At 47.4% G+C, this 286,789-nt stretch overlaps 6 protein-coding genes and 9 non-coding genes across 32 annotated transcripts; 4 read left to right on the forward strand and 11 right to left on the reverse strand.

Moving 5' to 3' along the window:
* The first annotated feature begins 7,769 nt into the window (after positions 1-7,769).
* Positions 7,770-7,959, forward strand: LOC127035077 (U2 spliceosomal RNA). Its single transcript, XR_007769557.1, has one exon. It is a non-coding gene; the product is annotated as a U2 spliceosomal RNA (small nuclear RNA).
* A 15,657-nt stretch (positions 7,960-23,616) lies between these two features.
* Positions 23,617-23,806, forward strand: LOC127035088 (U2 spliceosomal RNA). Its single transcript, XR_007769565.1, has one exon. It is a non-coding gene; the product is annotated as a U2 spliceosomal RNA (small nuclear RNA).
* A 19,030-nt stretch (positions 23,807-42,836) lies between these two features.
* On the reverse strand, positions 42,837-111,941 carry PXN (paxillin). Of its 7 annotated transcripts, none has more exons than XM_050923588.1 (11): positions 111,861-111,941; positions 74,762-74,988; positions 74,116-74,231; positions 69,387-69,526; positions 68,993-69,194; positions 68,130-68,265; positions 51,308-51,478; positions 50,785-50,958; positions 50,163-50,244; positions 48,863-49,011; positions 42,837-46,589 (listed from the first exon to the last, which is right to left on the reverse strand). In XM_050923588.1, the coding sequence occupies exons 1-11, from the start codon at positions 111,871-111,873 to the stop codon at positions 46,323-46,325; spliced, it is 1,677 nt and encodes a 558-aa protein (XP_050779545.1). In that variant the 5' UTR covers positions 111,874-111,941; the 3' UTR covers positions 42,837-46,322. The 7 variants fall into 7 exon arrangements, with proteins under 7 accessions (XP_050779545.1, XP_050779544.1, XP_050779546.1 ...); XM_050923587.1 differs by having other exon boundaries at positions 74,116-74,258; XM_050923589.1 differs by lacking the exon at positions 111,861-111,941 and adding an exon at positions 108,178-108,253.
* Positions 111,942-121,862: 9,921 nt separating this feature from the next.
* Positions 121,863-122,003, reverse strand: LOC127035084 (U4 spliceosomal RNA). Its single transcript, XR_007769561.1, has one exon. It is a non-coding gene; the product is annotated as a U4 spliceosomal RNA (small nuclear RNA).
* A 2,313-nt stretch (positions 122,004-124,316) lies between these two features.
* On the reverse strand, positions 124,317-124,457 carry LOC127035081 (U4 spliceosomal RNA). The gene has a single exon (XR_007769558.1). It is a non-coding gene; the product is annotated as a U4 spliceosomal RNA (small nuclear RNA).
* A 2,141-nt stretch (positions 124,458-126,598) lies between these two features.
* Positions 126,599-126,739, reverse strand: LOC127035082 (U4 spliceosomal RNA). Its single transcript, XR_007769559.1, has one exon. It is a non-coding gene; the product is annotated as a U4 spliceosomal RNA (small nuclear RNA).
* Positions 126,740-131,250: 4,511 nt separating this feature from the next.
* LOC127035085 (U4 spliceosomal RNA) lies at positions 131,251-131,391 on the reverse strand. Its single transcript, XR_007769562.1, has one exon. It is a non-coding gene; the product is annotated as a U4 spliceosomal RNA (small nuclear RNA).
* A 2,918-nt stretch (positions 131,392-134,309) lies between these two features.
* LOC127035086 (U4 spliceosomal RNA) lies at positions 134,310-134,449 on the reverse strand. The gene has a single exon (XR_007769563.1). It is a non-coding gene; the product is annotated as a U4 spliceosomal RNA (small nuclear RNA).
* A 7,956-nt stretch (positions 134,450-142,405) lies between these two features.
* Positions 142,406-142,546, reverse strand: LOC127035083 (U4 spliceosomal RNA). Its single transcript, XR_007769560.1, has one exon. It is a non-coding gene; the product is annotated as a U4 spliceosomal RNA (small nuclear RNA).
* Positions 142,547-143,144: 598 nt separating this feature from the next.
* On the reverse strand, positions 143,145-143,284 carry LOC127035087 (U4 spliceosomal RNA). Its single transcript, XR_007769564.1, has one exon. It is a non-coding gene; the product is annotated as a U4 spliceosomal RNA (small nuclear RNA).
* A 4,584-nt stretch (positions 143,285-147,868) lies between these two features.
* SIRT4 (sirtuin 4) lies at positions 147,869-159,721 on the forward strand. Of its 3 annotated transcripts, none has more exons than XM_050923648.1 (5): positions 147,869-147,922; positions 152,262-152,767; positions 154,237-154,531; positions 158,354-158,551; positions 159,266-159,721. In XM_050923648.1, the coding sequence occupies exons 2-4, from the start codon at positions 152,262-152,264 to the stop codon at positions 158,504-158,506; spliced, it is 954 nt and encodes a 317-aa protein (XP_050779605.1). In that variant the 5' UTR covers positions 147,869-147,922; the 3' UTR covers positions 158,507-158,551; positions 159,266-159,721. The 3 variants fall into 3 exon arrangements, with proteins under 3 accessions (XP_050779605.1, XP_050779604.1, XP_050779607.1); XM_050923647.1 differs by having other exon boundaries at positions 147,887-147,922; positions 152,074-152,767; XM_050923650.1 differs by having other exon boundaries at positions 147,887-147,897.
* Positions 159,722-161,008: 1,287 nt separating this feature from the next.
* LOC127034619 (uncharacterized) lies at positions 161,009-188,423 on the reverse strand. The gene is made up of 7 exons (XM_050923659.1): positions 188,302-188,423; positions 187,066-187,298; positions 185,520-185,643; positions 167,156-167,322; positions 166,588-166,661; positions 166,112-166,213; positions 161,009-161,228 (listed from the first exon to the last, which is right to left on the reverse strand). Exons 2-7 carry the CDS (start codon positions 187,285-187,287, stop codon positions 161,060-161,062), a joined length of 858 nt encoding a protein of 285 aa, XP_050779616.1. The 5' UTR covers positions 187,288-187,298; positions 188,302-188,423; the 3' UTR covers positions 161,009-161,059.
* Positions 168,343-182,767, forward strand: LOC127034611 (hydroxysteroid 11-beta-dehydrogenase 1-like protein B). The gene is made up of 6 exons (XM_050923631.1): positions 168,343-171,083; positions 178,459-178,589; positions 179,021-179,132; positions 180,900-181,088; positions 182,042-182,185; positions 182,478-182,767. Exons 1-6 carry the CDS (start codon positions 170,756-170,758, stop codon positions 182,690-182,692), a joined length of 1,119 nt encoding a protein of 372 aa, XP_050779588.1. The 5' UTR covers positions 168,343-170,755; the 3' UTR covers positions 182,693-182,767.
* A 205-nt stretch (positions 188,424-188,628) lies between the features above and the next one.
* PLA2G1B (phospholipase A2 group IB) lies at positions 188,629-192,309 on the reverse strand. Its single transcript, XM_050923670.1, has 4 exons — positions 192,019-192,309; positions 191,451-191,610; positions 190,729-190,856; positions 188,629-188,794 (listed from the first exon to the last, which is right to left on the reverse strand). The coding sequence occupies exons 1-4, from the start codon at positions 192,092-192,094 to the stop codon at positions 188,676-188,678; spliced, it is 483 nt and encodes a 160-aa protein (XP_050779627.1). The 5' UTR covers positions 192,095-192,309; the 3' UTR covers positions 188,629-188,675.
* Positions 192,310-197,626: 5,317 nt separating this feature from the next.
* MSI1 (musashi RNA binding protein 1) lies at positions 197,627-239,434 on the reverse strand. Of its 10 annotated transcripts, none has more exons than XM_050923632.1 (15): positions 239,166-239,433; positions 237,709-237,749; positions 237,259-237,340; positions 237,057-237,141; positions 231,928-231,969; positions 229,883-229,975; positions 216,240-216,288; positions 212,799-212,881; positions 212,077-212,194; positions 207,082-207,162; positions 205,725-205,781; positions 202,480-202,548; positions 202,203-202,375; positions 201,124-201,189; positions 197,627-199,895 (listed from the first exon to the last, which is right to left on the reverse strand). In XM_050923632.1, exons 1-14 carry the CDS (start codon positions 239,255-239,257, stop codon positions 201,148-201,150), a joined length of 1,107 nt encoding a protein of 368 aa, XP_050779589.1. In that variant the 5' UTR covers positions 239,258-239,433; the 3' UTR covers positions 197,627-199,895; positions 201,124-201,147. The 10 variants fall into 10 exon arrangements, with proteins under 10 accessions (XP_050779589.1, XP_050779592.1, XP_050779598.1 ...); XM_050923635.1 differs by having other exon boundaries at positions 202,203-202,357; positions 239,166-239,431; XM_050923641.1 differs by lacking the exon at positions 239,166-239,433 and adding an exon at positions 238,726-238,949.
* Between the last annotated feature and the right edge of the window lie 47,355 nt (positions 239,435-286,789).

Here is a 286,789-nt window from a genome sequence, read left to right on the forward strand (position 1 = left end):
CAACCCTTAACGAGGGGTTGGGGCTAATCACGGAGAACAAGGCTTTAAAAAGCCCCCTCTTAAGCAACCCGAGGAGCTAGGAAACAGGAGAGTTTTGTGAGGGAGCTTTCCTGGTGAAGGAGGAGCGACTACATGACCCTTGAGGTGAGTTTGTTGCCTGCAGCAGAGGTACTGACTTTTGTTTTTGCAGGTGAGTGCATTTGAAGAGGGAGAGGATGTGTGTAGGTGGGTGGGTGGAGGGGGCACTTTGCCAGCTTTGCTGGGAGGTAATTGTCAGCATTTCTACTGCACACTTCTTTCATGTTCCAGTTACTGAATGTGTCTATCGTTATTTTTGCTGTTTTAAGAATTAAATTGTTTTGAATAAAATCATTGCAATTACTTAAAAGCTGGCTTCACTAGCATCTGTTTAAAGACATTATGTGTCACTGTAGCTTTCTGGATGAAACTGTCAGCAATTTTCTTTACATCTAGGGGGGGTTTTTTCACATCCCTGAGCGAGAAAGTTGCAGCGGTGTAAAGCGCCAGTGTGGCCAAGGCCTCTGTACTTTAGGTAAGCCTGGTTGTATGTTTGAGATAGTTTATGTGAGAGCAGAAAAGCTCACTGGGGCTACAGTAGAGCCCCGTGGGTCAGGGCCAGTTTAAGGCATAGGCAGAGTGCTGAGGAAAGGATAGAGGGTTTTGAGAGAAGCGAAGGAAGATCTATATCTATCTACCTCTCAAAATATTCTGAGAACTTGGTGAGCAAGTGACTTCAAACTATGTGCATATGATTTTATAGGCTATTAAAGCCTAGAATAGTTATTATATTTGCTTGAATACAGGCTAGCTTTTCTCACTCTCGCAATGCCTGTCAAACTATTACCATTCTCTCTCTTTCGCATATCTAGCTTATCACTGCGTGTGTCTGCGGTGTCTTCCTCGAGATTAATTAATTACTGGTCCTGGGTGAGACAGAACATAGAGAAGCGAACAGTAAGAGAGATGTCAGCTTTTCTTGCAGCATTTTCTCGGCAATGTACCCTAAGCATTCTGTGCATCAAAAGTGGCAGGCACCAGTCTCCTCCAGCAGAAGCCCCTATCCCCACTACCCTGCCGCAGGGCAGAAGCCCTGAGCTCCCCCCCGCAGTCTGGTAGGTGGAGAATGGGGGCAGCGGGGGGGAAATGGGGAGCTCCAGGAGCACTCTGGATAGCACTTGCACAATTTTCTTTTAACTGTTTTGCTGCAAGAGTTAACAGTGACGGAGTACGTCACAGGAAGTGGGTGGGTTTATGTAACTTAGAAGAATGCAACAGCAGCCAGGGAAAGCAGCGAGATGAACCCAAGTAACCAGACTGAAAGAATTCTCGGGTTTTTGGGTTTTGTTTTTTTTTTGAGCAGAATGGTGTGTTGAGTTCCTGCTTCGAATTATTACATAGGAGTAATTTAGGGGGAGTGATTGTCACTTAAGAGTTTCATAGTTGTCAAAGTCTCATTGACGGCCTTTGGTCCCTGTCCGGGAGCTCCTCGGGGTGATGTAGAAAACTGTGGCAGAGGTAGGGCTGCCTCGTTTTGCAGCAATCGCTATCGCTTCTCGGCCTTTTGGCTAAGATCAAGTGTATCTTGATTTAATCCTCTTTGCTACATTTATATACACTATGTTTACTACTTTTAACAAAGTATAATGGTGGTCAGGGATGTACCCTGTTGTGTGTAAAACACAGTGCAAAGTACCAGTTTCTTTCCCAGCACGCCGCACTGCCCAACACAAGACCCCGGGGGTTACTCTCCAGAAGCTTCTGAGTACCATCCCTCCGGTCCCACAAAAACGGCAGGTTGGTAAAGCCAGGGGACAGAATGAGACGAAGAAGGATATCCCCCGAGATGCTGCTACAGGTGGCTCCCGCACCACACGACCAGCCCGCCGAAACACTACAACAGAGAAGAGCTTGCGGAAGACCGCTCTGCAGTGCTCCAGCCGCCGGAGGAACCCCCAGCTGCTCCCTCGCAACCACTGAGAGTCTGCCCCACCGGGCTCCCGGCACCGGAGGAACCTCCCCCTGATGGCCAGCGGTTACAAGGAGCCACACGGGAGGAATCGCCTCCTGATCACCGGCAGCCGCAGAATGACTACCCTCCCACGGCCCTGCCGCCGGAGAAACCCACAACCGCCCAGCCGCTGTTGCAGCCTGAAACTTGTCCCTCCGCGTCCCGGCTGCCCGAAGGAGACCCCGCTGCCCAGCTGCTGCTCTCGGCGACGGCGTCCCAGCTACCCGAAAGAAGCCCCGCTGCCCAACGGCTGCTCTCCGCGACGGGTGAGTGTCCCACTGAGCCCCAACACCTGCCCCCGCGGGGGACCCCCGTGGCCCCGCTCCTACCTCCGGGGGATCCCTGTCCCGCGCCGCCGCCGCTTGCGCTCCCTGGAGAGCCCCGCCGCGTGCTCCGGTCGCTGCTGACCGAGCCGCCCGGGGATCCCTGCTCCACGCCCTGGCCGCCGCTGCAGCTTGTCTGGCCTGGGGAGCCCAGCCACGCGCTCGGGCCGGTGCGGTCTGAGCCGCCGGGTGATCCCTGCCCCGCGGCCCAGCTGTTCGCGTGGCCTGGGGGGACCCGCCACGTGCCCTGGCCCGTGCTGCCGGCGCAGCCGGGGGACCCCTGCCCTGCGCCCCGGCTGCCGCTGCCCGGGCTGCCCGACGAGCCCCGTGGCGTGCTCTGGCCGCCGGGGGATCTCTGCCCCCCGCCCTGGCCGCCGCTGCCCAGGGACTCCCACGGCGTGTCTCGACCGCCGCTGCCCGGGCCGCGGGGGGACGCCTGCTCCGGGTCTGGGCTGGCGCGTCTCGGGGGGGCTCCGGGGCGTGTCTCCGCCGCCGCTGTCCGGGCCGCCGAGGGACTCCTGTCCCGTGCCCGGGCTGCCGCTGCCGGAGCGGCCGGGGGAGCTCCTTAATGTATTGCAGGAGGAAAGCCCCGACACCTGCCTGCGGCCTCAGGCACTGGGAGACTGCCCTGCCACGTGCCGGCCATCGCTGAGGCAGAGGAACACCCCTACTGCACCCTGGCCACGGAGAGACTCCCCCACCACTCCCCAGAGGCTGAAGCTACCAAGAGTCAGCCCTACCAGACAGGAGCTGCCCCAGGCACCGAGCCCCCCTACACCTCAGCCACAGGGGGGCTCCCCCACCACCCACCAGCAACCACAGCTGATGAGAGACTGCTCCCCCAGGGACAAGCCGCTTCAGCTCCTGAGAGCCCTGCCCGCCAATCACCAGACGCTCCAGCTGCCAAGAGATGCCTCTCCTGTCCTCCTGCGGTCACCAGACACACCTTCTGCACTCCAGCTGATAGAAGATGGCTCTCCCGTCCTCCTGCGATCACCAGACACATCTCCTACACTCCAGCCGCCACGAGATGACTCTCCCATTCTCCTGCGAGCACCAGACACACCTCCTGCACTCCCACAGCTCCAGCCGCTACACGATGGCTCCCCCGCTCTTCCACAACCACCAGACACGCCCCCTGTACTCCAGCAGCCCCCGCCATCTAGGGGCAGCCCCCCTGACTACTCAGCCTCAGACACCGTCTATTTCAAGTACCCCCTTGCCGCGGATGCACTCATCTGCCCCATCTGCTGGCCACCCCGACGCTTCCCTCTCCTCGGAGGGCTCACCAGGCATCTGAGAAGGTGCCACAACAAGACCACCACCTTTAGCTGTGCCCTCTGCAGCCTCCCCTTCGAGTCCCAGAAGAGATGCAAGGCGCACCAGACCAGCTGCAAGAAAGTCCACACAACAGCAGCCCCAGCCCCGACCCCCCGCCATCCCGTGCCCCGGCCCGCTGCTCCTGTGCCACGAGGGAACAGTACAACCCCACCAGCTGCTGTCCAGAAACCTACTCCAGCCCCTGAGCTAGTGGACCAGGCCCCCACCGTCAGAACGACGCCTGTTACAGAAGGGGACGTCAGCCAAGCCCCTGCCAGCAAGGGTCCTGTCACATCCTCGCAGGTCACTCGAAAGCTTTCCAAACTGAGGCGTCTCAGTACTTCCTCGAGGCCCAACCAGCGCGACCCCACCTCAAGAAGGGTCAGTGCTCCACCACTCGTGGCAGCCCGAAAATCTGCCCCTGGAGACACCACCGCTGGCCCTCGGACCACCCCACGAACACCAGCCACAAGGGGAGCCGACGCAATTCCCCCACCCGCACTACAAGCCACACCCACTGGGGGAACAGGAACCACCCTCCAGACCGCTCCGCGCACTGTTACTGTCACAGGACCCACCACCACAACCAGATCGCACCACCAGTCCCCCATCATCGGACGGACCGACACGGCCCCAAAAGACGCCAGGCCGATCCCTGCCACCAGAAGGTCACGTGCTCCCACAGATACCCACCAGATGACAACTGCGCACGAAAGACCAGGCGCCACCTCCACACCTACCAAACCGAACCAAGTCCCACCAGCAACCAACAACGGTGCTAACCCACCGGTGACTCTGCCTCAGGAACCAACCGAAAGGCCCCCTGAGCTGCAAGTGAGGCAACCCGTCGATCACACAGCAAACCCACTGCCCACACCGGTCAAAGAACTCGAGCAACAGCGACCGAAAGATAGGCCAGCCACACCTTGGCAGGCTGCCTGGATCGAGGAGCTCCAAGCGGCAGCTTCCTTCAAGGACTTCGACTCGCTCCTTGACAGGCTCACCCACGAACTATCTGAAGAGGCTGCTTCAAAGACGGCAGCAAACCAAGCGACCACCCGGCCTGCCTTCAGACAGCCCGTCCTGAACCAGGCCACCACCTCCAGAGGAGCTAGAAGAAGGAACACCAACCGTCGTTACGACCCGGCAGCAGCCTCCAAGATCCAGAAGCTATACAGAATGAACCGCCTCAAGGCTGTAAGAGGTCCTCGATGGCCCCCCGTCTTACTGCATGATCCCGCCCGAGCACCTCTACAGCTACTTCCTTGGAATGTTTGGTGGCAAACCCAGAAACAACGCACAGCGCCCGGAGTGCCTCCGCCCCCTGCCCCACATCACCAATACAGGCAGCCTAGAGGCCGACTTCACGCCCAAAGAGGTGATGGCCAGGCTATCCAGAACAAAGAACACCGCGCCCGGAAAGGATGGCATCCCCTACAGCCTGCTCAGGAAGCGAGACCCTGGCTGCCTCGTGCTCACTGGCATCTTTAACCTGTGCCGGCACTTTGGCAGGTCTCCCACCTCCTGGAAGAAGGCTATGACTGTCCTGATTCACAAAAAGGGCGAACGAGACGACCCCAGCAACTGGAGACCCATCTCCCTCTGTTCCACGATGTACAAACTGTACGCCAGCTGCCTGGCAGCCAGGATCACGGAGTGGGCAACGGCCGGGGGAGCCATCAGCCCAGCCCAGAAGGGCTTCATGCCGTCGGAGGGGTGCTACGAGCACAACTTCCTGCTCCAGACCATTCTCCAGATGACCAAGAGGGCACGGAAGCAGTGCGCAATAGCGTGGCTCGACCTATCCAACGCCTTCGGGTCCATCCCCCACCACCACATCTTCAGCACGCTACGGGAGTTCGGGATGCCGGAGACCTTTCTACGCCTGATCCGGGAACTCTACGAGGACTGCAGCACCACCATCCGTTCGGTAGAAGGAGAAACCGCCGAGATCCCGATCCACAGCGGCGTGAAACAGGACTGCCCCCTCAGCCCGATCATCTTCAACCTGGCCATGGAGCCCCTCCTGCGGGCGATCTCAGACCGCGCTGACGGCTTCGACCTGCACGGCGAAAGGGTGAGCGTCTTGGCCTATGCGGATGACCTGGTCCTGATCGCGGACGACCCCGAGAGGCTCCAGAACATGCTCAATACTATCGGGAGAGCCGCTGACTGGACAGATCTCCACTTTAACGCCAAGAAGTGCGCATCCCTCCACGTCGACGGGAGCAAGAGAGACTCGGTGCAGACGACGGAGTTCCAGATCTAGGGCGAGTCCGTCGTTCCCCTGGCAGAAGGGCAGGCGTACCAACACCTCGGCACGCCGACTGGTGTCCGTGTCCGGCAGACCCCTGAGGACACCATCCGGGAGATCCTACAGGACGCTGCCAAGATCGACGCATCCCTGCTGGCACCGTGGCAGAAGATCAACGCCCTCAACACTTTCCTGATCCCCCGCATCGCCTTCGTCCTGAGAGGTTCCGCCGTGGCAAAGGTGCCCCTCAACCGGGCAGACAACACCATCCGGCAGCTGGTTAAGCAGTGGCTGTCCCTGCCCCAGAGAGCCAGCAATGAGCTCATATACATTGCCCACAGGCACGGTGGTGCCAACGTCCCCCGCATGGGTGACCTCTGCGACATTGCGGTTGTCACGCACGCCTTCCGCCTCCTGACGTGCCCGGACGCCACGGTAAAGAACGTCGCAGCGGCCGCCCTACGCACCGTCATCGAGAAGCGAATTGGCAGGTCTCCGTCCGGCCCGGATGTAGCCACTTTCCTGAGCGGCTCCCTGGATGGCGAATTTGCCCGGGATGGGGGCGACATCGCCTCGCTGTGGTCCCGCCCCCGAAACGCCACGCGCCAGCTGGGAAAACGACTGGGCTGCCGCTGGGTATGGAGCGAGGAACGGCAGGAGCTGGGAGTCCTGGTGCCGCGGATCGAGACGGAGGGCAACACCATCGTCAGCCCCGGAGCCAGGGGAGTGCTGGAGAAATCACTGAAGGCCGCTGTCCACGCGCTCTACGTAGACACCCTGAGGAAAAAACCCGACCAGGGCAAGGCCTTTGAGGTGACCAGCAAGTGGGACTCCAGCAATCACTTTCTCCCTGCGGGCAGCTTCACCCATTTCGCCGACTGGCGGTTCATACACCGCGCCCGCCTGAACTGTGTCCCACTCAGCGGAGCCGTCCACCACGGGAACCGAGACAAGCGCTGCAGGAAGTGCGGATACGCCCTGGAGACCTTGCCCCACGTCCTGTGCAGCTGCAAACCCCACGCCAGAGCCTGGCAGCTGCGCCACAACGCTGTCCAGGACCGGCTGGTGAAGGCCATTGCCCCACACCTGGGTGATATTGCAGTCAACCGCACAATCCCCGACACCGACAGCCTGCTGCGCCCGGACATAGTCGTCACGGACGAGGAACGGAAAAAGATCATCCTCGTCGACGTGACGATCCCGTTTGAGAACAGGACCCCGGCCCTCCGCGAAGCCCGAGCCCGCAAACTTGAAAAATATGCCCCCTTGGCTGACATCCTGCGGGCAAAGGGCTACGAGGTTTACACCGACACCCTGATCGTCGGGGCACTGGGTGCCTGGGATCCCTGCAATGAACGAGTACTTAGGGCCTGTGGGGTGGGCCGTCGCTATGCACGGCTCATGAGACGTTTGATGGTCTCGGACACTATCCGGTGGTCTAGGGACATTTACACAGAGCACATCACCGGCCACCGCCAATACCAAGAGTGATCCGGCGTGGCTGTGTGCACCCACGGGGGGGAGGAGGCCTATAAACCCCCCCTACTGAACCATATCCCCTAAGCCCTAAAGCCACTGAACTAGATTCCACCATGTGAGGGTCATCCTGTCCCCATTACCCAGCCCACTTACTTATACCCATGACTGCCTATAACCCACTGTATGAGCGATGTACCCTCACTGCTTCCCTACTGCTTCCTGATACCACCCACCATACACCCCGCATTGGGGGACCTTACAGACTGTATATGTTATGTGCTAACCAATTCCCAAATACCAGCATCCCCCTATACTCTGTATGTTGCCCCCAATGACCAACAACTGACGCTTTGAACTCTTTGTATCATCTTTATTTAAATATTCTCTAATAAACTTTTTAATCTGTTCTTATCAGTTTAATATCTGATACGTCCTCTATCTGAGGACTATATATTAAATGGATTTTTGGAACAGGGAGATGGAATAGGAGCTTGCTCCATCCACTCCACGCATCGACCTGGTATTGCAGTACCTCCAGGAACGGTGCACCTCCCCTCGGGGAGACTATTGTGGTGAAAAAAATAGATTGTTAAATTTGTTATGAAAAGCCTCATTCCCCCAGGCAGCAGTGGTGTGATGGTGTTGTGGCGCAGCTGCCAGGTTCTGCAGTGGGGTTTGCAGCTACACAGGACAGTAGCCACACTTCCTGCAGCGCTTGTGTGGGGTTTGCAGCTACACAGGACAGTAGCCACACTTCCTGCAGCGCTTGTCTCCGATTTCATGGCCGGGCATGGTGGATGAACTGCCAGTCGATGAAACGGGTGAAGCTGCCCCTGGCGAGGAAGTGGTTGCTGGCGTCCCGCTTGCTGATCAACTCTAAGGCTTTACCCTGGTCCAGTTTACGCTTCAGGGTTTCCACGTACAGCGAATGGATGGCAGCCTTCAGGGTCCTCTCCAGCAAGCCCCTGGCACTCAGGGGTGACGTCGAACCTGATCTGTGGCACCAGGACTCCCAGCCCTTGGTGCTCCGGTCCCCTCAGCCCCATCATCTTTAACCTCACCATGGAACCGTTGCTGCGAGCAATCTCCAACAGCACAGATGGTTTCAACCTTCACGGTGAGAGGGTGAGCGTCCTAGCTTACGCGGACGACCTGGTCCTGACTGCGGATGACTGTGGCATTTAATTTCAAAAGGGGGAACTACGCAAAAATGAGGAGGTTAGTTAAACAAAAAGTTAAAAGGTACAGTGACTAAAGCTGCATGGGTGCTTTTTAAAGACACCATAATAGAGGCCCAACTTCAATGTATACCCCAAATTAAAAAACACAGTAAAAGAACTAAAAAAGAGCCACCGTGGCTTAACCACCGTGTAAAAGAAGCAGTGAGAGATAAAGACTTCCTTTAAAAAGTGGAAGTCAAATCCTAGTGAGGCAAATAGAAAGGAGCGTAAACATTGCCAAATTAAGTGCAAGAGTTTAATAAGAAAAGCCAAAGAGGAGGATGAAGAACGGCTAGCCAAAAACTCCAAAAGGTGGTAATAAAATGTTTTTTTAAGTACATCAGAAGCAGGAAGCCTGCTAAACAACCAGTGGAGCCCCTTGATGATCGAGATACAAAAGGAGTGCTTAAAGACGATAAAGTCATTGCGGAGAAACTAAATGGATTCTTTGCTTCAGTGTTCACGGCTGAGGATGTTAGGGACATTCCCAAACCTGAGCCGGCTTTTGTAGGTGACAAATGTGAGGAACTGTCACAGATTGAAGAGTCTTAGAGGTAGTTTTGGAATTAATTGATAAACTCAACATAAACCAGTCACCGAGACCACATTTGAGATGAATGCCATCTGAAGTTGCGGAACTATTAACTAAGGATTGTAACCTGTCCTTTAAATCGGCTTCTGTACCCAAGGTCTGGAAGTTAGCTAATGTAACGCCAATATTTAAAAAGGGCTCTAGAGGCGATCCCAGCAATTACAGACCGGTAAGTGTAACGTCAGTACCGGAGAAATTAGTTGAAACAATAGTTAAGAATAAAATTGTCAGACAGACACGTAGAAAAAGAAACTGTTGAGCAATAGTCAACATGGTTTCTGTAAAGGGAAATCGTGTCTTACTAATCTATTAGAGTTCTTTGAAGGGGTCAACAAACATGTGGACAAGGGGGATCCAGTGGACGTAGTGTACATAGATTTCCAGAAAGCCTTTGACAAGGTCTCTCACCAAAGGCTCTTATGTAAATTAAGCTGTCATGGGATAAAAGGGAAGGTCCTTTCATGGATTGAGAAATGGTTAAAAGACAGGGAACAAAGGGTAGGAATTAGTGGTAAATTCTCAGAATGGAGAAGGGTAACTAGTGGTGTTCCCCAAGGGTCAGTCCTCGGACCAATCCTATTCAACTTATTCATAAATGATCTGGAGAAAGGGGTAAACAGTGAGGTGGCAGACGACGAAGTGGGTATTCGCCCACGAAAGCTCATGCTCCAAAAACATGTTAGGGCTTGTCTACATCAGAAAGTTGCAGCGCTGGTGAGGGAGTTACAGCACTGCAACTTAGGAGGTGTACACATCTGCAGGGCACCACCAGCGCTGCAACTCCCTGTTTGCAGCGCTGGCCGTACTCCCGTTTTGTCTCGGGTGTAGAGGATCCAGCGCTGGTAATCAAATATAGACACTTACCAGCGCTTTTCTTGACCTCCGTGGAATAAGCAGGTATCCCAGCATACCTGAGGAAGCCTCTGGTAATCAAGCTGGTCTCCTTCCCCGGTTTGCTCTCACGTTCCCCGAACCCCGAGCAAGCAGGTTTCCTTCCCTGAGGTTTGCTGGGTGGTTCCGGGAACGCGAGAGCAAACCGGGAAAGGAGACCAGCTTCGCCGCGGTTTGCTCTCGCGTTTCCCGGAACCACCCTGCAAACCGCAGGGAAGGAGACCTGCTTGTTCGGGGGTTTGGGGAACGCGAGAGCAAACCGGGAAAGGAGACCAGCTTCGCCGCGGTTTGCTCTCGCGTTCCCCGAACCTCCCTTGAAGCCGCCCAACAGCGCTGCAGTGTGGCCACATCTAACACCACTTGCAGCGCTGGTTGCTGTAAGTGTGGCCACTCTGCAGTGCTGGCCCTATACAGCTGTACTAATACAGCTGTAACAACCAGCGCTGCAAAATTTTAGATGTAGACATACCCCCAGTCTATAAGGTGCCCACAGGATTCTTTGCTGCTTTTACAGATCCAGACTAACACGGCTACCCCTCTGATACTTAAAATGATTAGGGGTTTGGAGAGGGTCCCATATGAGGAAAGATTAAAGAGGCTAGGACTCTTCAGCTTGGAAAAGAGGAGATTAAGGGGGGATATGATAGAGGTATATAAAATCATGAGTGATGCGGAGAAAGTAGATAAGTAAATAACTTTTTTCCTTATTCCCATAATACAAGAACTAGAGGTCACCAAATGAAATTAATAGGCAGCAGGTTTAAAACAAATAAAAGGAAGTAGTTCTTCACACAGCGCAGAGTCAACCTATAGAACTCCTTACCTGAGGAGGTTGCGAAGGCTAGCACTGTAACAGCGTTTAAAAGGGAACTGGATAAATTCATGGAGGTTAAGTCCATAAATGGCTATTAGCCAGGATGGGTAAGGAATGGTGTCCCTAGCCTCTGTTTGTCAGAGGATGGAGATGGATGGCAGGAGAGAGATCACTTGATCATTGCCTGTTAGGTTCACTCCCTCTGGGGCACCTGGCTTTAGCCACTGTCAGCATACAGGATACTGGGCTAGATGGACCTTTGGTCTGATCCGGTATGGGCGTTCTTATGACTCAGAGCCTCCAAGGTATGTTAGACGCCACCAGTCGAGCTGCCGACTGGATGCGAAGAAGTGCGCAACTCTCCATGTTGACTGCAGCAAAAGGAACTCCGTGCAGGCGACGGGGTTCCAGATCCAGGGTGAGCCCGCCATCCCCCTGGCATAGGGGCAGGCATACCAGATCTTGCAGGATTCTGCCAAGACTGACACCTCCCTGTTGGCACCATGGCAGAAGATAAACGCCCTGAACACCTTCCCAATCTCCCACATTTCGCTCCTCCTAAGGAGATCCGCCATGGCAAAGGTGCCCCTCAACAAGGCAGACAAGATCTGGCAGCTCGGGAAGAATTGGCTGTTCCTTCCCCAGAGAGCCAGCAATGAACTGGTCTACATCAGCCACAGGCACGGTGGGGCCAACATCCCCCCACCACATGGGTGACCTGTGCGACGTCAGAGTGATCACCCGCGCCTTCCGCCTGCTGACATGTCCCCACGCCATGCTAAGGAACATCGCGGCTAACGCCCTGCATGACATGACAGAGAAGTGGATCGGCAGAGCCCCCTCCAACTGAGACATCACCACCTTCCTGAGCGGCTCCCTAGATGGGAAATTCGGACGGGACAGGCGCAACATTGCTTCACTGTGGTCCCACACTCGCAATGCCACGTGTCGCCTGGGGAAGTGCATCAGCTGCCGCTGGGTGTGGTGCGAGGAGCGCCAGGAGCTGGGAGTCCTGGTAGCACAGATCAGGTCCGATGATACCACCGTCACCCCTGAGTGCCAGGGGCTTGCTGGAGAGGACCCTGAAGGCCACCATCCACTCGCTGTACGTGGAAACCCTGAAGCATAAACAGGACCAGGGTAAAGCCTTTGAGTTGACCAGATGTGATGAACCAGGAATGTTCTTAATGTTTGCTCTGAATACTGTGTTGGTGCCTCAGTGTCCCCTATCCAGTTCTTAAGTATCTAGGTGGTGGAATAAGGGTGTGTGTGTGAGATTGCTACAGAGCAAAGGGCCAGTGAACATAAATGCCTGGCACTCTGTCTCCTAGGAACTGATGGCCTGGGCCCCTCCTCTGCAAAGGTGCCAACTGATGGTGTTGGAGACAAAAAGAGGTCAGGTGACCTCCTGGCCTGGGAAAGGAGCTGAGCAGAGGAGGGGCTGGAGGGGGTTGTTAGTCTGGAGCTAGCTGGGGACAAGGAGTGAGGGCAGACATGGGGGTCTGGCTCACTGGGCCCCAGAATGGACCTGGTTCTCTGTACCTACAAGCTCTGTTTTAGACCGTGTTCCCGTCATCGAATAAACCTGTTTTACTGGCTGGCTGAGAGTGGCGTCTGACTGCAAAGTGGGGGTGCAGGACCCTGTGGCTTCCCTAGGACCCCCCTGGGGTGGACTCGCTGTGGGAAGCACAAGGAGGGGCAGAGGATGCTGAATGCTCCAAGGAGAGACCCAGGAGGTGAAGACGTGTGAGCTTTTTGCCCTGAAGACAGTCTGCTCCAAGGGAAAGGAGGCTCCCCAAAGTCCTGACTGGCTTTGTGGGGAGCAGTTCCAGAGCGTTGCCCGGGGACTCCGTGACACCAGTAAGTGGGATGCCAGCAACCACTTCCTCGCCAGGGGCAGCTTCACCCGTTTCACTGACTGGCGGTTCATCCACTGTGCCTGGCTCAACTGCATCCCGCTCAACAGAGCCGTCTGCCACGGAAACCGAGACAAGCGCTGCAGGAAGTGTGGCTACTCCAGTGAGACCCTGCCCCATGTCCTGTGCAGCTACAAACCCCACTCCAGAGCCTGGCAGCTGTGCCACAATGCCATCCAGAACCTCCCCGTGAATGCCATCGCACCATGCCTGGGGGAGATCAGAGTGAACGGTGCCATCCCCGGTACCTACAGCCAGCTACGACCTGACATTGTCATCACCGACGAGGCCCAGAAAAAGATCATCCTCGTCGACATCACGGTCTCCTTTTGAAAACAGGATCCTGGCCTTTCGCAGAGCCCGAGCTCGTAAGCTGGAAAAGTATGCCCCCCCCCAGCCAACATCCTGAGAGCGAAGGGCTATGTAGTGCAGATGGATGCCCTGATCGTCGGAGCCCTGGGCACCTGAGACCCCTGCAAGGAGCGTGTGCTGCAGACCCGTGGGATCGGTCGACGCTACACACAGCTCATGCAGTGCCTCCTGGTCTCAGATACCGTCTGATGGTCCAGGGACATCTACATTGATCACATCACCGGCCACCGACAGTACCAGGAGGCATGAGCCGGAGTGACATCGTTCTTCGACTTCGAGAAAGGGACCAAAAGCCTTTCTCCGTTGGATCATATGAACTGGAACCATAAACTCCCTGAATGCTAAATCTCACCAAATGAGGGTCAATCCATCCTCATCATCATATCCCCTCATTATACTCCACACCAGAACATAACCATTGTATGAACATCACACTCTCATATCTCAATGTCTGTACTTTCACCCAATCAGGGATACTGCAGATGATGTATTCCTTACGACACCCAATCTTAAACTGAACTTCGCACCCTCGATAATGTGAACGTAGATTAAATTATATTGTAAAAATAAGAATGGATTAAAGAATTGTATGTACCTTTAAGCAGAAATAAGAAATGTTGAAATACAGGTGCCAGGAAAAGAAACATTAGGCATAAACAAGGGTGCTAATGACGAAACATTAACAGAAGATCGGTAATAGTTAGTAAGGAAATAAGATATGCATGCCTAGCCCAGGTGTGATTGGTGTGTGAAGTCCTCCTGTATGGGTAACCAGATGTCTAAGTCGGGACAGTTCCCTAAACGAACGCTGGCTCATTGTATGTATTTTAGGATGGGTCCAGACTCCTGTAAAAAGGGTCTGGACTCCTGTAAATTTCTGGGAAAATGGTCTAGGCTAACTCAAGAGGATCCCAAAACTCAGTGGCCACTGTTAAAATCTTGGAACAAAGACCGAGTGGACGTCTTAAAGGACAAACTCGGCCAACCTAAAACTAAATTGGCTAAAGGAGAGGTTAATTGTTTCATGCAGTGGTGGGAAGAGGCAAATCGTAGGTGGACAAAATCAAAACTCGCCTCTCTCAAATACTCAAATAAGTTAAAAGCTTTATGAAAAGCCTCCTTTCCCACCACCAGACCGAGCGCTCCCCTTTACCCCGTTCTCCAAACCCCGGATTGATCCAACCCCCTTCATACTCCCATCTCATTGTAAAAAGGACAACAAGACCCTTGTTCTGTTCCCCTTTGTTGTCTGCCTCAGAAACTGATTCTTTAGTGTTCCACTATCAATTCAGCAACGGGGTGGGGGGGCTCCTCAAATAGCCCCCACCCTTCCTGGTCCCTTTCCTTGAACATTTCTTTCAAAATTGTGAAGTGACGACAATAATACTCATAAACGGTTCATTGGAAAAAAGCAGGATTGGGCCCAGAAAAGCAGGCAAGTAACAGATAAAGAAACTGAAACAGGTTGGAAGCCCTAAAGGCATAGTGTCAGGAGTAAGAAAAGCAGTAAGTGCAGGCATGAACCCCTGGAACAACACTTAAAATGGTGAAATCTGAGGTGATAAAGGTGTCATTTTGGGAGATAAACAAGTGATTTAAGGAAAAAGAGTGAAAAGTTAATTCTACAGAGGCTAGAGAGAATTAAGCAGTTAAACTTTGTGAAAATGTTAAAAAGGACCATGTTAAAGAGAGAGACTTCTTGGTTTCTTTGCAGCCATTCTGAAGGGAAAATGGGCCCTTTTCCAGAAGAATGCCTGTAAATAATCCAAATATATATACATACAGCTATGTACAAACAAAACAGTGTAAAGGAATGTTAAGGAAAAGAAAATGTGTATGTATCAATTTGTCTGTGAAAATATGTAAAGTTCTAAGACTCTAAACCAGCACGTCTGGTTTGTAAAAAACTCCTGTTTTCTAGGTGTGAGATAAATTGGTTTTGTTTTTGTTTTTAATGCCGCTAAAAATTCATTTGACTCTTTAATTCAAAGTTGCAAAACTGACAGACCCTTTTGCAAGACACAGGTAATTAGTGTTTGGCTTTGGGATTTAGCATTTAACCCTTAAGGGGTAACTTGATTCTTTACAAAATTTAAAATGTTTTTAAATAAAGGGTATGTCTACATCTACAATTTTGCAGCGCTGGTTGTTACAGCTGTATTAGTACAGCTGTATAGGGCCAGCGCTGCATAGTGGCCACACTTACAGCAACCAGCGCTGCAAGTGGTGTTAGATGTGGCCACACTGCAGCGCTGTTGGGCGGCTTCAGAGGGGGTTCGGGGAACGCGAGAGCAAACCGGGGAAGGAGACCTGCTTGATTACCAGAGAGGCTTCCTCAGGTATGCTGGGATACCTGCTTATTCCACGGAGGTCAAGAAAAGCGCTGGTAAGTGTCTACACTTGATTACCAGCGCTGGATCACCAGCGCTGGATCCTCTACACCCGAGACAAAACGGGAGTACGGCCAGCGCTGCAAACAGGGAGTTGCAGCGCTGGTGATGCCCTGCAGATGTGTACACCTCCTAAGTTGCAGCACTGTAACCCCCTCACCAGCGCTGCAACTTTGTGATGTAGACAAGCCCAAAGACCAAAGTCATGGCTGCAATAGGGCAGTCAAAATCAGAATAGGGAGAGATTCTGAAGTCTTTTTGTTTGGTTGGTTGGTTTGTTTTGTAACAATAGCAGATAAGAGCTGTAGTGAAAGAATAAGAAATTAACAGTGACCCTCTGAAGCAACAGCAGAGGTGAGGTGCACAAAACAAAAAGAAGCAATGTTAAAAACACTGAGCCTTAAAATGGCTGTGTGTATCAGACTGTCACTTTGATAAAGAGTACATGAAAACTCTGTAAGAACAAAACAAACAGTTACACCTTATGTAAAATTGATATGGCTAATGTTTACAAAAAAGTTGTAGTATAAAAGAAATGTACATTTTCCCTAGGACACGTGCAGTGTATATTGTAGAAAGGGGTAAAAGAAATGCAAATGAAACGTGCTACTGAATTAAAATCCTATCAGGGCTCCAAAAAAAGCTGCAATAGACTGTTTTCTTTTTCAGATCTTTGTGTGTTTTTTAAGCAGGAGTTGAAAGTGGAAAGAAATCAAAACTCTGGTGGAAGTTGATTGTGTCCCTTTTAAGACAGTCTCTGAGCTCTGCTGATGGCTTTGAATCCAAAAGCCAAGCCTGGGTTGATGCAAATTACCTAACTGATAAAGGAAGGTGAGAACTGCCAGCACAAAAGAAATTGCCTAAATAAAAGACATGGTATAACAAGATCTCTTTAAGAAATTTGATGCTAAATGTTATTGTTAATATTAAACACTGAAATAAATGTAATGTTAGTCAGTACCCCTGTAACAATGTATAGTGTGTATGATTTTTGGAAAAATCCTTGAAGGTAATATGTGGGTAATGATGCTTCTCAGCTCTTACCTGTGAATAAACTTAAAGCTTAACACAGCAGGAAAAACATTACAAACTTGGTCTGCTATATAAGAAAAAAAACTTGAAGTACACCACCTCATGAATTTAATAACTAAACAGTGGAATAATTTCCCCATAACCCTTAAAAAGTAGAACCCATTAAAACCTGGCCTGCCTATAGAACAAAAAACACAGGAAAATATGGGGGTAATTCCTCCATTTTGCCTGCAATCAGCAGGGTATTTGTAAAAGAAAGGAATCTTAAGTGATAATCAATGCCACCCTGAAAGGGGTGGAAAAATGTTATTTTTGTCTTTCAGAAAAAGCTAATACCAGCTGCAGAACAACTTATTACAAAAACAAATGAAAGTAAAAAAAAAACTAGGAATTTGGGGGAGATGGTTGGGAGATGTTCGGGAGATCTCCACGCCAGAATTTAACCTTGAGAGGGAAGTAAACAAAGTAAGAGGGGATACAGCCATGGACAGAAGAATTGGCATAAGGAGGAAGGGTAGTGTAGATAACAGACTAACAGGTGATGTTGGTGGTAGAATGTCCGTGCCTAAGAGGGTACAGAATGTGAGTGAAGCCAAACGGCAAAAATTAAGATGTCTGTACACTAATGCGAGGAGCCTAGGGAACAAAATGGAGGAACTAGAGCTACTGGTGCAGGAAGTGAAACCAGATATTATAGGGATAACAGAAACGTGGTGGAATAGTAGTCATGACTGGAGTACAGGTATTGAAGGCTATGTGCTGTTTAGGAAAGATAGAAATAAAGGCAAAGGTGGTGGAGTAGCATTGTACATCATTGAGGAGGTTAACTGTAAAGAAATAAGAAGTGATGGAATGGACAAGACAGAGTCTGTCTGGGCAAAAATCACACTGGGAAAGAAAGCTACTAGAGCCTCCCCTGAGATAGTGCTTGGGGTGTGCTACAGACCGCCAGGATCTGATTTGGATATGGATAGAGACCTCTAATGTTTTTAAGGAAGTAAACACTAATGGGAAATGTGTGATCATGGGAGACTTTAACTTCCCAGATATAGACTGGAGTACGAGTGCTAGCAAGAATAGTAGGGATCAGATTTTTCTGGATGTGATAGCTGATGGATTCCTTCACCAAGTAGTTGAAGAACCGACAAGAGGGGATGCCATTTTAGATTTGGTTTTGGTGAGCAGTGAGGACCTCATAGAAGAAATGGTTGTAGGGGACAATCTTGGTTCGAGTGATCATGAGCTAATTCAGTTCAAACTAGATGGAAGGAGAAACAAAAACAGATCTGGGACTAGGGTTTTTGATTTCAAAAGGGCTAACTTTAAAGAATTAAGGAAATTAGTTAGGGAAGTGGATTGGACTGAAGAACTTGTGGATCTAAATGCAGAAGAGGCCTGGAATTACTTTAAGTCGCAGCTGCAGAAACTATCGGAAGCCTGCATCCCAAGAAAGGGGAAAAAAGCCATAGGCAGGAGTTGTAGACCAAGCTGGATGAGCAAGCATCTCAGAGAGGTGATTAAGAAAAAGCAGAAAGCCTACAAGGAGTGGAAGAAGGGTGGGATTAGCAAGGAAAGCTATCTTAGTGAGGTCAGAACATGTAGGGATAAAGTGAGAAAGGCTAAAAGCCAGGTAGTTGAACCTTGCAAAGGGAATTAAAACCAATAGTAAAAGGTTCTATAGCCATATAAATAAGAAGAAAACAAAGAAAGAAGAAGTGGGACCGCTACACACTGAGGATGGAAAGGAGGTTAAAGATAACCTAGGCATGGCCTAATATCTAAATAAGTACTTTGCCTCAGTCTTTAATAAGGCTAATGGGGAGCTTAAGGGTAATGGAACGATGACAAACAGGAATGAGGATATGGAGGTGGATATTACCACATCTGAGGTAGAAGCCATACTTGAATAGATTAATGGGACAAAATCGGAGGGCCCGGACAATCTTCATCCGAGAACATTAAAGGAACTGGCGCACGAAATTGCAAGCCCGTTAGCGAGAATTTTTAATGAATCAGTAAACTCAGGGATTGTACCGTATGACTGGAGAATTGCTAATGTAGTTCCTATCTTTAAGAAAGGGAGAAAGAGTGATCCAAGTAATTATAGGCCTGTTAGTTTGACATCTGTAGTATGTAAGGTCTTGGAAAAAATTTTGAAGGAGAAAGTAGTTAAGGACATTGAGGTCAATGGTAATTGGGACAAAGTACAACATGGTTTTACTAAAGGTAGATCGTGCCAAACCAACCTGATCTCCTTCTTTGAGAAGGTGACAGACTATTTAGACAAAGGAAATGCGGTAGACCTAATTTACCTTGATTTCAGTAAGGCATTTGACATGGTTCCACATGGAATTATTAGTCAAATTGGAAAAGATGGGGATCAATATGAGAATTGAAAGGTGGATAAGGAACTGGTTAAAGGGGAGACTACAATGGGTCATACTGAAGGGTGAACTGTCAGGCTGGAAGGAGGTTACTAGTGGAGTTCCTCAAGGATCGGTTCTGGGACCAATCTTATTTAACCTTTCTATTACCGACTTTGGCACAAAAAGCGGGAATGTGCTAATAAAGTTCGCAGATGACACAAAGCTGGGGGGTATTGCTAACACGGAGAAGGACCGGGATATCATACAGGAAGATCTGGAAGACCTTGTAAACTGGAGTAATAGTAATAGGATGAAATTTAATAGTGAAAAGTGCAAGGTCATGCACTTAGGGATTAATCATAAGAACTTTAGATATAGATTGGGGATGCATCAGTTGGAAGCAACAGAGGAGGAGAAGGACCTTGGGGTATTGGTAGATCACAGGATGACTATGAGCCGCCAATGTGATATGGCCGTTAAAAAAGCTAATGTGGTTTTAGGATGCATTAAGCGAGGTATTTCAAGCAAAGATAAGGAGGTGTTAGTACCGTTATATAAGGCGCTGGTGAGACCCCACCTGGAATACTGTGTGCAGCTCTGGTCTCCCACGTTTAAGAAGGATGAATTCAAACTGGAACAGGTTCAGAGACGGGCTACTAGGATGATCCGAGGAATGGAAAACCTGTCATATGAAAGGAGACTCAAAGAGCTTGGCTTGTTTAGTCTAGCCAAAAGAAGGCTATGGGGGGATATGCTTGCTCTTTATAAATATATCAGAGGGATTAATATTAGGGAGGGAGAGGAATTATTTAAGCTTAGTATCAATGTAGACACAAGAGCGAATGGGTATAAACTGGACACTAGGAAGTTTAGACTTGAAATTAGACGAAGGTTTCTAACCATTAGAGGAGTGAAGTTCTGGAACAGCCTTCCAAGGGGAGTAGTGGGGGCAAAAGACGTATCTGGCTTTAAGATTAAGCTTGATAAGTTTATGGAAGGGATGGTATGATGGGAGAGCCTAACTTTGGCAATTGATCTCTGATTATCGCCAGATAAGTATGCCCAGTGGTTGGTGATGGGATGTTGGATGGGATGGGATCTGAGTTACTGCAGAGAATTATTTCCTGAGTGCTGGCTGGTGACTCTTGCCCACATGCTCAGGGTTTAGCTGATCGCCATATTTGGGGTTGGGAAGGAATTTTCCTCCAGGGCAGATTGGCAGAGGCCCTGGAGGTTTTTCGCCTTCCCCTGCAGCGTGGGGCATGGGTCACTTGCTGGTGGATTCTCTGCAGCTTGAGGTCTTCAGACCACAATTTGAAGACTTCAATAACTCAGGCATAGGTTAGGGGTTTGTTATAGAAGTGGATGGGTAGGGTTCTGTGGCCTGCTTTGTGCAGGGGGTCGGACTAGATGATCACATTGGTCCCTTCTGACCCTAGAATCTATGAATCTACTGCAATAGCTATGGAATGTACTGAAATGCAGATATTTAAAACATAAGCTGTTTTGGGTAATATCAGAAAATATTAAGGTTTTGATGCATCTGTTAAAGCAAAGGAAAAATCATTGATACTTATCAATATAAATAAATGCAGTATGTCTCCAGTACGGTGAGACAAAATTTGTTAAGTAAAGAAATTGTTGTTAAAATCGCACACCAACGGGCTCTGAAAGCAGAGATATGGAAGGTTAGCCCACTCCCCAGATTGCACCTGGGATCTTTCTGTCCTGGACCTCAAGCCAGTGGGCCGTGGAGAAAGGGAAACTACTGGACACCAGAGGTTGTACCAAGTGGACTCCTCAAAAGTGGGTATGCTTATCCATGCCTGTTGCTCCAAAGCAGTAAAGTAGTAAAGACATCTCACTAGAATCCTGGATGTAAAATAAAATTAATAATGAGACCAAAGTACTGTATAATGGGCTAAGTGTGTGTGTTAATTCTTGGAGAAAATTGTTTAAAAAGTGTTAATAACCCACCAAAAGACAAATGTAAATGTAATATAAGTACTGTGTTTACCAATAATCACATTTACTGTTTGCCACAACAACAACAAAAAGTCTCAGCTTACTGTAAGCACTGATTTAGCTAAATTCTCTATCAGTCTTGGCACTGAATGGCAAAAAGTTACCAATCATCTGTTAAAAGGTAAAAAGGTAACATAGTTCCTAGGGGAAAAAAAAAAAAAAAAAAAAACCAGTGTGGGAAACAGAACCATTCATATTATACACGCAAATGGGGACATGTTAAGAATTGCCACTGCAGAAAAACATAACAGCTTACCATTGGTATAACATATTTTCTGTATGGTCTCCCACAACTACTGGTATACTAATGTTACTACCCCTAATTGTTTTTGGTTTTAAATTGTATGTGTTTAATTGAAATGTTTAAAATGTGCTGGTGGATAAAACAAATGTGTGCAAAGCTAAAGCCACAGGCCCAAATCGCCTCCCAGTATTTTCTATTACGTGGACTAAATAAAAAGTGACACTGGCGATTAATAATCTTAGTGTCAAAAGGAGGATATGTAGGAGCAGGATTTTATAATGTCCATAAGAATTAAAGTATAATTTGATTTCAGCCTGCTAGCCACCCTTTTTAAATAGCAGAAAGGAATGACCCTCTGGGACTGTAGGATTCTGTTTTCCCATATGCATTACAAATTGGGCCCTCTCTAACTCTTTGTTTTAAGATTTAGGTAGTAAGAGACAGGATTCTCTATTGTGTCTGTTAAGTAAATCAGAGAAACATTGAAGGCCTGGGTCTCAATGTAAATTGTCTTGGTTATTAATTGTAAAACTTAGCAAGGTTTAATTTGCAATGCTTTTTTGCTCGATATAAAATACTACTGTTTGTATTCTCAATCTGTTTGTGTGAATGAGGAATGTATGCATCAGGAAAAGATAAGGTGTGAAGGCCATTGTTATAGCCAGAGTCAAGGAAGAAGTCGTAAAGAGACTTAAAGAACATCAAAGAATCATCAGGCACTGCTTACTACCCAGACGACTGTTAAACTGTCTGGCATCTCAGAGTGGATACATGTTTCGCAGTGTAAGAATCCACCACCCCAGCGAACCAATCACCACCTCAGAACCACGCAGGGTCAATTGTGACTCCAGAAGACGATGTAGAGGAACAGCCTGCAATACCTTACAATCTACGCTCTCATAAGGGTTGCCAGAAGCAGATGACAACCTAAAGCAAGGCCCAAGAAGAAGCAGTAGTGAGCCTAGCGCCTGCTGCCTGGTGGACATAAAACCGTGACTGCGGTTTCCTCAGTTGAGGTTGTCAGAGCCAGAAGGGCCCTGCCTCCAACAGGCGCCTCCGGTGGCGCCTGTTCCTTGGCTGCTGGTGTCCTAAGGTCTGGGGAGTCCACAATGACAATTCTGTTATCCAGCAGCAAGTGTGGATAGCTCAGACCCTTATTATTTCTAAATGCTGGGTCTGCAGCCACATCCTAGCCCACTCTCAAACTGGTGTTCCTGTCCTGGCTATCCCACTTAATTCCCCAGACCTCACTGGAGGACCGTGTCTGTTTAACACAATATGGAACAGTAATGACACCTGGGAAGAGGCTATTGGCAGTTCCTTTATCCCACTTGGGGGAGTAATACACCAGGCAAAAAGGCTCCTGAGGTTACAAGCAGTAGTTAAAATAATGGCAAATAAAACTGGAGAAATTTTAAGAGCCCTGGCCAAAGAAACAGGGGCGATCCGACAGGTGGCCCTCCAAAACCGTCAGGCATTGGACATAGTGCTGGCGGCCAAAGGAGGGACCTGTGCTCTCATTGGAAAACAATGTTGTGTGTTTATACCCGACAATACCAATGAGGTAGTAGATCGCTCTAGCCGCTTACAACAAATCTCATATCTTCCCCATGAAGAGCCGAGTTCTTTATGGAAGTGGCTAAGTAACCTGTTCAATTTCTCTGGCATAGGAAACTGGTTGTTTCAGGGAGCCCTGACGATCCTGTTTGGAATCCTAATAATTTTTGTATGTTTTCAGTTAGTCTCCTGTTGTATCCAGAATCGTGTAAGGCATGCCACCCAGGTGACTGCCCCAAAACAGAGTGCTAATATGATGATTTTGAATATTGCTGATAAACAAAGAGATAAAGAACATTTAATATGTGGAACCCAGTAAAATGTCGGTCATGGCGTGAGCTTGACCAAAAGGAAGGATTGTGAAAGTAGAATAAATTATATTGTAAAAATAAGAATGGATTAAAGAATTGTATGCACCTTTAAGCAGAAATAAGAAATGTTGAAATACAGGTGCCAGGAAAAGAAACATTAGGCATAAACAAGGGTGCTAATGGTGAAATATTAACAGAAGATCAGTAATAGTTAGTAAGGAAATAAGATATACATGCCTAGCTCAGGTAAACTTATCAGATTCTGATTCTTTTGTTATCTTGCTAAGTGCTCGCCCTTTTATCTGTATAAATGAGATCGTTTGTGTCTTACATGGTGCTCACATTATCTGGATGTTATTAGCAGAGCGCTGTGCTAATAAAACAGAGTGGTCTGACAAACTGTGAGTCCTGAGTCTAACTTCGACAATTATCTGTATGTTATTCCCTGATAACCAGAACCTTCTATGCTTAACTTAAAATGTTCACTTTTTTAAACATCTTAATAAAACTTTTTTAAATCTGTTCTTATCAGTTTTATATGCGATATGTCTTCCATCTGAGGACCATACATAAAATGGATTTTTGGAACAGGGAGATGGAATAGGATCTTGCTCCATCCACTCCACGCATCGACCTGATATTGCAGTACCTCCAGGAACGGTGCCCCTCCCCTCGGGGAGACTGTTGTGGTGAAAAAATAGAATCTGTTGAACGTTACACCAATAGTGACTTGGACTCTAAATATATTCTATGGGTGGCATACCCGAGATCACTTATTCACTGACGCTTTAAAAAGTCCCACACCCCAATCTGGGTCTAGGCCAGTTATGTACTCTATGTATCTTGTGAACTGTGTAACCGATACTTGTAATCTCTCGTAACTCAAACCTGATCCAGATGTATAGTACCTTCCTTCTTAACTTGTGTAAGCTTGATTCCAATGCCCCTCTGCCATGTATGTTGGCCAAACCGGACAGTCTCTACACAAAAGAAGAAAAGAACACAAATCAAATAAAGAACTGTAACATTCAAAAAACAGTAGCAGAGCACTTCAATCTTCCTAGACACTCAGACTTAAAAGTGGCCATTTTTCAACCAAAAAACCTTCAAAAACAGACCTCAACGAGAAACTGCAGAACTGGAATTAATTTGCAAACTTGACACCATCGCATTAGGCCTGAATAAAGACTGTAAATTCTAAATCATTACGCTTAACGTCTTGTTTTTAGGATGTGGCTTGGGATAGGCCACTTAATGAGGGTGGGTGCCTGCAGATTGAAGATTAAGCTCATTCACAAGAGCTCCGTGATGAGCATGCATTATCTAGTGTTTGTGACAGGCTTTACCACTGTGAAGCACTCCTCATTACTCTGCTATTAAACTCTGTTTCTGTGGGGACGATTTACCCCTGTCAGGCACTCAGAGAGTTGCTTCTCCCGCCCTTGCAGTTATTTATTTTGCCACCAAGTTTTGAAATCAGAACCAGCAGGTGGTGCCATAGCTCCACAGCCAACCCTAGAGAGAGGAAACTGAAGGCCTGCTCTGCAGACTGAGCAGAGCTGGCTGTTGGGACCCACATGATGTGCAGTTGATGGGCTCGTCTGACTGGCATCACAGCTATAAGCATAGGACCTATTCCAGCATAGCTCCCCCATGGAGACTCTATTCTAAATAAAAGCAACTTGGTTCCCCAAAGTTACTACTACGCTTTGATGAAAAGCGTCATCTTCCATCTCGGGTTTCCCATGTACCACCCATGGATGGCATCCTCCAGGGTCCTCTCCAGCATAGTTCTTGCTCCCGGAGCGATGATGGTGCACTCAGCGTTCTTGACCTGTGGCAACAGGCAGGGCTGGCTCCCCTAGGCAGCAAAACAAACACAAACAGAAAAACAAAGCTGATCGGCAGCAGCTGAATTGATTCGCCTCAGTCTTCGGTGGCAATTCAGCTGCGGGTCCTTCACTCCCTCTCCTCTTCGGTGGCAGCTCAAAGAGGAGGAGAGGGACTGAGGGACCCACCGCCGAACCCAGACGTGCCGCCCCTTTCTACTGGCCGCCTCTTACAGCCCTTAGCTGGTGCCTGGAGGCGGCCCTGGCAGCAGGACTCCCAGCTGCTGATGTTCCAGAGTCATTGAAGGATTCTGTCCCCCATCCCCCCCAACTCCCTCAGAGCTACACCAGAGGGAGATGATCCAGCAACTTACTGCATGGCTTGCCATGTTGTAGCAGTCTGCCACCTGCCCATAGGCCAGGTAATCAGACATAACTTCGATAATTTTTTTTCACATCTTAGCTCATGCAATAAACTGGATAGCCCACATCCTGTTTCTGGACTTCTGCCTGTGTTCTCTTTTGACTCCCGCAGCTCTTTCCTTTCTTGTTGTTTTGTTTTTATCAGGGGGGTTTTATTGCCTTAAGTTTAAAGAATGTTACTGAAATTTAGAGGGGGGAGTGGGAGGATAATCTCCCACAAAAAACTCTCCTGTTCCCTAGCTCCTCTGGTCGCTTAGGAGCCTTGTTCTCCCTTGAGGAGCCCCACCCCTTGGTTTGGGGTTGATAGGTGCTAAAGGGCTTGCCCAGCAAAGCCACCTTCAGAAGTGCTCCACTTTCCTAGCAGGCCTCTAGGCTCACCACAGGGTCCCTCAAAGGAGCAGACCACACTACATACTTCTCTCAAGCTGCAAGCACATAACAGACACAAGCTACAGCCGATAAGTGCTGACTCCCTGGGGCCAGTCCTAATCAACATATTCATAAGAGATCTGGAAAAAAGGGGTAAACAGTGAGGTGGCAAAATTTGCAGATGATAACTATCTTGAGCAGTTTTTTAAGTCCCAGGCAGACTGCAAAGAGCTGCAAGAGATCTCACAAAACTGGGTGACCTGGCAACAAAATGGCAGATGAAAGTCAATGTTAAATGCAAAGTAATGCACGTGGCAAAATATAATCCCCACGGTATACACACAAAATGAAGGTGCCTAAGTTAGCTGTTACCCATCAAGAAAGAGCTTGGAGTCATTTGCCGTACTCTGGAAGCACTATGTTTCCAGCATATTGCAAACGTATAAGAAGCCTTCTCACCATGCCTGTATCATCCTGAACTCATTCTTCAGCTGCAGAAGACTTCAATATTATCGCCTGTCATCAGTGGGACAGACGCAACTGAATAACGTAACAATACCAAGGGACCTAGGTGTAAAGAAGATTGCTGACAGTTTCATCCAGAAAGCTACAGTGACACATAATGTCTAAACTGGGATGCTAGTGAAGCCAGCTTTTAAAAAATTGCAATGATTTTATTCAAAACAATTAAATTCTTAAAACAGCAAAAATAACAACGATAGACACATTCAGTAACTAGAACATGAAAGAAGTGTGCAGTAGAAATGCTGACAATTACCTCCCCCAAAAACTGGCAGAGTGCCCCCTTCACTCCCCCTTCCCAAACATACACACACACACCTACCTCTTCAAAAGCACCCACCGGCAAAAACAAAAGTCAGCACCTCTGCTGCAGGCAACAAACTCACCTCAAGGGTCATGTAGTCGCTCCTCCTTCACCAGGAAAGCTCCCTCACAAAACTCTCCTGTTTGCTAGCTCCTCGGGTTGCTTAAGAGGGGGCTTTTTAAAGCCTTGTTCTCCGTGATTAGCCCCAACCCCTGGTTAAGGGTTGGCAGGTCCTAAAAGGCTTGGGGATGAAAGCCTCATCAACATGCTCAGCCTTGCATAGCAGACTCAGCACAGGGTCCCTCAAACAAACAGAGCTCACTATATACGTCAGTCAAGGAGTAAGCACACCACAAACACACACACACCACCCACGGGCTAAGTTTCCTGGAAGCTGCGGGGCCACGGAGCAGCCTATTTAGGGCCACACAGGCACTCAGGGAACCCAGGCCACAGCCTGGACCTGCGGGGGCCGGGCGCGTATCCTGCAGCCTCAGCCCCAAAGCTGCTGTGATGTGGACAGGCACCTCCCCCACACACACCCCCCAACCCAGGTACTGCTGCAGGGAGAGAGCTGGGGGAGTCCTTTCTCCCTACCGTAGCTCCAGAGCCCCCTCCTGCACCCCAAGTCCCTCATCCCCAGCCCCACCCCCGAGCCCCTCATCACCCCCCAACCATCTGCCTAAGCCCTGAGCCCCCTCTGCCACTCCAAACCCCGGCCTCAGCCCCACCACATGAATTCTTATGTGCAATGATATGAAGGTGATGTGTCACATGTCACCTTCATATCGGTGCATATAAAATTGATTCCACCCATGGGTGAGAAATTAGAGGGAACATTGCCCACGGGTCACATAGTTGCTCTTCCTTCACCTGGAGCACTCCCTCACAAAACTGAGGTTAGCAGTTCCTGTTCCCTAGCATCTTCTGTCCCTTAGGAGCCTGCTTTTTAAAGCCTTGTGCTCCCTAAGGAGCCCAAACCCTGCTAAAGGGCTTGGCCACCAAAGCCTCATTATAAAGCTCTCAACTTGCCTGGCAGGCCACTAGGCTCAGCACAAGTTCCTTCGAACGAACAGACCACACTGTATAATTCAGTCAAGCAGCAACCACACTACACCACACACAACAAACTCAGCCCAAGAGTCACAGAGTTGCTCCTTCACCTGGTTAACTGCCTCCTAAAACTCACATTAGCCACTCCTGTACCCTAGTTTCTCTCTGTCCCTTAGGACAGTGGTCTCCAAACTTTTTTGATTGCGCACCCCTATCAGTAAAAAAAAAATTTGAGCACGGCCCCCCTGCCGTGCCGCAAGGCCGGCTCTACCATTTGTCACCCCACCAGAGGGCCGCCCGGCGGAGGGAGGGGGGACGAGAAGGGGGACAATTTGCTCTAGGCCCCCATGAGAATATAGTCTTCTATAGTATTGCAACTTTTTTTTATGTCAGGGGACCCTGAAATTGCTTTGCCCCAGCCCCCCTGAATCCCCTGGGCAGCCCTGGAAGCAAAAACGGGGCGCTAGGACTCCTGCCCAAACTGCCCAAGACCACTGCCTTAGGAGAGGGCTTTTTAATGCCCCACCTCCTGGTTAGGGGTTGATGCGTGGTAAAGGGCTTGGGGATGAAAGCCTCTTTATGCAGCTCTTCACTTGCATAGCAGGCCCCATCCATGCCCTGACAAGGTGTGAACTGCCTCTCTGTTCTTGCAGAGTTTTTGCATGGGCTTGCTTTAAGCCATGAGGATACATTTTCAGCCTCATAACTATGTACACAAAATTATAACCTATAACATCACTATAACAACCATGCTCAGTGGATCATAAGCCTTCCGAAGACACCCAACATGACAAACTTTGCATTGGATACCACGCAATCTATATTATAAAGATGAACATGGTGTGTAGGGTGTTCCCCCAAGGTGCAGAGCATCACACCTCCCCTCTTAGTTTACTGCAAGAGAGTTAGTCACGGACTACCTCAAAGGCAGTTTGTTGTTATAGTTCTCTTGACATCCAGCCATTAAGGCCATGAGGCAGCGTGCCTCAGTTTCCCCATTCACACACAGCGAACCTGGGTTTTTTTTAATGGTTTCTCTGCTGTGATAAGGTTGAAACCTCTTTACAGGTATTAACTCAAAAGTAGCATTTTCATAAGGTTTAACATCTGTGTCAAAATTCTTATCCCAAATCTTATCATTCATACCAAAATTTATATCACAGATGAGTGTTTACAAATATCTTTACCACACCCTCTGTTCAGTTAGTGTAGTTTGAGGTTAGTTTGTTCATTACCCATGGTGTCCTTTGACTTTCTCCCATGTAATCAGTCACTGGCTCTTCTTTCCCTCCAGTGTTTCCCTTTGTGTGGGCCTTAATCTAATCATATTCTGGCATTTTGATAGGGTCTGTCAAGATAAGAGTCCAGGGGAATCCTGCACATTGGCTGGCCCTTTGGGGAGCCGTCTCCCAACCCCAGGACTGTACATATGTAGGAAATCCTGCTCCCCTTCTGGGGTTACCCTGTGTTTCCCCCTCACCGCAGTGAGTCCTTCCTTGCCCCCTACGGGGCTGTGATCTGTGCTCTCTGGGCTAGGTGTGTTTACCTTTTGATCAGCTGCACCTCTTCTCAGCAGCTTTCCCATAACTGCTCCCTGTCTCTCACCAGCCTGGGGAAAAACACACCCCTTCTCTGCCAGTTGGGTTATTTGGATTCTGGCAAACTCCCACCTGGCAATTTCCTGGTCTCAACTCCCCTGCTGTTACAGGCATTGGAGCTGCACCTTGATGTAAAGAGAGACAGTTACTTCCCAAAAAAATTATCAGAAATAGCATCCTGAAAAATTGGGACCTGGATTGGGGTACCCTTTGCCACCCCCTTCTCTGTCCCTGAGAAGTCAGCTGTGTGACTGCTCCCCTCCAGGAGGAGAGTTACACAGTTCCTTCTCAAAACCTGGGTCACAGACTGAGTGCCTGGGTGCACAGATGCTGACCCAGCCATCCTCCCGGTGTCCTGGGCATCCTGCCCCAAGTGACTAGTGAGGAGACATTCCTATACTCCCTCTATTTCTTCCCCAGTTTCCTCCTCTGGGCCCCTGCCTTCAGCTGCAGAACTCTGCCAGCTAACAACTGCAACAGTCTCCTTAATCACTGGACAGCACCTCTCCTGGCCCTGAGGGCATATTGCTTTCTGCTGGAAAGGAGCTAGTCTCAGCCCCACCCATACTTGGAAACGCCCAGCTTCCCTGTGCTATGGAGTCACAGGAATCCTCACCCACCTCAGTGGTTTCAGATTCCCTGCCCCTTCTCTGGGCTCTCCTCTGGGACACATTTATCTCTGTTCCCTAGAGTCAGGTTCCTCTCTGGTTCAGCTGCAATCTGGACAGTTCTCTCCCTGGCAGGCATTACATCCCCATCCCTTCCTGATGTGATATTGCCTCCAGCTGCAGCCTAGCAGTTGGTCTCAACCACCCTCCCACCCAGAAGCAAGTGGCTTCCCCCAGCTGTAGAAGAATTAAGGAGACTCTCCCCCATTCTCTCAGCAGTTCCTGAGACCTTCCCCTTCCCCTCAGGGGGTCCCAGCATCAAATTTCCTCCTGCTGCAGGCAAATGCTTTAACCTGAGCTAGACAGAAAAAATCATTACTCAGGAGCAGGTCAAATAGGAGGTGTTCCATTACCCCCCCCCCTCGCCAGTCAAAACACTTTCCAAACCTTCCCAAAGCACATGGATTTTAGCTAGTGGTATGAGGAATCTGCTTTTGCCCACCCCCACAACCTCTGCCATTTGGCCACATACTGGCCTTTGGGACCACACTCTGCTTAGCCAGAGAAATCTGGGCCCCTGTATCTCTCTGCCCCAGGTATTACCTACCATCAGTTTAGACAGCCTGAACATGCTCCATATCTGATTCTGCAGAGGCTACCTTCACAGAACCAATGTGATAGGTTTCAATTGCCTTGGGGGGTTCTGTGTTGAGGACAACAGAACTAACATGAGCTATTGTTTGCCTGCTTCCTCTTAGCACAGGGCATTTATTCCTCAGTGACCAGTGGAATTACAGTGATAGCACCTTCTGGGCTCTAGGGTCCCAGCCCCCTTCTCTCTTCCCAAGGACAAAATGGGATCCTCCCTTCCCACCAGTTTTAAACCACTCTTTCTGTGGCCTGCCCTCAATAGATGCCTGATTCTGTTTGAAGGCATCAGCTAAAAAACGTCATCTCCTCCAGACTTTACATCTTTGTCCCATAGACACTGCCTCACATGAGCCTTACTTAGGGTTATACTGCACCACAAACACACACTACAGACACACTCACCCCAGGGGTCATGTAGTTGCTCCTCCTTCACCTGGAGCACCTCCTTACTGAACTCAGGTTAGCTGCTCCTGTTCTCTAGCTCATCTGGTTGCTTAGGAGCAGGCTTTTTAAAGCTTTGTTCTCACTGAGGAGCCCCACCCCCTGGTTAGGGGTTGATAGGTGCTAAAAGGTTTGCCCATCAAAGCCTGGTTAAGAAGCTCTCAACTTTCCTAGCAGGTTCTAGGCTTAGCACAGAGTCCCTCAAAAGGAGCAGACAACACTGTATACTCCAGTCAAGCAGCAAGCACATAACAGACACAAGCTACAGCCCACAGGTGCTGACTCTGTGGAGGAGCTAGAGAACAGGAGTGGCTAATGTGAGTTTTGCAAGGGTGTCTCCAGATGGAGGAGCAGCAACTGGGGTCAGTTTGGTTTCTGTAGTGTGTGTTTGTGGTTTTCTTACTGCTTGACTGAAGTATAGAGTGTGGTCTGTGCTATGTCTAGGGGCCTGCTATGTATGGCTCAGAGCTTCTTAAGGAGGCTTTGATCCCCAGGTCCTTTAGCACTTAATCAGGGGGTGGGGGCTACTCAGGGAGAACCAGTATTTAAAACCCTGTTCGTAAGCCACCAAAGGAGCTAGGGAACAGGGGAATTTTGAGTGAGATGCGGGGGTGGGAGATAAACTTCATTAATGGTCTTTAAACTTAAGGCAATAACATTCCCCCCCCCCCAATAAAAACAAAACAACAAGAAAAGAAAGAGCTGCAGGAGTAGAAAGAGAATGCAGGCAGAAGTCCAGCAACAGAGTGGGGGCTATCCAGCTTACTGCACTGAATGCAGCATGTATGATTAGCTGGCCTATGGACAGGTGGCATGTGTGTGAATTCAGTGCAAGGAGCTCCTGGCTCTCAGAGACCATGTAAGGGCTTTGGAGACTAGAGTGGCTGAACTGCAGGAGCTGAGGGAGACAGAGAGGTACGTTGATGCAACTTTCTGGGGCACAGTTGAATGGTCCTACTCCCATTCTGACAGCCTATGAACTCTTGAGGAGTTATGAATAAGTTCTGAAGGCAAGGTCAGAATTTTACTAGTAGCAGCTAGCCAACAAAATGCTGCCTTAGGAAACTGATAGCAGACTCACTCATAGAAATACTAATTTTACAAGTGCAATTCTCTTTTTTGTTCTCAGCCCTGGCCTCCTGCCTGTCAATAATGAACAATTAGTGAAGGGCAGAAGTAGGGTAAGGTTATTTGTGTAGCCAGGTGTATATATTTGTCATATTTGAATGAAAATGTCTGTAGAGGAAATGTAACTCCCTCACAAAACTCACATTAGCAGCTCCTGTTCCCTATCATCCCCTGTCCCTTATGAGCCTGCTTTTTAAAGCCTTGTTCTCCCTGAGTAACCCCATGCCCTAGGGCTGGCTTTAGGCCTACTCCACCAATTCCCCTGAATTGGGCCCCGCACCCAGTGAGAATCCCTTCCCTGGCTAGAGGTGCCTTTTTAATTTTTACTCACCTGGCAGCGCTCTGGGTCTTTGGCAGCACTTTGACGGTGGGTACTTCGCAGGCTCCGGGTCTTCAGCCTGCTTTTTAAAGCCTTGTGCTCCCTGAGGAGCCCCAACCCTACTAAGAGTTGTTGAGTGCTAAAGGGCTTGGCCACCAAAGCCTCATTATAAAGCTCTCAACTTGCCTGGCAGGCCCCTAGGCTCAGCACAAGTCCCCTCGAACGAACAGACCACACTGTATAATTCAGTCAAGCAGCCACCACACTACACCACACACAACAAACTCACCCCAAGAGTCATGGAGTTGCTCCTTCTCCTGGTTAACTGCCTTGTAAAACTCATATTAGCCACTCCTGTTCCCTAGCTTCTCTCCTCCCTTAGGAGCAGGCTTTTTGAAGCCTTGTTCTCCCTGAGTAGCCCCAATCCCTGGTTAGGGGTTGATGGGTGGTAAAGGGCTTGGGGATGAAAGCCTCCTTAAGCAGCTCTCCACGTGCATAGCAGGCTGCTAGCCTCAGCACAAGGTCCCTCCAACAGACCACACTATATACATAAACCAAGTAGTAAGCACACCACAAACACACTACAGACAACAGGCTCACCCCAAAAGTCACCTAGTTGTTTCTCCTTCACCTGGAGAATTCCCTCATCAAACTCTCCTGTTCCCTAGCTCCTCTGGTCTCTTAGGAGTGGGCTTTTTAAAGCTTTGTTCTCCCTGAGGAGCCCCACCCCGTTAAAGGATTGATAGGTGCTAAAGAGCTTGGCCATCAATGCCTCCTTAACCAGCTCTCCACTTGAATACTGCTAGCCTCAGCATAAGGTCCCTAAGACAAACAGACCACACTATATACTTCACTCAAGCAGCAAGCACACCACAAACGCAAACACACACAGCAGACAAGCAGCTCACCCCAGGCTCTTCCTTCACATGGGGAACTCACTCGCAAAACTCACACTAGCCGCTCCTGCTCCCTAACTCCTCTGGTCACTTAGGAGCAGGCTTTTTAAAGCCTTGTTCTCCCTGCGTAGCCCCACCCTAGGGTTGCCAACTTTCTACCTGCATAAAACTGAACAGCTACGTCTGACCCAGTATGGCCAATCTGCTGGTCTTATGAAAAGTTATACTAGGAGTAGCTTGTGAAAAGTAAATGTAATGAGTGTAAATTATCCCCCAGTAATCAGGAATTTAGTCCCTGAATAAATACGGTCCATTGAAGAAGTAGACTCATAGACTTTAAGGTCAGAAGGGACCAATGTGATCATCTAGTCTGACCTCCTCCACAAAGCAGGCCACAGAACCCTACCCATCCACTTCTATAACAAACCCCTAACCTATGTCCGAGTTATTGAAGTCTTCAAATTGTGGTTTGAAGACCTCAAGCTGCAGAGAATCCACCAGCAAGTGACCCGTGCCCCACGCTGCAGGGGAAGGTGAAAAACTTCCAGGGCCTCTGCCAATCTGCCCTGGAGGAAAATTCCTTCCCGACCCCAAATACGGCGATCAGCTAAACCCTGAGCATGTGGGCAAGACTCACTAGCCAGCAGGAAAGAATTCTCTGCAGTAACTCAGATCCCATCCCATCCAACATCCCATCACTGCCCACATGGCATACTTATCTGCTGATAATCAAAGATCAATTGCCAAAATTAAGCTATCCCAGCATACCATCCCTTCCATAAACTTATCAAGCTTAGTCTTAAAGCCAGATATGTCTTTTGCCCCCACTACTCCCCTTGGAAGGCTGTTCCAGAACTTCACTCCTCTAATGGTTAGAAACCTTCGTCTAATTTCAAGTCTAAACTTCCTAGTGTCCAATTTATACCCATTTGTTCTTGTGTCTACATTGGTACTAAGCTTAAATAATTCGTACTAAGCTTAAATAATTCCTCTCCCTCCCTAATGTTAATCCTTCTGCTATATTTATAAAGAGCAAGCATATCCCCCCTCAGCCTTCTTTTGGTTAGGCTAAACAAGCCAAGCTCTTTGAGTCTCCTTTCATATGACAGGTTTTCCATTCCTCGGATCATCCTAGTAGCCCGTCTCTGAACCTGTTCCAGTTTGAATTCATCCTTCTTAAACATGGGAGACCAGAACTGCACACAGTATTCCAGATGAGGTCTCACCAGTGCCTTATATAACGGTACTAACACCTCCTTATCTTTGCTGGAAATACCTCGCCTGATGCATCCTAAAGCCGCATTAGCTTTTTTAATGGCCATATCACATTGGCGGCTCATAGTCATCCTGCGATCAACCAATACTCCAAGGTCCTTCTCCTCCTCTGTTGCTTCCAACTGATGCGTCCCCAATGTATATCTAAAATTCTTATGATTAATCCCTAAGTGCATGACCTTGCACTTTTCACTATTAAATTTCATCCTATTACTAGTACTCCAGTTTACAAGGTCATCCAGATCTTCCTGTATGTTGGGTACTTACCTGTCTTGGCTTCTCATTGAAACTGTAGCTCATTTCTCCTGCTATTGCCAATGTCTGGTGATATTTTCTAAATAAATGTCCCTTGACCACCTGATGAAATACCAGGAGAAATGAGCTACAGTGCCAATGAGACTGACATTCTTCCCTAGTGGATCGTATTTACTCACAGACAATTTACTTTAAATTCCCAGTTACTAAGGGACAAGGTACTTATTTTCTGCAAGTTGCCCCTAGTATAACTTCCTGTGAGCGATGTATCTGAATATTTGAATGCTGATATTTAAATTGTACTATTAAACGTATTAACCCCAATTTGGGATATTGGCATGATTTTTGAACTCTTGGCGAGTTTTGAGGTTGGTGAGACTGTAGGAACCATGACAACAGCTCTGTGATCCTTGAGGATCCTCTACTCAGTGAGTCTGTAAGGAACCAGATCCAGTCAAGGGGCCTAGCAATTTCCCTGGCACACAATACTCACTGTCTCATGCACACACACAGGGCCGTCCTTAGCCATAGGCAGAATAGGCAGCCGCCGAGGGCACCACTAGGTCTGGGGGCACCGCTCTGCCGGGAGCCTGGACAGAGGGGAAGCAGTGGAGCATGTAAGAGCAGGGCTGTTGGGTCCTAGAGAGACGAATGCAGCACAGTCTGAGGGAGGGAATTGGCTGCCGGGGTCTCTGGGAACCGGTAGGGAAAGGAACTTACCTGCGAGTGCGACTCCTTCCTCCGGCATGAGGTGAGACAGGCTCAGCGGCTCTGGCAGTATCCTTTGTTGTCTTCCATAACATCCGTTCTTCTCCTCCCTGCCCCACGGAGCACCCCACCTTTCTCCCTCCCCCCACGGAGCACCCCTCTCTCCCCCCTCCCCTCCCTGGCTGCCTACTGAGGAATGAAAGTGAAAGTAACTCACTTCCTTGGCAAGCAGCCAGGATTGGAATGGTCGCACAGGACTGGGCTGAGGATAGCCAGATAGCATGTGCAAAAAATCAGGACAGGGGGTTGGGGTAGGGTGAGCAGATGTCCCACTTTTATAGAGACATTCCCAATTTTGGGGTCTTTTTCTTATATAGGCTCCTGGTGCCTATATAAGACAAAGCCCCAAATATTGGGACTGGCCCTATAAAATCAGGATATCTGGATCTGGTCACCCTAGCTGGGGAGCGCATCTCTGCCCCAGGCGGAGCTGCACAGGGCAGGATGAGCTGCTGTGGCTCCATGGGTGCCCCGTCCCTGAGATCAGACGCCGTGCTAACTTCACCATGGTCCGTTGGGCTGGCGGTGGTGCCCATTGGCGTGTGATCGGACCTGAGGGTTTGCTGCTGCTGTTGCCACTCTGCACCCCAAGAGGTGGATTTTGGGGTCCTGCAGTTTTCCACCTATCCTCCTCTACTGCAGTTGTTGGACCAGCAGGCTGGGGGGTGAGCCAAGCATGAAAGCAGTGTTGTGTTGCCATTTAGATTGTCATTTAACAAATTTGTTTGCCAAAAATGCTTGCTAACAACCTGAATTCAATTTCAATTTTTTTTAAATCAATATCTTAGCCAAAAACAGAAAATTAAGTTGTTGACAATTATTTGTGACAAGTTTGGTATGGGGAAGGGAGTGGGCCAGTTTTCATCAGAGAAACAAAAAATGTTGACTGACTTTCCTATAGCCCTGTTACTGCTAAATAGAGCCCTCCAGTAACTCCTTACTAGTGTATAGAGCAGTAGTTCTCAAACTTTACCAGCCAGCTAACTCCTTTTACTAAATTGTGAAATGTTATGAACCCCCTCCGAAAAAGGAATATTTTCAGGGATTTAAGTTTAAATTTCCTCAGTGTGATGGATGCCCCAGTTGCCTGCCCCGCTCTTCCTGGGGCTCAGGCTGGGGTATGGGCTGCCGGCTCCCCTGCTGATGGGGGCAGGGCTCAGGCTGCTAGCCCCACTCTTCCTGTTACTCAGGCTGCCAGCCCCACACAGAGCACTGGGATTCAGGCTGCTGGCTCCCTTGCTGACCACCAGGACTTGGGCTGCCAGCCCCAACTGCCTGGCCCCTCTCTCCCTGGGGCTTGGGCTACCAGCCCCTCACGGAGCGCTGGGGTTTGGGCTGCCGGCTCCTGTGCTGATCACCAGAACTCAGGCTGCCAGCCCAAACTGCCCAGCCCTGCTCTCCCTGGGGCTCGGGTTGTCTACCCTGCAACCGGGTCCCACCTGCTGTCTCCAATGCCCGGGGTCCTCTGGCCGCCATTAGTGAAATTTTTCTGGTGAATCCCCTGTAACGTTCTACAAATCCCCAGGGGTTCACGAACCCCAGTTTGGGAACGACTGGTATAGAGCAGGGGTCAGCAACCTACGGCACACGTGCCAAAGGTGGCATGCCAGCTGATTTTTGATACTCTGGGGTTCTGGCTGCTGCCCCATTGCCAGCCGAAGTCCCAGTCGCCGGCCCCACTCAGCACCCGCTGCTGGCCTAGGGAGCCCCAAGGAACCCCAGGCTGGCAGCAGGCTAAGCAGGCTGGTGGCTGAGACCCCGGCTGAGCCACTCAACCCACTGTCAGCCTGGGGTTCCATTCACTCAGCTGGCAGCAGACTGAGCGGGACTAAATTCAACTAAATAGGAAAACAAGAGCAACTAATGACAAAGTGCAAGAACTTAGAGAGCCTCCTGAAGCACGGTGATAGTTTTGATTTAAATGGACTTGAACTGTACGAAGAATTGAGTACATTGTCATCAGTGTTGCCACATGCAAAATCGATGATGGACATTGTACAGTTTATTCATACCAGCAAACTTGTTTATATATATATATATTATATACTAATGTGTACATTGCCACTCGTATTCTACTGACAATTTCTGTAACCCTAGTATCAGGAGAACAGAGTTCCTCAAAACTAAAGCTCATTAAAAACTATCTCCGCTCTACAATGAGTCAGTAACGCTTGACTGGTCTTGCTATTCTTGCAATCAAACAAGACATCACTTTGTCTTTGTCATACAATGACATTATTACTGATTTTGCAGCCAAAAAAGCCAGAAAGATTGCTTTTAATTAAAAACAAATCCTTGTTTCAATACCTCTTCATATAAATTTCCAATAAAATGGTGACAAATTAAAAAAAATATATTATTTGCATCATTCTGTCAAATCAGAATTTTTTCTATAGTGCTACTTCTTTAGTGCTAGTTCATCAGCATTACAGTGTGCTTAATTAAGTTAAACTGGTTTAATAACATGCATGTGGCAAGTTTTCCAGTACCGTAAGCTTATGTTTGTGTTGCTCAGAGCAAGTCCGGCACAGGGGTACCAGTTTAATGATCCCGCCTAGGGCACCATAAATCCTAAGGATGGCCCTGCGCACACAGTTTATTTCCCCAGCCAATATCACAGATAACTAAGTTGGAATAAGACCTTGCCCCCTCACCCCCCCAATTCCACACTAACAGCACCAAATGGCACCGTTCTCTGCTGATGATACAAAACCATGTTCACTGCTCTTGTCACTGTGGCCTCAGTCTTTTAGCATGGGAGGGATTATGATGTCACAATCTGGCCTTATGACTCCACTTATAGCTCAAGGAGAAACCACAGCTCTGGAAGGGAACACTGCTTGTGTGGAGACAAACAGGTAATTTGTTACACAGGCAGGAAAGAAGCTGGTGAGAAATGAATGGGACATGGGTGAAAAGGTCCCTCCCAGTGGAAATTTGCCTTTCAAGTAGTTGGTGAAGGTTTTTTCCCTCTAGGAAAAACAATTTGCTGGTTCAGACTACTCCATCTAAGACCAGGGGCTAGTCTTCCAATAATAAGGCTTAGCACAACTATAAATGCTTTACATTTTCAAAGTGCCTTAGGCCCTAATTATCTCACACAACACGCCTGCAAGGTATTATCTCTGTTTTATTACTAGTTGTATATTGTGTCGGCATTGTATATAGTGTATTTTCTCTTTCTAAAGCGCTGGAGACCGATTCTGATTTCTGTGACTCCACTGACAACAATGGGGTTACACTAGTGTAAACCTAGTTAGTGTGAGAGCGGCATTGGAACCACAGCCCCTGCTCTCAGACGCTTTCGCTTTACAGTGGGAAACAAGAGGCACAGAGAGATAACTGACTTGTTTCAAGGCCAAACAGCTACTCAGTGGCAGAGCCTGGAATAGAACTAATTTATCCATGGGTCTTAGCTCCATGGTAGGCTGGTAATTTTAGTCATTTCTGAGTCACTGCAGTCCAGATTCCTACACTGAAACCCAATATCTAAAAAAAGTCAGAGCAATAGACTCCACCCAGAGCGGAGGAGGGCAGAGGAGCGGGGGAGGGCAGAGTTGATCCTGACTCAGCAATTCATTATAATTACTTCTATTAAAACCAGTGTCAGATGGATGCCGGTGCAACAGAGGAATAGCTGTTCTCCGTACGCATATTGGTTTGTTGCATTTTGGCTTGATTTGAAGTCAGCCTCATGAAGTGATTCAGCCAAGTAGGGAGCAGTTTGGGCAGGAGAGTAGAGGGGTTGGGGTGCTGTTTTCATTTAGAACATGGTTGGGGTCTAGTTATGCATCTGGAAATTCTGCTCAGCCACCCCAACACCTGAGCGCTGAGCTAAGAGTCCATGAGGTGACAGGAGGGCTTGTTTTGTGAGGAGCCTTTTTATTATGTTTAGAAGGGCTCATCTACACCAGAAAAACGACTCAGTTTAAAGGTGTGATTTTTAAACCTGTGCAAAAGTGGGAGTGGCTGTTGCCGTTCGGCCGATTAGGAGGAGGTTTAAGATAAGAACATCTTAGTTTGGTTTAAATCCCAGTAAGTCTCCACCCAGGGTGATTGTGGTTTAAAAAAAATAATTTCAAAGATAAAATTGGCGCAACTTTCTCATGTAGACAAGGACTAAAGCCCATTTCCGACCAAAGGGTTTCACTGTTTGAGACATGACACCACTGTAACAGCCCGTGCCCTGCAGAAGAGATCTTTTGCCCAAACAAACAGGGACAAGTTTCTAATCTTACCAAAAAAAGCAAGGGTCTTTCACAGCTGCACAGGGTATGTAGCATCTCCCTCCTTCCTGGCTCATGCTAAAGGCACAGAGTGAACTGTGTGGTTTTCCACTCATCGCCTCTGCAGTATTTGTCAAGCCTGAAGCTCAGTCCAATAGATCAGCCTGTCTGGGTTTAAAAATGCGTTTGGTACCATTTATAATAGGTTGGTTACAAAATTCTCATCTGTGGCAATAACTAGCCTCTGGTTCTTCCTGAAGCCTGTGCGGCATCTGGGCTCAATCCATGGATATCATGAGGCAATTAAGGCCCGCCCTAGAGGGCTGGTGCCTGCCAGGGACAGAGGCCTTGCATAGAGTTCTCTGAGGCCTGTGCCCACCTCCGAAGTTTTGTCAATGGGCCCTAGAGGGAGCCGTGAGCCTTCTCCGAAGCTGGAGTGTCAGCCAAACTCACTCGGGGAAGGCAAAAACAGGGTGGCTCTGGAAATGAAATACAAGGGTGGCTGCTTCCACAATCAGGTTTTATCTCCATGTAAGTACTATGCAGCCCGACGCAGGGGACTTAAGATTAAATTCTCACCAAGTCCAAGGTTATTTGGTTCTTGTAGATCCCCTAAGTGTTTCTGCAAAATATTCAGAGGTTGGGGCCTGTTCTTAATCCTCAGCTTCAAACTGATCTTGTACATGCTGCACCTGTGCGTGTGGTGTCTCTGCGTGCCTGGAGCCGGTTGTTACTGGGATTAGATGGGGTGGAGAGAACATTCGCCAGACTTCGCATTAGAAATCTCAGTCAAGGCAGCATTCAGTAGGGACATTATTTAGTGACCTCCATTTGTGTGTTTAGTGTGCAGTGTGTAGAGAAAGTCACAGCTCAGATTCCAGAAGAAACACCCCTGAACTTATCCTACAATACCTATTGTATTGGACATGCCCTGCCGCAGTTCAGATTCGTTATGTAAACTAGCTCAAGACAGATGGCCAGGTCCTGGCAAAGCATGCAGGTCGAATCACTCCCAGCCCCATTAGCTAGTAGCCCCAGCCTTCAGCACAAATAGCAGGAAACACAACTAGTAGCATCTCCTCTCTGGAAGACCCCACCTAACCTCAAAGGCCGATTGCTCCACGCCACTTACCCCACTCAGCCAGCAACAGAGTGGGAGGCACACAAGGTCTGGTTCTCTAGCTTGGGGAATTCTGTAAGTAGTCAATGACACCACCACCAGCACGGCAAGGCACTGCACAACTTGGTCCTTTGTGAATGGGAAGGGAGAATTATGCTGGAAACTGGGGCGCAGCAAGTTGAAAAAAGGAGAAAGCATGAGCGAAAACTACTTATTGTAATTAACCACTGAAAGTCTCTGCCATCTGCTGGTTGGCTTGGGGCCAGTGGAATGAGTTGGTAGGTCTGAATCGAGTTCCTAGTCCCCAGCTGTCAACATCCCAGGTCACCATATTCCAACTGGCACTATGAACTAGCCCAGCCTGAGCAGGGAGGCCAAGAACTGAGTGGAATGTGGAGACTGAACAATGCGAATTATTTCTGTCCAAAGAAGCTGATGCTGAGACTGTTAGCAAGAGGGAGTTTGCAACCCTTGCTATGAAATAACAGTCAAATCCCCTCTCCGTCCCTAAACCTCCCATTGCATTATTGGGAGCAAGGGGAAATGGCAGGTGCAAAAACAAGAACTGGGGGAGGTAACATTTTAGTTTTTCCCCAAAACTAGATTTTTTTTTAAAGGAACATATTCCATTGCCCAGAGCCAGGCAAACAGGAATGAGGTGGGTGATTTGTGGCCCTGTGTATGTGCTAAACCATCTCAGCTACATGTTTAACAAGAAAAAAAAACAAACAAAAACAGGTAAATATTTTGTGTTCATAAGAGCCCAGTTAATGGTGCTGGGAGAATCCTTAACTTCTTGTTAAGTTGTGAAGTAAAGTCCTAAGTTGGGGACCTTAACACTGCATTCCTGTCAACTTCTGGATTTCATACATACATGCGCACAGCACACAGACAGCATCAAGTTTAGGATTAGGCAGCTTGGGAGAATTTTAATTAGAAATTCCTGCTGTTGTACTGTAGCCTGCCAATCCAGACGCTGCTTGTATGCTCTGGTGCTGGATCTGGGGGATTTTAATAAATCAGTTTAGGTCTCAGATCTATAAAAGCCACTTAATTTTCTTCACATACCCTCTGCTCAGATATCTGAAATCAGACCAGTTCCTCCAAGTGCAAACTGGGAGTTAACTCGTCCCTGTGAAGGATACAGATTTTTTTTTGATTAACAGCAGCTTTCTAATGAGTCCAGGTTTACTGCATTATTGTGCACAGGACCAGGTTCATGCCCAAAGCCTTGTTGTCATTTGCTTCTTGGTGATCATTCCTTGTGAAGGTCAAAGTCCCAGAGCTAAGCCCTATTGTCATCTTCTTGTGCTACTGCCATTGGCCTGTGAGGTCTTTAGGACAGAGATGACATTTTCTGTTCAGGCATGTGGGTTTTTTTTTTAATTGTTATTACTACAAACAGCCTATACATCTGTGGTGTTATGTGGAATAATCAGTGATACGAGTACAAGTGCTTAGCACAGAGGTGCATCAGGAAGGTTACTATGCAGTCCAGGGGGTTTAAATGTAGGTTGTGATTTCCAAATGCTGTCACCATAAAGAGGTTGAGAAGGACCTGCGGGTAATTAGCACTCTTCATGACCCAGTGTCCAGGCAATTATTGCATGGCACTAGGGTGTGGCAACGCCAGCGTATTGTACTGAGGCAGGGGGCTGAGAAGAATGAAGCGAGTGGGTCAGGATTCACGTCTGCTTATTGCAGAAGTGACAGTTTCTGTTTTAGCACCTTCAGTTTTACATCTCTGCCTTGTCCAGGCGAAGGCAGAAATCGTACTAATAAACATCACCTTCCTCAGCTCTTGCCAGCGTGGCCTTCGGTTTCTCCATCGTGGAAGGCAAGAGGAGCTACAGATCATGGATGCTTTGAACCATTTCCACAAGACTAGAAATGACTGGAACCAAGTCAAGTGAAAATAATGGTAACATTTTATTAGCATAATCACAGGGATTTTAAATGGAAAAAGCAGAGTTAGACGTTTACAAGGGAAAACAAATGAAATAACTGTCGACCCAGAGGGGCGTGATTTGATTGAGACCCACCTGGTCTGATAGCTCTTTGATTGTACTGCCAGAGTTCATCAGATTAGGAGATCATTGTAAACAGAGCACTAAGGCCTTTAAAGACAACACTGTAGTAACCCCAACACAAAACCTTTCAAAAAAACAGTGGTGTATCTAGAGCTTAGCTTGCCTCTGAATGAGCAGCTGCCAGGCCTCTGCATGCACAGTCTTTTAGCTCCTCGGAGGTTGTGTACACACCCGCCTCCTGTGTCCAGTTTAAGCCTGAATAACCCATCTCAGCCTTCCAAAGACGCATTCTCGCCTAACCTCTCCCCAACCACTCCTTGGAACACGTCCCAGTACCTGCAACAGTGCAGTAGTACAACTTGCTGGTCTGCACTTTAGCACCATCAGTATCTGTGAAATCTGCTTGCTAATCACCCAGGGCAATCTTAACACATCCCTTTCCCCAGTTTGCTCTGTACAGCATTTCAAATGTTCAAGTCTAAACTGTACTTGAAATTAGGAAATTTAAAATGGGTATTTCTGACCCTCTACTGGCAGCAGCCATTTTGAGGGAAAGTAACATTTGGAGGCAGCAATGAGCAGAGGACCCATCCCCAAACCAGTTTAAATCCCAATTTATCAGGAAAGCTCTCAACATTTTGCTAAGGAAGTAATGGTCATGGAGACTCTTAAACCATTATTAAAAGGGGATGAAACGGTTTTGCTCTGACACTGGGATACTGTAACAAGATTTTCCCCTTCTACAGCACCTTCCCTCCAAGGGTCTCAAAGCCCCATCAGAAATATCTCTGAATTAAGCCTCAAGACCCCAGTGAGATAGGTTAAGTATTATCCCAATTTTACAGATAAGGAAACTGAGGCACAGAAGGTAATGGCAGAGCCACTCCAAGTCCTGTGCCCTGGACACAGGACAGTTCTTCCAAACAGCGGGGTCAGAACAAGTGTCAATTTAGCAGGAAGCTCAGAAATCCCAATTTTAAGTAAAACTAATTTCAACTCCAAAATGACAATTTAGACAGTTTCTTGCCTTGTGAACTTTCCAAAAGCTATGCTCAGCCCACCTAGAGTAGCTTTGTTTTACCACTTGTTCCACAAAACCCTGCTTTCACAACCACAGACTGAGGCTCATTTGTATGGGAAACCAGTGAAAAACAGTTCCACTTATTCAAGTGGGGTAGTGAGGCATCGAGCTAAGGTTATTTAAAATAGTAAGCTAGGATCCCTCAGTTAAAGTGAGGGTTTGTTTCTTACACAGTTAATCCCAGAACTCCCTATGCCTTTTCCATTTTGAACACTGTAACCACCCTAATGTGCCATGCCTTAATAACCAAAGATCTATAATATTCTAGAGTCATATTTTAAAACCCTCTTCTCACTAGACCACTTTGGCCATTAGTGTAGAACACTGTAGGGTTGTTTCTAACACACAATCCTTTCTCCTTCTACAGCACCCTCCTTCTGAAGATCTGAAAGTGCCTTTGACAAACATGAACTAAACCTCAAAATCCTATAAGGCAGGAATATTGCCCCATTTTGCAGATGGGTAAACTGAGGCACAGAGTGGCTAAGTGACTGGCCTAAGGTTACACAGCAAGTCTGTGGCAGAGTCAAGAACAGATTCCAGATCTCCTGACTCCCAGCTCTTTTCTTTAGCCTCAGGACCATCCTTACTACCTAAGGAGAGAACTCCCCTTCCCGAGTTAACCCTCTGCTCTCATTTCTGATGGCTGAAGAGGAATAAAACCATGAGGGTGGACTTTGAGTTCTCCATCTCAGCAGCATGTGGCACTGAATTAAGACTCACTATATTACCCTGGAAGTTGGGCTTTGGAGAAAGGCAGGTAAGTCAAATACAGCAGTTTACAGGTTACAAAATAAACTTTCCAGGTGATCTGTGAAAATTAAAAGAGCTATTCACAGCTCACCTGCTTGTGCTAGAAAAAAATACAAGTCACATTACCTTCCCCTGCAAAACCCAGAGCCCTCCCAACCCCCACTAAAAAGAAAATACTTCGTGTTAACAGTTTGTTAAACCCAAGCATTGAGGTTACAGGTGCAGTAACCAGCACAACTGGTACACTGCCTAGAACAGCACAGTTTGAGATACAAAAAGTAGCTTTCTTAAAATCACTTCAAAACCAAGAGGATTAAAAGTAAGTTAGTTATGAATTCAAACCTCAGTGTAGAAATCCACAGGTTTTATCAAAGCATACAGTATTCAGTTCGATAGCAAAACGCCAAGTGTCACATATACCAGACCTCAGGGACCTGTTAGACCAGTAAGTCAATATAAAAGGTTATTGCTCTAGAGATTCTCAGTAGAACATGTTTATCAAGAGCAAGGAACAGGACAGTATCAAAGAAGTGGGGACTGCTGGCCTGATTAGCAAAGAGGAAGATGAACAAGGAATACAAAGTCTATAGCTTTATTTTTTCCTTGCTTTAAAAAAAAAAAAAAAAACTAGAGAGGCTTTTCAGGCCTTTCCCTTAGTAAAATGCAGGCCAGACACACAGCATAAGCCACATTCGCTCAGACGGGAGGGCTAGGTCCTCAAATTTCTCTGCATTTTCTTTTAAAATTAACTGGTGCCAGTCTCCTCCTCTCTCCCAGGAGCAGCAGAATTAGGAACATTTGCCCTAACCACTCCTGGGGAGTTTGGGGGTGTCCAGCACAACATGGGACACTCCATTCAAGCAGGGAGGGGGTTTTCTTCTCCCCACCTCCTGCCCCAGTGTGTTGAGGAGGGGGAGAGAATCACCAACTAGAAAAAGAGAGTAGCCCCCTACTCCCCCTTTCTAAAAAATAAGTGGCATCAATTCCCTGCAGTGTTACTGAACTGGAAAGACTCCACTGCAGGGACTTTACAGCTTCTGGGGCTGCTGCTGTAATCTTAGTAAATCCTGTGTGCCCCAGGACTCGACCATGCACAGCCTGGGCAATGCAGAGGTAGCAGCGCTACTGCTTGGGTTACAAAGCACTTAAATGCCCCAGCGAGAGAGAAGTGTCACCAAAGCCAAGGATGTTTTGTTTGGAAGTGTCACATGTTGGCTCACAGAGGTGACTCAAGGCTGAACTCGACAGACTTTATCCAGCCCTCTCCTTGAGAAAGGCACCTCCTCGCTAGAGCCTCAGGCTCCTCTCGGCTGTCAACAATCATACAACACTTTAATGAGGGGGCTCAGCATCTCCCCACTGAAACACAGCACGGGCATTTCCAGTTTAATGGTCCATCTCATCTCTCTGGAGCAGCAATTAGTACCCTCCCCACACCCCCTCCCGCCCCGGCAAGGTTTCTAAATCACAGTAATGGTCAGAGAGATGGCTGCCTAGTGAGGTGGCAGAAAGATGCTCCGTTCCCAGCTAGGATGTGTCTAGCAGAAGAGTTTGAGGAAGCAGTTCTGACAGTAGGGCTTGTCATTCTGTTCCTTGAAGGTTCCTTTGTTGAGCTGCTTGAGGCAGAAGGCACAGACAAAGTGTTCTGGATGAAATTTCTTGGCCATGGCAGTGATGCAGCGTCCTGTGATGGGCTTCTGGCAGCCGGAACACAGCGAGCCGCGGCGTTCATGATAATGCACCTCACAGTAGGGCTGCCCATCATGCTCAAAGAAGCTGCCGTTGATGAACGGCGTGAAACATTCCTGCGGGAGGAGGAAGAAGCAAAAGGGAACTGATTGATATGGCAAGCTGGGGACACAGGCAACTCCACAATCCATGCCTTTGCCTGCCATGCACCTAGCTGCCTCCTGCAGGAAGTGGCCAGGGTGAATCATCTTCATCCAGCAGAAAGGGGCTGCAGAAGTACTGCTGCAAAGATGATCGGCTCCCAGCAGAGACAGGGTTACTGAGCATAAGCAGGGCAGATACAGCAGCTGGGAGGGAAAATAAAGCCCTCAACTATAGTTCATGTTCCTTTACTCCAGGCTGGCTTTATTAACACAAAATCTAAACCCCAAAGCAAAACTACTGACAACACTTGGTAAGCAACACCAGAACCTCTCCTGCTTCGAGTAAGCTGGGAGGGAAGGGAACACCTCCATCCACAGAGGTAGCTGCCACCACAGCAGCTTTTATAGCTAACCCATCCCAGCTCACCCAGGTGATAGGCAGGGAAGCCAGGCTTTCCTGGAATTCCTTATGCTCCAGGGAATCAGGAGCACCTTTTACCTTGTCACAGTGGTTTGGTTTTCATTTCTTTAGCTGTATCTGCCCTGCTTACGCTCGTCTCAGTGAAAAAGAAGATGACGGCAGTAGGTTTTTCTTAAATTACCCATTTAGAATGCCAGATATTATGTATATTCCCTGGGACAGCACCCTCCTTGATGCATCCCAAACTATACACATACAGGAGTCACTTCACCACTGAAACACAGTGGCAGGCAGAAGGTGACAGCCACTGGAGAAATGTGGAGAGGGGAGAAATTTTGGGCAAAGACCCTGGGGACAAGTCCATACCCTTACAAAAGTGATACTGGGTCTTTAATGTCTATAAAAAGAAGCTGTTAGAGACCGATTTTTTTAACAGGCACCCATCTCTCTATAATGGTTATCACTGTCAAAGCCCCGTGCAGGTATTAATGGCTGTACTGTCACTACAGTCGTGGGAAGTTAGGAGAAATTTCCCCCTCCCCCATTTTACAGATGGGGAAACTGAGGGATAGAGCCATTAAGGGACTTCCGCAGGGTCAACAGGTCAGCAGCAAAGTCGAGAACAGAAGCCAGATGTCCTGAGTCCTAGTTTTGTGCTTGAACGTCCAGACCATCCTTCCTCCCTAGGGACATGCACACGAATGCATGTGCATGCATGGTTGGACATGTACTTAGTCACAGGCAGATGCAAACAGAGCCCTGCATGCAGGCCTCCAGCAGGCTGCAGCAGTAAGTGCATATCCATGCATGTTCACACACAGTGAACGGCAAGGAACTTCGGCTGCTTGCTGCGTTCAAAGGCAGCAGGTACCTGGGAGCCTGATGCTGAGACTACGAAGCCGTCACCTCCATTTGAAAACAAACACTGGAAACTGGCCTTACTTTAACAACAGAAAGACAGAAGCTGCCCAAAAGCTGCTGGCCCCACTAACAGGCAGCAGCGGGAAGAATGCCGAGCAGCATCTCCTGAGCAGAAGAAAAGCCTGAACCCAGGTCCAGGCAAGGAGAGAGCTGGTCAGCTGCCCACAAGACTGCCAGAATTTCTATTCACAGGGCCCTTCTGAGTGATGGAGAGTTTCAGACGGACAGGTCAGCCAACTCCTCTTTCATGCTGGCTGCTCTGCAGCAGAGGAAAGCAGACTAGTGGTCTGAGCACAGGATCTGAAACAGGAACACACAGGTTCTGACCCTTATTTTGAACTCTGCCTTTCTGCTTCCGTCTCGGTAACACGTGGCTGATATTAATCTTTACGCTGCTCCTGGGAGATGGGTAAATATTTGCAAGGCTCTTTGAAGATGTGCTAAGTATTTATTCTGCAGCATTACAGTTCATTATGCAGCAGCATATTCAGTTTACAGCTATTTCATTAGTTTCCAAGTTGATCCAAACAGGTCAGTCTCATTAAGTTTACATTTCCAGAGTAAGCACACGAGGAAGCTCCTCAAATCAGTGTGCTGAGGCAGAGTGCTGAGAAAGCTTAGCTCACTGTTACTAAGAAACCACTGGAAAAATTCTGTGCTTATCAGTGAACTGCTGCAGAAACCCATAACTGTGGCTATGGGGGAGGGAATTAAGCCCCTAGAGAACTGAACGGAAACAGGCAGAGAAGCAAGAGGGTGCGTGGTCACTTGCACACTATGTATTTTGTGGGGCTGTCCAGTGCTGGAACAGACCCCCTGTTCTGATGGAGGTAACCAACAGACACCCACCTAGGGGAATTGGGAGAGGGGTCAGATGACAGTGGGACAGCACAGGCTCTCTTACCCGACAGACAAAGCACTCAGGGTGCCACAGGGTATTCAAGGCAGAGATGTAATTTTCCAGGATGGCCCGGGCGCAGCCCCCACACTTTGGAGCAAACATGTCGAAGTAATCCTTGCGGCAATAGGCTTTGCCATCCTTCTCATGAAACCCTGCCAAGGACACAAGGGAAAAACAGAGCCAGACAGCATCAGCGTGTGACCTTTATTCATGGGAACACCCAGCCAGACTCCATGGGGCCAACAGGGTGGCTGGGATCCCCAGTCACAGACCAGCGTTATCCCTTATTCTGCTATAGGAGGAGCACATGCTTCGCCTCCTGTAGTCTCCATATGGAAATAGCAATCACCGTTAGCTCCCCATCCACTAAGTAACACCACGGTCTCTCTCTACTCCCACACCCCCAGTTTTCTACATCACTTGCTCTATGACAGGGAACTACACTTCACGTCGTGCTCCCCCTTACCCCTGTCCGTGCCCCACTCCCCGGAGCTGCGGTCGGAAGCGGGGCTACGACTCTGGGGGGAGGGGTGGACAGGCTAAGGTGGGCGAGGATGGGGCTGGAACCCGGGCGGGGCTACGACTCTGGGGGGAGGGGTGGACAGGCTAATGTGGGAGAGGGTGGGGCTGGAACCCGGGCATGGCTGCAACTCCTGAGGGGAGGGGTGGACAGGCTAAGGTAGGCGAGGATGGGGCTGGAGCCCGGGCCAGGAGTGGAGTTGCAGCCAGGGCTGCAGTCGGGAGCGGGGCTGCGACTCTGAGGGGAGGCACAGACAGGCTAAGGTGGGCGAGGATGGGGCTGGAGCCCGGGCCAGGAGTGGAGTTGCAGCCAGGGCTGCAGTCGGGAGCGGGGCTGCGACTCTGAGGGGAGGCACAGACAGGCTAAGGTAGGCGAGGATGGGGCTAGAGCCCGGGGCAGGAGTGGAGTTGCAGCCGGGGCTGCAGTCGGGAGCGGGGCTGCGACTCTGAGGGGAGGCACAGACAGGCTAAGGTAGGCGAGGATGGGGCTGGAGCCCGGGCCAGGAGTGGAGTTGCAGCCGGGGCTGTGGTCGGGTTCAGAACCGCAGCCAGGCCAAGCGCCAGAGGACGGGGCCACAGCTGGAAGCAGAGTGGGGCTGAGGGGCGCTTCCTCTTCACCCCCTATGGGAGCTAGACTGGGCCCTGCTGCTCCCCCGAAACCTGCCCCACAGTTTGGGGACCACTGCTGTATGGAAAGGACCCATCACAGCCCCTTATGTTGCCTCCACCCCTACCCCTTACTTGCTTCACCAGAGTGGCTTCTCTCTGCACAAACCAATAGTACCTTCAGGTCCAAAGAAAGCACCACACTGCGCACAAAAGAAGTGTTCCGGGTGCCATGTCCTGTCCAGAGCTGTCACCACTTTCTGTTTGGGAGAAACCACAAATAGTGAGCGCTCAAACACCAGTGCTGAGTGCAGCAACAATCAGCTGTGCTTAAAGAGCTGAGCCAAGCCCCCTCCTTGGGGATTCAATCTCCCCCACTCCCCTTTACCGTAACAAGGTCAGACACACCACTCCTTTCCTCTAGACCCGGGGGAGAAGGGGACACAGTCCTGTGCAGTACTCTGAAACTCAGCAGGAATGCCTCCTACCATGGTATCCCATTGAGGAAAATCAGGAGATTCTTAAGGCAGTGAGTTCAGTAAAGTTGCAATGGAGCAAATTTAGTTCAGCAGAACCTGCCCTCTCATTGCAGGACCCTCCAGCAGATGGAGGGAGATACTTGCACTGGGTCCAATTATTTCCCCTACAGCACTAGGGTGAAGGAAGAATAGGGGTCCCAAAACTACAGAAGAGTCATCGGAGTAGATGGATGTGCGCTTTTCTGACAGTACAGCGCCAGACTCCCCCACGCACAGCCAAGAGAGAGACTCCTACTGACACGTGCGGGCTCAGGGACTCACATCGAGGATGGGCCCGTTGCAGTAGTAGCAGCGAGGAGAGAAGAGATTATGATAGTCCTTCTCACAGTAGGGCTGACCATCGCGTTCAAAAAAGTTGCGTGACCCGATTTCCTCCTGGCAGTGGGTGCAAACAAAGTGCTCTGGGTGCCAGGTTTTCCCCATGGCTGTGACGACCTGTAGGGAAGAAGGAGCAGTTATGGGGGACGACTCTACTTCTTTGCTGTGGCAACTCATGTGACAACACACCAGGTAGAGTTTGGCACTAACTACACGTTCTACTACTCAAGTGAGCCCTGGACTGGGGTAGCATGAAAACTGAATTACCTATCATCTCAGGAGAGGGCAGTCCCTCAAGGGCAGGGTAGAGGTCACTGGAGGAGCTTACAGCGTACCTGGCCAGTGGATAAATAGAGTACTTCAGTTTCTTCAGCATCGCCAGTCCCTTCAGCCTCATGACACAGCCCTCCCAGTTACTCCTTGCTGTAGCCCAAGGCTTAGCAACAAGATGGTGCCTCCGACTCACCTGTCCAGCAATTGGTTTCTTGCAGGCTCCACAAACACCTTTGGCAACGGTAGCTACTCCCAATTTATTAAGGTCAGACTGGAGGCTTCCCAACATACTGTCCAACTGGCTGCCAGGTTTTGGGAGTGCAGACGGAGGGGAGCTGCCCCCAGCTTTCCCCTGGGCCATGAACTGCAAAGAAAAAACCCAGTCAGTGTAAGGCAAGCACTGTACGGCTTCTCAGGGATTTCTGCAGTCTCTGAACATAAGAACGGCCATACTGGGTCAGACCAAAGGTCCATCGAACCCAGTATCCTGTCTTCTGAAGCACGTGGCATTGGCCACTGTCAGAGGGAATAGAACAGGTAGTCATCAAATGATCCAACCCTCTGCCCACAGCTCTTCAGCTGTTCTGCATATGGACAGACCAGGACTTGCTCTGGAGAGGCTAATGTGTCTGCAGAAGCCAGTGAGAACCAGGTGCAGAGATGCACCCTTGTTACAATGAGGCTGTGACAAAAGTGTGGCTTCCCCAGAGACCCCAGGAGCTAGATCATCAGAGTGTTGAGGGGTGGAGATTTGGCTCTCCTCACCCTCCCAATAAGGCAGAGATTACCAGAAAAAGTGCTGGGGGCCTGCTGGTAGAGCCTCTACGGAGATCTTCCCTTTATTTCACAGGTTCCTGGCCGGCTTACAAAGGCCGAGGCATGCTCTCTGAGTGGTTCCCAAACTGTCTCCTCTTCCCTGTCACAAACAGTTGTTGCTGTTTCTCCAGTCTCTTCTCTCCTTTCCTTCACAGTCTCCTTCTCACCCTCCCACACCTTGTCTCTTCTTTTCAGGGTATTTTCCCCCTTTCCCTTCTGCATCGTTTCTCTCTCTTTCTGTGCCCTCTTGGGTAGCTCTGACCCCACTCCCCAGCTTCACCAAAGGCTGCAATGGGAGCAGCCAGGGAAGGTGGGGAGCATTCAAGGAATCACCTGTTGCTTTACCTGGCAGCTCATTAGTAGTGTGTGCGTCTGCATGGGGAGGAGGTGGCAGGCCAGCAAACACTGCACGATACACATGCGAGATTTACAGGGGGAGTGTGGAGAAGGGATAAGAAAGGTCTTTGGAAGCCCACTTTGGGAATCACCTTAATAAATACATAACTTTGAAACCCGTTTTCCACTGGGAGGGGGGAACAGATGTATTTTCTTTAGTAACATAACCTCAAGAAGAAGTGGGGAGAAGAGAGAGGAAGTGTGCAGGACTTCGCTCTTTATGGTCTGTCTGGATACTCATCTCCATGTGATATGGGGCAAACTCAGAGTTCAGGTCCTGTTACATAAAGTGTAGGTTATTTTGCTTAACCCTGCAGTACAATGGCGGCTGTCAGGTTCAGAGAACTCCACTGAGCCATTTTCTGAAGGGGCCTTTTGGGTGGATTATGGACATTATGCTGCGTTTCTGTTAAAAGTGAAACTACACAGCCACAATACTAACAACATTTGTGAAAAAAGTGCAGGGTGGAAGGACTGAAACAACCAAGCATCCCAGCACTTGTACTGCTAGACTGCCATGGAGTGCCAAAGGGAACGGACACATGCTGAAGTGCCCTAGAGCCCTGGTTTTAATGTAGGGCCCCTTCTCCCGCACACACAGGGAGTGCCACCCACCATCCTGTGGCTACTGGCATTAGATATTGTCCATATACGCTAGTCAAGTACTAACACTGGTTTCCATCTGTTCTGCCAGAAGCTGCATACCACATGTGCACGTTACCCCATCATGCCTGACCAGCATCCAAAAGATCAGTAGCACTCTGTGTGACGTTGTGCAGTCTATACGGTTTTATAAAAATATGAAAAGTGAACATACTGTAACTGGAATATGCTTCATGCAAAAGGGCTCTTGTAAGGCATCATTACAAAGCTTATAATCTACTGAATGTGATCATCCTATTTGTATAGATGTCCTATTTGTATAGAGGTTCTGTCTGTTACTACTTGGAACCACTTAAATCCTACTTTCTGTATTTAATAAAATCACTTTTTACTTATTAATTAACACCTGGGGGAGCAAACAACTGTGCATATCTCTCTATCAGTGTTATAAAGGGCAAACAATCTATGAGTTTACCTGCATAAGCTTTATACAGAGTAAACAGATTTATTTGGGTTTAAACCCCATTGGGAGTTGGAGATCTGAGTGCTAAAGACAAGCACACTTCTGTGAGCTGTTTTCAGGTAAATCTGCAGCTTTGGGGCAAGTAATTCAGACCCTGGGTCTTTGTTGGGACAGACTGGAGTGTTTGGCTCAGCAAGACAGGGTGCTGGAATCCTAAGCTGGCAGGGAAAACAGGAGCAGAGGTAGTCTTGGCACATCAGGTGGCAGCTCACAGGGGGTTTCTGTGATCCAACCCGTCACGCTCTGCTCCTAATGGAACATAATACACCTCCTTCCTACTATCCCTCTGACCCCTCTCCTAAGACAGCTGGTTCTGGCAGTTCAGCACCATGAAGTGCACACTCAACATAAAGGTCTCTCTCTAGTCCATCGACCTTCAAAACTCTTATTCTACGCTGTGATGAACAAGGGCATTTTTGTAATATTTCCATGATTCTTATGTGTGCCTCAGTTTACCACCAGGTTTTGCACCGAGTGTAAAGGGAAGGGATGAGGTGTTGACTCAGCAGCCTTGCTGGAAACCAGAGTCAAAACCAACTGAATGAAGTCTACACATGTAAGTGGAGGATCAGAAGTGACAATGGACCCTCCAGTCCCTGGGACATTCACACCTAGCGACCAACAGCCAAGAGGAAGATTCCCCCCCCCATTTCTCTACAGGGAAGCAGAGCAAAGGCCCCGGGACCATTAGGCAAGCACTGTACAGTCCTCAGGGAATTTCTGCAGTCTCTGCTCCAGAGCTCTTCAGCTGTCCTGCATGCAGACGGAGAAAGGAAAGGTATCAGGTGGTATTTTATAAGCTGTGCTCAGAGAGATACGCAGAACACACACCCCACCTGAAACCAGACAACAGGACAAAGACAGAGCCAAAATGAATTCTACAGCAACTTGGCTGAGTAGAGCTCTGACGTTGGCCACACTGAACTGTGTCTTAATCTTTGCTTCTCTGTGATCACCCCTAAGGACTTTCAGATTCTGTACCCCCAGCTGACTGATACATTGGTTTGATGTCACTAATACTGGGAGCACTGCACTCTGAAGGAGTGAAGGACACCTCCCACTGGAGTCTGGCTCTGCCGGATTTGCTGCAGGGAGTCATGGAGGGAAACAGGGCTGCTGGCACCCAAAAGCCCAGTTTCAGAATATGTGGAGTCTTGCCCCTGTGGAACTGGGTGGGTCCTTGGGGCCTGGCACATTAAAGGGGTACCCCAAAAGGACTGGTTACAGGCTGGGGCACAGACCAGACCCTGTGGATCTGACACACAAGCATTTGTCACTTTTACCTACAGTGCAAATTCCCCAAGACAATGTTATGAAGAGGAAACATCTTGCTGGACACAGAGTGTAGGATTCTCCCTCTCTAAACTGCAGGGCAGTCAGGGGCCTGATCCTGAGAGGTGCAGAGTACAGTTAATTGGTGACGTTCAGCACCTCTAAAAATTAGACCAGTGAATCCAGACTGATCATAACTCAAGAGTATAGGCAATGGGAGTGGGTAGACCTAGCCCTTACACCCAGGCTTCTCTGGAGCTGATTTTTCTCTAGCTTCAGCACCATTCCTAGTCTGATCCCTGTAGCACTTCAGAGCCAACACAAAAAAGGTAACAATACAAATGTGTGGGTGCCCATATGATGCAACAGAGGGGCACAGGGAGCCACATGCTTCCTCATCCTGGCCAGGGGCCTGTGGCCATTGGACAGGGGGTGCAGAAACCAACTAGAAATAGACATATGAGAAGTGCAGTGTCACTTGCAGAGAGGATGGCAATGAATGGAATGCACAGTGACACTTCCCTCCCTGCCCCCGGGACCAGCCAGCCTCAGCTAACTTCAGTGCAGCCACGGACATCTCAGTGCGGAACAACGTGCGTGGACTTGACCTTTACTGGTGGTACTGCAAGGGATGCAGTTCCTTCTGGAAATATTACACACACACACACACACCCCAATGCCTGCACTTTGTAGAGAAACTCGCATGAGCACAGCCCCTTTAGGAACACTACCAATGCACACCACACTCGCGTGCTAGAAATGCTCATGCAAAGGCCTTTCAAATTCCTTCCCTAATTTAAAAGGTCTGCCACTGCTGTCAGGTTCAGCAATACCCCTGCAAACAGCAGACCATGCATAGAAAAACAACAATCCGGCATTCATAGCAACAGGGTCTCTAGGAACAGCTCAGAGGACTGTGCCAGAATCACATCCCTCTTGCCTTAACAGCACACCATGCTGAGAGGGGAAACAGAAAGGGTATCCTGCCTTCTCATGGGCGGGCGGTACGAGGGGTGGCCGAGCAGCAAGTGGATTGGTGCGTCGGACCAGCGGCGGAGTAGGGATCACCTGCAAAGTATGACAACAATTCATGATGCAGAGGAGTCTCCTTTGATTGACTGGTGCTTGTGGAGACTGAAGCTATACTGCACTGGCTTGTGTATGAGGGTCACTACCTACAATGAATGGAATCAGGCTTGTTCAGGTACACTTTTCTAGCAATATTCTTCCTGGGTTTAGAGAGCAGGACATACAGAGCAGCTATTTATTGCCTCTGCACTACTCTCCAAGCCCCACAGAATCCCAGCTGAGCAGTGTCCACATGGGTGGGGGTTCAGGGGCATGTGGAATCACTGTTCAGCCTCTTCTTCTGGTTCTCAGGCTTTTCCACATATTTCTCCCCTCCCCTCAGTGCCACACTGTGGAAGGGAATATTGGGCCCTAAACTAATGGACTTGATTCCTTCAGTTCAATGGCAAGAAACAAAGATCATGGTCCATTCCCAGTGCCACATATATGTGGCCAACAAATGGACATAGGATCTGGATCGTTCCATACATGTGCACCTCACACTGCTATAAAAGGGACAAATCGGATAGAAAAATCAGCCACTGGCAACACTAAACTCATCTTCTGTAGAGCAGCCCAGTACCAGCCTTTACCCAAACGTTCTACCTAGAGAGCCAACAGGCCAAGAAGTACTGGATTCAGACTTGTAATTGCTCTGTTAAATGAAGAGCACAAGGAAAAGCATGCCTGCATCGGTGGGAAGAATGGATCTTCATCAGTCTGACAGCCAACAGAAGATAGTGTCTTGGCAGGAGAAGACGCTACCATTGGCTTACTCAGCATGGCAGGAGGAATCTGGGCTTGGGGAGAATGGAGGAATCTATGTTCTTCAGAGGGAGGAGTGCCCACCACAGAGAGTTCCTGGTAGTCATCAGAAGAAGTCTCCCACTGGAACAGAGGCTGGGGAGGCAAGCTGAAGTAGCAGGAGACTGGACTAGGAGCAGTAGCAGAGGGTACATAGGAAGGTTGTGGTGGGTATGGAGGAGGAGGTGGAGGGAGTGGAGAGGGAACAGAGTGAGAAGAGGAAGCAGCTTTGGCAGGGAAAATCTTGGCAGCTTCTTTGGGACACTGGAGTTGGGGAGAAGCTGGCACAGAGACTGTTCTTCTCATGGGCAGGGGGGATTCTGGAGGAATTATAATCTAGAAAGAAAGGAGGGAGACAGGTGAACAAATCTGGAGACGAACCGAGAAGCACTTCCTGCAACAGAAGGACAGGCAGCATGAAACAGACGGTAACATGGCACTCACTACCTAGCAATTCTCTACTTTCCTTTCAAAATAGTCTTCCTTTCACGTCAGAACACAGGGTGCAAGCAGGCCAACCTCACTGCTGTAGCCAACCAGAAACAGAGGCCATGGTGCCATTTTCAATAGACCTTCTTTGAGGAAGTGCCAGAGTCTCAAGGAGAAGGCAGTTAGCAACACCCATCTGGCTATAAGCACTTCAGGGCAGGTTCCTTATGAAAGAAATACGGTCTGCTTATTGACTGACCTCCCCACTGTGGAATGAAAATAAACTCAATTCAATGCCTGACCTTAGATAGCATTAGACTTCCTATCAGATAACACTGCCTTCCCAAGAGATTGCTTACTCCAATTCCTGCAGAGCTGGGATTTGGATTTCCTAGCTGATCTGAAAAGGGAACACTGCTAGGGCAGAGGAGTCAGATTCCAACGCTATCCCAGGACTCTCAAGAGACCTGTCACTCCCACCTCCTACTCTATGTCTCCATTAGAGACCTTCTGAGCAGAGCGACACAGGGGAAAACCCTAGTACAGAGTTTACGCTCTACCTTCTGTACTTGCTGTCCACCATCCTGCTGCTTCCTTTGTGGCCTGGCGGTGACAATGACTCCCTCAGTCAGCCAGCCTTCCTGGCTTTTCCATTCCTCCTCTTCCAGTTTGCTGATTCCCAATCTGTCTTGCAGCTCTTCAATCAAGCGATCCTGGGACACAGTCTTATGAAATATGACTGGCCCTACTTTCCGCCTCGGTGAGCGCTCACGATACATTGGGTGCACGTTTAAGGTCTTTCTTGTCCTCTCAATTACAGATTTTATCTGAATGACAAGGTGACAGTTTCAGCATGAAGAGAGCAATGCAACAGCAAGCCCCAAGAGGCAGCAGCACAAAGCCAAACTATTAGTGACAACTGTGAGCATGAAGAGTGATGGTATTTACTGCACAATGCCAAAGTTCCTCTTGGCACAGCCCAGAGCAGTGACTCAGTGCAAGGAAAATCCCAGCCAGACCAGTCATAGCAGCCAAAAAGAACTCCGGCTACAAAATGAAGACAGATTATCCAGCACGAAGCCATGATTTGAGGTACAAGGTCACAGTTCAACAAGATCACCCCATTAGGTGTTATGGTTTCCCTCACACCACAGTGATCCATGTCAACTTCTTTTCATCTCTCCCCTATGCAGTTCTGGGGGAAATGCCCCAGCAGAGAGGATTCTGGGATGCACACAGCATTTCTAGTGCTGGAAGGCCCGTAGGAGCTCCAGTGTCAATACAGATCTAAGCCAGCAGGGAAGAGGAGTTGCTATGCCAAGTCTGGACAGTCATTAGCAAATCCCTCCATCGCTGTGGAACAGCACTTTGCTCTTCAGAGAGCTCTATAGATCATGTACTTGGCCCCATTCTAGCTACGAGACAGCCTGCAGATTATGGATGCTATTCATGTTCTATGCTGCACAAGCAGCCAATCACTGATCCACATGCAAAAGATACCACAAAGCTGCTGCTAGAGTGGAGGGTCTCAGACTTCTGCGCCATGCAGCTGTCATTACAGTGACTCCAAGTGCTCCAGAACAGCATGCTGTTAGTCTGGAGTAAGCTATCAGACTGCTCTGGAAGAGCCCTAATATGCACTCACACCATGCACAGGCAGCTAGCTAGAACCTGCCCACTCTTGCATTCACTCAATGCCTGCCTGGCCTGATGCAGAAATCCTCTCAATAGGTGGCTTGGAGACAGACAGCAGATCCAATTCATCCTTCCAAGCATTTTCAGCGGTTTCTGGAGTGACTGTTGAGCTCCTGACTTGCTCTCTTTCCCGGTCTTCTCCTGGTTTGCTTTTAGTAGGGCCACCTTTCCTAGGAGTTCTCTCTCTGCTCTGCCTCTTTTTAGCCATATCAGGAGAGTCATCTGTCCTGCTTTCATGCTCAATTTCAGCATCCTGCTTCTGTCTTTGTTCTGCTCCAAGACCCAACTGGCCTTTAGTATCTGGGAAGACATCCCACCGGTCCACAGCCACAATCTCAGGTTCACATGCTGACTGCAGGACATGGTCATTCTCAGAATATAGCTTTGGTATAAGCTCAGATAGCTCCAGAGCCCACAGCTGATCTAAAGCTGCTTCCATTTTTCCATCCTTCTGGGAAGGAAAGGCTGAATTATCCCTGAAAATGGCCTGCTGTGCCGATTCCTTGGGTGTCTGCCCCTTCACTTGGCTGGTTATGCTCGGGCTAGAAACGGGAACAGTTGTGAGCTTGGTCTCAGTTCTATGCTCTTTCTTTTCAGTGGCTTTTGCCTCATCAAGCCCCTGACTGTGGGCCTCTGCATTAGAAGGAACAGACAGAGATTCCGTCTTGGAGGATATCATGGACTGGGACATCTCTCTAGGAGGATCTGACTTTTTGCTCGGCCTGACTGAGCTCAGAGAAAGCACATGATCCCCAAAAGGAGCAGAAATAGCAAAGTCCTCTGGAAGTGACTGACCCGTCCGAGCCACAGAGGGGAGCTGTGGAGTAGTGGCAGAACGTCCTGGATTAGCTGCAACTGCAGTGCTGCTGCCTTCTTCTTCAATATGAAGGACTTCCAAGGCAGCAGGTGGCAGCAGGACTGGTAGGTCCCTGCTCTGGCCTGTCCCATAGGGTTTTGACTGGGGCAGCAGAACTGTACCGGGAGCAGAGTCAATTGAGTCTGGATTTGTTGGGCTGGAAAGCAGCTCCAGGGAGGCTTCAGAAATCAGTGACATAGTGGAAACAGCCTGCAAAAACAAGACCAAAAAAAGAGGAACAGAGAGGGGGGAAAGATAGAGACAGGTGAGGAAAGGAAAAGAACAAGGCACAACATGGCAGAACAATCACAGCCTGCACACCACGGTGCCCTCCTGACATAAAGCCATCAAGTCAGCCAGGATGGACAAGTGGCAAGTCAGAGTGTGGCACGTGAACACACAGTTGTGCTCCTTCTCACAGGAGGGTGCTGGGAACGAGGAAGGATCATGCAGCCATTGAGCACTTTTTCTTAGGCTCTTCGAAGCTGCAGTTAATTCTTTCTCCTGTAAATGGGGCTGGTGCATCTGCCCCAAAGGCCCAGCCCATTAAACCAAGACTGACAGTCACATTAGCAACTTTCTCTGAATCAGAGCACTTGCACTAATTTGCATATAAATTTCCATACTTTTTGAAGAAAACAATGAAGCATGTAAGCCCTAATATTTGCCTCCCTGAAACACTAGCCTCAGGCCACTCGCAGAAGAGGAGTACATAACTCAGGCTCTGGCCTGCTCAAATCACAAGGGTCTCCTCTGGGTCAAATACATGCTGAATCCGAGGGAAGCATTCTAGGACTTTATGGGCTGTCCTTCAGGAGCCCTGCATTAACCCTCTTCTTCCTCACCCATCCCACTTTTCTTGCCCCTTTTATATCTGAGTGAGAGAAGTACAAAGTTTGTTCCAAAACATGCTCTGCAGTGGTCAGTGGCAGGTACTCTGTTTTTAGTTCTCCACTGCTTATATTGTAAACCTGACAGATCAGGGCTCTGATCCTGTCCACTATGTCAGCTCCTACGTGACAAACAGGAATTATTTCCATTTCCTTAATGGAATAGAAATTAGCATGGCTTGTTTTGTGCACTCCCAAACCAGCCACTGTGGCCTACTAAGTCTGCCACTGCACCCAACGACTCTTGATTTTGGGTATTTATCCGTGTAAAAGGATCATTTTTTAGAATGAAGTTTATAGCCCATTTCCTTACAGAGTTAGCCTATAGCCACTTCATTTTTTTTTTTTGGAGGGGGGGAGGAATCACCGCTGAGATCACTTGGTCTGCCATTGATGATAAAAGGATTTCTCATTCTCTCTCTTACAGCTACATTTGGGCAGCCAGTGAGGCCTCTTACCACAAGAGGGACAGCTCAGTAGAGCACTTAGCATGGCAGTGGCAGCAAGGGACTGTGTTCTAATCCTGGCTCTGATACCAACTCATGCTGAGGTTTAGTTTCCCTTTTTTAATATTAGGGGTAATGGCTGGAATTTTCAAAGGTGCCAAAGGGAGTTGGGTGTTTAACCCCCATGGGAATTGTGTGTCTAACCCACATGGGCTCCTTTGAAAATCCCAGCCAACACAATTTACTTACCTCATTGGGTGTTGTCATGATTAAAGAGCAAGAATTCACTTGCATGCAGGCAAAACCCTTCAGCAGATGGAAGCCACATGCCCTTCCAGCTTAGGTGACTGGAGTGTCTATGCAATCACAGAACTTGTCTGGGATGTCAGACTGCCGAGCTAAGAAGGACTGAGATTGGTAAGCATCTGAATGGGAGACCTCTCTAGGAAAACCCAAAGGGCACCAGAAAGCGATGCTAGTGATTCATTACAGGGCACTCTTCCTTCTGAGCTATAGTTTGTAAGCAGAAAGACTCTGGCAGTAAAGGTGCTATATTGAAATGTATTAATTATTAGAAAACTCCCTGTGCGTTTACACTATTTGTTCTCCCTTACACACCAGCTGCCCTCTGAAGCATAGATGCCATGGTTAAAACGTTCCTGTTTTTACCTGAGTTTGGGACAAAGTTTTCAAGCTTTCTAAAATCCAATCATTTTCAAGGTAAGGCGGCTTATTTTGCTCTAATAATCATTTTTCCAACATGTTAAAAATATTAAAACAAAATGAATGCAGCAGTTAATGTATAAAAAGCTGCACCACAATGGGAGGCTGGTTAATGCAGACACCAAGTCACATAGTAAGGAGGAATCACATGTCACAGATATGCAAATGGTGCAAAACTGCATTCAGTAACCTCAGTGCCAGGTGACTGATAAGCAGAACACCACAATCAAATGGATTCTGTAAGTGAACAGAATGAGCAACTCATTAAGGTTAATGCATCAGCCTGCAGTGGCACCTTTTACTCTGTGGCTTGAGGAAAACTGAACTGAAAGCAAACAAAAAGCCCACACCACCCATCCACACGCTGTAATTTCTGTCTGGACTTTGTCCTCCTGGCTTTAATCAATCTTCTTAGCATGTTTGCCTTATTCCTCCTCTGCCTCTCTCGTACGTGCACAGGACTGCAGCTCAGAAGTAAGGACAGCAGGGCATCGACAACATTTGACATGCAAAGACCTGCTGCTCCCTGCCTCTATTCATGGTACCAGCAAAGTAAAATAGGCCAGAGACCTTGTCAATTCAACTGTGCAACTGAGCTAGCACATGGGAGCAGAATTGAGGGGTGAAAAACAAAAAGGAAGAGGGAAAGAGTGAAACAACTGGGAGGTGAGAGAAAAGGGAAAGTAACTGCTGGGAGCAGGTGGCGATGTCTACAGAGGAGATTGACAAGAAACAGACAAGTTGCCTGGAGAAGAGGTTTTGGAACAAATTGATAAATTAAACAATGAAGTCCCCAAGACCAGATACCATTCACCTGAAAGCTCTGAAGGAACTCAAATATGAAATGGCAGAACTATTAACTATGGTATATAACCTACTGCTTAAATCAGCCTCTGTACATGACTGGTGGATAGCTAACGTGACACCAATTAAAAAAAAAAAAAAAAAAAAAGACTCTGGGGTGATCCTGCCCATTAACTGACTCAGAAGCCTAACTTCAGTACCAGGCAAATTGGTTGAAACTACAGTAAAAAAAAAAACAGTATCATCATACACGTAAGATGAACACAGTATGATGGGGAAGAGTCAACACAGCTTTTGTAAAGGGAAATCATGCCTCACCAATCTATCAGAATTCTTTGAGGGGGTCAACAAACGTGGAAAAAGGTGATCGAGTAGATACAGTGCACTTGGATTTCCAGAAAGCCTTTGACAAGTTTCCTCACCAAATGCTCTTAAGTAGAATAAGGAGTCATAGGATAAGAGTGAAGGTCTTCTCATGGATCAGTCACAGATTAAAAGACAGGAAACAAAGGGTAGGAATAAATGGTCAGTTTTCACACTGGAGAGAGGTAAACAGCAGGGTCTCCCAAGGATCTGTACTGGGACCAGTGTTGTTCAACATATTCATAAATGGATATGGAAAAAGGGATAAACAGTGAGGTGGCAAAGTTTGCAGATGATATAAGAATTAAAGGTAGTTAAGTCCAAAGCAAACTACAAAGGGATTTCACAAAGCTGAATGACTGGGCAACATAATGGCAGATGAAATTCAGTGTCGATAAATGCAAAGTAAAGCAACATTGGAAAACATAATCTCAACTATACAGACAAAATGATGGGATATAAATTAGCTGTTACCATTCAAAAAAGAGATCCTGGAGTCATCATGGATAGTTCTCTGAAAACATCTGCTCAATATGCAGCAGAAGTCAAAAAAGGGGATAGATAATAAGACAGAAAATATCAAAGCCATGGTATGCCCACACCTTGAATACTGCATGCAGTTCTGGTCACCTCATCTCAAAAAAAGAGAGATTAGAATTGGAAAAAGTACAAAGAAGGGCAACAAAAATGACTAGGGGTATGGAACAGCTTCCATATGAGGAGAGATTAAAAAGACTGGGACTGGTCAGTTTGGAAAAGAAACAACTAACAGATGATACAGGTCTATAAAATCACGAATGGTGTGGAAAAAGCGAATAAGGCTGGGTTCTTCACCCTTTTACGTAACACACGAACCACATACCCCTTAATGCAATTAAGTCAGCAAGTTTAAAAGACATATAAGGAAGTACTTCTTCACACAACACACAGTCAACCTGTGGAACTTGTTGCCAGGGAATGTTGTGAAGGCCAAAAGCATAACTGGGTTCAAAACAGAATTAGATAACTTCATGGAGGACAGGTCCGTCAATGGCTATTAGCCAAAATGTTCAGGGACACAACCCCATGCTCTGGGTGTCTCTAAACTTCTGACTGCTAGGAGTTGGGACTGGATGACAGTGGATGGATCACTCAAATTGCCATGTTCACTCCCTCTGAAGCATTTGGCACCAGTCACTGTAGGAAGACAGGATATCGGACTAGACGAACCATTGGTCTAACCCAGTATGGCCATTCTCATAATGGAAGTAAAGAGAAATAGACATGGAGATGTTTATGCATTCTTGACACCACTAGAGTAGCTATAAGTTTCAGATACACAGTTAGGCACGTCAGCATCTCACAGAAATGTAACTGCATACAGTAACTCCTCACTTAACATCATCCTGGTTAACGTTGTTATGTTGCTGATGAATTAGAGAACATGCTCATTTAAAGTTGCGCAAAGCTCCCTTATAACATTAGTTTGGCAGCCGCCTGCTTTGTCCACTGCTTGCAGGAAGAGCAGCCCGTTGGAGCTAGTTGGTGGAAGCTTAGCACCAGGGTGGGCCCGCAGCCCCCTTAAGTTCCCTGTGTGGCAGCCACCCAGCAGGCTATCAATTGCTGGCAGTTCAGCTGTCCCTCCTCACCACTGCCGTGTGCTGCTCCTGCCTTCGAGCTGCTCCCTGGAGCCTCCTGCTTGCTGTACAGGGGGGTGGGAAAGGTAGGTGCTGATGTCAGGGTGTCCCCTTCCCCTGGCTCCTGTACCCCATCAGGAGTAGGGGGGGAGGAGAGGACAGGACCTAGGGAGATTGCTGGCAGCAGCTGCTGTCTCAACTTGCTGATCTACTTAAAAAGGTAGTATACTTAGAATGGGGTCGGCAAAAAAGGGCAATGTGCGTCCCTCTCTCACACACAAACTCACAGTGTGTGTGTCTGTCTCTCACACACATTTTCCCCACGACACGTCCTCCCCGCCAAGCACTTTGGAAAGTGGAGGGAGTGCTGTGCTCCAGTGGGATAGCGTGGGTCCATCATCACGTTCAGTTTCCGCAGGGGACGTTTGCAGCCACTGCCCTGCATCTATTGTGTCTCCTCCCTCCATTTGTGCTGCCTTGTAGAGCGTGAGGCTACATTATCAATGTGTTAACACTTGTTGGCTTAGCCAAGTGCTAGTTCATCATTTAGCAGCAAGGCATTCCCTAGGAAATATCCCATCCTCTGATTCCATCACCTCAACCAAGCTTCAGTCATCATTGCTGTGTACAGTATTAAATTGTTTGTTTAAAACTTACACTGTGTGTATGTGTGGAGAGAGAGTCAGTCAGTCTTGTCTGGCGAAAAAAATTCCCTGGAACTTAACCCCCACATTTACATTAATTCTTATGGGGAAATTGGATTTGCTTAACATCATTTTGCTTAAAGTAATATTTTTCGGGAACATAACTGCAACTTTAAGCAAGGAGTTACTGTATTTATGAAACCAAAATTATTTAAAAACAAAACAAAAATTGTCCCTAACCCTTGCTGTCGAGGGTAACTTCGGAAACCCAAATGCATGGTCCACATTTTCTGGTTTGCTCCCTGGGCTCAGCCACCTATACAGCTAGGAAACAAGCAAGGGGGACAAGAGTACTCTGAGATTCTAATGGGCCTGCCAAACCTACCCATCCTGCCAGGCAGCTTTTACTAGTGCTCTGAAATTTAGTCTCACAGCCTTTCCAATGACTGTAAGACAGTCAAGCCCCCAGGCTTACAGACTTCCGACCCCAAGTGCGTCTTCTGTAGAAGAGACACAAAAGGCTGGAAAGCTGAAGTCCTTAGGCTGCATGAGGATGTTTTTCAATCATCAAGAGTTCACTTGTGTATATCTGTGCTTAGTGCCAGCAGCCACAATGAGATTTTACTTGCTAAACGTTGACAATAATGTCATGAACATATGGGTGCTGAATATGTTATCCTGCAGCTTCTAAATCACCTGTCTCTGGCTTGAGTAATTTACTTGGGCTATCACAGAGGGAATTCTTTTCTACCTAACTGCACAGTTGAATAAAGTGCCAATTTTCAACATACAGAAGGTTAATAGTGCTCTGGACTAGAAATGTTATTGTTTAATATATTGATGTGAGAACAAAAGGTGAACAGCCAAGTGACAAAATCTGCAGGTGATGCAAGATTAAGTTAGTCAAAACTAGAAAAGACTGTGAGGAACTTCATAAGATCCTAACAAAACTAGGTGATTGGGCCACATGACAGCAGATTAAATTCATTGCAACAAATGCAAAATAATGTAAATTATTCCTTCCAAATTTAAAGTACTCACACCCATTTCTGGTTTCTAAATTACCTGTAAACACTTAAGAGAAACAGGCAGCTCAATGAAATCCTCTGTTCCATACACAGAATCATAGAATATCAGGGTTGGAGGGGACCTCAGGAGGTCATCTAGTCCAATCCCCTGCTCAAAGCAGGACCAATCCCCAGACAGATTTTTACCCCAGTTCCCTAAATGGCCCCCTCACATGGATTGAACTCACAACCCCGGGTTTAGCAGGCCAAGGGACAAACCATTGAGCTATCCCTCCCCCCCAATAACAGCAGTCAAAAAAGCAAATGATGTTAGGGTGCACAAGGAATGAAAATCTAATATTATATAAATCCATGGTACCCTCTTCCCCATTCTGGAATATTTTGTTGAGCTCTGGTTGCTCATCTAAAAAATAAATAAATACAGTGGGAACAGAGGCCATTCAGGTGACAAAAAATGGTGAGAGGCCAGGAGAAGCTTTCATATGAAGACAGATTGAAAAGATTGGGACTTTACTGGATTAGGGAAAAAAAGATTTAAGTGAGGCTATGGTAGAAATACACAAAATAACGAGTGTTATAAAGAGGGTAAGTCAGGCACTCCTACTTTACCCTCACTCATAATATAAGAGATTAAATTCAAATAAAATTCAAAATATTAAAAATCATAAAATGGAATCTTTTAGTCATCTTGCTAAGATTGTGGCATAAATGATATCATGTGACAATGAGTTCCACAGGTTAGCTATGCATTGTAAGAAAGAGTATTACACATCTGAAAGGACAAGACAATCCAATGTTTGTGTAAGCATGTGTGATATCTATATAAAAATCTTATGTAAGGGATACAAACCCTCCCACTCCAGGTAATAAGGTAACCACTAACTGAGGAAGAAACTTTCCTCATGGGCAGGTTATTCCTTTTTTTTTTCCTTCTTCCCCCAACCTTCCTCTGAACTAGCTGGTACTAGCCAGTAAAATAGCTGGATCACTGGTCTGATCCAGTATGAAAATTCAGATGTTCCAGATATGTTGATGCAGCACTTCCCATCCTCCTGCCCCAAAAGGCTTAGACATCAATCCCATTTTTACCTGAATGGTGGGAGGTTCTTTAGAACCCAACTCTGGAAATTTCTTGCCCTTTGAGATGAAATCTTTACTACCCAAATCATCTGCCTGGAAGTCTCAAAAATCATCTCCCATCTTCTTGATTGGGAAAAATCAAGGGCAACAAAGGAGATATCCTCCAGAACAGCAGAGGCTGGTCTTTGCCAGTAAATAGATGGGAGATGGTTTCCTCTTATTAAATTACAACCCACCAAAACAATGGACTCTGCACTTACAAGAACTCAGCTCCTATCTGTTGCCAACAAAACATTTCATTTCACTGTGAATCACACACTGTCACACTCCTCCCCATCACCCGCAAAAGATATCCCCACCCTACAAATTGGTGTTGCTGGGCAACATAGGTGCAGTTAGTCATTATTTCAATGAAGTGTTTTTCCTGAATCAGAACAAAAAAAATTGGCACTACATCAGCTGGGATTTCCCCTCAGGATGTTGACAGAGATAGGCATTGCCTTGATACAGTGTTTGGCATAGGGAGAAATACCCCTGAATGCTAGCTGAACACTTGGTACGACACACAGCAGCAGTTACATCAGAAAATCCTCCCTGCTTTTGAGAGATTTCTGGACATTATGAGATCTGCACTTGGCATCAGCATATTCTATCTATTGCTCAACACATCAGAAGATTAGCCTAGTCCTGTGAATGCTACACGAGGGCAAACCCTGCCAGATCTAAAGAGCAGTAAACTTAGTTTACAAGTCTCTGCATCATCCACACCAGATATAAGATTTGTCACACCAATCACACCTGCAGCAGCACTTTGACAGCACTAATACACCACCGAGAATTGACTGGTACAAGGAGTAAGGGCTGCAGTGGGTGATCTGAGGAGAGGAGGTGGTCAGTAGAAATGGATGACAGATAAGTGAGTGGAGAACACAAGATCAGAAGTTATTACGGTTGGGCACCTTGAAGTCCGAGAGAGATGCCATCAGCTCATCCAGTTCTCTTGTGGCTGAAGAAGCAGATATGCGAGTCTGCTGCTGGCTGGAGGTGACCCGCTGTGGGCTGCTCACCTCACCCTGGTTCACAGTGATGGCAGGGCTGATAAAAAAACAAAACAAAACCACACACATTACATGTTAATGTGGTGGTGGTGGTGAAAAATCCCAGGCTCACAGCCTCAGCTCTAGGGATTCTGTTTATTCCCAGGACAGGTACAGCAAGGAAAGCAGCATGGCCAGATTCCCCACACTTGGACCCCAAATACGCCTCAACATGCCTTCCAGGAGATCAGCTTCTGTGGCACTTCCAACCCTTTGCTCTCTCTATGAGACTGCCAAAGATGCCAATTAGTGCAGCTGTGGTAGTTGGTGATATGAGCAAGCATCCATTAGGAACTAAACTGAGACCCACCCAATTTATTTTGACAGATGGTGACAATTTTCAGTCAGCATGACTGAGTTCAAAACAGAATTAGGTAAGTTCATGGAGGATAGGTCCATCTGGAATTAAACATGTACCCCCAATGGTAAAATGACCCATTGTATACTTATTTGTTTTTCCAACATTAGCAGCTTCTGACTCAATGTCAGTTGCAGTAAATCTGAGCCCAAAAAAGAAGCAGACATGGCTACAATCTTCAACTTCCTCCTTGACCTTCCGCAGTTTGGAGAGAGCAAATCCCCTCATTACCAAGAAAACAGGAGGCCATCTGCCCAGCAGTACTGCACTCTCCTAGCTGCTGTCACTAAATGGTGTGAAGTCACTAACCCATCTCTGCCCCAATGCCCCCTGCACCTAAGGGAACAGTAGCTGGGTCAGTACTCACACTGGACTTGGCACAGAGCTCTCCAGTTCATCCAAAAGGCTCTCCACACTGGGACGCACATCCTCAATCCCACGTCCTCCATTCCGCTTTGGCTTCTCTTTTGTAGGGGGTGCTGCCTTCATCCCCAAAGAGCTACTGCTCTCTGGGACAACATAGTGAGGTCCAGTCCCACTGGGCAGGGAGGGGCTTCTGCTCGCTTCATCTGACAGGAAAAAAAACAGAGTCAATAGACCCTCGCTTACAGTGGAAAGAGGCAGATACAACATGGGGAGGGCAAAAAGGAGGATGAACTGGGCAGGGGAGAAGGACTTACAGGGAAATTTATACATGGAAGGAGGTGTGAGATCCAGGCATCAACATACTTAGCACTGACACATGGGTCACCACTTCCTACCTGTTGGGAAGCCACTAGGGGGACTGTGCTGAACAGCGTTCAGTTCTAGGAGTAGTCGGTCCAGTTCTGACAGGTTGCTGCCCAATGAAGAGCTCATCATGGTGGGAGATGGTTCTGCAGACTTCTGCTTGTTGGGAAAACTGGGTTGAGAGGGAAAAGAGGAGTGTAAAACTGGAGTCACCCCCCTTTTGGGTGAAAGATAAAGCATGGTGGGGTCTGGGGAAAGCTTTGTAACAACAGCCCCACTGGCACCTTGTCAAGAACCCAAGACATTTAAATGTACACACTAAAAATACAATAAATAAATGTACTCAGCATAGTATCAGCTGGTGCTCGTTGTTGGAGGACACTAGCACCAAAGCAGCTGATCAGCTGTGTCCTCACTCTGCAATAGCAGCCATGAACAAAGTCTCAGATTTCTATGGCTGCATGTAGCACAGGGTTAACAAGACTGCAGGTCAGGGATATGCAGAAGAGAAACAGAACCATTAGCTAGCATAGAAGAAAGTCATTTGTTTCCACTGACATCATAAAAGCAAGAAAGAAATTCCCTCCTAGAGGAAGAGGTGAAGCATGGCTGGTTTAGAGGAAGGGAAGGCAACTGAAGTACATACCCCACTCAGCTTTCTGCTATCTAGCCCAGGGGTGGGCAAGCTTTTTGGGCCAAGGGCCACATCTGGGTAGGGAAATTGTGTACAGGGCTGGGGCACAGGAAGGGGATCAGGGCATGGGTTTGGGGCAGAGGAAGGGTGTGGGGTGTATGAGGGGGCTCTGGGAAGGGGGCTGAGGTGCAGGAAGGGTGCAGGGTGTATGGGAGGTTCTGGAAAGGGGGTTGGGGTGCAGGAGGGGTGCAGAGTGAAGAGGGGGCTCAGGGCAGGGGTACAGGAAGGGTGCAGACTGCAGGAGGAGGCTCAAGGCAGGGGTTGGGGTGCACAAGGGTGCAGGGTGTATGAGGGCTCACGGCAGGGAGTTGGGGTGCAGGGTATATGGGGGCCCTGTGGGGCTGGATCCGGCACACAGGCTGTAGTTTGCCCACCCCCGCTCTAGCCTCCTTAACTACTAAGTGATAAAACAGCATACAGCAAGGTACATGGTAACAGAAACCCAACAAAAAGGCATAAGGTCTTTCTTTAAGCCCCAATAAACTGTGACACAGTCCTTTACCTTCTAGGGTGCTACTCCACACAAACAATTAAAAAATCATATCACCACATTAAATATGTACATTTAATGTTATTTTATTATATAACTGTGTGTGATGTTTGTTTTAGATACTACTTATCCCGTAGGGATATTCCCCACCCCTACTCCCCATTGTCATACCAATACTTAGCACTTGCAGTGCTTTGCGTCTTCAGAGTGCTGTAGACATTGATCTTTGCAACCACTCTGGGAGGGAAATAAGTTTACCACAGTTTATCAGATAGGAAAAACTGAGGCACAAAGAGAAGTGATTTCTTTAATGTCACAAAATAAGTTAGTTTCCAATCTGGATCAGAAATCAACACTTCCTGGCTGCCAGTCCTGTGACCAACAATCACACCCGCTATCTATCTCCCTGCCATATCAGAACATTATTGTTACAGGCTTTAGAACTCCACAAAGCCTACAATACAAATGACAACCCTGGAGTTGCATAATACGACCAGTGGCTACCCCCATCTTGAATCTGAAGGTGAAGTCCACTGATGTTGTAGCCTCGGTATGCAGTGTGTCATCTTGATCCACGCAGCCAGGCTGCACCTCTTGCTGGGACCCGCCAGCCATGCCCCAAGATTAACAAACAAGGGAAGCTGCGAACTGCTCCATTTTGTGTCATTTGCATGCAGTCCTCATGCCCCTGGCAACTGCCATTACTGCCTGAGTTGGGAAAGTCTGGACATCCATGTTTGGGTATGTCTACACTGCAATGCATACCAGGATTAGCAGAACTCGGGTTAACTGATCCTGGGTTTGTTAATCTAGGGCTTCAGCATCTACTCTTCAGCATTTGTAACCTCAGGTTAGGAATTGCTGAACCTTGGGTGCCAACCTGGGCCTCCACTGTCTACACTGCATTACACAGGCCTGAGTCCAGCCACCCATATCCCAGACTTCCTAGCACTCTCCCCAAATGTGGCCACTCTAGCCCTTTGTTCATGATGCAGTGTGGGAAAACTTGACTATCCACCAAAAAGATCAGCCATACGATTGTGGGATACTTTTGGCAGACCACCAGAGCACGAGTCCAGTGGGGCTGCATCAACACAGCAAACCAACAGGGTTTGAACCCTGTGTCCCAGCTTGACTCAGGTTCAGACCTTTCAGCCCTGTAGGGCCCTGGGACCTTGGGTTAGTGCAATCCGTGTGTAGACAAAAGGAGATTACAGCTGAGCCTGAGTCTGAACCCTGGGTTTATGTTGCTTACCCTTAGGATATGTTACACTGCAGTAAAACACCCGCGGCTGGCCCATGTCAGCAGACGTGGGCTCGCTCGGCTATAAAACTGCAGTGCAGAGGTTCAGGCTCAGGCTTAAGCCTGGGCTCTGGGGTCCTGGCCCAAGCATCTATGCTGCAATTTTATAGCCCAAGGCCCACAAACCCCAGTCAGCTGACAGGGGACAGCTGCAGGTGTTTTATTGCAGCCTAGATATACCTTTAACAGCTTTAACCAAAACCAGGACTGTCAGGCTGCTGTTGAACTAATTCAAGAACCAGCTTTCATTGTGATCAGCAGAAAGAACTGACGTGGTTAAAACTTGTCATGGATCAGGAAAAAGTTACAGCTGCAGCAACTTAAAAATACCAGACAACAGGTGGACTGTGCAGTTTGGGGAGGTTGCTGGAAGCAGCTCTCGGGATCCTAGAGCTGCAGGGGGAGTTATATTAACTTGAGAAAGGAAGTAACAGCAGCAGAAATTGGAACACAAAAAAAAAGCTGTCTCCCTGTTCTTGTTACCTTTCCACAGTCTCCTAATAGGAGAGTGGGGGCGGTATTTGTGGCCGTAAAGATGTATCTAAATAGTTCTGACCTCTCTGAGCACGGAGATTTATAGATTTGCCATGAGCAGTCAGATTGTTCCTTCATTCAAGGTCATTTTATAAGTCAAATCACTTCACATCCAGCCAGTTCACAAGTAATTGAATCATTTCTGTTGGTCATTCCCTGGACGCAGCTTCTGTCTCCCCTCTAAGAAACTGCATCTAGGATGTTCAACATGGGACTACAGGAGACTATCCTTTGCATTTTTATGGAGCTGTTCATCCATAGAGCTCAGAGCAGGCTCAGGTTTACCGTACAGTAACTCCTCACTTAACATTGTCCCGGTTAACGATGTTCATTGTTACGTTGCTGATCTATTAGGAAACAGGCTCCTTTAAAGTTGCACAATGCTCCCTTATAATGTTGTTTGGCAGCTGCCTGCTTTGTCCACCGCTTGCAGGATTCCCTGGAAGAGCAGCCCCTCCTCTTGGGGATTTGAACTGGAGGGGCTGGCATCTCCCCCCGCCCCATCAGCTCCCTTAACTTCCCTGTAAGGTATGAGACTCAGCAGCTGCCCAGCAGCAGTTCAGGTGCTCCCCCACTGCTCCTGACCTGCCCTCTGCCTTGGAGCTGCTCCCAGGAGCTCCCCGCTTGCTGGGGAGGGGGGGGAGAGGGGTGCTGATGTCAGGATGGCCCCCTGCTCCGTACCCCCTCTCCACAAAGTGGAGGAGGGGGACAGGGCTCAGGGACAGAAAGGAGGGAGCTTGCTGGAAGCCAATGTTTCCTGTCTGACCTACTTAAAAGGGGAGTGTACTTGAAGTGGGGCCAGTGTACTTAAAGGGGCAAGACATGTCTCTCTGACTAATGCATACCCCTCCAAGCACTTTGCAAAGTCAGCACCTGTGCAGCCGGGTACGTGCTGTCAGGAGGAGAGAGTGGTGCACTCTAGCTGGATAGTGTGGGTTCATCATCATGTTCAGTTTTTGCAGGGAAGTGTTTGCAGTCACTGTCCTGCATCTATTGTGTTTCCTCCCTCCTGCCTCAGTCCATTCTGCCTTGTAGAGTGTGAGGCTATATTAACAACAGCTTGTTAACCCTTGAGGGCTCAGCCGAGTTCTAGTTCATCATTTAGCAGCAAGGCATTCCCTGGGAAATATTCCACCCTCTTACTCTACCACCTAAACCAAGCTTCACAATCATTCATTGTTGTGTACAAATGTTAAACTGTTTAAAATTGTTTAAAGCTTATACTGTATACGTCTATAATGTCTTTTGTTCCCCCTCCCCCTCCTGCATTTACATTAATTCCTATGGGGAAATTAGATTCACTTAACATCGTTTCGCAGAAAGTCACATTTTTCAGGAACAGAACTACAACATTAAGTGAGGAGTTACTGTACAATTGGAGAAACAAACACAGCAAGGATAAGTCACTTATCCAAGATCAGATAGCAAGTCACGGGCAGAGTTTGAAACAAAAGCCATTTTTTCATGATTCTCTGGTGCCCTATTCACTGGATCATGTTGCTTCCTACCCTGCCTATGGAGTGATTAAACCAGCTTTCCCATCTCAAAGTCATTTCCACAAGGCTAAATTAACAATGACCTCCATGAAAAAGGAGTTCTCTGAACTCTAGAGAGCCCTGAGCAGTAAAACCGAAACAGGACAGGTGAGTCAGTATCTATCCCGCCTCCTATAACTGGAAGCGGAGTCACAGCGCTTACTGCCCACAATTCAGGCTTCTCATCTCCCTAGGGGCAGGATACCTGTAGACGTGCTCCTCTTCACTGGCACGTGAGGAAGAAGAGCAGACACTCTCTCGGGGAACAGAGGCACTGGAACTTTTGGCACTGGAGCTGTACACAGGAGACTGGGACTGAGGCTGAGGAAATGAGATTTGTATTGGAAACTGCAAACATTGAACAAATGCGTGAAATTAACAGGACAAAGCCTGACAACAAACAGCTACAGATCAGCCTCAACCCCTATTGCACAAGCTAGCTCAGCAACATGTCTCTTGCTCCCTCTAGCTCACCTTGAATTTTGCCACTGAGCTGGAAATCTCCCAGTCTCCTTTCCACAGGCTGCAAGGTGGGGTGATTAATACTAGTCTTTTGTACTGTGGTTTTCACTGGAACATTGATGACGGGTCTTCAACTGGTATTTTATCACTAAACCAGACAGAAGTGGGTGCCTAGACTCTCCCTTCCCCCAATCACTCCATCTTGTTGGGAAACTTCCCCCATTTCCTCACCACATACCAGCCTGCTGATTACCCAAACTCCTCCTTACTCTCCATAATCCCCTCTCTCCCTCTCTCCTCACCTCATCTCCTGCACCCTAGATACACTCCAGATCAGTTCAGAAGATATGCACAAACCCCTTCGCTTCCCCCAAGCATTGCATACTTACTTGCTGGTGGATGTATCGGGAGACACTGGGTTGCCACTGGTCTAAAGGGTCAATCACAGTCCCATTCAGAGCTTCGCTGGAAGGAGGGGGTGGCACAGGCGGGGGCACTGGGATCTCCTGGTATGTATGGTTTCCAGTTGGATAGGAATAGGGTGTTTCCTCCGACAAGAACACGGGCCGTTTGGAGATGTGAGAGGTGGTAGACTCCAGGTCCGCTAGCAAAGCATCTGCAGAGAAACAACACGAAAGGTCTTTTTGTCTTAAGCAGACCACCAGTTTATTCCTCTTCCCCTCATTCAGATGGTGTCACATTTACAGCCCCTCTGGATGATCTACTGCACATCCTTCAAAACTGTACTGGACAGGGAAAGTGGGTCAGTAAAACCTCTGCTATAAAAGGAAACTTCAAGAGGCACCAAAGTAGCCAGAAGAAATCCCAATCTGGGATTTTCTGCTAAACTGGGGAACAGCCCAGCAGCAAGGAGCATTTGGTCTCATTGTGCTTTGCAGTAGAAGAACTCGGACAAATCTACGTCAGATATTGACACAGATTAATTAAATGCCCTATATAATTCAAACATGGCTGTGAGTGCCACTTTCTCCAGGAAACGAGTTCCCTGGAAAGGATCTTCTCTGGAATCAAAGGAGCCTGAACTGGCACAAAAGAGACTTTTTCAATCAGTTTTCAAAAAGTTTCAATCAGTCTATCAGTGCAGCAAGCTACCATTTGCCTCCCAGAGGAACAAGATTCCTCCTCAGCACATAGCAAGCCACAAACGGTTAACTGGATGGTGCCTGCTAGGTAAATGCAATTTCATCGTCTGGAAACAGTTCTTAACTTGCTGGGTGAAGACTGTTTACAAATTTCTGAAGGGAAGAAAAAACCTCCATAAAGCTAGAAACATACACACTAGCATGTCAGGGAGAGGGAAACACATAACGAGCGGGTAAGATCCTCTCTGGAATCAGAATAGTCACTTCAACCTCTGAGCAAGAAAAGGGTCCCCACCATTTTGGCTTTCTTTCTGCAAGCTTTGCTCCGTGCCCGGTCCAAGCACAGCAAGGACCCTTTGCAGTGACTCACAGACAAATCCCAGCTTGCTGGGCCTGTGATCCCACCCCAAGACACCTCCTGCAATCCCCAATGGTGGAAACTCCAGTGAAGCATTGCAGGTCTGTACTGTACTTGTTTTCTAAAGAAAGCCTCACTGGCTGGGTGCCCAGCCTTCCAGAGGAGCAACAGACTCCAACACACACCTACTTAAGGCTAGTAGAGAAGAGAGGAGCTGGTCCACAAGGGACACAGGCATTCTCCATTACCAGAGCATCAAGATGTACCAGGCAGGACAGTTCAGACAGACAGAATGCTGCCAGTGTGCAGTAAAGTAGTGCAGTTTATGTAGGACTAGGAGATGAAGCTGCTTCTCCAGAAGCCCCTTTAACTGCTCTGGATCTCCATCCCCTTCACCACAACTGCAGACCAACAGTCTTCAAGGCATCTCTCAGCCATTTTCCTCTGTGTGCTACAGCTAGCTTCAGTTCCTTCAGAACTCAGAGGGAAAATCTCTCCCATTGCTAGGCTTCACAGACATCTGGGCTTTCCAAAGCATAGCACAGGTCCCAAGTCCCAGCTGGCAACATGCAGTCTCTGATGGCAGCCTACTGGCTGTCTCCTCAAAACCCCTTAGTGAGCTGAGCAGCTCATACAAGCCCAACACATTCAATAACCCAAACTGTATGCAAAGGTCAAATGGGGGACAGAAGTTGTCACACTACACAAAGAAGGAAGGAGAGGCTTTCCTATTCTCCCAAGGGCATCTTCCTCCATGGGCCAAGGTGTTACCATGGAGAAAGATCTCTTAAATCAGAGCCCATCCCTATGGCAGGGCAGAAGAGAGGGCCCCAGCAGAGGAGGAACGTTAAATTAATGCCATGACTTTAGTCTCACCAAAAAAAGATACTCCAAGTCATTTAAACCACAGTCGTCATCTTATGGTGGCCAAAATATCCCAGGAACAGATTCTCCAAGGGCTTTTCACAGCTGGGGAAAAGTCAGTCCAACCTTTTTTAAGCAACAGAACAGCGGGTGGATTCCAGAGCTATACAGACACATACCTCAGAGGAGCCGAGAAAGTACTGCCGCCGCTCTGACTGTGCAGGTCCAATGACTCTGTGGTTTTGTGTACAGTTTCCTGCACAATCTCTATCAGGGAAGGTGGGGTTCTTGCCTCCATGCACTTCTCCGGGCCAATGACTAAAGCAAATCAGACTCCACCAGGAAGCAAGAAAACCACACAAACTCAAGCCTTCAGAGTCTCCACACCCATAGCACATGAAAGCAGAGCCCTGTGCAAGGCATTCTGGACACACCTTCCTATCCCTCCCATTCACTGTTTTTCTCCCTCTAAGGGGCAGACACACGTAAATTTCAGCTCCTCACAAAAACCGCCTTCTCAGCTCACTTGCCCCTCAAAAGAGAGGCTGAGCAGAGGGTACTCCATTTCCTCTTGCTACACAGCACAAAACTAAGCAAAACTAGCTAGATGCACCTGCTTGGTCCCATGTGTCTGTGCATATGACAGGTTGGACAAGGAGGGAAAGGGAGAGAGTGGAGAGTAAGCGCAGGTGATGTAAAGAAGAAACACAACTTTCCCAGCTGCCCACTGACAAAAAGAGCCACAGTGCATTGAAAGGAAATATGGACACAACCACTCTACTCCCTGCTTGTGAACGGTTACGTGGCAGACAGTACAGTTTAATGATTAACTTCCCCCTACATCCTCCCCCTTCCTGACTTGAGCAAACACTACAGAGCTGAGGAACAGGAAGCTGAAGGAGGAGGGGAGAAAAAAAGGCTGGAAGGGGATCACTCACAGTTACTGGATGATCAGGGGGGCTGGTGACGAACTATGCTTCAGCTTTACAACTGCTTCCAGAGCAGTTCAGTTACATACACCAGGGCAAGATCCCCCAAGGCCTGTGCACACTGAGTGGAGAGAGGCAGAAAGGGAGATAAGATAGGGAGCAACCATCTGAAGAGCTGAGAAACTCATTTTGAGGTCAACATAATAAAGTTCAGTTCACTACACTAACCCTCAATCCCAAAAGGGACATTGGGGCCCAGGAGGTCAGAGCCTGCTGAATTGTACCAGTCTGTGATACTTTCACCATGTGGAAAGGTGCCCCCTAAGGATTAGTCCATCAAGGCCTTTATAGACTAGCCCAGTGGTTTTCAAACTGTGGCTCGTGACCCTGTACTGGGTTGCGGAATCTAAGGCACTGAGTTGTGGCGGCTCTAGTCAGCACTGCCAACCAGGCTGTTAAAAGTCCCGTTGGCAGTGCTGTCCAGCTAAGGCAGGCTAGTCCCTACTTGTTCAGACACCGGGCTGCGCCCCGGAAGTGGCCAGCAGCAGGTCAGGCTCCTAGGCAGGGGGGCCATGGGGCTCCACGCGCTGCCTCTGCCCCGAGCACCAGCTCCACACTCCCACTGCCAAAGACGGTGGCTGTGGGCGAGAGTTGTGCGCCTCCGCCTATGAGCTGGACCTGCTGCTGGCCGCTTCCAGGGTGCAGCACGGTCCGCAGTGCCAGGACAGGCAGGAACCCTGCCTTAGCATGGCCACTGACCAGGAGCCACCCAAGGTAAGCCCGCGCTCCAACACTATGCCCCAGTCCCCTACCCCAGCCCTGAGCACCCCCCCAAACCCAGAGCCCCCTCCTGCACCTCAAACCCCTCATCTCTGGCCCCACCCCAGAGCCTGCACCCCCATCCCAGAGCCCTGATTCCCTCCTGTACCCTAACACCATGCCCCATCCCATGGCCCCCTCCCACATATCGAACCCCTCATTCCCAATCCCACCCCACAGACCTCATCCCCACACCCTAAACCTCTGCTCCAGCCCTGAGCTCCTCCCACAACCCAAACCCCTCATCCCCAGCTCTGTTGGGTCACGGGCATCAACAATTTTCTTCAATGGGGTCACCAGAAAAAAAGTCTGAAACAACACGGGACTAGACCACAGTTCAGGCTGCTTCTGACATACATATATTACAGCCTTGATTGATTTCTTGGTTAAGGAAATGTTCCTTCTTGAATATTCCTCTCCTCCTCCCAGGCAGGCAGTGCTGTGTGAGATTGGACAAGCAAATAAAAAGGTTTCTCGTTTCCAACCAACATGACACATGTTCACTAAAAAATCTGAACTCACTGGGGACCAATAGTTTTTGTATTGCTGCTGGCCAACAGAGGGCACCGTGGTGGCTCTACACACAGCTCGACGGAAACTTTCAGAGCAATTCGCTAACTTGGCAGCAACCCATCACTCTGCCTGTTCAGCTCCAAAGAGCTGCCCTTATTTTAGATTTGCATATTGCATACCAACCTTCTGCCAGTCCCACTTACACTGCAATTCCCCAGCCCCCAGAACACACCACAGCATCTCTGGGACCACAACCCGACATCCCAGTAACAGCCACACATGCTGCAGTAACTACTGTTTTACTACAGTCTCCGATTGAAACTTTCTACCTGCTAGAGCTCCTCTTGTAGTCTGGAAACTTCCAAGGTCAAAGAGGTCAGAGGCCTCACTCCAGGGAATGGATTTAGTCCTGTTGTAGCAATGAGACAGGTACAGCACAATCTGACAATCGAACTTCAGGTCCACTGTTTTCCCAATGAGCAAACTTGCCAGGAATGAAGCAAAGGGACTGTATTTAATGTGTCTCAACCTGGACTCCCAAAGATTCACAGCACTCAGACCTGGGGGCATAGCAGTGGAAAATATTCCACTTATTGGTTACTAAATAAGGCCTAGTCTTCCCTTGGTGACATGGAAACTGCATAGAGGGCCACAGCTGCTGATCTCCAACACTGTGGCTCCCATTTTCCACTCTGTTACTGTCAGACCTTCTAGCATGAGCAGAATATTGCAGGATGGGGAGTTGGGAGAAGGGAAGTCTCTACTTACAGCAATATTACTCAGTGCCATTTCTACTCTCCGTTATCACTTCATTCCACTCACAGAGCTAGTAAAACGCTGAATCAGTAATGCAGAGATGAGACAGACACACAGCAGTCGCAATGCTTACATCACGAGTTTCCTTAGCAAGTAACACCTGACCTCTTTGCATGGCTGGTGATCCAAATTCACCGGATTGCTAGGCCAACAGTACAGGCTGCGGAAGCAGCTCATGAGACAAGGAGCAACAGGCTTTGCTATGGCAAGTCAGACTGTGGAGAGGAGAGTCCTCTCTTGGTAAGACCAACTATTACACTCTAAAGTGGAAACTGACTTCAGCTTGGGGTGTAGCTCAAACTGTCCTTCACAGACTGCGGACCCTGTGTTTACATTCAAGCGGGTATTCTAACCAGCTTTCCTGTGCGATGGGGATTCTTAAAAAACTGAGGCATATAATACCTGGTATTTCTAATGCACACAGTGGCATCTGAACACCAGGTCCTTAGCTTGCACCTCCCCCAGGAAGCTTTGACAATGAAACAATTATGAACTGTGATGTCCCTGCTATTCTGGTCTTTGAATCCCACAGCTCTGTCAATGCCATTTGATATGAACCAATGGCAATAAATACTGACTATGATGCCTCAAGGTAGTTCCCAGCAATTGCCAAGGTTCTGTCACTGATTTAGACAGTTTGGGACAGTGGTTCTCAAATGGTTGTGCATGCAGCCCCACTTGATAGTCTGCAGAATGAGATATGCAGCAGATCAAGCAGTGCAAGAAAGGGCGATTGGGGGTGGGAAAGGAGTTGGGTCCATTAGAGGATCCCTTTATGAGAAGGTCCACAAAATGAAAACTGGAAAACTTTAGGATAAATCTACTTTTACCAGCTCAAACAGCACTGAGAGAGTTAATCATCTCCATAAGCAAGGCTAAGCTGTACACTGTACATTCCTGCCCTATCTCTCCTGCACTAGACACCCATGCACAGCCCTATCAGATGGAGAATAGCACATACATTCCAAGGACTCTGCTGCAGTTTCCCTTGCCATTCATTCCCTTGCATGTCAGCACTTGCTGCTATCTGGAGAACGCCGTATCCTCAGGCAGAAGCACCTTTACAAGCAGCCACACAGGCAAATGCCAAAGCTTCCTAAATCCCGGGTTTGTCTGACAAAAGCAGTAAAGCCAGCCTGAGGATCACAACACAGCACCAGGAAGGAGCACAGGAACAGTTATCACAGAGCCCCCTTTTCACATGTACTGTACACGTCAGTCTCCTTTTCAATAAAACTAGCAGCTGCGCTTTGGCTCCTTCAGTAGACACTATTTAGCAAAGGCTTCCAAAAGAAGTGCAGATAACATTTTCACTGGCATTTTCTCTATGGCATCAAGGCTTTCTCTTTGTTTAGCCCCCTACTGAAAGCCTCCTATGCATCCTAGGAATGTCCCTTGATAGAGGAGAGAACATGAAGCAGGAGACAGCAGTGAAAGAGTTATGGTAAAGCCCACAGCACAGCGCACTGGCAAAGCTAGAGCAGGCATAACTGCTGGCCTCCTCTACACCCTGGCTGCCTATAACACAGGTTGCCCTCCACTACTCATGAGCAATCCATGAGATTTCCACAAACCAATACACTCTATTCCTCCTGCCAACCCATCCTCATGCCCCAGTGCAAGATATTTACACAAAGAATTACTGGAGAAGATGTTTGCAATCCAATTTTAATGATGTCATGTCTAGCTCTCAGCAAAAAGGTATTTGCTAGCTACATTACAGAGGCTTCTCTGACCACCAATTCATAAGGAGGGAGACTACACTCCAAGGAGATAGCCAGAGGAAAGCATGTACTCTCTCTTCTACCCATAGCAATCACTCCCTTGTTTCCAATAGCCTACTGCACTAACTGAAGTCTATGAGTTAGTGGTACAGATACTTTAATTATACCAAGGATGACAGTGTTGGTGCAGAGGGGAGAGGAATCCCTAGGATTTCCATAGGCAGCTCATCTTCCTTCACAACTGAGATGGGGTCATTATTAAGGTAAGTGGACAGAACACCAAAAAGGGGCTAGTTTGTGGCACATCTCTCTGCCCTACACCCAGCCTATTGGTCGGAAAAGAAAGGAAACATAGTGAATACAAGATACCCCAAACATGTCATAACTAGCAGCCTTTAATTTTCCACAGCTAAAGGCCACTTCTGTGAATTCTGACCTATCAGGCAAGAACGCTACTTCTTGCTTGGAACATCTGGACAGTGAGCAATAAGGATGGATCCAGGACTTTTCAACTAGCCACAGTGCACAGCTAATGATTCCAATGTTCAGCCACAGAGCCAGTCTCCTCCTAGCAGTGCCACAGGAGATTCTCATCACCTCTACTGCCACAGCTCCCTCATGTCCCAGAGGGAGCTGCGCAGCAGAGGTGATGAGAATCTCCTGTGGCACTGCCAGGAGGAGACCAGCTCTGTGGCTGAACATTGCAATCATTAGCTATGCAGTGGGCAGTACTCATGAAATATATTTGGTCATATGTGCTACATTTGGAACTGTCGGATCTGGACAGGGAACACCTCCAGGGGCCTGGTAATTGGGAGCACGGAGCAGTAACTGCTAAGTCAAGTTTAAACAAAAAGTATAAAACACTGTAGGAATGGTCACTCTATGCCAGGGTGGCCAAACTGTTGCTCACGAACCGTATTACAGCTCTTTTACAGTTAAAGTGCAGCTCGTGGTGCTCCCCATGCCTTCCTCCCATTCTCCACCTCCCAAGAGCGGAGTACGGGGGACAGCGCAGGACCTCTGCCTTGCAGTGGGGTGGTGGAACCAGGGCTTCTGCACAGCAGGGAGTCTTGGGGCTTCAGCTCCACAGGGTGCACCCACCAGGGCTCGGGGCTTCAGCAGAAGCAGGGCTGAAGCCCCAAGCCCCAGCAGGTGCCTCCCTGCACTCAAACTTCTGAAGATTGCCCTGGCTCAGAGGGTCTGTAAGTTTGGCCACCCCCACAGGGCCGGCTCCAGGCCCCAGGACGCCAAGCGCGTGCTTGGGGCGGCACGCCGTGGGGGGTGCTCTGCCGGTTGCCGGGAGGGCGGCAGACGGCTCCGGTGGACCTCCCGCAGGTGTCCCTGTGGAGGGTCCGCAGGTCCCGCGGCTCCGGTGGAGCATCCGCAGGCACGCCTGCGGGAGGTCCACTGGAGCGGCGGGACCGGCGAGCGGCAAAGCATCCCCCGCAGCGTGCCGCCGTGCTTACGGCAGTGAAATGGCTAGAGCCGGCCCTGCACCCCCACTCTCTGGAAACCAAATCCAACTTAGCTTTCAGCCCTCTAAGTGACACACCATCCTCCAGCCAGTTTACCTCTGTATCTGAAAGACATGGCCTGGATTCAGATCCTTACACTTTCACTATCCTCCTGTGAGAGACAGTCCTGCTAACTCTCCAAAACCTAGGACTTCAGGGTTGAAAGATACGCCTCTGGACAGACTTCCTCTCTAACAAAAGCCCAAGGGCCAAACTTTAAAACAGCAACCCTCCTTCCCCTCATTAGCTGCAAATGAATCTTGTCTCCCCCCAGCTCCACAAGTACATGACTTGCACTCTCATTTACAGGGAGACAGCTCAGGGCGGTAACACGATCCCCTGCAGGCCAGTTTTACATGGTGAGTAACTGCAGAGGAATGGGGAGCCTGGGTATATTTATCCCATTAAGCAGCCTTTCAGAAGAGCACTTGCAGCCCACTAAAGAGCTGATCCAACAAAGACGTGCTGGAGCCTTCCTCCCCAAAACGCCTGTAGGGGACAGACCTACACACGCCCTGGCAGAATCAGGCCCCAACAGAGAGGGAAGAGGTGGGGTAGGGGGTACTCCTGACCTGGAACATCAACAAGGGCAGTCCCTTCAGAAGTGTAAATTTAGCCTATATAGGGAAAAGAGAGAATGATCTGAAAGAGGAAAACAGGGGCAGGAAGGTGTGTAAGCCAGCTCCTGGTATAAGGAAGCCTAGGCACAATATTCTAATAAATGCATCTAATTACGAACTACAAAAGGGACTCTCTAAAAAAACAACTCAACCTAAGGACTACAACCAGAACTACAGCAAGGAAGCATAAACTAGATTATATTTATTTATGTGTATTACCATAGCGTCTAGGAGCCCTAGTCACATGCCAGCAGCCCTTTGTGCTAGGTGCTGTACAAAGACCAAAAAGATGGTCCCTGCCCTAAGGGGCTTACAATGCAAGTATAAGACAAGAGACATCAGACAGGCAGGGGAACACAGAAATAACTAAAAAGACAATATTGATCAGCATGCTAGCCAGTGGTCTCTAAACGCTAGCAGCCAATGGCTAGGAAGATTTTAAAGGCATGAAGACTAACCCCCTAAAATAGCCCACCAATTCATGTCTGGCAGAAAAGGTGTAAGAACAGTTTAGCTTACCTTCATTCTGGTAACATGTAAGTCATTCTGAAGAGGCCATTTAAAATTTGTTTCCATAATTGAATAATACTTTGAATTCCTTACATAAAAGGCACTTGAAATCCAAAGTACTTCCCAGACATTAATGAATTGAGTCTCACAACCCTCTTATGAGATAGGAAACGATCATTATACCCATTTTTCCAGATAGGGAAAAACTAAAGACACAGGATGTGTCTACATTGCAATTAGACACCTGCAGCTGGCGTATGCCAGCTGACTCAAGCTAAGGGGCTCGGGGGCTGTTTCATTGCAATGGAGCCCAAGCTCTGGAACCCTTCCACCTTGCAGGGTACTAGAGCCTGGGCTCCAGCCAAAGGCCAAATGTCTGCACCATAGTTAAACAGACCCTCAGCTCGAGCCTTGTCAGCCTGAGTCAGCTAGTATGGGCCAGCCATGGGATTTTAACTGCAGTGTAGACATACCCACAGAGAGAAGTGATTTGCCCAAGACCCAACAAATACTAGCAATGGTACAGACCAGATGCTGGTGTTTTTCCCTGCTCTGCCCAGACCTTGGGCAAGTCAGGTTGGCTTGACCTGCTCTAATTAGGGTTAGATGACATGGTAAAGCAACTGATTTGTAATAGTGCTCTAGTAAATGCTATTCTATTCAGGTTCTTATACTTTGCCCATCACAGGCATATCTGTGCATGCTCCAGAAACCGTGGCACAGACCCAGTTCTTTCTGTCTGCTTGCCTTACAATGACCTAGCCTCCCCTCTGATGGGAGATTAAGTGCACATTCACAGAGAAGTCCTTGGGATCCCTCTATCCTCTGGCATCACTGATGGCCTTTTGGATGAGAAAATGAGGTAATGTGTCTACAGCACTAACCTCTACAGCTGCAAGGGTGCTACAGCAAGGGTCAGAAATTTTCAGGAAACTGACAATGTACACAAGGCTTCAGACATCAATCACCATAGCAAAGCAACAGAGAGATCTGTGGGCAGCTACAGAGACAGACAGACACACACTAACTTTTTATCAATTGTTTTAACACGGTTCAGGCTAACTCAACAACATGGGTTGACCAGCCAGCATGAATGGAACCACATCAAGTCTAAACAGAGTTGTAAATACAATTACATTTACATCGCCTTAGGTTCTGGGTCTTCTGAGCCTCCAAGATACATCTATGCTATGTGAGGAAACTACTGCAGAGACAATCATTATATGGAAAGAAGGATACTCACCTTGTTCCTGGTCTTCTCTGTTCTATTCAGGTTCTTGTGCAGCCCTCATTACTTTAGTACCCAAACACCTTCCAGTCACGTATTAAGTGATGAGACTAACATTTGTCACATGTGGCTCTTTCTCCCTCCCTCTCCCCAGGAGGAAATGGTATTTTTTAAAAACTATTACAATGGATACTGTGCTATGTATTTGTATTAGTAGAGGCAAGGTTGAACAATTGTCCCTTGTATTTGGAATAAAAAGGGGTGAGGTTTGTGGGGGACCTGTTTATTGCTTCCATGGATTCAAACAACTGGGGCGGCAATTAGGGTTGCCGACTCTGTAATATTTAAAAACTGGACACTCCAGCAGGAGTGCCGGAGGCCCCTCACCTCACACCCCCTTGGAAGTAGAATATGAACAGTGCACAAGGATTGCACTAGCTTTTGACACAGACCTCTCCTTGCCTCAATTGTCTGAATAGAAGCCAACTGCACAAGCTGGGGAAACCCTCAAAAATCCCAACAGGTGAGCTCAGACCACACACAGGGAGTCTGGGTTTGCTGAGCTGATTTCTCTTAAGGGAAGGGTCAAGAGTACTGTTCATACAGCATACTGAGATATGAAGGACATTTCAAAAGTGTTCCTGTAACTGGCTCAAACCAACAAGCCCCATCACTTCCTTGCAAGTTTACACAAGTAATTTGCTGAAACCCATGCCCGCACAGCAGCTCAGCAATGGTGCATTTGGCAGTATTAACATGCTGAAGGTGCTCCAGGCTGTCAGCACCTCCAGGGGTCAAGCTTTTTGCTAGCAGCTTCCCACAGTGAGGAGCCTTCTAAGAGTATACATACACACAGACTCTATAGGAGATCAGTTGGCCTTACTGTGGCTGTGTTCCAGAAGTCCCTGTAAACCACAACCCCTTTCCTTGAGTCAGCTCCTCCATTCCCCCTCCTCCTGCCAATGAGGCAACAGACTAGGTATTTTTGGAAATGTTGATTCCATTCATATCAATACGTGGACAGGTAACTAAGCCCAATCTTAACCAGACCCACAAGGTATGATGGCATAGATTCACACAGACAGTGCACAGGCTGAGAGAAATTGCAACTGCTTCAAAGATCAGCTGGCAGTTTCCTGAAAGATCAGCTCAAATCCACAGTACTTAGCCCTTGGCTACACTGGCGCTTTACAGCACTGCAACTTTCTCGCTCAGGAGTGTGAAAAAAACACCCCCCTGAGCGCTGCAAGATACAGCGCTGTAAAGCGTCAGTGTAAACAGAGCCACAGCGCTGGGAGCACAGCTCCCAGCGCTGCAAGCTAAACCCCATCAGGATGTGGAGTACGTGCAGCACTGGGAGAGCTCTCTCCCAGCACTGGCGCTGCAACCACACTCGCACTTTGCTTTAAGTTTCAAGTGTAGGCATACCCTCAGTTAAAATCCAAAATCCAAACAGTACAAGGAAACCGCAAAAGAAAAAGATTTTCCTAGCACATCAACAATTTTCCACTTCATTCAAACTTCAGAAGCTAGACTGGACCTAAACTCAAACAAGCTGAGAGATGTCAGCAAAAGAGTGTGTTAAAGAATTAAAATCAGATTATGCATTTCCCTCTTGTATTCACTAAGATAGCCTGGGGCTCCCCTCCACCAAGTCTGCTCTTGGTCAGACCATGGAGGTATTTCACAGTGCTGTGTAAGCATCCTTCTATCAAACACACTAAACAGGACTAGTTGCCCTCCAGATTTCGGTAAACTCTTGAAAGTACAAAGCTGACACTTAGAAGTGGCTGGATAGTACTTGTAATTATAAATGCAAAGATAATGCTAATCAAATCTCTCGGGCGTTAGATGATTGCTTACAGGGGTCAGGAAGCAACACCCCCTAACCTCTGCTATATGCAGTGCTGCACAACTATCCAAGTGAATTATCTTGGGAGGAGGTGTCACTTTTTCTGAAGCATTAGGTGATGGCCACTGACAGAAACAGAATGTTAAACTTGGAGGAGCAACTGTCTGATCAGATAGCACAACTCGTTTGTTCTTATATGCTATTGGGTTGGAAGGCTGTGCTTGGATTAGAAGGCTACAAAACCAGATGCAGCCACTCCAATGTCTTATGACTTAACCTATCATCCAGGCTGCCCACTCCACCACACTGACTAGGATAATATACACCATGACGCTACCAAGTGGAACCCTGAGAGCAGTAATCCCCACTTTACTGGATGTGCATATCCTGATGAAAATCACTGGCCACTTTGCTCACTGTATTTTGTCCCTTTAAATCTCTATCAATTTCAGTTCGTTGCTGTGTAATTTATACTTTGCTTCCAGAATTGAGTATTTGAACTTAATTGGAACAGTGCAAGTTCTTCCTTGGGCTCAAGGATCATTTACTTCCCGTGCTAAATATGCTGCTACTAATTTATTTTTTTTAAAAAGAGGTAGGGTTTTGTTTTTTTAAAGTCTGTACTTCTGCTCTTTAGCCAACAGCAACTTTCCCCACTTAAGAAATAGAAAGACACCTTAGATTTGTTCCTCCTTGTTTTTAAGTTTAGTCCTCATCCTAGCAAACTCACCTCGGGTCAAAAAGGATCATCATATACTGGGTCCTGCGGCTTCTATGCGTTGCTCCTTTGTATTAAGTAATGACAACAAATACAATGTACTCTGTTTTACAGCAGCGACATGTGGCCATCTGGTGCCTGGTAATATGGGACCCTCAGTTGGGCAGAGTTTAGATGCCCCTGGGATAAAGGTTCACAGACATGAAACCCAGTTGTGTGAAGCTAGAATAGGGCGTGGTAGATGTATTCATTCTCCCCACTCACGTGGTACCTTTCCACCCAGACTCACTGCAGAGATCAAGGGCTACTGGACCTCTTGCCCACGTCCTGAATGAAAGGAAGCGACTGCCAAAGATGTGTAAACTGACGGAAACACCCTTATCTGCAGCTTCACAAACAACCTCTAAAACAGAGTTAGGAAAGAGTTCAGAAAGTCACAGCACATGAGCAAACCAGCAGCCAGAGTTGCTAGAACACAGCAGGGATTTAAATACCGTGTAAAAAGTTAACTGTTTAAACGGTTAACTGCTAAGCAGCTGGGCCCACTTCGCCCAGGCAGTGCTGCTCTGGCCATGTGCCGTGGCTGGGCCCGCTCCGGCCAGGTGGCGCTGCTCTGATCGGAGTGGAGCTGCTGGGCCGGCCCCCCTGCATGAGGCCGCTTGGACAAGCGGGCCCCCAGCACAGGGCACAGGGGTTAACAGTTAAGCCCGTTAACCAGTAACATTTCACATCCCTAGAACACAGCCAGTTTCGAGCAGGATGATGGAGAAGATCCCAGATGGGAGTAAATTGGCCTCTCTGCTAGGACTGCCAATTGCGGTTGTGCGGAATTTCAATCAGATGCAGGCTTTCTCCCAGAAAGTTTCTAGAACTGGGATCAACACCTTAATTCAGAAATCAAGATTTGTTCTACCCTGATAAAACACTGCCAGGAAAACCTTTATGAAACTCAAACAAGCAGCCGCTGACTTGGCCCCTCCATAAACAGCTTCCCAGGGCCAAGGTCACTGATCTAAACACTAGTTCCCTCATATTCCTACAGGAAGAGGGGCTCAGCCAAGCCAGTTATCTGAGGAACCAGACCCTTCCTGCTACATCAGCATGCAACTCCTCCATAAAAGACAGGTCAAACACACAGAATATATTGCTATCCCCAGACTCTCACTGTAATACCTTCGGAATCCTGTACAAAGGACATATCACCATTCAGGCGCAGCTTCTCACAGGGAGCAATGAGCACCAGTCCAGCATCACAGCCTCGAGGCGTAGGAGACTCCCAGAATTCCAAAGTGCCAGCTCTGGCAGCCAGAAATCCCCATTCCATGGCGCACAAGACCAGGACATATGCTGGAGCCTGTTCACAGCCACACAATAAGATTGCCTCAAAAGAAATGGGCAGTTCTAAGCTGTTTCCAAGAATCACAGAAGCACCTATTTACAGGATCATAAATATCACTGAAAGACCATTCCTGAGTGCAAGGATTGTAAGTGGAACTGAGGACACTTGATACAAGCTAAATACAAGGTGGAAAGGGTGTTAGTAGGAAAAGCACTGAAATAGGAAATTTAGCATGGCAAAAACAGGGCTGCAAGATACTTGAGATCTCAGCATGCACCCCCATTCCAAGCTGTTCTCTCCACTCCAAATACTGGCATCGGCCTGATCTAATTGGTATCTGCTCTCATAGCTGCTGCAAGAGAAAAGGGATCCCACTATCCTGGCTACTAAGATGGGGAGCCAAGCTCTTCCATCCCCTTACTCTCCTCTCCTAGCAGGCTTTATTGCCTGGACCTCTGTTCTTTAGTGTGGGCAATTCCCTCTCACAAGCCACGGAGCAGAGCACCAACCACAGTAGCACTAGCTATACATGTACCAGGTAGCTTGGAGAATGCTCTTGGGGCTGGTGTTCTACTCCTCACACTACTGAAGACCAGAGAGAAGTCGGAGGAGAGCTCCAACCTGCAAGATCCAGCTGTGGAGAAGCAGCACACAGCCACCGCTGGCAGCGGCGGCTCTATGTATTTTGCCGCCCAAGCATGGCAGTCAGTTGGCTTTCGGCAGCGCGCTTGCAGGAGGTCTGCTGGTAACATGGATTCGGCAGCATGCTTGCGGGAGGTCTGCCCATCCCGCGCCTTCGGCGTACCCGCCGCCGAATTGCTGCCAAAACCGTGGGACCAGCGGACCTCCTGCAGGCATGCCGCCGAAGGCAGCCTGACTGCCGCCCTCATGGCGACCGGCAGGCCGCCTCCCGTACGCGCTTGGTGTGCTGGTGCCTGGAGCCGCCACTGACCACTGGGCAGTGCGCCAATTGCCCACTCACCAGCACATCTTGCCGATGGGTAGTGGGCGAGAACATATTTTGAGCCCTGGGTGGACTTTATTTGGTTACAAAACCCAAGTAACAGCAATACTGACATAACAGTAGGAATATATTGCAGGAATCTATATCAGAACAATAATCTCTTAACAAACCTGCAACGTCGGCTGGCTCAATAGTGCCAGTGGATGATTTTCACTATCCCAATATTAACTAGTTAATGGCACATCTGGAACAGTTTGAAGAAGCAACTTCACGCCATATACAACTGCAAGTTAGAGCAGTTTGAGCACCTTCATGGAAGGAAGGGATGCTAGATCTGAATTCCCCCATGAAGGAAGTGCAGCACTACTGGGCAGCCATCATGGCACAGCGAGGTTAGACTTCACAGCAGAGGACAACTTCCTTAAGGGTAACAGTGATCAGCTTCAAGGGTCTGACCATCCCTTAGATCCCATTGATGCCACTGCAAACAAGGGTTGACTATCAATCTATGAATTGTAAGGTCTTCAGCGCTGGGACTGTCTTTTCATTCGTGTTTATATAGACTAGGACCCCACTGTGCTGGGCACTATGACTAGTGCTCCTAAGGGCTATAGTAATACAATCAAATAAGAATGGCTGAAAGCACATGCAAAGAAAGAGGCAAAAAACCTTACACCACACAGCCCCCCAAGTGAATTCTCTGTCTTCTTCAGAAATCTTTCAGAGAGAAGAATGCCTGCAGGACTTTGAGCAAAAAAGGGAAAAGGGAAAAGTCACAGGGCTATGCAGAGAAGCTACATGAGGTTCGGAGGGAAACAGACTGTTTTAAACAGTTCAATTACTGCCCAAACAGCATACAGATTTGAATATAAACTGCCAGGCAGGATGGCAGTTATAAATGTAAAGACACACACAACAATTATATGAAGGACAGAAATACGAAGATAAATCATAAATCCATTCAATATATTAGAAGCACAAATACTACCACGAAGACTGGGGAGCCCTCCAGGCCACCAAGGGGAGAGGGGCCAGCAACAGGATAAAGAAGCAGAAAAGAAATTAAATCCATATTAGTCTTTAGCACTGAAAACTATAGGAACATTCCAATTCTGAAGATTCTTTTAAAATAGGAAAACAGAATGCAGGCTTGATACATTTTAGTCTTTATGGAAGATGTTATGGAGCAACCTGAGAAACTCAAGTGCAGTAAATTACTGGCATGGGAAGGCATTCATCCCAGGCTCTAAAGTGAGTGAGTGTGAAGATACTGAGGACAGGAAAATATAACCTAAGAAACACAACTGCACCTGCAGATTAAAAAGCCAGTAGTGGTGGGGGCAAGGGAGGTCTGAGGAATCACAGATGGATGAACATCACTTTGAGAGGTGAGACGACTAGATCATGAGTAAAGAGAACCTAATAGGTCAAACCAACAAGCCTCACAGACCTGCTTGAGGGTTTTTTAAAAAAAAAAGTTGAAGGGATATTTGCACATAGAATTTGCTTACGCTATTTTTTTCTCTAATTCTAGCTACCAAATAAAGCACCTTCTAAATAGCCTTGCTGGAGTTTCTTTTAATTCTTTTAAAAAATATGTAAAGGTTTTTCTGCCTTCCCTGCTGATGTTTACAGACTGTTTCCAGCAAGAGAGTGTGAGATGACCTGAGAGCAAAACCAAATTGCACTTCTTGTCTCTTAAAGGAAGCTAACAATCATCAATATAACAGCAACACTGACTACAAGTTTAACCTACTTCTCAATGACATTTCTATTAGAACATAAGAGAGGCCCTACTGGGTCAGATCAAAGGTCCATCTAGCCCAGTATCCTGTCTTCTGACAGAGGCCAGTCCCAGATGCCCCCGAGGGAATGAACAGAACAGGTAATGATCAAGTGATCCATCCCGTCACTCATTCCCAGGTTCTGGCAAACAGTGGCTAGGGACACCATTTTTATGTTCCCTGGGAGGCACTGAGACCTCTTCCCCTTCCTGTTCCCTCTCTGTCTATGGCCAGGAGAGCTGGGCACCCTGTGTACCCCCACCCCTAAAGAGGGAGAAGAGGATTGGTCCTAGGAAAGCTGTTCTCTGGTGCCACCTAGGGCCATTAATTACATTGGACAGTCATAGGTCTGGACCTCCTTCCTGGGATGACCGTCCTCCTTTTCTCCCTCCTCTGTCATATTCCATCTCTCCTCCTTCACTGTCTCCTCTTGCCCCTCTGGCTTCTTCTCCCATGCAGAGTGCGTAGTGAGGGTCTGACAAAAGCTGCACCAATTGTCAGTGGGGCTTGGGCACTGGATTCACTGCCCAAACCACTGGCTGCATGTTGCACTCTAACCGTCCTGTCTGGACTCTGCTGGAACACTCTAGGTACCCAGTCCAGCAGGGTCCACAGGGCAGTGAGACTGCAACACGCAGCCTGTTGCTTGGGCGGTGAATCCAGCAGTGCCCCAACCCATTCAAAATCACCACGGCTTGCCTCCTAACAGACCCTCACTGCACAGTCTGTGCACGTGCCACAAGGGCAGTGGAAATGAACGCCCCCGCAGGTGCAACACTATTGGCTGTGTTCATCAGGCCCGAGTGATGGGGAATGGTACACGTATGTGTGCTTGCAAAATTAGATTTTAAGACAGAATTAGTAATTTTGTAATTACAGGTAAAACAGCAGGAGGATTACTGAAAATGAGGGAGAGTTATCATCTCTGCTATAGCAGGTAAAAATAGATTCAGACAAAAGTATATTTTTCAAAGTTGACAGTGCATCCTTAATAAAAACAGAATAGTGACCCAGTGGCCATAATTTACTTGGACTAGCAATGTTCTGACACAATCCCTCACAAAAGATTATGGAAAACAACAATGGGGACACAGGCAAAGTCATTGCATGGATTAAAAATTAGTTAAGCATTAAGGACCAATCTTAGTGATCAGCAGTTTCTCAGTATGACAACAGAGGGTGCCCCAAGGATTAATATAAGGAACAGCATATTATTTAATAATTTGGCACGAGAAGTGGGCAGTGAACTGGTGAAGCCTGTGCATGGCACTAAGGTTAGCCTATTCTGGAATCTTTTGTACCTTTTCCCAAGCAATGGTGTAACCACAGAGCTCAAGAGATTCACCAATGTGTCATGTAAACACAGAGGTCCAGAGAAAAGCAAGATAAACAGTTGGATATTTGGGCAGGAGATGCAGAAGATGAAAGTTACCAAAATCTAGAGTAGTTTACCCTGTAAAAGGAGAAGAGTTAGAAGGCACCTGACTGAAATTCTCTTACCTTTTCCCACAGCATGAGAAGAAAGGGGGCATCTGTTCTAAATGCACTGCCTTTTATACCACACGGGGTCATCAAGACAATTGCTGTGATCAAATAATTTTATGACCATGAACATATCTACATATGCAAGATACTACAATGAGAGGTGTAATCAGATCACAGACTTTAGGGTGCAACCTGATCATCTGCGAGCGTCGGGCAGGAGCATCCCCTACTGAGGATATCGTTGCACAAGTGGTCAGATACATGATGCCTTTCACCCCTCCCACCATTCGGTGAAGCATGTCGCATTGGCCAAAGACAGCACAGAGCACTTCATGAACAAAGTATCTGATGTGGCATGGCGCACAGCTAGGTGCCTAGCTAAATATATTGCCATGCTGAGCAAGCGTATTGAGAAAGGTCTGCTACACAGAGCCATGTTCCTGCTCATCACATTGGCTTCCATCTACAAGTGCAGAGCATGGCAAAAGGGAAATCTAGCAGTCTCACCCTGTTAAAAAAAACAAAAAACAAAAAAACCCCCCCAACAACTCTCAATCAATCTCTTAATTTTCAAATAAAGTTTATTGTTTGTTCATTTTGTTTTCCCTCTACAGTTTACCAAAGAATTAGATCAGGCTTCCTGCTCTTACCTTCATCCTCCTCTGTTGGAGTTTGTGACCCACTCCTAACTGGGGAATATCTCTTGCTTTTCACCCCACCCCGAAAGCTGCCACATCCACAGAATCACAACCTGTGGCCACAGTATAGTGGAGACCAGAAGATGAACCCCAAGAAGGAAATAGGTTCATAAAGGTAAGAGTAAAGAACACTGGAAAAAAAAACAACCTTCAAGTACCAGTCAAAACTGAGAGGTCTGTATTATTGAAACGGAAGCAGCCCAAGAAATACAGCCCCTCATGACTACACACACAGGATCCCTTTTTAAACCTCAAACCACGTCCAAAAGAAAAAAGGTTTTCATCCTAAAAGAAATTCAAGTCCTCAATTAGCTTCAGCCTTGGTTGTCCCCCTCAGCTCCCTGGACACAGGATGGCAATGATCCTAGATAATATGAAACAGAGTAATTTATATTAATGCACTGAAGTCAGGGAGCCCAGCCAGCAACAGTCAGTGCAGCACAAATCCAGACTGACTTCAGTGTCCCAGCTCATCGGACCCCCAATCTCCTGAGCTAGGACCTGGGGAAAAATCAGATCCACACCTTTACTATACCAGTACCTAAAAAGCCTCATCCTATAGGCTCACAAACACATTCACGTACCCACAACACCTTAGCATTCCATTACTGTCCAAGACTCCAAAATTAACTTGGTATAATGTCTGAATTCAAAATGCCTACAGGGAAATGCACAAAGATGCTAAGTCTTGGGTCAGTGGGCTTGGCAACTTTGAAGATAACCTCCTTCCCCACCAGCGAAGACTCCCCTGCTCTTCCATCTCTGACTGATGCAAGTTTCACTGCTCAGAGCAGCCGGAAACTAGACCGAATTCAACCTCTCAAAGCCAAAAAAAAAAAGCTCTTTCTGCCAAGAGAGCACTGAATATGCTGCATTCCATTTCATTAAAACAATTACTAAAGAGCTAGCCAAGAATTACATAAAGCTTCCTCTCTGCACCACCCCCAGACCCTTCCCTCCATCCCCCATACACAATCTTGCACACCATGCAGCCTCCCAGCTCCACACACAGCAAGTCCATTACACATCACACCATAGTGAGATCATGCCAGAGGAAGCAATGCAAAATACCTCAAGTGTCACTAGCTACTCCATCCCCCCCATTCCAAAACATACGCAAGATGAAAAGAGGCCAAACCTCCAGCACATCTGAAAGCCCCAGTGGCACATGCACCTAGTCTACATAGCCCTTTGCTTTTTGGCCAAGATAAAGCTTGGTGGCATTTACTTTACTAACTGATAGGCTCTCTATGGGGCAAGATTACAACATGCCCTTGCAAGACGATGAACTATGATCTACCCAGTCTTTCCTCTCTCTAACATCTATGATCCATGCCTCTAAACATGCTCAAAAAGCAGAGGATCCCGGAGGTGCCAGATGAAAGCAATCCTTTCCTGAAGCACAGTAGCAACATGCCAGAGTGGCTAGGCATAAAAGGCACTGCCCACGGGAACTGCCTGGAAGAGATAAACAGCAAACATCAGATTAAATTCCAACAAAATGGACTGAAAACTACAAGCCTGGGGCTATAGAATCTGTCGGATGATTCATTCCAAACTCTACAGCTCCCAGCTTGACTGACAAGTCAGAGCTCCTCATATTTCACAGCAGGAATAAAGGGTAGGCTTCTCCTGGGCCAAGCCTCTCATCCACCTGGAGCACTAAGTTGGCCACTGATATGAGATCGTGAAGTGAATGAAATGGCATTTCTCCCCATCCCCCAGGGCTCCAGCTCTCTGCAAGGATCCTATCTAACTGCTGGAGCTGCTCACAGCCAGTCAAAACAGCTCCAACCCTGTATCACACTGCAATCATACTTCGACAGCACAGGGAGAGCCTCACTGCATAAAACCACGGGGAGAGGGAGGAGGGAAATAAGGTTACCCAGCTCAGAACCACTATTTCCAAACAGGTTCACTGGCTAGTCTTGGGTGCAAGGGACAACTCGCAGTGACAAAACAAGGTCACCTGCCAGCAGAGAGGATTGGGGAGGAAAAAACATAACTTGCAATGAAAAGGGAGTGGAGAGAGAGAGAGAGAGAGAAGGTCACTAGATCCCACCCACCCTCCCACAGCAGCTTTGGGCCCCACAAACCACAGGACTGACCCCAACTTATGCTCACTTATTCTCAGGATCTTTTGCCTCTTTCTTCATTTAGTTTTTGGAATAATACTTCCCTACCCCACAGGAGGCTTTAACAACATGTATTAAGCTGGCCCAACTCAGTGTCACTAGTGGTAAAAGGAAATTACTTCCCAGAGAAAAGCCTTTAGCTTTATTTATAATAATGAAAGAAAGATGGATTCCTTAACCCACTGCAACTCATCTACAGTCCACCTACCATCAGCTCATCTATTCTTGACAGTGTGCTCATGAAAAGTACCATACCAACTTAGCCCATAGATGACCATAAATGCCCCATCAGAGCGAGGTCAAACCCTCTTCTCATCTTGCTCTCCAGAGATGGAAGAAAAGTGAGATAGTATCAGAGAGCTAGACAAGCAAAGGATTAAATCTGTCTACCAGCTCGACCCTGTGACACAACTATGGGGCTGGATTATTCCTGGAGCTCTCACACGCTTTGATTTATGAGTGAGCCACTTAAAGCCCTATCTTTCCATATGAAGCACCACTCTGTAAAGCCAGTTCCCTGGTGTGGCATTAACTGACTTGGACTTTCTTATTTCCAAATCAGTTGTTCAGACTGCTATGCAGTTCACCAGGACTATGGTCAGCGTAGTTCAAGAGATCAAGATGGACTCCAACACACCATCAGCTACACAAACTCACTAGATTGCCTAGCAATGCACTTTACACCCAGGATTCACATGACCTACAAGGATATGTAACATGAACTGTGGGAAAAGCAGTAGAGCAAATTGGTTTGAAGTCCCCAAACTACCTTAAAAATGTTTGAATAACAATCTACGCCCATTTTGAATGTGGGGAACGTCCAACACAGACAAGAAACTGCCATATGAGATGAGCAAAATAAACAGTCTCCTTATGACTCCTTGGAACCTTGCGATGATGGAGGGATGATAAACGGGAATGTGGATATGGAAGTGGATATTACTGCAACTGAGGTAGAGGCCGTACTTGAACAGCTCGATGGGTCGAAGTCGGAGGGCCCGGACAATCTCCACCCGAGGATATTAAAGGAACTGGCGCGTGAAATTGCGAGCCCGTTAGCGAGAATTTTTAAGCAATCGATAATCTCGGGTGTTGTGCCGTATGACTGGAGGATTGCTAATGTAGTTCCTATTTTTAAGAAAGGGAAAAAGAGTGATCCGGGTAATTATAGGCCTGTTAGCTTGACGTCTGTAGTATGTAAGGTCTTGGAAAAAATTTTAAGGGAGAAAGTAGTTAAGGACATAGAGGCCAATGGTAATTGGGACGAATTGCAACACGGATTTACTAAAGGTAGATCGTGCCAAACCAATCTGATCTCCTTCTTTGAGAAGGTGACGGATTACTTAGATAAAGGAAATGCGGTAGATATAATTTACCTAGATTTCAGTAAGGCGTTCGACACGGTTCCGCACGGGGAGCTGTTAGTTAAATTGGAAAAGCTGGGAGTGAATATGAAAGTTGTAAGGTGGATAAGGAACTGGTTAAAGGGGAGACTCCAGAGGGTCGTATTGAAAGGTGAACTGTCGGACTGGAAGGAGGTCACCAGTGGAGTCCCTCAAGGATCGGTTTTGGGACCGATCTTATTTAACCTTTTTATTACTGACCTTGGCACAAAGAGCGGGAATGTGCTAATAAAGTTCGCGGATGACACGAAGCTGGGGGGTATTGCTAACACGGAGAAGGACAGGGATACTATTCAAGAAGATCTGAACCACCTTGTAAACTGGAGTAATAGAAATAGGATGAAATACAATAGTGAAAAGTGCAAGGTCATGCATTTAGGAATTAATAATAAGAATTTTGGATATACGTTGGGGGCGCATCAGTTGGAAGCGACGGAGGAAGAGAAGGACCTTGGGGTACTGGTTGATAGCAGGATGACTATGAGTCGCCAATGTGATACGGCTGTTAAAAAAGCAAATGCGATTTTGGGATGCATCAGGCGGGGTATTTCCTGCAAGGATAAGGAGGTGTTAGTACCGTTGTATACGGCGTTGGTGAGACCCCATCTGGAATACTGTGTGCAGTTCTGGTGTCCCATGTTCAAGAAGGATGAATTCAAACTGGAACAGGTTCAGAGACGGGCTACGAGGATGATCCAAGGAATGGAAAAACTGCCTTATGAAAGGAGACTCAAAGAGCTTGGCTTGTTTAGCCTGGCCAAAAGAAGGCTGAGGGGGGATATGCTCGCCCTATATAAATATATCAAGGGGGTTAACGTTAGGGAGGGAGAGGAATTATTTAAGTTTAGTACTAATGTAGCCACGAGGACGAATGGGTATAAACTGGATATTAGGAAGTTTAGACTTGAAATTAGACGAAGGTTTCTGACCATTAGGGGAGTGAAGTTCTGGAATAGCCTTCCGAGGGAAGTAGTAGGGGCAAAAGACTTTCCTGGCTTTAAGACTAAGCTTGATAAGTATATGGAGGAGATGTTATGATAGGATCGTTAATTTGGGCAATTGATCTTGAATTACCACCAGACAGGTCTGCTCAATGGTCTGCGGGGTGATGTTGCATGCGATGGGTACTGAGTTGCTGCGGAGAACTCCTTCTTGGGTGCTGGCTGGTGACTCTTGCCCACATGCTCAGGGTTTAGCTGATCGCCATATTTGGGGTCGGGAAGGAATTTTCCTCCAGGACGGATTGGCAGGTGCCCTGGAGGTTTTTCGCCTTCCCCTGCAGCGTGGGGCACGGGTCGCTTGCTGGTGGTGTCTCTGCAGCTTGAGGTCTTCAAACCATTTTTGAGGATTTCAATAACTCGGTCCTGGGATAGGGGTTGTACAAAATTGGATGGGTGGGGTTCTGTGGCCTGCCTTGTGCAGGAGGTCAGACTAGATGATCAGATTGGTCCCTTCTGACCTATGAGTCTATGAGTCTATGTAGCTGGTCATGGGATCTTTTCAGTCTTTAAAGCTTGTCTTGCACAAACAACCAAGTCGAGGCAAGGAAGGGATACTTCCTGCACCAGACATGAATTACTCCTCATTTACAGAAGAGAAACTCCACCCAGAGAGAGAATGTAGCAGGTTCCTGATCAGAATGAACCTGGAACCTCTGGGGCTATTTTAGAGCCATCTACTGTGGCTGAAATATCAGAAATGTTTTTAGCCCCAAGTCACTGGCTCCAGTAACAATTCTGCTTTGGTATGTCTTGACCAGGAATATGACAGTGTTAGCAAGAGTGTTCTAAAACTCTAAAACACAGACAAGCTAGCGGATATTTGAACATGTGCTATACTAGTCAAGTTGAAGGTTGCCATTACTTAATGTGGTGACACCACCACACTTTATTTTTACAGCATCTTTAATGCAGAGCATATAAAATCATTCACGGACTCAGGACATGTCTACACTACCACTTATGTCATCAAAATTTATGTCGCCCCGGAGCAACGTAAGTGGTAGTGTTCACAGAGCTAAATCAGTGGAAAAGCTTCTCCTACCAACAGACCACCACTCGTTGAGGTGGTTTTATGATGTCGGCAGGAGAGCGCTCTCCCATTGGCACAAAGCAACTATACGAGCAATTTTACAGCGGCACAGCTGCATCGGTACAGCCATGCTGCTGTAAGCTCTGTAATGTAGACACAACCTCAGTCATATGCTAAACTAAAGAGGAAAATTAGAGAAAGAAACTTATGAGAGGAACTGGGAAGGGGAAAGCTCCAGAAGGATGGGACAGCAAAGCAGAAAACTTTGTGGCCTGTCATCGTAGAGGACACAGGGAAGAGAGCAAGGGTAGGTGAGTGAGGAGAGTACGTTAGAAGAAAGGTAGTGAGGGTAGAAGTACAAAGAAAAATATAAAAGCTGAGGGTGGGCTCAACATGGATTTGCTAGTAAAGGTGACAGAGGAGGCTGAGGGAGATAGACTGTATTTTGACATTTGCAGATGGAATGGGTTTTAGAAATGCAAAGTGTTTAGTAAACGTTAAGCAGACTTCACAGGTGCCCAGCAGGTAGGGAAGTGTAATCCCTATTCTACAGATGAGGCAAAACTTGCCCAAGGTCACATAGCAAGTTTATGGAAGAAGCAATAACAAAACCAAGGGTCTGCTGATTTCCTGTCCTGTGCTTTAACTACCAGGCCACACTTGCATCTGAAGAAGTGAGGTTTTTTACCCACAAAAGCTTATGCCGAAATACATCTGTCAGTCTTTAAGGTGCCACCGGACTCGTTGTTGTTGTTGTTGATACCGACTAACACAGCTCCCCCCGATACAAACTTAGCTATGACAGTCTGTACCCCAAAAATAGAAATGTTATTCAGGACAGGCTATGGTGAGCAGGGTGCAGATGACAGCCCTGTTCACACATTGACATTCCACTTCTGAAGAGCAGCAGTGCAGAAATGGATGATGCAAACTCTCTAGCATCAAAATGGAGCAAGCAAAAATAGACACAAAATCAACTCCAGAATACAAGGGAGGGTGTGTGGTCTAAGGCCTAGAACAGGGAACTGGGGACCTGATTCTCCTCTCATCCACGTTGTTTTTATGCCAGTGTAACTTCATTGACTTCAACTGAGTTATTCCTGGTATTCATCAGTATGAGCGCAGGGGTTCTCAAACTCCATTGCGCTGCAATCCTCCTCTGACAACAAAAATTACTACACAAGCCCAGGAGGGGGGGCCAAAGCCAAAACTCCACTGCTCTGGGCCACGGGGGGCGGGGTCAAAGCCAAAGCTCCCAGCCCCTGGGGGAGGGGCCTGTAACCTGAGCCCTGCCACCCAGGACTAAAGCCCTTGGGCTTTGGCTTCAGCCCCAGGAGGTGGGGCTCAGCCCCCAGCAAGTCTAAAGCCAGCCCTAGAGACCCCATTAAAATGGGATTGTGACCCACTTTGGGGTTCCGACCCACAGTTTCAAAATCACTGTATTAGCAAAAGGAGAAACAGGCGAGGGGAGTCAACTCATGTATTTTATTTCTTGTTCTGCCAGATTTGTCATCTGACCTTGGTCAAGTCAGCGACCATCCCTCTACCTCAGTTTCTCCATCTCTGCCTACATGAAGGCAATTTGCACAAGTATAAATCCTTAATGCACACACACGGCACAGCACCTGCATAAAGATAAGTAGCCAGATTAAGCTGCACCATTTGTAAGACCCATTTGTAATCAGGCAGTGCCTGCCCTATACCAAGGAAAAACTCTAGTGAAAAACTACACTGATGTAATTACACTAATGCAAATGTCCTTATATAAGGAATGGGGATAATACTGACCTATCTCAAAGGGAGTGTGAGGCTAATTGTATTATTCTTTGTGAAATGCCAAGATCCCCAGATAAAGTATTAAATTAGAGATCATATTCTCCAGCAATAAAGCAGTCTTTTTCCTATGAGTTGTACTTATTATAAATATAAAAGAGGGATGAGGAAGAGAGGGCCTGGAGAGGTGGAAAGTATTTCCCCAGCAAAACTGAAAAACAGGGACCAATGAGTAGGGAAGGAGAGAGAGACAGAGAGAGGGAGAGATAGAGCCAGTGGATAATAAGGTGTAAGAGAGGTTACCCATTAGTTTCTCTAACAGCTGGAGGAGACTGGGGCAGAGGATTCATTTCAGACAAGAGGGCAGCTGGACATTTGGCTATGTTGACCTCTCCCAGATGGAGACAAAGGGGCTAAAGACAGCACAGAGTCCAGACTTTCAATGGAAATATACCAGCAAGAAAATGAGCCCTTTTCTGCATTACACACTGCTCGAGGCAGAGGATTCCCCGTCTGAGTCCCCCAAGACAATAAAGCCTCTGTTTTACCAAGGTCAGTACAGCTAAGAAGCTGAAACAAGTCAGATTCCTACCTTGATGGATACTAAGCTATGTTGACACTAGAGACTTAACGGTACCAATACAGCAGCACCTCTCGTATAGCCGCTCTATGCTAACAGGAGAGACCTCTCCCATCTACATAATGAAACCACCCCCAATAAGAAGCAGTGGCTATGTCGGCGGGAAAAGCTCTCCCGTGACACAGTGCTGTGCACAGTACCACTTATGCCAGCGGAACGTACGTTGCTCAGGGGTGTGTTTTTTTCACACCCCTGAGCAACATAAGTTTTGCCAACTTAGGTGGTAGCATAGACTTGGCCTCAGTCCTGTTTTGAGTCTATTTGCCCAGCAGCAGGAAAGAGTCAGGGCTAGTCTACACAGGCAGGACTTTAAAGTCCCTTGTGTAGTTGTGGTACAGCGCAGCTCTCCCAGAGCTCTAAAGAAAACCACCCCCGCAAGGGGGGTAGCTCCCAGCACTGGAGTACCATCTATACTGGTGCTTTACAGCGCTGAAACTTCATTGCTCGGGGAGCGGGGGATGTTTTTTCACACCCCTGTGCGAGAAAGTTGCAGCACTGTAAATTGCCAGTGTAGACAAGCCCTCAGAAATCTGACCCAGCTGAGAGCCAAAAGGCTCAATTATTGCACCAATGTTTCCCACCAAGACCTTTTACTGGGTATAGACCATAATGAAGCAATTTCACACTAAACATTCAGTCAGAGCAACCCAGTACCAGGTCAGCTCTACAAACTGCAAGGCATCTAACCTGAGGGAAGTGAGTCAGACTCATCACCCACCAAGGGAGAGAAAGAGACAGCATGTCTCTGCAGAGCACAGCAATCTTCCCCATACCAGGGGAGACAACACACAGATGTAAACATGTGCATAAGACTAAATACTGCTTCCATGAAAATCAAAGGCAAAGCTCCCTCTAACTTCAATGGAGCAGGGATAAACCTTTAAAAAGAGGATGGGAGAGATGTGCTACCACAGAGAAAAAGTTTAAAATAAAAACTGTATCTCATGTAGCTGAATCTTTTAATCTAGCACTTTACCTTAACCATCAGACAAAATAAGTAACCTGCCACCACCAAGTGTCTAAAATCAAAACACATTTGAACAGTTAAAAAGTTCTAATGTTTATGCACAGCCAGAATATTGCCATTAATTCATTACTTATTAAACACCAAAAGCATAACCTATTTATGAAACCTCTTCTACCAGCTCTGGTGAACAAATCCCAATCATTTTTTAAATGAAGCCACAATTGTTTTAGCTGGATTTTGCAATCAAAATGAAGCAGCACAGTACCAGGAATTTTCACTTCAAAAGAGAAGATTCTAAAAGCAGAACCATTTTTGTGCAAGTTACCAAGACTGTGCTTTTTTAAAACTAAGCTGAGCGGAGGTTTTGCAGAAGTGTTTCCATGCTTCTGTCATTTCAAAGAAAACAGCTGATGAAGATTTAAATCACCACCTCAGCGCTTGAAACTCAAATATTGCAATTTTGTACTAGTCCATGAGGAAGACAGAGAAAGTGACTAAGGGCTCGCCTACACTTTCAATGCTGCAGCAGCACAGCTGCGTCACTGTAAGGTGGGCTTCTCCTGTCAGCTTGTGAGAGACAGTAGCTAGTTGACAGAAGAAGCCCTCCACCAACATAGCATTGTCTACACCAGGAGTTAGTGCCTTGCACAGTTACGTGGATTTTCCACACTCCTGAGCGATGTAGTTATATCAACATAGGCTTGGTCTATGCTAGCAACTTAAGAATTAACAGAGGTGAAATTGGACTTTATTGTCCAAACTGACTGAAATGCAAAATACACACCACAGTTAAAAGTCAATTAATTTAAAACAGTACCACACGTAAGAGAATTTGTTTAATAAAGCATGATTTTTAACTGAATAGCAAATTTAATACTTTTAAAGAGGTTAAAGACAATCACCACACAGATCACTTCCCTCAGGCCATAAGAAACAGAGGAAGCCACACAACAAGCTGCATCTGAAATCTACAAAACAAGAAGCAAATTTAAAGCTACTCTCCTTAGGTGGCAGGCCTAACATGGTATCCAAAATAAAACAAGAAGATAAGTCAGATTCCATTCTTCCCATCCCCTCATTGTGGGTCTGGTAGATCCCAATTAGCAGGCCGCAGGGATACCTGTTCGGACAGGGTAGGTGCTGTAGTACCATTGATGATTCAACATCCTAATTTGTCATCTAAAAGAGTCATAATCAAAACACATGCCTTTGGCAGTTATCATGCTGGGAATCCCAGACCATCCCTTCCTGTCTTACATCACACTGCATCTTTCTCTGGTATTCTACAGAGACATTTCCCTCTTTTTAAGAGAGTAATTTCTTTTTCCACACTGGTTTATGACATTTCAGAAAGAGAAACTCAGTCACTAACCTTCCTAATCAACTTCCAAGAACCCACCTATGATATGCACCAATCTCTTCAAAAGAGCAAGGGACACAGATCTAAATAGATCTCTCACCTGCGCAAACGCCCCTTTTGTCCCCATGTGCTGCTCTAGTGTGAAACAGTGCTCACACAAAGAATGCGTTGCACCACAGGCTGCTCATTGAGATGTACAAGTTTCATCTGTAGCATTTTTAAAGAGTTTCTGGCATGGCCTGTGTGTTGGAAGATAAATATCTCCAACACTGGAGAAAAAGCAACGGCAACATTTACTTACCTGCTCTAAACAAACCCCTAAAACAACAAAGATCCATTCACCCAGACCTTTCATGATATCCTCCTTTCCTGACCTCCACTTACAAGAAACATGAAAGTAAGATTCCTCTGGATCCTTCTCTTCAATGCATGAAAGCCTCTCCACACTATTTTTTTCAATAGGTTCAAAAGTTTCAGTAATATAGTCAAAGTCACCCATGATGTAACTTCACTTCTGTAGAGTTACACCAAGCATTAATTTGTCCCACACCATCCAACACACTATCCCTTCTCCTCTATATTCCCAAAGACTTAGGCCATGTCTACATCTAAAGTTTTGCAGCGCTGGTTGTTACAGCTGTATTAGTACAGCTGTATAGGGCCAGCGCTGCAGAGTGGCCACACTTACAGCAACCAGCGCTGCAAGTGGTGTTAGATGTGGCCACACTGCAGCGCTGTTGGGCGGCTTCAAGGGGGGTTCCGGGAACGCGAGAGCAAACCGGGAAAGGAGACCCGCTTCGCCGCGGTTTGCTCTCGCGTTCCCGGAGCCACCCAGCAAACCGCAGGGAAGGAGACCTGCTTGCTCGGGGCTCCGGGAACGAGAGAGCAAACCGGGAAAGGAGACCCGCTTCGCCGCGGTTTGCTCTCTCGTTCCCGGAGCCACCCAGCAAACCGCAGGGAAGGAGACCTGCTTGCTCGGGGCTCCGGGAACGAGAGAGCAAACCGGGAAAGGAGACCCGCTTCGCCGCGGTTTGCTCTCTCGTTCCCGGAGCCACCCAGCAAACCGCAGGGAAGGAGACCTGCTTGCTCGGGGCTCCGGGAACGAGAGAGCAAACCGGGAAAGGAGACCCGCTTCGCCGCGGTTTGCTCTCTCGTTCCCGGAGCCACCCAGCAAACCGCAGGGAAGGAGACCTGCGTGCTCGGGGCTCCGGGAACGAGAGAGCAAACCGGGAAAGGAGACCCGCTTCGCCGCGGTTTGCTCTCTCGTTCCCGGAGCCACCCAGCAAACCGCAGGGAAGGAGACCTGCTTGCTCGGGGCTCCGGGAACGAGAGAGCAAACCGGGAAAGGAGACTCGCTTCGCCGCGGTTTGCTCTCGCGTTCCCGGAGCCACCCAGCAAACCGCAGGGAAGGAGACCTGCTTGCTCGGGGCTCCGGGAACGAGAGAGCAAACCGGGAAAGGAGACCCGCTTCGCCGCGGTTTGCTCTCGCGTTCCCGGAGCCACCCAGCAAACCGCAGGGAAGGAGACCTGCTTGCTCTGGGCTCCGGGAACGAGAGAGCAAACCGGGAAAGGAGACCAGCTTGATTACCAGAGGCTTCCTCCTTCCACGGAGGTCAAGAAAAGCGCTGGTAAGTGTCTACATTGGATTACCAGCGCTGGATCACCAGCGCTGGATCCTCTACACCCGAGACAAAACGGGAGTACGGCCAGCGCTGCAAACAGGGAGTTGCAGCGCTGGTGGTGCCCTGCAGATGTGTACACCTTCAAAGTTGCAGCGCTGTAACTCCCTCACCAGCGCTGCAACTTTCTGATGTAGACAAGCCCTAACACAATTCTAAAGAGCAGGCAGCTTTCATGTTGACAATGATCTGCAACAGGAAAAGTAACTCGGCTTGTAGCAGGTTTGCTTCTTTATGGTGGATACTATAGATATGAAAAACTGTTAAGGAGGAGAGAGGATTCCGCTTTAGCTATTCAGACCTTGTCTATCCTGAAAGACTCTATAGACAAACGGAGAACTGTTACAAACATGACATGGCAGAAGATCAAAACTTGAGCTGCTGAAAGAGAAAAGGATTTTTAATTCACTTGTTTTTTTAAATGTGTTTTGTATCTGCTCATGCCAGCATATTTAACTCCTAACATCCAATGAACTCTTGAGAGGAAGGACATCTTAATTAAATTCAAATGCTTGCATCAATCAAATCAAAGTATGAAAAAATTCCCAATGTAGACCCAACACCTCCTGCAACACTAGAGAAGACTTGACTTGAAATTTCAGATATTTCTAACATAAAAAACAAAAGCAAAACAAAAAATAAGCTTTCAGGTCTTCTTTATACATTGTAATGCACCCCAAAAACAGCACAAACCCCATTTTTCAAAGTTCTGCAATTCACCTTTAATCTTCCCACTGTCTGAATATATTAGATGGAGAGAAAAAGCCATGATTGATGCAAGCAATATGCTATCTGGCCAGATGGCAGAGCACTTTGAATTTAAGGAATGTAACAGTTGAAGCTGGCACAGCTCAACTCCTATGGCTTTAGAAGCATGTGGGGAAGGCTTTAAGATGGTCTCACAAACATTATCTGTGTGTTCACCCATGAAGATGCTCTTCAGCAAGCCAATAAATCACCAGGGATACATTACTAGTAAGAACACACTGAAAACCTGGCACTAGAAGCCAAACGCCACTCAAACAAAACGACATCTCTGAAAGGTGCCTAAGCTGTGGGATATGAGGGGGAAAAAAAACAAAAAAACCTAAGACTGCCTCCTCCTACAAAACAACTATCAGTTTGTGCTATTGGAGGTTCTTCTCCAACATCTAACTAGACCAGGGGTCGGCAACCTTTCAGAAGTGGCGTGCCGAGTCTTCATTTATTCACTCTAATTTCATGTTTTGTGTGCCAGTAATACAGTTTAATGTTTTTAGAAGGTCTCTTTCTATAAGTCTATAATATATTACTAAACTATTGCTGTATGTAAGGTAAATAATGTTTTTAAAATGTTTAAGAAGCTTCATTTAAAATTAAGTTATAATGCAGAGCCCCCTGGACCGATGGCCAGAACCCGGGCAGTGTGAACGTCACTGAAAATCAGCTCGTGTGCCACCTTCAGCATGCATGCCATAGGTTGCCTACTCCTGAACTAGACTGTTGACCACTTCCATCTGGGAGGGGGCTTGCTCACTGCTGCTCCCCAGGAATGTTAGGATTGCAGCTTGCCTCCCAAAGACCAACTGGCCAACTGACTGTTTCTCAACATTATTATCCCAAGCCAGTTTAGACTGTCTTTTCTGAAGGTGTTACTGCCGGCTTGAAGCTAGCACTGTAATTCGAGCTTCTGAGTTCAGTAATAAAACTGTGATTTTCTTGGAGCAGATCTTAAGTGAATGTCTGGTTTCTATTAAAGGTATGATGGAAGTAATGGATTGCAGCCCTCCCTCAGTGTTTGATTTAATCAGTTTCATAAGCAGAACTTGGTCACCCTAACATCTCCCAGAACACTAGGGAATTTTGGAGGATCCATCTTCCTTCCCTGATAGGGGTGGGAGGTAAACAGAGATTCTATAGATCTTTCGCATGAAGCCAGTTGTTTGACACACTCCTCTGCTGAGGAGTTGTGGATGGCTCATAAGGTTGCTCTGCACCTGAGGAAGCAGCAGAGAAAGGACATGACACCGGAATGAATTCTGAACATGACTGTATCATGGTTGCAATGTGATTGCAAAGTCTGCCAGTCAGTTTCATCTCAAAGGTTCCTAGGAGATCACTTTACACATGCAAGCCAGGCCTAAAAACAGAAGCCAGACACTATGGCAATGGCAGGGGAGAGAATACTGCTGATGGAGAGAGTAGTAAAAGGTGCAATTCTCCTAGTCAAGATACAAATAGAGGAAAGGATGACTGGTTTAAAATGTGCACAAGGGAAAGGTGGGGAGGCTATGGCAGATCAATCGGAAACAAGGTGCACGATAATGGAAGACCAAGCAGGGTACAGGCCAGCGGTCAGGTAAAAGCTAAGAAAGAGTGGAGTGAGATACACACTGGGGGGAGAGGGGAGGTGGAGGCACAGGCAGGTTTACAAACCAATTTGGGGTGTAGGAAAGTGGGAGATGGGGGAGGCTGCAAGCTCAGGGAGGTGTGTTCGGGGGGAGGGGCTGAGGGGGATGCAGACAGAGGCCCATGAGGGGTTGCAGGTCTGGGGGCACAAGCTTAGAGATAAGCACGTGTAGAAGAAATGAAGGTGGTGCAGGCTGAGACATGTGGGAGAGGGGTGCAGGCTGAAGGGGGTCTTCGGGATGCAAAATCAAGGGCTGCATAGGAAGGCAGACTTGAAGGTGCATGAGGGATGCAGGGGGTATAGGCAGAGGTGGTGCAGGCTTGGGGCTGCGGGCTGAGGTATGGAGTGCGGGGGATGCAGGCTGAGGGGGGTACAAGCAGAAGCAGATGACAGGGTGGGGCGTGGGCTGAAGAGATTGGGGGGTGCAGCCTGGAAAGGAAAGAGTGTGGGCTGAGGGGGACGTGTGGATTGGGCTGTGAGGGATGCAAGCAGAGGTGGATGAGAGGTTAGGGGTGTTTTGTGAAGGGACTGGGGGTGCAGGCTGGAGAGGAAGGGGCTCAGGGGTATGTGGATGTGCAGTGGGGGTGCAATCTGAGGAAGAGGGGGTGGGGGTACAACCAGGGGGGTGCAGATTGGGGAGGGAGGGCTGACGGGGCTGTAGGGAGGGGCTTAACGGAATGCAGGCAGAGGCCTGTTAGGGGTGCAGGCTGGAGGGGGACAGGGTGAAGGAGTGTAGGCTGGGAGAGAAGGGCTGAGGAGGATGCAGACAGAGGCTGGAGGGAGGTGAGGGGTGCAGGTTGGAAGGGCTTGTGGGAGGGGCTGAGGGATACATGCTGGAAGGCGAGTGTGGGGATGCAGGTGGGGAGGAGGAGCTGAGGGGGATCAGGGAGAGGCCGGGCAGGGATGCAGGGGGGGTGCCGGCTGGGGGGAGGGGCTGAGGGGGTGCAAGGAGAGACCAGAGAGGGCTGCGGGCTGGGGACAGAGTGGGACATGGGGGTTCAAGCTGGGGGGATGCAGGGAGAGGCTGGGGAGGGGTGCAGGGGGGTGCAGGCAGGGGGAGGGGCTGAAAGGGTGCAGGGAAAGGCTGGGGAGGGGGTGCAGGGAGAAGCAAGGGAAGGGGTGCGGGCTGGGGGCAGAGCAGGGAGGGGGGTGCAGGCGGGGGGGCTGAGAGGGTGCAGGGAGAGGCCGGGAAAGGGGGGTGCAGGCTGGGGGCAGATGGGGATGTGGGGATTCAGGCTGGGGAGTGCAGGGAGAGGCTAGGGAGCAGGGTGCAGGTTGGAGGCGGAGGTGCAGATGGGGGAGTGAGGATGGAGGTGAAAGAGTACAGGAACAGGCCAGGGAGGGGGGAGCAGGCCGGATGGGGTGCGGGCTGGGGGCAGACGGGTGTGGGGGTGTGCAAACAGGAGGAGGGGCTGAGGGGGTGCAGGTAGAGGGGTGCATGGGGGGGCTGAAGGGGGGCAGGGAGAGGCCAGGAAGGGGGGTGCAGGCTGGGGGGTGGAGGACGTGGTGGTTCAGGCTGGGGAGTGCAGGGAGAGGCCAAGGGGTCAGGGCTGGGGGCGAAGGGGGGCAGGGAGAGCCCAGGGAAGGGGGTGCAGGCTGGAGACGGAGGAGGATGTGGGGGTTCAGGCTGGGCGGTGCAGGAAGAACCCAGGGGATGGGGATGCAGGCAGGGGGCAGCAGAGGACGTGGGGGCTCAGACTAAGGGGTGCAGAAGCCAAGGAAGGGGCTGCGGGCTGGGGGCAGAGGGGGGTGTAGGTGGGCGTCTAAGGGGGTTCAGGGAGAGCCCGGGGGGTGGGGGTGCAGGCTGGGGGCAGGGATGCGGGCAGAGGAGGATGTGGGGGTTCAGGCTTGGGGGTGTAGAGGCCGTGGAAGGGGGTGCAGGCTGGGGGAGGAGAACATGGGGGTTCATGCTGTGGGGGTGCAGGGAGAGCCCAGGGGGTGGGGTTGGGGGTGCAGGCTGGGGACAGAGGAGGATGTGGGTGCTCAGGCTAGGGGGTGCAGAGGCTGTGGAAGGGGGTGCAGGCTGGGGGAGGAGGACATGGGGGTTCATGCTGTGGGGGTGCAGGGAGAGCCCAGGGGGTGGGGTTGGGGGTGCAGGCTGGGGACAGAGGAGGATGTGGGTGCTCAGGCTAGGGGGTGCAGAGGCCAGGGAAGGGGGTGCAGGCTGAGGACAAAGGAGGATGTGGGGGTTCACGCTGGGAGGGTGCTGGGAGAGGCCGGGGGTTAAGGTAGGGGGTGTGGGCTGGGGATGCAGCGGGGGGCGGAGAAAGATGTGGGGGCTCAGGCTGAGGGATGCAGAGGCTGGGGAAGGGGGTGCGGGCTGGGGGCGGGGTGTGCAGGCGGGGGAAGGGGCTGAGGGGGTGCAGGCAGAGCCCAGGGGTGGGGGCTGGGGCAGAGGGGGTGCAGGCGGGGGGGCTGAGGGGTGCAGGGTGAGCCCGGGGTGGGGGCTGGGGCGGAGGAGGACTGGGGGCTCAGGGTGGGGGTGCAGGCGGGGGGCTGAGGGGTGCAGGGCGAGCCCGGGGGTGGGGTTGGGGGTGCAGGCTGAGGGGTGCAGTGCGAGCCCGGGGTGGGGGCTGTGGCGGAGGAGGACGTGGGGGCTCAGGGTGGGGGTGCAGAGGCCGGGGAAGGGGGTGCAGAGCGAGCCCGGGGGTGGGGTTGGGGGTGCAGGCTGGGGCAGAGGAGGACTGGGGGCTCAGGGTGGGGGTGCAGGCGGGGGGCTGAGGGGTGCAGGGCGAGCCCGGGGTGGGGGCTGGGGCGGAGGAGGACGTGGGGGCTCAGGGTGGGGGTGCAGGCGGGGGGCTGAGGGGTGCAGGGCGAGCCCGGGGTGGGGGCTGGGGCGGAGGAGGACTGGGGGCTCAGGGTGGGGGTGCAGAGGTCGGGGAAGGGGGTGCAGAGCGAGCCCGGGGGTGGGGTTGGGGGTGCAGGCTGAGGGGTGCAGGGCGAGCCCGGGGTGGGGGCTGGGGCGGAGGAGGACTGGGGGCTCAGGGTGGGGGTGCAGGCGGGGGGCTGAGGGGTGCAGGGCGAGCCCGGGGTGGGGGCTGGGGCGGAGGAGGACTGGGGGCTCAGGGTGGGGGTGCAGGCGGGGGGCTGAGGGGTGCAGAGTGAGCCCGGGGTGGGGGCTGGGGCGGAGGAGGACTGGGGGCTCAGGGTGGGGGTGCAGAGGCCGGGGAAGGAGGTGTGGGCAGAGGGGGGTGCAGGGCGAGCCCGGGGGGAGGGGCGCTTATCGCCCATAGTCGCTGCCCGGCGGCCGTGCCCGGGTCTCGCACTCACCCAGGTCGTCCATGGTCCGGCCGGGCCCGCAGCCGCCGCGCTCCGCTCGCAGCAACTTTTTCCGCCAGCCCCGCGGGCGCGCTCCCGCACCACCTCTACGGCGTGCGCGCTCCCCGAGCGGCCGCGCGCATGGCGCGCCGCTGTGGTTCCAGTGAGACGCTGCCACCGCGTGGTGGGTCTGAGAACTTCAGCTCCCGTCCTGAGCCAGTTCTAGGCGCCGAGCCCAGCCTGGCGTCGGGGGGCGGTGGGGGTAGGAGGCAGCATGACACGGGGGGCTGTGCCACAGGCTGGTACCACGGGGGGGCTGTGCCACAGGCTGGTGTCAGAGAGTCTGTGCCACAGACTGGTGCCACGGGGGGGCTGTACCACAGCATGGTGCCATGGGAGGCTCTACCACAGGCTGGTCTTAGGGAGGCTGTGCCACAGGCTGGTGCCACAGGGAGCCGTGCCACAGGCTGGTGTTAGGGAGGCTGTGCCACAGGATGGTGCCACAGGGGGCCGTGCCACAGGCTGGTGTTAGGGAGGCTGTGCCACAGGATGGTGCCACAGGGGGCCATGCCACAAGATGGTGTCAGGGAATCTGTGCCACAGGACAATCCCACGGGGGCTGTGCCACACACGGTCCCAAGGGAACTGTGCCAGAGGCTAGTGTTGGGGTAGGCAGTGCCACGGGACAGTCCCATGCGGGCTGCGCCACAGGATGCTGCATGATGCATGGTGACTGGATGCTTCATCACATGCCCGGGGCGTGATGCGGGGGTGCGGTGCTGCAGTGTGGAGCAAGGTGGACACGACTGTGGGGTGGTGCCAGGGGCATGCTGCGTCATGAGGTAGGTCCAAAGGTGCTGAACCCCAGGTGGACCCATGAATTATGCAATGCCCCTCTGTAGTGCTGGGCAGCACATGGCTTGTTAGAGGTACCTGACTACTGAGGCAGCTGAGACTGCACTAAGGCACTGCCACCTGGTGGTGGGCCTGGGAACTCCAGCTCCCAACCTGAAGGGATTATAAACAAAGTGGGTTATAGTCCACGAAAGCTTATGCCCAAATAAATTTGTGAGTCTCTAAGGTGCCACAAGGACTCCTCGTTGTTTTAATAATCTACATGTATGTCTAGCCTACCTAATGATGTACCATCCCCGTATGGTAGCCTATCTACCTTCTTCAGACACCCTAGCAGGAAGCTGTGTCAGTCTGGTTTCCCCAAATAGCTCCCCAACTACTACCCTCTTGAAAGAGGGAGGGAGTCCCTGATGATCCAGCTAGAAGCTCCTTTGTTCTTGTTAAAGCAGCAAAGAATCCTGTGGCACCTTATAGACTAACAGACGTTTTGGAGCATGAGCTTTCGTGGGTGAAATACCCACTTCTTCAGATGCATGTGGTGGAAATTTCCAGGGGCAGGTATATATATGCTAGCAAGCAAGCTAGAGATAACGAGGTCAGTTCAATCAGGGAGGATGAGGCCCTGTTCTAGCAGTTGAGGTGTGAAAACCAAGAGAGGAGAAACTGGTTCTGTAGTTGGCAAGCCATTCACAGTCTTTGTTCAATCCTGAGCTGATGGTGTCAAATTTGCAGATGAACTGAAGCTCAGCAGTTTCTCTTTGAAGTCTGGTCCTGAAGTTTTTTTGCTGCAGGATGGCCACCTTAAGGTCTGCAATAGTGTGGCCAGGGAGGTTGAAGTGCTCTCCTACAGGTTTTTGTATATTGCCATTCCTAATGTCTGATTTGTGTCCATTTATCCTTTTCCGTAGAGACTGTCCAGTTTGGCCGATGTACATAGCAGAGGGGCATTGCTGGCATATGATGGCGTATATTACATTGGTGGATGTGCAGGTGAATGAACCAGTGATGGTGTGGCTGATCTGGTTAGGTCCTGTGATGGTGTCGCTGGTGTAGACATGTGGGCAGAGTTGGCATCGAGGTTTGTTGCATGGACTGGTTCCTGAGCTAGAGTTATTATGGTGCGGTGTGCAGTTACTGGTGAGAATATGTTTCAGGTTGGCAGGTTGTCTGTGGGCAAGGACTGGCCTGCCACTCAAGGCCTGTGAAAGTGTGGGATCATTGTCCAGGATGGGTTGTAGATCCTTGATGATGCGTTGGAGGGGTTTGTTCTTGTTGATTACCAGGCCTGGGCCTTGCTTGTCCAAAACAGTTCAGTAGTCTCAGCTGGAGATAGAGTCAGATGCCTCAGAACCAGCGGCTCTGCCATTGTCCCATAAGGGCCGCCAAGTATTTACTGTGGGGTGGCTCACCCTCAGCCATTGTTTCTGGCCTGACTGCTTTTCCTTACAACCGCCTATTAAATTAAGCTAGTATAGCCATACAGTAAACGTCTGAACCAAATCAACCATACAGTGATCACAAATGACTACAAAGCAGTCCCACTTCTGTCACAGCTAGTATTTGTACCACTCTGTCCTCTTATCTTATTGTACTCCAGATGATAGGATGGTTAAAAACAGTCATTGGCTCTGGTGAGAGATTTCCTGAAAATTGGCAGTGTAGAAAAGGCCAAAGTGCTAGGGAACTCAGACAACACCACTTGTGCACCATTTTTCCTAAAAATTAAACCTAATGAGTCAGAGTATGTTTTTAAAGCCTCACTGCATGTCCTGTAGTGTAGCATGCACATGCGAGATTGCAGTTTGTTGTAAAGAAAACACAGAGACCTTGCGATCAACTACTAAAAATCCACTGTGCTTTATTTTTTCACTCTCCAAACACAGGCACACCCAGTTTCCTGGCTAACACAGTCCAATAGATATCATTATTTCCCCTACTAAGAAGTATTGTCATTAGGTCAAGGGACACTGCACTATCCTTTCCCTGTTCCTGGCCGAGACTTTAGAATAATCAGCAGCCTGCAGAAATTCATCCCAGGTTTATGCTGCATCCCATATATGCTGGGAAAGGACATAGGGAGCGTAGAGAGTGCTGCATGGCTATTGTGATGTCAATATGATTAATATATAAAACTTATACATGTGTGCTTTGCTATGAAGTCTCATGGGCATGAGTTAAGAAACTCCCAGCAACCTGTGACAAAACAGACATTTTAAACACCATGTGCATGTAGTCTGGCCATGTTGCTATTATCTCAAATCTGACTCCCTGTCTATTATCGTCTCTAGGTTGTTACTATTGGTGTATTGCAGTATTACATAGCGAGATGACTTGGGGATCTGTGGTTCTCAGGCATAGATACACACAACTGTGGATTGTTGCAGTTGGTAATTTGGAAGTCCTAAATTCACAGGAATCATGTCTTTCTCTCCCAGTTCTGCCACACAGGTTCCTTGGAATCTACATCTTGCTTCCCAGGAACGAGTGACAGGCATCTTTCTTGGTATATGCTCTGTTCTGTATTTTACTGTGAATAAAAAAATAAACTGCAGTGCATTTGTATTGATGCCTTGTCTGCATTTTTTAATTTCTAAAGTAATCCAGGGACATAGAGAAGTCAAGCGATTAGTGAAAAAAGCCATATATGGTAAAGGAAGCTGCATCTTTCCTGCCTCATCCACATTAAGGTAGGCTAGGCTGAACTAACCTGTTAAGTTCTTGGCTGAAAGCAATGAGCATTGATTCCATGTGCAAATTAATAGTACAACAATAATGACTGCTGTTGATAAAGGTTATACACCTCTACCCTGATATAATGCTGTCCTCGGGAGCCAAAAAATCTTACCACATTATAGGTGAAACTGCATTATATCAAATCTGCTTTGATCCACCAGAGCGTGCAGCCCCACCCCCTGGAGCACTGCTTTACAGCATTATATCCAAAGGTGTGTTATATTGGGTCATGTTATATTGGGGTAGAGGTGTATCACTAACCACCTCATGGAGAATTAGGCCATGTGTGCTGGAAAGACTACATCATGGATTTAGAGATTCAGATAGGTTATAGTCAAGAAGAAGGTGATACCAGGGACTAGCTTTAAAGGCCAATTCTGTGCTGATTTACATCCAGTGCCATCCTATTAAAATCTCAGTGTGCAAATTAGCACAACATTAAACCAACAGTCCAGGGCCTCATTGATTCTGAACAAGTATGTGTCAAGGCATGAAAGGCAAATGCAGAATTGGCCCAATCCTGGGTGTTACTGATTGCTTGCAACTCCCACTGAAATTAATCGGCCTCTGTCATAAACAGATAGCTAAGGGTTAATGTCTCTTTCACCTGAAGCACCTGACCAGAGGACCAATCAGGAAACCGGATTTTTTCAACTTTGGGTGGAGGGAATTTAGGGTCTGAATCTTTTGTCTGTCTGCCTGCTTTCTCTGAGCTTTGGAGAAGTACTTTCTACTTTCTAGTCTTCTGTTTCTAAGTGTAAGGACAAAGAGATCAGATAGTAAGTTCTATGGTTTTCTTTTCTTTGGTATTTGCATAAATATAAGTGCTGGAGTGCTTTGATTGGTATTCTTTTTGAATAAGGCTGTTTATTCAATATTCTTTTAAGCAATCGACCCTGTATTGTATCATCTTAATACAGAGAGCCCATTTGTATTTTTCTTTCTTTTTATATAAAGCTTTCTTTTAAGACCTGTTGGAGTTTTCTTTACTTCAGGAAAATTAAGTCTGTACTCACCAGGAAATTGGTGGAAGAAAGAAATCGGGGAGATCTGTGTGTTGGATTGCTAGCCTGATTTTGCATTCCCTCTGGGGGAATAGGAAAGTACTTTTTGTTTCCAGGATTGGGAACAGAGAGGAAGATTCACTCTGTTTGGATTCACAGAGCTTGTGTCTGTGTATCTCTCCAGGAGCACCTGGAGGGGGGAAGGAAAAAAGGATTATTTCCCTTTGTTGTAAGACTCAAGGGATTTGGGTCTTGGGGTCCCCAGGGAAGGTTTTTCAGAGGGACCAAAGTGCCCCAAAACACTCTAATTTTTTGGGTGGTGGCAGCAGGTACCAGGTCCAGGCTGGTGGCTAAGCTTGGAGGTTTTCATGCTAACCCCCATATTTTGGACGCTAAGGTCCAAATCTGGGACTAAGGTTATGACATGGTGTAGCAGCGGTGGGATATAGACAGAATCCAGAGGCCAGTAGAAATATTATATTTTTCTTTTCTCTGCTAAGGGCTTTTTAGCAGAGAGAAACAGTTGGTTTTAAAAGGGAACCAGAGAGAATTTTTTTTTTCTGCTCTCTCTGGCAGTTTGTGGCTTGCATGTTAAGCGAGAAGCCATTAAGAGACTGTTGAGGGTCTTTTGTCATGCAATAGCCCTCCCATTAGGAGGCAAGTACCAGCACTTATATGCATGCAAATAAAGTGGTTTTTCTGGTTTCCCTTCATTGAACATTAGCTAGAGAGAGAAAAGGAAAAAAGCACTGTTGCTAGGCAGACTCCAGGAGGCAACAGAGAACCTGCAGTTCAGAAAATAAACACCGGAAGGCACCCCAACACAAGAAAACAGGAACCATGACTTCTAAGGCAAAAATTGAGGCCGAAGAGCAATTCAGAGAAGCTGAACACAGGCGACAACTGGAAATAAAACAAAAAGAGATGGAGATGAAAGAAAAGGAAGAAAGCATCAAACTGGCAGCCTTCCAAAGAGAACAGGCAGCCCAAGAGGCAGCACACAAAAGAAAACTAGAAGAAGAAGAGGTGGCCTACCGAAGGAAACAAGCAGAAGAAGAGGCGGCCCACCGCCGAGACATGGAAAAACACCAAAAAGAAATGGAAAAACACCAAAAAGAAATGGAAAAACAACAAAAAGAGAATGAAGAGAAGGAAAAACAAAGAAAACATGAACTGGAGATGGCAAAAGCTGGGCTGCATGTGCCAGCCAACCCTAACAACCCGGCGCCAATTATTGCTCCACAGCACAGGAAATTTCCCACCTACAAGGCAGGTGATGACACCGAGGCCTTCTTGGAAAATTTTGAAAGAGCCTGTCTTGGGTACAGCATTCCCGAAGACCAGTACATGGTAGAATTGAGGTCACAGCTCAGTGGACCTTTAGCAGAGGTGGCAGCTGAAATGCCTAAGCTGCAAATGAATGACTATAAACTTTTTCAAACCAAGGCCAGATACCGAATGGGGATAACCCCAGATCATGCCCGTCGGCGCTTCAGAACCCAAAAGTGGAAACCCGAGGTGTCATTTCCCAAACACGCCTACTACATTGCAAAAAACTATGAGGCCAGGTGGGTCGAGGAACCATAAACCCCCTACAGGCCAAGGTGCAGGCTATCCAAAAGTGGCCTGTCCCACGGTCAAAGAAGCAGGTCCAATCCTTCTTAGGCTTGGCCGGATACTACAGGCGATTTGTACCACACTACAGCCAAATCGCTGCCCCATTGACCGACCTGACCAAAAAGACCCAGCCAAATGCCGTTAAGTGGACTGATGAGTGTCAAAAGGCCTTTACCCAGCTTAAGGCGATGCTCATGTCTGACCCTGTGCTCAGGGCCCCGGACTTTGACAAGCCATTCCTAGTAACCACAGATGCATCTGAGCGTGGTATAGGAGCGGTGCTCATGCAGAAAGCAACAGATCACAACTTCCATCCTGTCGTGTTTCTCAGTAAGAAACTGTCTGAGAGGGAAAGTCACTGGTCAGTCAGTGAAAAGGAATGCTATGCCATTGTGTACGCCCTGGAAAAGCTACGCCCATATGTTTGGGGACGGCGGTTCCAACTACAAACTGACCATGCTGCACTAAAGTGGCTTCATACTGCCAAGGGGAACAACAAGAAACTTCTTCGTTGGAGTTTAGCTCTCCAAGATTTTGATTTTGAAATTCAACACATCACAGGAGCTTCTAACAAAGTAGCTGATGCACTCTCCCGTGAGAGTTTCCCAGAATTCAGTAGTTAAAAAGTGTTCTTAAAATGTAGAAGTCTGTTAGTTATATACTTAGGAGTATATGTACGGGTGTATGTGTTGTATTAATCTGTTTATTTTCAAGTTCTAGAAGGAAATCGCCGCCAGTGAGCTTCCCCACTGTCTGCAATTTGGGGGGCGTGTCATAAACAGATAGCTAAGGGTTAATGTCTCTTTCACCTGAAGCACCTGACCAGAGGACCAATCAGGAAACCGGATTTTTTCAACTTTGGGTGGAGGGAATTTAGGGTCTGAATCTTTTGTCTGTCTGCCTGCTTTCTCTGAGCTTTGGAGAAGTACTTTCTACTTTCTAGTCTTCTGTTTCTAAGTGTAAGGACAAAGAGATCAGATAGTAAGTTCTATGGTTTTCTTTTCTTTGGTATTTGCATAAATATAAGTGCTGGAGTGCTTTGACTGGTATTCTTTTTGAATAAGGCTGTTTATTCAATATTCTTTTAAGCAATCGACCCTGTATTGTATCATCTTAATACAGAGAGCCCATTTGTATTTTTCTTTCTTTTTATATAAAGCTTTCTTTTAAGACCTGTTGGAGTTTTCTTTACTTCAGGAAAATTAAGTCTGTACTCACCAGGAAATTGGTGGAAGAAAGAAATCGGGGAGATCTGTGTGTTGGATTGCTAGCCTGATTTTGCATTCCCTCTGGGGGAATAGGAAAGTACTTTTTGTTTCCAGGATTGGGAACAGAGAGGAAGATTCACTCTGTTTGGATTCACAGAGCTTGTGTCTGTGTATCTCTCCAGGAGCACCTGGAGGGGGGAAGGAAAAAAGGATTATTTCCCTTTGTTGTAAGACTCAAGGGATTTGGGTCTTGGGGTCCCCAGGGAAGGTTTTTCAGAGGGACCAAAGTGCCCCAAAACACTCTAATTTTTTGGGTGTTGGCAGCAGGTACCAGGTCCAGGCTGGTGGCTAAGCTTGGAGGTTTTCATGCTAACCCCCATATTTTGGACGCTAAGGTCCAAATCTGGGACTAAGGTTATGACAGCCTCAATACCTCTCAGAATTGGGCCCTTAAGAAACAGACTTTGCTCTAGCTGCTGAATTGAACTCTCTGTGAAATGCCTGGTGAAGTAGAAATGGCAGGGCCATCACCACTGGTGATATGGTTTTCCAGTAAAACAGCTTTTAAATCAAAATTCTAAAGACTTGTCTTCATGGCAAGCTAGCTCAAGTTATAGATTCAAGTGGTCTCCTTAATTCAAGTCCCACTCATACACAAAACTGCCTCACTTGAGTGCTTTGGCGGTTTTAACCTGAGTTAACTGGAAGAGGCTAAAACATGAGTGAGCACAAGATATCAGCTATTAGCATGACCAGTCGGTAATGTAGGCCCACTCTAGCTTAATTTAGGTGCTATTAGTCCTCCAATGCCTTTTCACAATACCTCCTCAGATGAATATTCTTGCCAACTACTTCTTCTTTGGTTCAGGAACAGACATCAATTCCCACTTCATATGTGCTAGTTTGTCATTCAATCCCCACATTCGTGTGTGGTACCTAGTGCTAACAAATGCAGTTCTCCAGCTCTGGTAAAGAACTTCGTCTGACTGGAATGGCAAGCCAGAGAACACCTTCCCAGTGTGTTACTATCTGACTGGAGGCAGACATGAAGGTTTTTGAGTAGCAGCCGTGTTAGTCTGTATCCACAAATATAACAGGAGTACTTATGACACCTTAGAGACGAACACATTTATTTTATGTGTAAGCTTTCGTGGGCTACAGCCCACTTCATCGGACGCATAGAATGGAACATATAGTGAGGAGATATATGTACATACAGAGAACATGAGAAGGTGGGAGTAGCCCAACCAACTCTAAGAGGCTAATTAATTAAGATGAACTGTTGTCAGCAGGAGAAAAAAACTTTTGTAGTGTTAATCACTACAAAATAGAGACTGGGAATGGCTGAGCCATTACAAACATTGAATCTATTTCCCCCATGTTAAGTATCTTGTCAAACTGTCTTAAATGGGCTATCTTGATTATCACTACAAAAGTTTTTTTCTCCTGCTGACAACAGTTCATCTTAATTAACTAGCCTCTTAGAGTTGGTTGGGCAACTCCCACCTTTTCATGTTCTCTGTGTGTGTGTGTGTATATGTATATACACACACACTATATATACACACACACTCACTATATGTTCCATTCTATGCGTCCGATGAAGCTTACAGTCAAATAAATTTGTTAGTCTCTAAGGTGCCACAAATACTCCTGTTATTTATGAAGGTTTTTGTAGCTCAAGAGGAGTAAGTTGAGTTAACTATGCAGTGGAGCCATATCTTAAAGAAAATGACTGTATTGCTGGTGAAAGATACCAGATGGGCAACACTGGGACATAAAGTCATCAGTTTCTCCTTAGAGCAGGTACAGCACAGAGGCAGGATTCCTTTCCCCACCTTGGCCCTACTAACAGGGCAATTTATTAAGTGATCCATCCCCTGTCATTCAATCTCCCTATCTGGCAGTCAGAGGCTCCAGGTTCCCCCTTCTCTACTCAAACCACTTACACCATCCATCTGTTTCTCTCAAATGTGCTGGGTCCCTAGCCATGCAAATAGGGAATAAATTTGTTAATTGAGCTTTGAGATAGGGGAGCCAGATAGGCAATGAGTCAACAGTTCAAAAACTGCACTCAGTTTGCACAAAATGAAGGATTGGAGATGCCCTCTTCAATACAGGGATTCAACCCATGGCAACTAAGGCTGTGATGTGATGTAAGTACCTGATAATCTATCATGATGTGAAAGGTGTGAGATGGGCACTGTCTGCATAATAGCTATGCATTCAAAACAGTGTAGCAGCCGCAACACAGAATTTAGCCCATTAGGATGTTTCAACTAACCACTTACTCAGCAACTGCTTTTTCTAAGATAAAAGGATATGGTTTCTTCATGGTAAACATCTAAGACCACTTTTATAAGTGAGAGACATTTACTGATTAAATAAAACATTTCCTACGTTCTGCTTTTCAGCAGCACTTACTGGTAACAAGAAACAATTGAAGATAAAATAAAAAAACATCTAAAGCTTGTTGATTAAAACAATATATCACCTACTAACAGCTATATTCAAAACCTACATACGATTAAAAACCTACTATTCAAGCTACAGTAAACATCCTAAATTAAAGTCTGATTTTATAACAACAATATCAGTCTCACAGGAGACTGTCAAAAATTGCCAATAACAACTATATTTCAAGTTGTCATAGCAGGATATTGGGAAAAGTTTTCAACTAGCAATGATCACGCCTCGGATTAACCTCATTAGCTATGATACTGCCACTGCACAAAGATAAAGAAAATTCCCAATCTTACAAGCCACTAAAATCTGATCACTCCTTTCGGTTAAAGGGAGTTTTCACTAGCACTTAGAATGCCTTGAAAACCTTTCTCCATCAGGTCAATGTAAACTCATCTCTGTTATAATTAAGCAATAAGATATTTACACAGACTTTGACTTTCCCAAATTTTATTACCAATTTAAAGACAAGAAAAGATACTGAAGCATTCTGGGATATGTTATGCTAATTAGCTAATTGTATTGACCCTATAAAATGCCGAGGGAAAAAGCATAGACTACTGAATTAGAAAAAGACCACCAATGTAAATTATCAAATTTATGTTTTACTGGATCATTTAGTTTGATCTATCATACAACTTTCATTCTTTCATGGTAAAAATCTAGGATCACTTTTATAAGTGAGTAAATTCTAACTAATATCTCTAAATAATTACAATGCTTGATATCATATGGTGCAGTATAGGTATATTCAAAACAAGTTTTAGAAACTATTGAAATACCTCTGAACTCTCCAGAAGGGTCTTGTGTGTCACCTCCAATTCTTCATTCTCAATCCTCTGGTAAAAGAAATCCCAGCCTTTTCCCTGCTGGCTGTATTAGCCTCTGCCTGATTTTATTTCAAATATATCAGAGAGGTAGCTGTGTTAGTCTGTATCTACAAAAACAATGAGAAGTCTAGTGGCACCTTAAAGACTAACACATTTATTTGGGCATAAGCTTTCATAGGTAAAAAGCCCACTTCTTCAGTTGCATGGAGTGAAAATTACAGATACAGGCATAAATATATATTGGCACATTAGGAGAAGGGAGTTGCCTTACAAGTGGAGAGCCAATGTTGAAGGTCAATTTAGTCAGGATGGATGTAGTCCACTCCCAATAATTTATGAGGAGGTGTGAATACAAAGAGAGGGAAATCTGACATGTTTGTGGGTGAGGACAAGTCACAAAGCTGTCACCAGGTTTGCCGTGGCTACATCAGAGATAGTGTTTGTGACAACTTGTAGTCCATCCTCGTGTGGAATATTGGTGTAAAGAGTTCCTATATCCATGGTGACCACCAAGATGGTGTTTTCAGGAAGATCACCAATGCATTGTAGTTTCCTCAGGACGTCAGTGGTGTGTGTCTCGAAGATCACTAGGAGTACTGGTAGCGTAGGGTCTGAGAAGAGAGTCCAAATAGCCAGATAATCCTGCTGTATAAGTGCCAATGCCTGAGATGATGGGGTATCAAGGATTTCCAGGTTTATGGATCTTGGGTAGCACATAGAATACCCCTGCTCAGGGCTCTAAGTGTGTTTCTGTGTAGATTTGTTCCTGAGCTTTGTGACTTTGTCTTCACCCACAACCATTTCAGATTTGGGGACAACCTATACCTTCAAGTCAGTGGCAATGCTATGGGTACCCTCATGGTCCCACAGTATGCCAACATTTTTATGGCTGACTTAGGCCTGGTCTACACTGGGGGTGGGTGTCGATGTAAGATATGCAACTTCAGCTACGGGAATACCGTAGCTGAAGTCAAAGTATCTTATTCCGACTTACTTCCCGTCCTCACGGCGTGGGATCGACTTCTGTGGCTCCCCCGTCGACTCCACTACTGCCACTCGCTCCGGTGGAGTTCCGGAGTTGAAGGGGAGCACGTTCAGGGATCGATAAATCGATCACTACTGGCCAATACGGTGGGTAGTCTGGACGTACCCTTAGAACATTTCCTCAGCTCTCACCCCCTAGTGCCCCTCTAGGCTGGCTCACTACAAAAGCAATTTTAACTCTCTTGATATTGACACCTCATCAATTATTGGGAGTGGACTACATCCACTCTGACTAAATTGGCCTTCAACATATGTTAGTCTTTAAAGTGCCACTGGACTCCTTGTTATTTCATATATAATGTCTTTACTTTTACTTTATACCTTTTTGCTCTCTCACCTTTAATTTTCAGGCCACATTCTCCTTTCAATGGGGGAAAAACAAAATGAGATTTATTTAAAATTGTTGGAGTTGCTCTCAATTCATTAAAGCATTTCATTAACAGGAATAGACAGCACCAAAAAATAAAAGTAATAAAACATACACATTTTATCACTTAGAGATGCAACAAACTTCATGCACCTGGAAATTTACAATACTTCAAGAAAATTGTACAGAAACAGAAAACCATACAAAACCTGCTCAAACAAAATATTCAAAGTAGGAACAAGAAAGGCTTCATATTTAAATAACCAAGGAGTACACAAATAACTATGTGAAGTAAATACACAGACACAATAATTAACTTAAATCTATTATTAACCAATTACATTCAGTCTCCGTAGAGACTGTCAAAAATTGCCAATGCCGACTATATTTCAAGTCGTCATGGCGGGGTATTGGGAAAAGTTTTCAATTAGCAATAATCGCGCCTCGGATTAACCTCATTGGCTACGATACTGCCACTGCGCAAAGCTAACGCTAAGTCAGTCGGCGCCGCAGCCCCTCGAGGGGCCATACTCTACCGGGTTAGGGGGAAGGCTAGTATGCGGTGGCGGCAAGTCGGGTACGAGCCCCCCTGAGGAACACTCTCTCAGGCACCGAGCAGTGCCAGCTAAATGCAGCAGGGTTGAGGGGTTCAGCGCCTTCATGCCACTTAAAACGATCAGATCGCCGCAGAGACCTCTGGGAGTCTCTATGCAAAATAGACATTTACGTCACCAAGCTCGAGCCTGTCTGAGGCGCAGTCAACCGCTGTACTCTCGGTTCAGAGGAGGGCGAAGGCGGGAAACAAGTGAGGGAGGCACTGGGGAATGGGGCGGGGAAAATGGCGGCGGCCTGGAAATGGGAGCCGCCGCTTCCTGGCTTGTCAGCCTGCGGGACAGCGGAGCGGGGGAAGAGCGGCGCGCCTGTGCGAGCCCGAGGGAACAGCCTCACTTCCGTCCGACAGGGAGACAAGCCGCTGCGGAGCGTCCCCCGCATCCGTAACCCGGGCCGGGGGACGAGCCGCTGAGGAGCCCCCCCATCCGTAACCCGGGCCGGGGGACGAGCCGCTGAGGGCCCCCCCCATCCGTTACCCGGAGCGGGGGACGAGCCGCTGAGGGGCCCCCCCGATCCGTTACCCGGGGCGGGGGACGAGCCTCTGAGCCCCCCCCCATCCGTTACCCGGAGCGGGGGACGAGCCGCTGAGGGGCCCCCCCCATCCGTTACCCGGAGCGGGGGACGAGCCGCTGAGGGGCCCCCCCGATCCGTTACCCGGGGCGGGGGACGAGCCGCTGAGGAGCCCCCCCATCCGTTACCCGGCGCGGGGGACGAGCCGCTGAGGAGCCCCCCCATCCGTTACCCGGCAAGGGGGACGAGCCGCTGAGGGGCCCCCCCGATCCGTTACCCGGGGCGGGGGACGAGCCGCTGAGGGGCCCCCCCGATCCGTTACCCGGGGCGGGGGACGAGCCGCTGAGGGCCCCCCCCATCCGTTACCCGGCAAGGGGGACGAGCCGCTGAGGGCCCCCGCCATCTGTTACCCGGGGTGGGGGCAAACGGCTGAGGAGCCCCCCCATCCGTTACCCAGGGCGGGGGACGAGCCGCTGAGGGCCCCCGCCATCTGTTACCCGGGGCAGGGGACAAACGGCTGAGGGCCCCCCCATCCGTTACCCGGGGCTGGGGACGAGCCGCTGAGGGGCCCCCCCCGATCCGTTACCCGGGGCGGGGGACGAGCCGCTGAGCCCCCCCCCATCCGTTACCCGCGGCGGGGGACGAGCCGCTGAGGGGCCCCCCCGATCCGTTACCCGGAGCGGGGGACAAGCCGCTGAGGGGCCCCCCCGATCCGTTACCCGGGGCGGGGGACGAGCCGCTGAGGAGCCCCCCCATCCGTTACCCGGCGCGGGGGACGAGCCGCTGAGGGGCCCCCCCATCCGTTACCCGGCAAGGGGGACGAGCCGCTGAGGGCCCCCGCCATCTGTTACCCGGGGGGGGGGCAAACGGCTGAGGAGCCCCCCCCATCCGTTACCCGGGGGGGCAAACGGCTGAGGAGCCCCCCCATCCGTTACCCGGGGCGGGGGACGAGCCGCTGAGGGGTCCCCCCATCCGTTACCGGGGGGGGGGAGAGAAAACGGCTGAGGAGCCCCCCCCATCCGTTACCCGGGGCGGGGGACAAGCCGCTGAGGGCCCCCATCTCTTCCCCGGGGTCCCTCAACCCTTCTGCGCGGGAGCATCACAAGTTGTAGCTCTGCTCTATTGTATGAAACACTAATCCCCGCGGCGCCGTGGAAGACCCGAGTACTCAGAGTAATAGTCTCCGCTCACCCGGCCCGAAGACATTCGTACCTGGAGGTTACTGCCCCGGGGGTACTCATACCTTACAGGACTCGTATGAGGCAGCGATACCTGTGAAAGAAGCTAAAAACTGAATGATGAAGAAATGTTTGTTGGTTAAACAAAACATTCCCTTCATGCAATACAGATCACGATTTACCGTAAAGGAAACGGCAGAAGAACACTCAGCTAGTTAAAATAACATCCATCACCTGCTATTAACTACACTCAAAACCCAAATACACTTAAAAACCTAACGACAACGAGCACCCAAAAGTAAATTCTGATTTTGTAACAACAATGTCAGTCTCGCAAGAGACTGTCAAAAATTGCCAATGCCGACTATATTTCAAGTCGTCATGGCGGGGTATTGGGAAAAGTTTTCAACTAGCAATAATCACGCCTCGGATTAACCTCATTGGCTATGATACTGCCGCTGCGCAAAGCTACAGAAACTATGCCAATTTTACAAACCACTAAAATCTGATCACTCTTAAGGTTAAAGGGAGTTTTCACAAGCCCTCAATGTGCCCCGGAAACTTTTCTCCGGCAGGTTAATGTAAACCTACCTCTATTATAGTTAAGCAATAAGATATTACACAGACTTTGACTGTCACTAATTTTATTACCAAATTCAAGACAAGAAGAGATACTGAAGCATTCTGGGATATTTTATGCTAATTAGCTAATTGTATTGACCCTCTAAAATGCTGAGAGGAGGAAAAAAAGCTGAGACTATTAGGGAAAAAATGTAAATTATCAAATTATCATCATACTGGATTGTTCACACTTTCATTAGAAAGAGCACCAGAAAAGGAAAAACAAGCATTTCAGGAACATGGACTAAACCAGTGGTTTTACATTTTGTAGAAAATTGTTGATGCTCATGAGCCAAAGGAGCTGAGGATGAGGGGTTTGGGGTGTGGTACTGGCTCGGGTGAGGGCTGCAAGGTGGGACTGGGAATGAGGGATTCAGGGTGTGGGAGGGGCTCTGGTCTGGGACAGGGGGCTGGGATGCAGGAGGGGGTCAGGGCTCTTGCCTGGGGCACAGGCTTGGGGGCATGGCTGAAGATGAGGGATTTGGGGTTCAGGAAGGGGTTCTGGGTTTGGGGGGCTTAGGGCTGGGGCAGTGTGTTGGGGTGCAGGAGAGGATCAGAGCTTGTGTGTGAACCGTTTGGGCTGCAGAAAGGGGTTCTGGGTTGGAGTGGCTCAGGGCTGGGGCACGGGGTTGGGGCAGACTTACATCTGGCGGCTCCCAGTCAGCAGCACAGCAAGGGTATAGAGGCAGGTTTCCTGCCTGTCATGGCACCCAGAGCATGCTGTGCCCTGGAAGCAGCCAGCAGCAGGTCCGACTCATAGGCAGAGGTGCGCAAGTGGCACAGTGTGGCTCTCACCCACAAGCACCACCCCATCAGTTCCCAGCCAATGGGAGTGTAGCACCAGTAATTTGGGCAGGGGAAGTGCACGGAGCCCCGTGGCCCCCCTGCCTAGAAGCTGAACCCACTGCTGGCCACTTCTGGGGCACAGCACAGTGTTGAAACAGGTAGGCACTTGTGACTGGTTGGATCACAGAAAGCCCCTTGGGAACTGCCGCCTGATGTGCCAAGACTACTTCTGACCCTGCTTTCCTGCCCTGGCATCTTGGGACTTCAGTGCCCTGCCTGGTTTGAGACAGACCGGCTAGCCTGCTGCAAACCCAGACCCAGGTCTGAACCATGTCCCCCAACAGCTGTCGGCTTAATTGAAAGCAGCTTGAGAAGTGTTCCTGTCTTTAACACTCAGATGCCCAAATTCCAATGGGGTCCAAACACCAAATCAATTTTAGCCTGTATAAAGCTTATGCAGGGTGGACTCATTAATTGTTTGCCCTCTATAACACTTACTGGTGAGTTTTGACTGAAGTACTAGGTTAATCTGCTCAGGTTACAAAGGCTGGTGTATATCTACTTTCCATTGACAACGTGGAGAATCAATTAAACTTGCATTGCTCAAGAAAGGTCTTGAGCAGTGCAAGATGGTATATTCCTGAAATACAAAGCTGGGAGCCGGGGGTGATTAGTCTAGTTCCTTTCTCTGTATGATTCATGAGTGGCTTTGGGAGCATTCATGCAATCTAGATGGGTATGGGGATCCACATGCAGTCATACTCAGTGGTAAAGCACTGGGGGTGTGAGGGTGTTGCTGCTTGTCACCAATAAGGCATTGTGAAAGACAACCCATAGTTAAGGGGACACAATGGTCAGTCCCAGGTTGCACCTGACACACCTGGTCACTTCTGGCTATTCCCAGTGATTTCTACCACCGTCTACTTGCTTCCAGTTAAAGGGAGTAACTCATAAGAATGGAGATACTGGGTCACACAAATGGTCCTTCTAGCTTAGTATCCTGCCTTAAGACAGGCTGGTGCTAGATGCTTCAGAAGGAATGAACAGAACAGGGCAATTTACTGTGATCCATCCCATCCAGTCCCAGCTTCAGTCAAAGGTTTAATGACACCCACAGCATAGGGTGCATCCTTGACCATCTTGGCTAATAGCCATTGATGGACTTTTCCTCCAGGAAATTTACTAATTATTTTTGTAACTCAGTTATACTTTTGGTCTTCACAACTCAGGCAGCTGGGGCCTCTGCTTTAACCGTGTGGCTTGATTCACCTCCCATTCCTCTGTCTCCCTCTCACTGGAAAGAAGGGAATATTATATGGCTGCCCTTTCACCTTCAGGGGCCAGTTGTACTCTTTCAAGTGAGTGAGCACAGGACTCGCTTTAAGAATTCACAGTCTGCACTCCCCAGCTCTCGAGAAAAAGCCCCTCCAAACCACACAGAGCACCAGAAAAGGAAGGCAGCAGAGCTCCTCAGACTAAACCACTACAGATTTAAGACAAGGGCCAGCATTTATTCCTCCCCCAACAAACCAGAAACACTACAGAGAACCCCAGTGAGAAATTTAGAGAGCCAAGAGAAAATGAGACAAATCTAAGTAGAAACCTATACAAAAATCTTCACCTCATCAGTTTTTTTAATCAGGCAAGAAAACCAGCCTCCAGAGAGACTATCAAAGATTGTTAATGATGTTTGTATCTCAAGTTCAAGGTCATAGATTCTGAAGTAGGGATCCAGAGGGGAACACTGAGCACAGAACCCTTGACAGAGTCCACTGTTCCTCAAAGCTGTCTAGGGAGCCAGCAGATGCCACCCAGAGGAACTCTGCCTGGATGTGTGAAACAAGGGAGGAATGCAGCAAAGAATCCTGTGGCACCTTATAGACTAACAGACGTTTTGGAGCATGAGCTTTCGTGGGTGAATACCCACTTCGTCAGATGCATGTAGTGGAAATTTCCAGGGGCAGGTATATATATGCAAGCAAGCTAGAGATAATGAGGTTAGTTCCATCAGGGAGGATGAGGCCCTGTTCTAGCACTTGAGGTGTGAAAACCAAGGGAAGAGAAACTGGTTTTGTAGTTGACAAGCCATTCACAGTCTTTGTTTAATCCTGAGCTGATGGTGTCAAATTTGCAGATGAACTGAAGCTCAGCAGTTTCTCTTTGAAGTCTGGTCCTGAAGTTTTTTTGCTGCAGGATGGCCACCTTAAGGTCCGCTATAGTGTGGCCAGGGAGGTTGAAGTGTTCTCCTACAGGTTTTTGTATATTGCCATTCCTAATATCTGATTTGTGTCCATTTATCCTTTTCCGTAGAGAGGGAGGAATGGAAATAGGCCCCACAGTCACAGATCACCCCCTCATCCAGCATCGTCCTCCCTGTGTTGTAGATGGCCACTTTGGCCAGTGCTAGGAGGAGGTTGATGAGGTCTCGCGACTTCGTGGCAACATGGAAATGGTGTGCGAATATGAAAAGGTGTGCGGAAAAGTGCAGCCATAACCTCAACAGGAGGTTCCAGAGGTTCCAGATAGGCATGCACCAGCTTCTCCCTCATGCCACAAAAGGGACAGTGGTTGGGGATGGGGGTGAATCATGCTAGCTCCAGGCCTGTGCTCCCGGCTCCGTGAAGGAGCCATCAACTGATATCGCTGATGGAACGTGGGACCAGGGTGAAATAGAGGCTGGCACACTGAGGTTCCTCAGCCTCTATAGGTGGTAGAAACTCCCATCACTTGGTATCGGAGCAGGACACGAGGGTGAGGAAGTGAAACGTGGCGCACAAGCATGTAAAGTTCCCTTGGTGCAGTTTGGAAGCAAACTGCAGGGTGCGAAGCTAGTTTGGATTATGGAGGGGAGGGAACCAGGGAGGCTCCCGGGACAGGGGCTAGATGAAAAGATCCAGACAGCTTGGGGTCAGGGGTGGGCGGGGAGCACCTCTTGCAGGACCTGCTCAAGAAAAACCTGAGAGGTGGATGGTAAGGCTGCTCCCATCTCCTGGAGTATGTGCAGAGGGGTCTGAAGAGTGGAGAGCCCCATGCACTGATCGAGTGCTCGGGGACAATACTATGGAGTTGTAGCTCTGCTCCATTACTATGAAACACTAATCTCCATGGCAGAAGATCTGAGGACTCAGAGTAATAGCCTCCACTCTGCAGTGAGTATCTATTAATACTCAGGGTCACCCAGCCTGGAGACATTCATACCTAGAGTTCACTGCCCCTGCCACAATGCCCTATGGGTACTGCACTGGGAAGCTATACCATAACCCCACTCACTACAGGGCTCTTTATGAGAGGGGCAAAAAACTGAATGATCAAGAAAAATTTACTGATTAAATAAACAGAACATTCCCAACACGCAGTTATTCAGCAGTACTTACTAGTAACAGGCAATGATTTTCCCCAATAGAAAAAGTAGAAAAAAAATAAGAGAAAAAACACCTGTCAATTAAAACAACAAACAGTAGCATCAGCCATAGCTAGATCCACTCAAAACTCACATACACTTCAAACGCTATAAATATGCTTATCAATAACCAACACCCCCAATTAAAATCTGATTTTACAACAACCATATCAGTCTCACAGCAGACTGTCAAAAATTGCTAGTGTTAACTATATTTCAAATCAACACAGCAGGGTATTGGGAAAAGTTTTCAACTAGCAATAATCACACCTCAGATTAACTTCATTGGTTATGATACTGCCACTGCGCAAAGTTAAAGAAAACCTTCCAATTTTAGAAGCCACTAGAATCTGATCATTCTTTCAGATTAAAGGGAGTTTTCACTAGCCCTCAAAATGCCCTGAAAACTTTCCTCCATCAGGTCAATGTAAACCCACCTCTGTTATAATTAAGCAATAAGATATTTACACACATTTTGACTTTCCATAATTTTATTACCAATTTAAAGACAAGAAGAAATACTGAAACATTCTGGGGTATTTTATGCTAATCAGCTAATTGTATTGACCTATAAAATATGAAGGCAAGGAAAAAAGTTGAGACTATTGGAAAAAGACCCCAATGTAAATTATCGTATTAACATCATACTGGATCATTTACAATTTGACCTATTTAATACAACTTTCATTATTTCATTAGAAAGAGCACAGAAAAGGAAAACAAGCTCCTCAGGAACATAGACTAAACCACCATAGCTTTAAGATAAGACCAATGTTTATTCCTGCTCCAATATATCAGAAATACCCCCACAGAAACCCAGTAAGAAATTCAGAAATCCCAGAGGAAAGGAAAGAAAGAAAGAAAGAACCTAGACTCCCAGAAAACCTTCTTCACCTTATCTGTTTTTCACTCAGGCAAAAAGTCAGCTGCCACAGAGACTACCAAAAATTGCTAACAACAGCTATATTTCAAGCTATTAAGGCAGGGCTTTCGGAAAAGTTATGCCTCAGTTGAACCTCACAGACTATAACACTGTGTGACGTTCCCCCTGGTGTTGTCTGGACCAGTGATCTGCTAGGCCATGCTAATCCTTGACTCTGTGAGCCAACCTTACTTACCTTGCTCTGATGTTAGAACCTCCACTCCTGGGCTGTTCATGCACAGCCTCTGGCATGTAAGCTGCTCTCAGCTACTTGCAAGCAAATTACACTAGCCAATATCTCCCGTCCTAGAAACCACCCTAGGAACCTCCATCTTGCAGTGTCCAGTTATGCCCACTGGAAGCTGCAAACTTTTATAAGTTTGTCAATTTAACAAATAAATTGATATGTACCAAGCTAGTTCTCCCAAGCAGAGTCTCTGACTCGCTGCAAACCAAATGCACTTTTTCAGGTAGAATAAACAAATAGATTTACTAACTATAAAGGTAGATTTAAGTGATTATAAGTCAACGCATAACAAGTTCAGATTTGGTCAAATTAAATAAAAGCAAAATGCATTCTAAGATGATTTTAACACTTTCAGTGTCCTTACAAACTTAGATGCTTCTCACCACAGGCTGGCTCTTTAGCCAGGCTCTCCCCTTTGACCAGTGGTTCAGTCACTTGGTGACAGTGGTGTCTGTAGATGTAGGCAGGAGAAAAAGCATGGCAAAATGTCTCTCCCTTTTATTGTGTCCTTTCTTCCCTTCTGGCTTTGCCCCCCACCTTCAGAGTCAGGTGAGCATCACCTCATTGTGGTCCCAAACTGCCTAAAGGAAGGGGATGATTCCCGCAATGGCTTAACCAATTATTTTATTGCTGCCTAAACCAGTGTCCATTGTTCCTGTGAGTTTGGGCTGGGCTTGTCTCATCAATGCCCTGACGAGGTGTGAACCGCCTCTCTGTTCTTGGAGAGATTTTGCATGGGCTTGCTTTAAGCCATGAGGATACATTTTTAGCCTCATAACTATGTACATAAAACTATAACCTATACACTTACTATAACATTACTATAAGAATTACTATAACATCACTGTCACAACCATGCTTAGTGCATCATGAGCCTTCCAAAGACACCCAACATGACAAACTTGGCACTGGATACCATAAAATTATTTTATAAAGATGAACATGGGTGTGTAGGGTGTCTACCCCCACCCAGGGTACAGAGCATCACATACTGCCACTGTTTCTTCTCCCACACAGCACTTTTGCTCAACCCTGGTTTGACACTCAAAACCTCTGGGGGGAGCGCCCTGTAAACCCAATATTCATCTTTAATGTATAATTGTGGTATGTCATATAAAGCATGCCACATAAGGTATCATGGGAAAGGCTACAATCTGCTGAATGCCATTGTTGTATCTAAATATATATATCATTAGTACATATGAAGTTATGAGGTTGTATTGTATGGATATCACTAAAATATGTTGTGAATTGGGGAATCGTCCAGATATTAGATCCCCAGAGACCAGGACAAGGGAGATAACCAATGCCCGGGCAGGTGTTGAACAACCATTGTCTGGCAAGAGAGTTACAATGCAAGGATTCACTTGCACAAGGCCAGTCCTGGGGAATTGGTCAACCTTGCCTGGTGCCTCAGCAATCCCCACCAGACATACCTGGACTTGTGTTCTCCAAGCACATGGACTGAGGATATAAAATAGGGGAGAGAGGCCACATGGGTTGTCCTGTCTCTTCTCCCATCTACGCTAAAGGCAATGAGAACACCGGAGCTGAGGAGACTGGTCCCCAGGCTAACAGGAAGAGCCTGCATATGAAAGACTGTACCCAAACTGCAATATTCAGTGGGATGAGAAAAAACTGCTTAGTCCAGATATTGCCTAGTCTAATAAGGTTAAGAATTTAGACTGTGTGCTTATCTTCACTGCCCCTGCCACAAAGCACTGGGAAGCCATATCTTAAGTCCTCTCAGTACAGGGCTCTTTAGGAGCCTAGCATACCAGCAAAAAGGGGCAAAAGCTGAATTATCAAGAGATATTTACTGATTAAATAGAACATTCCCTACATGCAGTTATTCAACAGCACTCACTAGTTACAGACAATGATTTACTCCAATAGGAATGGTAGAAAAAAAATAAGAGAAGAAAGCCTGTCAGTTAAAACAATGAACAGTAGTATCATTAGCACCTAGATCCACTCAAAACTCATATACTTGAATAGTTCTGAATATGCTTATTAATAACAAACACCCCCAATTAAAATCTGATTTTACAACAACCATATCAGTCTCACAGGAGACTGTCAAAAATTGCTAATGTTAACTATATTTCAAATCAACACAGCAGGGTATTGGGAAAAGTTTTCAACTAGCATAATCATACCTCAGATTAACTTCATTGATTATGATACTACCACTGCGCAAAGTTAAAGAAAACCTTCCAATTTTACAAGCCACTAAAATCTGATCATTCTTTCAGATTAAAGGGAGTTTTCACTAGCCCTCAAAATGCCCTGAAAACTTTCCTCCATCAGGTCAATGTAAACCCACCTCTGTTATAATTAAGCAATAAGATATTTACACAGACTTTGACTTTCCCTAATGTTAGTACCAATTTAAAGACAAGAAGAGATACTGAAGCATTCTGGGATATTTTATGCTAATTAGCTAATTGTAATACCCCTATAAAATGCGAAGGAAAAAAGCTTAGACTACTGTATTAGAAAAAGACCCCAATGTCAATTATTAAATTAATGTAATTCTGTATCATTTACAGTTTGATCAATCTGATACAATTTTTCACTCTTTCATTTGAAAAGATTTTTCTCATTCAGGTTACAGCCAATTTGTTATTGGGAGAAATTTTAATTTAGACTCCAAGGAAGTCTGGGAGAATACCACTCTTAAATGAAAAATACTTTAAAGTTGCTTCATTAACTGCTTAAAACACACACGTATATCTTGGTTCAGATTCTCAACTGATTAACCAAAAAAAATAATTGCAAACTTTATGAGCAATAGCAAAACACCTAGCTCAACTGGAAGTGATAGTTTAGTACATTTTCCACATATTTATATTCTTGGTTACTCTTTCCACCTAGCAAACATCAATAACCAGCAAAGGTGCTGGAGCAATTTTTATAGTAGAGGTTCTGAAGGATACTGAACAAAACTGTATACCCTGTATATAATGGAAACCACCTCAAGCACTTCTATTTTCAGTACCTTTTACAACCAGGGTTAAATTCTCCCTGCCAGGAAAAATTAAAATAATGGGAAGCCATGGCCTCCCTTTTAAAACAAAAATACAAATGATTTCCACTCTCTCTCTCACAAAATATATCATTAACTCCCATCTCCTCCACTCTCACTTCTCAAACCAGGAAATTTAGGCCTGGTCTACACTAGTGGGGGCAGGGTGAGCTAAGTCAGTCTAAGGCTGTCTTCACTACCCGCCGTATCGGCGGGTAGCAATCCATTTCTCGGGGATTGATATATCGCGTCTCATCTAGACTCCGGAACTCCACCAACGCGAACGGTGGTAGCGGAGTCGACAGGGGGAGCTGCGGACGTCAATCCTGCGCCATGAGGACGGTAGGTAATTCGATCTAAGATACTTCGACTTCAGCTACGTTATTCATGTAGCTGAAGTTGCGTATCTTAGATAGATCCCCTCCCTTAGGCCACGTCCAGACTAGGAATTAAAATCGATTTAGATACGCAACTTCAGCTACGAGAATAACGTAGCTGAAGTCGAATTTCTAAAATCGAGGTACTCACCAGTCTGGACGGGGCGGCATCGATGTCCGCGGCTCTCCGCGTCGATTCCGGAACTCCGTTCGGATTGATGGAGTTCCGGAATCGATGTAAGCGCGCTCGGGGATCGATACACCGCGTCCAGACTAGACGCGATATATCGATCCCCGAGCAATCGATTTTAACCCGCCGATGCCGCGGGTTAGTCTGGACGAGGGCTTAGTGTAGACCAGCCCTCAGTTACGCAACTTCAGCTATGAAAATAGCATAGCTGAAGTCGACGAACTTAGAACTACTTATCGCAGTGTCTTCACTGCGGTAGGTCAACTGCTACTGCTTCCCCATCGACTCTGCCTACACTTCTCACTCCAGTGGAGTAGTGGAGTCCACAGGAGAGCACTAGGCGGTCAATTTACTGCATCTTCACTAGACAAGATAAATCAACCTCCCTCTGGATCGATCACTCCGGAGGTAAGTGTAGACATGCTCATCAAGTTAACTCACACTCCTGCCTTCATACAAATAGTAAGATGAGAACAAAGAAAATTGCGCTGAATATCTACTCATTCCAATCCCCCTCATCACAGCCTATTTACGGAAACCACCAATTAGAACAGGAGAAAAGCTTAGTTACTCAGACTAACACCTTCACATATTAATAAACATTCTAATGCAAATCTTCAGACACTTTCTTACAATTCCGTCTTCAGAGTCATGCACTTTAAAAGAAAATACATTGCTTCAGTTCTAAAACTACCACTAAACTGCACTCACTCTCTAAAAAAGACCTTCCAAAACTACTAGTACACACTATATTTCAAATTAATACAGGAAAGGTTTCCAAATAACAATCATCACACCTTCTCCTAACCTCTCAGTCTATAGCACCACTACACAAAAATAACCTTTTAAAATCTTTCAACTTTACCATGCTCAGAAAGTGCTAGAGTGAGTTTCTAACATAGCCAGAGTAGGAAGGAAAACCTTGCTTATATTCAGGAAGAATGATGTACTGAAACCTTTATAGAGACTTTTCAATTTTCTAAACTCTATTACCTTTATAACAAAAGATCCTGGGATCTCATGCTAATTGGCTCAAGAAACTGCACAAGGCCATAAGAAACGCTCTCTACATCTATTAGCAATAACCAATTGTATCCAACCTCTGTAAATGTGGGAACATTAAATCTGCTGCAATGCAGCTATTTGATCTTTCTCATACACTTTATTTTTTCATTGCTAATCTTCTACTGGGGAATAGCCCTATTTAGATGCAAACAATATGGTTTGTTATTGTACCAACTTCAACATTAAAAAGTTGTGGAAGCAGAAGAAAACAGTAATTGCTGGCTACACATTTGTTCACATTTGTTTCATATGCACGCACCATCTGCAACAAGTATATCACACAACACAGACATGTAACACAGTGAGTGAGTCCTCTAGGATCTGTGTAAAACTGCATGGGTAGGTAATTTCTATATTTCATGTTAAGAAGCTGTATTTTGATATTAATATTACTGTAATGAAAGCATCAATATTACTTATTACTGTTATGTAACATATAAATGGACTTTCATTTTTAAAGTTTAGTGACTACTGGGCCAAATTCTATTTTTGAGCCACCCCTTTCAAAAGATTAAATTTTAATAGAATTGGATTGATTAATTAATCTTGATAATGCTAATTGGAAACAATAAATAATTTTATTTATTATCTGAAACATTTATAACTCTTAATTTGGAAGTGATTTATAGGTAATTTCCCAGGCATTATACACAAATTTAATGCTCTGGATGAAAAATAGGGGATTGATAATAGGACCGTCTTTATTAAAGGTATTTAGGTGCCCAAAGATACATTTAGGGCTAGATCCACAAAGGGACTTAGGCTTCTGACTTCTACTTTAAGCACATAAGTAAAATATTTAGATCCTCTTACCCCATGCTCAGCTGCTGCCAAATCCTATAAGCATCTGAAGTATCAATGTGCCTCAGTTTCCATTGATAAACCACCCTAAATTATCTACTAACGTGTGTTCACAGAGCCACCTAAATCCAGACACCATAAGTAGCACCAAGCCTAAACCCTAAACCTAAAGGGGTGCATCCCTGACCATCTGAGCTAATAGCCATTGATGGACCTCTCCTCCAGGAATTTAGCTAATTATTTTTTGAACTCAGTTAATTTTTGGTCTTCACAACTACAGTTGCTAGGGCTTCTGGTTTAGCTGTGTGGCCTGATTCTCCTCCCATTCCTCTGTCTCGCTCGCCCAGAAAAGAAACATTTATGAAGGTGATGTTTAAAAAAAGAAAAAGTGAACAGTACGAAGTTTAAGCATAGAAGTTTCCAGTTATCAGGGAATAATGTACAGATTATCAAGGGGTGTGAAGTTTGGTTTCAGATAAAATGGCATAAGGAATACATAATCTGAAATATCCCCGATTGGGGGAAAAGGTTGACGGGTCAAAGTACAGACATTGAGATATGAGGGTATGTTGTTCATATGATGGCTATGTTCAGGTGTGGAGTATAATAAGTGGATACGATGATGAGGATGGATTGACCCTCATTTGGTGTGATTTAACATTCAGTGAGTTTATGGTTCCAGTTCATATGGTCCAACGAACAAAGTATCTTGGTACCTTTCTAGTAGTCGATGCACAATGCTGCTCTGGCTCACGACTCCTGGTTCTGTCGGTGGCCAGTGATGTGTTCAGTGTAGATGTCCCTGGACCATCGCATGGTGTCTGAGACCATGAGGCACCTCATGAGCTGTGTGTAGCATTGACCAATCCCGCAGGTCCACAGCACACACTTGTTGCAGGGGTTGATGTCAGGTTGCAGCTGGCTGTCAGTACTGGGAATGGTGCAGTTCATGGCGACCTCTCCCAGGCGTGGTGCGATGGCTTTCACCAGGCAGTTCTGGATGGTGTTGTGGTGCATCTGCTAGGCTCTGGAGTGGGGTTTGCAGCTGCACAGGATGTGGGGCAGGGTCTCGTTGGAGTAGCCGCACTTCCTGCAACGCTTGTCTCGGTTTTCGTGGCAGACGGCTCTGATAAGTGGGATGCAGTTGAGCTGGGCATGGTCAGCGAAACAGGTGAAGCTGCCCCTGGCGAGGAAGTGGTTGCTGATGCCCACTTGCTGGTCAACTCGAAGGCTTTACCCTGGTCTGGTTTACGCTTCAGGGTTTCCACGTACAGTAAGTGGATGGCAGTCTTCAGGTTCCTCTCCAGCATGGCCCTGGTGCTTGGGGTAATGATTGTGTTGTTGTGGGACCTGATCTCTGGCACCAGGACTCCCACCTCCTGGCACTCCTTGCACCACACCCAGCAGCAGCTGACGTGCTTCCCCAGGTGTTGCGTGGGGTTGCGAGTACGGGACCACAGTGAAGCAATGTCGCACGTGTCCCATCTGAATTCGCCATCCAGAGAGGCGCTCAGGAAGGTGGCAATGTCTTGACTGGAGGGTGCTCTGACGATCCGCTTCTTTATCACATCATGCAGGGTGTTCGCTGCGATGTTCCTTAACATGGCGTCAGGACATGTCAGCAGGCGGAAGGCGTAGGTGATCACCGCAACATCGCACAGGTCTCCCATGTGGAGGATGTTGGCACTGCCATGCCTGTGGCTGATGTAGACCAGCTCGTTGCTGGCTCTCTGGGGAAGGAACAGCCGATTCTTCACCAGCTGACGAATGATCTTGTCTGCCTTGTTGAGGGGCACCTTATATGGTGTCCTTTTACCTTCAGGGTCCAGTCATGCTTTTTGAAGCAAGTGAGCACAGAACTCACTTTAAGAATTCAGGGAGTCTGTGCTTCCCAGCTCTGGAGACCAAGCCTCCCCAAACCATCAGAAAAGGAAAATAGCAGAGCTCCTCAGGAACACAGATTAAACCACAACAGTTTTAAGACAAGATCAGTATTTATTCCTGCTCCAATATATCATAAATACACCATAGAAGCCTGGTGACAAATTCAGGAATCCCAGAGAAAAGAAAAGAAAACTAAGAAAGAACATAGCCTCCCAGAGAAATTTCCTCATCTTACCTGTTTTTCACTCAGGCAAAAAGTCAGCCTCCACAGAGACTGCCAAAAATAGCCAAGCTATCAAGGCGCGGTATTAGGAAAAGTTTTCAATTAGCAATAATCACACCTCAGTGAACTAACTGCCTGCCTAGCTCACTCTGGGTGAAGCCGCCAGCAGCTATTCCACCATGAACCTCTCTTGCTGCAGGACCTAATCCTGCTGAAAAAAAACACAAGTCTGCCTCATGTCAGCCTTTTCCCCCAATCTGGTCGCAGGGCATCATGGGCCTTATTATGCTAATTAGCCAATCACCCTTTTTGCAGCTCTATCCTCCTGTCCCCTTCCTTTCTCCCAAAAGTTCCGCACGTGTGGCAGCCTCTCCCAGGACTCAGGCATCTTCAAGAGGAGATCTTACCCATTTCTCCTCCCCTGCTCATATCATCAGCACCACAGCAACTGTCCTGTTCTCTTACAGGACCAATGCCAAGAAACATCCCATTAGATTCTTCCAGACAGCTCGGAGAAGACAAAGGTAGCCTAAAGCTCCTTGCGGCCTCAGTAAGGCCAATGACCACTTGTGGAGAGGCTGAGAAGATAGGCCATGGTACAAAGAGGGGAGCAGAACTTCCATGTACCTCAGGCCTCCAGGAGCAGCTTGCCTATCATGGGAGGAGGAGGAGGAAGAACCCCATGGCACTTTTGCTTAACCCTGGTTTGACATGCTACACCTCGGGGGAGCACCCTGTAAACCCCATATTCATCATTTATATATAATTGTGGTATTTCATATAAAGCATGGCATGTAAGGTATCGTGGGAAAGGCTATGATCTGCTGAAAGCCATTGTTCTATCTAAATATATATATGTAATTAGTGCAGTGGTTCTCAAACTGTGGGTTGGGATCCCAAAATAGGTCGCAAACCCATTTTAATGGGATCACCAAGGTTGGTGTTAAATATGCTGGGGCCAAAGCCAAAGCTCAAGCCTCACCACCTGGGGCCAAAGCCTAAGGGCTTCAGCCCTGGGTGGCAGGGCACAGGTTACAGGCCCCCAGTTGGGGCTGAAGCCTTTGGGCTTCAGCTTTGCTCCCCTGCCCAGGGTAGCAGGGCTCAGGCTTTGACTTTGGTTGGTCCCCTCTCCTGGGGTCGTGTAGTAATTTTTGATGTCAGAAGGGGGTTGCGGTGCAATGAAGGTTGAGAACCCCTGCATTAGTGCATATGAAGTTATGAGATTGTGTTGTATGGCTGTCACTAAAATATGTTGTGAGTTGGGGAATTGCCCAGATATTAGATCCCCAGAGACAAGGACAAGGGAGGTAACTAACGCCCAGGCAAGTGTTGACCAACCATCAACAGCAACATTTTCCAGCAAGGGAGCTACAATGCAAGGACTCACATGCACAAGGCCACCCCAGGAGAATTGCTCAACCTTGCTGGTGACTCAGCAAAGCCCACCAAACATGCCTGGACTTGTGTTCTCCAAGCACATGGACTGAGGATATAAAATAGAGGACAGAGGCCACTTGGTTTGTCCTGTCTCTTCTTCCACCTACACTGAAAGCAATGCGAACACTGAAGCTGAGGAGACTGGTCCCCAGGCTAACAGGGAGAGCCTGAATATAAAGGAGTGTATCCAACCTGCAATATCCAGTGGGATGAGAAAAACTGCTTAGTCTAGATATTGCCTAGTCTAATAAGGTTGAGAATTTAGACTGTGTGTTTATCTTTTATTTTCCTTTGGTAACTACTCTGATTTTTGCCTATCACTTATAATCACTTAACATCTATCTTTTGTAATCAATTAAAGTATTTTAATGTTTATCCTTACTGGTGAGTTTGACTAAAGTCCTAGGTAAATCTTCTCAGGTTACAAAGGCTGGTATATATCTACTTTCCATTGACAAAGTGGAGAAGCAATTAAACTTGCATTGCTCAAGAAAGGGTCTTGAGAAGTGTAGGATGGTATATTCCTGAGGTACAAGGCTGGGAGCTGGGGGGATTTGGATGGTGCCTTTCTCTGAGAATGCACAGGGGGGTCTGAAGGGTGAAGAGCTCCATGCACCAGCTGAGTGTTCGGGGACATTAATACATAGTTGTAGCTCTGCTCCATTGCTATGAAACACTAATCCCCATGGCAGAAGATCTGAGGACTCGGAGTAATATCCTCTACTCCACAGTGAGTATCTATTAATACTCAGGGTCACCCAGCCTGGAGACATTCATACCCAGAGTTCACTGCCCCTGCCACAACGCCCTGTGGGTACTGCACTGGGAAGCTATACCATAACCCCACTAATTACAGGGCTCCTTATGAGAGGGGCAAAAAACTGAATGATCAAGAAACATTTTCTGATTAAATAAACAGAACATTCCCTACACACAGTTATTCAGCAGTACTTGCTAGTAACAGGCAATGATTTCCCCCAATAGGAAGAGTTAAAAAAAAAAAAGAGATAAAACATCTATCAATTAAAACAATAAACAGTAGCATCAGCTACAGTTAGATCCACTCAAAACTCACATACACTTCAAAAGCTATGAAGATGTTCATCAATAATAAACACCCACAATTAAAATCTGATTTTAAAACAACCGTATCAGTCTCACAAGAGACTTTCAAAAATTGCTAGTGTTAACTATATTTCAAATCAACACAGCAGGGTATTGGGAAAAGTTTTCAACTAGCAATAATCACACCTCAGATTAACTTCATTGGTTATGATACTGCCACTGCGCAAAGCTAAAGAAAGTATCCCAATCTTTCATGCCACTAAAATCTGATCACTCTTCAGGTTAAAAGGAGTTTTCACTAGCCCTCAAAATGCCCTGAAAACTTTCCTCCATCAGGTCAGTGTAAACCCATCTCTGTTATAATTAAGCAATAAGATATTTACATAGACTTTGACTTTCCCTAATGTTAGTACCAATTTAAAGACAAGAAGAGATACTGAAGCATTCTGGGATATTTTATGCTAATTAACTAATTGTATTGACGCTGTATAATGCTGAGGAAAAAAGCTTAGATGTCTGTATTAGAAAAGGATCCTAATGTAGATTATCAAATTAACATCATATTGGATCATTTACAGTTTGATCTATCTCATACAACTTTCATTATAAAGAGCACCCAAAAAAGGAAAACAATTGCCTCAGGACCACAGAATAAACCACCACAGATCTAAGACAAGACCAATGTTTATTCCCACCCCAACAAACCAGAAACACCACAAAGAACCCCAGTAAGAAATGTAGAGAGCTCAGACAAAAGGAGATAAAACAAAGAAGGAACCTTCCCAAGAACCTTCATCCCATCTTTTTTTTCATTTAGGTAAGAAGTCAGCTTCTACAAAGGCTGCCAGAAATTACCCATTACAGCTGTAATTCAAGCTCTCAAGATGGGATATTGGGAAAAGTTTTCAAATAGCAATAACCATGCCTCAGCTGAACCTCAGAGGCCAGAAATGACCATTGCACAAAGCTGAAACTATAGACCATGTGACCCTTGCTCACTCGCTGGCTACCAGCTTTAGATCATGGGGTGAACCATTCGCTTAGCTCACACTGGATAGCGCAGCTATTCCCCTGGGAGCCTCTCTTGCTGCCGGAGCTAACCCTCTGAAAAAAAGACCACAAGGCTGCCCCATGTCAGTCTTTTTCCCCAGTCTGGTCACAGGACATCATGTGCCTGATTATACTAATTAGCCCGTCACCGTCTTGGCAACCCCAGCCTCCTGTCCCCTTCCTGTCTCCCAAAAAATCCACATGTGCAGCAGTCTCTCCCAGAGCTCAGGCATGTTCACAGGGAAACTCATCCATTTCTCCTCCACTGCCAATACCATCAGCATCACAGCAACTGTCCTGCTCTCTTACAGGACCAGCGCCAAGAAACACCCCTTTAGACTCTTCTAGACAGCTTGGAGGATGGGAACAGGGCCAGCGCTTCCATTTAGGCGACCTAGGCAATTGCCTAGGGCGCCAGGATTATTGGGGGGTGGCATTTTCCCAGGGGGGGTGGCAGGCGGCTCCGGTGGACCTGCCGCAGGCGTTCCTGCGGACGGTCCGCTGGTCCCGCGGCTCTGGTGGACCTCCCGCAGGCACGCCTGTGGCAGCTCCACTGGAGCCGCGGGACCAGCGGATCCTCCGCAGGAACGCCTGTGGCAGGTCCACTGGAGCTGCGGGAGCAGCGCGCGGGGCGGAGAAATGGCCGTGCGCCTAGGGCGCCAAAAACACTGGCGCCAGTCCTGGATGGGAAGGCAGCCCAAAGCTCCTTGCAGCCTCAGTAAGGCCGCTGAATACCTGGGGAGAGACTGAGAAGAAGGGCACAGCAAGCCAGGGGGGAACACAACTCTCATGCAACTGAGGCATCCAGGAACAGCTTCCCTAAGTGGGGACGAGGGGATGGAGAACCACATGGCACTTTTGCTCAGTCCTGGCCACTCCTGGCTAGGCCCAGTCACTGCTACTACCCATACTTGCTGTCAGATAAAGGGAATAGCTCATAAGAATGGTCCATCTTAACAGTGCTGGAACAATTTGTGTTGTGGGGATGCTGAAAGACATTGAACTAAACGGTAAACCCTGTATACGATGGAAACCACTTCAAACCATGGAGTGCAGCAGCACCCATAGTTCTAGCACCTATGATCCATCTAGCTCAGTATCCTGTCTTCCCGCGGATGCCAGTGCCAGACACTTCAGAGGGAATAACAGAAGAGGGCAATTTACTGAGTGATCCATCCCGTCGTCCTGTCCTAGTTTCTGGAAGTCAGAGGTTTAGGGACACCTGCAGCATGGGGTGGCTCCCTGACCATCTGGGCTAATAGCCATTAATGGACCTCTACTCTAGGAACTTAGCTGAACTCAGTTTTTGGCCTTCACAACTCAGGTAGCTGGGTGTGACAGGTTGTGTCACAGAGACCCCCTTGAGACTGCCATCTGATGTGCTGAGACTATCTTTGAGCCCATTTTCCCTGCCAGCTTAGGACTTCAGTACTCTGTCTTCTTGAGCCAGACATACTAGCCTGCTGCAAACATAGATCCAGGTCTGAACCACGTCCCCCAGAAGCTGCAGGCTTAACTGAAAACAGCTTAAGAAGTGCTCCTGTATCTAGCACCCATATACCCAGTTCCCAATGGGATCCAAACCCCAAATAAATCCATTTTACTTTGTATAAAGTTTATACAGGGTAAACTCATAAATTGTTTGCCCTCTTTAACACTGATAGAGAGATATGCACAGCTGTTTGCTCCCCCAGGTATTAATTATGTCTCTGGATTAATTAATAAGCAAAAAGTGATTTTATTAAATATTAAAAAGTAGGATTTAAGTGGTTCCAAGTAATAACAGACAGAACAAAGTAGATTACCAAGCAAAATAAAACAAAAACACACAAGTCTAAGCCTAATACAGTAAGAAACAGATTACAGATGAAACCTCACCCTCAGAGATGTTCCAATAAGCTTCTTTCACAGACTAGACTCCTTTTTAGTCTGGGCCCAATCTTTTCCCAATCCAGTCCTTGTTCCAGCTCAGGTGGTAGCTAAGGGATTTCTCATGACTGCAGCCCCCTTTGTTCTATTCCACTCCCTTATATATCTTTCGCATAAGGCGGGAATCCTTTGTACCTCTCTGGGTTCCTACCCCTCCTTCTAAATGGAAAAGCACCAGGTTAAAGATGGATTCCAGTGCAAGTGACATTATCACCGACTTTCCAGCACACAGGAGGACCTACGAGTAAACAGAGCCATTTACAACCAGTTGTCCTGATTAATGGGAGCTATCAAGATTCCAAGCCACCATTAATGGCCCACACTTTGCATAATTACAATAGGCCCTCAGAGATATATTTAATATTTCTAGTTTCAGAAACAAGAATTATACAAAAAGAACAGGAGTACTTTTGGCATCTTAGAGACTAGCAAATTTATTTGAGCATAAGCTTTCATGGGCTACAACCCACTTCATCAGATGCATAGAATGGAACATATAGTAAGAAGATATATATACACATACAGAGAAAAAGAAAACGTGGAAGTTGCCATACCAACTCTAAGAGGCTAATTAATTAAGATGAGCTATTATCAGCAGGAGAAAAAAAAACTTTTGTAGTGATAATCAAGATAGCCCATTTCCGACAGTTGACAAGAAGATGTGAGCAGGGCTGGTTCCAGCGTTTTTGCAGCCCCAAGTGGCAAAAAAAAAAAAATTAAATAAGCTGCAATTGGCGGCACTTTGGTAGCAGCTGTATCCCGCCGCCTCATTCTTCAGTGGCAATTCAGCAGCAGGTCCTTCCCGCCAAGAGGGACGGAAGGGCCCGCCGCCTAATTGCCGCCGAAGAGCCGGACGTGCCGCCCCTTTCCATTGGCTGCCCTAAGCACCTGCTTGCTGTGCTGATGCCTGGAGCCGGCCCTGGGTGTAAGGATACTTAACATGGAGAAATAGATTAAATTTGCATAATGACCCAGCCACTCTCAGTCTCTATTCAAGCCCAAGTTAATGGTATCCAGTTTGCAAATTAATTCCAGTTCAGTAGTTTCTTGTTGAAGTCTGTTTTTTAAGATTTTCTGTTGCAAAATTGGATGACCACACTCAGTAGATTATAAGCTTTGTAATGTATCAGAGGGGTAGCTGTGTTAGTCTGGATCTGTAAAAACAGCAGAGAGTCCTGTGGCACCTTATAGACTAACAGACGTATTGGAGCATGAGCTTTCGTGGGTGAATACCCACTTCGTCGGATGCATGCTTTCATCCACGAAAGCTCATGCTCCAATACGTCTGTTAGTCTATAAGGTGTCACGAGCTTTGTAATGATACCTGAAAAGAGACCTTTTGCATTAAGCATATTCCAATTACATTATATTCATGCTCATTAACATATTTTCATAAAATCATATAGAATATAACGTAACACTGGAGCCTCTGCTTTGGCCATGTTTGCTGATTCACCTCTCATTCCTCTGTCCCCTTCTTGCTGGAAAGAAGGGAATATTATAAAGCTGCCCTTACATCTCCAGGAGTCAGTCATGCTCTTTGAAAGGAGTGAGCACTGGATTCACTTTAGGAATTCATTAACTCTGCACTTCCCTCCTCTGGAGAATAAGCACTCCCAGAGCACACAAAGCATCAGATAAAGAAGGCAGCAGAGCTCCTCAGGAACACAGACTGAACCATCACAGCTTTGAGAGAAAGATCAAGGTTTATTCTAACCCCACTAAACCAAAAACATCACAGACAACCCCCGTGAGAAACACAGAAAGCCCAGAAAAAGGAGACACAACTAAAAAGGAACCTACCTAAGAATCTTCACCTTATCTATTTTTTCAGGCAGGCAAGAAATCAGCCTCCAAAGAAGCTGCTAAAAATACTAATAACAGCTGTATTTCAACCTCTCAGGACAAAATACCCTAAAAAGTTTTCAATCAGATAATCACATCTTATTTGAACCTTAGAAGCTAAGAGATAATGTTTGTGCTTCATAGCCCAAAAGACACAGACAAGGTTTTAATTTCAGACCCAAAAGATCAAATACACTTAAGCACAGCCTTCCAGAGACTAGCTCCACTTGATAGTAGCACTGAGGTTCCAAGAAGTGAGCCAGTGACCCTTGCTCACTTGCCAACCACCTGCTTTCAAACATGGGGTGAACCAGACTGGTTGCAGGGTATCATGGGCATCATTAGGCTAATTAGTCCATCAGCCAACTTGCGACACCAGCTTTCTGTCACCTTTCTGTCCCATGAAAGTTTCACACACGCTGCAGCTTTTCTCAAGCTATCTCTGCTGTCTATATTATAGGATGCCAAATTTATGAATTAAAATATAATGCCAGTATAGATCTGCTAAATTAAGTGTAATAAGCTAAGTACTGCTAGAATCTGTCTCTAGTACTCATGTGAATTTCTCCCCGTAGACTTTGAGAGAAAGGATTGTATGATTGGTTTCCCTGTTTTGAAATCTTGCTTTTTTTCCTTGCTCAGTTTTTCAACACGTGTGTTCTTTGAATTGTGGGATTTGTAGTTTTCCTTTTTAGGTTTTTTGTGAACTACATTTCCCAGAGTTCTCTGCTTCAGCAGCCTTTTTGTCGTCTCTGAAGGTCAGGCACTACAATAACGTGAGAGGTGAAATTGCAAATACTTATAGAATTTTTTGCTGGTTTAACAAGGGCTTTATTTTTTCTGTTTTATTTTTCTCGTTAATATGCATGTTTTATAGAAATGGAGGTATGGCTAAGCTGGGTGCTGTAGAGATCTTTGGAGTCAGGGATTATCTTTCCTGCTGTAATGCTGATCTGATCTGTCTCCGTAGTGGTTTATAGACGGTGTGTGAAATGTTAGTATTTTGTGCAACTGTAACAGGGGAAACGAAGAACTGTAGATATGGGACTTGGCAGGAGAGTAAGATGGAAAATGATTTTTAATTATTTTGTGGACTAGAAAGCATTGATGTTAAGAATCATATCTTAAAAGTAAAAAGCCCTGTTTTTCAAGTGTATTTATTTTCTTCATTAAATATTTCTTTCTTTACATTTAGCCTCCCCTCGCCCCCCAGTATTGCTTGTCACAAAATCTTTCTCTTTCATATTTCACCACATTTTTCCAATACTGTACATCCCTTCCCCTTGGTTTTTGCTACTTACTGTCATCTCCCACCTATACCACTGCAGACTCTCTACCTCTCATCTTGCTCCCTTCCAGTCTGACCAATATGCTGATGCATAAACAAGTGTCCGTTCCCATTGATCTCATCATGTCAGTCCCTTATTAAATATTGTGTCACTGGCTTCTCTTCAGCTCTATTGATTTTAGGCACCTAAAATCTTTGAGAATCTGGGCCTAAGTGACTTAGGTCTGGTCTTCACTACAGACCTATATCAGTATAACTACATTATTCGGGGTGTGAAAAATCCACTTATACCAACCTAACCCCTAGTGTAGCCAGTATTATGTTGGCAGGAGAGCATCTACCACTTCTCGGGAAGGTGGATTATCTATGCTGAAGAAAGCTTTCTCCCTTCAGCTTAGAGCATCATCATTAAAGCACTGCAGCTGTGCGGACGCAGTGTTTTAAGTGTAGACATGCCCTTAAACAGCTATGTCCATTTTCAAAAGTGGCTTCTCTAGTTAGGACCAGATTTTTAAAGGGACGTTTGTATTGCTCAGCTGAGCAGAGCAATGACTAACCCCCTAAGTGGCCCACTGTCTAGTGGAAGCTTCAGCCCTGAGTTAGGCAGCGCTATGCTGCCTACGCTCCCTAGACTAGAGCATGGAGATAGTTAAGCACCTGAGAAAGGGATTTTCAGACGCTGACCAGGAAGTAAAATTTTCAGAACTGAGCAGGAGCCACCTAAGCTACCAGGAGTAAAATGCCAGGAGGTGGGGCAGGCAGAGGAGAGGGGCTTAAGCATCTAACGGTCTGACTTGGGCTGGTCAGCTGATGGGCCAGAGAAAGGTGCCTCTGTCCACTTAGGATCCCCAGCCACGAACCTTCTCCTGGAGTTAGGCATCTAAACTAGGTCATCTGCTTAGGAAGCCTATGCCCTGGCAACTAACCCCCTGCTTTCCACCCCATTCATACTTCATCCCTCTATTACCTCGCCTCACCCTACATTTCCCTGGGTCTCTCGCTCTCTTTTGTGCAGGGCTGTACTGGCCACTCCTCCACCTATTGGTGGCCACCATCCGGCCCTCCTGCTGCAGGGTCTGACAGGACTCAGGCATGCTCAGAGCACACCTACAGGATCAGGCCCTGTTGGCAAGATAGACATTCCTCCAATTAATTTAAAAATCCTAGTTCTGGGGCAGAGCCTCTGGGGCTTCAGCTTGTGCTAAGGCTCAGAGCAGCTCTTTAGCTGCAAAATGGTAGCAGCCCTTAGGCACCTAGATGGGTTAGGTGGCACCTGGGCTGACTCTTTGAAAATGTCCTCTGAGGTATTCAGGCATCTAACTCTCTTTGAAATCCTTAAATACCTTTGGGACTCTGGGCCCATGTGCCTATCTGCTTGTTTAGCTGCCTAAACCCCTTTAAAAATGTCATTGGTAGGTCCCAGCTTTGTAAACACATTTAGGGGAGGGATTTACAAGTCAGACTGAGACCTGGTCTACGCTTAAAACTTACGCCGACCTAGCTGTGTTGTGAAAATTTTTGCACCCCGAGCACCATAGTTAGGTTCACCTAACACCCAGTGCGGACATGGCGAGGTAGACCAAGCTACTTCCTCTCAGAGAGATGGATTACCTACATCATCAGTAAAACCCCTTCCATCGATGTAAGTGTCTACGCTACATCATCACAGCAGCAGGGCCACAGCTGTGCCACAATAGTGGCTATAGCATAGCCATTAAGTGCCTAATTGCCAATTCAGGCACCTACATCCAATATTTAGGTGCCACTAGCACTCATAAAATCCCTGCTCAGCTGCTGCTTAAGCCTGTAGGTGCCTAATCTCTCTGGGTGCCTACGTTTGTGATGCACCTAAATTTTGGTGGCTGGGCCTGGGCTCAGCTGCCTCAGTCCTGACCCTGTCCAGCAGCTTAGCACCTAATTTATACCTAGGCCCCTTCAGGATTCACAAATTAGTTATTTCTTCACCTATATTGCTTGCGGGTCCAGTTGGGTAGATGTGAACAATGGGAGTTAGGCGCCCAAAACCTCTGAGGGTCTGGGCCTTAGGCCTTGCAATGCTGAGTGGGGCAAGGCCTAATACCTTGAAAAATCCAGCCCAAACTTTTCAGATGTGGGTGCCTAAAATTAGTACCTAAATCCATACTTAGGTACCTAAGAACGTGGTCAAATTTTCAGTGATGCTGGGCAGCTGCGGCATCCATTGCCTATAACTGGCACGCAGCACCTACCTTTGCAAATCAGGCTCTTCATTTTAGGATCCCATGCTGGCCTAAGCTGATATATTTGGTGTTTAGTATGAATTACAAATTCTCTCCCTGTTTTCTATCCTCTTGTCTCCAGAGAGTTCATCCTCTTCACTGTTTTATTTTGTTTTTTTAAATGCTCTTTGTACACAGGGAAATTACAAAGTGGACAAAAATCTCCTGAAAATAGGGTGGACAAATGTCTCTCCTTGTGTCATTCCTCCTCTACGCTTTTTGACTCTTTCCCAATCCTGTCGCCAAAGCAATCAATGCCTCTCCTGTCCCCAGATCAATTCTCCTTCCCCCAGCCAATTTACATTGCTAGCTCTCCAAAATCCATTCTTCCCTCCCTCAGTAATTTAATGCTATCCCCTACTGTTTGTGGGCCACTCTGCGGCCCCTTTGTCGCCCTCTATCGCCCAGCTGCTCCTCCTACACTGGGCCCCTCTGTTCTTGGTTCCCTCCAGACCCCTGTAAGGGAGCAGCAGCTCAGAGACACACTGAACCTCCCTGCTATTAGAGAAGCAGGAGAGAGAGGCCCCATTCCTGCCTCCCATCTTGCTCATACTGAGGGGGATGGTACCCAACATGGCAACTGGCTTGGTAGGCAGCTTAGGTTGCAAACTCACCCACCCATTCAAGGCCTGTTTTGCCCGGGCTCCGTAACAGCCAGAGGCTCCATACTCTCATGCCCAAAAGGGTGGGATGCTGAAGGAATCTCTACCAGTAGGGCCTCTATCGTGGAGAGCGGGGAGACAACAAGGCAAGTCATCTCTGCCTTTCCCTTATCAGAGGCCAGTGGTGAGGAGGGGCATCACCTGTGGGGAGGGAGTCTGAAGATTGGGGTTGCTGCTGTGGTGAGGGCTTTGCTCCATGTGATGCTGCTTCTGTGTGCACTGCTCCCCACCCAATTTGGAGAAAACTCTGCACTGAGACAGCAGAGCAAAGATCCCACCTCAGGAGAAAATGGGCTCCCAAACCAGGCAAGGCCAGTGGAGATGGGCTTGACATTCCTGGGTTTCTCTTACCCTATCTCTCCACTGCCAGTCTTGATGCCCATCACATGTGCCTGAAAGGAGCGCTGTCCAGCTGCAACCCAGTGTAAAGCCATGCGTTAGGTAGATTCTGACTTTCCCCTGCCGTGGTGTCCCTTTAAAAAAGTCATAAAATGTGAGGAACTGGCCCCATCTATTCCAAGTTTGTCCACTTGCAGGGGGAGAGCTGCCTGTCAACCCAGGACGAAGGGTGAGACCTGTGAGTAGGGAACAGGGCTGGGAGTCAGGAGTTCTGGTGTCTCCCAGCTCTATCACTGACTCAGTGCATGACCATGGGAAAGTTACTCCTCCTCTCTATGCCTCAGTTTCTCTAGCTGGAAAAGGAGGCTAATAATGCTTTCCTCCCAGGTGCTGTTTAATTAATTAACGTGTCCAAAGTGATTTGGGATTGTTGACTAGAAGGCAGAAGAGAAGGACAAAGTTTCATTATCAGCATCATGAATTCCTCACAGTAGCCAAAGAAAAAGTAACCTTGTACTTAAGGAAGAGTTCTGTGTTCTGAGGTTTAACTGTCATATATTCACCTTGGATCCTAGATGAGCATATACTGTGCTTTGAAGGTGCCGGAAGGTTGCAGAGCCCTCGGGCTCCACCATTACAGATCTCACTCTGTGGCCAAGGCCTCTCCAAACCTGGCTTTTGTGCCAGCCAGCCCTCCTCCAGATGCTGTGGAAGTGGAGGCACTGCAGCGCTTTGTTTCTCATTCCCAGAGGCTGTTGGTAATGACTGGCGCTGGAATTTCCACTGAATCAGGGATCCCAGACTACCGCTCAGAAGGGGTGGGGCTTTATGCCAGGACAGACAGGCGACCCATCCAGCATGCTGAGTTTGTTCGCAGTGCCAGTGCCCGCCAGAGGTACTGGGCAAGGAACTTTGTGGGCTGGCCCCAGTTCTCCTCTCACCAGCCTAACGCAGCGCACCTGGCCTTAAGAAACTGGGAGAAGCTAGGAAAGCTGCACTGGCTGGTGACCCAGAACGTGGATGCCCTGCATACCAAGGCCGGGAGTCAGCGGGTGATGGAATTGCATGGCTGCACACACAGGTACTCTACAGGTTTAGGGAAAAGATGGTTAATGCACAGGTACCATCTTATGGGTGGGAGGGTAGCTTACAAATGGGTGTGGTGTTGGGGGGTGCACAAGGAATTATGTAAAGATGTCATGTTACTATACAGGTGAGACTACATAAAAGGTACTGCTTGACTGCGGGGGAGGTGAGCACAGAGTTGCTGTGCTATGGTGGGAGGGTGGCTAATCCACAGATGCTGTTCAAGGGGCAGAACATCTTATGCCCAGATGCTCCCACATTTCACACACCTTTTGTGCATCACTGTTTGACTCATTTCCCCTTTAGTCTGTTACAATTAGGAGCTTCTCCTTTTTTGTCATATCTAGAGTCCTCTCAGTGAAGGTAAGAAGGGGAACAGGAACCATGAGTGTGCAGGGAAAGTTAAATGGGGCTGAAATCAGCGTGTTGTGCTGGAAGCACAGAAGGTGCACCTGTTTGAAGACAACAAGTGCAGCAAGGATAGTACATGCCACAGACATTGCATACTGTATGTACACAGCACCACTGCTGTGCAGCCACTTCCTGGGAGGGAGAGCAGCACTCTGCACCACAGAAATGGAGGGGGAATTTTAGCCAAGGCCATTTACCAGAAGATCCCAAGGTACTTTAATGTCTACACAGAGCAGATGGGACCACAAAGTTCAAAGGCCCTGTAGGAAAGATCTGCACACACAGTAAACAGCATGGCAGCTAGTTTATCTGCCTTGGAAAGATGCTGGGCTGAGTTGACACTGTTGGAAGTTGAACCTGTGGTGATATTTCAGAGCAATGCTAAAACCAGGAATCCCCCCGGCCCACTGGCGAGGATGGAGGTGGGAAGTAGGTAGAGGATTTCGGCCTTGCCTACACTGCCACTTTACAGCGCTGAAACTTTCTCAGTCAGGGGTGTGAAGAAACACCTCCTTCCCAAGAGATGCAAGTTTCAGTGCTGGTAGCTACTCCCCTCGGGGGGGTGCTCTTTTTAGAGCACTGGGAGAACTCTCTCCCAGCGCTGGTGCCACAAGTACACAGCTACGTTGCTAGTGAAGACATACCCTTAGATCTCTTCTTGAGTCGTTCTGACTTTCTAGAGCAGTGGTTTTCAACCTTTGTCATTTGTGGATCCTTAAACATTTTGAATGGAGGTGCAGACCCCTTTGGAAATCTTAGATATAGTCTGTGGACCCCCATGGGTTGAAAAGCACTGCTTTAGATCACATATTCTTTAGAACGCACCTGCTCCCACAGGGCAGTTTCCTTCAGGGTCATAGTTAAACACAGTTGTGAGGGCCATATTGGGCCTTCCAGACTTCACGCAGGAATGACTAGGTAACATTCTCAGGCCTGTATCATGCAGGAGGTCAGAAGATGATTAGATTAGATGGCCTTAAAATCTTTGGCTCAGTGAATCGCTGCAGCCCAGTGGAGATGGGGCTCTTTGAAAGACCATGAACTATGTTTCAGGGTTCTCTGTCTCGGCTGCGGAGAGCAAACTCCCCGCTCAGAGCTTCAGAAGCGTTTTGAAGTGCTGAATCCGACCTGGAGAGCTGAAGCACATGGCATAGCCCCTGATGGGGATGTCTTCCTCACGGAGGAGCAGGTGCATAACTTCCGCATCCCGGCTTGCAGCAGATGTGGTGGGATCCTGAAGCCAGATGTAACGTTCTTCGGGGACACAGTTAGCCGGGAGAAAGTGGACTTTGTGCACAAGCGCCTGGCTGAATCAGATTCCATGCTGGTGGCAGGATCCTCTTTGCAGGTAACTGCTCATCTCCCCTGTCTGTATTCTTATTTTTCAGGGCTACTGTCTCTGCAATTGTCCCTGGTCCCATAATCTGGGACCACCATCCCTTTTATCTCAATCCAGTCTCCAGAGTTTCCTAGTATTTTGTTCTACTCTCTTTATAATCTGGCTTCACAGCCATCCCTTGGGGTACCTATAATATGCTTTTCACTTCAGTGCCAGTCTGACTCAGCCATTTTCCTGATACTGCTCTGATGTGCCTCTGCTATCCCATCTATACTTTCTTAATCTCCATGGTTGCTCAGGTAGCCCTATTATCTGCCTGACTTTAGATACAGATTAGCCCTGCAAAGATCAAGGTCTCACCTTTTCTTGCCCAAACCTTTTGTCTTTAGCACCCTATTAAGCCCGATGTGAAATATCAGGAAGTTGTGGGACCCCTAAGTGCTGCAAAATCCCTCTTCACCCCCACTTCAGGTTTTCCTTTGAATTTTCTAACATATTCCTCTCACGCCCTAGCGTTATGGGAATGGCAACCTGAAATAACTTTGTCTCCAATGTGGGAAGGCTTATACATTACCCAGGCTGGAGACCTGCAGGAAGCAGACTGACATAGAGCGTTCTCTGCCTGGAGAGAGAGTTGCAAGTGAATTCCTCATTAGACTGCTGAAAAAAGTTGAAGCAGATGAGGCAGCAGAGAGCCTTCACCTGCTTTCTGGAACAGCCCTGCTGGGCAGCTCCCCTTCTTTGCTTTGCCATCTTTTTTTCTACCTGAGCTACTTCTTGCCTTTGCTGTTATTTATCCTGACTCTGAGTCCACCACTTAACCTGAGAAAGAGTCTGGGACAGAATCTGCGTGAAAGCTACTTTACAGAATGAAGCTGCACTGTAAAATGCTCACACACGTCTCAAGGGCTGCTGTGAGTGGGTAAGGCCAAGGCCAGGGCCGTCCTTAGGATTTATGGTGCCCTAGGCGGGATTATTAAACTGGTGCCCTTGTGCCTGTCTTGCTCTTAGCAACACAAACATAAGCTTATAGTATTGGAAAACTTGCCACATGCATGTTATTAAAACCAGTTTAACTTAATTAAGCACACTGTAATGCTGATGGACTAGCACTAAAGAGGTAGCACTATAGAAAAAATTCTGATTTGACAGAATGATGCAAATAATATAATTTTTTTAATTTGTCAACATTTTATTGGAAATTGATATGAAGAGGTATTGAAACAAGGATTTGTTTTTAATTAAAAGCAATCTTTCTGGCTTGTTTGGCTGCAAAATCAGTAATAATGTCATCATATGACAAAGACAAAGTGATGTCTTGTTTGATTGCAAGAATAGCAAGACCAGTCAAGTGTTCCTGACTCCTTGTAGAGTGGAGATAGTTTTTAATGAGCTTTAGTTTTGAGAAACTCCGTTCTCCTGATGCTGCTGTTACAGGAATTGTCAGTAGAATACGAGTGGCAATGTACACATTAGGATATATGTCAACAAGTTTGCTGGTATGAGTAAACTGTACAATGTCCATCATCGATTTTACATGTGGCACTATTGATGACAGCGTACTCAATTCTTCATACAGTTCAAGTCCATTTAAATCAAAATGATCGCCGTGCTTCAGGAGGCTCTCTAGGTCAGGGGTCCCCAACGTGGTGCCTGAGGGTGCCATGGCGCCCGCTGGGGCCTCTCACTGCACCCACGTACTGGCCGGCGGATGAGCATCCGCCGAAATGCCACCAATATTCGGCGGCATTTCGGCAGCAATGCCTCTGGATGACGCCGCTTGCTGCCAATGAGCAGCGTCATCCAGAGGCGTCGCCACTGAAATGCCACTGAATTTTGGTGGCATTTCGGCGGATGCTCGTCGACCCCCACGGTCCTTCATCTGGCGCCCGCCAGAAGAAAAAGGTTGGGGACCACTGCTCTAGGTTCTTGCACTTTGTCATTAGTTGCTCTTGTTTTCCTATTTCGTTGAATTTAGTCCTGCTCAGCCCACCTACCAACTGAGTGAATGGAACCCCAGGCCGACCGCGGGTTGAGTGGCTCAGCCAGGGTATCAGCCGCCGGCCTGCTCAGCCCGCTGCCAGCCTGGGGTTCCTTGGGGGTCCCCAGGACAGCAGTGGCTGCTGAGCGGGGCTGGTGGCCGGGACCCCAAGTGGCAATGGTGCAGCAGCTGGAACGCCAGAACAGTGGCAGGCTGAGCTTCTCATCCCACCGCTGCATGCCACCAAAAATCAGCTCGCGTGCCACCTTTGACACATGTGCCATAGGTTGCTGATCCCTGCTCTATACATTAGTACGGAGATGAGCATATTACAGTTGTTGGAGGGCTCTATTTAGCAGTAACAGGGCTGTAGGAAAGTCAGTCAACATTTTTTGTTTCTCTGATGAAAACTGGCCCACTCCCTTCCCCATACCAAACACAAATAAGTTGTCACACATAATTGTCAACAACTTAATTTTCTGTTTTTGGCTAAGATATTGATTTTTTTTTTTTTAAATATTGAAATTGAATTCAGGATTGTTAGCAAGCATTTTTGGTGAACAAATTTGTTAAATGACAATCTAAATGGCAACACAGTACTGCTTTCATGCTTGGCTCACCCCCCCAGCCTGCTGGTCCAACAGCTGCAGTAGAGGAGGAGATAGGTGGAAAACTGCAGGACCCCAAAATCCACCTCTTTGGGTGCAGAGTGGCAACAGCAGCAGCAAACCCTCAGGTCTGATCACATGCCAATGGGCACCACCGCCAGCCCAACAGACCATGGTGAAGTTAGCACAGAATCTGATCTCAGAGACGGGGCACCCATGAAGCCACAGCAGCTCATCCTGCCCTGTGCAGCTCCCCCCCGGATGAGATGGATCGCTGCCAGCCCGGGGGAGAGACGCGCTCCCTAGCTAGGGTGACCAGATCCAGATATCCTGATTTTATAGGGCCAGCCCTGATATTTGGGGCTTTGTCTCATATAGGTACCAATTACCCCCACCTAGGGTGACCAGACAGCAAGTGTGAAAAATCAGGATGGGGGTGGGGGGAATAGGAGTCTATATAGAAAAAAACTCAAAAATCGGGACTGTCCCTATAAAATCGGGACATCTGGTCACCCTACAGGTGAATTCCTTTCCCCACCCCTTCCCAGAGACCACAGCAGCCAATCCTTTCCCTCAGACTGTGCTGCATTCGGCTATCTCTAGGACCCAGCAGCCCTGGTCTTACATGCTCCACTGCTTCCCGTCTCTCCAGGCTCCCAGCAGAGCAGTGCCCCCAGACCAAGTGGTGCCCTAGGTGGCTGCCTATTCTGCCTATGGCTAAGGACAGCCCTGGCCAAGGCTGTTGAGTTCCAATCCTCACCTCTTCAGGATACTTGCGGCCTAACTGCTGCTTGAACCTGAAGTGAAGTCATAATCCTGTCCCTGCAAGCGATCAAGGTCTCACATTTATCCCCGGACTTCATCAGCAGGACCAAATGGGCAGAGGAGATAGGCCACGATGGTGGAAGTGTGTAAGCAAGGCCCTACGATAACTAGCTAAGGGTGGCAAGGAAAATCACAAACACCCATTGAAGGTGGAATATTTTCCACAGTATTGAAAATCTTTCCCCTGTTAGGAGTTAAGTAGCAGCTGCTCCCATCCTGTGCAGGTTTGAAGAAAGGATCTAGTGCTTGAATGAAGAGTAGTTTATGTAGCATTCTTCTGTGTAGACAGTATCTGCAAATACACCAGAGGGAACAATCATGTCCCACCATTGGGCAATGGCCTATGCGAACTGGTACTTTCTATAGCTCTTCCTCTGCCCAGGCTCCTCATCGCTTTGTTCCTTTGTATCTGTGCAGGTGTACTCTGGTTACAGGTTTGCACTTGCTGCCCATGAGAAGAAACTGCCAATTGTGATCATTAATATTGGACCCACAAGGTCAGATCACTTTGCATCCATGAAACTGAATTCCCGGTGTGGGGAGTTGCTGCCTTTGATTGTCCCACGGTGACTCAACTTCTAGTGTTAGTGAGCTAGGCACCTGCACCCACTCAAGGTAAGTATCCTGTTCGTGGTGAGTAAACTCCCCAGCCTTGCCTGTGACAAGCTGACGTGGGATTGTCAGTCACACCCACTGAGCAGCAGGAGGTCCTTATACACCCATCAAATGCTGAGCACTTCTGGCAGGATAGGGACTGAGATCAGCCGACCAAAAAGCCATCCCAGTAACAGGTGCCAACACTGGGTCATATAGTTTCAGCTCTGACTGATGCAGTCCTGATCGGGAAGGCTGACTGCCTACAAATTAATTAATTTAAATAAAGGTGCTGAGCACCCTTAATTCCCATTGACTTCTTTGGGTTTGAGAATGGCTCCAAGGATGCAAATCCTCCCAGAGAATGGGGTGAGAGAAATTTTCAGACTTGATTCTTGAGTTTTCTGGTTTCTTTGGGTTCCAATCAGATGGTTACTTTAACAAGGCAGTTAGCAGAAAGCCCCCAGGGAGTAGCTACAGGGTCACAAAGTGGCTGATCAGCACATTGTTGAAACTTGGTGTCAAGACATTAAAAAAAAATGTGACTCACCAAGGCTCATTGTGCATTGTGATTTTTAGTGCAAAGTTTACAGGATGTGGTAATACAAAAACTGCCTCGTAGGATTACACACAGCTAATCGGGCACTGATTTTTAAAGTATCAAGGTCCATCTGGGTCCTATGGTAATACTAATAATAATCAGCATAAAGCAATTTCTTTTCCTCATATTGTTAGGTGCTTATTGACCCATCACAATCTCTTAAGAGGGGCTATTTCAACTCAGGAGGCAAACAGAGGTGAGATCTAAAGGTGCATCTTTTGATGAGACCAGCAGAGAGCAGCAAACCATCATCCGTTCCAATCAGATCAGCTTCCTGCACTGAACCATGGTCTCCATTTACTTGGAAGCAGGAGGGGTGGGAAGCGTCTGGTATGAGATTCTCTCAGCCCTGCCTGTCCCTACAATCTACCGTGCCTCTGCTTTGCCTTCACTGCAAGGTGCTGGGACAGGGTGATCAGACTTTTGTATCTCCAAACCAAGACACTTTTCTTACAATTGGCACGAGGAGGGTTGGGGAAGGGGAGCTTGGAGGAGGGATTAGACAAATTGGAATGGGGGACAGGGAGAGCACAGAGTTGAAGAGGGTTTTAACAGCTGGGGGATCGAATGTCACAAACAGGTGAGAGGGGATGGCATAAGACAGGCCCCGTGAAGCCGGAACTCTGCTCTCCCAGAGCTGGGAGGAACCTGTACTAGAAAAAAGTTTTCGGCAGAAAAGTTGAACAAGGGCACTTGCTAAATGCAGCCGCTCTCCAGGGAGAGACTTCTTTGAGGGGTGGGTTATCAGCTGAACAAGTCCTCTTCTTCTAGCAGGGAGAAGACTGAACATTACTGGGGCAGAGGAAGGTACTGTACAATTTTGCAGTTACCCCTGGCTCCTATTTGAACCTTTTAAAAAAAAATTACTGGGATATTGCTGGAGTTTCACTGAATCAGTCTGACCAGAGCGCTTCTAACTAAACTATTACCTTCTCGGAAATGCACAGTTGGGAGTAGATTTTCAGTGTGTAATTAAATTAAAAAATTGCTTACAAGATTTATGTTGTTGCTTTGGAATTTTTTTCCCTCCTATGAATTGGTCAAGTTCATGCCTGGGTCAGATTCATTTTTCCAGTTCAGAAATTCAAGCTGAAATTATTAGCACTAGATGAAGCAAACGAGTAATATGACACCTGAACAAGAGACCACCCTGATTAGGGGACTGTCTGTCTAAACAGACCACCCGAAAATATCACCATCCCTCATTTTGCCCCACCACTAAGAGCAGATCCACATCTGTTAAGCTACCAATTTCTGTTGGTCCCTTAAGACGTATTCGCTGTATACAGATTGAGAGGCAGAAGTGTATGCTGGGCAAACATTGGGTCTTTGAGCTGACCTGCTCGCTATGAGTGTGTTTCAGTGTTGTGAGTCCTTAAAATTCCATTTAGGATGCAGATTAAAATGCTCTAGTGCCATCTTCAAGGGCAGTTTCCTACAGTAACCTTCCAAAGAGAATAATAATAAATGCACAGGGCCAGGACTGCTGTGGTCACTTGCTGAAAGGACACTGCCCCTTCAAGTAGCGAAGTGGGGAGGGCTGCTTATGTGACACAGAGCTTTTCTCTACTCATGCACTTGTTGAAATCCAGATCAGGACAGCCGAAACTAATAAGTTAGGGGATACCCTGCTACACATGCCATCTGAAGTGAGGTAGCTTAATGTCTCCCTGCCCACAGACCACCAGCTCTACCTAAAGGGGGACACCTTTGCAGTGAATCATAGGTCTGTTTGCTGATGCTCACAAGTATCATACCAGCTCTGGCCTATCAGAATTGCCCCACCTGCCAAAGCTTCCCAAGCAACCAATCAGCTATTCTCTTCAGACTATCATCATTGCTCCTACACAGCAGAGTTCTCACCCACAATCAAGGAGCTTGCATGGAACTTTTATTCATGTAGCAACTTTCCATACAGGAAGAGACAATTACGCCCCCTTTGGAGAGGAACTGGGGCCAGGTTTCTCATTATCCATGTCATCTTCTGAGCCACCTTGAAACCTGGAAAGCATGGGAGTGTCAAAAACAGAAGGTGTGGATTTCATGTCAGAAGGGCCTGCCTTTTGGGGAGAAGGGTTGGGACTGTTCCCAGGAGGCCTAGAACAAGAAAACATTTCCAGTGAGGATCGCCAGGGAGAAGTAATGTGATGGGTAGCTAACCTCTTTCACCTATCCCTATTTGTTCAGTACAAGCAGCTGAGCAACGGTGAAAGGAGTTCACAGCACCCTTCAGGCATTACCGATAAATTAGGCTAAGCCACATTCCTCTAATGCTTTACATGAGGTACATATAAATACCCAGGAACAGCATGGTATGGAATGAATTCCCAGTGGTCCAAACCTACTTGCATAGAGTATTATGGTATACAAATTGTGACGAACTGGGAAAGTTCTTAATGTTTTCTCTGAATACTGTGTTGGTGCCTCAGTGTCCCCATGGCAGTTCTTAAGTATCTGGCAGAGCAAAGGGCCAGTGCACCTAAATGCCTGACACTCTGTCTCCTAGCAACTGATGGCCTGGGCCCCTCCTCTGCAAAGGTGCCAGCTGAAGGTGTTGGAGACAAAGGGATCAGGTGACCTCCTGGCCCGGGAAAGGGGCTGAGGAGAGAGGAGTGGCTGGGAGGGGTTGTTAGTCTGGAGCTGGCTGGGGTCAAGGGTGGAGGGCAGACCTGGGGGTCTGGCTCACTGCCCCCCAGAATGGACCCAGCCGAGGGGTCCGGTTCGCAGTATCTACAAGCTCTGTTTTAGACCCTGTTCCTGTCATCGAATAAACCTCTGTTTTACTGGCTGGCTGAGAGTCACGTCTGACTGCAAAGTGGGGGTGCAGAACCCGGTGGCTTCCTCAGGACCCCGCTGGGGTGGACTCGCTGTGGGAAGCGCACGGAGGGGCAGAGGATGCTGAATGCTCCAAGGAGAGACCCAGGAGGTGAAGCTGTGTGAGCTTCTTGCCCTGAACAAGTCTGCTCCAAGGGAGAGGAGGATCCCCAAAGTCCTGACTGGCTTGGTGGGGAGCAGTTCCAGAGCATCGCCCGGTGACTCCGTGACAACTGGTGGCAGCGGTGGGACGTACTGCACCCCGTGAATGGCTCTGCTTGCAGTAAGTGACTGGGGAGCAGTAAAACAAAGGAGGGATAATGAGGACCAGGCGTGCTGAAGGCTCAGAGAGGGATGGTTTCAGGGGGCAGTTAACCTCTGGGAGTGTGTGACCAGCGAGAAGGACTGTTGGAGTAACAGGGTCCCCCTGAGGACTGCAGCCAGCAGTCTCAGGGGCGGAAGAGCTTACCGCTCGACCCTGGGAGAGAGAAGGATTTTTGCAGTAGCAGGGTTCCCCGGGGGATTGCAGGAGCAGTCCCAGGGGCGGAGGAGTCTGCAGCTCGACCCTGGCAAAGAGGTGGTGATCACAAGAAGGGCTGGCACACCAGGGGTTCTTCCTGGAAACCATGGGGGAGCCAAGAGCACACAGGCCTGTGAGTCCAGAGCCACTTGGGAACGGTGAAGTGATGGCCTATCACCATCTCCTTGAGAAGGACATTGTGATCCTATGCACAAAGAGAGGGTTACGCATGGGGAAATTCACCAAGGCACAGTTAATCGTGCAGTTGGAGGAGAAAGACCGCTCTGAGGAGCAGATTCCTGGCCCAGATGGGGCTACAAGAGGATCTGAGAGCAGCTGCAGCATCATCCAGGCATCCCCGGGAGTCTGGTCCCCAATCAGACGAGGGTCTTCACGATTGGGTTCCCCATCAGGAGATTGGAGACGGATGGGATGGGAGCAGAGCCCGAGAGAGCGAGAGGACCGTGAGAGAGAGCAAGAGCCCGAGGAAAAGCTGCAGGAGAAGCAGCAGCAGCGTGGACTGGTGATGGTGGATCAAAGAGACACAGGGGGCTGCCCAGGGGTTAGTGGGGAAACACGCCTGCGGGGGCGAGACCCTGGGACAGAGAGAACTGTGGTGGTGCAGCCCCAGATGCTGAGGGACTGTGGGACCTGGGTGAAGTTCCCTGGGGTGAAGCCCCTCGCCCTGCCTATGGCCCAGATCCCTGTACAGACCCAGAAGAGGTCGGGCTGGCTGGTCGTTGGGGTTCTCCAGGATATCGGCTGGGAGGCCCTGTTGGGGGGTGACTGTCTCCCCATGGGACAGGATCCAGGCCCCGCTCCTGTAACAGCCGAGGGTTTGAATTCAAATCCAGGGAACCAATTGGCTAGGATGGAAATGGTCAGTGAAAATGCAAATGACCTGGCTGGCAGGGGGGAGGGGCTGCTGGGCTCAGGATACCTGCCTACCTGTAACCAGCCCCCTGGGGCTGAGTGGGAGGGAGAGATGCTCCCTGCCCCCCTGCACACCGGAGAGGGGGCTCACGCTGGCTCTGATGCTGGGACCAAAGCAGAGAGCTCGCTGCCTGTCCCCACTGGGACAGCAAGGGCAGCACTGAGCACGGGGGGAGCTGAGACCCCAGCTGAGTGGGGGGACACCCAGGCAGGGCAGGTCAGCTGCCAAACAGGTTTGCCTGGTCCAGACGTGCTGCTGGGAAGTGATTACACAGCAGGAAGGGAGCTACCAGGGACAGGGCTCAGGGGGGCTGTGACCCCAGGCCCAGCCAGCGAGAGGGAGCAGGTCCCACTCCCTGCCCCAGCTGCTGAATCCCAGACCGAGCTGCAAAAGGATCCCTCCTTGGAGAAGCTGAGGGAACTTGCTGGCCACAGCGCTGCAAACCTCCGTGGGGAAGGCTGCAGGGACAGAGTCCTGCAGGAGAAGGGATTCCTGTACCGGGAATGGGCTCCCCAAGGGGAAGTAGAACTGGGGGGAATTGGGAGGCAGCTGGTGGTGCCCCAGGAATCCACAGGGTTCTTCCCGTTCGAGCTGCTGGATGGGAGGAGAGTGAGGGGACCCCTGAACCTGAAGAGGGAGGATTGGATGAAGAAGGGGGAAGACCCCCGGGGGGATCTCTTCGCTGAGGTGGGAGACAATCTCCCCATCAGGTGTTCCCCATTCAGAGTCACTGGGAAAGCAACCCAGAACCTGGAGAGAGAGGTCAGGGACATGCTGGCTTTAGATGGGATCCAGCCGTTTTACAGCCCATGGGCCTCACCCGTGGGGCTGATCCCCAAGGGAGACAGGATGATCTGGTTTTATGGGGGCTATCAGAAGCTTAAAACCATCACAGTGTCCAATGCCGACCCCATGCCTAGGCCTGGGGAGATTCTAGACAAGTAGAGGGCGATGGAGAACTTGGCCCTGGCAGACACTGATAACATGTGCATCTTTAGCCAGACCTGGGAGGAACAGGTGTCCCAGGTGAAGAGGGGGTTGGGCTGCCTCAAGGAGGTGGGACTGACCTTAAAAGCTGGAAAGTGTAAGGGGGGACGGCAGAGGTGTTGCGTCTGGGCCACAAAGTGGGAAGCGGCTGCCCAAGCCCAGAGCTGGCCAAGGCCAAGATGGGGGCTCTTAAGTGCTGGGAGAAGACCCCGTCCCAGTTTGGACCCCAGAGGTATTGGGGTAGCAAAAGGGTTCAAACCGCATAAACCTTCCCACATGCGGCCTGCAAGTGCCATCAAGCACACCCGACCTAAGGGAGGGCGTGAGACTGGACTGTCCTGGTGTAACTCACACCAAGGAATGGGAGAGATGCTGGGGCATCCATGGGAACCTTGGTGGGTTCGAACTTCCCCAGGTCACTGGCTGGAGTGACCTCGCTCAGTTCGGTCTCAAAGGGGGGAGAGATGTGACGAACTGGGAAAGTTCTTAATGTTTTCTCTGAATACTGTGTTGGTGCCTCAGTGTCCCCATGGCAGTTCTTAAGTATCTGGCAGAGCAAAGGGCCAGTGCACCTAAATGCCTGACACTCTGTCTCCTAGCAACTGATGGCCTGGGCCCCTCCTCTGCAAAGGTGCCAGCTGAAGGTGTTGGAGACAAAGGGATCAGGTGACCTCCTGGCCCGGGAAAGGGGCTGAGGAGAGAGGAGTGGCTGGGAGGGGTTGTTAGTCTGGAGCTGGCTGGGGTCAAGGGTGGAGGGCAGACCTGGGGGTCTGGCTCACTGCCCCCCAGAATGGACCCAGCCGAGGGGTCCGGTTCGCAGTATCTACAAGCTCTGTTTTAGACCCTGTTCCTGTCATCGAATAAACCTCTGTTTTACTGGCTGGCTGAGAGTCACGTCTGACTGCAAAGTGGGGGTGCAGAACCCGGTGGCTTCCTCAGGACCCCGCTGGGGTGGACTCGCTGTGGGAAGCGCACGGAGGGGCAGAGGATGCTGAATGCTCCAAGGAGAGACCCAGGAGGTGAAGCTGTGTGAGCTTCTTGCCCTGAACAAGTCTGCTCCAAGGGAGAGGAGGATCCCCAAAGTCCTGACTGGCTTGGTGGGGAGCAGTTCCAGAGCATCGCCCGGTGACTCCGTGACACAAATGCACTACAGCCTTTTCACTACCGCTACACTGCCTCTTCTCCCACTCCCAGTCAAGGATCTGATCATTGCAGAGTCAATCCTCTAAACTGCATTGCTTCATTTGTTAGCACTCTTATACAATGGACTTTAACCTTTTCTTTCCTATGGAGGTTTTTGACCAGCATAAGGCTGAGATGATGGGATTCCCTTTCTGCTGAAGCTGATCCAGCATTGCTGAAGTGGAAGCTTGACCATCATTGACTTCAGTGAGAACAGGATCAGAGCCCTTCATGTGTAATCAAATTCCCCTTTCCTTCCCCAAAAAGGAGATCCCACAAGGAGCCAAAAGGCCCCTCCCCAAGGGTCATATTCTAATCCCTTCTCATAGGAAGCAGCACCTTCTGCCATTTCTTTACTGGGACTGTTTGTACAGTACAGCTCTCCTCAGAAAAACCAAGATCAGAATCTGGCCCTGAGATAGCGGGGAACTATCATGCATCCGACAAAGTGGGTATTCACCCATGAAAGCTCATGCTCCAAAACGTCTGTTAGTCTATAAGGTGCCACAGGATTCTTTGCTGCAGGTAACTAATGAGACCTACCTTGAGAGACTGGTGTACCTCAGCTTATTGATGTGGTTACCAGCCTGGAGGGAGGCATGGAAGCCACCAGGGTTCAGCACTATAGGATGCAGATCAATCATGCTGTTGGAAGACAAGGCATTCAGGAAGAGAGCTAACACTCACCGCAGCCAAACTGTGCAACGCCCCGTTGTTCACCCTGGTTCTCTGAGGACAAGGGGAACCGGAAGGGGGAGATGTAGTAGTCCTATAGGAACAGACAAGAGGGAAGGCATCCCTGCGTCACACTGACCAGGCTGCAGGAGGAGCAGCATTACAGGGGCTGAAGGGCATCAAATGTGTGTTCAGCCCACAACTGAAAAGTGCCTGCTTCCCTCCAACTCCCTCTCACTTTCCCCCTCACTCCATCACTTATAAGGAAGTGGGGACGTGCTTCCTCTCCTCCTTGCTTTCTCACCCTCTCCTAGCCAATACTGACCCTCCCCAATGCCTCAAACCTCTTTTGGTTCATTGTCGACACCCCAGCCCAGTAGTGCTTCAGGTCAGTGTTTGAAGCTGTTGCTCTGTCCATCTATTGGAAATAAAAGTTCTCGTTAGACAACGGCACAAGCACTGTTTCTTCACAAGCAAGTTAGCTAACCCACCAATCAGTGCTCCTGCTGGGAAAGGCTAAAGCTGAGATGGAGCCTCCACACAATAAGCATGCCTACCCCACTCTCTACAGGGCCTCTGCTGAGGAGGCTAGACTTGGAGTAGCTGTGAGCTCCCGCACAGCCAGTGCTCTTGCCCCTTTCCTACAGAATCTCTGCTGGGAGAGCCTGGGGCTGGAGTAGCTACTGAGTCTTGTTCCTATTGGGAGAGTCTTGCTTCCTGCTCCTGTATGAATGCCAACAGTCAGCATTAACTCCACACTAGAGAGGCTTGCAGCCTGGGACAGGTGCCATGTGTACTGTACTACAGTGAGGGTAGCACAGAGACCCCAGGCAGCCTGGACAACTTGCACGGCTTAACAATATGTCAGGACTGGGGTCCCTAGGAATATTAGTGGAAGATCGAAGTACAAACCTGTTTGCTCATCAGTTCGGGAAAAGGTCCGAAGACCCTGGGCATGGTGAACTTGGGAGGAGCAGTGGAGCCAGAAGTCCTGGCCCAGGAGGGACAGAATCCACCCTCCAGAGCTTGCTTCTTCCCAGTCACTTGCCTTGGATGTCGCATTTTCACAGCCTTTGCAGCTATGAGAAAAGAAGACAAAAGCATACCCCCAAAGCACTTCAAACCAGCAACTGTAAGGCCTTCGGGTGTGTTTCACTGCCCAGAGAGGCAGGCAGGGTACAATGTAGTTCTTCAGTTCTTGTGATACCATCTATTTCAAAATCAGGGCCAGAGGGGAACTGGACAGCTCAGGGTTTGGTAATAGTCAATGGAGCCTAGATCAGGGTGTCCTAATGCAGCTCAGGTCAGTTGTGACAGAAAGCTCCCAACCCGTGGTGGCTGCTTGTGGCCTACAGGACATAAATATGGAGGGGCTCAGTTAAGTTCCTATTGGGTGAGTGTCCACATCAGCACAACTGGCCACCTGTTGGCCGTCTCAGCAGAGAGGTCATGGAGACTGAACTCTCCCACCCTGGGCAGTTGTCCTTCCAGGCTAGAGAGGAGAAATGCTGGGAGGACAGTGAATGTGTGGACAGAGGACTTTGCCCTCCAGACCTGTCAATCTAGCACCTTTCACCAGTAATAAATTCAGAGAGGACATTTTCCTTAAAGCACCTGATTGCTCCCTGCTTAAGACACTCTCCTTCTGAGAGAGAGCAAAATCCTGGTGTGCTGAACACATGCCTAGTGAATGCCCATAGTTAAAACAGATTCGATTTGTTGAGTTTCAGCCTAATGCAGTGACATTCCTCTTAGTCATTAAAATCCAGAAGGGACCCATTGATCTTGTTCATCCACCCATCCTGCCTGCAGCTCAGCTGTGGCTGGGTTCTTTTTCTTTGGCAAAAATCCCAAGCTCTGCACATGCGCGCGCACACACACACCCATTTTCTGTAACCTATGTATCTTGAATTTGTCTCAATACAGGAAATAATGACTGGTATAAAAAAGCATTTTTGTAGCAGTGTCAGTCCGAGGATATTAGAAGAAGAGATCTGTGTAAACTCAAAAGCATCTCCCTCTCACCAAGATAAGTTGATCCAATAAAATATATTACCTCACACAGCTTGTCTCTCCTGGGACCAACATGGCTACAACAACACATAAAAAAGTGAAACACAGCCACAATATATTAGTGCATCATTAGAGCTTAGTATAGTCTAGAGAGCATAATTTTCAAAAAGCTGGAGAAAAATGTACATATTTACTATTTGTGCACGTGATAGCTAGTAAGACTCACAGCTAGCGCTTGGCATGTGCAGATACCCAAAGTGCAAGTGAAACCTCAGTAACTACCTATGCATTTTTGCTAATAGCTTTGCAAATTAGACCCACTGCATTTTAAAATAATGTCACACCATCTGCAGAGGCCCCAGCGAGGGGAATAGTTATAAGGGCCAACAGCTGTCATGCTTCAAGGCATTACCTGAGCACCTGAATTCTCCTTGGCAACGATACAGTATCAGATGTTAAGTACATTATGGCCAATAGGGTTTTGCACCTCCTATGGTTAGCGACAGGATACCAGATTAGATGGGCTATTGGTCCATTCTTGCCTGCTGGCATTTATGTCCTACAAGCTTGAGCATCCCTCTGTAGTGGCAAGCACAGGGTGCTGTGTACAGGCTTCAGACTTGCTTCTCTGCATCTCTCTCAAGCATGGCAATCCAAACAACTCAGCCAGCTTTCCTTGCTCACACAACTGAACCATCTCCCTGCTGTGGGTGCTTGAGCCAGTTTAATCTCAGGATGGACTGGACCAGCATTTGCCATATTTCTTAATCTCTTCTTTACAGCAGACCCGCAACAGAAAGGCTGCAATTGCAGTCCAGGCAGTTCTGATGTGCCCATCATTTTAGCATCAAGGCTCTGTTATAACTAGCATTCAGTGAATTCTGTCTGACCTGGGAGCCAAACTCTCCAGCTTCCCTTTCTTATAGCCAGTGATCACTGCCAAGCAGGAGAGCATTACTGGACCTTTCTATTACTCCATTATGGTGGGGAACCAGTGAGAGAAAAATCCTGTGAAGTGCCATACATGAGGGAAGATTTAGACCCACTCTGGTCTCTGAGGGAGGCAATGGCTTTCCACTGACAATGTTCTCCATGTTCCTCTGGCTCAATGGATCTCTCTGCCATAAGGGTAAAAGCTTATCTGTGCAGGAGACAGAACTTTCTCAGGAGCTGGTCCAAGACTATGAAATTAACTCCCTCAGGAACTAAGATCCATAACAAGTCACACCACCTTGCACTCCAACTGCAAGGTGTATTTCTTTCACCTGCCTTCTCTAACAAATGTATAGCAACATGTATAGTTATTTAAAAAAAAAAACTGCTAAAGCAAGACACCAATGCATACATTTCTCCCTGTGGAGAGAGGATGAGAGACCAAACAACATATGGCAGACATTAATCATGTTGCTTAATGCACAATTGGAGGGCACTCAGATACTATGCTGATGAGCATGGTACAAGAACATATATAGTACTGTTTAGTGATGCTCCCTACCAGCTAGTCAGGATGGAGAAGCTGTCTCCAATGTTCTTTGGGTCTCACCCTAACCCACCATCCCTCAAAACGCTCATATTGACAAGGGACAGTAAGAGGACATTCAAATGGCTGCTAATGGTCTGCAGCAGCTTCCAGAGTCTGCTCTCCCACAACAAAGGTGAGTAACTTTCTCCCTAAACAGCAGCCAATTAACATCTTCCATGTAGTTCAAGCCAGAACAGTTGGATGCAGCTCAGAAGAGATGGCACCATATGCGGTGCACTGTGCAAAAGGGGATCTGGGTTAAACGATAAATCTCTGCCCTAGCACATACCTAGTCTAGTGCAAACTGATGGCAGGAGGGAGGTGATGCAATGCTCCAATGTGAGGCTGGTGAGAGAAATCAGACAGTGGCATAGGCTGAAATCAGACTGTGACCTTCACTGGTTTAGCACTTGGATGTGAAAGAGCCTGCTGGGTTTAATGATTCACTCCAGTATCTATCACAGAGCTGATACAATGGCTGCAATCAGGCTTCTCCTCTCACTCCTTGCTGGCCTATGTGCTTATTATTTCTACAGCCAGGAAACCCTATCTGCAGGTAAGCAAAGCAGGACGGGCTCCCAGGGAATTCACACCCCAGGCACAGAAGAGGGCTAGGGCTGACTCCCTGTTACAGATCAGATCCTTCACTGATTGCCAAAAAATGAGTTGAAATCAGGACGGAGGTTAGTCCCCTTTTGTGGCACTCTCACAGCTCAATGCAAAGGGAAACGATGACTCCCATTTGCTGACTACTGACAGCATCCAAAGCAATTGAAAAATCCTTTCTAAAACTAAGCTAGATCTATGACAATGATCTATTTAAGAGGCATATAAAAAGTTGGAGCTGAAAAACAAGAGGTGAACAAAGAGAAGGGCAAGTGTAAAAGGGGGTAATGAAGCAGGGTGCGTGTGGCTCAGTCTCCACTGTAAGGGGAACCACTCCAATGAGTTTAGCAAATGCAAAATGGTGACAGGAAATGAGCCCCAACGATGCCCTAAGAGAAGCCAGATACTTCACTACAGACGTGTTATCACAATGGAAGCCTTGTGGCTGCAGCAGAAGATTTCCTCCAGGTGGTGACAAAGGAGAAACGCTGGTTCTGAGTAGCAAGGAAAGACCAGGACTTGGGAGAAACTTGTTTCAGAGGCTGGGGAACCCAAATATCAGGAAAGGGAGAAAATACCTCTTTTTAAAAGGAGCCACTGAGAGAACCAACTTTCTGGTGCTTGCCATGAGCTCCCTCTGGGGACTGGGAACTATCACAGGAGCGATGTGTTTGGGGAACATGCTTTCTGTAATAGCAGGTAAGACCACGTTTGCAGAGAGATGCATTAGCCTGTGGAATAGCCTTCCAAGGGAAATAGTGTAAGTCCCATCGCTTGGGACATTTAAAGCGAGCCTGGACGTACCATATTCTGTAGTGGGAGGGAGAGGGATGGGGTGACCTAATAGGTCCTTTCCCTCCCTAACTTGTCCAATTACACATAAACCCCTATCACAAATGGTCTCTGCTCCAACAGGTCAGGCTGATCAAAGTTGTAACCACTCCCCAGTTGTATAATTTAGTGCTCAGCACTTTACAAATACTCTCAGTACTCCTGGAGTATCACTATCTCCATTTTGCAGATGAAGAGATAGACCCTCTTCGATGGTACATATTGTTGGGATTGAGAGAATCAGCGTAGGAGTCCTAGGGCTCCCCGATGCCCAGGATCTTAGGGAAGCAGTGGGGCTGTCATAAACAGATAGCTAAGGGTTAATGTCTCTTTCACCTGAAGCACCTGACCAGAGGACCAATCAGGAAACCGGATTTTTTCAACTTTGGGTGGAGGGATTTGAGTGTCTTTGTCTTTGTTTCTGGCTGCCTGCTTGCTCTGAGCTTTGGAGAAGTAGTTCTACTTTCTAGTCTTCTGTTTCTAAGTGTAAGGACAAAGAGATCAGATAGTAAGTTCTATGGTTTCTTTTCTTTGGTATTTGCATGAATATAAGTGCTGGAGTGCTTTGATTTGTATTCTTTTTGAATAAGGCTGTTTATTCAATATTCTTTTAAGAAATTGCCCTGTGTTGTATCATCTTAATACAGAGAGAATATTTGTACTTATTTTTCTTTCTTTTTATATAAAGCTTTCTTTTAAGACCTGTTGGAGTTTTTCTTTACTTCAGGGAAATTGAGTCTGTACTCACCAGGGAATTGGTGGGAGGAAGAAATCAAGGGGAGATTTGTGTGTTGGATCGCTAGCCTGATGTTGCATTCCCTCTGGGGGAATAGGAAAGTACTTTTTGTTTCCAGGATTGGGAACAGAGAGGGAGATTCACTCTGTTTGGATTCACAGAGCTGGTGTCGGTGTATCTCTCCAGGAGCACCTGGAGGGGGGAAGGGAAAAAGGATTATTTCCCTTTGTTGTGAGACTCAAGGGATTTGGGTCTTGGGGTCCCCAGGAAAGGTTTTTCAGGGGGACCAGAGTGCCCCAAAACACTCTAATTTTTTGGGTGGTGGCAGCAGGTACCAGGTCCAAGCTGGTAACTAAGCTTGGAGGTTTTCATGCTAACCCCCATATTTTGGACGCTAAGGTCCAAATCTGGGACTAAGGTTATTACATGAGTGGCAGCTGGTGGGAGATAGACAGAACCCAGAAGCCAGTAGAAATATTATATTTTTCTTTTCTCTGCTAAGGGCTTTTTAGCAGAGAGAAGCAGTTGGTTTTAAAAGGGAACCAGAGAGAATTTTTTTTTTCTGCTCTCTCTCGCAGTTTGTGGCTTGCATGTTAAGGGTCTTTTGTCATGCAATAGCACTCCCATTGAGAGTCGTACCAGCACTTATAGGCATGCAAATAAAGTGGTTTTTCTGGTTTCCCTTCATTGAACATTAGCTAGAAAGAGAAAAGGAAAATTAGCTAAAGGCACTGTTGCTAGGCAGACTTCAGGAGGCAACAGAGAACCTGCAGTTCAGAAGATAAACACCGGAGGGCACCCCAACACAAGAAAACAGGAACCATGACTTCTAAGGCAAAAATTGACGCCGAAGAACAAATCAAAGAAGCTGAACACAGGCGACAACTGGAAATAAAACAAAAAGAGATGGAGATGAAAGAAAGAGAAGAACAGATCAAAGAGGCAGCCTTCCAAAGAGAACAGGCAGCCCAAGAGGCAGCACACAAAAGAAAACTAGAAGAAGAAGAGGTGGCCCACCGCCGAGAAATGGAAAACCACCACCGAGAAATGGAAAAACAACAAAAAGAGAATGAAGAGAAGGAAAAACAGAGAAAACATGAACTGGAGTTGGCAAAAGCTGGGCTGCCTGTGCCAGCCAACCCTAACAACCCGGCGCCAAATATTGCTCCACAGCACAGGAAATTTCCCACCTACAAGGCAGGTGATGACACCGAGGCCTTCTTGGAAAATTTTGAAAGAGCCTGTCTTGGGTACAGCATTCCCGAAGACCAGTACATGGTAGAATTGAGGTCACAGCTCAGTGGACCTTTAGCAGAGGTGGCAGCTGAAATGCCTAAGCACCAAATGAATGACTATAAACTTTTTCTAACCAAGGCCAGATACAGGATGGGGATAACCCCAGATCATGCCCGTCGGCGCTTCAGAACCCAAAAGTGGAAACCAGAGGTGTCATTTCCCAAACACGCCTACTACATTGCAAAAAACTATGAGGCCTGGCTAACAGGAAACAACATTCAAACCTTGGAAGAACTGAACCTCCTCATACAAATGGAGCAGTTCTTGGATGGTGTTCCTGAAGACATCACACGGTACATACAAGATGGAAACCCCAAGAATATCGCTGAGGCGGGGGAGATTGGAGCCAAATGGATGGAACTGGCAGAAAGCAAGAAAGCTACTGTCAAGGGGAACGATTACCCCAGGGGGCACACAGACCATAAACCCTACAACCGAGGACAGCCAAAGACCCCACATACCACCCAAGTAAAGCCACAGATACCCTACCCTTCAACCTCACCAGTCTCCAGTAACTCACCTCGGCCCAGTGACCCATCAGATGGAAGATGCTTTAAGTGTAATGAACTGGGACATATCAAGGCCAAGTGTCCCAAGAACACCATGCGAGTGCAATTCATTACACCACCATCACACCAAAGATCCCCAGGCCCGGATGCCTCTCAAATACCCTTGGAGCGAAGGGAAAATTTGAGAGTGGGCGGAAAGAAGGTTACTGCATGGAGAGACACGGGGGCACAAGTGTCAGCTATCCACCAATCCTTCGTTGACCCCAAATTCATCAACCCAAAGGCCAAAGTGACAATTTACCCCTTCATGTCACAAGCTGTAGACTTGCCTACAGCTCAACTGCCTGTCCAGTACAAAGGCTGGTCAGGAATGTGGACTTTTGCAGTCTATGACAATTATCCTATCCCCATGCTACTGGGGGAAGACTTGGCCAACCAGGTGAGGCGGGCCAAGAGAGTGGGAATGGTTACACGTAGCCAAACCAGGCAAGCTTCCAGACCCATTCCTGTTCCTGAACCGTCCACAGAGGCCCCGTCTGTGTTACCAGAGACCCAGACAGAGGTAGTGGACCCGGATTCCATGCCTACCACTGAAACAGCCACAGCATCTCCAGTCCCAGGCCCGGAACTGGAACAGCAACCAGCACCAGCAAGTGCAACTACATCTTCAAACTCAACGCCAGAGGGCGCCAGCGAGCCAAAACTGGCAGAAACAACAGACAGCCATACCCAAAAGGCTCAGCCAGAGCCTGAAATACCCTCAGGTGCACCAGCGGAGAGCGGTTCACCAGCACTGGAAACAACCCCATCACCTACATCGCTTCCAGAGGGAACAAGCCCAAGTCCACAGTCTGAGGAAGAACTGGTGACCCCAGCCTCAAGGGAACAGTTCCAGACTGAGCAGGAAGCAGATGACAGCCTACAGAAAGCTTGGGCGGCGGCACGGAGCACCCCACCGCCTCTCAGCTCTTCTAATCGATCCCGGTTTGTTATAGACCAAGGACTTTTATACAAGGAAATTCTTTCTGGTGGACACCGGGAAGAATGGCAGCCGCAAAAACAGTTGGTGGTTCCAACTAAGTACCGGGAGAAGCTCTTAAGCTTAGCCCATGATCATCCCAGTGGCCATGCTGGGGTGAACCGAACCAAGGACCGGTTGGGGAAGTCCTTCCACTGGGAGGGGATGGGCAAGGACGTTGCCAAGTATGTCCGGTCTTGTGAGGTATGCCAAAGAGTGGGAAAGCCTCAAGACCAGGTCAAGGCCCCTCTCCAGCCACTCCCCATAATTGAGGTCCCATTTCAGCGAGTAGCTGTGGATATTCTGGGCCCTTTCCCAAAAAAGACGCCCAGAGGAAAGCAGTACGTAGTGACTTTAGTGGACTTTGCTACCCGATGGCCAGAAGCAGTCGCTCTAGGCAACACCAGGGCTAACACTGTGTGCCTGGCCCTAACAGACATCTTTGCCAGGGTAGGTTGGCCCTCTGACATCCTTACAGATTCAGGGTCTAATTTCCTGGCAGGGACCATGGAAAAACTGTGGGAAACTCATGGGGTGAATCACTTGGTTGCCACCCCGTACCACCATCAAACCAATGGCCTGGTGGAAAGGTTCAATGGAACTTTGGGGGCCATGATACGAAAATTCATCAACGAATTCTCCAATAATTGGGACCTAGTGTTGCAGCAGTTGCTGTTTGCCTACAGGGCTGTACCACATCCCAGTTTAGGGTTTTCACCATTTGAACTTGTGTATGGTCACGAGGTTAAGGGGCCATTACAGTTGGTGAAGCAGCAATGGGAGGGGTTTACGCCTTCTCCAGGAACTAACATTCTGGACTTTGTAAGCAACCTACAAAGCACCCTCCGACACTCTTTAGCCCTTGCTAAAGAGAACCTAAAGGATGCTCAAGAAGAGCAAAAGGCCTGGTATGACAGACATGCCAGAGATCGGTCCTTCAAGGTAGGAGACCAGGTTATGGTCCTGAAGGCGCAACAGGCCCATAAGATGGAAGCATCATGGGAAGGGCCATTCACGGTCCAAGAGCGCCTGGGAGCTGTAAACTACCTCATAGCATTTCCCAATTCCTCACTAAAGCCTAAAGTGTACCATGTTAATTCTCTCAAGCCTTTCTATTCCAGAGATTTACAGGTTTGTCAGTTTACAGTCCAGGGAGATGATGCTGAGTGGCCTGACGGTGTCTACTATGACGGGAAAAAAGACGGTGGCGTGGAAGAGGTGAACCTCTCAACCACCCTGGAACGTCTGCAGTGGCAACAAATCAAGGAGCTGTGCACTAGCTTCGCCCCATTGTTCTCAGCCACCCCAGGACGGACTGAACGGGCATACCACTCCATTGATACAGGTAATGCTCACCCAATCAGAACCCCACCCTACCGAGTGTCTCCTCATGCCCAAGCCGCTATAGAGCGGGAGATCCAGAACATGCTACAGATGGGTATAATCCGCTCATCAACCAGTGCATGGGCATCTCCAGTGGTTCTGGTACCCAAACCAGATGGGGAAATACGCTTTTGCGTGGACTACCGTAAGCTAAATGCGGTAACTCGTCCAAACAACTATCCAATGCCACGTACCGATGAGCTATTGGAAAAGTTGGAACGTGCCCAGTTCATCTCTACAATAGACTTAACCAAGGGGTACTGGCAAGTACCGCTAGATGAACCTGCCAAGGAGAGGTCAGCATTCGTCACCCATGCGGGGGTGTATGAATTCAATGTCCTTCCTTTCGGCCTTCGAAATGCACCCGCCACCTTCCAAAGGCTAGTAGATGGTCTACTAGCTGGACTGGGAGAATTTGCAGTTGCCTACCTCGATGATGTGGCCATTTTTTCAGACTCCTGGCCCAAACACCTACTACACCTGGAAAAGGTCTTTGAGCGCATCAGGCAGGCCGGACTAACTGTTAAGGCCAAAAAGTGTCAAATAGGCCAAAACAGAGTGACTTACCTGGGGCACCAGGTGGGTCGAGGAACCATAAACCCCCTACAGGCCAAGGTGGATGCTATCCAAAAGTGGCCTGTCCCACGGTCAAAGAAGCAGGTCCAATCCTTCTTAGGCTTGGCCGGATACTACAGGCAATTTGTACCACACTACAGCCAAATCGCTGCCCCATTGACCGACCTGACCAAAAAGACCCAGCCAAATGCCGTTAAGTGGACTGATGAGTGTCAAAAGGCCTTTACCCAACTTAAGGCAACGCTCATGTCTGACCCTGTGCTCAGGGCCCCGGACTTTGACAAGCCATTCCTAGTAACCACAGATGCATCTGAGCGTGGTATAGGAGCGGTGCTCATGCAGGAAGCAACAGATCACAACTTCCATCCTGTCGTGTTTCTCAGCAAGAAACTGTCTGAGAGGGAAAGTCACTGGTCAGTCAGTGAAAAGGAATGCTATGCCATTGTGTACGCCCTGGAAAAGCTACGCCCATATGTTTGGGGACGGCGGTTCCAACTACAAACTGACCATGCTGCACTAAAGTGGCTTCATACTGCCAAGGGGAACAACAAGAAACTTCTTCGTTGGAGTTTGGCTCTCCAAGATTTTGATTTTGAAATTCAACACATCACAGGAGCTTCTAACAAAGTAGCTGATGCACTCTCCCGTGAGAGTTTCCCAGAATTCAGTAGTTAAAAAGTGTTCTTAAAATGTAGAAGTCTGTTAGTTATATACTTAGGAGTATATGTAAAGGTGTATGTGTTGTATTAATCTGTTTATTTTCAAGTTCTAGAAGGAAATCGCCGCCAGTGAGCTTCCCCACTGTCTGCAATTTGGGGGGCGTGTCATAAACAGATAGCTAAGGGTTAATGTCTCTTTCACCTGAAGCACCTGACCAGAGGACCAATCAGGAAACCGGATTTTTTCAACTTTGGGTGGAGGGATTTGAGTGTCTTTGTCTTTGTTTCTGGCTGCCTGCTTGCTCTGAGCTTTGGAGAAGTAGTTCTACTTTCTAGTCTTCTGTTTCTAAGTGTAAGGACAAAGAGATCAGATAGTAAGTTCTATGGTTTCTTTTCTTTGGTATTTGCATGAATATAAGTGCTGGAGTGCTTTGATTTGTATTCTTTTTGAATAAGGCTGTTTATTCAATATTCTTTTAAGAAATTGCCCTGTGTTGTATCATCTTAATACAGAGAGAATATTTGTACTTATTTTTCTTTCTTTTTATATAAAGCTTTCTTTTAAGACCTGTTGGAGTTTTTCTTTACTTCAGGGAAATTGAGTCTGTACTCACCAGGGAATTGGTGGGAGGAAGAAATCAAGGGGAGATTTGTGTGTTGGATCGCTAGCCTGATGTTGCATTCCCTCTGGGGGAATAGGAAAGTACTTTTTGTTTCCAGGATTGGGAACAGAGAGGGAGATTCACTCTGTTTGGATTCACAGAGCTGGTGTCGGTGTATCTCTCCAGGAGCACCTGGAGGGGGGAAGGGAAAAAGGATTATTTCCCTTTGTTGTGAGACTCAAGGGATTTGGGTCTTGGGGTCCCCAGGAAAGGTTTTTCAGGGGGACCAGAGTGCCCCAAAACACTCTAATTTTTTGGGTGGTGGCAGCAGGTACCAGGTCCAAGCTGGTAACTAAGCTTGGAGGTTTTCATGCTAACCCCCATATTTTGGACGCTAAGGTCCAAATCTGGGACTAAGGTTATTACAGGGGCAAATTCCTGCTAACAGCCTTTTAAACCTCCAGAAATGGTGCAAGGGAAGCGTGTGCTGGTCACTGGTTCGAGCACTGGGATTGGGGAACAAATAGCCTATGAGTTTGCACGAATGGGAGCGCACCTGCTCCTCACTGCCAGGAGGGAGAAGCAGCTCAAGGAGGTAAGACCCCAAAAGAAGCAACCCAAGGAGGGTGGAGAAATGGAACATTTGGGCTTCCATTATACCCCCCTCTCCAATCCCACACAGCAGGGTGCAGGGATGGCCAAACACCAGGACACATTGGCCACTCACCCACATTACAACCCTCTTCTCTCAACAGAATTTGTGTTCACACCCGAGGCCAGGATGCAGCCTTGAGCGTGCTGCTGCAAATCATCACTTTGCTCCCCTGCCCAGTGTGATTCTTCAGCAGCATTCAGTCCGTTCTATTTCATGCTAGACCAAGTTCCTGCCCCATCCATTAACGTGGGGCGAACTGAAGCAGACGGCTGCATGCTCTACTCTGTGCTACGAAACAGCTGCAATGTGAAAGGCTGCACAGCCTGCTGCAGTGTCAAGTTCTTTACTGACAGCTGCTCTTTTGTTTTCAGGTGGCACAGAAGTGTCTGGAACTGGGAGCGAGTTCTGCCAGGCATGTGGTGTCCGACATGAACAACTTGACTTCAGCCCAGAATGTCATTGAAGAAGCCAGAAACAAACTGAGTAAAACTTGCATCTCTTCCCTCCTTTTCCTTGTCCTCCTGGGACAGGGAAGGACGCAGACCTCTCTTGGGTCATCTGCTCCAATCACCCATGCTGCCTTTCCCGGAAACAGGATGCTCCATTTTTCTGCTAATAGGAAAAAGCTTGACCATCCTAGGGATTGGCCCAGCCACACAGATTCCCAAACACTGATTCCCTGTAGGCTTAGTGGAGCTCTCTTTTTAATAACTAATTACTTCAACTGGCAGCAGAGATGCAGAGAATTCCAGATGGGGACTTCCCCACGCTCCAGCTGGGAAATCCCTGCACTAAACCTCAGTGGTAGCAGAGCAGCTTCACCGGGAAGTTGAACAGCCATTAATGTTATTCCATCACAGATGTCGGGGCCCTCCATGGAAAAGGGTGCTTGCTTTAATCAACAGCTGCTGCTTCATCCCAAGCTGCCTGTGCTCAGTGTCAGATGGATTAAACACCATCTCTCACAATAGAGCACTCGAGTGTGCACTGAGTAGCTGCAGGCAAGTCAGACATACAGCGGGTACTGGGTTGGATTTGTCAGGGAGGAGGGAAGGCTGCAGTGAAAGTGGGGTAGGTCTTCAGCAGTCTGCACAGAGGAGGGAAAAGCAGAATCTGACTGTATATGCCTGAGACGGCTCCACTGGCATATGAGCAGGATGGAGTTCTGAGTGGTTTCTCTGCTAGGGTCCTGACTCCAAAGTCATCAGCCATCAAGAGCATTAGCAGGAGAGTATATGGGAATAGTTGATCTGCATCCTGACTCTGGGGAAAGTGGGAATCAGCTTGGGACCAAGGCCAACAATATCAGAGTCCAGTTCTATTCCCTTTTAAATCTGTGGGAGTTTAAATACACCGCTACCCCGTTATAATGCGACTTGATATAACACGGGTTCGCATATAGCGTGGTAGCAGCGGGGCTCTGGCAGCGCTTTAAAGGGTCCAGGGATCAGGCTGCTGCAGGGAGCCTAGGGCCCGTTAAAACACTGCTGGAGCCCTGCTGCCACCACCCCGGGGCTCCAGCAGCGAGGCAGTGCTTTAAAGGGTCCGGGCTTCCTGCAGAGCCGGAGCCCCGGGCCCTTTAAGTCACCGCCAGAGTCCTGCCGCTGCTACCCCAAGGCTGTGGCAGCAGGATTCGCCGGTGATTTAAAGGGTCCAGGGCTGCTGCAGGGAGCCCTGGGACCTTTAAATCACCGCTGGATCCCTGCTGCCACTACCCCGGGGCTGTGGCAGCAGGGCTCCACTGGCGATTTAAAGGGCCTGGCACTCCCCGTGAAGGGAGCCCTGGGCTCTCTAAATCACCGCTGCAGTCCTGCCACCGCTACCCCTATATAATGGCGTTTCACTTAGAACTCAGTAGGGATTTTTGGCTCCCCACAACTGTTTTATGTCAGGGTAGCACTGTATTGACCTCAGTGGCTGTTATTCCAGTTTAGGGTGACCAGATATCCTGATTTTATAGGGACAGTCCCATTTTTCGGGTGTTTTTCTTATATAGGCGCCTATTACTCCCCACCCACTTTCCCGATTTTTCACACTTGCTGTCTGGTCACCCTAGTCCAGCTCCACCTAAGAAATATTTGTGATGAAATGTGAGTGCATCCCAGTGAAGATCCCCTGATTCTGGTAGGACTTTGATTCAGAACGGCTGCTATCTTGGAGCAGAGAGGGCAGATAGTGTACCGCATCCATCCTGATCCAAGAACACATGCACACACTTCATCTGAATCTGTGTTTCCCTTTCTCTTTCAGGGGGTCTCGACTACCTGGTTTTGAACCATGTTGGGGGGAGTGGCCGGTTTGGGCCATTCCAAGGAGACATGGCAGCAGTGACCAGCTCCATGACTGTCAACTTCTTGAGCTACGTCCAGCTGACAGTTTCTGCAATGACCATGCTGCAGGAGTCTCAGGGCAGCATCATTGTCATCTCATCCCTGAGTGGTAAGGAAGGCTGCTCCTTTCAGTTACCAGTGAACGCATCCAAGCTTCCCTACTCAGTCAAACCAATCTCACAGCTAACAATACTGGTGGAATCACTGTCTCATCTCGCCTCCTTCACAGGAAAAGCCATTAGTTACAACCACAGCCAGTCTCTTCTTGCCTGTTACAAAGGCTTTTAGTTCCAGAGAAGTTTCGTTCTCTCTTTGGTGGCAGAGAATGAGTAATTACAACTCTCCTCCGAATCTGTCTTTCAAAATGCTCTGTACAAACTGTTCACTGGGATCACTCACCCACCACTGAAATGCAGCTACCCTGGTGATTTAGTCTGAGTAGTAACTCAAAGCAGAGTAAAGAGGGCCACCTACGAAACCATCAACACTACAAGTGCCCCTAGAGGTAGCGGTGGCCGCAGGCACCAGCGCTCCAAGCGCGTCCCTCGCGCGGCAAGCTGCGGGGGGCACCCTGCCGGTCCCTGGGAGGGCAGCAGTCAGGCAGCCTTCAGCGGCTTGCCTGCAGGAGGTCCGCCGGTCCTGCGGATTTGGCAGCAATTCAGCAGCAGGTACGCCGAAGCTGCGGGACTGGGGACCTCCCGCAGACAAGCCGCCGAAGGCAGCCTGCCTGCCATGCTTGGGGTGGCAAAACAGCTAGAGCCGCCCCTGCCTAGAGGTCTCCTCCCAAGCACTGACATGCCCTGCCCCTGTTTAGCTTGTGAGATTTGATGGGATCCCAGCAAGAGCTGGTAAGGCTGCCCCATCTAATAGAAGACATGTCTGGTTACTGAGGTTGCCAGTTATGCAACAGAAAAATGATCTGAACAGTAATTTAGACTTGGATCTATGTGAGAGACTCCAGCTTGTCCTCTGATAGCTCCACATGCCTAAAACCATTTCCCTCAGCGAATCGTTTCCTTGAGGGAAGTTCTCAGCTATTCCTGTTGCTTTGATTCTCTTCAGGTCGGATAGGAGCCCCATTCACCCTCTCATACAGTGCAGCCAAGTTTGCTCTGGAAGGATTCTACAGCTCGTTACGCAGGGAGCTGCGGCTTCGGGAGATCAGTCTCTCAGTCACAGTTGCTGTGCTGGGATATATTGACACAGGTAAAACAAAAATGCTACTCTCTACTGAGCAGACCCAATCATTAGGCTGCAACACACAGTGCAGAAGGGGATAAATATCATCCAGATGTTGAGAGATAATCTCAGGGAAATAAGGGGAGGTCAGGAGATTTATTATATGATAATGATCTTTAGAACTATAGAAAAGGTTTGGGAGTTGGCTCCTGTAGTTCAGAGAGTTCATGCTCCCCAATGCACCCAGATACACTCTGTTTAATCTGGAAGAAGAGAGGGAAGGAGATACCCTGTGTGATAATTGTTCTCTTTATCCCAGACAATGCTTTGAAAATCATCGGTGATAAAATCACCATGCAGGCAAATCCCAAAGAGGAGTGTGCACGGGAAGTGGTGCGGGCTGGTGTGCTGCGACATCGAGAGGTCATATATCCTTACTGGAGCCTAAAGCCTCTGCTGCTGCTAAAGGAATGGATGCCAGGCCTGATGGAAAGAATGCTGGACAAATTCCTCATCCTGGAAAATATCCTCTGAGCCTCAGGGCAGTTCAGTTTCACATTGAAGCACAATAAAAGGAAAACCTTGCTCAAGCAGAGGGGGCAACTGAGATGCTGGACTCATGTTTGCGCTGGACATAATCTTTCCAAAGTGCACAGAGAGATGGGTTAAAAGATAGGAAACAAAGGGTAGGAATAAATGGTCAGTTTTCAGAATGGAGAGGATTCATAGACTCTAGCACAGGAAGGGACCTCGAGAGGTCATCGAGTCCAGTCCCCTGCCCTCATGGCAGGACCAAATACTGTCTAGACCATCCCTAATAGACATTTATCTAACCTACTCTTAAATATCTCCAGAGATGGAGATTCCACAACTTCCCTAGGCAATTTATTCCAGTGTTTAACCTCCCTGACAGTTAGGAACTTTTTCCTAATGTCCAACCTAAATCTCCCTTGCTGCAGTTTAAGCCCATTGCTTCTTGTTCTATCATTAGAGGCTAAGGTGAACAAGTTTTCTCCCTCCTCCTGATGACACCCTTTTAGATACCTGAAAACTGCTATCATGTCCCCCACAGGTCTGTACTGGGCCAGTCCTATTCAACATATTCATAAATGATCTGGAAAAAAGGGTAAACAGTGAGGCAGCAAAATTTGCAGATGACACAAAAGAACTCAAGATAGTTAAGTCCCAGGCAGACTGCGAAGAGCTACAAAAGGATCTCTCAAAACTGCGTGACTGAGCAATTAAATGCCAGATTAAATTCAATGTTGATAAATGCAAAGTAATGCACATGGGAAAACATAATCCCAACTATACATGTAAAATGATGAGGTCTAAATTAGCTGTTACCACTCAAGAAAGAGATCTTGGAGTCATTGTGGATAGTTCTTTGAAAACATCCACTCAACATGCAACGGCAGTGAAAAAAGTGAACTGGATGTTGGGAACCATTAAGAAAGGGATAGATAATGAGATAGAAAATATCATATTGCCTCTATATAAATCCATGGTACGCCCACATCTTGAATACTGTGTACAGATGTGGTTGCCCCATCTCACAAAAGATATATGGGAATTGGAAAAGGTTCAGAGAGGGCAACAAAAATGATTAGGGGTATGGGACAGCTGCTGTAAAAAGAGAGATTTATAAGACTTGGACTTTTCAGCATGAAAAAGAGACTACTAAGGGGGGATATGATAGAGGTCTATAAAATCATGACTGAGGTGGAGAAAGTAAATAAGGATGGGTTATTTACTCCTTCTCATAACACAAGAACTAGAGACCACCAAATGAAATTAAGAGGCAGCAAGTTTAAACCAAATAAAAGGAAGTATTTTTTCACATAATGCACAATCAACCTGTAAAATTCCTTGCCAGAGGATGTTGTGAAGGCCAAGACTATAACAGGGTTCAAAAAAGAACTAGATAAATTAATGGAGGATAGGTCCATCAATCGCTATTAAACAGGATGGGCAGAGATGGTGTCCCTAACCTCTGTTTGCCAGAAGCTGGGAATGGGTGACAGGAGATGGACCCCTTGATGATTACTTGTTCTTTCATTCCCTCTGATGCACCTGGCGTAAGCTACTGTCAGAAGACAAGATACTGGGCTAGACGGACCTTTGGTCTGACCCAGTATGGCCGTTTTTATGTTCTTATGTTGAGCTAAGATTTCCCCATGAGCCCCAAAATACACACCTCAGAGCTGGACAGAGCCATGAGACACAGCTCCATCCTTCAGTCATCTCTAGCATCTGGACACCTTAACATGTGTAGCTTACAGCCTCCTCTACTCGGACAACTTAACCACCAGCCTGGCATGAGGTGCATGTGCAGCTACCATAGACTACCTAATAATGCATGGAATTAGACCCCAGAGTGGGGATACAGAGAGGGCATTTTCCTGTCAAGGGCTGTCCTTTCCCGGCTCTTCTAAGTAGTTCAAAACTATGCAGTTGTATAGGCTTCTGGGCAGATCTCAGAGCTGCTGTCCACCAATTAGAGCATAACGATAAGGGACAGTCCCGTCTCTCTGTTTCAAACTGTGGTATGTCAGTACATACTAGGGAACTTTTAGTGTGCATCAGGAGGGTCTACACAGTTAAGTGTGCGGTATGCTGAAGTGCTGTAGGTTGATACACACACACCCCTCTCTATACCAGTTGCTAATATAACCAGGAAGCCGAGAAGGGAGAAGGATACATCAGAGCTATATCATAGACAGGGGTGAAAATGGCCATCAGAATTCAAACAGCTAATTAACAAACAATTACATTTAATATTTATATAACATCTTTCATCCCAGACATCCCAAAGTGGTTCACAAACTTTTATACATAAACCACCACTAAAACATAGCCATGTCAGGGATGGGAGAGCGGCAAATAGGCACACAACTGGTGCACAATGAAAGGGAAATTTTGGCCCAGGACAATGAGGCAAACTGGGGAGGCTGTGCTGTCCGGGCACTAGACTTGGAAACAGAAGACCTCGGTACAATTCACAGCCTTGCCCCCAACTCACTGTGTGACTGTCACAAAGTTACTTCATCTCCCTATGGCTAATTCTTCATAGGTAACAGAGATAATACTGCTTATCTCCCATTGTAAAGCATTCAGATCTATGGATAAAAATCACTAGAGAGATTCTAGCTAAAATAAACTGTTTCGGGGAGCTTAGCTATTTCAACCTTGTGCTTAGACTCCTGAGTTATCCCTTCCCAATAGGGAAAGGCACTGTTATAACATTGCTGCATTTTCTCTTCTGCATCACAAGCCACAGGATGGAAAGAGGGAAGCCTAGAAGGGAAACTTCCTAGAGTTGTGCCACAGGCCCAAAGGGAGACTGAAGCACAGGGATTACCCTGAGCATAGTTGTTCACTTTCTGCATGTCTCGTTTCAGCTGCACCACCTTCTCTTGCATCTCCGCAATCCCCACATAGTTACAGTAATTCATCTCTCCCTGAAGTGTCCAGAAAAACTTGGCCTAGAAAACAACATTGGGGGGGGGGGGAAGGGGAAAGGGAGGGTAAGGCACTGCTATTCACCTCTGCAGTGGATACTGCTATCTAATAGCCAAAGTGGACTGTTGGTTCACAAGACTACCTCACCATCTCTCCAGTATTCCACATAACAGCTGTTATGGCTTTGATGCTCTGTTTGTCCCTCCCACAGCTTCCATCCCTGCCCCAAGCACAGGAACAGAGTAACTGAAAACCAGGCTGTGTGTGCAGTGGGAGCGTTAGTGATTTGAAATCACAAAGATAGCTTTAAGCTACCTTTTTAACGCCCCCCCTCCTTCCGTTGGTTAGTAGGGTTGTGCATGCTCCCAGTGTAAACTGCAGCAGCCTCTGGGCTGCTGTAACATTCTGCTTCCCATAGCTCCTGTGAACCCTGTTAATCCGAGAACAGCTGTAGTGCTGTGCAATCTGGCCATCCCCTCAATGCACCCCTATGCTATGGACTAGGAGAAGGACTGGGGTAGAGCTTTTACACAGGTCAGGCAGCTCCCTGCACAAGGGGCAGTCTCAGAGGGACATTTACACTCACTTTAAGGCCCCTTTACACTGCCAGAGCAGTGACATACAGAATCGTCAGGTACCTTCAGCCTTCCATTAGATTAACGTGGGTTGGAATCAGGGGAAAGTTAATGGAACAGAGCAGATAGAGGGCTGGAGAGTGTATGTGAGTCAAGCTAAGGAGCCCTTACTACAGGGGAAAGGAGGAAGTACAATAGCTTCAGTATCACTTCCTCTGTCAATTCCAGCCTCTATTCCCTGCACACTCCCCCAGCAAACAAAAATAAAAAATTCCTAAAAAACAGAGTAATTTTTCCATGGGGTGACGGGAATTTGCTCCCATAATTTCCCACTAGTGGAAATCACATGACTGGATTCATATTGACCAGGTTGAACGTATATCATCACAACCTGTGATTTCAGTAACATTTAACTCCCCTTAACACTAGGACCGCTCTCCAAATAGCGATCTGAGAATCAGAGTCAACACACAGGCGGAGACTACAGTGGTGGTCTCAAGCTAGCACTTCTTTCCCCAGTGCCAGAAGAGATTGATCCAGGTCATGTGATGAGGCTACATCTAGGCTTTTCCATGCTGGAGGCAGGGGGGAACCCTGAGAGGGCTGCAGGTTTCAGGAAAGCTCATGTACAATTTGGAAAACAGACCTTTTCCTCTTCTTGTGGCACAGATACCAGCAGCCTGAGGAGAAACAGGGAAAGGAGTGGTGGTGCAAACCTACATGGTGATTTGTCTCATTACTAGAGTAGTCAGAGTTCCTGGCTCTGAGGGACACGCTCTCTCGCTGTTATTCCCGATAAAATCTCCCGGCAATAATCTCAGATATGTTGGGGGAAGGAGGAGCTGTTAGCCAGGAAGGCACTGCAGGTACCTTTAAGAATGAAGCTAGGCCAGCTGCCTCTTTCTCCATCTGCTTCCGCTTTCGCATGACCCTCTCACAGATCTCTGGGCTCCGCTCCATGCTTGTATACAGTTCTTGCAGGCACTGCTCAGTATAGGATAAAGACTGTACTTCAAAGTCCTCAGGGGAAATCAGCTTGCAGAATGACATACTGAGGGGGTACTCGTTGTCAAACTCATCCAAGGTCTCCATCCTATGCTTTTCTAGAGAAAAACAGGTAGTAAAGCTATCCTGACTGGGAAAGCAAGCCAGCAGAGTTACTTCCTACTGACAAGTAGAGGCCTCCCTCCTTTCCCATTCTGAGGCCCTGACACTGACACATAAGAGGGTAGATTGCTGCTGTATTGGAGCTAATAGCTACCCTAGTGCCAGCCTCTCCTGGCAAGAATCTGTGTAGGCAATAACTGAGTTGCTGAAACTGCTGAAAACTTTAGGATAGAACATCCTCTCACAGGAAAATAAGGTGATAAGTGATCCTCTTGGGCGTGGCTTCTCTTAGGCTCCTTCTCTGCACACAGAAGCATTTTCCCCAAGGGCAGTGCTAAGACCATGACCTGCATCCTGTTTGAGGAAGGTGACTTCCAGCTGTGCAGGGGAGCTGGCTCAATGCCACTGAGGAGTCAAATCCCCTCTCCCAAGAGAGAGGCGGCAGCTGAGCAGGTCCCCTCAGACTCCTGCCCAGAGGCTGACAACACTACCACAATCTTCACTTCCGTCCCCACCTCCCTGTGCAGCCAGTGCCCCCATGGGGCACGGGGGTGTCACAGAGTGACAGGCCATGCACAGCAGGACCATGACCCACAGGCACTGGTGGGGCTGGACTGGACCATGATGACCCCACTCACTCCCCTCATTCAATAACAGGTTAGGAGGGGCCATCCAGCAACTTGGAAAATACAGAGAGGAACAGCCCGGCCCCATTACACCTCAAGCAAAGACCTGAACCCCTCATTCTTCTTACAGCGGGGAAGGCAGAGCAGGTGAACCTGCCCACCCCTTATACCACTGAAGGCAAGAGGGACTAGATCAGTTCCTACAGCCCCAATCGCCCTATGGGCGTGCGGGGAGGGAGGAAGAGGAAATGCAGGTGGGCGTGGCTCAGTCTTCGATGGGATCAGTGGGCGGGGCTCCCTGTCCCCCGGACTGAGAGAAGGGTCTAGGTCTCCTATGGGGGAGGGAAAGTGGGCGTGGCTCCTTGTCCCCTACCCCGGGAGTGGGCGGGGCTCACGAACTCCCTGTCCCCTGTGTAGCGGCTGTTCCCGCAGGGTCGGTGGCTCCCGGAACACGTGTCCGTAGCGGCCCAATCGGGGAGGTCGGCGCGTGAGCCGCACGCGTGACAATGCGTTAGTGTGACGGTTAGGAGTGCAGGGTTACTACGTCACTCCAGGGAAGCTAGCGCGCGTCGCCCCGCCCTCTGCCCCGCAGCGGCCGGTAGGTGGAGCCAGCGGCCGGGTCCCCTGCCCTGAGGCGCGGAGCCCATCCCCCAGTCCAGCCTGGCGCGCGAAAGAAAAGGCGGGAGGCGCGCGGCGGGTGTCAGGCTTTATTGCGCAGCGTCGGGGCTGGGGCCGTGCCTCGGCCGGTCAGGCGCACAGGGCGGAGTCCAGGTTCTTGTTCTCCGGGTTGTAGGGCGCCCCCGCGAAGCAGATGGCCGCCTTGCGGTCGCACTCGCAGATGAACAGCTCGCACGGGTCGTTCTGGCCTGCGGGGGGAAGGGAGGCGACGTCAGCGAGGGTCCGGCCGCGGGCCTGGCCCGCCCTGGGGACCGCGCACGAGGCGGGCTCCTTCCCCGTGCAGCGAGCCCAGCGCGGTTCGCCCCGCTCAGGTCTTGGAGCCAGAGGGGGGCAGCAGGGCACGTCTGGCACCCCCGGGCTGTGGGGGCAGAGCCGATGTGGAGCGCTCCGGCAGGGCCCCAGGCGGCGGCGCCTCTCTCCAGCGCCTTGGGCCCGTTACCTTGGAGGGCGAGGACTGAGCTGCAGACTCTGCACCGCTCCAAAGCTCGGCTCTTGCCCGAGCAGGACCTGGGCCAGTAAAAACTGTTGCCTCAAACCCCCCCCCCCCCCCCCCCCGTGTTCACAGGCCTGGGACCACCACTGCAAAGTCCTTTATCACCTACAGGACACCAAACCCCGCCAAGCCAACCACCAGAATTGGAGCAACATAGTGCAGCCCTTGCAAGACTAAATTACCATGTGCCCCGGGCAGAGAACAGGAGGGACCTGCTGCACCAAGACCCTCGTAATGGCAGGGAAATGATTTAGTAGGATAGTCCTAACAAGTGCATGGCCCATGCTGCAGAGGAAGGTGAAAACTCAGAAGGACCCTGGTAACATGATAGCTTCTCCTAGTCCAAGCAATGGCAGCCCTTTAGGGGAGACAGAACTTCTGTTGTTTTGAATCCAATATTTTCTTTTTTTTTTGCCCACTGCTCTGGTCCTGACCCTTTGTGTGTCAATTGTGCCTATCCCCTTTTAGGTGTCACTAGCCTTTGAGGGAATCCCTGTGGCTGTCATGGAAACATTACATACTTTCAGTTTTCAAATGTTTGAACAATAACTGTTAAGAGAGGCAGTTTCAAACTACAGTGATGGGAAGCTTTAAATCTTCCTAGGTGGCAGGCAGGAGAATTTGCAGCCACGATGATTCTCTCTGCTGGCAAGTGAAGCTGATGAACTAAAATAGTTATATTCCTTCCCTTCACTCTCATACCTACTCCCTTTAATTTGAAACAGTGTCAAGGTTCTTTACAGAATACTTCAAACACACCACTACTGAAATGCAGCTGCCCCAGGGATAAAGAGCCACAGTCAAGTAGCCCTCAATAGTGGGAGGAGAGGAAACTATGGGCAAAATACTTGGGTAAACCCCCTCTCATAAGAATTGACATGAAACTTAATAGCTAGCAAGAAGAGATGGAAGCGCTGTGCACCAGACACTGTGTGGAACTTAGTTTAGCGGGACAAAAGGCTTTGTCCTTCTGTGTGTGTCCCAGATATGAACCTGTGATCCCAGGGAGTTAAGGCCTTTCAAACCAGAGCTATGGGCTATGCTGTGTAGAATGTGATTGTTATAGAGCAGGGGTGGCCAACCTGTGGCTCCAGAGCCACATGCAGCTCCTTGTATAGGCACCGATTCCGGGGCTGGAGCTACAGGCATCAACTTTCCAATGTGCTGGGAGGTGCTCACTGATCAACCCCTGGCTCTTCCACAGGCCTCACCCTCTCCCCTGAGCCTGCAATGTCTTTGCTCTTGCCCCTCAGAGCCTCCTGCATGCCAAGAAACAGCTGATCAGGAGGTGCAGGGAGGGAGGGGGAGGTGCTGATCAGCAGGGCAGCTGGTGGGCTGGAGGCATTGGGAGTGGAGTGGGGGAAGCTGATGGGGGACTGCTGATATATTACTATGGCTCTTTGGCAACTCTGGCTCCTTCTCAGGCTCAGGTTGGCCACCTCTGCTATAGAATCTCTAAGGGGAGGTATACCCACTCCTAACAAACACTGTCTCTGCTGAAGTAGGTGATGGTATAGAAGGGAGCCTGCTTTTAGGAAGCACCTTCCTGCTGAAGGAGATGCTGCTTAGATTAAACCCCGTAAAAAAGAAATCAGTGGCTGACGTGAAATAAGAAAGAGTTAGACATACTGCTACAGGTAACGGTGGTGCCTGAGCAGCTGTAGGTATACAGCTCTGTGTAAGGGTTGTCCAGAAGTCCTTTACATGCTGAAAGCTTCTGGGCCTCAGAATAGCAGTTATCATGCACCTGACAGCACCTGTGAAATAATGGGGAATACATTCAAAACCGTGTACTCAGGCTTGAGCTTAGTTGGCTTGTTTTAAATTATCTAACTAGGGTGGATTGTCTAGACAATGCTCTAAACAAAAGGGCACAATGATCAGACAGCAAATGTAGGGCATCTCTGAAGAGAAAGTAATCTGCTAGATAGAGGGCCAAATTCTCAGTCTTATTGTTGCACATGCACTTACATTAGTAGCATTGTAGTGGCATCACTTGGGTACAAAGCCGTATGATGTATGCTTAAATCAGATTACCCAATTGTTTCTCTCTTGGCTGCTACTTAGCACCACTACAAGAGTTGCTTCTACACATTCACTTCAGCTCTTCAATATAGCAACCACCAGCAGAAGAGTGGAACAAGAGGAGCTGCTTGGATGATGTGTACCCTCTGAGAATGTGCACAGTGAAATACAATACAACCCCATTTCTTAGCTCTGAATGTCATATTAGCCAGGAATGTTCTCCAAACACCTACAGACACAGGCACCTGGCAAGGGACAGTCAGCAAAATTGGCAGATACAGCTGCAAGGAGAGGGAAGGATTTTGAGAAGACAAAGTCTCACCAACCTGTCAAGGGTATCCACTGGTGTTCCACTGCCTCCGAGGCCACAGTAGCAGCCATAGTTATTGTAATCCAGTAATGGGTTGCTGCTTGGGATAGTGCATTTGATTATCGCACGGAACTGCAACAGAGCCCTGGAGGTGGCAGCGGCATTGGCCGCACCCACTGAGAAGAAACACAAACGCTCAGGTTGAGCTATACCTGACATTAGCAGACAATACATATTCATGTCCCAGATATGTCCAGTCTGGTTCCCTTGTAGCTGCAATCAAACTGATGTTAATCACAGATCCTAAAGACTGGGGTATGGGGGAGGGTGGGAAAATAGCTTTATTCTTTGAGTTTTTGAAGTTAAAGCAATAATGCTCCTGCCTATCAAAAATGGGGTGCTGCAGAGGCAGCTTCTGAAGGTGGATGATCTCATTGTCCAACTGTAACTTTCCATAGATTACCTGTGTCTGCTCCCATATTTGTGGCAAGATGAGTTCGTACCCACCAAGACCTCCAGTCTGTGATGCATGTGCAAGATAGACAGACTTAGGGTGTGAGAATGAGTAAATGAGGTAGTCATACCTGAAAACAGCAGAATGAGCAGAATGAATTTCATTCCTTCAGCAGGGTATGAAAAATGTGTCTTTGTGGTCTGCATCAGTCTCTTTATATTACAGCCTTACTTTGACAGGTGTGATAACAGGGCAGTGTTTACATTGTTGAATGCAGACTTCTGTCAGTGGATGTGGGATCACAGAGTATAGCAAGGTTGGCTGAAGGTCAGCAGTTACCTTTCCAGGAGCCAACAGGCCAGCTGCATACTTCAGGGTTTTTCTTTTATTTTAAAATTAAGATAATGTTTATGTAACAAGCTAAATTTAAAGTCCTGGAAATAAATTCTTTGCATCCATAAAACAGATACAGTATAACATGGGCAAGCTCCCCAACCACAAACCTCGAAGAACTATTTCCATGCCCAGTGGGGCCTCTCTGCTGAGAATAGCACTAATGGTGGCAGTTGTGCTAGTGACTCTTTTTACACAAATACCTATCCTCCAAGGAACTAGCCTGACATTTTCATAGCACCCTGTTTTATCCCCAGTCCAGAAGGTGCACCTGTGTTCTCCTGGCCTGGTCCAGATAATAGGGTGAAAGCAGTTCACTCCATTCTGAATGCTCCTCTGTCATGAGGTGGGTGGCCAGGTGGAGGCGCTGTGTGATGCTAAGGGATAAGCAGGTTGTTATTTTGAAAACATGAAGGAGGGAGAGGATGGAGATACTCAATGATCCAAAAATCAAAAAAGAGTCCTACAAAAAGTGGAAACTTGGTCAAATTACAAAGCATGAATATAAACAAATAACACAAGTATGTATGGACAAAATTAGATCAAACTGTCTAGAGACAAAAGGGTAACAAGAAAACATTCTACAAATACATTAGAAGTAAAAGGAAGACCAAGGACCGGGTAGGCCGTTACTCAAGGAGGTGGGGGGGGGGAATAACAACAGAAAATGTGGAAATGGCAGAGGTGCTTAATGACTTCTTTGTTTCGGTTTTCACCAAGAAGGTTGGTGGTGATTGGATGTCTAACATGGTGAATGCCAGTGAAAATGAGGTAAGATCAGAAGAGGCTAAAATAGGGAAAGAACAAGTTAAAAATTATTTGGACAAATTAGATGTCTTCAAGTCACCAGGGCCTAGAATACACCTAGAATGCATCCTAGAATACTCAAGGAGCTGACTGAGGAGATATCCGAGCCACTAGTGATTATTTTTTAAAAGTCATGGAAGATAGGAAGAGATTCCAGAAGACTGGAAAAGGGCAAATATAGTGCCAATCTATAAAAAGAAATAAGGACAACCCATGGAATTACAGACCAGTCAGCTTAACTTCTGTACCCGGAAAGATAATGAAGCAAATAATTAAGCAATCAGTAAACATCTAGATGATAAGGTGATAAGTAACAGCATGGATTTGTCAAAAACAAATTGTGTCAAACCAAACTGATAGCTTTATTTGACAGGGTAACAAGCCTTGTGGTTGCGGGGAAGAAATAGACATGGTATATCTTGACTTTAGTAAAGCTTTTGATACTTTCTTGCATGACTTCATAAAAACACTAAGGAAATGCAACCTATATGGAGCTACTATAAGGTGGGTGCAAAACTGGCTGGAAAATTGTTCCCAGAGAGTAGTTACCAGTGGATCACATTCATGCTGGAAGGGTATAATGAATGGGGTCCCGCAGGGATCACTTCTGGGTCTGGTTCTGTTCAATATCTTCATCGATGATTTAGATAATGGTATAAAGAGTACACTTATATAGTTTGTGGACGATACTAAGCTGGGAGGGGTTGCAAGTGCTTTGGAGGATAGAATTATAATTCAAAATGATCTGGACAAACTGGAGAAATGGTCTGAAGTAAAGAGGATGAAATTCAATAATGACAAATGCTAAGTACTCCACTTAGGAAGGAACAATCAGTTGCACACATACAAAATGGAAAATGACTGCCTAGGAAGGAGTACTGCAGAAATGGATCTGGGGCTCATAGTGGATCACAAGCTAAATATGAGTTAACAGTATAACGCTGTTGCAAAAAACTATCATTCTGGGGTGTATTAGCAGGAGTGTTGTAAGCAAGAAATGAGAAGTAATTCTTCTGCTCTACACTGTGCTGATTAGGCCTCAACTGGAGTATTGTGTCCAATTCTGGGCACCATATTTCAGGAAGGGTGTGGACAAATTGGGGAGTGCCCAGAGAAGAGCAACAAAAATGATTAAAGATCTAGAAAACATGACCTATGAGGGAAGATTGAAAAAATTGGTTTGTTTACTCTGGAAAAGAGAAGACAGAGGGGGACACTATAAACAGTTTTCAAGTATGTAAAAGGTTGTTACAAGAAGGAGGAAGAAAAATTGTTAACCTCTGAGGATAGGACAAGAAGCAATTAAATTAAATAGCAGCAAGGGAGGTTTAGGTTGGACATTAGGAAAAACTTCCTAATGGTCAAGGTGGTTAAGCACTGGAATAAATTGCCTAGGGAGGTTGTGGAGTCTCCATTATTGGAGATTTTTAAGAGCAGGTTAGACAAACACCTGTCAGAGATGGTCTTGATCACTGAATGTTTGGCAAGTGGTAGGAACCAGGGGAGCTGGAATGTCTCTCAGCTTCTTAGGGCGCAGAAGCAAGGAACGGCCATAACATGGAAAATATTAGTGGTAGGATGTAAACAAAGGAGAAGAGAAATGTAGAAAGGAATTGTCTGAAGAATTAACATCAGTTACTATGGCTGCAGTTCCAGATCAGAATTCAGAAAAGATCCAGCAGGGCTTTCACTGATATGCAAACTGAATGGGTGGCAACAGAAATTTGAGCTCATTCTTGTGCAGGGGTAGCTATTGACTGGACAAAATTGTGGCTACATTAGCATCTTGCCAAAAGAAATACATTAGCCACAATTAGTTTGTTTGAAATGGAAAAGATTGCAGCCAACCTAATTTTTAATGGCATGCTGTGCTCCCCAGGCTGCTAGGATCAGGATGGCACTTTGCATCTTGGGACCTGCCATCTCCACAGACAGCATTAAAACTAAAGATGCACGGGACAGTGTTGTAGAGATACCTGGCCTGTATTTGGCCAATGGAACCCACTTTGCAAACCCCTTTCCTGAGGGCATTGGAGAATTACCAGCACCTTAAAATTTCCCTTCTCCCATGCATCAAAACCATCCTGGAAACACAAGTATTTCACTCGAATAAACTGTGTATACCAGGAATGATGACCTAATGTCTCACATTAAGAGCAATCCTAGCACTACAGACTTACTAAGTGCACCTCTAATTAGCACTGCACCACCAGATCTTTCCCTAGTTATGATCCTGCTAACCCATGACTGCTTTGGGAACACCTGCATCCACTTCTCTTCAGTCAGATGTCATCAGATTGATGACAGAGTTGCTAATGGAAAGAACTGTTGAATTGATTCCAGGAATAAGCAAGTGGCATGGTACTCACACTCCTGGAAAGACAAACCATCTAACTTAGAGCCAAATTTATCTCTAATGTAACTCCAACTTCAGCAGAATTACTCCAGGGGTGAATTGGGCCCACTATTTTTAACTCATCCACCTGGTTATCTTTTAATCTGAGAGATACTGATTTTCCAGTGCTGGCTTCTGAATTGTGATGGGAGCACCCAGTCACGTCTCTCACGAAGTTTTGGCTTCTTTCAAGATCATAAATGATATTGAATAAAAGTGGGTTTAAAGACAAGCAGCTCCCCACTAGCCACCTCCCTACAAGTACAAGCACCCAGTACTTTGTTATCATTTTCCTTAATCTGTGGTCCTTCTGACACTTTTCAATATCTCAATTTTTCGGACAAGTTTCATTCACGTGCTTTGCTAATATCCAGATATTTCAGCAACTGTTTCTTTCAGCTCCTCATTTTGTGCTTTGTGTGACCAGGTCTCTCCAGAACTATTTTTATAAATAAAAACTTGCCAAATTTATTACTTATGGTTCCATTATCCTCTAGAGATGCAACTACACTTAGACTTTTAGCCAGTTCTCCCACTATATCTAGTACCTGTACCACCTCACCAAAACTAGCAGAAGAGACCACTTACATTCTTACCAACCTATCTGCTAAGCCTCCTCAGCATAGGTCTAATTAACATGTTGCCAAAACCACTGGGTGACCAGTCTACACTAGTGCTCCTACCATTTCAAACACTGGTGGAGCTGCACAAGGGCTAGAGAAAGGGTGGGAGAACCGCCGTAAATTCTCAGTTGTAGACTAGGCCTCTGCTCAGATTCTCACGATAATTGTATTAAGGGCTTGTAGCTAGTTTTACCGGTTGCAACTACCAGGATTACTTTTTTCCTCTTTTTGTGTGTCCCACATGCTGTTTGTTGTTTTTTAAACTCTTGGTTTCCTCCCCAGTTCTCTAAGACTCCCATCCTTGGTTCAGAAAGTTAATTAATTCCCTTTACACCGAGATACAGATTATTCAGAACATTTGCTTAAGTACGTGTTCATTTTCCAAGTAGTTCAAGATTCTCATGACTAAACTGTCCAAACCTCTTATTAAAGCCAGATTTAAAACAATTCAGTATCTCAGTTGCTTTGGAATCACCATTAATTTCACCTTTTCCCCATTGTCTTTTCCACTACTATTTTCACTTTTCATATACTTGTAATCCTTCTTGTTCTCCACTTCTCTACTCTTAACATATTCCTTTTATTGCCTGTAAACCTTCACTTTCTGGGGTTCCTTTCCTCTCCAGTTTTAGCGTGTGCGCTCCCAAAAGAACTTGATGGTTGTGTGTTGTGTATTTTTGTGTGCCCCATGTACATAAGGCACACATGTGGCAGGTACAATTAAAGTCTGAGCATTTGTGTCTAGTGATTTCCAGACAATCAATCCTAAAGTGTGGGAAAGCGAGTTAGTGAGGACCACCCAGACACCAAACAAGGAGAAACAGGATACATTTCATTCTGTCACTGAAGGATACTAGATGAAAGCTCTGGTCTTCATGGATCAGTCTATCCCAAAGCCTCCCACCTTGATAGCTGTGACAACACAGCAGAATTTCCATTATTAAATGCAGACTCCATCAGGACTCTTGGGGTTACTTTTGCCAGCAGATCTTTGAACAGTGTTTCATAAAACTATATTAGTTGCTGCTTATTATTTGCATTCTTCTCTCAGTAGCATTGTGACCTGTTGTGTATTAATTTGAGTGCTTTTTAGGAATCTCCAACTTTCTTGTACACTAACAGATTTTAATATTTCCTCCCAGTGCTCTTTATTCACTAGATTTCTTTATTCTGCACAATTTGCTTTCTTGCAGTCTTAACTCCCTTGTTCTGCTGTGTTCAGCAAATCCAAAGAATACTTCCAGGCTTTCTGATTTCCTGGTGTGTTACTCCTTTCCGGAATCCACAGACATCCATGCATGACCCCTCTGAGGTGGAGAAGAATTATCATCTCTGTTTTACGGATGAGAAACAGATGCTCAAAAGAGAGTTAAGGGATGTACCAGAGCTGGGAGCTGAATGCCAGGTCTGTGGCTCCCAGGCTTGTATGCTAACCACAGGGCAAGATTCCCAGCATCCCCAAACCTGGGTGAAGCTTTGCCCAATTCAGAGCCACTCATACACATACCACAATCGAGGAGGACCATTTTGAAATAATTTATTAGGAATTTAAAACTGAAATCTGGAAAAAGGGTTACAGGTGTGGAGAGAACAAACACTGGAGTGTAATAACTTACTGGCTTTCAAAACATAGCTTTATTTCTTTTTAAAAAATGCCCACCCTCAAACCGGAGCCCCAGCCTCTGGGCAGCAGCAGCACTGGCTGGAGAGCGAATCACAGCCCAGTGGCAATACAGTGGGGCTGTGAGGTGTGTGGAAGGGGGCACAGAAGCAGCTCAGCGCATGTACCAAGAGGGAAGAAAGCGCTGTCTGCAAACCCAAATTTGAAGTATACAGAATAAAAATAAACCCAATACAATGCAGCTCTTCTTTAATTAGGAAATATTAAAAAAACTCAGACATACAGACTCTTGTCTCAGTAACAAAAATTATTGCTTTGTGTTTTCAGTACTAACCCATTAAGTACCTCTGACTAAACAGAGCTCTCCAAATGTATTGCTTGGTCAGGCACGGCCCACACTGCTGGGTCTCAAAACTAGCCACAATGCAGCTAGGGAATCGGGAAGTGGAAGGGAAGAAGGGGTCCATTTGCGCACCGTGGCCCCCCTCCAATCCTTTCACTTACTGGGGCTCATTTTGGGAGAAGAGAGGGAATGATTTTTAAAACTTAAGATGAAGCTACATTATTTCCCTGGGAAAAGTGTTGGGCTGCATCTTAATAAAAGGCTTAATCACCCCCCTTAACAAGGTCTTTGGTTCACTTAAAACAAATCCAGACCCAATCCTGTCCCTTAAATTCCTGCTTGAGGCAACCCCACAGCAGAGGCCACTTGTTAACAAGGGCTCGGGCAGCCTCAGGAGAAGGGACCATATAATCAAATTACAGGACAAAGGACGAACTCCCCCAGATTTCAGGACACAGAGGAAAGCTAATGGGAAGCTGTGATTCTAGAATTCATATGATCCCTGAGAAGCCCTTTACTCACCCTTCCCCCATACAGTACCACCCCCAGTTCCCCCCCGTTAATGACTTCCCCCACCCAATGCCCTGCCCTTCAAAGAATGACCACCTCCACATCCCACCCCAGACGAGCCCTTCCCAGTACCCTGCCCCCTAGAAGATGATGCCCTTCCCCAGACTATCTTGACACAAGTGATACTGTTTGGAGAGTCAATACCTTTCAAAATAACGAAGACAAGCAGGGGCAGTAAAGCCCTTTGCCTAGCCAAACCAGATGCTGGCACTTAGGGAGCCCAGTGGTGGAGTCTGTACATCAAGCGACTGGAAGCAGCTTTAACCCGCTCAGCAAAATAGCCGATGGCCGGTAAGTTTCATTTCCCTCTCCCGCCCCTTCATCTCAGAGGTCTTAAAATCTTACAGTAAAAGGTATACAAAAAAGAAAGGAGTCCTGACAGGATTCTGCTGGAGAATATTGCTCACACTGAGGTGCCAGGTTCAGGAACCTGGAGCTGCTCCTTGAGTCAGGCTGCAGCCAGGTTCACCTCGCGATATTTACATATTATACACTAGGAAAAAGAAAACCCCACGTAAAACTAAACCTAGGAAAACAAAAATACTTTCAGCTGTAAGGATAGTGTTTTTACTTAGCAAAATATACATTTTGTTTTGTTCCGTAGCGATGTCCCACCTTTTCAGATCCTTGGAGCTTCACACATTTCAAAACCTCACATTTACAAAACAGAAACAATTAAAAACAGTTTCTTTAAAAAAAAATAGAAATGCGTCAGTTCTGCTCAGCGTTCTCTCTCTCTCTCTGCGTCTCTCTTCCCTTCAGAACTGCATTCACATCACATACTGTCCTTTAAAAATTTTGACAACAACAGAGTTGAAAAGATTCAAAACAATTTCAAAGCCAAATAAAAATACTCCTCATTAAAAACTACCTAACACGATCACAAAGCCAATTCATAAAATATGTCTACTAGCTCAGGAAAGAGCAAACAATGAAAAAGGAGGGTCCCCCCCCAATAAAGATAAAAAAAAAAAAATAAAAAATAAAACTACCAGCTAATAAAATAAATAAAGAAGAATCGGTGGGTTGGGGAAGGGAGAAGCGTAAACCATCGGTGGTTAGTAAGAAAGCGAGATGATCTCCTTGGGTTCAGTCCAGTGTGGTCTGTTCAATGGGAGAGATCAGGGCAGGTCAGCAGGAGCCTGGCAACCAGCCGGCAGTGTGCAGTTTTATTCAATAGAAAGGAAACCTTGGCTCATCCCCCAAGGCTCACCAGATCCTCCAGCCCGCTGTCCTTGGTTAGGTAACGGGGAATCTGCAGGAGACCAGCAGAGGTGGAGAGTATGGCGGGGTAGAGGAGACAGAAACAGAAAAAAAAACAAACTAACAACTTTTCATTTTTTTGTCATCTAACACAGCAACAGGGGGTGTCCAAGCTTCCCCTAATGCAGGATTGTGCTGGCACCTTGGCAGTGGCATGAAGATTGCACCTGACTGGCAAAGAAGTGGGGCAGAATGCAACTGCCCCTATCTTTAACATGAAGGCGTGGGTCAAAGGGACAAGCCCCAGCATGCAATGCGGCCTGACTTCTTGGATCAAGGAGTACTGAATGCTAAGATCTGCAGGCTCCCTGGCTCAAACTTCTGTATTAAAGACGAGGCTAGTTATATACTGCAAACTGAACTCAGCTGAAGAGAAGCAGCCCAGTCACTCCCTTTCCCTGGAAACATCTGCCCTACTCATTTCAGTCACATTTCTCTTTTTAAACTACCAAACTTCTGCCACTTTTGAGGTGTGCACTGAGACCCTCCAACAGCTCTCCCTCACTCCCTTCTAAGGGACACAGCTGGAACTGCATGTAGGATTTTCCCCTCTCCCATCTAGATGTGGAAGCCTCTTTTCTCTCCACAGATCATCTCCATGCTCTCAGCAGCAGTGAGATTTGCTGAGTTATCCGCATGCAGGGTAGTGTAAAGTAAAAGGGTTGGAGGGGCTTGTCTTTCAGAGTGCCAGTGCAAGAGCTCACATTGCCTTAGGATTTTGGCCAACTGTGCCTGTCTGTCTGTCTCCGTCAACTCCCCAATTTCTACCAGGTCTCCATTTCCCTCACTCCACACCCTTCCAACTGAGCACTCCCCCGTCTCCCTGCCACCACTGGGGCACAGCCACTTATTCTTCTGGCCTCAGAGACCTGGAGGAGCTTCCCTTTAGAGCCCAACATTGACACTAATTGGCCAAAGAGGTTACTCAAGCAAAACACCATTTCCTTTCCCTTCCTGCCCACACTCAATGGAATGCCTCTGCAGCACTTCAAGCATGGGGACCAGAGTCTGGGAGAAGGAATTAGAACCTGGGTCACTGGGTGGACAGGACAAAAATGCAGCCCCTCGCCTGGCCTCCTTCCTCTCACCTTCAGATGAAGCCCCTGAATGATGGCCCAACAACAGGAAACTCTCACTGTAACTTAATAATACAATCCCCTCCTGAGCTTAGCTTCACTCTTCTCACACCCTTCCCGCTCCCTCCTGTTCAAACGTCTTACCTCCTGCCTCCTTGGTTGCTAGCTTCAGTGGTACCCATTGGTAAAAGCCGTTGCAATCAAGGGACCCTACAGAGGAAGAATTCAAATCCCCTGATTAGACAAACCACAGGAAAGAGGTAGAGTCCATGAGTGTGATTTGTCCATCCGTCCCTCCCCTTTGTAGGAATTTACTGGGATGTCAATGTCCCTAAATGTACTATTTCTAAAGACAGCCCTACCCCCTTTAGAGATCTACTGGAATCATTTAGTCCCCCAATCCACTATGAGGAGGCCTCCCAGCACCCTGAGATTTACATGGAGTGATACAGTCCCACTCAGGAAACATGCCATCACTAGACCGTCTCTTCAGAGCCGCCTAATATCCCCCTGCAGAGTCCTATGGAATCCCCAGTCCTCTCCCAGCTGTAGCCCAACATTCCACAGGGAAACATGCAGCAAGCAGATATTTGCTCTGCACTCTCCCCATCCCTGTCCAGCCTTGTGTTATTCCTGGGGACCCCTGTGCGTTCCACCCTTGGAAGGGAGTTCTGTGTTTCATTTTGATGGTGAAGAATGGTTGTGGTCTTTCTTAACACTTACAGTGGTGAGTTCAGCTATGGCCCAGCTGCTGGGAAAGCGGTTTCCATTGCTCATGAGTCTCACCCTTGAGGTGCCAGTTCCATCGACCCAGAGGAACGTAGCTGTCATGGCAGGCTATGATCAGAGTGAGGTAATAGGCCCTTGAATAGCTTGGGCCAGTCCCATGGAGGGCTTTGAAGAGTAGGACCAAGCCCTAGCACTTGACCTAGTATTTGATGGGGAATCAGTGTAGAGAGCAGAGCTCTGGGGTGATATGCACTCAGCAGCCTGCTCTGTAAGCTAAGTAGGCTGCTGAATTAGGAACCAATTGGGGCCTTAAGCGGAGTGTTTTTATGCCTAGGAACTGTATATTGCAGTAACCAAGCCTTGAGGTTGCCTGCAGCTGTCATCATTTGGGTATTCATAGTTGTAGAAATCACCCTCCCAAAAGGCTTAATGATTTATACATACCCCACCTCCTCCTACCTCCCAACCTCAACAGCTGAGTGTGAAACACTTACCCCAAGGCTGTGACCAAAGCCAGTACTTGGAGCTGGACTCGCAGCACTGATGTAACTGCTGACCCCTGAATCCTGATTGGCTGCTCCGTAAAGCTCTGCCATTGGCCCAGGACTGGTAGTGCCCAGAAACCCACCAGTGCGGCTCGGAGTAGAACCTAAGGGAGAAAGCAAAACTACAAGGTGAAGATCCCAAAATGCAACCCCGTCCCACCCCCCTCCCATAGCCCAGTGCAAACCTCAGCCAGGTTGCTTCAGAGGGTAGGAAAGTGGCAGTTACCTGTCCCTCGCACTACAGCTGCTGCCGCCGCTGCTGCCGCCATCGGTCCATATGCAGTAAGGGGAATTGCTGAAAGAGAAGGAACAGGCATCTCATAGTGGCACCAGAGGAAGCTCCTGAGCAGGCATCTTCACTTCCCTCTAGAAACAGCTGCCAAAAAAGTGCATTAGCTTGGCACGTAACCTACTACACTCAGGATGGATAAGCAGGAGGAACACACAGCCCTACATTTACAGGATAGTTTTCATTTAGAAAAGCCCTCAAGCAACTGAGCTGACCAATTCTAGACATAGGGAACTCTCTGTTTAGGACTGAAACACAGCGACATCTGGGTGACACTGTTCAACCACAGTACCACATGCCATCTTAGGGCAGGAAGTGACTGAGAATCCCATAGCCAGGTGAACTGGCATGGGGAATTTAGGATGGCTATTGGCATTTGGCTCCAACCCTAAAGGCTAGCACCCCAACTCTGGGGATTTTTGGTGGGCACAGAGGGTGGTCAGTAGCTTGGTTTGACGTCTCATCCAGAAGACAGCTTCAATGCTGATCATCCTCTAGCCATACTGGGGCACAGCACTGTACTCTAGCATCTTTCAACAGCAATGGTTCAATACTCTCACAACCTCCTCCACCCCAGCTCTCCCACTGCTGCAGACACGCAATCCTCCCTACTTTTCCAGCTCTCCTGCCAACTGCAACCCCCCAGCTGTCCATGCTAGCAGAGTGTGGAGCGTGCACCTGGGGGTGCAGAAGCCAGAAGAGGCACAATTAACATTGGAAGCTTTAACTTATATGTAGCAAATGTCATCCATATTTCTACTGCCATGGGTACCCAGCCCTGAGGCCACAAGGCACCTACCCACTACTGTTCTCATTGCCCCTAACATGCCTGGGTTAGCATTTCATGCTCAACTGCAAAATCCACTGTGATTCTGTTTACAGCAATGTAAAAAGAGGTCAGAACAAATCGATTGAGTTAAAGGGCTGAAATCCAGACTAGCTCAGGAGGGAATGTTTCATTGCAGGCTTTATCTGATTTCAGGCGTACATCACATTGGGGGCTTATATCTGGGTTAGTGGCTTATCATACGTCTACAGCAAACGTAAGCACAGAGCTGCAATATTTTTCTCCCAAAGATGCTGTTGTGGTGAATAAAGGGGCAGTTTTGCTGAGAAAGAATCCAATTTCCTCTGTAGAAAAAATATTTTTGCCTCGCAGTTTATCTAGTTAGAAACCAGACTTCTGCCTTGCCTAGGAAGCTCCCCTCTCATTAGCTGCTTCACACAGGAGCAGCATCTGATACTCTCAGAGTACCATCCTTCTTGTTTCAATGCTACTCAATACACTCCCTGCTGATGGTTGACATTTATAGAGCCACGTTCAGCCAGAAGATTCTTGAAGCACTTCACAACCTACTGGCCTGGTCCTGCAGGGTGCTGAATGCCCTGTTCCCACAGATGTCTCAGCAGGAGCTGCGGGAGCACAAACGTCCTAGGAGCAAGCCCAAGGTGTGCACATGAATCAGCACCCACCACTGACAAGCTGCCTGGTGACTGTTTAACAGCCCCCAGCAGAGAAGTGAGGAATGCCACCATCTCCAGCTGAAATTCTGGGGGGGATCTAGGGACAGAGGTTGTAATTACCCAACATGGCATGTAGCCAGGACACCAACATTAATAGTTCACTGCTGGCAAAAGTACCAGTGTCTCTCTAATGAGCTCCAATGAGCGGGACTTTTGTTTTATGCTCCTCCAGCAGCGAGGTGCCTCTTCGCACGCTGCAGGGGCACTAGTCCCATGTGGACTTAGAGGGAAGAGGACCTTTTACTGAGTTATCAACGCTACTCTTGCAACACCATTTTTTTCTATTCTAATGCAGACCCAGTCCAACCCTGCTCCGTTTGAGAACTGACAGAATCACAGCCACAGGTGGAATTTCAGAGGCTTATTCAGCTACACCTCTACTCCGATATAACGCGACCCGATATAACACAAATTTGGATATAACGTGGTAAAGTAGCACTCCAGGGAAGGGTGGGGGGGAGGACAGGGCTGTGCGCTCTGGCAGATCAAAGCAAGTTCGATATAATGCAGTTTCACCTCTAATGCGGTAAGATTTTTTGGCTCCCGAGGACAGCATTATATCGAGGTAGAGGTGTATATATGTGGCTCCAGGGGATGGCTTTATTAACTTAACACACCCCACTTCCCTTTGAGTAACTTGTTTTACCAACCTCAGCGTTCTTCGACGTGCACACTCTACGAGGATCAGCACTATTCTGCGCCATTGAAAAATCTCCTTCCAAGCCTCCCCAAACCCCCTGCAGCTAGCAAAGCTTCCAAATAATAAGCTCCCTGCAGAAATCTGCATCCTCACTACAGACAAATCCAGTCCTTGAAGAAACAGATGATGTCAAGGAAGTGTCAAAGTGAAAGGATGTTACGGAAGATGGGACGGTGGATAGGGAAGAGGAGGCCAGCCCACTGCTAGATACAGCTGCTTTTCTAGGACAAATACCAGGCATGCTACAGAGCTTGGGAAAACGTGACCATGGAAGGAAGATCCTATGGGAAGAGCAGCACCAAGAATACATGCTGCACAAACTCAGAGGCCTGAGGAGCTGAGGGAAGCAGCAGGTATTTGGGGAAATAATCAGACTCCTGACTAGTCCTTGCAAAACTTCATCATCCCCCCTTCTATTACACCAGGCTCAACCACCACTACTGATGAGTACAGCTGGGAGGTCCATCACACTCAACGTTCCTCTACCATTCCCTGCCTAGAGAGCCTGGGGCTTAGGTAGCGCTAAGCTCCCCCAGGTCCAGTGCCCTGCACTACACCAGCTCAGGCTGGCACTACAGTAGTGGATTTCTTAGAATGCACATTGCTAGCAACAAGTTTCCATCAATGATTTAGAGGCTAACCCCTGGATAAGGAGCGAAAACAGGGCAGGGAACAGCAGCATTCAGAAGCTAGAGAATTTGGGGATTCAAGCCCACTTGCTCTTATCATGTATGATCTGCATCTCTCACCTCCTCCAATGTGATATGCATGGTTCTGTTCCCCTCTCCACCCCTCACCCCCAGCCCCTGTTCTTGATGGAGCTAGTGCAGATGGAAGAGGAAATGAGGAACGTTTCCAGTCTCACTGCGCCAAGCTATGGGGCAGCGACATCACTGGAATAACCCAAAGCCCCTTCTCCCCTTCCAGCTTGTGAGTTTTAGGAAATCATGGGACTGACCTGTGAGCTCGGGGAGGACGGGGGCACTCGGGAGAGGGGTCCGCTCTACACGGAATTCTAAAAACGAAATGTAAGACAACTTAGGAACTTGTAAAACACCCCCGAGGGGATCTGGCAGAGAGAAAGCAGCATTGGGCCTTTCTGGCTAGAACACTGCAGCACCAGGCCTTCGACTCTTTGTTTTAAATGAATTTCAAGTTGGATTGACAGCACTGGAGACCAAAAGCCTCCGCTTACCTCCAGAACAGGCATAGCACAGGCAAGGGCAGTGGAAGCGTGCCTTACACTGCCCCGCCCAGACCACGTGCCTCAACTCTGCCCTGGAGGGACCATCTCTCGGGTTGAAAGGGAAATTGAGTGCCTTTGGCCCAGCCAATCCTTGGCCTCGCAGCTAGGACTGACAACAAATGCCAGTTGAGCTGGAGGTGGCTTTGTGACATGAACACCTGGTTCGGTAGGACTGAGACCCAGCACTGGATTCACACAGACTACCAGACAGCTACTTTCAGTTGCTGCCAACGTAGGCTGGGTTCTGACTAGCAGCTTAGAGGTGAAAGCTGCCAGAGCTCATTGCCAGTCGCCTAGTGTCAGGCCTTTCTACACAATCCATTGGGGGGGGGGGCAGAGGAGGGCAGGGACACTCAGAGTTGCCACTTGTCCTGAGAACAGCAGGGCAGTCTTTTATAGGATGGCCTTGCAGCCCGCTCTTTGCTTGTGCAGGAAGGGGAGGGGGAGGAGGCCAGCAGAAAGCTCAGAGCAGCTGCAGGGCATTCATCAGGGACCAGTCAGTGATGGTCACATATGGGCTTCAAAACGAGGAATGGGGCAGGTTGGGGAACGTACAAATATGCAGCGTTATGAAGAGGGGTTTACTGGGCCTTTAAGAGATCCAGGATACAACTTACTGCATCTCAGACTCTCACATTTAGGAAGCCTAGGAAACTTCAGGCCCATTTAAAGCTAGCAGGCTTCAAGTCCTGCACTTGGTTTTCAGAAAGGTGGCGACTCTGGCGGACAGACAGACACACACAGAGGCAGCAAAACAGGCAGAGATGCAAGGGCCATGCTGTGTAATAGCAGTCCCCACGGAGGGACCTAGCAGAGAGGGGGGTGCATGAACCTAGGACTTTTCCTGTCACTGGAGTGAGAGGATAGCAACAGCAGACGCGCACATGGCTACAGCCGCCTACCTAACTAGCCAGTAGGCTGTTCCCACCTATTCCAGGCCTCTGTCCCCTCCCACCTTCACAGATTTAAAGAAAGTCCAAATTAGGGCACGGGTAAAACAGGCAGAGTTGGGTCACATGCCACGGGCTTCCCTTAGTGTGAGGACAAATGGGCAGGAAGAGGCACTTACCAGGAAACTGGTAAGTGTAGCCAGGCGCAAGGCCCGTGTAACTCCGACTGGCATAAGTGGCAGCTTGGAAACCTGGATAACCTGCCAGCAGAAAAGAGGGGATTGTTACACGAACGCACACGATGCCACTTTCCAGTTCCAGCTCTGCCTGCCTCCCCATAGCCTGAACACACACTGCGAAAGGACCAAGTAACATAGCAGTTACCACACACAGTGCGCACCATGCAGGAATCTGGGGAAGGATTTTAATACATTGCCCCTTCGTAGTTCCAGACATTGTTACCCTGCAAAGACATGTAAGAAAGCTGTCAGAAAGCTCAAGGTTTTCTGAAAGGGGGCTCTGAGAGACAGTGGAGCATATGGATGATGAGTGATTTAGTGCCAGTCAATCATCTACTTTAGTAATAGGGCTGCTGGCTAACACTCTGAAGTAGTTACAGAAAGAACAGGTGGCTGAAAACATGCAGGCAGATAGCCTGTTCCTGGCACAGATCATGAGGACAAGTCTTCCCATTTCCTGAGACGCTGTCACAGCTAATCACCTACTTTAAACAGTCCCATGAGAAAGCTAGCAGCTGACTAAGAGCTGAATGTTTGATTTGAGATCTCCCATGACAAGCATACATGGATTTCCCACTGACTCATTTGAGTCTACTGGTTTAAAATACAATTCTACTCAAAAAACCCAAAAACTAAAATCTGAAGTGGCTCTGTGGGGTTCCAGATCTATTTTATCTCAGCGGCTCTAGTGAGAATGTGCCGAGTGCAAATGCAAAGAAGAGGTGTTTTTCCTCTGCCTGCCAGCCCAAGCTGGGATCCAAGTGCCAGGTTGAACGTTCCTCCTCCAGCACTACCCCCTGGGGCCCTGACCCAAAGGACACGTGTGTTTGTTCACCTTAACCACACCTATAATACAGGTTGGATGGGCTCAGGGTGCTGGTGACAATTAAGCAAGAAAGAACCAAGTTTGACTCACAGACCCTAAAAGGAGCTAATTGGGCTGGAAGTCAGCGGTGTGGGGGGAACCCCACACCTTTTCCTTTGTAACCTGAACACAGAAAAGAGGTCCCCACAATGCCACACAGACACTTCCTTGTCAGAGTGGCCGGTTTGATTTGTGACCCAGAATGCGTTCCCTAAAGGAGGGAAGTCAGTGGTATAAAGGCTCCACTGAATTCTCAAGGACATTTTTATCGCCCTTGAAAACAATTATCAGAGGGGTAGCCATGTTAGTCTGGATCTGTAAAAGCAGCAAAGAATCCTGTGGCACCTTATAGACTAACAGACGTTTTGGAGCATGAGCTTTCGTGGGTGAATACCCACTTTGTCGGATTTTCGTCGAAATTTCCAGGGGCAGGTATATATATGCAAGCAAGAAGCAAGCTAGAGATAACGAGGTTAGTTCAGTCAGGGAGGATGAGGCCCTGTTCTAGCAGTTGAGGTGTGAAAACCAAGGGAAGAGAAACTGGTTTTGTAGCTAGCAAGCCATTCACAGACTTTGTTTAATCCTGAGCTGATAGTGTCAAATTTGCAGATGAACTGAAGCTCAGCAGTTTCTCTTTGAAGTCTGGTCCTGAAGTTTTTTTGCTGCAGGATGGCCACCTTAAGATCTGCTATTGTGTGGCCAGGAAGGTTGAAGTGTTCTCCTACAGGTTTTTGTATATTGCCATTCCTAATATCTGATTTGTGTCCATTTATCCTTTTCCATAGAGACTGTCCAGTTTGGCCGATGTACATAGCAGCAAACAGGAAAACATCAAAAAAAGAGCTCTCCAGCCTGGAGACTCTCATTAATAACCAAACTTCCATACAAACGGACTTCACTAAAATAAGACAGGAGATCTACATTACTCTCTTCACCTCTCTACAATGGAAAAAGGAGTGTAAGCTGTCTAAACTCCGACCTGCACATGGGGCCACAACCGTGGTACCCCTAACCCACCCAGCAATATTGTCAATCTATCCAACCACAAACTCAGCCCAGAAGAAAAGTCTGTCCTATCTCGAGGACTCTCTTTCTGCCCTGCCACCCCCACCAACATGATACAGTTCTGCAGCGATCTGGAAGCTTACTTTTGCTGTCTCCGACTCAAAGAATACTTTCAGGACAACAGTGAACAGTGCACTGATACACAGTTACCCTCCCACCAACAACACAGGAAGAAGAACTCCACATGGACTTCTCCTGAGGGTCAAAATGACAGTCTGGACCTATACATTGAATGCTTCCGCTGACGTGCACAGACAGAAATTGTGGAAAAACAACATCGCTTGCCTCATAACCTAAGTCGTGCAGAACGCAATGCCATCCACAGCCTCAGAAACCACCCTGACATTATAATCAAAGAGGCTGATAAAGGAGGTGCTGTTGTCATCATGAACAGGTCTGACTACCGAAAGGAGGCCGCCAGACAACTCTCCAATACCAAATTCTACAGGCTACTTCCCTCAGATCCACTAAGGAATACACTAAGAAACTGCACCATCTACCTCAGGACACTCCCTACACTAACACTGGAACAAATCAATGTACCTTTAGAGCCCCGACCAGGGTTATTCTATCTACTGCCCAAGATCCACAAACCCAGAAATCCTGGACGCCCCATCATCTCGGGCATTGGCACTCTCACTGAAGGACTGTCTGGATATGTAGACTCTCTACTCAGACCCTATGCCACCAGCACTCCCAGCTATCTCCGAGACACCACTGATTTCCTGAGGAAACTACAATGCAGTGGTGACCTTCCAGAAAACACCATCCTAGCCACCATGGATGTAGAGGCTCTCTACACAAACATCCCACACACAGATGGAATACACGTTGTCAGGAACAGTATCCCTGATGATGCCACAGCACAACTGGCTGCTGAGCTCTGTGCCTTTATCCTCACACACAACTATTTCAAATTTGATGACAATATATATATGCAGGTCAGTGGCATCGCTATGGGCACCCGCACGGCCCCACAATATGCCAATATTTTTATGGCCGACCTGGAACAACGCTTCCTCAGCTCCCATCCACTCATGCCTCTTCTCTACCTATGCTACATTGATGACATCATCATCATCTGGACCCATGGGAAGGAGACTGGAAAAATTCCACCATGATTTCAACAGCTTCCACCCCACCATCAACCTCAGCCTGGACCAATCTACACGGGAGGTCCACTTCCTAGACACCACAGTGCAAATAAGTGATGGTCACATTAACACCACCCTATACCGAATACCTACCGACCGCTATGCCTACCTTCATGCCTCCAGCTTCCATACCGGACACACCACACGATCCATTATCTACAGCCATGCACTGAGGTACAACCACATCTGCTCTAACCCCTCAGACAGAGACCAACACCTACAAAATCTCCACCAAGCATTCTCAAAACTACAATACCCGCACGAGGAAATAAGGAAACAGATCAACAGAGCCAGACGTGTACCCAGAAGCCTCCTACTGCAAGACAAACCCAAGAAAGAAACCAACAGGACTCCACTGGCCATCACATACAGTCCCCAGCTAAAACCCCTCCAACGCATCATCAGGGATCTACAACCCATCCTGGACAATGATCCCACACTTTCACAGGCCCTGGATGGCAGGCCAGTCCTTGCCCACAGACAACCTGCCAACCTGAAGCATATTCTCAACAGTAACTGCACACCGCACCATAGTAACTCTAGCTCAGGAACCAAACCATGCAACAAATCTCAATGCCAACTCTGCCCACATATCTACACCAGCGACACCATTACAGGACCTAACCAGATCAGCCACACCATCACCGGTTCATTCACCTGCACGTCCACCAATGTAATATACACCATCATATGCCAGCAATGCCCCTCTGCTATGTACATCGGCCAAACTGGACAGTCTCTATGGAAAAGGATAAATGGACACAAATCAGATATTAGGAATGGCAATATACAAAAACCTGTAGGAGAACACTTCAACCTTCCTGGCCACACAATAGCAGATCTTAAGGTGGCCATCCTGCAGCAAAAAATTTCAGGACCAGACTTCAAAGAGAAACTGCTGAGCGTCAGTTCATCTGCAAATTTGACACCATCAGCTCAGGATTAAACAAAGACTGTGAATGGCTTGCCAGCTACAAAACCAGTTTCTCCTCCCTTGGTTTTCACACCTCAACTGCTAGAACAGGGCCTCATCCTCCCTGACTGAACTAACCTCGTTATCTCTAGCTTGCTTCTTGCTTGCATATATATACTTGCCCCTGGAAATTTCCACTACATGCATCCGACGACGTGGGTATTCGCCCACGAAAGCTCATGCTCCAAAACGTCTGTTAGTCTATAAGGTGCCACAGGATTCTTTGCTGCTTGAAAACAATGAGACTGTTTATTAGGATGATACAGAGAGAACACGCTCTGCTTGTGTATTTGAAGTGATTACACTCTCCCCTTCGCCCAGCTGAAGAAGGGTGACTAATAGTATTTGAGGCTGTTGAAGCAAACATGAATTGTACAGTCTAGCCCAGGACAGCAGTAAAATACGTGGACGTGGAAAACTCTGCTTTTGGCCCAATTGTGTTACCAGGGCATATACAGCCTTTTATTTGTGTCGAGTCACAGTGTATATTCTGTTCTATAGGTATTATATTGGACAGGAATTCCAATTATGTGTTAAAATTTCTCCCAACCCAACTGCATTCCTGTTCTTTTTGTGACTCCACCTCTACAACCGTGCATACACACTATATCTACAGTTCTTCCACGCTGCCACCAGAGGGCAATTTGTGATCATAAATTGATCCCAGCCCTCCTCCTAGCTTCAGCGTTGCTTTTCAAAATGGGGTCTGATGTCATAGATCCAATCTCTTCTTGAACAGCCTGAGTCACCTCCCCCACTGTATTATCCCTGGAAACGTAGTCCCAGAATAAAGCCTTCTGCCCCCTGAGCAGAGTCGCGTACTGCTGCTGCCAAGTATGACATGGGGGCTAGAAAGAAGGGTTTTTTGCAGCGCTTACCCAGCATGCCAATCCCAAGCATGAAGGCATCCATCCCATAAGGCATCACTCGGGACCGCCCTCTCGCAGAGCCAGTGGGGGACATCACTTCCTTTGGCTGCGCTTTTTTACATTCCACCTGCCACAAGGAAAAAAAAAATGTCGGACCTTGGCCTTGACTTGCACAGCACGTTTGCTTGGAGCACATACAGTACCGCAGGCCACAGGCCAGGACGGCTGCCTTAGTGCACTGGAACCACTGCGCTTGCTGTCCCATGCACCACTCCCCAAGCCTGCCTCCCATCCTGCAACCACTAACACGGCCTGCAGCCTCCCCCGCCCTGTTACTCTGCTAGAGAAGCACCATTGTTGAGTAGTTAAAACAGGTGACTAAAAGTTCTATGCGTGGTTCTGTCCTTGACTTTCTCTGTGACTTTCGGCAAGACAACCTTGGAGCCTCAGTGTCCTCATTTGTTAAACAAGGATACCTGCCTCACAGGGGTGGGGAGAAGTTTAGTTAACACTTGTACAGCACTCAGGGGTCAGTTACAATTCCCAATTATGGTTAGACTGCATTGTCTTTAGGGCTCCAAATACCAGCAGTGGCTCCCCTCCTTGTTGAGTTCCTCCTCCCTAGATCTGGGGCAGTGATTTCAGGGGTCCCATCTGCTTCCAACCTGCAGTCCCAGAGCCCCAGTGCTATACCCCATCCCTCCACAGCCAGCTTTGTCCTTCACACTTACCATTTTGTTATTGATCTCATGGAAGTGGATCTCACACACCTTCTCCACAATATCTTCACTCTCAAATGTGACGAATCCAAACCCTGAAGAAAGGGCAACACTTCCTGGTCAGGGCACAACTTTGTGATCAGTACCTGCCACCTGCCTGTCCACATGCCCAAGAGAGAAGGCAACCCAGAGGTTCGTGGGGTGGACCAGTTGGGTCATGGCAATACTTCCACTCCCCTCTGGTCTCCAGTAAGTCCTGCATGCATGCAACATTCATATGAGGAGCAGGGAAATCACTGTCCTCTCCCAGATTTCCCTCTCTTCTCCCAGCTCCATTTCTGCACCTCCCACCTTCACTAAAGCCCATGGCACTTGTTGCTGATGGATTTATTCTATTAAACTTTGCCATTTTTCCAAGACAAACTAGATGGCTTAATGACAGATAACACAATAGAGAGTTCCAATCCAGCAGAGGTCCATATAAACAAAATTGTGGCCTACCAATGCCTGTTCACAATGTGAAATGAGTTTGGTGGGTTCCAGTCCAGTCCCCCACATCACAAACATCACCATCCCAAATAGTGAAATTTAGCATATTTTAAAGCCCTGCCTGTACATTAATTGGTCCTTACAGCCCTGTGACAGGCAAATATCAGAATCACTATTTCTGGAGCAAAACCAAGGCATGGAAAGGTTAAGTGATTTGCTCACGTTCACACTGTCCATCGGTATCTGAGGCGGGAATAGAATTTGGGAGTTCTTGCCTCCCAGCCCTATGCTCAGAGCACATCTCTAACCGACCCCTTTGCTGCCAGTCTTGGCAAAGGACTGACTGGGCTCTGGAGTCCAAACTTCCTTATTGCAGCCAGGGGTGGCCCTTTTAGGGAAGAGCAGAGGCATGGCAGCGAGGGACTTTGAGTGAGCTTGCATTGCAGCTGTAGCTAAATGGAGCTTTCAGCATCCAGGGCTGCTAACTGAGTCAACTTCACCAGTGCTAAAAAAATCACTTAAACACACACTTTTCTATTTTTCAGTATTTTCCAAGATGGACTGGACTCTTTCTATGAGCTTCTCCTTTCTCTCCAGGTAGGAATTTATATTGCCCCAATCATGGTCTGGTATCTGGGTGCCTTGGAAACTCAAGAGAAAGTACCCTACACTGTAGCCATGAAGTTGCCAACACCAGACCAGATGATTGGTCCATCTAGTCTAATATCCTGTCTCAGGCAGGGACCAATACCTGATGGCTCAGAGGAAGGCAGTCCTCCCTACCCCCTTCTGTAATACTCTACATAAGAATGGCCATACTAAGTCAGACCAGTGGTCCATCAAGCCCAGTATGCTGTCTTCCAACAATGGCCAGTGGCAGGTGCTTCATAGGGAATGAACAGCACAGGGTAATTATCGAGTGATCTGTCCCCCGTCATTTAAATCCCAGCTTTTGGCAGTTGGAGGTTTAGGGACATGCAGAACATGGGGTTGCGTCCCTGACCACATTGGCTAATAGTCATTGATGGACCTATTCTTTATGAACATATCTAATTCTTTTTTGAATCCTGTTATATTTTTGGCTTTCACAACTTACCCGGGTAATGAGTTCCACAGGTTGACTATGCATATTGCGAATTATTTCCTTAAGTTTATTTTAAACCTGCTGCCTATTAATTTCAGTGGGTGACCCCTGCTTCTTGCATTATGTGAAGAGTTAAATAACACTTCCTTTTTCACTTTCTCCAAACCATTCATGATTTTATAGACCTCTATCATATCCCCCCTTAGTCATCTCTTCTGTAGGCTGAATAGCCCCCGCCTTTTTAATCTCTCCTAGTCTGTTTTTGTTGCCCTTCATTGTATCTTTTCCAATTCTAATACATCTTTTTAAGATGGAGCATGCAGGACTCAAGGTGTGAGCATACCATGGATTTATATAGTGGCATTACGATTTTTTTTCGTCTTATTATTTATCCCTTTCCTAATAGTTCCTAACATTTGGTTTGCTTTTTTGACTGCCGCTGCACACGGAGATGTTTTGAGATAACTAACCACAATGACTCCAAGATCTCTTTCTTGAGAGATAACAGCTAATTTAGACCCCATCATTTTGTATGTACAGTTGGGATTATGCTTTCCAATGTGCATTACTTTGCATTTGTTGACACTGAATTTCATCTGCCATTTTGTTACCCAGTCACCTAGTTTTGTGAGAACCATTTATAACTCTTTGCAGTCAGTTTTCGAGGTCTCTACATTGAGTAATTCTGTATCGTTCGCAAACTTTGGCACTTCACTTTTTACCTCTTTTCTAGATCATTTATGAGTATGTTGAACAGCATTGGTCCTAGTACAGATCCTTGGGAGACCCTGCTATTTACCCCTCTCCATTGTGAAAACTGACCATCTATAACTACCCTTTGTTTCCTATCTTTAATCAGTTACTGGTCCATGCGAGGACCCTCCCTCTTTTCTCATGACTGCTTATTTTGCTCTAGCCAATTCCCGTAGAGGGCAGAAGTGCAGGATCTGATGATTTATTATGAGCTAGCCATTTTTTTCCCCCGTCAGTGTGGGGCTAGAGTGGTACATCTATAAAATCAGGCAACCAGAATCACCTAAACGGTAAGAAAATGGGATGCACTGAGGGGCACCCTAGACAGCAAGCGTGAATACTTAAGTATGGCTCGGAGAGAGAGCCAAAAGCAGAAAGTGCTTCCTGTGTGAGTCTGAGGCAGATAAACAAACACACTGTGTAAGTGCTTAGTGACGTACGTGAACATGGCAGTGGCCCAGCAAAGGGCTGTCACCATCAAAGTGTAGTTGTGTCCTCAGGATGGTGCACACCATTGTGGTGTCCTCCTAAGAGTGGTAGCCAGTTAGAGGGCACATGTACAAGAGAATCAGGCACCTCCAAAACTAAGGCTCAAACTCAGTGGTCTCCTGTCTGATCCGAAGAGCCTGAATACCAAAGCCAGGCTCCCACTCTGCAACCAGATTCCACAAATGGGATTTGACGAAAAGGTGACTTGGGAGCCTTGGGCTGAGGAAGGGGTCAGAGGCAGGCACTCTTCTGGGTCTTGCGTCAGCTTCTCCAGGGTTTGGATTACGCAGGACAAGGTAAGACACACACAGACGACTGGAGCCACGTAGGTAGTGGGGAGGGGAGGAGGCTGCCTCCTCTCACATGTCAGCCACTAGGCAAGTTTACAGCACAGGAAACAGGCTGGACAAAAGCTCTCTGTGATGCAAAGGACTCTGCTAAAGGATGCGGATGCTAAGGGATGGGTGATGGGAGGTGAGATAAAGAGCAGCTGTGACCTGCATGCCCTGCTGCTGGCCACGGGACACTAGCTTCCCCTCCACCCCCATCACCACAAACACACACGCTGCTCCTGTCATTACGCGATCCCCTGCCAGCTCCCCACCCACCCACACTCGCTGCCAGGGTGCTGCCCTCACCTCGGTGTCGGTTGGTTGTCTTGTCAAACATCAGCATAGCATCATCCACCTGCAAGGGGCACAAAGGAGGAAAGGGCTCAGATCAGGTTATTACTAAGAAAGAGCTCTCTCCCACTCTCCCTCCTTCCGGCTGGCTCCATGCCAGAGAGAAACGAGACACCCATCTGCCCCCAAAGCGGAACATCACACACACACACACCCCAACCATTCACTTACCCTTGGGAGGCCCCCCAAGTGCCAGGGCCCTGACCCAACAATGAGACAGGATTTCCCCCCACATTAAAGCGTCCCCGCTGTACTGAGGGCAGGGACTCCCAGCCTGAACCAATGGGCCCATCTCCATCCAACTTTTAGGGTGCTGGAACAGGTTCCCACCTAGCCATCTCCTGGGACAGGCAGGCACTTTCCTTCCCACTGAGCCAGGAAGCAGCCCTGGACAATTTGTCTGCAGCTTCGGGGGGGTGGGAGGGGGGCGGGTGGGAGAGACTGACTGACTGACTCAGGGTATGGCTACACTTGAAATTTCAAAGCTAGTGTGGTTGGAGCGCTAGCGCTGGGAGAGAGCTCTCCCAGCACTGCACGTAAACCACATCCCTTACGGGTGTAGCTTGCAGCGCTGGGAGCTGCGCTCCCAGCGCTGCGGCACTGATTACACTGAGGTCTTACAGCGCTGTATCTTGCAGCGCTCAGGGGGGTGAGAGCGAAAGTTGCAGCGCTGTAAAGTGCCAGTGTAGCCAAAGCCTCAGTGTCCATGTGCACAAACCAAAGCCTGAGAAGGGAGAAGGAACAAGAGCCTCACAGAGACAGAAAATGGAGGCCTCAGACACAACAGAGACTCTGCTTGGGGACTTTGGGAAGCCACCTCCACCCCAGAGGAGCTTTCCTCTAAGTGAGATTTCCCACTGCTGGAGGGTGTAATTAGAGCAAATTTACTGCAAGGACTGAGCTAGTGCTGCCTACTGAATGGGGGAAGTGGAGGCAGACACCAGCCATCCCCCTCCCCCACCCTGGGGCCACTCTCCCTCTCCAGCCCCTGCCCCCACCAGTGCCTGGTGCAACTTTCTTTCCCGTGCCTGTGCTCTGCTGGGTATTTCCTTGTAGAAAAGCAAATCTGTGCTGCTACAAGTCAGGCCAAGCAGAGTTAAAAACGCACTCCAATCCCCTCTGCGTAAACCACCATGTAAACCTGTCCCACTGACCCGTGCTCCTCACTAACACCACTGCCTTAATCTGATCATGAAACTGGATGTGCAAGTGCTCAAGGGAGGGGCAACGGTATCTATCCAGCAGCTAGCCAGGGCCTTCCTCTGCCTCAATTAACAACAGCCAGGAGGGACCAAAGTAGCCGATATTGCTTGGGAGCAGCTATTTTTCCCTCCCTCACTTACAATTCCCTTTCTTCCTCCTTCCCAGCCTCGGTCAGCGAAGGAAGCTGAGATACTGCCTCCCCAGAAAGACCCTGCAGTCCATGGCCCGAAGCATAAGGGGCTGAGTCCATCTCTACCAACCAGCACTGTCAGATAGCCAAGCCCCAGGCTTCATTCAAAAGACAGCTTGCAGCTGGAATGAGATGGGGAGGGGGCTTACCAACATCCCCCCGCCCCCGACGAGAGGGCTCCATCAGCCTCAGCTGCCAGTGAGATAAAGGGGCACCTTTCTCCCATAGGTGAGAATGGAAAGAAGCCATTACTAAATACCCTCCACAATGTCACATGGAAAAGGGTCATATGGTCACTTGGGTCCCCCCCAAGAACAGGGGTCACCACCCACATCTGCCAGCTCCAAAGAGCACAGTGACATTCAGAGGACTCAGCTACCATCCCACACCTCACTGCAGCCAGGGAAGTGGGATTTGAACTTTCCCAGCTAGGCCCAAGATCCATCAGATCAGTGGTGTCAAGACCTGAGAAACTCACTAGTGATCCAAGTTGAGCAGAAAGGGTCCGAACAGTTTATATGGAAGATATGACAACCAACACTTTGTCTGACACTCCATGCTACTGGCTTCTCTCCGCTGAGGCAGGTGGGAGGGGGAGTTGCCTAATGGGTGGAAATATGCTGCAGCTGCTCGCTTTCACTCTCATCAGCCATACCCACTGTTTACAATGGTCTTTGTTACCTGCAGAGCTTGGAAAGGGAGGGAGCTTTCACGACTGGTGGATCCCATGGGTTAATTAAGGTTATGCGGGCCTGAATGGGATGGAGCACAATACCATGGCCCTCTCGGCAACACCCTAAAATCAGCAGCTGCCTCCTTGCAGTGCATGAACCCCAATCACAGTAGCTACCATCCCGAACTAAGCCTCACGTCCTGACGGAGCTAGCAGTAGTCCCCTAAAAATCAGCCAATCCTCTCTGAAATCTCGTCCTTCAAAGTCAGATTGCCCACTCTGTACTCTAAACAAGCCCCCACACAGCCTATTTACATTTACAGTCTGAAAACAACTGGCCGCTACATGAACGCTACAGCAGTGCCACAAAACTCAGCCAACTCCTGCACCCTCTCAATATCTTGAGCCTCCCATCCAGGAGCTCTAGGATCAAACAAAATCCTGTAAGGGCCAGGATCATTTTATACACCAGCATAAATACACTTTTAGAGTATCAACAGAAGCATTCACAGATAAATAACGGTTCAAAACACAGCAAAATGGATTCCTCAGACTTTCACCTCTAGAGACCCTGAGTCACATCTTTCCAACGTAACAGGCTAAATAAGTTTGATGGGCTCAGACTAGTTTGGAAATTGACCCGCAGTTCAGCACAACTGGTGAATTTCTTTTAGGAGAGGCCCAAATTAGAACATCAGTGGGTTAGAATTAAGGAGCATCAGCAGCCTGAGGGGCTCAGGACTGGCTCAGCCAGCATTACAAATCATCAGGATTGAGGTGCACTGTCAGAACAGCATGAGTGGCCCAGGCCTGTCCCAGCATGGGGTGGCCACTTGCAATTCCCCATCCCATCAGTCAAACTCCCTTGTAATCGCCCTGCTGTGTCACACAACTGTACCATGAGGAGCTCTCAGGCTAGCACTGCCATGGTAACTCCCAGGACACTTCAATAAGCTGTGCTGGCCCTGGGCTGGCTCTGGTGTCCTGGGGACAACGAACACTAAAACACTCCAAAACCCACACAACAAAACGAAAGTGGAGCTCATTCCAGGATACCCTTCACTCCAGCAGCTCAGAGCAGGGAGGGACTTTGCATCTCAAACACCACCCTGACAGGGTTTCTCAAACTACACAACACAGGACTCAAACAGCACCACCCTGTGGAGAGCATGGTGGATTATGGAAGATAAGCAAGAACAAAGAAACTTCCAGCTGAAGAGCAGAAAGAGCAAGAATTCAACCACAGAGCAAAAAACTAAGCAATCCAGACAATATGGCAGAAGTGCAGGGAAACCTGGGAAGTGCCTAACTGTGTGCTCAGCTGCCACCGACTGCTGTCAGTATGGAAGGCCAGGGGGATCAGACAGGAGGCTCACCCTCTGCCAGGGAGATGCACCTAGGAATGCCAAGCATGGGTGCTTTACAGACATGAACCAATAAATCCCACAGCTTCCCTGTGAGGGGGGGTGTGTGTCATGATTATTTGTCCCATTTCACAGATGGTGAAACCGAGGCATAGAGCAGCAAAGTGGCTTGTCCAAGATCAGTGTCAGGAATGGAAGCCAGGGGATGCTGAGCTTGCAGCTCCTGGAAAGCAGAAGGCCAGGCTCCCCTTCAGCCCTCAGCACATTCCCAGTGACACAGGCCATTCGGAGCACCGCACCGGGTGCACATTCAACTCACCAACTGCTAACGTGTGTCCTTAATAGGCTTCGGTGTCCATGGAAACCCAGGGCCCGGGAGGCGGGATTAGTGGGGCCGGCTGGCCCCAGCAGCCAAGTTCATGTGGCCAAGCGCTAAGTGTGAGTGGCAGTCCTTGGCGGGCGGCTATTGTTGTGGCTGGCTGTTGGGTGCCTCTCTGGGCAGAGCCCCCGCTGGGATCCTTGCCACTCCCCAGCCCATTCTCCTGAGCCTTTCTTCTCCGGGCCACGCTAGCTTTGCCAACGCCGAGTTAGGCCTGAACAAAAGAGGCTGCTGGGGACAGCTTCTCTTGGGGCCTGATTACCATGGTAACCCTGGCCCCTCCAATCCCAGCTGCTGGATCAGATTAGTGCGAGCTCTAATGCTCTTCTGCAAAGCGCTCAGCACAGACACAAAGACACCCTGCTGCGGCCAGTCTCACCAGGGGCCGGCCTCACAGGCCTGTGTGAGAGAGGGCAGCCTGCACCCCCCGCCCCAAATACACACAAAACAGCCTTTCAATGCCACCTCACTCCCCTTGTGCGCACAGCGCTGGAGCAATGCTACAACTCATACCACAGCATACCCAGTACAGCAGCTCAGATCTATGCCCATACCCCACACCCGGCCTCCGAACATCCTCCCTCTGTCCCCAGATTCCACCCACCCATATTCCAACATAAGCTTGCCCAAAGAGGGAAGGAGCAATGAGCCACCCCACATTCTTCTCAAAGGGGAGGGATCCACAAATCTCCCCCCATCTCATAAAACTAAGTGGAGGAGGAAGAAAGGGAGCACCCAACCTCCCTCCCTCCAAGGGGGTCATCTAGAGGACACAGCCACCCCCTGATTTCTTCCAATTTCACAGACACAGTGTTGGGCTGAACAGGAGCAGAGTTACCCCAGATTTCCCTCACTCATGCACACAACCAGCAAAACTAAAACTAACAAGCATAGCCCAAAGAGGGCTTTGCTGCCTTACTCTCTGTAAAACAAAATCCTGTTGACATTCAACCACACACCCAACAAAAGGGCATTGCAGTGCACACGAGGTTGAGAACGTATTCTGCTCACACACACCCTTCACAAAAACTACCCATTACAAAAATACTATAGTTAAGAAATTTCAAGTCTGGCAGCAAATTCTCAGTTAAGGCTCCCAGACCAACTTGAATCCTGTCCCTACCCCCACTCCATACCCAGGCCAGAGACCACACCCCCACCATGCCATTGCCACATCAACTCTGCCTGCCCTCTTGTGCATATGCATTAGGATAAGTTATTTCATTCTGTAATCCTGCCCAGGGACCACATGGCTGGGTAGGGAGATTCTGGCCCATCTCAGAAGGGGGCCTCAACTCCCTGTTGAGGAGATGTAAGAAAGGGTTGGAGAGGGGGGTGTTTCAGTGTATGCATGGGGGAGTAGAAAGGATCTCCACTCTGCATCCTGAGGATAGGTAGTTATGCGGAGAAAGGTCTGGGGACAGGCTGGTGCTGGGGGATGGCACCGAATACGCTGGCCACAAAGAAAAGGACAGAGTTAAAAGTGGTTTGCAATGAGTGTGTGGGGATTATTTGGTCTGCACACTGAGAGGTGTAAAGGCAGAGAAACATTTTGAGCTTGTACTGAGAAAAGGAAGGGTTGCCCAGTGGGAACAGGACTGCAGGGTGTGATCTTCAGCCCACGTGGGGAAGGTGGGCAGAGATACTGGGAAAGGATTAAAATTAACTTTAGAATTGTCTGATTTTTTAAAATAGCATTTACAGTTCCAACAATACAGTTGCAATGGGGTGTGGACATTCCATACAACTGTAACTGGGCATTAACAAAAGTTTTGCTGGGTGAATGGTCTTGTTTCTCCCTCTTAAATAAATATTTGTTTTAATTGTTGAAACACAGCAGATGAGTGTTTAGCTTAGTGGTCAAGGCTGTAGTGATCCAACACCTGACATTAGAAGCTCAAGGCTTAAGTTTCTTCTATAGCTATTAGATAATGTCTTTCTCCTTGTTCAACCACTAGGCTCAGCCGTGATCGGGGAAGGAAAAGGTTAAAATATCAACTCTGAATGTACTGCCTCCACAGAGCTTGGCCACAGGACTCACATGGCAATGGGACTATTTGGTAGTTAGGGGGCGTACGCATGTCCCCCAAGTCCCATATTTTATAGACAGAGGGTATAATGGTCCCCTCTCATTAGCAGCCCCCCAGCTCCTTCAGAAACCTTCTCTGGAGTTGGGCACCAAATCCATGGGGAGGAGGGAGGAATAATGTGGCTCTGTGGAGGAAATACATTGAGGGACAGAGTCTCCCTTAGGCATACGCAGCTGCATAGGGCAGCCAAAATCTGGGGCACCACCGAGACCACAGGTGTGACTTCTCATCTTGCTGGCGGGTGCTTGACTTCCACTTCAGGTCCTGCCCCAACTCCAACCCTTCTCCCAAGCCCCCACTCCTACTCCACCTCCGCCCCATCTCTTCCCCATCTCCTCCCCCTTCCTCCTGGAGCTTGAACGCCACAAATCAGCTGTTTGCAGCGCTCTGGGAGCGCTGGGAGGGACGGGGAGGAGTTGGTAAGCATGAGGCCACTGGTGCACAGGAGAAGGGGGGCAGAGGGGAGGAGCTCTGCACCCAATAAGTTTTCCAGCCCCTGAGTCCATGCCTATGACCAGGACAGCAGGTAAGAGCAGGTCAGCTCCCATACATCCAGCACGTGCTGCAGTCTCCTTACTAGGCAGGGGCCATATTCACAGCCAAATGCGCCAGCATAGGGGCACCAGTTGCGCCGGCATAGGGGCACCTGTTTAATAATCTTAAGGATGGCCCTGTTCAGAGAAAGTGTTAACTGGTGGTAAGGAGCCCTCTCTCCTAGTCCTTCATGGCATTGCTACTGCTGAGCCCTACTTTAGGGAGCTTTGCTAGCAGTGTCCTCCCTGAGGAAATGGGCTAAGGAGCTCTGGTAGCTGATCAGGAATTGAAGCTCTTCCCTCCCAGAGCAGCCCTACAGATTTCACAGACAGGCACATGGCATTGAAGCTGCCCTCCCCCAGGTGAGTAAGCCCTGAGATGTTTAGGCAGAAGGATGTTAACCAGTTCACCAGACTGAACGTACAGTATTATCCATGCAGATAGCCTTTCAGCAGATATGCCTTAGCCTCCAGGTTTTTCCTGAAAAGGCCACCAACAGTTTAACCTTTTCAATGGCCTAGTCCCATCAGCTAACAGCTCACTAATACAGTCATGGGGCTTTAGGGAGGGATGGGCAGAGACTGATTCAGATGAAAATCCAGTCAAGTTTTGGAGTGAGCATCTGCAGGTGTACAGCTTGGTGAAAGTTACAAATATTCAAAAAGGAACTTTGAAGGCAGAAGTGGAGGCTTCCCCATGGCTGCAAAGAATGAGACCTTCAGAAAGAGACTGAACCAGGGCTTTGGAGTGGAGCATGGAGCTGGAGTGCGGCGTAGCTCTGGAGCAGTGGAGCTGCAGGTTTTTGCCTGTAGCTGGAGCGGAGCCAGACAGCTCCAAAGCCCTGGATGGAACAGGATGTAGTAAATCATGATGAACTGGAAACTAACAGCCATGCTACCAGGTGAAATGATATGAGGTCCTGGTGTACTAACCAAACTACTGGGACAACACAGCTTGATTTAGGGGAGGAGTAAATGGTTACTTGATCCATGCACAGGGACAGAAACTCCAAGAAGTAGATGTGCTGAGCCCATGCCAGTGCTTAGAAGACCACACTGGCTCTGTCCTGCTGAAACTTTCTCACTGCTCTGGGGATGACAGTAAAGTGACGACAGGAGCCCCTTTCCCCCAGTGTAAATGAAATGGGCCTGATAGACATGCCTGTGCCTGCTTGCTCTTGAGCAGCTCCTTGGACACCTGGCAAATATCAGATGAACCACCAGTATGAGTGGTCATTCAGACTCTTGATCTGCGCTTCTCTGACTCAGGTCATTGGCTGCAGCATCTTTAGCTCCGTGCCTGCCAGATGCACAGTAAAGGGAATCCCTTTGTTCCAGATGTAGAATTGCCACAAGACAAGTTGCCTGCTGACACAATGGAGGTGATCAAATTCCCCCCATCTGTTCGGGATGTAAATTGCAACCATGTTGTGAATAAAAATTTGCATCAGTTGCCCTTTGATCTGTGGAAGAAAGGATTTGAAAGCAAGTTTGTCAAGCCTCTGCTGTAGCAAGTTTACATAGAGCTTTGATCCCTGAAGTGGACTGTGGACAATTAAAGATCCTAATTGTGCTCTCCCAACCATGAGCAGGGGAGAAGAACATTATTTTTAAGACATTCGCCAGCAGCGTCCACAAAAGTTTTTGATTAGGGGAGTGGGGAAACACTCATTTCCCAGCTGTGAAATACTAGTCTGTACATGATTCAACTACCCTTGCAAGGGTCACATCCCTGGCCTTCTAATGGATGTGCGTGTAACACAAAGGTGCAGGCGGCTATCTGGCCCAACACCTAACGACAAAATCTCACAGGGCCTTCTAGCCTGGACCTGGCTAGGTTCACTGCCTGGATAAGATCTCAAAACCTGGCCTGTGACAGGCAACTTAGAACCTTTGTAGAATTTAACGTGGCCACTATGAAGGTGAGAACCCAGGCTGGACAAAAGGTAGATTTTTCCTTGTTTACCCTCAGACTGGGAGACATATAGAGGGAGTACAGGATATGGGTCACCTCACTGAAAGACTGAGCTCTCATAAGCAAGTCATCTAGCTATGGATACCCCTGCAGGCCCAGACAACATAGACAAGTCACAACCACCTCCATGGATCTGGTGAACACTCTGAGGGCTGTAACCAGCCTGAAGGGTCGAGTACCTTGTACTGATTGGTAATTGTCTACCACAAAACTCTGAGGTACTTCCTGTGCTTTTTCCTTTTCAAAATGTGAACGTAATCATCGTGAAGGTCAAGGGCCTCAAACCAGCCTGGAGGGTTAGGAGTCAGGATTAATCTCTCCAGGGAAAACCTTGCAGAACTGGATTTTCCTTATGTAATTGCTCAGTTGTTCCAATTTCTAGAATTGGGTGCAGACCACCATTCCTTCTTGAGACAACGAAACAACACTTCTACGATTCTAGTTTAACTGGGCCAAGAGCTCTTCACGAAGTTCCTCATGAGAAGGCTCCCTGAAAAGAGAAGGGGGCTTGAGCTCTCTCATTGTCATGAATGGGAAGAAGTACCCCCATGCAGTGAGCTCTAGGACCCAGCAGTCCAAAGAAATTACTCAGATGCCTTTAAAAATAAAAAAGGGAGTTGTTCCCAAGGGGTGAGGTAAAAGAGGAAGAAGTTGAGGATCTGGGTCCTCCAAAATTGCTTTGAGGTCCTCTGGGGCATACTCTCACTTGCTGAACTAGATGCAGCACCAGCTCTGGTTGAGGTGGAAGGTATTTTCCTCCTCTGATGGTTTCTTTTTTTAAATTTCACTTTAAAAAAAGACTGTCTAGTCCTATTGCTGGTACCCTGATTCCAGGAAGGACTGTTGAAATTGTCCCTTGTGAAATCTAAACTATTTCCTGCAAATAAAAGCTGACTCAAGTCCAGACACCTCTCCATGGATTTCACGACCTTAATCCTTTCCAGAACCTCTGTTCCAGAGGGGAAAAGGTTGGTTTCTTTAAAAGGCAGGTCCATGACCTTGGCTTGGTGGAGATGAGAGTTTTGGAGCCAAGAGTGTTTCTTAAGGGACTCAAGTATGTTCAAAGTCCTAGTATAGTGCAGTCTGAGACATCAATGGAAGCTTTGGGAGTAGGCTTAGACACCTGGCCTTCCTCAAACAATTCCACACATCCTTGTATCTTCTCCTCATAAAGGGAGCTGGTCAGTGTTTTTCATTCACAGCATTTTAAAAATAAAAACAAAAATGGCCTTTCTTTGAAAGGAAAAGCTTTTTTATATTGATTTTTTTAATTTTCCAGTTTTTTGTAAACAAACAAATGAACAACAAACATTTGAAGTTTTGGCAGGTTGTTTTTACCCTCTCCCTCCATTTCCCCCCTTAATTATTGAGCAGTGGCTAGTATTTTCCCTACATGCACTTCTTTTGCCAAAGGTCAGAGAAGTTTAAAAAAAAAAAATCATTCATATACTTGTTCTCAGGGGCAACCCATTTTTTTTTCAAAGATTTGAAATTAAAAAAAAAAAATTGTGATCAAAATGGAAAGTGGTTCCATTTCAAACCCAGCAACACAAATTTCAAATTTGCTCATTAAATTGTTTTTTATTTTTCTGCTCATGAACGTGCTGAGCTCAAGATCCTGCCTTTGATTAGGCAGAAAACTTATGTCTGGCAATAGCTACCTTGGCAGCCTTGACAGCTGGAGAGTTCATACATTTTAACACCAGGGAAACCACTGTGATAATCTAGCCTGACTTCCTGCATAACACAGGCCACGGGATTTCACCTAGTAATTCCTGCATCATGCCCACGCCTTCTGGCTGAGTTAGAGCATATCTTTTAGACAGACACCCAATCTTGATTTGAAGATTTAAAGTGATGGAGAATCTTCCACATTCCTAGGCTTGTTGTGTCAGGCTTGCCTAGCAGTTAACCTTCCACCTTAACACATTCAGTTGTTTGAGCCCCTTGTCCCCAGAAATAGATGACAACTTCCCAGCTTTAAATATTTCACTTGCAGCTGAGAGCACAATTGAGCTTGGGGTAGGATTCTGGAAGAACAATCCAAATCTTTCCCTGGAAACTGGCAGAAAGATCTAAGAGTCTGACAAATCAAGGCGCAAAGGCCAAATGCTGCCTGCCAAATCCTGGGAGGCTCTGGTGTCACACAGAGGAGGGGACATAGTAGTCACGGCAGTCTCATCAGGGCACCTTAGAAGATAGTCCTCACCAGTTCCTGCCTCTCAGAGTACCAGTCTCCTGTGGATCAGTGGTGCTACTGGATGTGGGGTCAGACAGAGGTCAGGCAGTCCCGAAGGAGACTGCCTTCTTTGGAGGAGACTTCCTGGCAGAGGAGATAGAGGTTTCCTCAATTCCTTACACTAAAGATATCACAGATGCAGGAGGACCACAGGGCCAGACACAACAAGGGGTAGAGTACCTCTAAGGAAGAGATAGATCCTGGGTAACTCTTTAACGAGGCTCTCCTAGATGACAAGGTTCCAAAGATGCTGTTGTATTAAAATAAGGCTCCTCCATGAGGAAGAACCATAGCTGACTGGTACGGAACACTCTTTTCATAGACCTGGATATCATACCATCCTGAACTCAGATCTCATGGGAGCTGAGAGCCCCCAAGACCGAAGGGTGGCACAGGCTTGCCTCAGAATCACAACACCAAAGAGTCATCCATACATGGCCAAAGGAAGACCATTTTGGAGAGAGCCTCTCCGGAAATGATCCCACTGGGAGAAGAAGCTGGGGCTTGGCATGGAGAATGGGGACAACCTTCGCACCAGAGCTCTGAGGGTGTGCATTTCTGTTGGAGTGGCTAGGTGAATCAGAAGGATGCTCTGAAGCAGAGGATCAATCCAATCGACCCAGATCTAAGAGGCCCTTCCTTGTGGGAAACTCCTGTGATCCGAGCAGGCCAATTACATCAGAGTTAACCTAGCTCTAACTGCAGGATGCTTTCTGGAGCACTCCTCCTTTTTGCCATGAGGGTTACTGAACTGCATGAAGCTCTCTTTCCAGCCCTGTCCAAGGAACCTGGAGCCTTAGCTCAGGGAACCAATCTGAGCAGTTCCTTGTGGGGCATCTTTTAATTGTGGACATTCCCTTTTTGCATGCGTGTTCCCTCTCTTGGCTTCCACTCTAAGGGAGGTTTCAAAGGCACATTACACAGCCCTAGACACTCCTCCACAGAAGGTCTCCTAGAATACTGCGCTTCCAAAGCTTATGGCAGCAAGAAATTCTGCTGTTTTCTTTTTGGGCCCTTTTAGAATCACAGCATTTTCCCCAGGCACAAAAGGCACTTTTCCTGCTTTTATGGAGTAGGAAACATAGGACAAGAGGAGCATTATTTAAAGCCAGTCTTTTTGGTAGCGTTCTCTCTCTTGGGCAAACCCTGACAAAACAGTCAAGACATTAGAAAGGAGAAGTATGCATTCCTAAAATTAATTATAAAAGTACATTAAAGCTATGCACAAATGCTGTGTGTCTTACATGACTGAAGGGAGAGGTTGGTTCTGTGACACTGTTTGGAACGCAGAGGGACAGTTACCAGATGCAGGGTATTTGTGCTCTATGGAACTTAAGGCTAAGAGAGGAGTGTGCCCCTGACTTTCAACTACTGATCAGAACGGTTCTGTGACCATCGAGCAGACTCATGACTCCTGCAATGGTGCTCTGGAGACATCAACTCAGAACAGGACATATGGTTACAGCACATTTACTTTCTGTGTTAGAATACAGAAAAAAATGTAAAGAAGTGATTAACGTGGATACTGATTCCCAGAGCACTGAACACTTGCCCTTTCTCCCAAGACTGACTGGAAGCATTAAGCTGCTGCAAGTGACTGTGATGTATATTTTGTTCATCCTAGGATGCACGTATCATTCATTCTACAAGACAAAGCAAAGGTACTGGACAGCACCACTCCAAGTAGGAAAATCTAACTTTATAGGTGATAAAGAATTCCTGAAAGCTACACTGATATGACACAGCCGATTGGTGATGATACTCTCTTCCAACTCATTTTCTTCTCTCCAAACGTTAAGGCATTCACACACCATAAAACCATCTTATGCCCTCCTCTGGGCTGCTGCTGGCGCCCTCTTTCAGAAGAGACACAGATACTAAAGTCTCATCTGTCATGGTCATTCAACATTTCATGGCATTTTCTGCCAAAGTTAGGGTGCTAATCCCTGTGTCCTGGCAAGATTCCAACGTAGATAATTACATTCTGCCTCCCTACAATCCCCAAGTAGTAGTTCTAACTGACTATGGTATCCTTCACTTCCTGTCCTAAACAACTGTGCAACGGTTCTGTGCACTGATAATTAAACAGTTACTGTGCTCCACCCTAGAAGCAGTAGAGCAAAACAATCCCTATCTGTAATAACTTGCATTATTTCTTAAGTGCATCAAGTGCTTTAAGGACCCTTCAGGGTGACAGTAGTAACATTATACAGCACCTATTACACCACAAAATGCTCACTCTTCCCAGTGCATAACAGGCTAAGACGGAAGATCTTTATCACTTCAAATTCTACCCCACTTGTTTTCCAGCATGTGACAGGCACGTGTGCTCACTGAGGACTGACTGAATTGGAGTTAGAGGAGCCCATCTGGTTTTGAATGATCAGCTGACATAAAACAGCTACAGTAAAATGCAGAATCACTTGGAGCTTTGGGCAGCTTGCTTGACAGATTTTCTTCCAGCTTCCTAAAACTGTCACTTCTGGCCCAAGACTCAGCAAGCAAAGTTTCAGCCCAAAGGATTTTGTTTTAAAAGAAAGTTACAAAGGGGTCAACCATAAGGCTGAGAATCAGAAATGGCCAAAGCTACACAGTTTGGTTCTGGATCAGATGATCTTAGTTCAGATCTAGGGTTCAAACGGAAGCCAGCTTTCAAACACCTTAACTATGAGTCTATGGGACTCCAAAGCCTCAGAGGCATCTCTGGAGAGATTCAGGGGAGGGGGCAGAGCACACAGCCTCCCCTCTCTCAGGTTCCATCTACTCCATGAGCAAGCAAGGGGCTTCTGTTCAAAATCATTACAGGGCAGGCATACCTGGTCACAACCCTCTGCATGAAAATTCCAGCCACCCAAACCTTTTGCTAACCTGTGGTTTACCTGATCACCAGGAAGCACCCCTTCCTGCCCAGCAGAGAAACAACCCTGATCCAACTTCACCCATCAGACTTACCTTCCCAAACTGCTCAAAATACTGTTTCACATCCTCCACGGTAGTGTTCACAGAGAGACCCCCCACAAATATCTTCTTCGTCCGCGTTACCATCTGGGAAAGGGGAGGACAGGGATTCATGGGAGAAACAGAGTTAGCAGAGAACAAGATCTGTCTCCAAAACCTTCTCTTTTGTAAGCTGAAGAACATGCTGTGCACTGTATTCCACTGGAAGATTGCCGCAGCAATGGAGCAGAGTCCCCTAACGAAACACTGTATCTAACGAAGGACATTTCAGGCCCCAGAAATTTCACACTGTGAAACTCCATCACTCAAGTGCAATCTCAGACCTGCCCAAACATGCACCATATTGCTGTAGGGAGACCAGATGTCCTGATTTTATAGGGACAGTCCCGATTTTGGGGTCTTTTTCTTACATAAGCGCCTATAACTCCCCATCCCCGTCCTGATTTTTCATATTTGCTGTCTGGTCACCATACATTGCTGTCTCCTACCCCTTCCCTCCCTAACAAGCTCACCAACTGCCCGTGAGACTTGCCAGGGCACTGCCACTCATCTCTCATCTACCCCCTGGGGACGGGTACAGCATGTTAAATTCTTTCCCCACTAATCGTTCAGTCATTCACTTTCACAAACCTCCTTGCAGACACACAGAGTGCTGCCATCTCCTTCCCCACCCTCCAGTCGCTCACACAGGGCACTGCTCTCACCCTGCCAGTCCCCAGCTCACCCTCCCTCCCTGCAGTGAAATGGGAAAGCAGAGCATGGCTGTGATACGAGGTGGAGATCTCCATGGCCCACAGGTCTGCAAATTGTGCAGTGTCCAGTCCTACAGGGAACAAGCACCGCTCCGCTCCCATTCCCAAGCCATCAGGTTTAAGGAGCCAGAGGAAACTCCTCATTAAGCCTTCTTGTGCATCTGGGAGGAGGCAAAGGAAGAAACCCTGCCCTTTCTCTCCCCCCTGCCACAGGAGACTGAGGAAGAATAATCGAGGGGGGCAATGGCTGCTAGGATGAGGCACACTGGTGTCCTTTGAACTGACACTCCAGCTGCATCCTCCCCTCAGCCTCTTGGCCACACCCCTGCTCTAGCAGGAACACATGGTCCTAATAAGCCCAAGGAGCACAGGGCTAATCCGCTGCAATTCCATGGTTTGGAGAGCAGCCTGTTCTAACACTAAAGCACCTTCTGTCACCAAACTGCTTAATGGAATTAACCCAATTCCTACCATGTGCTTCCTGGCTTGTTACTCAGGATACCTGCTCACTAACTGTTCTCAGCTCCTGATTTCCTGTGCTCCCCACATCAGTCTCTTCTTTCACTCTGCAATTCTCTCCTCTCTTCCTCAGCAGCCCTTTCTCCCACTGCAGTACTTGGGGTGAGACTGTAGGCTCTCGTCCCCCAGCCCAGTTGAGACCCCCAAATCTGTATTGCACTTTGAAGGCAAGTTGCCAATTTGCTCTTCATTCTTCAGTTAAAAGTTTCCCATTGAGCATCTGATAGAACCCCCACAGCTGCTTGCTTCCACCAAGTGCCCACCTTCCTGGTGCATGTCAAGCCCAATGTCCTTCTCTGGCCTTACAATGCTGGCGTGCACCTTGCCATTCCACAAAATGAAGTTCTTTCTCCCACACCTCTGCCCAGGTCATCCTACAGATTCCGGATACAGGCTACCAAAGAGCAGGTAGTGTTATGTTCTTGAGCGGAGTTCTGCATTTCATCAACTCCACTCACTAAGCATTATCTAACCACAGTGGAGTGGAGATTGGGCTGTTCCATACCCACACAGGCAATCACAAGAGCATCATAAAGCTCCACAGTGAGCTAGATCAGGCACAATGGAATGCAAGTCTAGAGGTGGAGCACCAAAGATCATCATTAAAGTAGGAACTAAGCCTGAGTATCAATTATCAGAGCCTTAAGGACCAGTGCTGGCAGGTGCACCAAGATGCCCTTCCAGCATCCTCTGGACAAAAGCACAAAGAGGATTTAAGTTCATCGAGTTGCACCTTTTCAATTTGTAAAAGCTGCACATGCTACCTACCTTGGGCTGTGCTCGGCGGGGGAATGCTACTTTTGGGTCGATCTGAAAGAGACATGGGAGAGAGAGAGCAGGTGAACACACTTTAATTGCCTACATTTCCTTTTTTAATGTAAGCTCTCCACAAACTTTGCCCAACTGACAGCTTGTCAGATCCAAGAAAGACACCTAATGAGCATAAAGTAGACTGCAGACAACTTTATCTTCTAACAGAACAGTGATCCCTGGAGACTACAGTTCCCAGCATGCAATGTTCCCTCTGAATGTGAGCAGCAGCAGTTCAACGCAAGATGGAACACGACAGGCTGGGATCAGCAGCCTCTGTTAGCCAGTCCTCTGCATTCACATTCTACCTTGACCACCCTGCACCAGCAATGTCACATTAAAGTGCTCTATATTCCCCCCTTCACTCTGGCTAAGTGTACAGAGCTCACCTGGTTAATAGTGGAGCAGGAAATGGTCAGCACATAAAAAGCTAAGAACTTCATCCCCAAAAGGATGGATTCACATGAGAAGGGAAGATGTGAATTAAATAGAAGAGTCTCAAGGACAGAAAGTTGCAATACGGACTGATATAGACTCCTGTCATCAAATCACACAGTATACTACTGCCCCGTCTGCACGATTTATGCTTTACAATAAAAACAATCCGTTACAATCATCCTACTGTGCTAGATGTACCTATCTGTTTGGTTTATTAATAAACCTGCTGTCCACTGAAGCGCCTGTATCTGGGACCAATCCAGGAGGTGCACATTCTGCTGAGGTCAGCAATAGATGAACACACGGCTGCACTATTAACACCACCACAACTTAAACTAGGAAAATACTAATGCACTGAAAACCAAAACACACACACACCAACTCTTGTGATGTCACCTTTATATCAGAAATAATCCAAATCTACAAATCAGCTTAGAGAGCCCTGTGCTAAAGGAGAGTCTGTTCAACCCACAGTGGGAAAGGCTGTAGCTGGGAGAGGAGCTGAGAAGTTTGTCCCATTAGCCCAGCAGTTCAAACAGCCCACAAGGAAACTGCGTCTCTCCAGCACCTCTCACTGCTATTGTTCTACTTTCCAGCCTGGCTTTTCTCCCTTCGTTCATCCTTTCATTTGTTATACAGAACCCAAAGCTCAGTACCTCTTCAGATCACTTCCCTCTGCCTTCCCACCTCCATCCTGATTCATAACCTAGAACATAAATAAACTCAGCGTGTAAGTAAACAGAGGCAAAAGTGAAGAACATAAACACACCTCCCCTTATGACCGCCAAACACAGAGAGCAACATACCCTCTTGGTGCCTCATAGGGACATCTGAGCACCTTTCCCTTCTCCTCCCCCTTCCTCCCACTCCAGTCCTCTGGCTTCCTGGCTAGTGCAGAAATCCACAGTGAATTCTGAGGACAGAGGACGGCAGGAGACCAAGAGGCTGATGGCAGATAATAAGCAAAAACAATAATCTACTGTCTTTTAGTTCTCAGCCAGTGTCATTCAGCTCCTGCTTTCATACACAGCAAAGTTAAGCCCAGGCCTCATTTTTTCATTACCCTGAGCGTGATAAACTGGGTAGAGATAACATATCCACCTGGCTAGAGGGGGTAGGCAGTAATTTCACAAATTCTTCTGCACAACTAGCTATTGTTGCTGGTAAACTGAGGCCTGACCAACCAACTGCAGATGTGTAATGGAAGGTGCACAAAGGAGAGAATGTTCAATACAAGACTCAAGGTGCTAAAAGAGGGTTATTCCTCAAGTGCAGGAATTTTCATAATTAAAGGAGAAGTGGTGGTAATCTCTTCCTGTATCCCTGGTATTAAAGCCAATAATCTGGTAGAGTTTTACTTCAGTGTCAGTTATGGATGTGATAAAGATTTGTACATAAGGAATTCAAAGTTACTCAGATAATGTCCTAAAAAATTTAACCAGTATCAGATACTGGTTAGGGGTCTTATTTAAGTACTTGTCATTTCATTTCAATTTACTAACCTTTAGGGACAAATTGTTCCCATGGTTATATCCACGGAATCCCACTGATCTCACAAGTGTAAACGAGGGCACAACTGGGCCCTTCATTACCACTTTTCAGGCCACATAACACTGTTTAATTCCCATGTAAGCTCATATTACTACATTTAACTTGCTGACATCATTATCCATGTTATCTATATCCATTATCTGGGATCTGAAGTGATTCAAAAAAGCACTATTGTCATATCTCTAGTGCCAGCTTTGTTACATTTGTTAATAGTGAATCTGAAACTGCCTACAGCACCCCTCTTACACACACAAATAAAAACAGCAAAAGCAAGAAAACCTCAAACACATCACTATTTCTAGGGCACATAAAGAAACTGAAGGCAGCAGCCAGCTGCAGCTTCACGCAAATCTTTTACCTTGAGACGGCAAAGTCAACTCTCATATCAAGCATTTCCATAAATAACCCCTGTAGGCTGCTAGCTAGCTTACAAACAAAGAGAAGTCTGAAAGGCACAAGGTTTCCTCCAGAGAATTAGGCCAACATTAATTACAATAGGAAGAATCAGAAAACAATGAAGCAACAAGTTGGGCAGACGTTATCTACCAAGTGCTGTTTACCAGGAGACACCAAGCACAGAGAATGGGGTGTAGTTTCACGACACTGGGCCTTTTCCCACAAAGTTTTATAAAAGCCTAAATTAGAACTCAGATGAGTTGGTGACATTTAGTCCATGACTAACAGCAGAAACTTTTGACTAAAGAGGGGTTAAAAACAAAAAAAACCCATACATCTAAGGCTCCACCCAGGGCTACAAAATCAGCATGTTTTAGGGGAATTGAGAGACACTGAACTGCACATATAGATCAGGCTTAGATCCTAATCCAGCAATTACCAGGCAACATACCCCAAAACATTTGGCTCAGATTTAAACTTTAAAAATAATAATAATAATAATAATAATAATTAAAAAAAAATCAAAGTTCCTGACAAAGAAAAGACTCTAGAGAAACTGCCACCATTCTTCTTGCCTGCTCAATATACAATCAGCAAGCTAGATGCATCAGAGTATTTCAATGGCTGGCCAGCCCCACATGTTCTTTACACAAGTCCCTTCTCTTCTCCTCCAGCATGCTTACCCATTCCCCATCCCCTCCCCTCCCTGGGCCCAGCCAGAGGATTGCAGAATTGCTTTAAGACCAGAAGCAGCATTGGTTTAGACAGGTAAGAATGGAGACCATAGACTGCATTTCACTTCTGTCCCAGAAATACTCTAGGGACTGCTGCTACCATCAACATCCATACTCACCTTTTCAAGAGTGAGGTAGGCCAGTTCCACAGATTCACCATCAGACCCCATGTTTACACGGACTATAAAATAAAACAAGCCTGCTCCCACCCCAAAACATTTCATCATAATCCTCCCCCCGAAGCAAAACTAACTTTGCACCACTCTCAAGAGAGGACGAGGTTTTTAAGACTCCTGGCAATCTGCATGCTGCAAAGGCGGCTGGAATAGGTTTAACCAGGAACTCCCATGGGGAGGAAGGTCCTGTATACATCAAAGGGAACGATCCATGCAGTTAAACAGGAACAGACATAAATCTCACCGCAGCTCATGCTGTAAGCCTCAAGAAAGGGGTCTCTCTCTCCTGCTCTCTCTATTCAACTCAGATAAAGAATTTGATGCTGAACTGCCTTACTAGACTTCAAGTTACACATGTGGACTTTTCATTAGTTCATGGCTGGAACTGGAACTTTTTTTCCCTCCATGTGCCCCCATCACTTGTATCCCCACCCATGGGGCAGTATTAAGAAAGAAGAATTTGACAGCACAAAGTCACTAAAACTACTCAGACCAAAGATCTCCAACACCCACTCCCCAAACACAGATCCTACATCTCTCTCTGATGCCAAGGGTTTGCAATGCAGGAACTGACAGTCTATGCTAAGAGACCCAATGACTCTACAAAAAACTATCTACAAGTTCACAAAGTGGCTAAAACAGCCTGTAATTGCAAGAACTGATGCACCACCCTGGGGGATGGAGGCACCAGTGATATCTCAAAAAGCAGAAGATGACCCACAAAGGCACCTTCTGAGTACACTAGGAAACAATAAACTTCAGGAATTAGTGGTAATTGCAAATTCATATCCTGGGGAAGCCATAAGAGAGCATGAGGCAACAACTCATCAACACACAGAGATATGGGTCTATAACAGGGGTTCTCAAACTGGGAGTCATGACACCTCAGGGAGTTGCAAGGTTATCACATGGTGGGTTGCAAGCTGTCAGCCTTCACCCCAAAACCCTGCTTCACCTCCAGCATTTATAACAGTATTAAATATAAAAATAAAAAGCATTTTTTACTTATAAAGGGAGGCGCACTCAGAGGCTTGCTATGTGAAAGGGGTCACCAATACAAAAGTTTGAGAACCACCGCTCCACAGCATCACCAGAGACAACAGGCCTAACTGTTTGTAAGCAGGGCTTTGGAGCGGTGCTCCGGCTCCACTCCAGCTCCAAGCAAAAACCTGTAGCTCCATTGCTCTGGAGCTGCTCTGCGCTCCAGCTCCAGGCTCCGCTCCAAAGCCCTGTTTGTAAGGATCAACTGCCCATCACGGAGGGGTTACACCTATGGCAAAATAGGTGACTGGTGCACGCAAGAGACAAGAAAAGCCTACCAAAGGCTGTGGGATGCTGTATTTCCATAAGGGACTAAGAGAGGGCACCATATGAGAGTGTGAGACTCTGTATGTCCTCTCCACTTAGGGGGCAGTTGCCCCCATAGACAGTTAGTTTCACATGGATACACTTTTTCTTGCGCAGTCCTGAATGTATTCAGTCTTTCCAACTCATGAAGTGCCACAATCAGTTTCTCAAAAGGGATCTTGCAATCAGTAGGCAGAATGGAAAATCATAACCTGGGATTCATGATCAATATTCCAACATTCACAAACCAACCCATACCTGGTCATCCATAGCTCAGAAGAGCCGCCAGTTAACAAACCATCACCAGGATGCAGAAGGGTGGGATAATTATCAGTAATCAATAGTTTACACCCCTCATTGGGAATCAACCACCACAATCAATCAGTGCTCTCTGCTGAGGCTCAGCTGACAAATGAACCCCCTTAGATGGGAGAACAAACCTCACCGTCTTGGAGTCCAGTTCATGTCTGGATTGGGCCAGAACCTTGTCCACACCGGCCTGGTCCATGAATGTGACAAACCCGAACCCCCTGAACCCCGAATCCCAGGCGGGAGATGGGGGGGAAGAAGGAAAAAAGAGAAAGTTGGTTAAAGTCAGGACCAGTTCTGGCGAGGGGCAAAGGAGGAACAGGGGCCGGTCTTCTCACCTGGATCTCTTTGTCAGCGGGTCCCGCATCACTAGACACTCCTTCACCTCCCCGAACTGGCTGAAGTATTCCCGCAAGCCCTCTGCAACCAGAACACAAGGCCATGGGCCCCTGCCCAGCGCCGGCCCCCCGGGCTCCCTCCTCACCGCGCAGCCCGGCCCACGGAGAAAGCGCCCCAGGCCCGGAGCCGACCCCTGGTGGCGAACCGCGACGCGCCCACACACACACACGAGTTCGGGGGCGGCCGCGGCTATCCGCCCCCCTCCCAGGGAAGAGGCATCGAGGGAGCCCTACAGAGCGCCCCCCCCCCTCGGAATAACAGCCCAGGGCCGGGCCGAGCAGAGCCCCGAGCCCGCTCCCCCGGGGACTTGGGAAAGTTTGAGTGGCAGGTGCCCGGTCCGGAGTTCGACCGGGGCCCGCGGGGAACTGCCCCTGCCCGGCGGGCCTCACCTTGCGTGGTTTGCCAGCTCAGTCCCCCGATGAACATTTTGCTGCGGGAGACACAAAAAAGAGCCGTGAATGGAGCGGGGCGGACCGGGGGCAGCCGGGGCTCCGGGCCGGGCTAGCAGGCGACGGGAGGGGAGCAGTGCGGGGCCAGCAGGCGGGGCGGGCTGCCCGGCTCCAGCGGGGGACCGGACCCGGCGCGCCGCAGATGCGGGACGAGCTGCCCAGGCTCGGGAGCGGGCACGGGGGGGATCCTGCTTGGCCCCCGGGGGGGCGGTGCGGGCGGCCCGGTCCCGGGGTCAGCGCGTGGCCTTATGACCGGCCCGGGGCAGAGGGGCTCGGGTCCGGACTCCGGCGGCGGCCGGGTGAGCTCGCAGGGATCGGCCATGTTGGCAGCGGCCGCCGCCACCGCCAAGCCTGCCCGGGCCACGAGCTGGTGGGGAGCGGGGAGCCGGCTGCAGCCAGGAGCGGTGGGAGAGGCGCGCTGCCGGCCCCGGCTCCCGCCCCCCGCCGCGCTGCGCCAGGCGGAGCGGTACCAGGGATCGTGCGGGGAGTCCGGGCAGGCGAGGCCGGGCTGGCTGGCTTCTGTCTCCATTCGGACCTCTTCTCCCTGCGAGGCGCAGAGCCGCACTCCCGGGGCAGATGAGCGCTGGAAAAGGGGCCGGACGGACAGGCCATGCTGCCCCCTCCCCCGACCCCTCTCAGCCAGGCGGGGAGGAGGGCCCGGCGGGGACAACCTGCCCGGCTCCTCCCACCCCCGGCGGGCGGGCAGCCGGCGTGCACATAAAACCCGGCCGGCTGCTGCTTGCCTGGCCGCTTGCACCGGGGGGACGGCAGCGAGCGGGGCGCGCCGAGAGCCGCGTCCAGGCCGGGCAAGTACAGCGGAGTGGACCCGTCTGCGGCTGGTACAGCCCGGGAGAGGAGCAGGGACGGGACCCCGCGTGCGCTCCCTACCTGGCCCCCTTCTGCAGCCCGGGGGGAGGGAGCGAGCCAGGCTGTAGCCGGCGCACGGAGGATTCTCACCTGGCTCGCCATGGCGCGGCTGCTGGGGCTCAGGCAGCGTGGTGCGTGCAGCTAGAAACAAAGGGGGCCTGGAGCTGGCCCTGGGGAAGCGTCTGCTGAATGGCTTCTAGCTTTGGCGAGCTACCGTGCGGGTCTCCGCTGCTCTGGGGGACCCGGCAGCGTGTCCGAGAGCGGAGCTGTTTCTGCCAAGAAAGCCGCGTAACAAGAGCCGAAGTGCTGCCTGCAGTTGGGGCTGTTCAAACGTGGGGGCTTAAAACGGGGCTGGAGCGGCCTAACTTTAGGCACTCACGTTTGAAAACATGGCACCGAGCGGCACAAAAGGAAACCGGGCTGTGAAAGCCCCCGAGAGGCTGCAGCGGGAGCCTGGCAGGCTTAGATCCGTGTGTGGGTTTAGCTTTGTTACTCAGCCTACAACTTGGCTTTGTGCTTCTTTCACTTACCCTGAACGGAGGCCAAATGTCCCAGTGAGCCTGAGTGTGGCAGGAATGTGAACCATACTCCTCTCCAGGGCTGCCTTGCACACCTGGGACATCACCTCCAGGCTGATCCACCGGGGCACACAGGAGAAGCTTGGCCTGAGAGGGTTAAATCAAACTGACGACAATAAGAGGTGTCCCAGACTTGCAGAAGAACCCTCTGTAAGCTCAGAAGCTGGTGTCTTGCCCACAGAAGGTGATCCAATAAAAGATATTCCCTCATCTACCTTGTCTTTTTAATATCATGGGGCCAACACTGCATACAGTAAGACATGACACAAACAAAGCCTGAAGCCGGACCTGCATGTTGTGGCATGTACCTTATTTAAACAAGACTGCTGACCCCCCCTTGCACATATCCCTTCCTTGCTGCTGATGCTTCTGTGGTACTCTTAGGCCATGTCTACATCTAAAGTTTTGCAGCGCTGGTTGTTACAGCTGTATTAGTACAGCTGTATAGGGCCAGCGCTGCAGAGTGGCCACACTTACAGCAACCAGCGCTGCAAGTGGTGTTAGATGTGGCCACACTGCAGCGCTGTTGGGCGGCTTCAAGGGGGGTTCCGGGAACGCGAGAGCAAACCGGGAAAGGAGACCCGCTTCGCCGCGGTTTGCTCTCGCGTTCCCGGAGCCACCCAGCAAACCGCAGGGAAGGAGACCTGCTTGCTCTGGGCTCCGGGAACGAGAGAGCAAACCGGGAAAGGAGACCCGCTTGATTACCAGAGGCTTCCTCCTTCCACGGAGGTCAAGAAAAGCGCTGGTAAGTGTCTACATTGGATTACCAGCGCTGGATCACCAGCGCTGGATCCTCTACACCCGAGACAAAACGGGAGTACGGCCAGCGCTGCAAACAGGGAGTTGCAGCGCTGGTGGTGCCCTGCAGATGTGTACACCTTCAAAGTTGCAGCGCTGTAACTCCCTCACCAGCGCTGCAACTTTCTGATGTAGACAAGCCCTTATATAGCCACAGTATTGCACAAGTGTTCACTACGCCAGGAGTTTTCAATGTTTTTCTTTCTGAGCCCTCCCCTCACCCCATGCAATTAAAAACTCCATGGCCCACCTCTGCCACAACTGTTTTCCCTGCATATAAAAGCCAGGGCAAGTATTAAGGGGGAGCAAGCAGGGTAATTGTCCAGGGCCCTACACTGGGGGGTGGGGGGGGCTGCAAAGCTAATTTGTTTAGGCTTTGGCTTCAGCCTCAGGTGTGGAGGCTCAGGGGCCTGGGCTTCAGCACCATGTGCTTGGGGATCGACTTTCTAATCTGGGCCCCAGCAACTGTAATACTGGCCCGGCTTGGTGGACACTCTGAAACCTCATGGGTTCCTGGTTGAGAACCTCTGCACTAAATGATACATTTACTCCTCACAATCCATGGGAAGCATTATCCCCATTTTACAGATAAGAGAATGAGGCACAGATGTGAAGTGACTTTATCAAAGCCACATGGGCAGTCTCCGGCAGAGCTGGAGCATGAACGGAAGAAGTCCTCACAGAGGCCTTTGCACAGTCCCTTGACCACAGCATCGCCTTAGTACGATTGATTAGAGATCTATCCCCCTTTCAATCACCAGCATGGAGACAGACTAGTGTAACTTTTCCCCCCTCAACAATTTTTTTTCTATCTAGATTCAGGTACTTGTGCCCATCACTGTAGTACTTGTCTCCTGGTACTTTAATCAACTGTTATCACTAACCAAACAGACTGTGAGTGAGCACCTCTCTTTAAAATAGAGACAGCACCTTTACCAGCTCCTGTCGTTGCCAAGGGACTGTGATTACAGCAGAATAATATTTTTACTGAGGTACTGTGGGCCAGGATTACAACAGCAGGGGTACGTATTACAGTGGATCATCAGCTCAACTTCCATTGATGGCAGCGAGCATTATATAAAAACTGAGGGTAGAATACAACCATATTTTCCTTTTGCAGCTGCCTTTCTCAGAGGCACTGGAGCTTGGCCCAAACCACAGTGCAATTTTACATTGGCATGGATTAATTAACTGATCAGACCATAGGCCACCAGCCTGACACTTATGCCATGTTCCAGATCTTCCTCACTACCAAACTAGTCTGTCCTGCATGTGTCCATGTACAGATACTTTGGGAAGCCAAGTGAGTGCACCCTCTAGTTCAACCCCAAACCATCCCAATTGGGAGGGAGGAAGAAGAGATAGCTCAGTGGTTTGCACACTGGCTAGCTAAACTCAGGGTTGTGCTGGGGCAAAAATCTGGGAATTTGGGCTTGCTTTGAGCAGGAGGTTGGACTAAATACTGCCTGAGGTCCCTTCCAACCCTGATATTCTATATGCAGGTTAAACATTTATTATACTCATTCCTCTCTCCAATTTATCCAGCATGGGATCCAGCATCTTCTGATTCCCCATCATGTCATGCTGCCTGGTTAGGAATGGTAAGATAGATATCAAGAAACTCCCATTCATTCTTGACCTTTTATAAGTTTTATTTCCCAGGCTCCCATTCCCTGCAGTAATCTTAATACTGTACCTCAGCTCCAACCAGAATAGCCAAGCTTTTTTTTTTTTTTTCACACTGTAAGATTACTGGGGCAGGTGCTATTTCTTACCTCATGTTTGTACAGCACCTTGCACAATATGGCTCAGATCCTGAGTGGGGCCTGTGGGTACAACCACAATACAAATACAACAGTGTAACTGCTAATAGTGCTGCTAGGCCTGGTACAGATTGCTGCAGAGTGACCAGGCCTATCAGTGCCCATCCTCTCAAATCTGGTGACACATGCTAAACATTTGCAGAATTGGGGCAAAAATGTCAGCAGAAGTTGTCAGCAGTTTCTTTGGCTACACATTGGCCCTTATAATTATGTACAGTAATGTTAAAAAGCAAAAGACTTTGTAACCATTGCTTGGGAAATCAGTTACATAGTATGAGCTCGAGCTGCTAAGTATCCTAAACTCCCATGGGTGTCAATGGGAGATGAGCTGCTTCTATACAATAACACAATGATTCCATACTGTGTTCCACACACACCAATAGCAAAATCTACTGGTTTGAAATCAATGTATATCTGCAGTTTACCATTCTTTCCATCCATTATAATCTTTTTATTTAAGAGATGGCTAGATAAAGGATGCCCCACTGGAAGACCCAGAGAGGAGGATTAAATATTACATTGTGTTATTGTGGTATTACTCATGTTTTACTCCGTTTTTCCCCATCAAAATAATGTTGGAGAAGGGAAAGAGGGCATTTGATTAATGCGGGTTAATGTCTGTGGGACTCAGAGAAGAAGTGAGTGTTTAGGAGAACATAATGGGTTTGACCAATGGTCCATCCAGCCCAGTATCCTGTCTTCTGACAGTGGCCGACACCAGGTGCTTCAGTGGAAATGACCAGAACAGGCAATCATCAAGTGATCCATTCCCTTTGATCCACTCCCAACTTCTGGCAAGGGCTAGGGACACCCAGAGTATGGGGGTTGCATTCCTACCCATCTTGGCTCATAGCCATTTATGGATCTTTCCCTTTCGGGGGTGGGGGGGTGAGATCACTCAGAGGTTTGCACATTAGTCTGCTAAACCCAGGGTTGTGAGTTCAGTCCTTGAGGGGGCCATTTAGGGGATCTGGGGCAAAATCAGTACTTGGTCCTGCTAGTGAAGGCAAGGGGCTGGACTCAATGATCCTTCAAGGTCCCTTCCAGTTTCATGAGATAGAGGAAATAATACATGGAGATATACCTATGAACTCAGAGGCAGATAGATATTCATATTATTCACAAAGGGCAGCAGGACCCAAAAATTGAAGGATGAGGGAGGAATAGAGTAGCAGAGACTTTTTTTCCTCCTCCATCATTGCAGGAGGCAGAGAGAGACAGCATTTTGGAGATCCATCTCTTCACAGGAAGTGGGAGACTTAAGCAGAGGGATAAAGGGAAGAGCCTTGCTTTAAATTTAATTTGGCCAGTTAATAAAAAAGCTTGAATGAGAATCCTAATAATGTCTGTAATATTTGTTTTAAGATAGTGAACATGTAAACCTGGAAAATATTAACTGCGGCTTTTTAGCCAGCCTGGAGGCAATGCCAGTCTGCTGACAGTGGCTTCCAGTTATGCTCACGCTTGCTTTGGAAATGATGCTTGCTCTCCGGAGAGAATGATGGTAAACACTCCCTGCTGGCCAGTATATGAGGCATACTGGTGTCTGGCTCAAAGGAAACTGCCTGGTCATTCTCCTACATGGTGGAAACTGACTTGAGGCAAGTGGTTTAGGTATGTAAAGGCAAGATTAATTAACTAGAATGAAGGGCTGAAAAGGAGCCCTAGGCTCTCAAACACTACAGTTATGTGGGCCATACAAGCACCTAGATAAATAGAATTTGGACCTGGTTCATGTTTGGGCATCAGTAAGTCAAACAGAACAGCTGAAAAAGCTTAAAACTTTACTCTGTTGCAACACAACCCATTAAATAGGGTTAGATTATTATAAAATAGGTTGTATGCTGCAGAGCATTTGAGGAAAGAGGAAGAAAATGCACAAAAGGAATAGGGATTTGGATGGAAGACTGAAAGAATGGGAGAGGAGAAATGCAATGATGAATAAGAAAGAATGGAACAAAGAAGGGATATAAAAGCTTAAAGGGGCCATGACAAGTATGTAAAGTGCAGATGAAAGAATCATGGCAAAAGGAAAAGGGGTACAAAGGGGGAGAATACACCAAGTGATGCAAGAAAACAAGTGAACAAGACTGGGGCCCTGACACCACAAGGAAACCAAGGTCTGATGTGGGAAGGAAAGCAAGAGCTTTATGATTTGGGTACCAAAAAGGGGAGTTTGTACTGAGCAGGGTAGTAAAGAGTAGTGAGTTCAAGGTAAGAGAACAAAGAGGAAGGGAATTTTGAAGGAGATAAAGGAAGTTTTGTGTAAGGGGAGTGCAGTGCGCCAGCTGCTGTCCTGGAGGTGAAATGGAAGATGGACAGAGAATAGTTCAGAAAAACCTTTCCATCATTCACCCAACTCACAGACTCATGTAATTATTATCTGGCACCCAGCCTATACGACAAAAAACTATTCAAGTGTAGCTCAGACTGATACATTATGTAAATGGAGGAAACAGTAAATATAAAGCCTAGGCCAGTGGTCCCCAACCTTTTCGTCTGGCAGGTGTCAGACGAAGGACCGTGGCGGCGGTTGAGCATCCGCCGAAACGCAGCCAAATTTCAGTGGCATTTCAGCGGATGCTTGACCACTGGTCAGGACGCGGGCACATTTACCTCTGGCCTAGGCTAACTGATTTGTTTCACAACCCTGAGTATTTACAGGTCTGAGGACTGGTCAGTTGCTACCAAGTTGTTATTGTGCTTTAACATCTGCCATAGACCCATGCTGGCTTTGTTCTTCTTTCTTTTCCAAAATGCAGTGTGCACAGGATTCTCTTTTTCATAGATAAGGATAGAGGTACTTACCTTCGAGCTGAGAACATTTTTCTGCACTGACACCATATTCTCCACTTTCCCTTACACCAGATTTTTAGTAAAACAAGATAAACACTAAAATGTTTACAATAAGAGCAAATGAAAACAATTAAAATAAGTCTTTGCTCCTCCTCTCAAAAAGCGACCTGAACTCATCCTCACTGTCTGTGCTCTATCTCCTCTAAATGCCATTGGCACAGACCTTTATCATAGTTGATGGTTCTTGTACTACCTTTATTCCTAGCTTGCTATCCCCGGTAACTCTCACCCAGTCCCTCAGCCCAGCACCCAGTATAGGGGGGAATATCTTCCAGTCCTTCTCCCCGTCATCAGACTGCTCAGTGCCCTTGGGTAGGAGACTGCTTTCTAGCTGGTGCAGGGGGGATGAAATCAGACTTATTTTTCCCCATTACAGGCCTCCCCTCTTCTACTCTGAAGCCTGATTAGCTGAATTTGGCAGTCAGTGAAAGGTTGTCGCCAACAAGCAGACCTCAATTCCAGGATCAGCTTCAGAGTTCTAAAAAGTGACAATTGGAATACTACTTGTTACATCAGAGACTGACAGTTTCATTGCCCAATCCCTGTGCTGGAGACTCTCTCTCAGCCTCTGCCACCTTCAGCTCATGCTACTTTGTAGCGATTCTGCAATAGCCTGAGGGGCTTTTTAAAGCTGATGCCACCCTATCTCCCTACTGTTGCCTGCATCCAGCCAGGCATTACAGAATAGATAGTACGGATGCCACAATGGGGGGAGGGAACCTCATTTTCATGTTCCTTGCGGATGACCCTGCCATCACCACTCAAAGCAGTTGCACAGCTCATATTTTCACTCTGCACTGTTTTCTGTAGCTACGGGCCTACACCTTTTTAGGAGCACAAGTATGAGTAAGTATTTGGAGTAAGAATCTGAGTGAGACAGAAGGGAATTTGGGAGGAGCAGAGGAGTCAAAGTGAGGGCTTGGTTGGGGAGAAAGGGGAGTTTGGGGTGTGTAACAGAGATGGGAAGGCTAGAGAGAAGGACGGAAAGAAAAGGGGAAGAGAAACGCATCAGGGCAGGGAATAATGAGAGTCTGGAGTTTGGGTCTGAGATGCAAGAATCTATAGAACTGGAGATAGGAGTAGAGAAGGGGCATGTGGGAAAGGGTAAAAAGAGAAGGTATGTGGTGAGGTGGGGAAACAGAGAGATTTGGAGACAGAAGGGGGATTCGTAATGTGCAATCAGACAGGAAGTTGGTTGCACTTGGGACATGGCTCTTATTCCTAATTAGTAGACTATACAATATGGGCTTAATTCTCTATTGCTGTGCGCCTTGTGCCATCACATTAGAATGGCAGCATTTTACACTCTCTTTGCACTGACGTACGTGTCTATACCAAGTGAAGGGCAGTGGAGAACTGGGCCCAAAGAGCATAACTCTCCTGTTCTTTGGATAGTCTCTGCATAGTGCTCAGCAGAAGCAGACACTCACAGGAACTGGGTCCCATTATGGTGCTTGGGAATAGCATGAATGTATCCCTCGCAGAGCAGTTCAGAGGGATCAGATTTATATGAGCTGTTCCCTACCCTCTCCCCAGCAGCACCGAGTGATCATGCACAGGGACACAAAAAACAAGAACAGTCATAATCCACTGTATAAATCCATGGTAGACCCACACCTTGAATACTGCATGCAGTTCTGGTCACCCCATCTCAAAAACGATATATTAGAATTGAAAAGGTGCAGAGAAGGGCAATGAAAATGATTAGGGATATAGAACAGCTTCCATAGGAAGAGAAATTAAAAAGACTGGAACTGTTCTGCTTAGAAAAGGGATGATTAAGGGGGGATAAAACAGAGGCCTATAAAACCATGAATTGTATGGAGAAAGGGAATAGGGAAGTCTTATTTACCGCTTCACATAACACATTAACTAGGGGTCACCCAATGAAATTAATAGGCATCAGGTTTAAAACAAACATAAGTACTTCTTCAAACAATGCATAGTCAACCTGTGGAACTCATTGCCGTCGGATGCTGTCATGGCCAAAAGTACAATTAGAGAAGTTCGTGGAGGATAGATCTCTCAATGGCTGTTAGCTAAGATGGTCAGGGATGCAACCCCATGCTACAGGTGTCCCTAAATCTCCGACTGCCAAAAAGCTGGGACTGGACAACAGGGAATGGATTACTCAATAATTGCCCTGTTCTGTTCATTCCCTCTGAAACATCTGGCACCAAGCACTGTTGGAAGACAGGATTCTAGCTTAGATGGACCATTGGTCTAATCCAGCATGTCCATTCTTATGTTCTTACTTGCAGGACTAGAGTACATCTGGCGCAGTGCTCAAGCATACTCTGAGTGAACAGAAGTTGTTTTTCTGTCCCTCTCAAAAGCATTCACTCTTGCTTATGATATAGTCAATGCCCCACCTGTGTTATAACACAATCTATGATTTAACCCTTCCATTCACTTTCTAATCATCAATAAATGGATGTTTGCTCCACAAATCCCACCCCTAGCCATCTTTATAGCGTTCCCATGTTGATGATGGTGTTAAAGCAACCCAGGCCACAATGAGATTTTAAGTAATAAGATTTTGGAAAGTCAGTTGGCCATTTGAAGAAGGAGTGAATAGAAAAAGAGCATCTTCTTGTACGCTGAAACTCCTGTAACAGGGCAGGTTAAAACCAAATCCAGTGCCCAGGACATAAATACATCTCACAAATCTTCTTAAGCAGCTCAGACTGTCCTGGTTCCTCAGGGCTTTGCCAAGGTATTTTCTTTGTATCTGTTACATGATTTATATCAAGTATCGTATCCTAATCAAGACAGACACCAGTGTCTTCCCAGGCAAAACCCCATCTTCAGATTGTAAGAACAGCTTTGCAGGCTGTGCAATCACTCACTGTCTTCCCTTTGTAGGGGGAAGGGAAAAAGAAGTTCCATGAGAATATTCAGAGTGCAAAGATCCAGGTGATTTTGGGGTTCAAATGGCATTGATTTAGGTTTCTGTAGCTGCAGTCTGAAAGTTCTGAAGATAGACATATAGAACCCATTCTGTATTCTCCACTCTGCCTGGGAGCAACAGTATAATTTTCCTCCCGCCCATGTCAGCCACACCACTTATTGTAATTCTTTTGTCAGAAGTTGAAGAGTATTTTCTTAATCATTTTATCAAGCAAGTGACAGTGACGAAGTTCATCTAATGGACATTGTACTGAAAAAAGAACTGCCATCCTTCTCCAGCTGTGCAACTGGAGCAGGTGTCTATTACCAGGAATATCATCTCTTAAAGAAGGACCTTTTCCAGGGATCCAGCACACTATACACATCACTCACTCATACTTTTTGTGGATCCTCATGCTTTCAGGCTAGGGAATGTGAAATAGGCAGGTTGTTGCTGTCCCTTTAAATGTTTCACACAGTTTAGGACAACCTTAGAATATAAGAATAGCCATACTGGAGTCAGACTGATGGTTCATCTAGCCCAGTATTCTGTCTTCTGACAGTGGCCATTGCCAGATGCTTCAGACCGAATGAACAGAACAGGGATTCATCCCTTGTCATCCATCCCAGCTTCTGGCAATCAGAGGCTAAGGACACCCGGAGCATGGATTTGCACCCTTGACCATTTTGGCTGATAGCCACTGATGTACCTATCCTCCATGAACTGATTTAATTCTTTTCTGAACCCCGTTATAGTTTTGGCCTTCACAATATCCTCTGGCAATGAATTACACAGGTTGACTGTGATTTTGTGAAGAAGTACTTCCTTCTGTTTATTGTAAACCAGCTGCCTATTAATTTCATTTGGTGACCCCTAGTTCTTGTGTTATGAGGAGTAAATAACACTTCCTTATTTACTTTCTCCACACCAGTCATGATTTTATAGACCTCTATCATATCCCCCATTAGTCATCTCTTTTCCAAGCTGAAAAATCCCAGTCTTTTGAATCTCTCCTCATATGGGAGCTGTTCCATACCCTTCATTATTTTTGTTGCCCTTTTCTGAACTTTTTTCAATTCTAATATATCCTTTTTGAGATGAGGTGACCAGAACTCATTCAGTATTCAAGCTGTGGGCATACTATGAATTTATATAGTGGCATTGTGATGTTTTCTGTTTTATTATCTATCCTTTTCCTAATAGGAAAATCTTGATTTAAAAAATAATAATATTTTGAGTTTGGAACTAACATGGTATCAATAAATCATCTTGGACCCTGAGCCATGTTGGCTCATCTGTGACCCAAGGCCAAACGATCTGAACTCTCATTGAAGAAGAGGTTGAATTCTGTTCTGCTTATGATCCAGTTTGGAATATTTTGCTTTTCCTCCTATTTGTCTATTCTTGCCCTTGCTCACTCTTCCCAACCCTTTTATATTTCTCTCTCTGCTCTCTTCCTTGCTGGTTTTGCTACATGTGGGTCCTTATTGAATTTTTGTCCTGGGTACAGCTTTCCCATCTATGACACTCCCATGTAATCCTTTCCATAGCTGCTGAAGTGGACTAGCAGATTCACTGCTTCTTTTCCAAGAACTCCTTTGTGGCACAAAATATTTCCCAAAGCCACTAGTTAGCTGGCAGTCACACCACTATCAAGGCCAACCATCACCATCTTCCAAATTAGCTGTCCAAAGCCATTTCCCACAGTGAGAAGCTGTTATGAAAATAAGTAGGTATAAGAGGACATGCTCCCCCAAGCCCCCAGGAATGCAGGTGAGCCAAGGGAGATACTCTTAGAATGAAGGGACACTGTAAAATATCCTAATGATCTACTTCTCTCTTTAAAATATGAAAAAGAAAGAAAAATCAATATAAAATCCACAATTAAAAGTTTTTCAGATGGATAGTAAGAGACAGGGGATGATTGTGGTAAATCCCTCAGCTTTTGGGGAAAAATAAAGTCCCAAAGGTGTCACACATCTGTCATCTAATATATTAAACAATGAAGGGCTTGATTCTGATCTCCCCCTGTTCAACACTGGAGCAGCTCCCCTGACTTCAGGGGAGTAGCTCCTGAATTATACTGATGTTAGTGGAGTCATGCTCGGGCTTGAAACATCTTGTCTCATTTGACTTGTAATCTGACTACATAGTGGAAACGCCCTAGTTTAGGGTGGTTTATTTTCCTTTTTTTTTTTTTTGACGTGTTATTTAATGTTTTATGCCTTTCTTTAGCACCTTCCATCTGAGGATCATAAAGTGCTTTCCAAATAGGAGCCAAGCCTCGAAAACACCCTCTGAGTTTTTATTATTACTCACTTTTAACAGATGGGGAACCTGAAGCAGTAAAGGCCCATTTTTCAAAAGTTGCCACTGATTTGGGAGTCCCAACTTGAGATATCACAGGCCTGATTTTCAGATGCACTCAACACCCACAGCTTCACATGAAGCCAATGTGAACTGTAGGTGATCAACATCTCTGAAAGTCAAGCCTAAGGTGTCTTACATGGGGTATGGAAAATCAGTGGTTACTGTTTAAAATTTTGGCTTCAGTGATTTGCCCATGATCACACAGCAAGTCTGAAGTGAAGACAGAAGTAGAGCCCAGCTATTCTGTCTCCCACTTTGTGCTTTAGCTGCAAAGGCATCCCTCTTCATCCCTGCTCAGTTTCCCTCCCCAAAAAGTCAACAGAAATATTTTTACAACACAGATATTCACTATTAATTTAAATATGTACGCAGCGTGTATCCAAGAAAACCCCTCTGGTCCCTGAAGCAAGCAGAGAATGAGTGTGTGTGTGTGGCAGGGGGGTGCGGGGGGTTGGGTTGTTTATGGGGAAAGGAGCTTTTAAGTCAGGAGAATTCTTGAAATGGGAGATCTCCCTTACACACTCCAATCAGTTCTACAAACTGCATTCAGCATGGTTGATCATTATGGAGTCCTGAACACTGTGCAGTCTGCCAGGCAAATCCATTCTCAGATGCTGGGGGTAGTAAAGGGCTGTGGCAGTGGATTTAGGAGTGCAGACGTAGTTTGCTGCAGAAGAGAGGGAAATCAGTAAGTTTGTTCAATCTTTTGGACAGTGTTATTTTTGTGTTCATGTCACTTTAAGGACAGGAATGCTGGAAACAGAGGTATTTGATATCTTTGCTGGCTAATTACAGCGCAAGAGCCCAGTGTCCTGACAATGCCCTTGTCTCTGACCTGGAGGGGCCTCCCTGTCTCAGGGTCAGATGTAATTTAGTCTTAGGTCAGACTTGAGACTCTCCTTCCAGACTGACTGCACTTTGTTTTGAAGTGGAAACCATTTTCCGGTTTGAAATGGATTGAGACCATCAAACTCATTTTACTGATGAGAAACAGGACACAAATGCAGAGAACCAGAGGTGAAGGTCAGTGTGTTCATTGGAGTGAAGAGTATTCAGCTGTATCACCCAGGAGGTGATTGTTCTGCTCATCAGGCTGTATGAGGTCAGAGTTAGCATTTCCTGTTTCCATCAGTTATTATGCATGTTTACTACAGTAGTGTCTAGGGACCAACCAAGAAAGGGGCCCCATTGTGCTAGGCATTCTACAAATAGAGCGGTAGTCAGTCCCGGCCCTAAAGAGCTTACAATTTAGTAACTAGCTAGTGGGAAGCTTAAAAAGGAGGGAATGGTCACGGAGGTAAAGCACAAGGCAAGGAGTCCTAAGATCTGAGTGCTATTCTTAGCCCTGCCACTGAATTGCTGTGTGACTCTGGGTAAGCTATTTCACCTCTCTGTGGCACAGTTACTCCATCTGTAAAACGGATAAAGTCTTCCCACCTCACAGCAAGGTTCTGCATAAAGTGCTTTGAGATCCTTGGACAGTAAGTGCTATAGAAGAGTAACATAATTATGAAAGAAAAGTGCTTTCTGCAACTGTCCCTGAACCACCAGCATTCACTACCTCCCAGCAATTGAAAGATTTTTTTTTAATCCAATCAGTCCAGTTCCCATCCTCCTGCAGGTTTCTGTCCATATCAGTTGGCAGAATATGCTCTGGCTACAGCTCAGCTTGCCCGGTGTCCTCTGGCCAGAATTTGGCTGGGTATCAAAACTCAACCTAATTCATACTGTTTGCATCATCATGTTCTGTTGGTATTGGAGAGATTATGACATTGCAACAGAAATGTTCAATGTCATAATGTTGCCCAGAATTAACCCAGCACTTAAAAAATCATTCTGTACACCAAATATGTTAGTTCCTGAAAATCAGGTATGTTATGCACATTTCTATTGTCCCCTCTTTTCCATTTGCATGCCAACATGGGATTGAATTTGCCTATCCATATATGAGGGAATTAAGTGTTTTGGGGTACATAAGCCATTGTATGGAAAGGCGTGCAAAGCTGTGCTTATCCAAACAGAGGTTAGGATGCAGAAGTATTTTGACAGTGAGAGTAATGGGTACCCAACTCCATTTGAGTGGGGGGAAAGAAACGGAGGCACAGAACCAAACATACTATTTGGTAACATCTCTACCAGCAAAAACATCTTGATCTCTGGGGTAGCAGCTGGGCTTAGCATTGCCATATGCCATGCCATGGTTGTATATATGAATAAAAGGATTATTACAATTTATCTCTTGCTTCAGAAAAAGGTGAGATCTTCCCCCTACTCTTACATGAGTAAGAGGAGAGAATTTGCCAGTCCCTGCAGGTCACCATTGTTGCAGGAATATTATGAGGATTGACACATTTCTGTCACAATGTCATAATCTCTCCAGTACCAACAGAACGTGATGATGCAAACAGCATGAATTTATAGCATGTGGATTATCTGTTGTGATACATTTGTGACCAAAATAGGGAGTCTCCTTTCAAATGTGAGGGGTCAGATACAGGGCTCATCAGCTCACCTAAGCACACATAGGACCCACCAATCTTAGTGCAACTAATAACACTCTCTTTCTCTAGTTGTTCTCTCATCACATTCTCCAAGTTCAAATTCTTACATTTCTTCCTCTGTCTCTGCCTTCTTCCTCAAATACTTTTTTTTTAAGTTTATGGAAGGGGTAACCAGCAGTAACAGTATCTCACAGACAGTTGGAGGAGTGCTGCCAGAGGCTGGAGGAGATGTCCCAGAGAAGCAGGAGGCAGCCAGGGTTGTCATAAGTTTGCTCAGGTGGAAGGTGCTCTGGTCAAAGAGGGAGCTAGCTGGTATTTTACATGTCTTACGCTGCATACAAACCCACCAAATCTGGGGCCAGCTGGTTCATTTTGTTTCACTTATAAGTATAGGAGCTTTGTAGTGGGAAACCAAAGCTGTCTGCTCAAGATCTTGGGTTATCTGCTTCCAGAGTCACTACACCTCATGGGTGTCATGGCACTGAAAATCCTTTTAGAATGGGCTTTACATCAAGATCTTTTTCTCTTACAAGATGCCAAATGGCATGATAAGTTTTGATGTGCCTTGTGGCAATGTATTTGCTGGCTCCATGCTGGAGAGCTTAACAGACCCTGCCTGAGTCTTCTCTAATTCTTAATGATCTCCCACAAAGCCAACATTGTCTTTACTCAGGCAAATTGGATTGTAGTTCCCAGAAATAGAAGGCCATATTCTGTAATCCTTTACACCACTTTCGCCCAAGAGTAATTCCATTAACTTCAGAGTTAGTCCTGATTTACACTAGAGAGTAAATAAAGAATCAGGCCGAGAGAGCTTCTAGATACCAAGGTGAAATTACTGAGACACACAATGGCCAGTCTCCACTGAAGCTATTGAAGGCAGCATAGTGTGCATGCCATCAATGCAAGTGCTGATAGGTAGTGCTTATAATTGCTTCTATAGCACCCTCAGGAAGACAGCAACAAAAATCAGTTCCATAGCTGCAGATAAGTGTATAGCTCTTGTCTCAATTAGCACGGCACTAGAGTACCTGAACAATATAAAGAGACAGGAAATTCCCAAGAACTCAATAACCTGACCACGTCAAAACACAATAGGGATTCTGTCTTCCTCTGTGTTTGGAAAGTAGCTAAAACATTTCGAGAATTTCCAGAACCTAATATCTAACAATCATTAGTATTTTGGTTACTAGTCCACCACTCACCTTCTGTGAGTCTCCTTCCAAGTTCATCCCCATGTCCCCATGCATCAAATCACCAGTCAGTTTCATAGAATAGCAGGTCATAACTCCATCGAAATGTACACCACTGTATCTGAAGCAGCAGAAGTTGAGTGAAGGCAAGTGCCAAAGAGCAGGTATGACAATAGCCAGTGATTTAGCCCTTTATGCCGTACAAAGTACTAAAATGCCAGCAGCAGATCATGTTCATGCTGAATTTGACAAGCGTAGGACCTCATCAATGGGATGTGGTGAGTAAGCTTTTTAGTCATGAAATATCAACTCCAAAGCGATGCCACACTGGGAGTATAACTGCCCTGCCCAACCTGGGGAAGAATGCCAATCTACAGTACATCCCAGTTATTAAACTATATATAAGTTAGTCCCCAGTTAGATTTTCTGAATGAGTAATTCTGCCTTCTTACCTAAGGGCTTATCTATCCAAGGGCACTCAGAAAAGTATATCCAAATTAACTGAAGGTGTAAATTGAAAGTGGATTATTTAAACCCCATGAAACCCGTGAGTATTCAGAATTAAAGTGGGCTTAAATCAGTTTAGTTTATTCATAATTAACTTATTCTAGGGCCACTGGCTTCTGGCCATGATCTAGCCCTACCAAATAAATTCTCACATCCAGAGTGACTCACAAGTGAAATGCAAATCTGCTGAGGTTTTTACTGATGTAACAAAGCTGATTTATATTGCTACCTTTCACCCATGCTTCACTAATATGTCCAGTAGTTAGTACACTGAGAAGCAAGGTTGGACACACAACTTAAAAAACACACTGATTTCCTTAGTATCTACCTAAATGATAACTCAACTATACATGGACACAAATTGCATTTGTCTGGTAGCACAGTCTGCATCCTTAAACACCCTGAGCTCATCCCTAAATTTTGTTTAACCCTGATTGATTTCTCTGCACTTGGAGACTCAAAACTCACCTAATGAAGTTCAGTAGCAGCTGCTTTCATCAAGTACTGAAGTACAATGAAAATTTGAGTTCAGAACTAAGGTATCCCTGGCATGCAATACAGCTGGGAGTCCTTCTGGATGCTTCACTGTTAGTGGACAGTGAAATAGTGATGTTTGTTAAAACACATTCTTCTGTGAAAGGTGGGCGAGGAAACTGCAACCCATCCTGTCTGACTCAGATTTGGTCACAGGGATATAGCCGTTGTTCACCTCCATGCTTGATAACTGCAATGCATTGTACCTAGGAACAGAAATGCCAACCCTGAAAAAGCTCTAATTGGTTTAGGATACAGCAGCCCAGCTACCAACCCTGGTCCCTAACAGCACATCACCCCAGTGCTCTGCTCAGAACACTGGCTCCCCAATTAATCTCAAGACCACTTCAAAGTTTGGACCCTAATCTTCAAAGCTCTTCATGGGAATGGCTCAAGCTACGAAAAAGACCTCTCTGTCATTTTGCCCAATGAGAGGTACATCCTTCAGATACTATAGATGTGTCAACTACAGGGATGAGACTCATGAACATCGGAAACAGGGCTTCCTTGTCTGCTGGCCCCAGCACTGGAACTCACTCCCACAAGCAATGAGAATGTGCCTGCGCTTTGACACCTTAATTATTAAATGTACAAGTCACTTCAACTTAGCTTTCCCACAATAGCAAAAAATAAGGGGGAAAAATGACAATTGGGAGCTGGGAGGTGGGAGATAGAGATCCTTGCTACCTTAACTTGTAGAACTTTGTAAGGTGCTTAGATAACAGTGATCAGTAATTGACGGACAGAGACATTGGATAGATAATACTTCACAAAGGGGAGAATAGCCTGATTACCAACTCTGATCAGCGCATTATGTTCCTACATAAGATGGGCCAAAGATAGATCTGTGGTTGCAAATGTTGTGGTGACATTTTAAAATCTGTGACATAACATAAATTAAATATAACATGAAAAATACTTCATGTAACCAGCAAATCACCTCATTAGAGTCTCTGGGGTGGCATTGGAAAGGAGTTATCCTGCCCACTCCCCTGGGCAGACCAGAATAAAATTTAAACTCCCTTATGTCTTGTCTTCATTGGGAATTCTCCCTTCTCCAGCCATTGGTGTAGTTACACTGACACTGCTGCACCACTGCAACCCCTAGTGTAGGCAAGGAAAACCAATGTACACTGGTAGAACTTATCCTGGTGGGCTACATAAGGGATTTTGCATGGATGTAACTGCAGTTGGTTGAAATCTGGGCTAATTCTTAAGCTAAACAAAGTCTCAGTCTCCCCACTGCCTATGGAAGCTGGAGCTGGGTCTCCTGAATGGCAGCATATAGCAGTAGGACTCTTTTTTTTTTTCGCTTGCAGGTATCAGTTATCACTGCCTCTGGGGCTTACACACATGGAGTTGTCTTCCCATCCTCTGCTCCTCAGATTGTTGCCACTGGACCAAGTTTGCATAGTGAAAGGATGAGAGGAAAGCTCAGGGCTGGGCTACATTCAGGCAGGCAGTCTTGGCCTGGGAACTCAGTGAGGAACAAGGAAGGAGGGGATGCTGGAGTGGAAGTGATTTGAATTAGAACAAACTGGCTGCTGAATAGAAGCTTTTATTCCAGCCTGGAGAAGGCTTTGTTAGTCAAGCACATGTGATGCACAAAAGCCTCTCCTTGAATTCATTGAGTTTTAATTGGTTCTCAGGTGGGGGGAGTAGATGGGTGTTATGAATTAAGGATTCCTTAAAGAGACAATATCATTAAAACTTCACCCCTAAGATTTAGGAGTATGGACAAACTCATTGTTTTTTATGTTAAAAGAGAGGATCAGAAACATTGAGAATGAGGAGTGGGGGAGGATCCGTAATGGAGGAGTGTTAAGAGAGTGAGGGGCAGAAGAAAGAGAGGAACGGAGAGACCAGGGAGAATGAAGGGAGGTCACACACAGAGGAAACACAGAAGAATGTGAAAGGGAATGAGGGAAAAGAAGAATGATACTGTTTGGGGCAGTGCTTCCCTTCCTTGTCACTGTGACACAGAAGGATCCCGTTGGTCACATTTCCTCCTTTATTGAATGCTTTAAGATAGGAGTGGGCAAACTTTTTGGCCTGAGGGCCACATCTGGGTATAAAAATTGTATGGAAGGCCATGAATGCTCACAAAATTCGGGGTTGGAATGCGGTGAGGGCTCCAGCTGGGGGTACAGGCTCTGTGGTGGGGCCAGAAATGAGGAGTTCAGGGTGTGGGAGGAGGTTCCAGGCCAAGGAGAGGGGAATGAGGGTTTCGGCTGGGAGTATGGGTTCTGAGGTGGGGCTGGAGATGAGGGGCTTGGGATGCAGGAGCATGCTCTGGGCTGGGACCAAGGGGTTCGGAAGGCAGGAGGGTATCGGGGCTGGGGCAGGGGGCTGCGGCGCAGGGGGTGTAAGGGCTCCAGCTGGGGATGCAGGCTCTGAGGTGGGGCTGGGGATGAGAGGTTTGCAGTGCAGGAAGGTGCTTCAGGCTGGGATTGAGGGATTTGGAGGGCGGGAGGGGGATCAAGGCTGGGGCAGGGGTGCAGGGCTCAGAGGTGCAGGCTCCAGGCAGCGCTGACCTCAGGCAGGTCCCGGAAGCAACGGCATGTCCCTTCTCCAGCTCCTACACAGAGGTGCAGCCAGATGGCTCTGCGCACTGCCCCGTCCACAGGCGCTACCCTTGTGGCTCCCATTGGCTGCAGTTCACGGCCAATGGGAGCTGTGGGGGCAGTGCCTGGGGCAGGGGTAGTGTGCAGAGAGCTGCCTGACTGCCCCTATCTGTAAGAGCTGGAGGTGGGATATGCCGCTACTTCCGGCAAGCCCTCAACCCCACTCCCGTGCTGGAGCACCGGAGCTGGGCAAGCCCATGACCACGGAAGCTTGAGGGCTGGATTAAAAGTCCTAACAGGCCTGATGTGAGCCATGGGCCATAGTTTGCCCACTCCTGCTTTAAAATGTCCTTACTTCTAGATCCTCTTCATCACTATCTACGATTCTGTTCTCCAGAGCACAGTAATGAATTGCTGCCGCAGTGTGAGGAAGAAATTGCTGGGACAAGGGTGGAAGGTGGATAATGTGAGAGAGGTGATGGGAAGAGGAGAACAGAATGTAATCAGAATTCCTGTTCTGAATAACCTAGTAAGAGCTGAATCCAGTTTTGGCCAGGCCCCCCTGTACCAAACAACATGTTTTTTTTTCAGGAAGATTTCAGTAGTTGCATAGCACATTTTCAATGGAAAAGTTCTACCATCAGGGAAGGGGATTGGGTACCTGTCAATGGAAGAGGAAAGGTTAGATCAAAGTGCTTGCCAGTGGTGGCAAAGGGGAAAGAGGGTGGCCAGCAAAGGCTGAGCTCCAAGTTTAAGTTCAACATGTAATATGGAGGTGCAGAACATGGACTAGCAAGGTAGGGAGACTGTAGGTAGATGGGATTGTTGATAGAGTCAAAAGCATTGGGCCCTGGGCAGCCACACAACCAGTACATGCAAAAGGACAGCCTTGATCCTTATAGTTATTTCCATTATTTCAACACATTTTGGAGGAATGAATGAGGGATGTTAGATACTGACATAGGAATCTTAGGTGGTGTAAAGTTTGAGTGGCCAAGGTTAGACAAGGAAGAGGATTTCTTACGATGTCATCTTTTGTGCTATTCAGTTCTCCCTTTAAAACAGGACCTTGTATCTGCCACGCTGTAGAAAAATCTAGTTCACCTTTTGTCATGCGAGTTTCAGGCTAATTCAGCTGGGTCTTTTCAAACCACACTGGTTCATCAGGAATAGACAGACACATTCACCATGAACAGGGCAAGCTAGGAGCTTGTCCCTGAAGTGCATCCTGCTTGTCCATGGTCCTTATCGTGGTTTCTCTGTGAATATCCACAGCAACTTTGGTAGACAGCAAGGAAAATCAGACTGTTTGTTACAATACACTGCACCTGAGACAAGAGATACTGCAGCTTCCATCCTAAAATGATTATCTTTCCAAAAATAGACTCCACAATGAGGCTCTAACACAGTGAGGATAAGCAGTAAATTTTTCTACCAAGTTATTCTCTATCATTTCCCTAGTCCTGTTGCAGGGCGTACAAGCCCTTTTCCTTGCTACCTCCACCCTACACCCCTCATTTATCAGTACTAGTCTTTCCTGCAGTCATTTTTTTTCTCTTTCAGGCGTGTTCAATGTGTCCTTTTTTATTAGCACAATACTAGAATATCAACCTTTGCCCCCACACACTGCTTATGAATAACCTTCCCTGCTGAACCTGGTAAAATCCAATGGGAGATGGGCACCTAACGGCCACTTGTACCTCTGAAAATCTTCCTCTTATGCTTGAAAATGTTGCTGTTATCTTATGGCCTTTGTAGAGGCACTCAGCACATGGGATCCTTTTACAGCAGTTTCCATAGAAAGCACCATTTCCACAGCCTCCTGGTATGTGAGATCAGGCTCCTACCACAGGCACTTCTGAACTGCCTGGCTACACAGACCACAGACCTGCCGATCACAAAGAATATCATTTATCACAGCATCAGATTCACTAGTGTTCAAAAGGCCTCTTTAGAGCTGACATGAATTGGGAAACTGATTCTCCTCTTTCATGGTGTCTTAGAGAACAGGAATTATCATTAATGGCTTTGGAGCAAAGTGTGACTGATGCATCTGTACAATCTGTGCATTTAGTTTTGTTCCTGGTCTGCCTGGTTGCGCCAGAGTATATAATAGGCAGCAGTTTTACCGTCCATCACCCTTCGGAGAGAGGGTACAAACTGGTATTAGATAGGGCAATTTTGGCTGCTAAATATTCCCCATATTCAGGACAGGAAACAGCACCTCATTATAACCAAAATGGCCGAAGTGACCCTTTGCAGCTCCCGTTATGGTGATTAAAAAAAAAATACAAAGCAATGTCTTCAGCAATGCCCCAGCAACACTTACCCACTGTCAGCAATCCCTTTTCGCTCTCTGGCTCTGCTCAGCTGCACCCAGTCAGGGTTTCCTCCCTAACAGCTATTGACAATTTTCCCTTCTTCTTTCAGTAGGTATCTTTCCCCTTCCCCTCCACAACACACACATACACCTCTTTTTAAATTACAGCTCATAACGGCCACACTTCTTTCCCATCTACATGGAGAGCTTTTCCCTCCAGGAAGCTATTTTCTCTCAATCCAGGATCTAGGAGATTTGGAGAGCATACACAATCCAACAAATTAAACTGGTTTCACCTACCAGATCCTCCTGAAGCTACAAAATTGCATCTTCCTTGCCACTGCTAAGGAATAGACACTCACATAAGGAAAAGCTGCCTCAGGTCAAATTTATCCTTAATAATATAACTCTGCTGAATTAATTGGTTACCCATCAGGGATGACCTTGGCCAAACTGCTGGTCAGCAACAAAATCTTACCATATTGTGTTTTCTTCTATGGAGAAAAAGATGTGTGATGTCTGCTGCCATAGTTCTAACAATTCAAACTATTGTGCAGTTCTTTTCACAGCCAATTAGAACACCAATGTGTACAGTAGAACCTCAGAGTTACAAAATATCAGAGTTATGAACTGACTGGTCAACTACATTCCTCATTTGGAACCGGACGTTCGCAATCAGGCAGCAGCAGAGACAAAATACAAATTAAAGAAGCAAATACAGTGCAGTACCTAAACTACCTAAAAATAAAGGAAAATATAGAAAACGATTTGACGAGGTAAGGAAACTGTCTCTGTGCTTGTTTTGTTTAAATTAAGATGGTTAAAACCAGCATTTTTCTTCTGCAGTCAAACTTCAAAGCTATACTAAGGCAATGTTCAGTTGTAAACTTTTGAAAGAACCACTGTAACGTTTTGTTCAGAGTCAGGAACATTTCAGAGTTACGAACAACCTCCATTCCCGAGGTGTTTGTAACTCTGAGATTCTACTATAATACAATCAAACCAACCTTGCTGGAAATAATTTTATTTGTGCTAGAGTGAATAAAGGGCCTGCAAGATCTTCAGGAGCAATCATACTTGTTCTTAGGACCACAACAGCAACTTATGTGGAGCCTTTGGGCTACAGGCAATTAGCAGAAAATTAAACTGTTTACAGATTCCTATATCTTTTAACACAGAGTTGTAGGCCACAAAAATGGCAGATTCCAGTATACAATGTTCTGTCAAAATCCATGCAGCTACCTTTCTCTTAAACTATGACACCAGGGAATTCTAGGAGTTCCATTTTGGTCTGCTCCTGAGCTACAGTGCCCCATCCGGATGAGGACAGACTTAGCAATACTGGAAGAGAGAGGGGGCTTCATCTTACATAGACAGAATGAGGCTAGGATGACTAATGACAGAAACCAATGCCGCAGAAGCTTTCCAGCCCAGTGCTCTCAGTTATGGGTTTCTATGTAAGACAGTTCTCTATAGATCTGTTGGTGTATTTCTTCCCTAAACTTGGTCTGATGCAGGGCCCCTGATTACTCATCACTGGACTTTGCCTTGGAAGATCTTTACAGATGAATTTCATTGTTGACAAACAGTACGCCAATTACCACTGTGAACTTCAGATAAGTGCTTTGCCATTGGTTTGTCTCTGTCATTTTGTCTAGATGCATGTTATGATTTGTTTGAATGATGTCACTCTGTTTATGGTGTACCCTTTATTCCCATGTGTTTTGACTGGTAAGTAGGAAAGGTGAGTGTCTCTTTAAGAAGGTCATTTTCACTGTCCTGGTGGTATAATTAGCCTGCTAAAGAAAGAGCAGAGACTGGAAATTGGATTGAACAAGCCAGGCTTTAGCCCCAGGATGAAGCCGGATCTGCAAGGATTGTTATGCTAATCATCTGAGATCAGCAGTTCCAGTGTCCTTCAAACTCCCAGGTAGTTACAGGCGGAGGATACCATACAAGCAAAATGTAACTTTTCTGCCCTTCTATAGCACCTTCCTCCTGAAGATATCAAAGTACTTGACAAACATTTATCTTCTCATTACTCCTGGAAGATGAGTATGTCCCATTCTACAGATGGGGAAACTGAAGCACTAAGAAGTTGCCCAAGGTCAAACAGAAACAGAACTCAGGAAATCGCAATTTCAGCCTCCTGCTCTAACCCCTCAGGCCACACATTACATTTCTTTATACAGTTCCTTTGATCCAAGGTACTGGGAAACAGTTAACAGAAGGGAAAGAACAGCAGAAGGTTACAGAATGACACTGTAGCTAATGGATCTATGCCAATGTACACCAGGTGAGGATCTTGCCCATATAGATGGCACATGGTGAGTCAGTACGCATTATACAAAGAATTGCTTGTTAACTGCTATTTTGTTTACATGAAACGTTGTTAAGTGCAATAGGCTAGATTCATCTCTGAATTAATTCTACTGAAGTCAGTGGAGTTATACCAGGGAGGAATCTGGCTCAGTGTAGTAGCCAGCTCACCTATTAGGCAACAATCCACATTGGGGTGGTGTGGAGTTTCACTGCCCTGCAGCAGGACTGGGACACACAATGTGCCCTCCAGAACTCCCCAGAAGAGGCGTACATTGTGCTCCACAATTAGCCAGCTCTGCTAGCTGGTTCGGAGGAGGGCATGGACCCACCTCATACATATCTGCCCCTTTTGGATTGCTAACACCTAGTGGGAATTAGCAAATCTCTGCACTCAAGTCAAGAGAGTAGAGGTTTGCAATTCTGCCTTGCTGCTGCACAAGGGGTCCAACGTCGGGGAAAGGAAGGCTGGTGAAGGTAGGAGAGGGCAATCTGCATCCTCTCACCTTTATGCATCTGTGCAAAAGTCGGACAAAGGCTGGCTCTCAGTATGAGCATCACTTGTTACGTGTCAGCTGGTGGTCACTACTGCTGCCCTCATTCTCTATGCTCACTGCGTGTGTGAGTGACTGAGAATCCCGTGGCATGTCTGAACTCTTACTGTAGTGGTTACTAGTCCTGCTGCTGTTCCCATTGTCAGATGCAGCCGATGAGAGTGTTTGGAGAGACCCCTGTGACACAGGGCCTAATTTGTCACTATCCTAAACTGGTGCAATTCTATTGAAGAGGGTGGAGTTGTATCAGCTAACCCTGATGAATTTGGCCAGGGTGGCTGTTAGTTTGCTGAAGTGGTGGTATATTCGGGCTGGCTATAAATTGCTCCCAACTACAAACTGGCTGTTTACTCTTTCTTGTTTTGTTCACTCTCCTCATTCCACAGAGGAGCAAAGCTGGAAGTTCACCTCACCACTTTATTGGTTCTCACAGGCATGCCAGCCTGGAAATGCACTACCTCTCTCTCTTCCAGCCACTGGTAATTGAGGCTAGGAGTCCATCCCTCCATCCTTTACTATCCACTCCTTTTAACACAGCGAATCAGGCCAGAAATAGCCTCTTTTCTTCCTCTGTTACCTCTTCCTAAGGGATAAATTACTTCTTTCCCTCATTCCTACAGCTGGATCTCTGCATTGCCTCCCTTGTTCTTTCACACATTTTTTCACAGTGCCCCTCCATTGCCTGAAAGCGCGGGGGATGGGTGGGAGGGCACTGTTTGGCTCTGTATCCAGAGCACCGGATGGCATGGTTTTGGAGAGGTCTGGCTTAGTAAAGTTATTCAAGCCAACCGCAGCCTGGCAACCAGGCGGTGACAATGGGAGTGCAGGAGGCGGAATGTTTCCACATGCCTGATCAATGGGAGCGAGTGAGACAGCAGAGCAAACAGAAGCTGGGAAAGAGACACAAAGAGAAAGCAGCCTTTTCTCTGCTCAGTTCCTTTCATTTATCACAGCTCTTTGTGAAGCTGATAACAACGGAGGCCCTTGGGAGGCTAGTTTTAGGGAGTTTGGTTTTTCTAATTAAATAAAATGCTGTGTCCTTTTTCTTCACTTGTCACCTTCCAGCTCACCAAAAATGTAAAAGCCCCATCTGTGCTAAAGCCTCCAACTTAGTGTGCTCCTGTGAGCCCCGAAGGGTTCTGCCTTCCTGGAAAGGCAGCGTTTCCCTGAGTGCAATTCCCTGCACAAACAAAGCAAGGGTATGCTGAGGCAACTTCTAAACTAAACGTGGCAACCATGCTCCACAGCAACTCCCTCTCCTAACATGGCTACGACCCAGGCGCAGGTAGTGTCTGACAAGCAAATACTGTACAAATCCTGACATTCCAGGCCACTCGCTTTCAAGAATAAGGAACTCATAGTAGAAGGCACACAAAAGAAAAAAGAAGAAAAAAAAAAGTAGCAACAGCAGCCTTAGAAACATGCTTTTAACAGCCTTCAGAGGGCAACTCCCTAGGGGAAATTGGCAGCCTTCAGCAGAGAATTACAAGGTAGTTGTTACCTAAAGAGACTGGACAGTTTCTCATGGGTATAATGTTCCATTGCTCATCCTAGTCAGGACTTAACCTAGGACAGGCTGCAATGCATGGGACAGCAACTCTTGTGTGCTGCCCCCTGCAGCCTCTAGAAGCTGCTCCCAAGGAGAGGCTTCTCTTTGGAGGACTGCAAGAGCTACCTTTGTTAGGCTGCACAGTAATAACTAGGAGCTGGTTCCAGCAGTGTTTTGTAACCAGTGGTGGGAGTTTGATATTTTTCTTCTCACTGCAAGAGCTGATAGCAACAGGCCCTGTCTGCACAAGAATTCTGCTAAAAGTTTCTTCCTGGTTATATGTCAGCTTCAGTTGAATGACTTGGGATTTTGGGGGTGAATTTCCCTGATGTAGATGTGGTCATAGAAAGAGGGACCAAAAGAGTGGGTGTTTTGAATTAAATCTCTCAAAAGGAAAGAAAGAACTGTTGATTTCTATAACACTTGGATGTACAAAGAACTTTTGGCTGCTGGGGATCAGGAAGCAGAAACCCCTCAGCCTTTTCAGTCTGCTGGACAACATGCAGGCATCCATCTCAGCAGCAGCTTCCTCTCCAGATGGCCATGGCTGCAACAGCCCAGACACCAGCCTCTTGACATCATGCATCCAGGAAGAGGATTAGTAACCTTACCTGCACCTTGAGTAAGGAGGCGACACTTAATTGTAAACAGCAGAAGATCTGGAGACTCAATAGCCCCTTTGAGTCACAATTAGACTCAAGACTGTGACCTAAATACTGAGAAAGGGAAGACCTGGCAACAAGTGACAGGGTAAGGCCCCAGTGAAAGACTGAAACTTGATTCTAATCATTGCTGTAAGACTGTTTTAACAATGAGAAGGAAAATTTCTAGTCAAGATTTTAAAAAGCAGGTGCCTAAAGTTTAGGCTTCTATATCCACATTTAGGCATCTAAACATGTGGCCTGACTTTCAAAAGTGCAGGTTTCCCCAACTCCCACACTCGAATACACCTCTACCCCGATATAACACGACCCGATATAACACGAATTCGGATATAATGCAGTAAAGCAGTGCTCTGGGGAGGGAAGGGAGGTGTTTACACTCTGGCAGATCAAAGCAAGTTCCATATAACACTGTTTCACCTATAACATAGTAAGTTTTTTGGCTCCCGAGGACAGCGTTATATCGGAGTAGAGGTGTAAAACGATAATTACTAGGAGGCAGCAATATCTATGGGCTTAGGTCATAGTATGTGAGTTTCAGCAGGCCATGTTTCTACTAGGGCCGGCTCCAGCATTTTGCTGCCCCAAGCGGGGGGAAGCCATGATCGGCACTCTACCGCCGCTGCTTCATTCTTCGGCGGCAATTCAGCTGTAGGTCCTACCCTCCAGGAGGGACTGAGGGACCCGCTGCCGAATTGCCAGATGTGCCGCCCCTTTCTGTTGTCTGCCCCAGGCACCTGCTTGCTGCATTTCTGAATAGGACAGTCATGGGGTCAGCAGCCTACAAAATCAGAATGGGACTGGATCATTTCCCCAAGCCATAAAATAGGAATAATAATGGTTCCCTGCCTCACGGTAGAGTTGTGAGGTTACATTAATTAATGTTCTGAGATGCTCATTTTCTATGGTAATGGGCATCATAGAAAGCCTATAAATAAAATAAATGAACAAGAACTGGGAAAGGGGATTCTACTCTCCCCATGGTCTCAACCACTAGATCACTCACCTCCAAATAGCCATCAAACCAGCTCATGAAGTGTCTTGATTGCTGCATCATAAAGGATCATTTTCAGCCTAAAATTCTACCATAACTTTTTGACTGTCCCCAGGATATTTACCAAATGTCTAGCCTGGGGTGGCAGCTCACAAAAAATGACCAGGAGTCTTCCATCCCTAGCCATTGTGTAGTGAAAGTGCAGACATCGCAAGCAGTGCATTGCTCCTTCTTCTACTCCTTCTATGAATAAGCCAGAAGAAATCCACCTTCACACCCCACCACCCAAATCAAAAGGATTTCTTTTATTGGAGCAACTGCAGATTCAGTGACGGCAAGGATTCAATTTGCCTCCCAAGAGATTCTCATTTATACAGTGGATGCAGCCTCAACCAAAGATTCCAGTTTGTGTTTCTGAGACGTACTAGGGTTGATGTCCTCATGTATCCTAACCATAACATATGCCAGATTGAGAATGAGACCTTCCCCATCCTGTATGAGGGAGCTTTTTATGTTCTTTTGAGACAAAATCTGGAAATGATTGGGGCTATTTCTCAAAATGTCAGAGACAACCTCCTGTGGTGGACCAACCCTCACAGTGTTTAAGAATGTTTTGGAATCCCTAAGCCCCCCCAGGTGGTCTTAGTAATGGATGCTTCCAAGGCAGGGTGGGGAGCACATCTGGACCAGATGACAACACACAGTTTATGGACCCCTTCAGAGAGGAGGTTACATAAAACTGCAAACAATTTGTCAGGCATTCAAGGATTTGCTCCTACACATTCAATGGAGCTGGGTTCAAGTGTGACCACACAACACCATGGAAGTTTGTGATTTAGATCGCCACAGTGGAGCTTGGTCTAGCTTCCCATGCTACAAGGTAGATCCTCTTTAGAAATGATGCATTCACCATCTCATCACACCTCTGGCAGCACATCTTTCAGACAAGGACAATGCACTTGCATACAAATGGAGTAAGAAAAGCAGCACTCAATCAACATAAATGGTCAACGAAGACTTGATGATCAAGCTTACTTCTCCACTGACCGGGAGGTCTGAAATTAGATTTCTTTGCCACACTAAGGACACAATCCTGCAGCCCTGCTTCATGTGATCTCTCAATCTATATTTCGGGTTAATATTGCTGCCCATCACCTAGTGCCCAAGTATCTTCCAAGTAAATCTAATAGCAATAGTGAAGTCCCTAGTGGACTTAAAGAGTCCCTGGCTCTTCTCTTTCTTTTTGAAGTAAAAAATCTCTGTTTAGGGTAGAACTGTTTGGTTTTGAGCTTTGATTTACTTTTATTTTAATTTTGGTTGATTTGTTTCAAGATTGTGTTGTTTTGCAGGGACGGGTAGTTGGTTGCAGTTTTTTGAGTAGAAGGGGTGTCAGTGTTACATTATTCTTATGGTGAAAAGGCCTTTGCAAAGAGCATTTTGTAAAGGGGGTCACACTCTGGACTCACCTAATTTCCTCTGGAAATTTGTTCCATATCTAGATCCCCTCAATCAAGAATATTTTGTCCCAGGAGCGGCGCCAGGGTTTTTGGCACCTAGGCGGGGGTCCTTCCATGCTCCCGGTCGGCGGCAATTCGGCGGCAGGGGGGTCCTTCCGTGCTCCTGGTCTTCGGGGCACTTCAGCGGTGGGACCGGGAGCGAGTGAAGGACCCACCGCAGAATTGCCGCCGAAGACCCGGAGCGCGGAAGGACCCCCCGCCACCAAATTGCTGCCGAGGGCCGCAAAATGCCGCCCTCCCAAATCCTGGCACCCTAGGCGACTGCCTAGGTCGCCTAAATGGAAACGCCGGCCCTGTTTTGTCCCCAGCTCTCACATACTTCATCCTGGTTTGTGTGATCTCTGTATGTATTTTCTCCAATACCAACAATCCCCAGGCTGACCAGAATAATCAGATGAGACAGAGCACAAATACTATTGCTGGGTCCAAATTAGACTAGACAGTTTTGGAACTTGGAGTTCCTAGACCTGGCAGCAGAACTGCAAGTGCTTCTTTCTTTTCCAGACTTTCAATAGCAAGATCAAATCCTTCATCCAGATCCAAAGCCTCTACTGCTAACAGCATGGATCATACAGCTAAAAGGATTTTGGGAGAGCAAATCTTTTCACAGGAAGTCCAAGAGATACTGTTAGAGTCTAAGTCTTTGACTAAAAAGTCCTATGCAGCAAAATGGGAGATTTTTTTTTCCTGACAGCACAGAGAGAAACACTGCCCATGTCAGCACAGGCCTCAGACATTCGGCATGACTTTGATACTCAAGAAATCAGGACATCCATTACATTCCCATAACAGTTCTTCTGCCTGCCACAGTTCAGTATCTCGTTCTAGCACAAGTAGCCTCTGCATTTGTACATTCTACAGTCAAAAGAGTTTTTTAAAGGGATTGTCTAATGTTTTTCCACGTGTACATGAGGCAGTGTCTTTGTGGGATCTCAGTTTACCATTAACCAAGTAGATGGACTCTTTCTTTGGGCCTGTAGGAAACTGTTCCCTTTATTATCAATTCTTGAAGCCTGCTTTTCTAGTAGCAATAACTCTTCAGCCAAAAGAGTCAGGGAATTCCAGGATGTTGTCTTTGTCCTTTTCCTGAAGCATAAGGTAGTACTACATCCTCTCGCCAGTTCACCCTACAGTGGTCACTGATTTCCATGGGAGTCAGTTTGCCTCTTTTTTCAGCAAACCACGCTGACACCCAGGGAAGGTCAAGTTACATACTTTAGGAATCCAGAAGACTGTTAGTTATTCCATTAACAGGACAAACCTGATGACTATTTGTAGCTTATAATGACAAGGTCAGAGGAAAGGCTGTTTCCGCTCAACAACTGTCAAAGCGGATTAAAACCTGCATTCAAACTTGCTTTGAACTAGCAGGTACTTCGTTCTCTGATGGTATCAGAACACATTCAACGAAGTTTCAGGCAGCCTTTAGGGCATGTCTCCATAATGCTTCTATTGTGAAAATATGTCCATATCTTTATGAAGCATCACTCTGTTGATTTGACCTCAAGGTCTCATGGTCAGTTCAAGAGAGCAGTCCTGCAATTACTGTTTAATTAGTCTTTCTCAAACCCAACTCTGCTGAGAGTTGTTACTGTTTGTCAACTTCTCAAGGGTTTGGGGTTTTGTTTTTCTGGGGGGAGGGAACTTTACCATCAGTATTTGAAGGAGAAAGAAAAGTTACTAACGTAATTGGAGTTCTAGGAATTGTACCAATTACTCATCCCCTTTTGTTTTTGTTTCGCGAAGGAGATCCAGTAACTCTTCTCCACTATGTTTCACAATATTCTCTAGCCCAGCAAGACTGATAAACCACGTCTAAAGGAGAGTAGTACCACAAACATACAAATAACATTAATCATGTCCATGCAGTACAAGGCTAAATACTCTACATGTGTTTGCAAGATCTGACACAGTCTCAGAAGAGACCATCTGGATCATTAAGTCCAATTCTCTATCACAGATTACTACATCACATCATCCCTTCCATAAATTTACCAAGCTCCATCTTAAAACTAGTCAAGTTTCCTGCCTCTGTTTGGAAAATTGCTCCAGAACCATACTTTTCTAATGGTTGGAAGCCTTCTCATTTCCAGCTTAAGTTTACTCATGGCCAGTTTGCAGCCATTTGTTCTTGTGCCAGCATTATCCTCTGACTTCAATTGCTCTTCTCCCTTTCTGGTGTTTGCCAATTCATATGTATTTACAGGGTGCAATCATACCACCCCTCTCAGCCTTCTGAGAGCTAGTCTAAGTAAAGCCAAGCTCTGTTAGTCTCCTCTTAGAGGATAGGCAAGCATTCCCCATTGATCCAAGTAGCCCTTCTCTGCATCTGTTCCACCATGAATTCATCTCAGTTGAACTTGATTAACCAGAATTGTACACAATATTGCATATGAGGTGTCATAAACAGATAGTTAAGGGTTAATGTCTCTTTTACCTGTAAAGGGTTAAGAAGCTCAGTAAACCTGGCTGACACCTGACCAGAGGACCAACAGGGGGACAAGATACTTTCAAATCTTGGTGGAGGGGAAGTCTTTGTTTGTGCTTTTTGTGTTGTTGTTGTTCGCTCTTCGGACTAAGAGGGACCAGATGTACATCCAGGCTCTCCAAATCTTTCTGAATCCGTCTCTCATGTTTCAAACTTGTAAATAATTAGCCAGGCAAGGCGTGTTAGTCTTATGTTTGTTTTCTCAACTTGTAAATGCTTCTTTTTGCTGGAAGGATTTTTACCTCTGTTTGCTGTAACTTTGAACATAAGGCTAGGTGGGGGGTCCCTCTGGTCTATAGGAATCTGATTACCCTGTAAAGCATTTTCCATGTTGATTTTACAGAGATGATTTTTATCTTTCTTTCTTTAATTAAAAGCTTTATTTTTTAAGAATCTGATTGATTTTTCCTTGTTTTAAGATCCAAGGGGATTGGGTCTGGACTCACCAGGGATTGGCGGGGGGAAAGAAGGGGGGATAGTTAATTCCTCCTTAAGATCCAAGGAGTTTGGATCTGTGTTCTCCAGGGAAGTGGTGAAGCCTCTCAAGGCAACCCAGGGAGGGGAAAGTTTTGGGGGGAAAGTGCCCCAGACACTGAAATTCTGGGTGGTGACAGTGTTACCAGATCTATGCTAATAATTAAGCTTAGAAGGGTCTATGCAGGTCCCCACAACTGTACCCTAAAGTTCAGGGTGGGGAAAGAAACCTTGACATGAGGTCTTACCAGTTCCTTCTACAATAGCATTTTTCCATAATTCTTCACACATATGAACATTAAAATAAAAACTTCTTTGGTGATCAAGGCCATGGATTCCAGTTTGAATACTATTTCTCCTCCCCAAGGCATCTCTCCCTTTCTTTGGGCTTGCAAAAAAGGAATGGTGCAACATAAGCAAGTGTGTTAAATATTTTCCACACAAGTCAGGGCCTTGGTAACTGCTAGTGTTTGGGGCTCAATGCGTAGTTACACTAGGTGGCAGAATTGTAAAATGTGATCTTCACCACGGTTGCAACCATCCTCTGCTTGCTAAGCATGTTCTGACATGATAACATTTGGACTTCACTGTCCCATTCATGAAAGCGGTTCTAACCAGTACAGAGCAGAGGGAAGAAACCAGAAGACCATGAACGTGAACTTCAATATTTTAATAGATGTAGATGTAATATATCAATTTTAGTAAGGCTTTTGACACAGTCCTACATGACATTCTCATAGGCACATTAGAGAAATGTGGTCTAGATTAAATTCTTATAAGGTGGGTGCACAACTAGTTTAAAGACCATACTCAAAAGGCAGTTATCAGTGGTTCACTGTCAAACTGTGAGGACATATTTAGTACAGTCCCACACGAGTCAGTCTTGGGTCTGGTACTATTCAGTATTTTCATTCATGACTTGGATAATGGAGTGGAGAGTATGTTTACAAATCTGCAGATGACACAAAGCTAGGAGGGATTGCAAGCACTTTGGAAGACAGGATTAAAATTCAAAACATCCTTGACACATTAGAGAATTGGTCTGAATTCAATAAGATTAAATTCAATAAAGATAAGTGCAAAGTACTTCACCTTAAGAAGGAAAAAAAATCAAATGCACAACTACAAAATGGGGAATAACTGGCGAGGTGGTAATACTGCTAAAAAGGATCTGGGAGTTACAGTAGCTCATAAAATTGAAGGAGTCAGCACTGTGCTGCAATTGTGAAAAAGTCTAATATTCTGGGATGCATTACCAGGCGTGTCATATGTAAGAGATGGGAGGTAATTGTCCCACTGTACTTTGCACTGGTGAGGCCTCAGACGGAATACTACGTCCAGTTCTGGACAACACATTTTAGGAAAGGTTTGGACAAACTGGAAGGAATCCAGAGGATAACCTGACCTATGAGGAAAGGCTAAAAAACGGGTCATGTTTAGTTTTGAAAAAAGAGGACCCGATAAGTCTTTAACTATATTAAGGGCTGTTATAAAGGACAGAGATGAATTGTTCCCCATGTCCACTGAAAATAGCAGGGCTTTGGAGTGGAGCCCGGAGCTGGAGTGTGGAGCAGCTCTGGAGCAGTGGAGCTGCAGGTTTTTGCCTGGAGCTGGAGCGGAGCCAGAGCACAGCTCCAAAGCCCTGGAAAGTAGGACAAGTAATGGACTTAATCTGTAGCAAGGGAGATTTAGGATAGATATTAGGAAAAACATTAACTACAAGGGTAGTTCAGCTCTGGAATTAGGCTCCCAAGGAAGGCTGTGAAATCTCCACCATTGGAGAGTTTTAAAATAGGCTAGATAAACACTTGTCAGGAATGGTCTAGGTTTATTTGGTCCTGCCACAGCACAAGGCTAGGATGACCAGGTGTCCATTTTTTGACTGGGTGTTCCAGTCAGCACCGCTGACTGGGCCATTGACTGTCCGGTTGGCACTGCCGCACAGCGGGGCTGGATGGCAGGCTCCCTGCTAGCTTCTGTGCCGTGCAGCTCCCAGGAAGCAGCCGACTTGTGTCACCCCCCCGGCTCCTACACATAGGGGCACCTAGGGGGCTTCAAGCGCCGCCCCCGCAGCTCCCATTGGCTGGGAATCACGGCCAATTGGAGCTGCAAGGACGGTACCTGCGGACAGAGCAGTGTGCAGAGCCGCCTGGCCATACCTCTGCGTAGGAACCAGAGAGGGGACATGCTGTTGCTTCCAGTAGCTGCTTCAGGTAAGCATCGCCTGGAGCCTGCACCTCTGACCCCCTCCCAGGCCCCAACCTCCTGCCCCAGCCCTGATCCTCCACCTGCCCTCTGAACCCCTCAATCCCAGCCCAGAGCACCCTCCTGCACCCCAAATCCCTCATCTCCAGCCCCACCCCAGAGTCCACATTCCCAGCTGGAGCCCTCACCCCCCTGAGCTCCAACCCCTGATCCCCCTCCCACTCTCCAAACCCCTCAGTCCCAGCCTGGAGCACCCTCCTGCACTCCAAACCCCTCATCCCCAGCCCGAATCTGCACCTCCAGCCAGAGCCCTCACCCCTTCCTGTAGCCAGCCCCCTGAGCCAGCCCGGTAAAAATGAGCAAGGGAGTGAGGGTAAGGAAAGCGACCAACTGGGGAGGGGGGAAGAAGATGGACGGAGCAGGAGGTGGGGCCTTAGAGGAGGGGCAGGACAGAGGGCAGGGCAAGGGTTTTTGGTTTTGTGTGAGTAGAAAGCTGGCAACCCTATGAAAGGTGCTGGACTTGAGGACTTTGCGGTCCCTTCCAGTCCTACATTTCTATGATTTAAAACTACATCTATACATGCCTTAATCTTTCCTATAGAGCTTCATTGCAGCAGGGCTGCCCCGGGAGGGGAGGGGCAAGTGGGGCAATTTGCCCCAGGCCCTGCAGGGGCTCCCACGAGATTTTTTCGGGGCCCCTGGAGCGGGGTCCTTCACTTGCTCCAGGGGCCCCGGAAAACTCTCGCAGGGCCCTGGCCCACGGAGCTTCTTCCGCTCCGGGTCTTCGGCGGCAATTCGGTGGCAGGGGTCCTTCCGCTCTGGAACCTGCTACCGAAGTGCTCCGAAGACCCACGACAGGCGGTCCTTCTGCCCTGGGACTTGCCGCCAAAGTGCTGGGTCTTAGGTGGCAATTCGGCAGTGGGTAGACCCCAGGCTCCATGAATCCTCTGGGCAGTCCTGCATTGCAGTCACCTTTACTTAAGTTTTTTACTCCATATATACCCATTTTTAACATGTAATAGTTCTTTCCTCCCTTTTGTCCACATCCCTCCTACAGGAAGCTTTACAGCCCATTACTGACATTCCAGTTGGAAGAACAGGCAGTCAGTGCTGTTGTAACAGTCATCCTGTCAATTTAATGATGCATTACTTCAACTTACTCTTATTACCCTGGTTTTTAACCCTTGTGCACCTAAGAGATGTTGACTCTTCTTTACTTCTGTTGCTAACCTTAAGTCCCTCTTTTGTATGCAGTATTTCCTGTATAGTCCTCATGCACGTATCTACACCTTCTCCTTGATTTTCAGTGTAGTGCCTTCCTAACATGTCCAATGAGTGGTTGGCTTCCACTTCAGTTCACCAAACACCTCTGCTCCTCCAGTGGGTCTGTGAATCTAAAATCCACTTCTCTCCACAAAGCCTTCACATGTTGTCTTGGGTCTTCTGCTCACAGCACCGAGGTGTCATCTGCCAGTCCCTTTAGCTTCTTTTTTCCTCACTGCACCAGGTGTAATTCCTCCAACACAGATGAGAAGTGTTGGTCTAGGGCTTGGATAATTTTGTCAGCTATAATTCACTCTGGGTTGGCTGTATTTCTTTGAGCATCTCTGATGATGTGATTTGATGGAAACCTTAATAGGTCCTGAATTATATCAGGTACTGAACAAGTCTTAACATAGCACCACCAAAGATTAACACAAATCTGTTTTTTCCCCTCCTAGAAAGCTATTAAGGAGAAAGATAGGTTGGACAAACACCTGGATGGTCTGGGTACACCTGGTTCTGCCTCAGTGCAGGGGGCTGGACTTGATGACCAGGTCTCTTCCAGACCTACATTTCTACGATTCTGAGTAGCTTGTCACCATAGGTCTATGTTCCCCACCCTCATCCCCCACTGAGAGTCTGTACTGGCTGATTAAGTGGAAGGAGCTGAGGGTGTGTGGGGGCCATAGAATATTTCATAGGTCAAGATAAACTAACTCTGGTAAAAAGTTTGAAAATTACAATCTTTTAGGCGAAGAGCAGACACATCCCAATAATGGAGAGCTACTCAAGGAATTCTAGTTACATGCTTTTCTTTACGACACTCAGTATTGAGTCTGAGAGCTTGTCTACACTGGCACTTTACAGCGCTGCAACTTTCTCGCTCAGGGGGATGAAAAAACACCCCCCTGAGCGCAGCGAGTTTTGGTGCTGTAAAGCACCAGCGTAGACAGTGCACCAGCTGCACTCCTATTGCTGGTAGCTACTTGCCTCGTGGAGGTAGTTTTTCTAGAGCACTGCACTGAGCTGTGACTACACAAGCCACATTAAAGCACTGCTGTTTTGATCAAAGTGACCTTTTAGTAACCTCGGGACAACAGAGTTTTCCAGGTTTATTCACTGGGAGAAGTACTTCTTTCCTCTCAAACCTTATCAAAGAAGTATTGCGCTGAAGAGAATGAGTTCAGGGTTCCTTAGATATAATTATTAGAAAGGGGCTTCGATGAGAATTTGTTTGTGATGGCAGGTAGAGGATCCTGATTTTGCAAGGGGTGTGAATAGCAGAAAAGCATTAAAAATTGAGAACAGCCATGAGAAAGTTGGAGGAATTAAGCAAGAATCCATAGCAACAGGCATTTTTGAGGGGAACAAACTGAAGTGTGTGGTGCTGAACTGCCGGGGAAAAAACACGCCTCCTACCCCAAATAGGACTGTTTAGTCTGGGACTATGACATGAAGAGGTCCCATTCTCCCCCTGAAGCTAGTGTCTCAGGACTCTACTTATCCTGGTCAAACCCTGCTTTCTAACTGTTCCTCTTTCACTCAGAAGCATCTCCCCACTCTGGGCTATACTGGCCCCGAAAGCAGGTAGAATCCACAAGGTGCAAAAGGTGCTTAGTCCCATTTCCCCTCTCCCACTTGCTCCTGGGATGCTCTTTGTGCTGCACATCCTGAGAGGTGACGTGCAGAACCTAGTCCTTATATCCTGAGTTCTCTACTGACTCCCTCCATGAAGCAATACTAGTCTCTGCAGCTCTTATGTGTCATGCGCTTTCCTTGTGAATGCAAAACGGCACAAATAAAAAAATATATTTTTAAAACCCAAAACTGAGGAGAAGGCGCAAAACAGAATCATGCATGAGAGATGGAAAACCTCTGTTAGGTCATCTTGTCTATCCCCTAACCTGAGGAAACAAAAACTCAGCATCCAAAATTATCACAGCACCAGTAGTGTTAAATAAATCACTTAGTCAAAAAATAGTTTGTTCCAGGTCCACAACAGACCACAGCCAAAGCAGAAGAGTAAAAATGTGTTGAGCTGGGATGTCAAGGGAAGTCACGACTGGGTTCCATCTATTGAGGAATTACTCTTACAATCAATTCAGCAATTTATGGGTGAGGTATTTCATATGCAATACTGGCTTGATTAAACAGAGCCATAATGAGATGGGATGTAGGGAAGCATCCAGCCAAGTATGCAAACCAGCCTTCTCAGCCTAGAATAAAAGCTTCCTAACCAATAATTTCATGCTTTTATCTGTAAGATCATTAATACAGATACCAAACAATGCCAGCTCGATGTGGTGTCAAAGGCTCTGACAGCCTCTAATTGATAATAAATAATTCAATTTCTACCCCAATCCAAAACAGCTGAATCTTGGGACATGATCCAAATAAATGATTAAAAAGAACTTTGAATGTAATTATATCTAACACAATTGGGGATATTGCCCAGATGAAATTTGCATCATCTATTCAGAGATACACAATCTCAATGTAGCAAATCACACTGGCAAGTCTTTATGCCTACTAGAAAATGAAATGTTCTTTACTATAGCAATGGCATAGACTGAGTTGTTATCTGACAGCTGTATGTCAGCATCTCACCGAAGCCAATCTTGCTTCCTAAAGTGGTACTCTTTCCCATAAGCACCCTAGAGAATCTGGGCACACATTTAACCAGTGTAGGATCACATTTAAAATAGATTTTTAGCATACTGTAGAGGCAGAACTCTATCTTCCTTCTGGTATAATTGATACTCCACCAAAATTGCCTACATTACAAACAAAAGAAGTCTCTTTTTAAGGAATTAATATCCACAGTTCCTGGAGTTAAGAAACTAAGACAAAGCATGTACAGCAAGAAAAATTACTGTCAAAAGAACCCTAAAAATCAAGAATACGGCATTCCAGAGACAAACCACAACAGCAGCTTTTCTTAAAGTTGACATGTTTTGGCAATGTTTTTTTTTTACACAGATACAGATCAAACCATGGCTGAGATCCTCGCACCAGGGTCTCAAATGTTTGAGAGTTACTCCAACAGAGTGCATGCCACTCACTAAGCCTTTGGAGGAAATCAGATTATGTTATTAGTCAAAGTGATTGGTTCTCCAGTTAGAAGTTCTAGAACTGCTTGCGGCATGCCTAAGTCTCATGTGCCAAATTACACTGTGCGTATGCCAAGAGGCCATGAAAGCCAGCAATGAGTCTCAGGACCTAAATAGCTCAAGGAGGAATGTTCTGGCCATTGAACCTGTGTTCTACCCAGACACTGTGAGTTTAAGTCAACCCCTATGCAGAAATCTGAAAGGGGGGTAAGAGGGGGCTACAATCTGCCTCTGTCAGAGGGTTGTGGGGTGTAGTTGTTTTTTTTATTGGGGGGGGAATGTAATTTGAGTGCAGCAGAATATTCAGTAGACACAAACTATTCTTTAAAAGAAAATAAATGACACATGCAAATGCTTGTTGGAGGGGAGGGGGATAAATGGGGATGGATGGGCAGGAAAGGAGTTGGAATCAGGTGATGGTGAGGGGATGGGGCAGGACACTGGAGTGACTGACAAAGGGACCAGGGGAGAGTAAGGGCAGAGGCACCTGTCAGGTTCGTGTTCCCCTCCAGACTGTGTGCCATGATCTTGGGGGGTGGATGTCTGAGCCTTTCCCCACACCTTAGTGTATGTGCCAGTATCTGTGGGCCCCCCAATCCCTGTAAGGTGTTCTGACCCCCACCCCATCCATGGCCCCCTCATGTGAACTGGGAGTTCTTCTTTTCTTTCAAGGGGAGGGGGACTGTCTGAGCCTCTCCCTCTACCCACACCCCACCTGTGCAAGGCACATCCTGCCCCTCTGGGTGTGAAGCTGAGAACAGGCATACTAGGAGCATGCACCAAGAAAACACTGCTAATGCTGGGATGAAGACTTGAGAATGGTCCCCCTTGGTGCACATCACAGGCTGTCCAGCAGTGGAGATGGCAACATCCACTGCCATGAATGGAGCAGTTCACGCATCTCAGAGCTATTGTTTCAGGCTATAGCCATCTCCATGGAGTGTTCTCATTCACAGAGACCATCATATCGAGATGAATGGGACACTTCACATCTCTGAGTCTCCTAAGCTTTCAGGATTATCCTGTGCCTGGAGCCTGCATTAGCAAATAAGTTAACGCTGATTAATGTAATAAATATGGGAGAGCGCCAGCTCTGCTGCAGTTAAAGTTGAGAAGATTTTTCTGCGTAAAAGGATTATTCTTCTAAGGTCTAGTCCACACTAGGAAATTAGGTCAACCTAACCATGTTGCTCAGTGGTCTGAACAATACAACAGTTAAACCAACCTAATGCCCAACGTAGACAGCACTAGGTCAAGGAGAGAATTGTCCCGTCAATCTAGCTACTGCCTCTTGGAGGGGTGGAGTACCTACACTGCTGGGAGAAACTCTCCTGTCAGAGTAGGTAGCATCTTCACTGCAGCACTTTAAGTGTAGACAAGCCCTAAGTGTTCTAAAATTCTCTTTGATTGTCTTGAAATTTGCTGTGCCTTGGGTGTTGGGTAGGGTTAATTATCCGAATTTGGGGTAACTGACCAGGAGGTTTATGAGAGAGCTCCCTGGAAACAAAAAAACAAAAAACAGCTTGTCTTAAAGTTCAGTATTCCAATTCTTTTGTGCACACTTGGCTTCTAACACGCTAATGGCTTAATGGGACAAGAAGAGGAGGATGAGCTGTAAATGATGGTAAGGGAGGGAAGGCTACATGCTTTGGAAGAAGGGGTCAGGAAAGAGACTAGTCATCTTGCACATGCTTAAAGTTATTGTAACTACCATGCAATAAAACTGTCAGTTCTTTGGACATAGATAATTGACATTTCTCTCACGGGTTCTGTTAGGAACTACACACATTCAAACATAACCATCATCACCAGTCCATTGTAACAAAATGTACAGAGGGTGAGGGGGCATTTAGGAATTACATAGCAATGATGTGCCCTAGAGGAAAGAACAGCAGACTGGAATTCTGAAAACCTGGACTGTATTCCAACTCTGCTACTAGTTTGCTGGATGACTTTGGCCAAGTCACTTTGCTTCAGTTTTCCCCATCTGTACAAGAGGAATAATGATGTGTCTCTTTTTGAGATCTACTGATGAAAAGCATTATGTAAGGACTTGGTATTAATTATTATTACCTGCCCACAAGAACATCTGAACTGTACATCTACACCGGGGTCGGCAACCTTTCAGAAGTGGTGTGCCGAGTCTTCTTTTATTCACTTTGATTTAAGATTTCATGTGCCAGTAATACATTTAAATGTTTTTAGAAGGTCTCTTTCTAAGTCTATAATATATAACTAAGCTATTGTGGTATGTAAAGTAAATAAGGTTTTTAAAATGTTTAAGAAGCTTCATTTAAAATTAAATTCAAATGTAGAGCTCCCCGGACTGGTGGCCAGGACCCAGGCGTGTGAGTGCCACGGAAAATCAGCTCATGTGCCGCCTTTGGCATGCGTGTCATAGGTTGCCTACCCCAATCTGCACCATAATTAGACCTCCTAATAACATCTCTTTCTGTTAAAAAACAAACTAGGAAGTGAAATAGCAAAAAAATTCATAAACTCAGAACTAATGTAACCTGGTGATAACTCATGCCCTCCTAGAACATCAAGTTCAGCAAGTTGTGTCAGTTACAGATGACAGCACTGTGGACCTGAAAATGACAATGGAAGCAGAGTCCCCAGTGATTGCATAGTGTTCTGCGAAAGTGTGGACCGACGCCCATGTCGCCACTGTACAGATCTGAGATAGGGATGCTCTTGAAGAAGGCGTCAGATGAGGAGGTAGATCTTGTGGAGCCTGGAGGGGTCATGAAGCGAACTTCATAACACTATCTGATGCAATTTGAGACACACCTGGAGAGCCTTTGGGTTGATATTGCTGAGCCCTTGGATCTCTCCTCAATGGAGGGGACTTCCTGAAGGCTTCTGTCCTGTCCAGGTAGAAGGCCAGGGTTCTCCTGACATCTAGAGTATATAATATAGTCTCCCTGTTCTCTTGGTGAGGCTTCGGGTAAAAGATTGGAAGGTGAATCAATTGATTGTTGTGAAATGGGGAGGTTACCTTAGGGGATGAATTTTGGATGTGGTCTGAGCGTAACCTTGTCCAGAAAAAAATATTGTGTAGAGGGGATGTGCCATCAAAGCTGCTCTCTCTCCTATTCTCCTGGCCAAGGTAATCACTATCGGGAAGGTCATTTTCATGGAAAGGTACATCAGCAAACAGGTGGCCATAAGTTCAAAGGGAGGCCTAGTCAATGCTTTCAGTACCAGGTTTAGATCTCACGTAGGAGTCGAGGCTGTGGGAAGAGGTTTACTATATCCTTGAAGAACCTTTCAGCAGTTGGGTGTGACAGCACTGAGTACCTCTCTACAGGTTGTTGGAAAGCTGTTATAGCCACTAAGTGGACCCTGAGAGAGCTTAGAGATAGTCCCGGTCTCTATAGGGTCAATGCATAGTCTAGGATATGTGGAAGAGTCGTGGATGTTGGGGAGATTTGTTGGAACGTGAACCTAATCTGAAACCTTGACCATTTTTGCAGGTAAGTACATCGTGTTGAGGACTCTACTGTGTAATAGTATCAGAGGGGTAGCCGTGTTAGTCTGGATCTGTAAAAGCAGCAAAGAGTCCTGTGGCACCTTATAGACTGACAGACGTTAACGTCTGTCAGTCTATAAGGTACCACAGGACTCTTTGCTGCTTTTACTGTGTAATAGAACCTCTTGAACCTCCCTTGAGCAGAAGCTCGCTAGGTGTTGGAACCAAGCAGAAGCCATGTCTTGAGGCAGAGAATCCCCAAGTTGGGATGCAGGGTACATCCTCTGTCCTGTGAGAGGAGGTACAAAATGGCCAGGAGAGGGATTAGTGGGCACACTACAAGCTGCAACAGGAAAGGGTACCAGGTCTGTCTCAGCCACGTAGAAGAAATCAGAATGACAGGAGCTCCATCCCCTTTTTATTTTTGGCAGAACCTTTGATGGTAGGGGAAACGGTGGAAAGGTGCAGAGAAGGTCCCTGTCCCAGGGGAGAAGGAGAGCATTGCCCAGGGATTCTCTGCATCCTGAAGTCTTTAAAACATGATTTGACGGCTTCAATAGCTCAGACATAGGTTTGATACAGGAGTGCGTGGGTGAGATTCTGTGGCCTGCGTTGTGCAGAAGGTCAGACTAGATGATCATAATGATCCCTTCGGACCTTAAAGTCTATGATTCTATCCCAAGCCAGAAAATATTAAGTCACATGAAAAGTCACACGAACAGTGAGAGAAAGAGCTAGATAACAGCTAGTCCAATGTTCTAATCACCACACAACTTTCTCACCACAAACTCAGAACCATCATGCATTTGTTCACATAATGTTACAGAGACCATTAATGCCTTGTAAGACTGAGGCAATAGGTCAAACTTGAATTCTTATTGTAAATCTATAGAAATTGGCCTTCCCAATGACTTGTGATACAAACAAACTACAAATAATACCAGGGGAGTTCATATTGGAGGAGTCCCTCAGAATCTCCAGATGACATAACTGTGCTTTAAACTGCAGAAATTGTAGGCTGTATTATCTGGACATGTACTGTAATTCACAGTGCAGATATTCTAATAAACCAGTGCTAAGGAGCACCCTGCTGGCAGCAAAATGGGGTTTTCCATCAGTGGAAGCCAAGCTCGTATCCCGAGCTCAGGTTCCACACTCCCAGGTCGGCAGGGGCTGGGCGCGCTGAGGGCAGCACCAAAAGGTTCATTCAAGCCTCCTATGTTCAAGGGAAGCTCACCATTATACAGGGTCACGGGGAGGAGGGGTGCAGAAAAGGGATGAAATAGAGGAGTGGGGAAGGCCATCTCAAGGCTCTAAAAGGGGCTGGAAGTGCCTCCCCATGGGAAAAACAGTTATAATATTGATTATACAACAAGATAGCACCATCTGGAAAACAGTGTCCCTGTCTTTTCTTTCTTTCCCAGCAGCAGCAGCAGCAGCACCAGCAGCAACTCTAGATGTGTAGTTGGTTTCATTCCCTAGAAGGTGTAGCACATAACAGTCAGGACCTCATGGTGGTCATTCTGGTTAGCATATAGTGAGAAAAGGAAGAGTCTGCAGTCCAGTCGGACTCAGAGAGGGATGAGTAGATTATTCTGGCCTTGCTGAATGGAGACACAAGGCCTGTACTGCTAGGGTGAACTCAGTTTAGTAGGTTGCTACTTACAGGCTTAGACTGATTTACAGGTGTTTGCTTTGAAATATGACCATCCCATGTCATCACCACTAATCTTTTCTCTAACAAGTCACCTCCCCCTCTGAAATCGTCCCACTCTGACAAGTTCCTATTTTTGGAGCAGAAAACCTCCCACACATACTGTTCAGCAACAGCTCCCCCTAAATCTCTCCATCTCCCTATTTACACAAATAATGTGTAACATGGCTATTGAACACACTGTGCTATTCAGCTAAAAAACAGCAACACTACAGCAAATCTGTGGCTGCCTAACAACGATTGAATTCAGATCCTTCTGATCTAAAAGCATGTGAGCTAAAGGAGAACCTCTGTTAGTACTTTAAGGCCTATGACATAGAGTTGAGCTGTTGATTCCATTCAGAAGAGGGAAGTGACACACACAAGCCAGGTCATTAAAACACTATGCACTTATTTACTGTTTGCATTGCTCTAGCAGTGTGCAAGGCACTTTACAGACACATAGGAAGACAAGGTCTCCAACCTACATAACCTAGATATAATTGTATAGCATTTTTCATCCAAGGATCCAAAAAAAAAAATCACTTTACAAAAGTGGATAAGGATTATTTTTAATAGAATGCAACACATCTGCTAATTGCAACACCCTTGCCATCCTTTAGCTTGCATTAGATTCAGTGGAAAATACAAGTATTAGATATATACCACAGCTGCCAACCTTCACATGGTAAAAAAGCACCCCAACTTTCACAATAAGCTAAAACTCAAGCTAATCCCATTTCAAAACAAGGCCAAAACAAGCCAATCCCTAAGAACCCCAACACTCTATGTGACTAGATCCCCCCTGGCGTGCAGTCTGGGACTGTGGCAGGCCTGCTGTGTGCCCCGACTCTCTCTCCCCTTGTCGCTGCTTGCCCCCCTTCCCGGGAGCCGAGCAAAACAAAGAAGCAACAAGCTACAACAAGCTAGAAGCCAAAAGCTAGCCAACAAGCAACTCACAAAGCCAAAAACAAGCCCAATTTCTGCAGGTTTTTTTGTGGTTTTGGCATGTCTGATATATACTAGTAAGGCACAGCTTTCAGGAGCTACTGAGGGCTTTGAATTCCACAACCTACTGACTCAGACATATGAGCCTGGATCACCCATTTCATACCCAGAGTGTGTCCAGGAGACTCCTTGGAAGTGTCACTATATCCCAAGCAGCGCGCGCGCGCGCGCACACACACACACACACACACACACACACACACACACACACACACACAGAAGTTGTCAGGGAGTGAGAGGAATTCAGTACCCAGAAGAAATGAGAAAATTAATCCCTGTGCCACTGTAAATAAGCAGCCCTGGAGTTCATGACACTACAAGAAAGATCCAAGCCAGAAATCAGCTGTTTCCAGCACTGCAACCTAAACACTTCCAGCAAGTGCTAACAGTGACTCTACTGATGGGGCATGGATTCCATTTACTGTAGCACAGAGGAACACTGAACTATATGCCACAACCTCACATTTCACCGCTGGCTATCCTATTCTTAGCCTTGTTAACAATTATTTTGTTGTGTGCGCGCACAGACCAACTCAGCAGACTTTCCAGGTATTTCTGTAGACCCTACTGCTCTACATAATCCTGCCCTACTGCGTAGGGAGCAGCGTCCTTTTCTTTTTACCCTGTCTAGTTTTCCCAGTGTCTGCCTTTTTCTGCCCTCTCCTGTTTTTCTGAAGCACCATGTTTTTCTCTGCCCCCTTTCTCTGTTGTTCCTCACCTCCCTCCTTCCTCTAACTCCTGCTTCTCTTTTCACCCTGTCCCTGTAGCAGTTGCTTGTTATTTGTTACTCAAAATCCCTAATAATTTAGGTCACAAGCCTGGTGAATCTAATGTGGTTTATTTCACATGAAAAAAAAGTGAGAAATTGAAAACCACCTTATTCTTCTCAAGTGAAATGCTGCATCCTATTAATTCAGGTGTATAAATAACAATCTCTAGTGCAGCATCAAGGGCTCTGCTGTGTGATTAAACCTGCCTCCCTGACCTGTAATTAGAAACTTTACCCCTGAAAGGCAGTCTGCAGAGAGAAAAGAAGAAGAGAGGGAACCAGCTCTCAGACCAACAATTTTGTTCTTAATCAGTCATTCAGAGTTTTTGAAAGTTGAGATGGATTTCCATCTGCTAGCGTTAAACACCAAAAAGGAAGCTGAATCTGTGTTCTCACTGCAGAATACAACAGAACAGAACTCAGGGACTGGTACAGAGTAAAGAAGCCTCTGTTTTCAAAGAATCAAGAATCCAGCTCAGTGTTTGTCTTTGTCCTCCACCTGTCCCTTTGCAGCTGGAACCCAAAATCTACCACTTCTTCTGCATGCAGAGATGTCTGCCAGGTTTTGGAGTGCTGTAGAGGATAACTCTGCAGCAGTTCCCTTGAATTAAGAGGTCATGTATTTGACCTGTATAGTCAGAAGAAAAACTCAAAACTTTGCAGCATCCTACATTAATGTCAACAGGACCAGATCCTGAACCCTTAGAAAAGGCTGATGTTCATGACTAAAGTAATCCTACGACGATCAGGTTGCCTCAGGACATGCAAGTAACGAGAATAACCCTTTACAAAGATGTCTTATTTCAAGAAAAATTCATATTTTTTGCAAGATTTTGTGACCCGGCAGGAGTTGAGGTTGTGGGAAGTATTAAAGAGGAGATAACAGTTACTGTTTGAGACAACCAGCAGAATTATTGGCCCCTGATATGGAGGTTTCTGGTCTTAGGTACTAAAGACTGAGGTTCCTTAGTTCTGGGGGATTTCAAGTCTGAGGTTATGTTGACACTACCACTTATGTAGGTATAAGTTTATGTCGCTCAGGGATGCAAATAAGTCACCCTCCTGAACAACATAAGTTACACCGACCTAAGCGCTAGTGTGGACAGAGGGAGAGCGTCTCACACCGACATAGCTACTGCTCCTCATTGCGGGTGGATTCATTAAATTGACAGGACACCTCTCTCATATCAGCTTAGAGCGGCGATACTAAAGCTGCACCACTGTAAGCTCTCTAGTGTAGTCGCAGCCTGAGAAATGTTGAGATAACCCTCCCTTTGGTTACACCTGTACAACAACAACAAAATCACTGGCTTTGATGGGTGAGAGTGAGGGCACAGGTTGAACCACTTGTGTCTTGAGGCCTCAGCTCCGTGAGACTTCACATCCACACACTTATGTTCTCTACTACCTTGTACAGGAGTAAAAGACTGCACAAGGTGTAAATTCAGTCAGTGTAAAGATTATGTGAAATTCTACTGAAACAGAACTCTTCCCTAATCCTGGTGGAAGGGCTTTACCCCCTAGGCTCTATGTCTGCATGCCTTGGGGTTCAAGGAACTAACTGAGAGACTTCAGATCACAAGAATCAATGTTTTTAACAGGACAGATTTTTTAAACTAATCTTTTGTGTTTGTTATGTGGTAAAGCCCACGTTTATTGTACAGCTGCCAGAACATAAATCTGAGCTAAACTACTTTGGATTAGATAGTGCAGCAGGAAGAACTTTATGGATGCACTGTTAAAAGTTTTATGAACTTCTTAAATAAACTGTGCTTGGAGATTATTTTAAATCATGAGCAGTATATATTACCACTGAGAAAAGGAAAGTTTACTTTCATCACACTAAACTTGATTTGGAAGAATGAGATTACCAGCCTGGGTGTGAAAGTATTCCTTTAAATACTAACTGAAGGTTAGAACCTACTCCTGTGGTCTTGTGATAAAGGTAGTTTGTGTGAGTTTTTCTGATTAAATCCCATGAGACTTGCAAGCCTCACTGCTTAGAGAAAGAAGAAACATGGCATGCTGGGACTTGTAGGTTCCACTAGCTGCACCTCCAAATTAAAATGCAGTACTACACTAAAAAGTAACTAAAAAAAATGAGCAATGTGGAGTTCCACATTTGTCTCTCAATGACTGTAGACAATGAATTCAGTTTGTAAGCACAAATACTCCCCCTCACTCTCATAACCACCAGCTTGCAAACACACCCTCAGATCTGAAAGTCAAGTTGGGTTCTTTCCTGCTTGTGCATCACCAGCCGTAATAAAGACATGGCAGGGCAGTTTCTCTCCTTGGTTTTATAGTAATACTTGAGAGAAGAATTTGACTCTGCATTTGGAATCCAGTTCACTGTCTCAAGTTACATCTGTCGAATAGCTATCCCTGTGTTAACAGGAGTGAAGTAGTAGTAAATTGTTTATTTTTGTCTATAAAGTCAGCAGATTTGACTCAGAATGCACATAGGGAACTGATCTAGTGAGTTAGACTTTTTTTTGTTGTTTTTTTAAACTACAGAGTCACTGTTCTCACTTCAAAGATAAGGGCAGCCACGGGGCACATTTTAGAGCTCTATGGGGCACATTTGACCTGCAGGTTACACTTTCGGTTCCCCTGCATTCAAGTCCCAGGCTGAGACCTACATCTCTAGTGTCACACATTATAAGGGTCGAGGCAGAAAGGACGCAGACATTAACACAAGAGGTTATTGCAAGGTCAGTCTTTTTTAAGCCCTGAACACTCAGTGAGTTGCAAACTTGGTTTAGTTGAAGTTGATGTATTGGAACTTGGGCTATAGTGTATTCTCAGTGACACCAATGTAATTCTGGAGTATTACTACTGACTATTTATTCTGGTGTAAGAGCAGAATCGAGCCCATTCTACTTAATCAATTTTCCAAAGGGTTCAGCTCCCATTTAAACACCTAAATAATGGCCAGATTTACAAAGATGCTCAACACCCATGTACACCCAAAGTGCTGACCTCTGATTCTAAACTATCACCCATTTTAACTGTTGTGTCTTCAATAGAGTTACCCCTGATTTACACTGGTGAGAGATCAGAATCAGGTCCTCAGAGTCTAAATTACACTCATGAAAGCCATCAAATTCACACTCAGGGTTACTTCCTTCCTTGCTGCT

The sequence above is a fragment of the Gopherus flavomarginatus genome, chromosome 15 (genome assembly GCF_025201925.1).
Source record: "Gopherus flavomarginatus isolate rGopFla2 chromosome 15, rGopFla2.mat.asm, whole genome shotgun sequence".
In the NCBI taxonomy this organism is placed as follows: domain Eukaryota; kingdom Metazoa; phylum Chordata; order Testudines; family Testudinidae; genus Gopherus; species Gopherus flavomarginatus.

Bases quoted from the DNA above. Each gene is read 5' to 3' on its own strand.
- PXN (XM_050923584.1), bottom strand. The intron at 69,527-74,115 runs GTATCCTGCCCC...CTCTCAACCCAG, and splicing joins GAAGAGGAGCACGTCTACAG to TTTTCCCAACAAGCAGAAGT. The intron at 68,266-68,992 runs GTGAGTACTGAC...TTTTTTTATCAG, and splicing joins AGCTCTGTGCCAAGTCCAGT to CCCTGCCATCACTGTGAACC.
- MSI1 (XM_050923632.1), bottom strand. From the start codon at position 239,257: ATGTCCCAGGTGTGCAAGGCAGCCCTGGAGAGGAGTATGGTTCACATT. The intron at 237,750-239,165 runs GTAAGTGAAAGA...TGTCTCCCGCAG, and splicing joins ACATTTGGCCTCCGTTCAGG to CAAAATGTTCATCGGGGGAC. The intron at 202,549-205,724 runs GTCAGTCCCATG...CTTCTCTTTCAG, and splicing joins CGTCCTCCCCGAGCTCACAG to CAATTCCCCTTACTGCATAT.
- SIRT4 (XM_050923648.1), top strand. From the start codon at position 152,262: ATGAGCATATACTGTGCTTTGAAGGTGCCGGAAGGTTGCAGAGCCCTC. The intron at 152,768-154,236 runs GTACTCTACAGG...ACTATGTTTCAG, and splicing joins TTGCATGGCTGCACACACAG to GGTTCTCTGTCTCGGCTGCG. The intron at 154,532-158,353 runs GTAACTGCTCAT...GTATCTGTGCAG, and splicing joins TGGCAGGATCCTCTTTGCAG to GTGTACTCTGGTTACAGGTT.
- LOC127034619 (XM_050923659.1), bottom strand. From the start codon at position 187,287: ATGGAGACCTTGGATGAGTTTGACAACGAGTACCCCCTCAGTATGTCA. The intron at 185,644-187,065 runs GTACCTGCAGTG...GTTGTTTTCTAG, and splicing joins GCCTAGCTTCATTCTTAAAG to GCCAAGTTTTTCTGGACACT. The intron at 167,323-185,519 runs GTAATCCCTGTG...CTTTTCTCATAG, and splicing joins AGTGAACAACTATGCTCAGG to CTGCAAAGGCTGTGAAAATG.
- LOC127034611 (XM_050923631.1), top strand. From the start codon at position 170,756: ATGAGCCCCAACGATGCCCTAAGAGAAGCCAGATACTTCACTACAGAC. The intron at 181,089-182,041 runs GTAAGGAAGGCT...GATTCTCTTCAG, and splicing joins TGTCATCTCATCCCTGAGTG to GTCGGATAGGAGCCCCATTC. The intron at 182,186-182,477 runs GTAAAACAAAAA...TCTTTATCCCAG, and splicing joins GCTGGGATATATTGACACAG to ACAATGCTTTGAAAATCATC.
- PLA2G1B (XM_050923670.1), bottom strand. From the start codon at position 192,094: ATGCAGACCACAAAGACACATTTTTCATACCCTGCTGAAGGAATGAAA. The intron at 190,857-191,450 runs GTTGGTGAGACT...ATTATTTCACAG, and splicing joins CCAGTGGATACCCTTGACAG to GTGCTGTCAGGTGCATGATA. The intron at 188,795-190,728 runs GTATGTCTAACT...TTCCCCCCGCAG, and splicing joins CACCACCGTTACCTGTAGCA to GCCAGAACGACCCGTGCGAG.